The sequence below is a fragment of the Artibeus jamaicensis genome, unplaced genomic scaffold, assembly GCF_021234435.1.
Source record: "Artibeus jamaicensis isolate MK-2021 breed Jamaican fruit bat unplaced genomic scaffold, CSHL_Jam_final contig_490, whole genome shotgun sequence".
NCBI lineage: Eukaryota > Metazoa > Chordata > Mammalia > Chiroptera > Phyllostomidae > Artibeus > Artibeus jamaicensis.
Genome location: NW_026521861.1, coordinates 6,365,635 through 6,653,992, shown reverse-complemented (window position 1 = coordinate 6,653,992; position 288,358 = coordinate 6,365,635).

Genomic DNA, 288,358 nt, shown 5'->3' with positions numbered 1-288,358 from the left:
GCAGGCCAGTTCCCAGCAGTGATGTGGGAACCCACGAGACCTCAGCAGGGGACCCATGAGAGACAATCATAAATTAATATTCTCTCCCTCTCTCCTTCCCTTCACTTCTAAAGATAAATAAATAAAATCTTTTTAAAAAGATTAGAGCACAATTAAATGACACAGAGAATAAAAGCACAATTGTAAGGATCAATGAATCCAGGAGCTAGTTTTTTCAAAAAATAAACAAAATGGACAAGCCATTAAATAGGCTCATTAAGAAAAGAAGAGAGAGGACCCAAATAAACACAATCAGAAATGAAACAGGAGAGATTACAACTGACACCACAGAAATAGAAGGAATTGTAAGAAATTACTACGAAGAACTGTATGCCAAGAAATTTGAAAACCTAGGGGAAATGGACAAATTTCTAGAAAAATATAATCTTCCAAAACTCAATCAAAAAGAAGCAGAAAACCTGAACAGACCAATAACAGCAAAAGAAATTGAAGCAGTAATCAAAAAACTCCCAGCACACAAAAGCCCTGGACCGGATAGTTTCACAGGAGAATTCTACAAAGCATTTATGGAAGAGCTAACCTCTGTTCTTCATAAACTATTCCAAAAAATCCAAAATGATGGAAGACTCCCAAACTCTTTTTTATGAAGCCAGCATCATCCTAATTCCAAAACCAGATAGAGACACAACGAAGAAAGAAAACTTCAGGCCAATATCGCTGATGAATATAGACACTAAAATCCTCAACAAAATATTGGCAAATCACATTCAACAATACATTAAATGGATCATACACCATGACCACGCGAGATTCATTCCAGGGATGCAAGAATGGTTCAATATTTGCAAATCAGTAAATGTAATACATCACATAAACAAAAGCAAAGATAAACATCACATGATCCTATCAATAGATGCGGAAAAAGCTTTTGATAAGGTACAGCACCCATTCATGACAAAAACACTCAGCAAAGTAGGAATAGAGGGAGCATTCCTCAATATAATAAAGGCCATATATGAGAGACCTGAAGCCAACATCATACTCAATGCGCAAAAACTAAAACCTTTTCCACTAACATCAGGAACAAGACAAGATTGTCTACTTTTACCACTTCTATTCAACATAGTATTGGAAGTTTTAGCCACAGAAATTGGACAAGAAAAGAAAATAAAAGGCATTCAAATCAGAAAGGAGGAAACAAAAGTGTCATTGTTTGCAGATGACATGATAGTGTACATGGAAAATCCTATAGACTCTACCAAAAAACCGCTTGACCTAATAAATGAATTTGGCAAAACAGCGGGATACAAAGTGAATATCCAGAAATCAAAGGCATTTTTGTATACTAACAAGGAAACAGCAGAGGCAGAAATCAAGAAAAAAATCCCATTCGACAGAGCAAAAACAAAAATAAAATATCTGGGAATAAACCTAACCAAGGAGGTAAAAGACCTGTATGCAGAAAACTACACAACATTGAAGAAAGAAATTGAGGAAGACATAAACAAATGGAAACATATGCTGTGTTCATGGATTGGAAGAATTAACATCATCAAAATGTCCATATTACCCAAAGCAATTTACAGATTCAATGCAATACCTATTAAAGTACCAAAGGCATATTTGACAGACACAGAACAAACACTTCAAAAATTTATATGGAACCATAAAGGACCCCAAATAGCAGATGCAATCTTGAGAAAGAAGAACAAAGTAGGAGGGATCACAATACCTGATATCAAACTGTATTACAAGGCCACTGTAATCAAAACAGCCTGGTACTGGCATAAAGACAGGCACATAGACCAATGGAACAGAACAGAGAGCCCAGAAATAAACCCAAGTCTCTACAGTCAATTAATATTCGACAAAGGGGGCAGTAACATAAAATGGAGTAAAGATAGCCTCTTCAACAAATGGTGTTGGGAGAACTGGACAGCTACGTACAAAAAAATGAAACTTGAGTACCAACTTACACGATAAACCAAGACAAATTCAAGGTGGATAAAATACTTAAATATAAGCCATGACACCATTAAAATCCTAGAGGAGAACATTGGCAAAAAAATCTCAGCTATTTCATGCAGCAACATTTTTACTGATATGTCCCCTAGAGCAAGGGACATAAAGGAAAGAATAAACAAAAGGGATCTCATCAAAATAAAAAGCTTCTGTGTGGCTAAAGAAAACAGTATTAAGATAAAAAGAGAACCAACTGTGCGGGAAAACATATTTGCCAGTGATACCTCAGACAAGGGTTTAATCTCCAAAATGTACAAAGAACTCACACGACTCCACTCTAAGAAGACAAGCAACCCAATTAAAAAATGGGCAAAGGATTTAAACAGATACTTCTCCACGGAGGACATACAGAAGATCCAGAGTCACATGAAAAGATGCTCAATGTCACTAGCTATCAGAGAGATGCAAATTAAAACCACAATGAGATATCACTTTACACTGGTCAGAATGGCCATCATAAACAAAGCAACAAACAACAAATGTTGGAGAGGTTGTGGGGAAAAGGGGACCCTAGTTCACTATTGGTGGGATTGCAGACTGGTACAACTACTATGGGAAACAGTATGAAATATTCTAAGAAAACTAAAAATACGCCTTTTGACCCAGCAATTTCACTGTTAGGAGTATATCTTAAGAACCCTGAAACACCAATCCGAAAACCCTATGCACACCAATGTTCATAGCAGCACCACTTACAATAGCCAAGAGTTGGAAGCAACCTCGGTGCCCATCAGTAAATGAATGGATCCAAAAACTATAGTACATTTACACAATGGAATTCTATGCAGCAGAAAGAAAGAAGAAGCTCCTATCCTTTGCCACAGCATGGATGGGACTGGAAAGCAGTATGCTGAGTGAAATAAGCCAGGAGGTGAAAGACAAATACCATATGATCTCATCTTTAACAGGAACTTAAACAACAAAACAAACAAGCATGCAAAATATAACCAAAGACACTGAAACACAGAACAGGCTGACAGGAAACAAAGAGGAGATGGGAGAGAATTTCAGGGGAAAAGGGGAAGGATTCACAGGAACAAGTATAAAGGACACATGGACAAAAACTAAGGTGGGGGGAGGGAAATGGGAGGGAGGAGAGGAACACTGGGGAGGTGGGCTGGGATGGGAGTAAAAGTCAGAAAACTGTACTTGAACAGCAATTAAATAAATTTTTTAAAAGATTAAAAAAAGGAATACTTACATAGGCATTTTGTTTATTACTGAGGACATCAAAAGAAGAACTTACTTAGAACACAAACTGCTAAACTCTACTTTGCAGCCAAAACAACATGTATCTTTCCCTCCAGCCTTTTAATGTGTTAAATATTGAACAATAAAATTCATGGTCTCTTTCTTTAAATAATGTACATGTAGTTTAGCTACACCCATGCAGCTTGCTCCTTTTTATTCTACTTCAATAGATAGTTAGAGATGATACACGAATATCTAACCTTTGTTATGTTTTTTTTTCCACTTCTAGGAAAAAGCTTAGCGCCACCGCTTGATGATTGGAGTATGGGACTTGGGAAACAGTGATCCAAGTTCTCCGTTACCCATTCTGGCTGAATTCATCAACTTTGTAAAAGTATAACACTATGTCACCTCGCCTCGGAGCTGTGGGCCTCGGGTGGCCGCAGACAAGTTCGCGGACAAGTTCGCGGACAAGTTCTCTCGCTGTTCCTGGTAGTTGCTTGCTCTGAGAGAGGCTGCTGTGCAGCTGCCCTGGGCAGAGCGGGAGCTGGAGACCTCCCACACCGGCAGGTTGTTTTATCCACCCACACCTCTTCCTGCTTTTCCCTTTCCTTTAACGGTGTGTGTTAGTTTGTAAAATTGGTACATTATCCGTGAGTTTTTTAAGTAGGTCTGGAGTTATACACTTAGTACAGCGATGTAGCTGATGTAACTGGCTCATGCTCACAGAACCCGTTTAGCCCTGCCTGTCCTCCTCCCCAACACCCACACCACAGCGCCCACCCACCCACGCAGTCTCCTTACAGACACCTGCACCTTTTTCAAACTTCCATGACAGGAGAGGATTCTCTGTCTAGAATCTGAAAGTATGTGGAATGTAGGTATTAGGCTTTGGGTTGGTGAAACGGTATTCTCCTTAGTTTCTCCCAATAAGGAATTGGTAATTTCACAAGCTAGGTCCTTATTTAAGGTCAAAGATCTTGGGAATTCCTGAAAAGTCAGCTGTAGATGAAATAATTCTTCCCTAACTACTCTTTTTCAGAGAGTGACTCTGAATGGCTGGTGTTTCATTTCTCTGCTAGTAGGTCTTAATAGATAAAGATTTATAAAAAAGAAGCCGAGGACCAAAGAGTTTAAATCATTTAAAATTTGAGGCTTTGAGAAATTAAAATAATCAGCTACTCAAGATCACCTGTTCTTCACAGAGGATGAACCTAAGATTTAAACCCAGGCCTTTCAACTCTGGAAATAAGAGGCTTTTCCTTAGTTTCTTTTTTTTTTTCTTTTCCCTCTAGGAGAATGGTTGAAAAATAAATTACAAATGGTAAATAGAGCATGTATGAGCGCATGCATATATGGGTAGGAGGACATAGTGACTCTGCTCCATCCATCCTTCAGGGACTATTTCCAAAGCCCACACCTGACTGTACAGGAGCCATCCATCTTACCTTCTCTGTGGGGCTTGCACAGCCAATATTAATCTTAAGGATTTATCGGCAGTTTTGGTGTCTTCTGCAAAACTTCCTCTGTGCTGTTGACCTTAAACAAATGGACATTTGTTTAAACAGCCAGACATTTCTCCAGCAAAAATGGGTTTATTTAGGGACAAAAAAGAATTGCAATTAGGGACATGGGATCTAATGGCAAACCACAAGCAAGTTCATAGAGCAAAAGAGAGAAGCATTCTTTTGTAGAGGAACCTAGAGCGAGAAAAAGCTGTTGCAAACAGAGTCCGTTGGAGGAAATCGGGAGTTCGAAGTATAGTGGCTTTTCATTGGCTAACTTGTAACAATCTTTCATTGGCTGAGTGGTTGCCAGGCAGAGGTGAAGATCCTCCTTCTTACTGCCGTAGTAGAGTAGAAAAACATGTTCCTGCAGGAAATGGAAAATACATCTCCAAATGGGGTAATTGGAGATAAGTGGTACGTGTCAGGCCTCCCCTGACAGACCCTGCTGACTCCAATTTGAAAGAGGTTTCTCTGTATGAATCTTCACAGTGCTTAGCCCAGCCACTCCAAAGAATAGTAAATGTTTGTTAATTCAATAATTCAATGAACCCTGGCTGGTGTAGCTCAGTGGATTGAGCATGGGCCTATAAAGCAAATGGTCGCTGGTTCGATTCCCAGTCAGGGCACATGCCTGGGTTGCAGGCCAGGTCCCCAGTAGGGGACATATGAGAGGCAACCACACACATTGATGTTTCTCTCCCACTCTTTCTCCTTCCCTTCCCCTCTCTCTAAAAATAAATAATTTTTTTTTAAATTTCAATGAAAATACAGAAAATAGGCACACTGATAAATGCTCTCTTTCTGAAATTTTTTCTATTTCCTTGTAGGTTTTTAAAAATAATTTATTTTCTAATTCCTTATTCTTTCTTGGCCCTATCTTTGTTTTTTTCTCAGTCAGTGTCTCCCATGTGATCTCTCTTCTTTCCTTCATCCTTGTCCTATTTTATTCCATCTCTGTGGCTTTCTAGAAATCTCCCACCTTTACCCACATTTTTTCCCTTTTTCTTTCTCAGACACTTTCTTTCAAGTTTTCCTTCTCACTCAGCCTCCCTCTAAGTTCAAGTCTTATTTGGAAAGCAAATATAAATATCATTGCTTGAAAGTTCAGATAATGTGGGTACATTATGTCTGTAGAAAAAATTTGTAGCTGACAAGTTAGAATTATTGTAGAGGGTTAAAAAAACTGGATGTTTTTACCAGACTTGCTGAAGAGGAGAGCATATGTGTAATGGATTCTGTGTTAAAAGTCATTCAGCAAACAGCAGCCATGTGAATGGGCCATCATGGTCTGTCAGGGGGTGGAACTATGGTCAAGTTTGTCAGTGAGGATGGAATTTTACCTGACAGAACCACTGCAGTGGGGCCATGACCGGAAGTCCGGGCAGTCATTGGCAATATTGGGTGTGACAATTGGTCCCTGGTCTGGGACTTGTTAGTTAGGGAGCCTTGGTTCCTTTTTCTTTCTTAGCTATAAGTTGCCTGTCTTGAGGTACTGGGAACTATTTAAAGACAGAAAATCAGAAATAGGAAACAAGGCAAGCAGCTGGTTACTATGATTAGAGCATAATATTTTACTAAGGAAGCCAGCGAAAAGCCAGTTGCTCCCCTGCTTCGAGGGGAGCTCTCCAGAAGAGCTAGCCAATCAGAGACAACTGTATGGGAGTTAATGATAACATAAAATCTCATTGGTATTCCACAGCCTCCCCCCACCTTGCAGACTGCCACGTAGCTGTTGTAGAATTTCTCTGCAGTATGTCTGTGTTGGCCAGGTCCTTGCTTACCTGGAAACCCATCCTTACACTGTGCTCTAATTTCTAGTACGTACACTGATGTTTTAATTAAAAATATGTAAAAAGTGTTTCATGAACACAAATGTTACTTCTCTAACATGGTTACAAGTATTCTTTGGAATGAGACACAGTACATGCTGACTGCTTTCTGCTCACAAGACAAGACATCAACCTCTTCCTTTCTGAATCCCTTTCAATGCATGATTGACCAGAAAAGGACTTAGAGGAGCTGGAATGAATGCAGAGAAACTTGATTGACAGATAACGGCACAAACCACTGATCCGGGATTGTACACCACTCTTCCTCTCCCAATCCTCAGCTCTAGATTGCCGTCTCTCTCTTTATGATTTATGTGTGAGCTTTCTGTGGTTCAAGGCGAGACTGCTCACAGACCTTGAACTAGCCATTAAATTAACATTCTTCGCTAGGCGGTGGCTTTGAGCTTCAATCCAAGGGAAAGCGCTCCTGGAAATGTGTGTTTTGGTTTTCCCCCTATTAGTTACTAGACATCATTGTTACATATGTTACCATATCTGACCTGCACAAGAGAACTTTAATGCCTGTTCTGCCGTTCAGTCAGAAGGTAAGCCAGCCTTTATTTGTGTACGTGAGGGAATACGTAAGCAATGCCGTGGATTCGGCACCCTCTGCACAGCAGGCACTGCATATACATTTTCACAAAACGGCTGTCATGGAGCAATTGAAGGAGATATAAATCTTACCATCTTAATGACAGCCCATGAAACCGAAACCACGAGATATGGATTTCTCTGAGAAAGTGGAAACTTGTATCCTTTGACAGAGTAATTATTACATTCTGTCATATTACTCGGCTTTCTTTCATAAAAATCACTTAATACTTCATGCACATATTACTTTTGCCATCAAATATCACTTTGGGGAAAGTTAATAATTTAGAAACTTTTATATTTAAAAATGGCAAATCCAGCTGATGAATGAGTGCCATAACCAGATGGCTCTCCTACCCGGGAAGTTTCGTGATTGCGTCAGCCTCAAAGTAGGGCTCCAGAGGGAAGAAGGGCATTGCTCCTTAAGGAGACTGCTCAGGAGATTTGGAAGTCCAAGTGTCAATAGAAGTATTGAAAATTGTTTAAGAAAGTGTTGTGACTTTCACTTAAAAGAGAGACATTTCTACTCCAGCAATAGTCTCTTTTTTGTGTGACATTTTAACTTAAAGCAAAGGTCTCATTTTATACAGTCTGTACTCTCTAAACCAATGCTTGCTGGTAAGCAAAATACTATTTTATTCTAATGACAACAATTATAATAATAGTGATAATTATAACTGGCTTTTACCAAGTGATTAATATATGCCTGGCACTCTTCTAGATTCTTTGTACATCTTGCTTTGTTTAACTTCTTTAACACAGTGTGAGACGGGTTATGTCATTAATCCATTTTCTAGAATGGAAATGGAAGCGTAGCAATATTAAATAGCTTTTGCCAGGTCACATAACTAATAACTGTTCTAGTAATAATTTTTGCCTGGACAATCTGAGTCAGAACCACTTGGAACAGCTACACTTTAATGTTTTTCTGTAACACTCGTGGACTGTAGAGTACTTGCTCTTGAGCATGTTGTATTTTTTCATCTGAAAGTCATAACCAATTAGATATATTTTGTAGATGAAGAAACTTCTCATTTTGTAGATGAAGAAACTGAAGCTTATAGAGATTATACCATCTGTCCACAGTCATTGTGCTAATATTAATACATTTTTTTAATCTTGAAATCTCAGATGTTCGAGGATGTTTCATTTTTTTAAACATCAACATTACCCTATCTTCTCACTGACTTTTATTCCCCATCCTTCTCAGCATAAACACGGCTTTTGCAGTTAGAATGACTTTTGGATACCAGGATAGAGTTTTCCAAACCCCAAGATAATGAAGGAGATAATGAAATATATTTGGTACAAAAGAGATCTTGTCTTCATCTCGATATTTTTTCCTTTGATTTTTAAGGGTTGAAAAAATATGCACTCAAACCTAATTGCATGGTTTTCACAGGTAGAAGGAAATTGTTTATACATTTCAACATCAAATTGTCATTCAAGAGACCTCATCTTTTTCCATGGATAAAGAGTTGTGGTCACTATAAAATTGGAAGCATTCACTATCTCAGCGAGATGTATGTATGGAGGATTCAGTTGGTTTTACAAGTGTATTTGTGGGAATGATATGTGTTTGGTTCCCATGTTTTCCACAAAATGCCTTGAAACACTCTCTCTATATAAGTATTTTACTTAACCCTCACTACACTCAGATCACAAATATTAGATCAATTTTATCGAAGCCCAGAATGTGAGAAGCAAATGTGAGGCATTGGGGTCAGATCCATGGCCGGGAGCGATTCGTGATTTCACTATAATGGAGGTGGGTCTTTGCTAAGACGGAGTAGGAAACAATACCCAAGACAATAACCACCTCAAAGGGATAGAGGTGAGAGTTATGAAATACCCCAGATGAGCAGAATGATCCCATTTTCCAGATGCTGAGAAAAAGAAAGACAAAATGTGGTTGGAGCACAGGGAATATGCTGTGAGAGAAGGCCACTGAGTCTGGCAAGGAGAGACCTGGCAGAATTGAAAGACTGTTTTAAGTATCTTTATTTGTATGCGGAGGAAAAAGGAATGCATTAGAAAATTTTAATTAAAAGACTACTTCCTCTGCCATGGTCTGATGGTTGGAAGGTACAAGAGTGGAAGTAGGAGACCAGCTGACCAACTAGCTAACAGGAGAGATGAATGGAGTCTTTGACGAGAGCGGTGGTGAAGTCGGGGGATGCAAAAACTCTTGATGACAAATGAAGACTGAGATGTGGGAGGAGGAGGGAAGTAGGGAGGAGAAAGAGCAGCTTTGTCTAGTTCAAGTGTAACTGTGTCACACAAGGATGTTAGTGAGAATGCACCCACACTACGTTTGCCCCAAAACTGATCATCTGCCTACTGAATAACAGCATGGAGCCCACAAATCAACTCTAATTAGTCTTTTTATTCTTTGCCAGTAAAACTGGAAACTTTTGTTTAATCCCAGAAAGCTGTTTGTGACCCTTTTTATTTTTTATTCTTTTTAATTTTTTTAATCCTCACCTGAGGATATATTTCTATTATTGACTTTAGAGAGAAAGAAAGGAAGAGAGAGAAAGAAACATTGATGTGAGAGAGAAACATCAATCAGTTGCTCCCCTCACGCTCCCCTCCTGGGGACTGAACCCACAACCTAGCTCTGTGCCTTGGCTGGGAATTGAACCAGCGATCTTCTGGTGTTTTGGACAACACTCCAACGAACCAAGCCATCTGGCCAGGGTGTAACCCTTTTTTATTTTCCTCATGTAAAAACCATTTTATATATTCAAAGTAAAATAAATAGTGACTAGTGAAAATGTATTTCTAATTCCACAATTATTTTATTAAAATTACTGGTTTGAAACATTGTAAGGTCTGAGATTTGTCTAGGAAATAAATTACCAATGTAATGTGCATTGTAATTTACCTTCAAATAATTACTTTGGGGTTGTAGAGGAAGGGAGCTGGGCTGAGAAGTTCCAGTGTATCACTTTGAACTTGATCACCCTGGCAGAAATCAGGCAGCATTAACTGCTGCAAAATAAGGTTAAGGTGCCTGCTCTGTATTTGCATATGTGCACATAGGTCTATGTATAGTCATGGTTGGTCAGGAACAGGGAGGTGTCTTCCAGCAACAAGCAGCTCATTTTCCGTTTCAGTCATCTGTGTGGCAAATCCCGTCTCCCCCCCACGGAAATATTCCTCTCCATATCTCTATTACAACACCTGACATGCATGTTTGAAAGCTAATACCTTCCAGACAGGTGGCCTGGAATACTTTCATCAGCTACTAAAGACCCAAAGGGAATGTAATTCTTAAATTACCTGTATTTATTTTCAAACAAGTGAAAATAAAGTCCAGGGTTAATGGAAACTGATGGAGGGCATGTTGATATTATAAATTGGGAGCTGGGCCCTTCTGAACGCTTGAGCAAATACAGAGCCCTGAGCACTGCTAGGCTGTGATCTGGGAAAAAGACAACCAAAGACTTACTTCCTCAATCAATGAATTCCACAAATTTCTGGGTACTGGTTTTGTCTACTAAGTAAATCGTTCATTAAAGTAGGACCTGGTTTGTACACAGGTAAGCAGTCTTCCCCAGGACTAGCTCGAACCATCTCACTCCACAAGACTGACTTTCTTACAGCTGGGGCATGGGACCAAACTCTGGGCGCTGTCTATATAGTAGCATAATTAGGATGTTTTAGAAAATTCCCAAATAATTCTCAAATTCGAATCTTCACTTAGGTCATCGAACTTTGGCGGGGAGAGAGTACTACTTGCCTCGGACAGATTAGGCTACATCCCAGGGGCCTGGGGTGTAGATTTTATTTTGCAGTGCTTTCTTTTTTTCTTCAGTGTTCTCTCTCTCTCTCCAACCCATGACTCCTTTTCTCTCTCTTTTGAATCGCCTCCTGTCTGCTGTACGTGAGAATCTAAGTCTGTCAAAATCTTAATCATTTTCACCCTGCTTGCTTCTACTCATCCTTCAGAGCTCAGCAGAAAGGTCATTTCCGCTGGAAAGTTCGCCTCCTCTCAACAGCCCACCTCACCAGCCTCCTGTTCTTCGGACTGTATTATGCCCTGCTTTTTATGCCAACTCATGTAATGCTGGTATTTTTTTCTATAAATTGCTGATTTGCTTGTATAACAACTATCTCAGCTGGGGGCTTCTTGGTCTTTTCAAATCCGGGTGAAATTGGATGGAACCCCTCAATGCTGTGGCCTAAGTAAGTCCACCCCTCCACAGGTTGGTTGCCATTAAAAAAGACGAGTGAGAGGGGTTATAAATCCGCATTTATTCTCACAGACAACCTCCGCTTAGAGTTGGCAAGAATGTTGAGATGTAACTGCTTGTCCTACCTGGGCCTTAAATTGAAACTCATTCCAGTGCTCAGTTTTAACAGCAGCAAAATGACAATAATAATAAAAGCATTTATGACTATATGGTGGTTTAGGGAAGACTTTTTGGGGGAAGAGTATCCAGGAGTGGCCTCCTATGCCAAGCACATAGGTGCCCCTCCCATTCCTGTTTCTGTCTATCTCCTGTCCCCGGGGCTGTCCTGGGAAGCTCAAAAGAATTTCCTTTGTCAAGGACCAGGGCACCTTTCTCCCGGTGGAAACTCAGCCAGCACGTGGGAACCTAGGCTGACTTGAGGGAGGTCTGATTTTGATTCCAGGTCCTTATCTAAATTTTATCCAACATATGTCTTTCTCCGAGAGAAATCCTGGAATTGCTGCTACAATAATACCATTTTCTCTAGTTTGTTACACTGCTTATTTTTCTCATTAGATTATCGGTGGCAGGAGAACAGGGAAGTGGCCTGTAGGAGTTCTGGGGCTAATTCTTGTACCCCCTGTGTGACCTTGAATAAGTTATTTCTTCTTTCTGGGATTTACTGATATCATATATAAAAGGTTGATTTGATGTGTTGAGTGTATTTAAAACCCTGATAAACAATCAGTCTGGAGGCTGGAGAGGCCTGAAAGAGAAAGCTGGGATCCCTGGAGGGGAGGCGAGTGTTCTGTTTACTGACCTATGCTTTGGTCATGAGCTGCGTTCACTTAGTGAAACTTCATTCAGCAATGCACTTATAATTTGTTCACTTATCTGTATTTATGCTTCGTTCAGTAAAAACACTTGTTTTAAAGGCAAATAAATGAACAATTACAAAAACATGTCCAAAACCTTCATTAGTTTTTTAAAAAGCAGGTATAAATACATAGAAAACAAGCAAACAGATAGCCAACACAAAAACTATAAGACCTCATACGAACCCTTATCTATTTTGAGAGATTACAACTCTCAGAGGACTTTGAGGTGAAAAAACGTAACTTAGCAGAGAAAGATAAACCAGAAGAGACCACAGCTCAAAACAGGATGGGTTACTCTCTGCAGCAAATGCTTAATTAAAAGATAACCTAATGTTTGCTTCCCTTTGAAATATGATGGCTTGAACACTGCAGACTAATTTTTTCCAATTAAAATTTATTCTGAGGCATTAAGATATTTAATAAATTGAACATAGAGATAGGAAATTGAAACCTGCAGTTATCAAAACCTCAGAACTTCAGCAGCCGGGTCTTCGCCCTGTGGAGTGATGAGCCCCCAGGCACCATAGACTAACAGGATATGAAAGCTGTTAGAAAGTTCCAGAAGCAGTGGGACAGAGACACAATCAGTTCTGTTACCACAGATCAATTTAGATAAACGCAAGCCCTTTTTTTTGCCATTAATGGTGATCTTCAATTAGGCTGGAAGTTGTGTTTACAACAAAAGGTCTGCACACAGTTTGGGGTAAGGAGGGAAGATATCTAGGCCTCCTGGCGCTAAGCACTGTGGTGACTTCAAGTCCTGAATTGAAATTGGAACTTACACAATGGTGGGTGGGTCCAATTCCGGTTTTAAAACACAGGAATTTTCTCAGGAGCTTTGAGATGCAGATCTTAGGAGGAAAGACTATGCTCTTTAGAAGTCAGGGCCCCTAAGGCTAACCGCTAGTGTTGGAAAAATTGAAGTTTTACAAACTGAGGATACACAGGAGTATAAATTGAGTAACGATTATGCAGAAGTGTCTGGTCATCCCTGGTAAAGCTGACTATATGTACACCCTATTGTTTAACGATTTCACTCCTAGGGCTGTTCCCTAGAGAAACCTGCTTGCCTGTGCAATCTAAGACGTGTACAATAAAGTATGTAACAGCATTTTGTTAAAATTAAAAAGGTGGGGGCAAAACCCAAACTTCTATCAATATAAAAATGTATAAAATGAAATATGCTATATTTGTACAATAAAACCTACTGGGCAGTTAAAAGAAATGTATTACAATCTCTCAAGTGGGTAAAATTAAGCTACAGAGGGAGGAAAAGAATAATAATATTAAAAACCTAAACAACAACCATGGCTGGGTTGTTTAGTTGATTAGAACATCATCCAAATACCACAAGGTTGTGGGTCCCATTCTGGGTCAGGGCACATACAAGAATCAACAAAAGAATGCACAAAATAAGTGGAACAACGAATCAATGTTTTGTACTTTCTCTTTCTCAAATCAATAATAATTTTTTAAGAAGATGAAAAAACATAAACAACAAATGCTGTATATTAATTACGGGTTGATTGATAAGTAGTGACTATGATATGAACATGAATGATGGTGTGAGGTTTGATAAGTAGTTACCTCTAAAAGTGTTTAAATAATTAAAATTCTAATTCATCTATCTACCCATATGCCCATATTTTCACATATGTGATAAATATGTCCAGACTTTCTTTCTTGTCCTGCTCTCACTTCTAAGAGCTAACAGACCAGCAAAAGAATGTAATATAGTCATAGTCCTTCAAATACAGTCTAATCAAAAGATACGCAGGGGAATTCAGACCATAGTGTCAGCACTTAATGGTGGAGAAACATGTCGGAAATGACGATACAGCTGGAAGTAAAAGTACACACAAAGCCTGGCTCACAGAGTGTGATGAAGGATGGGAAAATAATGTGTGGGGCCCAAACAACTCTGCAAGCACAGACTTTAAATCCTATCATTGGGTTGTTCATTTTTCTTTCCAAGATGCAGTGAAATCCATTGATTTGACAAATAACCCCATTCAAGCTAGGTATTTCAAATACTTCCTAGAAAAGTCTAAAGTTCTGCACAAGTGCGCTTTTTATACTGTGGTGTGTGTACCTTATTTTTTTAATGTAGGATGACTCTCCTCGTGAAGTCAGATCAGTGATAGGGGTTAACATTGGGTTGGCCAAACACTCCATTCCGTTTTTTCCATATGACGGCTCTAGTAGTGCTTAGTTGTCTTTAACTTCACGTGAAACAATTTTGTTAGATTGTACTGACAGCTGTCATATCAGCATGCATTTGAAGAAAAATTTATCAAAATTGGTGAATTGGTGTGCAACCATTTTAATACTGAAGATGGAAGAAAATATGTAACATTTTCAGTGTATTATGCTTTATTATTTCCAGAAAGACAAAAACACAACTGAAATGCAAAGAAAACAAAGATTTGTGCAGTATAGGAAGAAGGTGCTGTAACTAATCAAAGGTGTCAAAATGGTTTTTGAACTTTCTTGGTACTATTGACATTCTGGCCAAATAATTCTCTGCTGTGAGGTTGTCTTAGGCATTAGAAGACATTTAGCAGCACCCCTGGCCTCTACCCACTAGAAGCCAATGGCGGGAGATAGTGACGTACTCAAAATATCCAAATCAATAAAGTTATTGGTGAAAATGAAAAATGTGTCTTGTATTTTACAGAAAAAAATCATACAGACTTTTTGGCCAACCCAATATAATTAGTCATTTTGTATTTGAAGGGCACTGTTTTCTACACTGTCCTTTATTAAAGAACATAGTACCACACACTAGAGCAAATTCCTTCCCTCGAGAGAAAATAAGGGATGTATTATAGGGAGATAGAGATCCACTGTCATTCTTTTTTTAAGAAAATAGTTTTTAGTTTGGCTTTGTCATGTTTTTTACAAAATATTTTATTGTTATCCTATTACACTTTTCCCAATTTTCCCCCTTTGCCCTCCTCCACCCAGCCCACCCCTTGCTCCCACAGTCATTCTCCAATTTGTTGTCTATGTCCATGGATCATTCATACACATTTCTTGCCTAGTCCCTAATCCCTTCCTCTTTCCACCCTTACACTGTCATTCGTGAAAACATTTGCATTGGATTGTATGGGGGCTGTTAAGGGACAGGCTAGGTTGGATCACTTGGAAGGAGAGTCTTCAGTTCTGATATTTTGAATTTCAGCTTTCAAAAGCAAAAAATATCTTTCAGTATTGCCATATGTCTTTAAGACACTACTGTGATGTCATTCTTAAGTACCTGTGATCCTTTGTTTAAGCTGTATTGTAATTTTAGTTTAGTTACTGCTTGGGTGATCTTGAAAATAACAAGTTTGGTACAATTACTTCATTTATTTGTGTCCTAAAAGTATCTCTTTTGAAATTCAGAGGACTCCATATGTCTTATATTTCAGGAATTAAAAAATAAAGACAGTTCTTCTCATCTGAATTTTTCATAATTTTTACAGCTTATGCTCAGCTCCTTATTCTTTCTTCGTCTCTCTAGAATGAGAAGCTATTTAATTTTAAGACCAATTTTACACATTTTATATTTAACAATCTTATAAGTAGCACAGGGCAGCTACTGTTGAACCCATTTTTCCAAGTGAGAAAACTAACCCATGGAAAGGTTAATAATTTGCGTAGAATATCATGATGACTGGCCACAATCTAAGAAAATTAGTTTTCAACCTCATGTTCTTCTCTGGTACCTAACCTTAAAATGTAGGCAAGTTTTTTTTATTTTTTATTTTATTAATTTATCTTTAGAGGGGAAGGGAAGGAGAGAGGGAGGGAAAAATCAATGTATGGTTGCCTCTTGTGTGTCCCCTGCTGGGAGCTGGCCTGCAACCCAGGCATGTGCCCTGACTGGGAATTGAACCTTGATCCTTTGATTTACAGGCCTGCACTGTAGGCAAGTTTTATACACACACTCACACACACACCTGAGAGTGGGTAGATGGGGAAAGGCTATGTACACATTATTAAGTCTGTTTTTTTCCCTAAAATAAGGAAAAAGTGGGTAGAGATGGCTAGTCCATAATGATAATATTTTTATAAACCCTATTGCATAATGCAGCAGTCTCATATTGCAACAATACCATAGTTTCTAATTTAAAAAACTATATTGTTTTTAGAATAGTTCTGGGTTCAAAGTAAAATTGAGAAAAAGGTGTAAGAGATTTTCCAAATACGTTCTGCCCCCACACATGCAGAGCCTTCTTCCCCAGCAGCAATGTTCCCTACCAGAGTGATACACTTGTTATAGTTTATGAAGCTGCATCAACATATCTTATCTCCTAAAGTCCATAGTGTACATTCAGTTTCACTCTTGATATTGTACATTCTTTGAGTTTGGTCAAAAATGTATAATCACATGTATCCATCATTACAGTATTATACAGGGTATTTTTCTTGTCCTAAATATCCTGTGATAAGATAGTAGTTTTAATCCAGGTAAATAAAAGAGAACCTTAAAGATTATATACTTTCAAGTATCCTCAACATGAATCCAGGGATCATCACTTCTGATGACCTTTTATTAATTGCAATGACTCAGAAATAAAGAATTCCATAGTTAAATGCCAAGAAGAAACTGGGAGACTTAATGTTAAAGAGGTTCCTTTCCAGTCACATGCTTTAGAAACTCTAAGGGTTTGATGTGAAAACCACATTTCTAAGAAGGAATATTCTATATTCCTTCTATATAGAATATTTCTAAGAAGGAATATAGAATATTCCTTTCAAATATTTGACTATAGAACTCTGTTTTTTTAATAGTGCATTTTACAAAACTCATTTAACAAAATACTGCTCTGATTCGATCCTATTATTTTACCTGAAGGAATTAAGGTATAGAGAGGTGAAATGATATCCAAGAATAAAATAAGGAAAATAAGGCTGTAGAAAGATGGAGAGAATTCATTGAGTATCATTTTGTCCCATACAGTTAGGTATATGTAATGCTAATTAAACAAATGTATTCTTCAGAAAATTAAATACAGTATAATATATGTATATTTCACACTTTTTAAAACATCCATCATCATCAAACTGTATACAGAAGACACAATTTTATTTCGGCAATAATAATGCTACTCATGCGTTAAATACCTATTAGACATCTGGAATGCCAACAAGAGCTAGCATTACCCACACATACAGAAATGCTCTGAGAACGATATGCTGGAATGTGTTAGTATATACTTCAAAGCCCCGTAGATGGAACTATGTAATAAAGGAGAAAAGGATTTTTTACATCATTTAAGTAAATTCCCTCATTTTGAATAAACTGAAGACCAGGTGGATTGAATAGCAAAGGCAAACACCTGGCTTTTGGCAGCGATGGCCTGGGAACCCATATTTCCTCAGCACAGTGCTTTTGGTCTGTACAAACATGGGTAACCACACCAACTTTCTCAAAGGAGCTCACGGAGTACCCCATTCCATTGTCATTTAAACTTCCCTTTGGGTTTCTAGGATAGATGACAATTAAGAAATACAATGGCATGTCATTCCTACGTGAACAATTTTCCTGTTTAAGTAAACAAAATAAGGACGTTTCCCTGCTCTGAGAAGCGGGGAGGGAATAGTCTTTGATGCATGTAGTGTTCATGAGCTGTGCATTTTATTGTGTAGAAACCCTGCTTTATTCACAGAGGTGTGCCCTTTTCAAGGAGAAAAGTAGCCCTTCTATCTTCTCTAAAAAATTGACATTTATGCTGCAAAGCATCAATAAAGGCGGCAAATGCAAGAAATGAGATCATCTTTCAGACAAAAATTAAACGTTTAGGATCTCTTGAAATACAAAGTCTGTCTGGGAAAAGTCCAACCATTGTTAACATAATGAGGATAGTGTGCACAACATCAATATAACCTGGCAGCCAAAGAGAGTGAACTGGAATGTGCATGCATGAACAATGACAACTTCACTGTATTAGTTAGTGGGGGCAATAGAAACCATTGAATGAGCATGTGTACTGTGTGGCCATTGCATTTAAAATGACTGAGCAACAAATCTGCATCAAATTTTGCATTGAGCTTGAACATTCCTCTGGGGAAATTATTTGGATGATTTGGAAGGCTGCAGCTATGGGCAATGGGTGCTTGGCAGTTTCATCACGACAACACTCCCCTACCCGCTCATGCAACACGTCCTGTGCAGAGCTCTTTGGCAAAACATCAAAACACCCAGGTGAATCAGTCCTCTATAGCTCAGTTCTGGCACCTTGCAAATTCTGGCTTTTCTCCAAACTAAAATCATCTTTGAAAGGGAAGAGAGTTCAGACTGTGGATGAGGTTCAGGAAAATACAATGGGACAGCTGATGACAATTGGGAGAACTCTGTGAGGTCCCAAGGAGACTGAGACATCATTGTCCTGTGTACCATGTTTCTTGTACCTTGTATCTTCCTCGATAAATGTCTCTATTTTTTATATTACATGGCTGGATACTTTCTAGATAGGCCTTGTACATAATGTAAAGAAGAATGTACAAATGTTTTTCTGTTTATTGTTTGTCATTAGGTAGTCTCAATGTCACTAAAAATACTCTAGCATCTCCTCATTAATATCAGAAGCAGGCATTTATTCTGTCTGTTTAGGCTTAAGCACCAGACGTCTGAGTACCCTGGGTTTCCAACTTTGGAATTCAAGGAACTCCCACCCAGTCACAGAAATGCCAATGCCTACATATCTTCAAGCTCTTTTCTGTGTGCGGTTCTTTTGGGGCTTTGAGTAAACTGAATAAACTGTGACAGGATTTCTGTCTTGTCCTCTTGCTGGATAGAGTTCCTCTGACTGCCTCTCTGGCTCTAAAATTAGACTGCAGACAATTTGGAGATAAGCAGTAACCATAGGGTTGGGTATCTTGTGCCCATGGGCCTGACTTTGCCTTGAGCATCTCGACTACTCAATACATCTTTCCCTGATGTTGTGACCTTCGGGCCAAGTATCACCTCCACTTAGTTAGGAGGTTTTCTGACCAGTGAAGTATCCAAAAATGAGCCAGTACCCAGAATGTTTGGTTCCTCCCCATTAATTCTGGTTACACTATTACAAACAAGGTGTTTCCCTCAAACCTGTGAGTCAACCCATCAAAAATATGAAGATCATCTGTAACTGCTTTTACCAGTCCTAAGTCAGTCTTGAACACAGCTGTTCTTTGGGGGCATCAAGTATGTTCAACACAGGAACAGGGGACACATGCGGGTGACACCCAGCCACATAAAGACCCTCTCTAACTACTAGCACCTTCTCATTTCACTGAGGAGACAAGAATAATACTTATGAAACTTGTGAGTGGAAGATATATTGGAAGCAGCATAAAAACAGGTATAAATTTGCATTTACTACAAAAAAGGAGGGAACATTGGAAGAAACTGGATCTTGCCTTAGTACTTGGTTCTACATGGACCAGATGGCCAAGTTTGCACAATTACTGTTTCCTTCTTCAGTTTTGAGTTTCTCATAGAAGGCTTTAGTGCATTCCTTAGACCTAAAAGCATAACAAGCAGTGTATCTGAATGGCTTTCCCTCTGTAGACCCTGTCCCAGCTTAGGGGTAAAATTTTATCTTAAAATAAATAAAGGTATCTGCATACATGAATAGCCCATGGACACAGACAACAATGTGGTAAAGGCCGAGGGAGGGGGGGCAGGGGTGAAGTGGAAGGGAGCAAAGGCAGGGAAAATTGGGGACATCTGTAACAGTGTCAACTATTTAAGAAACAAACAGAATAAGTCTATTAAATAAATAAATACTGTTGGAGCTAGGATGCATTATCTGGACTTCCTGTTAGAAATACTAGGGTTTGGTGTTTGGTTTGTTAAGGTGCCTTTGCTTTTCAGTGAGCATCATCTATCTGTGAAATATGGCAGAGTAGAATGAAATAAACCACTGAGAAAATGCCTGTAATATATATTTGAAAGATGACACCCCATCAAGTAAAGCCAGCCTATATTAAGGTGGTTATGGTTTGAATTGTATTCCCCCCCACCAGAAAAGAAAATCATATGTTGATGTCCTAGCCCCCAGTACTGCAGAATGTGACCTTATTTGTCTACAGGGTTGCTGCAGATAGAATTAATTAACATGAGGTCATACTGAAATAGGGCCCCTAGTGGTCCTATTTGACCCTAGGGGTCCAGTATGACCTCATGTTAATTAGGTCCAGTATGACCTCAATATAAGTGCTGTTTTCAATATAACTGCTGTCCTTATGTAAAAGGGACATTTAGACAGAGAAGCAAACAGTGAGAATGCCACGTGAAGATGAAAGGGCAATGCTTTTACGAACCAAAGGATGCCAGAGGTGGCCAGCAACTCCCAGAAGCTGGAATTGCATAGAATAGCTTCTTTTTCAAGTCCTCAGAAAGAACCAACTCTGCCCACTACCTTAATCTTGAGCTCTTGTAGGCTCTACAACTGTGAAATAACATTACATGTTGTCCTTGGTGAAACCACTATATGTTTGTTATACTTTGTTATGGCAGCTCTAGAAAATGAATACAAAGGAAAATGGAACTTGTCAGGAATTGTTAAAGGCCACTTATTACATCACTGGATTCCTTTACAAAGTAAATTGTGTGCATAAAAAATGTTTGAAACCAAACCCTCTCAAAAAGTGAAAAGTGCTAAGTGCATTCAAAGCTATCTCACCCTTGGGGTTTAGGTTTTGCTCAGGAGAAAATTTCAGATTTTTATTTCAGTTCAGGGCCTTTTCCCAATTTGCTATGTATTAAAATTCCAACAGGTTAGAACTCATTGAAGGAAATGACTTTCTTCAAAGATATGTGATTCATTCATCCACATGTCTGAGCTATTTAGAGGAAATTATCTATGGGATTGTATCATCAATTTAGAAGCTGCTGCAATTGTTTTTTGTGTCAGTATGATTTTAAGCCAGGTAAGAGTATTAGTTGAAAAAAATACATGTTTGAAAAGTGACTAACTCATTTCATTTCATTAAAAATGTGATTCAAATATTGTCTGACTATCTGTAGCTGGTTCCGTACATGGGGTTGAAAACAGAATCACCCCCCTCCTAATGTTTCTGAAGGCTGTAATTCACCCTTAAATGCTCCATTAGATTGTCATATAGCCAAATACAATGCAAATGCCCGCCCAGCTATGCATGACTTAGATATACTGAGAGAAACAGAGATTCAAGCTCCTTTCCTGTTAACTGCTCAGAAAGCCTGATCATAGCAGTTGAGCCTCTGAATTACTCATGGATCTTAATATTTATCTCCAGATTCCATATGGAACTCAAGTAATTCCTAAGTTGTATAAGGAACAATTTTTCTTCTTGCTATAATCCAGGCACTGGGATTTGATAGCCAAGATGTTTTCTATCAAAACCAGAGAAGTATTAAACATACTTAAATTCAGATCTATGTCTATCTATCACCTATCTAGCTAGTGAGCTACCTATCTAATCTCATCATAAATTTTCAATGTCCAGAAGAGTAATTATAAAAAAGGAAAATCAAAAGTAAAGGCAGCCTTCCATTGAGCAAATTTAGCCAGAGATTGACATTTAGGTCAGCAAAATCAAGGGAAAGGACAGTTTTATTTTTCTGATAAACATTTTTTTTGACATTTTCTTAAGCTAAGAAGCTATTTGAGTATATGGTAGAAAAGTAGATATTTTCTCTTTTGAATATAAATACTTGTAGTATGGGAAGCCAAAGTTCCTGTGTCCATATATGTGGGCATAGCTCTGCAAAAAAGAAATGAACAAAAGTAGAATAGTTGATAACATTTTAAGGTATTTACATGTATTGTTCATTTAGTACACACAGAATACTTTTGGTTTTATAGCTATGATTAAAACCATTCTGCAGATAAACAATAGGAAGAAGAGATTAACCATATGATCATAGAGTAGATAGGGGAATTAGGATTTAAAATCATGGGTAAATTGATTTTTAAAAAATGGGATATGTATATAAACAATGAAATGCTATCTGGCTATAGGAAAAAAATAAATCTGGTTATTTGTATCAACACAAATGATCCTGGAGGATGCTTTGCTAAGTGAAATAGGCCAGACATAAAAAGACAAGTTTTGCATGATTTCACTTATACGTGAAATCTAAAAACGTCTCACTCACAGAAGCAGGTAGTTGAGTGATGGTTGCCAGGGCCTGGAGCAGGCAGTGGGGAGAACTAGGAGACAGTGGTCAAAGGGTACAAACTTCAAGTTATAAGATGAATAAGTTTGGGGTCTAATGTACAGCATGTTGACTATAGTTAATAAATACTGAATTGTACATTGAAATGTTGCTGAGAGTGGACTTTAAATGTCATCGCCACGCACATATAAATGGTAACTTTGTGAGGTGATAGATGTGTTAGTTTGAGTGTGGTAGTTTTTCACAATGTATTTGTATATCAAAACATCACATTGTACACCTTAAATATGTACAAATTTTATTTGTCAACTGTATTTCAACAAAGCTCATGGAGAAATAACTCAAGGAGTTGTATTCAAAGTTCTGAGGACTGACCCCTGTGCCTCTGGGCCCCTGGCCCACAGCACATGCCACATAGGAAATGTAGAGAGAGTTTGTAGAAAGATGACGCAGAGGGAAAATGACAATGGTGAACTGAAAAAGCCACTTAGTGTCTCACTTTCCTGCCAAAACCTAAAAAAGTATCTGCCAAGGACTAAATCAGATACACAAGTCAAAGTAGAACTTGATGGTAGAACCCTTTGAAGAGTTCTGATGTCCTATAGTTATGATTCTCTGGCAGAATGTTACCAATTCCCCTCCAAAACAATAGTTGCCCTCTTAGAAAAAATAAGAAATATATTTATAACTTGCATTCCGAATGAATGAAAATTGGCAAGTGATATTTTTAAAGACCATTTATGTACATTTGCTGTGTCTGAACACAGAGGTGGTATTTCTTAACATTGTGGTAATTAATACATGATGTGTAATGTCTTATTTTATTCAATGTGTAGCATGAAGCTCCTGCCAAGATGCAATAAAAGGAAATTAAAATCACCAGAGTAGCATAATATATGACATTTTCCCCTACTGAAGCATGCTTCTAAATAACATTCAGTCAGTGCAGTGCCATCCAGGCCATTTGGGAATTACGCATTTTATTATTAATAAATTGTTTGCCAGAGATGAATTGAACTAGCAAAGACTATGCAAGTTAGCTGCATCTGGGAGTGTGTGGGATTCACATTTTTTGAGGACAAATTAATCCCATGGTAGGTCAACATGGTAGGTGACAAGAACTGGGAAAAGGTCTACTCCCAGCTGCCTACTTTTTTTCCCAAACCTTTGCAAATACAAATGACCTTCTTCAAAGTGCATTTCCTGAAGACTGAACTCAAAAATTGTAGTTACAGGGTCTAGATTGCAGAGTATGACCAGGGTCATAGGCTTCTGCCCCTACCAGCATCTGGAACGGTCATTATTTCAAACATGTGAGGTGATTAAATAGATCCTTGTCTCTATCAACAACTGTTGCTCCTAAATATTCCCTTACCAATATTCAAACAATCTGGATAGAGTCCAGGTTTTTCCTCCATGTAAATTCTTGTGGGGTTATGATTTATTTTTTAATTTTTTGATTATAGTTGGCATTCAAAATGATATTAGTTTCAGGCGTAGAGTATAGTGGTTAGACCATTACCTAACTTACAAAGTGATCCCCCCAATATGTCTAGTCTTGTGGAAAAATGCAGAATAAGTGAGATTAGAAGAAATGTGAAGAAACAAAGATAAATATTTATTCAGTTCCTCTGCCCATTTTTTTCAAAGATTTTATTTAATTATTTTTAGAGAGAGGGGAAGGGTGGGAGAAACAGGAAGAGAAACATCAATGTGTGGTTGCCTTTTGCAGGTCCCCTGCTGGGGACCTGGCCTGCAACCCAGGCATGTGCCCTGACTGGGAATCAAACTAGTGACCCTTTGGTTTGCAGCCTGCACTCAATTCGCTGAGCTAAACCAGCCAGGGCTCCTCGGCCCATTTTTAATATAATTTTTTTTACTATTGAATTATATTAGTTCTTTGTAAATTTTGGATATTAACCCCTAATAAGATACATGATTTGCAATATTTTACAAATCAGTAAAGTTCTATGATTTGGAATAATCAGTAATACCTGATATGTGAGCTCAAGCACCCTAGTTCTTCCTTCTATGACCATGGTAACATATGTATATCCTGAGAGCCAGGGTGCAAAAGAGGGAATGGAAGAGAAATTTAAAAGAGGCCAGATACGGTAGTTAAGGGGGAGTTTAGTGCTTCCTTGGAAAAAGCCAGAGAGAGGGATTCTTCACAGAGTCGGCTAAAAGTCCCTTCAGAAGGTAGTAAGCCCATGTGGGAGAAGAGGAGTTTAGTGCTTAGGTTTCCTTCCTTCCTTCCTTATTTCCTTCCTTCCTCCCTCCCTCCTTCCCTCCCTCTCTTTCTTCGCTTGAAGAGTACAATTTAATTCATACCCAACATCCAGCTCATGTTTGTCCCTCCTTCTATACTGCTCACAAATGCTTTGAAAAGTGTCTTATTCTGAATCCAACTTCCCACTGACCCTCAAAAAAAGGGACAGCATCACAGATTTTATGAATAGCATAAAGTGTGAGGTATTAAGTAATTGCACATGAAAGTATAAGAAATGGAAATTTTTTAAAAGTATTTTCTTTGCTTGTATTTATGCTAAAGCATTTATTTTATTTTCCATTAGCCCCACTTTATAGATGGAAACAAAAACTAACCACATGTGTGCTTTGCCTGTTAGTGCTAAGGCACAGCCCTCTTCTTTCCACATCCAGCTCCTCCATTTGCCTGCTTACACAAAGCTCTTTTTCCCCCCAAGGAAAAGCACCTCTTACTTGCACTAACATTTGCACACTAATACCCCCCTGCGGTTCCAATTCCTGGCAGCCTTGCATTGGGCTAGATTTGCAAAACACTACCTTTGCAGAGTCCTGTGACTGCCTAAGTCACAGAGACTGGGCTCTCAGGCAGGAGATGTCACAGCTGCCTGCTGAATTGCTCTATATGCTCAACCTCACCGTTGTCTCCCAGATCAGGGAAGACCCTTCATGAGCAGTGAAGTGACCTGGAAACATTAGCATTGAGACTCTGTGATGCCATACTTCTCAAATTTAATCATTGAAGGATGAAAAAAGATGATTACATTTTTTTGCTTTGTACATTGATGATCAGAATTCATTTTTTTTAAATTTAAAGTTCTCTCTAGGGCACCAAGCCATGTACATGAAAACAATTAAATGGTGAGTCACCCTGTCTTTTCTGTCTTGTAATAGTCTCTTTCTGGGCAGGTGGTAACTTAACCATGCTGTTTGCTGCCACGTCTGTATGAGCCTGACAGCAGCAGGAGTCAGGCAAGGTGACCATGGGCACCATACCATGCAAGGCTGCTAGGAATTGGGATCCATTTGAAGCAAAGGGTGTTCCTGTTTCAGGAGGCAAAACAGACAGCATAAACTTTGAGCAACAGGCATGTCTTAAAGGAATTTGTTAGTAATCATGTATTTGTGACCTCTTTTCCAATTGCATTTTGGAGTTACTCAGTTTTATCTGTACACTAGGGGGGACCCCCTGAAAAATGGAATTTATTTATAAAATAGTGTATTTATTCTTACATGTCTAAACTTCAGTCACCTTCAAAGTACTCTCCACTTGATGCAAAGCCCCTACTGAGATGTTTTTTTCCACTGCTCAAAACAGTTTTGAACTCATCACTTTTGATGCCTTTTAGTGCTTCTGTCATTTTATATTTCACCTCTTTCACATCAGCAAAAGGTTTTCCTTTGAGGGTGTTTTTCATCCAGAGAAATTAAAAAAAAAGGTCACTTGGGTTGAGATCAGGTACATAGGTAGTATAGAGCATGGGGCTTGTGCTGCTTTTGGTTAAAACTGCTGAACACCAGTGCACTGTGGGCAGGTGCACTCACAAACCACCCCTCATGAAATGGGTGAACACATCAAAAGATAAGTGGAACCTAATCGGCAAAACAAACAAATAAGCAAAATATAACCAGAGACATTAAAATAAAGAAATGACAGTAAGCGGAGGGGAGGGAGGAGGGGATAACAGGGGAAAAGAGGGCAGGGTTGTCAAGAAACATGTATAAAGGACTCATGGACAAAGCTAAATGGGGGTAGGATTGAGGGTGGGAGGTGGGGATGGGTGGAGCAGGAGGGAGTGGGGGGATGGAGACAACTGTACTTGAATGATAATAAAATAAAATAAATAAAATAAAATAAAAAATAAAATAAAATATTTACCTCTAAAAAGCCAAACAAACAAATAAACCCAAAACCAAAAATTTGCTTAAGCCAATGCAGCCTCTCACCACAACACCGGCTGGTGCACTGATAAAGATGGTTCCTAGAATACTCACCTGGCAGGGGAAGCCTGTAGTACAAAGGGTACTCCCATCCAGAAGATAATTTCATTTTGGGGGGGTCCACCTTCACATAAGGTAAAAATCTGAATCATTTGATATCTGCACAGGTAACTTAAGTGTATTCTCCATGCTGAAAGCCACATACTTCTTTACGGATATGCCTCTCTAAACTATATGTGAATCAGGCTTTTGTAAGACCTCATCTTTAATTTTTCTAAAACCCAGATGGATACCTTTGTCCAGCTAAAGGGATCTATGAAATGCCACTGTCAGGGATTTCAGCAAAAGAATGACAGCCACATACTTTATTGAGTTTTTCCATGATTCTTGGTCGTAATAACAGTGCCTTGGATTTTATATTTTAATAGCTTAAAAAATCGCACAATTATTATGTTATGTTTTCTGGGTGTCAGGACTCTGGGCATGGCTAACTGGAACCTCTGCTCCAGAGTCTTGGCATTGGCCAAGTCTGGGGTCTCATCTGAAAGCTTGACTGCAGAATAATCTGCTTTAAAGCTCAGTGGGTTGTTGGAAGAAATCATTACTTCGAGTGTTTTTGGAATGAGGACCTCAGTTCCCAGCTGGCTGTTTGGAAACTTTCTTAAGTGCTTTATCTCATGGACTGCTGCAACATAAAAGCTTGCTTCATCAAAGTACATGAGCCTAGTAGACAACAGAGGGATTTTGCTAGCATAATAAGAGTCACAATCTTCCGTAGCCTAGTCATGGACACGACATCCTATTACCTTTGTCATATTCTGTTGGTTACAAGCATGTCACTAGACTACATTGCAGGAGAGAAGATTACACAAGAACATGAATAATGGGCAGTGGAGATAATTGTGGTGGAGCATCTCAGAATCTGACTGCTACAACAATTATGCACTTACTGTTTAATTATGAGGTTACATTAATGTTGTAAACTACTGATTTAGAAGTATGAAAAGGGAGTTATTGGCACAAAAATTATGTTATACTTTGTAAAAACATGGTAAAGACAAGTTGCTGAAGACCACAATTTTGAATTATATATGAACTAGACAAGTGAAAACACTAATAACAAGCAATGATTACACCTGCAGATTTTTCCACATGTCCAATTTCTTACTGCACTTTAAAGAAATTGGAATTAGAATTACAGATAATCCATTGTGGATGTGACTAATGCAATAAAGACAATGTAGAAATCCTATCAGCCATACTCAAAAAGGTCATGTAACTGCATCAAAATATAGGCAACATCAAATGATTTAAACAAATTGACATTTTAGGGAAAAATTATAGGATCTACATATTATGTACTAAGTAGGAGAAATTGTCTACTGAGGTAAATCCTCCTCAGAGATTTACAGAAAAGGTAAAGGCATTTGTCAAAAGAAATATCAGATTAAAAAGTGATTTTACAAAATACCAGAGGTGAGTTTAAATAAATATATATTATATTCACCTACAAGGACATAATGGCATAAAATCAGAACAATTAGCATCTATGTTCAACAATCCAAATAAGAAATCAAATAAATTGGTTTTTGGTCCTAAAGTCCATAATGTTTAAACGTCCACAGCTTTTAAATATTTGGAAATAAAAGTTTTATTTTATAACATGGCAATGCTTATATTCCTGGGCTTTATCTCTGTTCTTTTTTCATTGGTAGACAACAGAGGGATTGGTAGATAACAAAGTATCAGAGATACTTTTCTGGGCTCATTTCTTCCTTGGGAACTTTGCTGAATTTGGCTACTAACATCTTAGCTTTCCAATATTCTGCCTTGAAGCTTCCTCCTCTGATGCTTTATGTTCCTAAGGTTCATTTCCTCTTGTCACATTGGTGCAAATGTGGTGATATTTTCCACCTCCTATAATTCTTTCCCTACCTCCTCCTGTCTTTTCTAGGTGCTAGCTAATGCAAAGTATTTTAAGTAGTGTTAGGGAATCATACAATTTACAGTACTAATTTCTCTATTAGTCCATTACAATGACCATGCTATTTTATTGTATAGGAATCTACCTTAAAATTTAAAGCAATATTATTCTTATAGAAGAGTAAGTTGACTTCAGGCTGTTGCCTCAGTTCACTTCAACTCCCAGTGTGTTGGTTCAGAACCCCGGCTAAAATTGCAGTAGCTACATGGACTGTTCTCCTGGTGGATCATCAGATTACCAGAGGAGAAGCCCTAGCATGCAAACACATTCCAATCCTCTGAGTCATAACTGCTAGTATTCCATTAGCTAAGCCAAGTCATATGGCAAGGCACAAAGTCAGTTTGGAAGGGATGTGAATTCTGCCAACCCTGTGGCCATGAATGTGTTACTAGTAATAATAAAATGGAAGCTAAATAATTAAGTTACCATTGTATTAGAACAAGATGAGTCACTCAAAGTCCTTTCCTTGGGAAGAATATTAAAGAAACTGCCCCTGTCAATATGACCTATATAATTCATTCTACAATAATATTTGGACAAAGCCAATCTGAAGAGAGAGAAGATTAAAGCTGATTTTATTTGCCTCTACAAACACCTTTATCTAGGTCATACATTACAATTTTTTAAACTTTAAATTAGTTCAAGTGATTCAGTATAACTTGAAACCAAATGTGCCCAACATCACTGAGGCCAATGCCATGGATTAGATCCCAAAGAGACCAGCTTTCCAGGTTCAGGGTCCAGACTACATGGTCTCTCTGGTCTCATGGACTTCTAAAGGTCTCTGGAGGGAGTCTCTGAGTGACCCACTGTCATGGAGAATCAATGTCTTCCACACAATAGCAGGTGATGACAACCTAAGAACAAATGAATAACTAAAGATACCGTCACTCCATTATTAGATAAAAAGCTCAAAGTGCATACTCAATAGGCAACATGAGCGATCACTTAAGTATATTCCTCCTGGGTCCAGTTCCAGAACACTGGCTTTGGAGTATTGCATTTTTCTTATTTATGTGTGCAAAGAGAGAGAGAGAGAGAGAGAGAGAGAGAGCCATAGAATGACTGGGGAGTGAAGCTAACTTACTTTGTAGATTTAAGTGGGATTTGCAGGTTGTAATGACTGTGTCTATAAAAATACTGCAGCCTGAGGTTGGGTTTGACTGTCATGATACATATCTTTATGTGAAAGCTTGTGCACCTGTTCCAGGTAGGTTAAGGAGTCACTCATATTGGGCACCTATCTGATTAAACCCAACAACTTGGTGCAATATATAGATTAACCCCTAAAGTTGTCTTCCCTTAATTGATGATGGTTCTATTTCATCTTGGATTGGGCAGAACACATTGTAAACTTGCTGAACACTCCAGCCTCTGTGAAAAGAGCCATAAAGTTTTTGCTAGCTTAAGGTGCTTGCCAATGAACCTTCCTTGTATGTTCATGATGAGAGAAAGTTGAGTCTTCACTGTCTACAGAATCCCGCAGCCAGATTTTAGAATATATCTTTTCTCTTGGTATCCATTTATAAACTTTTATTTCCACAAAGGACTATTCTCAGACAATTCCCTGCTCTAGGTTTGAACATCAGAAGGTTAGTTTTGTCATATTTGCCCATGCAGTAAAGGCAGGGAGTTTCATATAGTATCATAGACCCCACTGATCATGATATGGTTAGCTTCTCATCACCACAGATAGAATGGCATTGACAATGCTATAAAATAATTAAATAAGCCATTCTGTTCTGGGGAAGTTAGTTCCAAAGCAAAATCTAACGGATATAGAAAATTGATTCCACTTTATGTAGTGCTCGGCCATCTAACCTATGGGCTGAAATTAAAGATGTTATGATTTTTCTTCTGGGTTACAAATTATTACTTCCTACAAATTATTGAGCTAACATAAGTGGATTAAGGATATAATTTATTTTTCTCACTACATTGTAGCTCTAGATTTTGCACATAAGCATTAAATGCCAAGTCTCATAAGCAGGAGGCAGGAACAGGGATAATTATGACTTTATTACAGATATTAGTTCATCAATACCACAACTTCTAAAAAGCAATTGTTTTAAAGAGTGCAGCACAAGGTCCAATGTGAAATGAAAGAGCCCTCTCATAGAGCCTAGTATACTAGAACACCTTGCAAGTATCCAACATGGAAAGAAGCCTCATTAAACACACAATATAATGAATAAATCTGCACCGCCTGTACTGTCAAGACCCAGTGCTTTCACAAAGAAGACAGAAGAAAAAAGAAAGACAATTTTATCTGTTGTGTTTCTAAGAGAGACAAGCTTTGACTGCTGTGGTATTTCACTAGAGTACCGGCATCAAACAGCCAGATCTGAAATTAGCCGTGCTCTTGAATATCCAGCATTAGAACCAGTACTTTATCAGGAGCATAATTTTAGAACTGCACTTGGAAATGATAATTGTGACTTGGGTGTGTAACAAGGCTATTTAAAAATTTAAGACTCTGTACAGGTGCCCTGGTTTCTGCCAGGTACTAGCAGAGATAATAAAAGGTAGACCATAGTCTCTTTGACCATGGTCATCTCCTTCACCTTACTGGAGAGATGAGGCAGACCACACTCATAGGATAACAATCACCTGAAATATCAAAACCTCATTATCTGAGTGAAATAGGCAGTGAGTGCACACAAGAGGAACCAAGTAAAAAGGGTCCACTATATATTGGAGGAATGAAGGAGGTCTTTAGAGAATAGGGTCTGTTAGCCCATTCTCACTGGAACCCCTTCTTGAACTCTCTCCCATTTTCCAGTTTGGCCTTGGCATTTAAGTTTGGGATATATGTGTTATAGCTATTGCTGAACTTCATATTGCAACTTAGAACATTCAGAAAAGTTGCAAATGCAAGCTACTGTTGTTATAGTTACCTTTCTGGGTGTTCAAATGTCTGCCCTAGAACTTTCTCAATTGGGCCTGAACATGATAATAATAGCTACCCCCCACTTAGGAACCTTCTAAGCCCTCTGGTCTTCCTCTTGGAGAACATATCACTATCTGTTCACTACCACTTTATATTTTAATATACTTTTCCACTAATAATGTCTCTGGAACAATATTGTTCTCCTCCCGATCCCCAAAAACTAGCATTGCTTATTTGTACATGAACCACTGGAATTTCTATTTATCTTTTCCATTTACTCATAGCTTTGGATAAAACAGCTTCTGAATGATACATGATTTTTACTTGTTTATGAAATACCAGAGAATCTCTTCACTCTTGTAATGCACTTGTCAACTTGGATTTAAATAGCATAGTTTTACCCACTACATAAGATAAAAATACACTGAGAGCCTTTTACATTTCTTAAGATATATGCTGTGGTTGTTATCTGTAAGTAGTATTGTAAATGTTATTGTAAAATGTACTGACTGCTGCAGGGAGAAAAGTACAGTTCTTTCTCAACAGGTTTACAAGTTCAACTAGGAAAAAATATACATGTATATGATTGAAATGGGAAAGGCACAGAGTAAATAGAATGGATGTTAAGGAAAGCGAAATCATTATGTGGAGTTGTTTTATCTGTGTGGAAGGAAGCATGCATTTGTCCTTTGGAGCACTGCTTTGGCGACTCAAGCAGGAAGCAAACTAGTTGACATTTGAAAAAAAACCTTTTATTTATTTTGAAAACAGGTGGTTGATAATGGTTCTAGTCAGTCATTCCCAGCTGTGCCACACCTTCCTGTGAAAAGCCACGTTTTTATTACAATCTTTAACCTGCACAGTTATTTATTCAACAAAAGCATGTGGGGCCCATAATGCAATGGACACCAAGCAGGTACTAGAGGTATGAGAATGAATGAAAGAGACAACCTGTATATCCTCATGGGGCCCACAGTTTGATGAGGGATATACTTTTATATTTTTTGGTGTGGATGTGAATTTAATTATGCCTACTTTAGAGGAAAAGTCCTGGGTCATATAGGAACTTACAACAAAATAAATGACCCAACCCAAGGGTGAAGTGAATTAAGGAAGGTTTTCCTGAAAATGTGACAAGTAATGCTCCCAAAAGTAAGTAGGAGAGAAAGTGGATAAAGAGAGCAGACAAGGAATCAGTCAAATCCAAGAGAAGTGTACTATGTGGAGACCCCTGAGGCATGAGGGATCTGACGCATCTGAAGAGGTCCATACTGAGCAGTGTGGCCAGAGAGCAGGTATGACTGGCCACAGGTGAGGCTGGAGAAACAGCCAAAGGCCAGATCAGGCAGTGTCCTATTCATTATATTGGCATTTTTCAGCTTTGTCTCAAAAGCAATGTGACCCATTGGATTTGAAATTTCTGGAATCTGGAGACTTTAGCATCATATGCATATAAAATATAGCAAGGCTTAACTTTGAATTAATGTATGTTTAATTTGGGTTAATGTGAATGAAACGATACTGTGAATGTCTTCCCTTTTTAGATCTTTCCCAAAAGTGCCCTAAGAATTTTATCTGACACTTGTATCTTTATAACATTCATGAAGAGAAACTGTCCTGGACTACCTGAAATCGAGCCGGGGTAGGAAAGAAACTAATTTTAAAATGGCTGTCTTGTGTCCTGTGTGTCTGTTCTGGGTCATTACCTTCTAAAACCCACTGCTTTGAGAATTCAAGACTCAAAGAAGAGAGTCATGGAAATGTGAGAAGAAAGTAGAGATGTGTGGAATATCTATGAGAAAGTAATAATTGTATCGAAACATGAAGGAGAGTTAACTTTTATCTGCCGCCACTGTAAATGCCCCCACAATGAATGTTTCCCATGTCATGCCTGTTAACCTGGATATAAACAGGTCTTTCCATATTAATTTGAAATTAATCTGAAATTAACCAAACCCCTGGATGTTGCTAAAATCAGTGTCTTGAGGACCATTTCAGCCCAGAGTGCCGGGAATTCGGGAGAGAATTTTCCATTGATTCCATTGATGGTATTGCTTCCTGAGATTCATTTGGAAGAGCTATTTCTCTCTGCAGCCCATCTCTTCTGTGAAAACACCCAGCTCCACACACCTCCTTTCTTTCCTGGCATGTGCTCTGTGAGCACAGCTTCCCCCACCCCATGCCTCCATCCTCTAAACGCCTCCACCTGCAAAGTGCTTTCTTTTCTGCGTTTGATTCCCATTGATTTCTTTACGGAAGTGAAATTGTGTAGAGGAGATTTTCTTGAGAACTGAGCCCAGGGATATCATATGAAGAAGAACTTCTTAACATTTTGTTCAATTATATGACAGAGCAAGTTCCCAGGAACCATAGCGAGAGGCCAGTCGCCAGTTATCTAAAACTCAACTGGGCAAGGTCATGGTGGATATACTGGCAGAAACTCCCTGGTTTCAGCCACAAGAGAATTAAAAAGACAGAAAGGATCATATAAATGATTTTTTTCTCCACAGCTCAATTTCCCTTTTATCTAAGCTGAATTCTGTAATTTCTGCTGAATTCATCTATAATAATGGACAGCCAGTGTCTCTGCTTTTATGATGCCAAATTAATCAAGACCCAGAGCAAAAGAATAGGGATACTGAGGAAAATGATTAATAATAAAGAAGTAGCCTGAACTTATGAACCAAAATATGAACTTGGTTTTGGGGAATTTGAATCCTGATTCTACTTCTCTTTGTGATTCTGTGATTTAAAAAATGTGTGTGAATAGGCAGTAAGTCCTTATAACCTCTTATATTAAACTTGTATAATGATACCATTTCCTGTAGTGTCTATGTATCAGTTTTGTCAACTAAAATGTATAATTAACTTTAAATCAGTATATTTTGCCATTTAGAGGTTAAGATAATTTTTGTCTTATCCACTTACTATGACTAGTGCTACTATTACTACTACTACTATTACTACTAAGACTGTGATTATGATTACCGCACCTACCAGCCTTAAAGAACTTTCCAGAAAATTCCCCTCACCCAAGATACATAAAACATATGCATTGCCATTTTAAGATAAGAGTATGTTCCCAGCACTATAGTTTCATGGCTTTTCACTATGATATCATCAGAAAAAAAAATATTCTTAAAATGCCCTGAACCTTTAATAAAAATCCCACCATGGCTTCATAAGTCAGTAGCCCAATGTAAATGCAACTCACAGTTCATAAAGTTCTTTCATAAGCATCTCTCATTTAAACCTCAGAACAACCCTGTATGGTATATGATTACTATTAATTTTACTTGATTCATGAAAACAACAACAACAAAAAACAACTAATATTCAGAAAAAGGAGTGGTTTGATCAGAGTGTAAGTCCAAATTCAAATCCAGCTTAGATTCCAAAGCCCTGTCCTCTTCCTTTCTACAAATCTTCTCTTCCCAAGCATTTCGAGGGCATCATATTATGAAACTATTCAGATGACAAATTGTATGATAATAATTACATTTTCCTCTCCCCCCTTCTTTCTCTATGCATTCTGTTCCAATAGCACACTCATATATACAGTATTTTAAGGAATGACTCAGAAAAGTAGAGGAATTTATTTGCAAGTATTTTTTAAATTTTTCATTCACATGTAAATTCCTTTGAACTGTATGCCTCTTGGTCAAAGTAATTAGCCCCTCACTTCATCACCCAAGACCTGGGTCTAATCTGTCTGTTGGCTCTGAAGGACCCTCTGACCTCTAGTCTTCTTAATCAATTCCACCCACCCAGTAGGTCAGAGATCATAACATATGTCTGTGGTTTGAGAAAAAAGTGAAGAAACAACTAATTTTTAGTTAGTTTCAATTAATAGCAAGAGATGTTTAAAAATACTCAATGCATTTCATATTTCGATTAAGAGAAAAGAGAGAACATTTAACGCCTTTTTATTTATGTTTTGGACATTATCCTATAGAAAATAGAAAGTGCCACTATATACTAATCAATTAAGTGATTACATTTGCATTTGCTGAATCTCTGGAGGATTGATTGGAACAGTAGAGAAGCTGGACTCAGATACATAGTCCAGAGGCTATTTAAATAGGCCAAGTGAGCTGTGTGAGAGCATAGAGAGACAGAGAGAAGACAGTGACTACTAAGAAGGTTGAATCAATAGAACCTAAGAAATACTTGGCTGTGGAAAATAATGGTAAAAGAAAAGTTCAAGGTTGTTTTAAATAATTTGTGATTATCTTAACTGAGATCATTTAAACTAGATGATCCTATACAATAACTCATCATATTCAAGGATGCGCTAACTGTCTTCCTCCTATATTCTCTGAGAAATATGCAAATAAGTATGAGTGTAATTTACCAAGGAGATGTATTAGTTGGTGAGGTAAGCTTATGAGTCATTAGCATAAAGAAACTCTGAGGCATTATCACATTAAAGATTGTATGGGAATATTGTTAGTTAGAGGAAGAGAGCTAGGAATGAGAATACTAAAAAATTATTAAAGATGAGAAAGAAATAGACAGAAAAAGGGAAACACAGAGGAACAATTGGAAAATCAGAACATCAAGATGGTCCCAGGAGTGCAGGAAGGAGAGAGTTTCAGAGATTAAATGTCAATGGTATCAAATATACAATGTTTGTATAGTATACAGATTTTGTATCTTCCATTGAATTGGAGTATTAGTGGTAGTAGCTATGCTTGCAAGTGAAGAATAATACAGGAAGTGATGGTAAAACTGATTATAATGAACCAGGGAGACCATGTAAGCATAACATAGAAATTTTGGAAGTGACTGTTTAAATAAGTGTGAAAGCTAAAAAAATAAGGTTGAAAACTAGATCCGTAAAGTTTATAATTAATGCTATTTTTATAATATTAGAAACTTGTGGAACTGTACTTGAAACCAAAGGGTAGTTGAAAAAAGTGAAAAGAAAACAGCATAGGATTCAATGCCTTGATGAAATAATTAATTTTGGATAGAAGTGTAGAGTTCTGTGCCTTGACTTTGTAGACACAGATGGATTACAAGCAGAGCGAGAGGACACAGGACATTCTGAATTGCCCAAAAAGGAGGCGATGAGGGAGTGAGTCTATGGTATACAGCAAATAGAAAAGGCTTAGAATAGATTATGAGCAGGATGAAGGAGTGATTACAAGCATACTCACCCACCTTTTATCCTTCTCAATTTTCTAACACCTGGTTTGAAGTATTAAAACATGATAGTAGATAACCACTCAGATTCAAAAGGTAATGGTAACATAATGAGAATAAAACACTACTATCCTCTAAGATCAAGAAATCATACATGCCAGCCATATACAGACCCCACTGCTGAGTAACCACAGAACTGAATGAAAACCAGCCCCTCTCAATCAATGGCAGCCCTGCTTTAAGTACTCATGCTTCAGACAGGCCAGGACTAGGGTGAAGCAAGTGAGGCATTCACTTCGGACACAAAATTTAAGGAGGTACCAAATAATTCAGTAATCAAGATCATATTGTAGAGCAGTATTTTAAAAAGCAAAATGACTGCCAAAAAAAGCCATACCGAACAAAATAAACTATTAATGAAAGATAGGTCCAGACCTATATTATAGGACCCTGTCTCACTCTCTTCACCTTAATTTCCACCCTGCTTCTAGAGGTAAAACTTCCTCTAAACCACCCATCCACCACTGTGCTTCAAAAAGTTAGCCTAACCCTGAACTCAGGCTTCCTTAAAATACTATATGAAATTGGTTCCTGGACTTGTCCTAAATGACTGGTCCTAAATGAGTTCTGCAGCCAGTGTTGTTTTTTGCTTCAGAAGCAATAAGCAGAGGTTTGTTTCAGATGTATTTGATGGCTGATTTTCCTTTAAGATTAATAGCAGGACTTTGTATTTTCTGTGAACAATGTTCCTAACACAATTCTACATTAGTATACTCAGATTTTGTGAAAAATTGTCCTCTCTGGATGTCTTTTCACTTGCATTAAGCAGGCTCTTAGTTCTGTGGTAAAATATGCTTTTGCATACCTTTACTGGAAAGGGTTATTGCAAGAACACAGAAAAAAACTTGAGATTCCTATGGTCACTTCTTTTTAACCCTGAAGAATATAGCAAGGGTTAAAGACCCCCCTATAAAGGGGGGTCTTTAAAGCTATATAAAGGGTTATAGCTTGGAGAAAGACCCCCACCCCAATTAATTCTGTTTTTTTTTTCATCATAGAACCAAAGTACTGGTGACTTTCTTTTCTTTGTTCTTCAATCTCAAAGATATAAAAATTTAAAGTGAGGACTTTCCTCAGTAGTTATCTCTCATAAATGAGGAAGCTAGTCTTTGAGGGCTTACAAATTATCTCTAATTATGACGCACACTTAGTTCCTTTAAACAAAACAACTAACAAGCAAACAGTTTGGGGAAGACATCATTGTGAATTTATAGCAGTCATTGCTAACTTGGGATGCTAATAAAATATAATCCTAATAAATATAAATCCTAATTAAAATATAAACTATTAGAAAGGATTGTAGAAGGGCAGTGCTTCTCTGCAGTACTTACTGAAATTACCTGGACAAACTATATAGTATTGTCTACCATAGTATGCCTTACAGACCATTTCTATGCATGTGAGGTGTTCAGGACAAGAGTAAAGAATTGTATTACAAACCCCACCAAGATTTTTGCTTGCTCCAAATGTTATCAGAACTTAGCCTGGCACACATTGACATATTCCACTATTTGCTGATTTGCTTCAAGAATAAAAGAAAAGTAAAACTAATAATCTGTTCCTCCAGTGTCCAATGCTAATGATATTTGCCTCACATTCTCCAAACTCCAAGCTCTTGCCACGTGACCCTTATATCCTTAATATTTTTTCCCAGAGTAAAGTAGTGGAAGTCAGAAAATGCCACTCATAACTGCTTGTCCTTTCATTGCCTTTGTGTTCTGTAACTGACCAATTAATAGAAGAATCATGGAAGAGCAAAAAAACTTGTATTGTAACTGATCATCTTAAGGTTTAATCTTACTTGCTTTGTGACTTTGGGTAAAGCACTTCATCTCATGGATGTTATTTTTCTTCTCTGTAAAAGGAAGGGTTTGAATTAGAAGATCTCACCCTGGCTGGTGGAGCTCAATGGATTGAGCACGGGCCTGTGAACCAAACAACCACAGTATGATTCCCAGTCAGGGCACATGCCTGGGTTGCAGGCCAGTTCCCAGCAGGGGATGCACAAGAGGCAACCATACATTGATATTTCTATCCCTTTCTCCTTCCCTTCCCTTCTAAAGATAAATAAATAAAAATCTTTTAAAAATATCAAAGGTATCATCAAGGTAAAAATAAGTAAGTCAATGATTGCATAAATACAGAAAATTTAATCATTCTTACAAAAGTTTTGCTAAAGAAGATTGTCACCTTGAATATGGTAGGGTCATTTGTGAGGATGTGCTCTGACTATTTCAGTGCTTCTACTGCTGTGACATGACAGCTACTTAACATCCCTATTAATGGGTCATCAATTTCTTTGTGTACAGAAAGTCAGCAAATGTCAGGCCCCTGACTGATGAAAGAACATGGCTTTACATGTCAGAAAATCAAGGGATCAAATCAAGTCACAGATCAGGTACTTATGTCATTTAATCTCCCTACTCCTCAGTTTTTACATTTATAAAATTAGGATAGTTATACCTACTTCCAAGGTTTTCACGAGGATTATATGAGGTAATATAAATGAAAACTATAATACAGGGCCTGGGCCATATGGAATATACATAGCAACCTAATTCTCTTTGCTCCCAGTCTACCAGATCAATTCTTATCCAGTTCCCAAATAAAATTCTTGTCAAAACTTAGGCTTGAGGGACTTCCGCCAAGATGGAGGCATAGGTGGAAGCACTGTACCTTCTCACACAACCAAGTTTAAAAATAACAAAGTTGTAGCAAAAAAAACGCAGCCAAACCACAGAAAATTGAACTACACGGAAGTCTGACAACAACGAGCCCTTCAGCCAAACCAGTAAGAGGGGCAGAGCCAGCAGCAGAGCAGGGTCGGGCAGGAAAAATCCACGGGACCTACCGGGGTATGGGACCCAGGTGCACTGACAGCCATGGGCAGATCCCAGGTGTGGAGTAGAGGGCAGACCCACTGAGGGTGGAAGGCCATGGACCCACTGAGGGCTGATCACGGTCACACATTCTCAAGCAGATAAACTGGTGAAGGAGCAAGTGGTGAGACAGACCATGCAGGCCCCAGTGGCGGGAAGCAGCAGAGGGGACTGCTATTGTCCCTCTCTGACCCCACCCCCACATACAGCTTCACAAACCAGCGACCTGGGTGGCCATGCCCTGGTGAACAACTAAGGCTCTGCTTCTCATACATAACAGGCACAAACAGATCAAAACATGGCTCAAGAACAACTCAGAGCCCCAGAGTCAATAAATCTAAGCAATGAAGAAATAGCCAAACTATCAGATGCACAGTTGAAAACACTGGTAATAAGGATGCTCACAGAACTGGTTGATTTTAGTCACAAATTAGAGGAACATATGAATGCTAAACTAATTGAAATGAATGGAAATGCACAGGAAACCAATAATGATGGAAAGGAAACTGGGAGTCAAATCAAAGGAGTGGACCAGGAGGAGGAAAAACATGACCAAACAGAAAAGGATGAAGAAACAAGAATTCAAAAAAATGAGGAGAGGCTTAGGAACCTTCAGGACATCTTTAAACGTTCCAAAATCTGAATTATAGGGGTACCAGAAGGGGAACAGGAACTGTCATGAGTGGAAACCTTATTTGAACAAATAGTAAAAGAGAACTTCCCCATTCTGGAAGAGGAAATAGACTTCCAGGAAATCCAGGAAGCTCAGAGAGTACCAAAGAAGTTGGATCCAAGAAGGAACACACCAAGGCACATCATAATTTCATTAGCCAAGATTAAAATGAAGGAGAGAGTTCTAGAAGCAGCAAGAGATAAGGGGACAGTCACCTACAAAGGAGTTCCCATCAGCCTGTCAGCTGATTTCTCAAAAGAGGCCTTACAGGCAAGAAGGGGCTGGAAAAAAGTATTTCAAGTCATGAAATCCAAAGACCTACATCCAAGATTGATCTATCCAGCAAAGCTTTCATTTAGAATGGAAGGGCAGAGAAAGTGCTTCTCAGATAAGATCAAATTCAAGGAGTTCATCATCACCAAGCCCTTATTATAGGAAGTGTTAAAGGGACTTATCTAAGAAAAAGAAGATAAAAAAGATGAACAGTGAAAGGACAGCAAAAGTACAGTTATTAACAACCATACCTAAAACAAAAACAAACTAAGAGGACAGCTAGATCAGGAGCAGAACCATAGAGATGAAGATCACATGGAGGGTTAGCAACAGGGGAGTGGGAGGAGGAGAAGGGGGGAGAAGGTACAGAAAATAAGTAGCATAGACGGTAGGTAGAAAATAGATAGGGGGGAGGGCAAGAATAGTATGGGAAATATAGAATCTAAAGAACTTGAGACACGTGGTCATAAACTAAAGGGGGGAATGGTGGAGGAGGGGGTGTGCAGGGTGGAGGGGAATGAAGGGGGGAAATAGAACAACTGTAATGGCATAATCAATAAAATATATTTTAAAAAAACTTAGGCTGAATGAACATCTCTTCCTCTTGAATTCTCTGCCTTGGGATTCAGAGATATAAAATCATTGAAAAATACTAACAACTTGCATAGACCATAAAATAAATGATTTAGTGTTTGCCACAAAATAGTATACAAGAAATTATCTTTGATAATATACATTTAGGATGATGTAATGTAGAATTTTATGTGTTATAAATAATATCACTTAAATTTATTGGTTCATGGATTTTTAAAACTGTTTTTATTATAAGGTTATATATTTATTAATTATCACTCAGTAATTCTCCATGATGTCAACATTCTAATGTGTACTGGATTTGAACACACGTGGCTACTGTCCTCTATTTTAATACAAATACACATTTATAGAAACTGAAAGAGATATGTCAGTGCCTCCAATACTAAGTCTACCAGTTATTATGTGTTATTTAATTTTGAAAGTGGCAAAACCCAGACTGTGTGAGCACCACTGTTGAGATTACAATCACCTGAGCCTTTTACAGTAGCCCACATTAACCTTTGTTCATGAAGAGAGTGCATTTTCCCATAACTTTTCTTGTTAGACACCCATATTCTTGACCCTGGGCATTAGGCAATGAACATCTAATCACTAATGGGTCAGGGTATCAAGACTAGTGAAATATTCCTTCAAGGGTTGCATCACCACTCTTATGTTTAATTTGAGTTTATTTGGGTCAAATGTTTAGCTGCTCTAGACATTCTCTCAAGCTATAGTTCTCAATCTAGACAATAGATTCAAAGGAGGGCAAGTCACTTTCTATTTCAATGTAGTCAAGCCAGCAATAGCAATCTGTTGCTCTGATAACTATCGGCAAGTACCTCCTACCCTTTTGACTTTATTATTGTTGTCAATGATCTAGAGGGATTGGACTGACTCATTTTTGCCATTGCATCATCCTCTAATATTTTATGACTCTAAGTATTTTGAGTAACTATTATATACCAGGTGCCATGGGTTTTTAAAGGAAGATAATGTCCTTTGCTGGAGGTTCCCCTACTCAATGCATATGTAGAGGTGTTGAGGTCATGGTACAGTCAACCAGGAGAAGATGATGGAGATGAAGTAACTGTTTTGGCTATATCTTCTTGTCAATCTCTTGCCCTGAAAGCAACAACATGGAAGTGCTCAGATATGCCTTGGCTGCTCACACAAATAAAGACATTTTTATTTCCTTGTGGAAGATATATGGGAACAATGAAGAAGTTGCCAAGCAAAATACCTTCAGTGATGACTACCCATCTCTTTCATGTAATAAACATTTAATGAGCAGTCATTTTGGTCAGGTATTAAGCATGGTGCAAGGTGTTCCAGAACCAATGGGATGCAACTACTTCTCTCCAGGAGTGCAAAATTGGAGACAATAACTATTCTTATAGGAAGGAAAATTGGTTCAGGGTGGTTAACATATAAAGCATGGTATATTGAAAAGGTTTAGGTTCAAATCAGGACATTTTATCTGTGTGACTTGAAAACAATTACTGTATTTTTCAGACTATAAGACACACTTTTCCCCTCCAAATTTGGGAGGAATAATGGTTGTTAATGCTGCTGTTGAGTTCTGTTTACATTTATATTGGTGAAAAATTATGCTGTTAAAGATTTTACCACATTTTTTGCTTCAAAATTTCTTTTTCTATTTTCCTCTAAAACCTGGGTGCGTCTTATGGTCTGAAAAATACAGTACTTAACTCTTTGACTCTCGGTTTCCTTAGCTATTCTCATGGTTACTAATATTTTATTTCTTCCTAAAGCACTTAGTGGAGAACAGGGTAATGAGGAGACAGAGCAAACAGAGATTGATCTTTGGGTTAATGAAGCCTTGTCTCAGCAACGTGTATCTACTCCCCTAGCTCTGATTCAATAAATCCAGGGTGTTGTCTGATAACTTGCATCTCTAACAAGTTTCTCCAGGATGCGAATGCTGCCGGCTCACAAAGTACTTTGAAAACTGCTGATCTGTTAGTTGATTTCTGTGGATTAGTAAATGAATGGTAGATTCTGCCCTTTCTGAGAACAGCAAGCAAATAGACATTTTGCTGTTATGAATGAGAAAAACAGTGGTTATGGCATAAAGACACACTGCATAGTAGGGTAAGAACTAAATATTCCCTGGGAGTGTGGAATGATGGAAAGCAACATGAGAATGCTGGGAAACTGTGTGAGTGGACAGTGAAATTATGATATAACCTAGAAATGGGCATGGGTAGCCCAAGATATCAAACTCACTCACTGTGCAATTCAACCTAGAGACAGGCATGTAGTGATGTGGGTCAAGAAGAACAATGTAAATCAGAGCCCTTGTTTCTCTATTGCTGTGTTGCTTTATGTGATGAGTTGTATTGACCAGATAGCTGTGTGAGATCTTGAATCTCCCAAATCCCCATCTGATGGAGTTTAGGCTTCAAAAATGATAATTTAGAAGGAGAGAATTTTAGAAGCAGCAAGAGATAAGGGGACAGTCACCTATAAAGGAGTTCCCATCAGCCTGTCAGCGGATTTCTCAAGAGACCTTACAGGCAAGAAGGGGCTGGAAAGAAGTATTCCAAGTCATGAAATCCAAAGACCTACATCCAAGATTGATCTATCCAGCAAAGCCTTCATTTAGAATGGAAGGGCAGAGAAAGTGTGCTTCTCAGATAAGATCAAATTCAAGGAGTTCATCATCACCAAGCCCTTATTATAGGAAATGTTAAAGGGACTTATCTAAGAAAAAGAAGATTAAAAAGATGAACAGTGAAAGGACAGCAAAAGTACAGTTATTAACAACCATACCTAAAACAAAAACAAACTAAGAGGACAGCTAGATCAGGAGCAGAACCATAGAGATGAAGATCACATGGAGGGTTAGCAACAGGGGAGTGGGAGGAGGAGAAGGTACAGAAAATAAGTAGCATAGACGGTAGGTAGAAAATAGATAAGGGGGAGGGCAAGAATAGTATGGGAAATATAGAATCTAAAGAACTTGAGACACGTGGTCATAAACTAAAGGGGGGAATGGTGGAGGAGCGGGTGTGCAGGGTGGAGGGGAATGAAGGGAGGAAATAGAACAACTGTAATGGCATAATCAATAAAATATATTTTTTAAAAAAGAATCTTTGCAGGGAGGTCATAGTGAAGTTGAAGGTTTAAATAAAATTGCTCTGGGAAAAAATAGGGCCGAGGATGAAATTTTCGGGTTAATGTCCATCTGGAACTCACTGTTAAAGTAATCTCAGAAAAATTAATCTGGTCATTGTTCGATTTTCAGGAGCAATAAAGAATTAATATAGCTGGTAAAAAATTAAATTAAATTAAATTAATTGTCTTCAGCTCTTAAAAAATGATAAGAATGGTAATACAATGCCACTTCCAGAGAAGTCCTCAGTGGTGCAGGTTTGGGGTACTTGCATGGCTGGGTGGATTATCTGATCGACAACTTCAAAGATGGGAAGACTTCTCATCTCCCAACTGTTTGCTGAAATCCTAGGACATAGTTCACAAGCATCTTCCCCTGCTGTCTCTGCAACAGTGAGGTCATCTCTGGACCTGAAATAATTCTGAGCTTCCTAATTAGAGAATTTGAAGACAGGAAGAAAGAAAAGTGCTTTTTTTTCCCTCTCTCTCTCTCTCTCTCTCTCTGATGTGGTCAGACTACATTTGTATTGATGGCTTGGACTCCAATACCCTGGGTTTCATCAGAAGATAGAAATCTGAAATTAAGGACTCTGAAACCACCAAGGTGATTTTAAATTCAAATATGCATCTTAGACAAAAATGGGACATGTTGGTACAGCCATCGGGAGAAATGAAGACTGACAGTTTAATTTCTCTGAATACTGTAAGCAAATGGATGTCAGCTCCGTTGACAGGTGGGCTTGCCTCTTTTGGGTATAATAGACTATGGTGGAGGAATACAATGTTAAAACATATTCTTTTAAGATTTTACATGGGGAAACAGGAGGGACTCTTCTGGGTAAGTATTTTAGGCTGTACTTTTCTTCTCACCCTGGTCCCAATCTTTATAGCAGGCTGAGTGGGTTGATTTATATATGAATGCCTACAACCCAAAATGATCCTTTCTGCTTATCTAAGTGGCTCTGTGTCTCCTGTACTTCAGCACATCAGGAACCTGTCACTCGTGGAGGCAATCAATCTCAAAGACTATATTGTTGAAATAAATTTCTAGGTCCAAGATGGAGCTCCTCTCCTGCCCAGGAGGCATGTCAGTAAACTAAAACTTGGATAACTTCCATATTCCTATACATGCTTTGCATCGATTCTTACATCTATATGATAGCTATTCAGTGAGGCAATAAGCCCTGGTCCTTCAATTTCTCCCTCTCTCTCTCATTCTCTCTCTCTTTTTTACTCTCTTTCTCTTCATTATCAGTCTTTCAGTTTGGACCATTAGTCTCTTCACAGATAAATTTTCCATGATTATTCCAAATGAAGAGCTGAAAGAGTTAGAGGAAAAATAAGTTCCAAAGGAATAGATGGTATTTCAGGTTATATGTGTTAAATTCGATTTTAAAATGTCTAGTATAAGGACGATGCTTGTGGTTTTGCACTCTGGAATGGCAGAAATGTAAAACAATGAAAACAGACTGCGACTATGCGTAGGTGTTGCTGGGGTAAAGATGGCGTTTCAGCGGGACTGTTTTCTGCTTGAGCTACAGTGAGAGATATTATAAAGAGTTGCTTCAATCCTTTGTTCTGTAATGGATGCCATTTATTCATGATCCCTACTAAGCTTGGTGTGGCTGACAGCAGGACTTAAAAGAAGACTTCTGCAGCCACAAATCTATGACTAGTTGAACCGGGGACTTTGGGGAAGAGAAGAGACTGTTTTGTAAGACTGGACATCTCAAAAATTGAAACTCTTTACCCTATAAATATCTTTCTCATTTGGAGGGTTATCAGTTGGGAGGGGAAGGGGGGAAATGAGAGAAAAGTTACAGGGATAAAGAAGTACAAATTGCCCTGCCTGGTGTAGCTCAGTGGATTGAGCACAGGCCTGTAAAGCAAAGGGTCACCAGTTCAATTTCAAGTCAGGGCGCATGCCTGGGTGGCAGGCCAAGTCCCCAGTAGGGGACACATGAGAGGCAACCACACACTGATGTTTCTCTCCCACTCTTTCTCCTTCCTTTCCCCTCTCCCTAAAAATAAATAAATAAAGTATTTAAAAAAAAGAAGTACAAATTGGTAGGTACAGAATAGACATGGGGATATTAAGAACCATATAGAAAATGGAGAAGCCAAAGAACTTACATGCATGACCCATGGACATGAACAAAGCATGGGACTGCTGGATGGAATGGGGGTACCAAATAGAGGGGGCAAAGGGATAAAACTGGGACAACTGTAATAGCATAATCAATAAAATATATATTTAAATATCTTTCTCATAATATGAAATTTTTGCCTTTGTTTCTGTCTTGGACAGAAAAGGAGAGGACAATGGGTAGAATGGAAGAGTTGCAATAGGAAGGAATTACTTTCCACTCTGTGTTAACCTTGCCTGCTTTGGAGCCTGAATATAAATTCCAGTTATTCTCTTTTGTAATCTTGAAGCAGGCATTCCAGGTTTCTGGGGGCCCACTGGCAGTTCTTGGCTTTGTTCAGGAAAGAATTCAATTTCAAGCCAGGATAGTTTGAAGTGAAAGAGGGTTTATTAGTGAAACAGTGAGACAAAGAGAGTCTACTCCACAGACAGAGCAGCCCCTCCTTAGAGGGATTGACTTCTTTCATTGAGCCTTATTTAATGAAGGGGTAGGGCATTCAATAAGGGAGAGGAATGATGAAGATATTTCCAGAAAAGGGATGGGAACTTCTTGGAAGGGCACTGTTGGCCATTTTGTATCCTTTTATGGACTTCTCATTTCAAATCATGGTGGCCTGGGGTGTGTTGTTTAGTATGCTAATGTCTTACAATGAGCCTGTGATGAGGGTTACCACAAGGCAAAATGTTGGGTTGAGCTGGTCTTCTACTCAGTTGGTCTTATTATCTTCATGATAGCCTTTGTAGGTTACAGCTGTTTCACTACTTACCTATTATGAGAAGTGCAGGGAATTATTTTTTTAACAGATAAATTAGTTCCTAATGAAAATCTTTGTTCATTTGTATGGGGATGGAGTGGTCATGCTTGACTCAGCCTCTCATTACTTTCTGCACTGTTTAGCATGTAGTAGTTTTCCAATAAATGCTTATTAAATTACTAAATGAATGCACTGATTACTTATTTAATTTACCGAGCATCTTATTGCTTGGTAACAAATGATCACAAACAGTGACTTCAACAACAGCCATTTATTATCTTATAATTTCTTGGAATTAGGAGTCTAGGCATGAGTTAGCCAGGTACTCTGCTCAGGATATTACCAGGCTGAAATCAAGATGACTAGAGATTTAATTCTCACCTGATGCTCAGGGTCCTTTTCCAAGTTTACATATTGTTGGAAAAATTTATTGTTTTATATTACTGAGATCCTATTTTCTTGCTAGTTGTTGGCCAGGTACAGTGCTCAGCTCCTAGAAACTAGCCTCAATTCCCTGCCTCGTGTCTCCATAAGCAGTTCAAAGCAAGGCTATCTGCTTTCTTCCCATCAGCAGAATTACATATCCCTTGCTTCTTAATTCCTCTTCAGTGAGCTATAAGGAGGCCTTATACAATGTAAATTAATCATGGGAGTGACTATCCTATCACTATTTGTATAACCTAAAAAACATAATCAAGGGAATAACTATACCATTGTATTTATAGGTTCTGCCTCAGAAAGGAAGGGGACTATACAAAAACTTGGGAAACTTACAGTGACCTATGAATTCTGCCGACTGAAAATGGGAGATATCCCCCTCTCTCATAATAAAGTGTGTTTGTATAAAATTTATATATAGATTTGATGTGTCCTATTTAAGACATGGCCAGGTTTGAATTAGCCATCCTGGTTAGTTTATTTCTTGTATTGTTTAAAACCCTCATTGTCATTACTATGACAGATAAAAATAATCATTTCACTCTAGAAAATGCAGGCACACTCACCCAAATGTGTACAGGTTGTTTGGTTTCTCAGATAGTTTTATTCTTGACAGAGGAAGACCCCTTCACTCTAATGGTCCTTTTAATATTACCTGCTTAATTTTGGTAATTCCTCAATAGAAAAATAAACTGTTCACATCACATACACAATAAAAAAATGACTTTGCCATCTATTGTCTTCCTGTGTGACTGACTTCAAACCCTTATCACTATTTATGAGCAATGATTGATCACGGGAACTAAGATGAACCAACAATAATCATTTGTGAAGAGGACATAATAAATATACTCTGTGGAAAGGTCACCATATGCTCAGTCATGTACCAGCCACCAGCAGAAACACACCTTCAGATAAAAATAGCGCTTTTGACTGAGACAGGTATAAATTGCATCACTTCCTCAGGAGAGCAACACTGGCCTTCAATAGCAATAAGATCCAATTTTCAGTCTCAGAGCCTTTATCAGCATAGATTTTTATTGTAACTAGGCAATTATGGCTCTATTACATAGAGTAAGGGATGCTGGAAAAATACATTTTCAGCCACAATAGCTTGGCCTATGCCTCCAAAGATATGATTTCCTGGGGGTGCTGAGGCTAGACCAGGCTCTTTTTCCGGTTTCTTCACCCTGACCTGGGAATCCTTTGGAAACCTTGAAGATCATCCTTTCATGTTTGTCCATAGTGGTAACACAGTGGAGCATTCACAGGGTCACTTTGTGGGACTGTCTGCTCACATAAGAGTGACCAGAATAGTCCCCGTCCTGCCCACCATTATCTCAGTTTGCTCTGCTCAAGTCTCGTTGTTCCAAATAGCTTACTCCTCAGATTTAAACTTGGCAGTGTCTTTTTTCTTGGGAGGTGTCAGAACATCTACCCTCCAACCTATTACCACACCAGGTTGTCTTTATCTAGTGTCCTTCAGTTCCCCTTAATGAGCTGATAAGCCGTTCAATGATAGGACACTGACTAGCTGCATTGTAAGGGGCACAAAGAAGACAAAGCCATTGTCTTCTCCGTAAAGAGCTTTATGTTTACTCACAGTCAATACTATTACACATTAGAAAGTAGAAAAGGAGGTATTTATTAAATGTTGAAGGAGATTAAACCACCTACAACTTCCCTACAAATTTGACTGGATCACAGGAACAAACACCTGAACGAAGCTGGGACTGTGTGAGTCTCCTCCTCACAAAATTGGAATTATGTGAGCCTATACTGAGCATTGAACTAGAAAGACATACATGATGCAGTGATGCCAGGCCACATCATATTTATGATGTTACACTGAAAACCTATGTGTAAGGGAAGGATAAAGATAAGAAACAAAGGGAGAAAGAGAATAAGAGAAGGCAAGACTAAAAAAGCAACTTTGGTTGGTTCTTCGATGTGTTCTGATCTTGGTTTAACTCCCTCATAAGGTCCACATACACAGTATGCCCCTAAGTTACAGAAGATACCCTTTTGTTTTTCTCATTCTTTCCTCTGGGTTAAGCTAGTTTGATTGACGTCTGTTGGAAGTAAAGGGTATCTCCTAAGGAGAGGCACAAATCGTTACAGTTCCAGCCATGCTTGAAATGCTAATTCAGAGACAGGTGATATTTAGATGGACTGAAACAAAAGTCAAGATAGAACTTAAGTTGGTCCTGAAAGTGGGAGGGCTATTTAAAAGTCTTAGGAGGACAAATGGCACTAGACGAGAATGGTGTGACCAAAAGCAAAGAGAGAGTAATGGGTATGTTATATATGGAGACCACAGGACCAACCTGTTTTCCATGGAGGCTCCATATCGTATGTGTGACACATTCAGGCTCAGGTATCAGAAAGCTTGTTTTGTGGAAGATCATAGTATTTTCCCCTTGTATTATTAACTTCAAACTGTCAGGTTTGTAACAATGAGTCCTTTTTTGCAATAGATAGTCAGTTACTCACACATTTAATCTAACCCATTTTGTAAAATGTGATAACAAAAATGAGGAAATCTTGTGGGGTCAAAAAATCACATATACTCTGGAGGGCAGTTAGACCAGGGCTCAACGCCAAGCTCTATTGCTTGCCAGCTGTATTATTCTGAGCAAGTTACTTTGTGTCTCTGAATTTCAATTTTCTCATCTATAAACTAGGGAAAATAATATCTAGGTCACAAGGCTAATACGAAAGAGAAATAAAGCTGTTCCTATAAAATGATGATAGAGTAACGTAAGATGCATGATGCATGTCAATTCCTCCCCTGTTCCATCTATTGTGCATCTACGTCTTTGCCAGCTCAGCACTAATCCAAGATGATGGTGATAGTTTTATTGTCATGACTAATTGAGACAAACGATGATCCAAGGGCTTTGCTAAATTCCTTATGTGCCTTATCTCATTTAATTCTCACAACCACCTCAAAAAAGAAAAAAAAACAATACAGGTTTATCTTTATAAAGATTTTCTATTGTGTTTATCTGGAATTACTTCCAGCTTGTTATTGATTCTGGATAAGTGAGTATGCCTCAACTCTGAAATGGAGTTCGATTCTGTCATGAAAACAAATGTTGTCCCTCAAACCTAGGCCATTAGGGTGGGTGTAATGAAAGGCAAGCATCACTTTCAGAACAATGTATGTATTCTCGGGGGAAATGTGTGTACGTGGGGAGGAGGGGCAGGGGGCATACAGGAAGTGATCCTGACCAATGCTTGTGCTTAAGTTACCTGAGCAGAAAATAACTCCACATACAGCTTGACCAGTTACATTATTTCTGTGACACTTGGGCAAGTAACTTGACCTCTCTGAATTAGACTTTCTTCACTTGTAATAAGTAATGATTTCATAACATGCAATATAATGAAGTTTAGTGTTTTTAAAACATGATTTCTGTGTCCAGACCCCATCTCAGACCAGTTAAATCAGAATTTCTAGAGGCTGGAGCATATTTCACAAAAAAGGCAAGCTTTCCTTTCAACTCCTGATTTTGTCCTTCATTGGAGAAATGAAGTAATAGTGGCCATGCATGTAGCTATCCGAACCCCAATGTATAATCAGGCTGGGTGACATTTAAATACCCGTGACATTTACACTGCACACTCAGAGTCTTGAAAAAAAAGAAAATGTATTTGTAAACTAAATAGTAAGTATAATCTATACTAGGCATGAAATCAACCGAAATGTAAGAGTAATGTTACCCCCCAAAATATGTCTTAAATATATCTACTTTTGTATTATCATTGTTAGTTTATTATTATTTTCATTGCAACACTTTTTTTTTCAGCAGCCACAAACCCCAGGGTAGAGGCATAACAAGATGGAGAGAAGTTGTGGGTTTCTACCTGTTTTATGTCACTGATAGCTCCTGATTTGGTAAAGTTCAGCCCTGTTATACTCTAAACATAGCCTTTGATTAATTAAATATGACACAGATGGGAATACAAATAAGGAATTTCCAAATTACATTAACCAGCCAGCTTCACTGAAAAACCCTGACGTACCTCCCTCCTCTGAAGAATTAAATTCAGGAAGGTTAAAAAAAAGAATTTTGGACATATATTAATCTGAATTCAACCATTTTGATGAATGACTAAGAGGTTCTGATACATTTTTCCCCAGTAAGAAGACAAAGAATTTGATTGTTCCTAATTATGTGGGTTCTATGGTAACAAGGGCTCAGGCCTAAGAATTAGTCTGAATTTTATTCCTGGTTCTGCCCCTAAATATTCATGCGAGTTGGGGCAGCTCATTCAGCCTTTCTCAGCAATGATGTTCTCATGTCTGAGTGACAGCACTGGATCAGATGACCTCAAAATTTTTTTCTAGATTGAAAATTCAAGGAAAAAGTACATGCTTATGCTAGAAATTACAACTATTTGTGAAATATTTTATACCACTTTGTCTTGACTCCCACAAATTTGAAAGCAATGAAGTGATCCATACCTCCAATTTTCTTATCCCCCAATGTTCCTGACCATACCCCGCAATGTTCATTTGGTAGTTGAATAAATGGAGGTTTAGTTAAGCTCAAAGACACATACTTGCTAAGCAAGTGATAGCTCTTTTCTGAGGTACAGCTCACTTACCTTTTGAATTATGGGTGTAATACGGAAAATGGCCTTAGAAGATGTTTAGGGAGGAGCACTACTAGCAACAAATCTTTGAGGGAGACTCTTGGGTTTGCTCTAGTCCAAACTCTGCCTCTGTGTTGGCATCTCTTCAATTCCCACAGATGGCTATTCTACCTGTTCTCTCACAATATTTGAGATAAAGTGCTCCTTGCAGTAACTGACTCAGTCTTTTATAATTTGTGGACATTTCTGTTCTTGTACCTCAAAATGTGTAAGGCGATATATAGAATTCAAAGAGGTGAAACTAGCCACGTCCATGTCAGGTTGGGTGGCATCTTCCTTTTGTGATGATATGGGTCTAATGTCTTTTTGGTAAAAGTCATAGCATGTTGAAATATTATAGAAAATGTTGACCTCAAAGTAATGCATTTGGGAAATATGTATTCATTCATCTTTTTATAAGGGTGGACCAAAAATGAACAGGAATCCTCCTCATTTGGAAAATGACAGATTAAGATGGCCTTTGGAGGCTGTATAGAGCAGTTCACTTTGCAGTGATTATCACTAGTATTGATTATTTCCATAACATTCATCCTTCTACTTTGGGGTTGCTAATGACACTCCATGGCCTGAGTAAGAAAACAGCTGTATGGTCATTGGTTGAAATAAGGCAGTGTCAATTTGGAACATCACACATTTCTCTTTTAAGAAAAGAAAAAGACTATTAAATAAATATCTATTTTTAAGGAAAAAGGTTGCCACATTGTCTTTGTTCACACTCTTTTCTAAACAGCTAAATACTAAACAGCTTTAGATGTGCGATCAAAATATATGTTGAATGTTATTAGTTAATTTGCTTACATGCTGTTCTTCGAGGCTACTTCATATTGGATTGCTCTTTCTAATTTGTAGACTAGCTGAGGAATTTCTATATTTTGTGACATTTTTTTCTACCAAAATAAATTAAATAATCAGAGGATCTTTGTAATATATAATTCCTCCTAGCACCATGAGGATTTGTGCTTGGCTCCAATGTATGGGTGATAGAATTGATGGTGTGATATGATTTAAAACTTCTAAAATATGTTGGCCTGAAAGGAGACATTTTGATGATTCTTTAAAACATTTTTAGTCAACTAAATATTAGTCACTATACTTAATCATCATATATGTTTAATGGCAGGGAATAACTACAATACCATGCCTAAGATAGGTGAAATAGTTTACTCACTCTTGGCTTGGTAAACTACGAAGATTCAAATCGGTACTTTGAAATGATAATGGCAATGCAAAAAGTAAAGTTCTCTTTCTGGACATTTTTTTTTTTTATTTTGAAAAATGCTACTGTCCAGACATCTTTCAGAGGACAAAACTAAATCTTGGCTGTGGCATTTCCCTACAGCCACAGCCTGTCTTTGCGCCATTTCTGTACAGACGATTCTGCCACCCCCTCTCCTTACAGGGTGCAGCCCACTCTGAACGGTGTACTGCTGAGTACCTAGTTATGAAACGAATGAAACATTTTCTCAGTCAGCTTCGACCTGGTTTAAAACAACTGCCCCTAACCATTGTCGTATCTCAGAAGCACTTGCTACATCAATGACCGAAAGAGGCAAATGTCAGGAGCTTTCCTTTGCTCTGAAACTGTTTCCTATGTTTACCTTTTATTTGTTCATCTTTTAAAACCATGTGTCTCTCCTACTCCTTTGGTGTAGCTGTCTGCAAACATTATCCTTACCTTGGTTTTATTTTCTTACGTTAATAATTATGACATTCAGCTTTAGGTGACCAATTAATAGTTATGGAATAAAGAGAAATTTATTTATAAAGCTTTCTTATTAAACATGAGGTATAATCCTGGAAACTGTAGGTAAAGTTTTCAAAAATAAACATGACTTGCTTAATGTGGTGGCTTTCCACTCTAAATTATAATATTTAGAGTAATACGTTTCCTTTGTTAACTTCATTGATAATAAAAATTTTATATTTTACTTTTGAACCTCATTTGTTTAAAAAATAAATTTGTGAGAATCTGGATTTGGTATACTTAGTTTTTTAATGAATATTCTTACCTGTGATATTTAAGAAAATAATGAAATCTGGTTAAGGATAAGAACGGGGTGAGGAATAGGGGATAGATAAGCCTAATAACCTTTAGAATTCCCTCCTACTATTGAGAGTACTATGGGATGTTTTTGGTCAATGTTCATACCATATTGGTTTAGGACATGTTTTAAAATTATCACATCCTTCATTTCCAGAGCATTTAAAAATTTTCAAAGTTACTCAAGTATTAATATTTTTTGGTCTGTACACAGTCTGCAACAATGTAGGGCAGTCATTTTAAGTATAAAACAAGGAGGTTTAGAGGAAATACGTACTTGCTGGATGTCTCATTACAAGCAAATAGACAGAAACAGGAATTCATATTTCATTCAGACCTTAATACCATTAGATAGTTCTATAGAACTGCATCTCATTCATATTAAAAATCACTTGAACCAGCCATTCACTACACATCCCTACAGAATGTATAATATGTTCCATGTAACACAACTCATTCAAGGTAGGCTTAGAACTTCACAAAAGAACTATGTATACTGAAAGGCAGAAAAATCTTCATTCATTATGGGGAAATGCCATTAAAAATTACTCCGTATAATTACAAAATGTTTTATAAATTAAATTGAAAGCTGATGTTGACTTAAAAACCTGGCATGAGTCCATGCATAGACCTGTTGTAAACTCAACCTCTGGCTCCTTAGAGAACCTGAACTTGAAGCAAATTCCTTAAAGTGCAACACATGGGAAATCAGCATATTGACTAAGCACCACACATGATATAATCAAAACACAATTTTACTTTTACTTCTCATTGTTCCTTTAAAATGTTTAGGAGCATATCTTTCTCTGGCCATGAATGAGCACTCTCCAGGTTCATGACTTTAAAAAAAAAAAGGCATTAAGTTTATTGGGATGACACTGATTAACAAGATTACATAAGCTTCAAGTGTATAATTCTATAATATGACATCTGTATATTACATTGTGAGTTCACCACTCAAAGTCAAGTCTCCTGTTGCCACATATTTGACCCCTTTTACCCTTTACTACCTCCCACCACCTCCTTCTCCTCTGGTAACCACCATACCATTGTCTATGGATACGAGTTTCTGTTTGTTTGTATTTGTTGCTTTTGGTTTTATTTCCCCCATATCAGTGATTATCATATAACTCTTGTCCTTTTCTATTTGACTTTGCTTAGCATGTGATTCTCAAGATCCATTCATGTTTTTGCTATGGCAGTATTTCATTGTTTTCTTCTGCCTAAGTAGTATTCCGTTGTATATCTATACCACATCTCCTTTGGCCAATCATCTGTTGAGGAACACTTTGGTTATTTCCATGTTTTGGCCACCGTGAGTAATGCTGTAATGAATATAGGAAGGGGCACATATATGTTTCCAAATAAGTGTTTCAAATTTTTGAAATTTATTGGTATTTATTCTTTCCTTTGGGGCTGTACCAGTTTACATTCCCACCAGCAGGGTATAAGGGTTCCTTTTTCTCCACAATCTCTCCAACATTTATTAATACCTGTTATTCTAACAGGTATTAATAGGTGATATCTCATTATAGTTTTGATTTACACTTTCCTAATAGCTAGTGAAATTGAGCATTTTTAAAATATATTTGTTGGTCATTTGTATGTCTTCTTGGAAAGGGTCTGCTCAGGTCTTCTGCCCATGTTTTCACTGAATGATCTGATTGGGGGTTGAGTTTTTAAAATATTTTGGATATTCACTCCTTATTAGATGTTGTTTACAAGTATCTTCTTTCACTCAGTGTGTTGCCTTTTTGTTTTGCTGATGGTTACTTTTGCTGTGCAGAAGCTTTTTAATTTGATATAGTCCCATTCATTAAATTTGGCTTTTCCTTCCCTTATCATTGAGGTCAAATTCATAAAATCCTCTCTAAGACCAAGGTCCACAAGTTTAGTACCTATGTTTTCTCCTATGTAATTTACTGTTTTGGATCTCATATTTAGGTTTTTGATCCATTTTGAATTAATTTTTGTATATTGCACAAACTGTAGTCGTTTCATTCTTTTGCATGTGGTTTTCCAATTTTCCTAGTACAATTTATTAAAGAGGCTTTCTTTTCCCTCTTGTATGTATTTGTTTCCTTCATCAAAAATCATTTGCCCACATATATGTGGGTTTATTTCTGGGCTTTCAATTTTATTCTATTGGTCTGTGTGTCTGTTTTTCCGCTAATACCATGCTGTTTGGTTATTGTTGCTTTGTAGTAAAATTTACAGTCAGAGAGTGTAATACCTTTAGTTTTTTTGCTTTATCTGATTATTTCTTTGGCTATTCAGGGTCTTTTGGAGCTTCATGCAAATCTGATAATTTTTTGTTTTATTTCTTTAAAAAATGTCATTGGGATTTTGACTGCATTAAACTTGTACATTGCTTTTGATGATATGGACATTTTAACTATGTTCATTCTTCCAATCCATGAACATGGAATATCTTTCCAGTTCCTTGTGTCTTCTTTAATTTATTTTAATACTGTCTTGCAGGTCATTCACATCTTTTGTTAAGTTTATTTCTTGGTATTTTATTTCATAATAATGGAAACAAACAAACAAACCTGGGGTAGCAATACTTTTAGCAGACAAAATAAAACCAAGCCTGTAAAAAAGATAAAGGACCCAGCAATTTTAGTTCTGGGTATTTATCTGAAGAAAGCCAAAATGCTAATTAAAAAAGACATATGCATTCATATGTTCACTGCACCATTATTTATAGCAAGGAAGCAACATACATGTCCACCAATAGATGAACAAATAAAGAAGAAGTGGTACATATATACAATGATATATGACTCAGCCACTAAAAATAGAAATCCTGCCATGTGCAACAAACGTAGATATAGACCTAGAGGAGATTGTGCTGAGTGAAATAAGTCAGACAAATAAAGACAGATGCCATATGATTTCACTTATTTGTGGATTCTAAAAGACAAAATACATGGAAAAACAAAACAGAAACAAACTCACAGATACAGAGAACACTTTGATGGTTGCCGGTTGGGAAGCAGGTTGGGAAATGGGTAAAAAATGTGAGGGGATTAAGAAGTGAAAATTGGTAGTTACAAAATAGTTGTGAGGATGTAAGGTACAGTTTAGGAAACACAGTCAACAATATCATAATAACTATGTATGGTGCCAGGTGGGTACTAGATTTATCAGAGTGATAACTTAGTAAGCTATATAAATGTCTAATCATTCTGTTGGATACTTGAGAGTAATATAATATTGTATGCCACCTGTAATTTAAAAATATATTTTAAAAAGAGACCAAGTCCCATTGTTTATTGAGAGAAAGATGGTATAGAATTCGGACTCTCTTGAAAATAGATGGATCTATAATGTTGTGGAGAGAGGGAGAGAGTTTTTATGGGAAATGAGACTGATGTTGGAGCATATCTCTAGGGAAAGAGAACAATGATTGATTAATTAAAATGAATTGTCTAAGTGAGACTTAGACAATATGGGTAATAGAAGATCTTAATCAAGATTTGCAAAGGTTAATCAAATACTATAATGTGTGGAAATTATAGGCCAAGGAGTTCTAAGATTTACAAAACATAGGACTATGGGAGAAATGAATAACCTACTTGTCGATTAAATTCCTTATTTTGAAAAAACACCTAAATCTTTTATGTACCAGCAAAATAAATAAATCCATACACAAAAACTGAAAACAAAAAATGGGGAGGGGTGCAATAAAGGGTTAAATAAATTGTGATACACACATTAAGTGGAATTTGTGTTCTACATTTATCTGCTACTTCCCCGGGAAACTAACAGATCCTTCTGGGCCTGCAACTGCACCAACTTGAGCACTACTACGAATAATTTTACTTTATTGTACATTGTACTATAGACCCTATCTAGTAAGGCCCTTACTCCTTGAAACCTTCCATATTGCTTCCATTTCTGAGGCTCTCTATTGCTAATTTGGCTGGCGCTCCCCCTATTGGCAGACCCAGCAAATATCCCAAATTATTGTGAATTTCACCATTGCCGGTCACATGATGTTTGCTAAGTACCAAAAAACTTTGTCTTTATTTTGTTAAAATATCCTGAGGGTCAAGAGGAAGATTGTTATTAACGGACACTCAAACTATAGGAAACTGTAGATGATGACTTCTTCCTGTGTATGGGTTCATTCCATAATTGTCCAAAATAACAATGCCTTAGACAGCAGAACAAATTAAAATGCAGACCTGGCAGAACTGTAATTTTTTTAGTTCTAATTATCTAATTATGTCCTCTTGAAAATAAATCACCTCTCTTCCTACTTTGAGATTTTGCTATTTAAGATCGACTCAGTAAAAATTTTAAAGTGGATTAAAAAACCCAAACGCCTTTAAATCCATTCCAAAGACAAATGCCTCCTACAAATGTTGTCATCAGATACTACTTAATAGATTCATTTGAGCCTGAGGCCTTATGGGTGAAGTTTGGGGGTGGGCAGAGTTCTTATTTTTACATTGTATTCTCCTTTCATTCTCCTACCCCTCTGACTAAATGGTGGTGGGTGGATTTACAGACAGCAACACTCCCAGGGCTATATGCAGAGAAGGTGAATGTTCTGTCTACAGAATCCCCTTCTTGAAAAAGCTCACAGTCTCTTCTTTTCAGGGGGAAGAAACAGGAGAGAAAAAAAAACACAGCCAGCATCTTTTATAATTGTTTGTAATTAGATATGTGTGGAGATCAGAAATACAAGTATTGGCCTCTGCCCCAAGTTCCTGACACAGTTTCTTTTTTTTTTTTTTTTTCTCACAGAGTTTCTAAAACCCTTGGATGTAGAGGTTTGGAGAATCTTTTGTTCTAATATTTATTTAGTCTTTGACTCCAATTACTGACACAGAGCTCCTAAATCCCTTTGCATTTTGGGGGGTGATAGCAGTGTCTTTTGTTCTAATGAGATGATCATTTGTGGGCTCCTGGATGGGAACTGGTGACCTGAAAGACCAAACCATGATTAGAAGCTTGGAATTTTTAGCCCCACCCCTATGCATAACAGTAGGGAGAGGGGCTAGAGTTAATCATTGATCACTTATTTTACAAGTTCAAAAATAAAAATAAAAATTGTCCAACAATTTAACTTCTGTGTTGTACTTCTGTTAGTAAGATAAAGTGTACTATGACAAATACAAAAAACTATGCGCCAAAGTAAAATTTTCCAGGTTGGAGGAGGAATTTCCCTAGAGGCTCTGTATAGAAACAAAAACACCGTGTCACTAAATATGATGGAGATTCCCTGGCTGGTGTGGCTCAGTGGATTGAGCACAGGACGGTGAAGCAAAGGGTCACTAGTTTGATTCCCAGTCAGGGCACATGCCTATGTTGCAGGCCCAGTCCCCAGTAGGGGGCGCAGGAGAGTCAACCACACATTGATCTTTCTGTCCTCTTTCTCCCTCCCTTCCCCTCTCTCTAAAAATAAATAGAAAATACTTTTAAATACAATGGAGAAACATCTCACCTTGCTTTTGTTTTATGGAGATTTACACTGCTCATAAACATAGAAAAGACTCTGATGAGTTGCATGGAAAAGGGAAGTGTTTTACTTGGTCTAACCCAGCATTTGTCAAACTTGCTTAAGTATAAAATCATTTTCCAAAGAATATTTCTTTGAACTTGGATTTGGTGAAACATATAGAAACACAGTTGTAGAAGAATAAGAAAAAGTAGGTTTTAAATATTTAAGCATTTATTTGGCAGAGAGACAAATTTTTACTTGATTGCCTTATTTCCTATAAAAGAAGCTTTTTTTATTTTTAATCATATAATTTTTGAGGATGATTCAGAGTATTTTACTGGGAACTTATTTGGGCAATTTAAATGGGTATTTATTTAATAAAATGGCTATTATGATTTCAAATACCCAAACACTAACTCCTACTTTCCTGAAGGAGACAGATAAATTTTTGCTTAGAATACTAGCCAAAATAAAATAAGTTCTAATTTTATTAACCTGAGCATGTATTTTAAAAGCCAAGACTTTGAATCACTTTATCATTTCTTAATGGAGAAAATTACCGTATATCAGTTAGAGCAATGATTCTCAGTCTGAGGCAATTTTCCCCTCAGAGGACATGCGGTAACATCAGAATAATGCAAGTGCTCCTTGAAAAGAAACAGTCTCACCCCAAACTTAATCAAGAAGGAAAGAGAGAGTTCTCTAAGGCATTACCATTTTCCTAAACAATTAGGTTCAATGACATATTTCCCATAGACTTTGTGGTTTTATGTTTGATAAGTTAAATCTAGACTTTGTTTTTAACTGAAATTCGACTCGTGCAAGTCACTTGGAGCCTAAGTTTCTTTTCCTAAAAAAAATTGGATGAGATGAGGTGTCTTATGACTGAACTCTTACAGTGCAAGATAAACAACACTGGGCTTAGAATTTGGGGACTTTCAACTGTGCGGAGATCTGAATCTAATGAGGTTGCTCTCCTGTGCCTGGTCTGGTACAGTCGTGTAGTGATCATGAGCCAGGGGATGAATAGTCCATTGCATCTTCTATAGAATCTCATTAGTGCTTATTGTTTCACTCATCCCTTAAATGAAAGCTCTGATCTCAACCCTGTCCTCAAACTACACCCATATTTTGGTCATCTTCTGTTTTATAATGCTACTGAACCCAAACAGTAGGGGGTAGGAGTCCTACAGCTCACCACCTACCAGGTAAATCTCCAAAGATGGAGTTTCATGGAAAAGAAAGGAATCTTTTATTTAATGGCAAGTTTCTGCCTAAAGTATCTGGCTAACAAAAGTAAGGGGAAAGGAAAAGTCAGAATATGACATCAAAAATAGCCATTTAAGTATTTGTCATCACAATTGCTATATAGGTTCAAGAACTGAAAATAACACAAGAACAAAAATCTGTTCACAGTGCTGACTATTATCACCAAGGTGTTTGGAAATGATGGCAAGTTTCTACCTCAAAGCCCATTCCCTCTAAGACATCCAAAGAAAAATCACCTTGTCACTCTCTGTCAGCTCAGTTCAAGGTAGAATCAGGAACCTCTTCTCCCACCCCAAAGTATCATAAATGTAGGTGACTTAGCTGGTTTCCAGTTGCTGTCCAACTCCAGGTATCTTTCAGATCCTGTGCCCCCAGACTTCTGCTCACAGGCCCACACTGGCTACTGCTGGCATGCCTGTTGGGGACCATTGACACACCCCCTGTCCAGGAGAAGGGAAAGAACCAACTGCCTTTTTGCTCTCTGGTGCCCTCCACTTCAACAGTCCTTTCCCAGAATCCCATGGGTGCCAAAAGCTGGTGAGAGTGTTCAGCCTTCCAACCAATGAGGGCCAGTGTCAACCATGTTTGCCTTTGCCCCTCTTCTGGCCACCATGTTTAGCAAGGGGGTCAAGTCTCCAGTCACACATGCACAGCTCAAACCTCTCCCCCATTTCCAGGGTTGGGCGTCCCCCCTATACAATAACATTTAACCATTACTTCTATATTATTGCAAATCTCCATCTCAAATCCTCATTTTTCTCATGAGCACTGAATTCCAACAGTCTTTTAGGCATCTGTTTACCAATGCTGATAATGACGATGATACTAATAGTACAAATCGCTAACACTATTGCTAGGACTCAGGCATTATGCTAAGATCTTGCTTTGTATAGCTTACTTAACACTCAGAGGCACTCAGACATTAAACAACTTGTTCAAAAGCCAACATGTGGTAAACCTGGGACTTAGGACTGCTAATGTTCAAAATTCTGAGTCTCTAATGGATTGATAGCTTCTCTTGCTGTGGTCCCTAAAATGATAGATGCCATCAACTAGACTGGCATTCTTAAATTCTTCTCTCATATCCCTATGTGCCAGAATTTAACATCAAATTCTTATTTTCTTTCTCCACCACCCCCACCCCCTCTCATTACTTGGTTTGCAGATCTGTATTGCTTTGCACCCAATATTTTACAATAACCTCCCCCCAAATTACCTGCTCCTAAACCTATTAATCATTCTGCCACCTTATCTTCCCTGATACAAAAAAAAATCCAGTCACTTCATACCATCATCAAAAACTTTGTAATGGTTCTTCCCCACATATAGACTAAAGAATAAAGTCCTCACTCTGGTACTTAACACCTCCATGACTGAGGCACAATTGTGATGTTAGCTGTAATACGCACCTAAGCCTTTTCATTATTTCTTTGATCAAATCGCGTGCTTGTACAGCTCAAATTTCCTGATGGTAGGGTCTATATTTTCTCACTCCTAGATGTAACACCAGAACCTAGTTCTCTTGGTTGAGAAAAGGCAGCCTAACCTTTCCATGCATGCATCACAGAGGCCCATGGATTCTGCTGAGAGAATGCAGCTAGACTTCTTGTGATTCTCAGAACAGGTCTGCTGTCTTCTCCTCATCCATCTTTCTTTACCCTGGCACATCCATCCTCTGCCCATATCATTTTTTCTGACTACCAAAACCTTTCAAAGCCCAGACTTAAAGCATCTTCTATTTAACTCACTTGATGAGTTCTACCTCCCTCTTGGAGATGGCTGCAGCTACCCTACCTGACAAAAAGTCCTTGGTGAAGGACACAGAGGTATCTGTCATGTTGAAAGGAAAGAAGAGGTGAGGGATTACAGGACTAGACTAGTTAACTGGCTGAGACTCTGGGGCTCTGGGCAATGGTTTGTTTTTCTAAATAACTGGCCAACCTACTGAATCATAAAGCCTTAACAAATGTTGCATCTTGTCAATTTAATTGAGCAAGAAGAACTTCTGTTTTGATTACTCCTGATTAATATAAATTTTATTTTCCTCCAGTGATTTCAAATTGCCAAACAGTCAAGGCAGACAGTTTAACATGGTAGCTATTGCATTCAGGAAATTCCATCAGACAGAGGAATCCTAATTTCTGTGTATCAGATTTCTCTACCACAGTTGACCAAGATTCCACAGAACTTGTCCTGTTTAGTGTGCCCTTACACTTGAATTTCTCCATACATTATTGCAAAACATCAGATTTGGGAGGATGGGCATAAGATTGGAACTCTCTGTTTTAAAATCCGCCTCTCCCCTTGGACAAAATATCTTAGCCATTGCTCTGGTACTGGAGGTGGGAACAATGACAGGCTTCTCCATGGGGGAAACTCCACTTTGAGTTACTGAGTAACTCACAGCTACTTGTTGCCCACCACTGCAAGGTGGGCAACAAGCCCAGCTCTCCTCAGACGGCCAGCTCACCTAGGAACTCCCTTCACTTTCTGAGCCTGGACACTCATTGCAGTAGCCTTTCCACACCCCTCTTTATTTTGTAAATCTACAGCTGTTCTTACAAATATAGTTTGTATTTCAAGTACCCTGAAGAAGTTGCCCAGCCTCAATGAATTCCCGTAAGTGAATCCCTCGGACCACCACTTTAATTAGATGATGCAGGGAAGTACATTTAAGAGGCTGGGAAAAATTACAATCATACGGAAGAAAGCAAAAACCATAGTGCCTGTATCTTTATCAAATTTATCTGGGAGCTGTTTCTGGATATCTGTCTGGATATCCATTCTCCATTCACGCTTGGAGGGTGATGAGTAATCTAGGGCTAGAATATTAACAACATTATTTCAAAATCAACATCAGTTCTTACTTTCAAAAGCTTTTATTCTGTCTTTTTTTCTTTGCTTTATCCAGTTCTGTATTTGTAGATGGAACTGCTTGAATTTTGATTTTATAATCTGGCTTTCTACCAGTGTAACACTTCTCACACACTTATCAGGCCTAGAAAGGAGTTAGGAAGTCCTGTAGAAAAGACACTAGGAAAATGTCTCTGTTATCTTCCAAGGAGTTATAGCCCAAGTCCAGAAATTATTTTTTTCAGTGAGTTAGCATGAAGGAAACAACAAATACACAGGGTCCAGCAGAAGTAACACCTGCTTGAGTGTGGTTAGTATGGTAATAACGTAGGTGTAATAATCTATAGGTTTAGTTTGAACATTTCACCTAAAATGTCATATGTTATGCTTGAATGTGATATTGTTATGTTACAGAATTACATATGATTTTGTAATAGAAAAGGGGCATTATTTGTGTGGGACCCTGTTAGAAGATATGCTACTAATTTTTACTAATTTATTTTTATAGCTATTATCTTTCTGGCAGTCATTTATTGAACACCGAGTGAGTACATGTACATATAAGACTATTATTAGTTTTGCGAAGGCTGTAAAGGAATCTGTAGACATTTTACTCTTCTAGAAATAAACCATCTACTTGAAAAGGTTTGGATTTTAAGAAACATTTCACAGTTTTCAAAGTCCTTGTTTTGTCTCTTACATCTCCATTTGAACTTTTTAACAGCAGCGGCAGGAAAGCTGTGTTGGCAGGTACTGCAGTCATAAGACTGACTAATTCTAGGCTCAGAAGGTTTTAAAGGTCGTTTAATGCAATTCTTTCACTATATTTTTATCCCACCATATTTTTCACTTTCCTTTGTAAATAGTACCAAACCACAAAAAGTTGCTAAAATGAAATTTCCTATATACCCTTTATTCAGCTTCTGCAAATACAAACACCTCACACAACCATAGGACAATTTCAAAACTAGGAATTAAATGTGATAAGATGCCGTCATCTGATCTATAGATGTATTTCAAATTTTGCCAGCTGATTCACAAATGTCCTTTTCCTGGTCTACAATCCATCTCATATCACACAATTTGTTTTCTTGTCTCCTAAATATTTTTTCATTGGGCACAGTTCCTCAGTTTCTTTGTCTGACATGATGCTGGCATTTTTTAAGGGTACTTACTGGTCCCTTATTTTATGGAATGTTCCCCATTTGCTACTCATTCATTTGCAAGCTTAGGTAACCAGGAGTGGTGATTCCCCAAGATCTCATGGCATAAATTAGTGGCAGAGCAACTTCTACACGAGCAGAGGAGTGCTAACTGTATGAAAGTTCATCCCAAAATTTCAGAAGGCATGCTTCCGGCTAGAAGGGTGAGGACAAAAGTAACCCGCTGAATTTATTCAACAGACAATTATGTAGTAGGTGCAATACATGTGTCTCTAATAGACTACTGATCCCCCATGGGGTCTTGGGTTTTGGGGCTGCAGTAGTGGGAAAAGCCCAAAACAGTCCGGAGCCCACCTTTTGAGCTCCTATTTATGATCGTGCCCGGCCGCACCCCTGACACCACCCCGTACTGTTTTGGAGGACACCACGGTGTATGCCCACAAAATATTTAGAACACGCTCAGTAGCAAAACTCTTTCCAATGGAATTATGCAGGAAGATTGGTTTTAGACAGAGTGAGGGTTCTAGCAAGTCAGGAAAAGGGAGGCGAAGCATGATGGAAAAACGCCTAAACATACCATCATCATTGGAAAGATGATAGATGAGAGATAGATCTGTCTTAGATATATCTACATATGTGTGTGTGCATCTGTAGATATCTATATACTGATCCATCACACACAACCCCACGCCACCCCTCTCCTGCCTCTTGGTGTCTCACCCAGCGCAGGACTCATTGCCTGTGGGTTAGTTAGATTGAAGGAAAGAGTAGGAATCCCTCAACTCCTCTCCTCCCAAGGACACTGGCGACTGCCCTGGCCACAGAGGACAAGTGGACTCCTGCCTGACGACAGAATTAGAACCAAGTGTGAGGCCCAGAGCAGAAGAGCGTTGGCGCGGCTTGCACTCTGATCTGAGCGCTCGGCGGTGGGAGAGCCGGACGGGGAAGCTTAACCCTCAGCCCCAGCTCCGCGCGCATGGACCTGGACTCCGCAGGCAGCCGCGCCCAGGTCCCATGACTCCAGCTGGAGCCCGCGTGGCGGCGCCTCCCTCCGCACCAGCGGCCACCAACTGCCCGGCGCCGCCTCCCCTGCCCCACCACGGTCCAGCGTGGAACGAGTGGAACCAGACCGGGTCCTGAGCGCCTGCCCCGACAGCCGACCAGCTGGGCGGTGCCACGGCCCGTGCTCTCTGCTCCCAGCGGGAAAAGTTGGCCCCAGCGCCGGCTCCCCAGGCGGACAGAGCGCGCTCCCGGCCCTGGGTCCTCCGCGCCACCTGCGGCGCTTCTGCCGGGTCCCAGGGTCCCAGGGTCCCAGCCCGGGATCCCCTCACCAGTCGCTGCGAGGACCCGCTCTGGCCACTCCTTTCCCTCTCCAAAGCGCAGCCAGCACTGAGCGGAGCCAGAGGGGAGCAGCCTCCGAGCAGAAGTGGCAGCCCCTGGGGACTTCGGGCGGCGGCAGCGGGAACTCCGGGGCAAGAGTGAGGAAAAGCTACGGGCTCTCGGACGGAGGCGCCGAGGCTAACCGACGGCTCATTATCGGTGGACCTCCGCGGCAATGTGAGTAGAGATGTGGCGGCAGGGGTCCAAGAGGTGAGGGGTGAGGGGTGAGGGCTGCAGGGTCGGGTGGAGAAGCGTGTTGAGGTGTGTGACTTGCCAAGTGTGCGAAATGAGCCTCTGCCCACCTTCCCCAGAATCAAGTCACCTCCGAGAAGTGCCTCCATCCCTCGGGGACCTCTGTCCTCTTCTCCGAGCCTCAACCTTGAAAGACACTTCCAAGTTAGCCTGTAAATCCTAGTGCCAGTCACCTGGTGGGTGGCTTTGAAGACCAAGCAAGGGGTAGGATGTTATTAAGAATCTGGAAGGTGGGGGTGAGAGGGTTCACTCGGAGGGCAGCCTGGCTTGCCCGGAGTGATTTCCCCACTTACTGGCTACAAGCTTACTCATGGCTCTAGTAAGACTAAGACAAATTTATAGGGTAAAGTGGGTGAGAACTGCAGTGAACAATCTTTTAGTTTTGTCCCAACCTCTGGGCACTCAGGTGATACAAGTTAGAGAGAGCCTGCCCCACCTTCTAAAGGCTCCTGTGTGTGTGTGTGTGTGTGTGTGTGTGTGTGTGTGTGTGTTTAGAGCTGGAGCTTTGCAGTCTGTGAGTTATTGATTGTTCTCCAGTGCGATCCAGGCCTAAAAACATCAATATCCCAGTGACAACAACTCTCTCATCTCCCCGATTACAATAAAGGTTTGACCCTCTCTTATGAGGTGACAATGATTGACAGATCACCAGAAACTGACCCCAGGGAGAGGGTGTGTGTCCTGGCTTCTGCTGGTCACAGACTGTCTGGTAGAAGTGCGAGTTGGTGATTTGGAGCCATGCGGAGAGAGGTTTTAGATTCGGGGGAAAAAAATCATCAATCCTTCATTCTGTTGGGGCTGCCAATTCAAAGTGAACCTGAAGCTGGAAACTCTAACAGGCAGAAATGGGAGAACAAAAACATTGGTGGTCATGATTTCAAAAGTATTTGGAAGTCCTACAGACTACCAGAACGGCATTGAGAATATGATGACCAAGAATAGGCAAAAAGTAAACAAATAAGGAGGATTCAACCAGGAAACTAGAGTTTACTCTGAACTATGCACAGATGATCAAGCCCAGACCCTTCCGCCCTGTCTTTATCTGTGATGTAATTGCCAGAAACCTTCCTAGAGACAGGCCAGTTCAGTTATATCCATTGTTGGCTTTTGAAATACAAGTTTCGAACATGTTAAAATAAATATCTGCTCATTGGGAATAATTGATGCAAATCATAATAACCGCATTCAGTATTCCTAGCCTTGGCCTGAGAACAAGCACACAGCTCTGCTATCTACCCTGCAGACACAGGCTCTGCTCTCTATGTTGTTCATACAGAAGTTTGCTAAAATATTATTAACACCAAAATTTTTCATTCGTAGATATTTGAAATTTAAAAACTTTTCATGTCTCCAAGTAGTTAACTCAAAAGTTCTGGCTTTCAGGGGACCCTTCAAACACATCAAATAAAGAAGCAAAGGGACTTTGGACTAGAAATACATATTGTTAAATTAGCTTCAGATTATCCCTTGAAAGATTTTGAACAGAATGAGGACGGCAAAGAATACATCTTTGGCAAACCAGATAGTCATTTATTTAAGAAATGACTGAAATGTGTTGATGGGTTGTGTGTGTGTGCAGGTGCGTATACATGTGGTACCTACTTACTCTAGTAAGTAATGGGGGTGGTGACCACTTATGTTTGAACAAAGTTTGCTAACTTCAGAAGCCTTCTCTCCTATTTCTTAATGCCAACCACACACACACACACACAGGTGACCTTTTCAGTATATATGTGCATGTCCTCAAAAACAGAGCTAATCAATTTCTCCTGCTCAAATGTGTCTGTATGAACACCACGGAGGCGGGAAAGCTTAAAGTTATTTTTGCAAACTAGAGTCTGGGAAACAAACTTCCAGATGGAGGCAACTTGATAAAATGCGAAGCAGAATGAAGATTTGAGTTCTACTACGTCTTTGTCATGTGACTTTGGCAAGTTGATTGAATTTCTTGATCTGTAAATGGGATCAGTGCCTGTCAGGATTAATTGGAAGAATTAATTATCTTGATTCCCAGAAAAGGGCATTGTTGTTTTAGTGCCCCACACAGGTCTGCGTTGCTGCCATTCACAACACTTTCCTTTTTCTCAGATCCTTAAAGGAAACAGCTCGTCCATCCCAGCTCTTAGGGTCTCATGACTTGCCACTTAGATTTCCTCCCACAGAGAGCAGTGGGCACAGGCAGCGCACAACCTGTGGACCTGTCTGATCTGTAGTTAAAACATCACTAAGAAAGACTTGTGATTAGAGTAACACCTGAGTTACAGGTTTGGGCTTGTGGTCATTACAGGCTGCCCATCGAACTTCTCAAGAATTCTGGATGGTTTCCCTGCCTCCTTCTCCTCTCCTGCTTTTCTTCTTCCTGTGCCTTTTGCTGATGCTCTTAGGATGGGATTTGAAGGTGTAACTTCCGCCTTGTACATGATTAGACTCATCACTGTCGTGTGAGTGTGTGTATGTGTGTATGTGTGCGTGTTCAGAGGAATTCCCAACATTTGAATTCAGGTACTGATGGGAGCCCTGTAAGAACTGGAGCAAATGAGGGGATCTTCTGGCATGAAGGATGCTGAGTACAGAGAAGGTGTGAGAAGGAAGAATATGTTGCTTCTGTACCACTCATTTTATACAAGATCTAATTTTGTACAATGATGTTTACTGTCTGGTGGTGTATGTACGTGCATGTGTGTGTGTTATTCTTTCTTCCATTAAGTTCCAAAATGCTAACCAGCATAAGCTCAGCAATCCCTACATTTTCATGTTGAAGATGGTTGAAATGTTTGCTTTCTCACCCCGGCCCCTTTCACCCCAGCCCCTTTCCCACTGGCAATGTTGCTTACAGTCCTCTGCAGTATTTAACTCAGCTTGTGCCATGACGACACCCTCAGTGTTGCATTTGTCAATTGCACGACTGTCTGCTCGTTTGCTGTGCATGTCTTCGCCCTCAGCTATTTTTAGATCTGAGATGTAACACAATCTCGGGAATTAAAATGGGCCCATTTTTTTTAAATGCCTTGTATTTGTCATCTTTTAAATTTTAACAATAACCTCGTGAGGGTCAGATCATCACTCATATTACTCAAAATGGGGAATGGAGGTTCAGAAAGAATAAGTTATTTGCCAGGCTGCCAAGCTGATATAGGGAGGGCAGGAGGGGAACACAATTTAAACTTGCTCTGAAGTGACTCCAAAATCTACCCATGCCTTGTAGAGTTTAATGTAAAATTATTCATCTTGAATGGATTTCAGGGGAGAGTGGGAGGTGGCAAATCCTGTCTGTGGAAGCTCCATCTCCTTGTGAAAATGAAATGTCTTAAAATGTGCCTGTCATATTTTATTTCTTAGCTCCGATAGTGATGGCATGGTTCTCACATTCTCCTCCTCTTTAGAAAGTCCTGAAATCAACACGTTGGTGATTCATTAAGCACAAGGCCATCTGCAAATGTTGAGATCTGGCCTTGGTTAATTTACAAGTATTTCTGAGTTAACAACAAAATCTGAATATACTTCACCATAGGCTGTGAAAACCAAGTTTGGCGATCATTGTATATAATTTTTTTAACCCGAGTTTTTAAAATTTAATAGAATTGGCTGTTTTTTAAGTAAATTGTTTTTTTTTTCTAATCAGGGCTCATATCCTAATCAAAGATGCAAATGCAGAGTGGCAAGAAGTCAAGAGGCTGTAGAGGAAAAAAGTGTAAGTTCTGGGGAAACACAGGGGACTCGCTGATCTATGTTACTGACACGGAAGAAAACCTTTGGTTCACATGAGTAGGTCTTCCCGTCATTCATATATGTGTGTTTATGGAAATTCCTCTAAGTCACTATTTGACTCAGGTACAGGTATCTTCAGTAACACATAAAAGCATAATGGTTTGTCTCATGCCATCTTTGTGATGGCAAACAAGCAGTGTTTGGCTACAAAATGCATAATCTGAAAATATAAATTAAACCTCTTTCTGAAATTTGCTGGTACTTTCTAGAAAAGATAATCACATATTGACTCAAGGAATAATTCTTTTTTTTTTTAAGGTGTGAACAGAATAGTATTGAGTGGCAACACCATAGAATTAGGCACAAAAGTACACGGACTGTTTTTTATTATTTAGTGATATTAATAATTGCTAACATTCAAGGAGTACTGTTTGTCCCAGGGACAACACAAATAACCTCACACAAAGTAGCATATTAATTTTAGTTTTACAGATATTAGTGGAGCACCTAATGTGTACCAGGCACCTACCAATGCGTGTGTGTGTGAAGTGGTATGGAAAGCGGTGAACATTCATGTGAGGAATAGAACATGTGTGCCATCCGGATGGCAGAACTGCTAGGGAAGTAAAGGTGAGATGGGAACCTTCTGGCTGGGAAGGTTATGAAAGCTTGTGGTGTGGACCTAAAAACAAACAAACAAACAAACAAACAAACAAAAAACCATTCAAGAGGCAATGTGTTTAGTTGGGACCTAAGAATTGCAATTCAGGAGCACAGATTCAGAAGCCTGAATAATGCCCCCATTACAGGGTGAAAGCAAGGGGGTTTATGGGGAAAGAAAGGTATAATTCCATGAAAAGAAGAAAACCTTCCTTTGGTGCTGACACACTACGCTACTCTTGGGTAAGCATGATTGGTCATTGATTCTGTCTTCAGATAGGAGGTCACTTTCCTGCTGGCAGACCACTGTAAGACAACTGAGGTTTAGCCCAGTTCTGTGAAGGTTTGGCTCAGTCAAAGATTGAAGAAACAAGACGCTCTGGATTGGCTGCTCTGCCTTCATTTAAAAAAGGTGCCACTTACTCTGACCTTCACGGTGGCCAGGATGATGTTTAAATTAGACCATGGATAGTAGAGAGAACGTTAAAAGGGGAATTTTGGAATGATCATAAGTGCATAAGTAGACAAAAGAACTCTTAAGAGAAAATGTGGAGAGATTAAACTTCCTTCATCTATGATATTAGGGTTGAATGATTATGGGTATATTGCCTGCCTGATAAGAAATTGAAAATCTGTTGGAAAAAAAAATCTATGCCCTGTCTTAAAGATATCATTGCCCTTATTTGCACATTTAAATCTTATCTTGGATGTTGTTGCTTCTTTTTATCCTGATTTATTTTTCATGGGTTTTTTTTTAAAGGACTCTTTTATTTAGTAAACTGTCAGAGATATCCTCAGCCAGATTGTCTCTGAGTTTATGGGCAGATTTTGTGACCTACTTTATGTCTATCTCAATAATTGTGCTGTGCCTCCAGAAAAAATGTGAACAAGGCAGTTTGTCTCTGGAGGGGACACTGGCCAAACAGCAACCCTGCAGTGGCCAAAGGCGATGGCCCAGAAAAGGTGTGGCCAGTGGGAGGAGGAACCAGGCTCCTTAGAATGGCCTGTCTGTCCAGACCACAGCTCTGCTCAGATCACTTGGAGGCAATAGTGAAAAGCTTGCAAGAAACAGAGGTGAGACCATACTGCGCAGGGTTCACAGTGAAAGAACAGAGCTTGCTCTAAAGTGTAGGTAGGGATAAAAGACTTGAGTGCTCTTGCAGGAAACCCTATTTCTACATGTACATAAAAGGTATCATGTCTGATTCTGCTGAGATCTGCTGAACGCTTTTTTAGTACCTTAGATCAGTAATGTGCCTTTTCAATTTGCAAAATGCTTCTCTTTGGAAGAATTTCGGCACATTATTTCAGTTTTATTCTCACCATAGTCTTGAGAGGTAAGAAGACAGATATTATTATCTGCATGTCGAGGGAGATGAACCTGAGGAACTGCTGGCCAGCACTGTGGTCTGCAGGTCAGTTACTAGAAGAAGGGGGACTAAAGCCTGGGACCCCACATGGCACTGACACCTAACTCAGGCATTTGTTTGCCATGGTCTGGGGACAGACTTCATGTTTTGACTGGAGTGTGTACTCTTGCCCATCGGGGACCACCATTTCATCAGAAACTTTTGTGGACAGTTGTTATTTTGGGACATGAGTCTGTGGTCTAATATAGGGTGAACCTTGGCCCATGGGACAAATTTGGTTTGCTACCTGTTTTCCTAAATAAAATTTTACTGGAACGTGACATTTATTTGTTTATTATTATTTATTTTATTTTATTTTAACATATATTTTTAATTTTAATTTTTACTAGAACATGACATTTGTTTATTATTGTTATTAATTTTATTGTATTTTTATCATCATTTATTCCCCCCATACCCTCCTCCACTTCCACCCGCCCCCTGTAGTCAGCACAATGTTGTTCCTGTCCGTGATTCTTGTTTCTGTGTTTCACATATCGTCCATCACTATTTTTGTGATGCAGCAGCCAAGCCCAGTAATTGTAAAACAAACTCTACGTCCTGCAAAACCTAAAATAGTTCCTACCTGGCCCTTTAAAAGAAAACTCTGCCGTTCCTTTTATATTTGTCTATGCTGTTTTGACTCTTTTCCCATGTTTTGTATGCCTTTTGTAATATAACTATCAAAACATTTAAATGATTGTTCTGTGTGCTAAGATGTAGCCTTGCCTCTGAGGTTGCACATACTGATGGGAATAGCTAGCTATACAAACAGAAACACTGCAATTTAGAGTGATAAGCGTGTAACAAGTTCAATCAAGACTTAAGCAAAGTACTATGAGGGAAAAATGGCTGGGGAGTCAAATAATCCTCCTGGGACAGGGAAGGAATGCTTTTATCAGTAGAAGGCATGGATATTTGGGCCGGCCTTTATGCCAGGTTAGGAGTGTGTGAGGCCAGAGCTATTATGAGAATCAGGGCCACATCAGTGAGTCTTAGTGTGTTTCCCGAGCTGTGACCAGTCATTCTTCCTTTCTAGACTCCTCCATCCCTATGCTATTTGGGGCCCGGTCTAACAGTCTTTAAATATTATGTTCAATTTCCTTTTTTTCCCTTTTCAGCATTGCATCTCTGGCTAGACTAAAGCATCTGAATCCCCCCCAAAATAAAGTCCTTCCTTAAATCTTAAACATTCGCTCTCTCATATCTTCCCAGTAGAATTTCACTAGCATGGTTGTGACAGAGCTTCTTCTTGGTACTTGTTAATGTTGCTCCTTCTACACAAGATGGAAATGGGTGCTTCTGCCATTTTTCTCTGGTGTGTGGCCTGAGTCAGTGTGGCTGTTGGGGTGAATTATGACAAGTCTGTTGTCATTTTCTATTGCTGCAATATTGTTACCCAAGAGCATGTAAGGATGTGTAACAGAGGGAATGACAGCACCGTTACCTGCGATCACCCTGGTACGGCATAAGCATGGGAGGGGTTGTGTCCTAAATCAGCTGGAGAATGTAACCTCTCCAGCTTTCTCAGAGCTGCTCCCAAAGAGGAAAGTTAACTGTTGCAAGACTTGTTAAAAAATCATTTTACCCTTCAAAGACTCCTGTCCATCTCTTCTTCCCACTGTGGGTATTTAGACATTTTTTAAGAGTAAGGAAACATTAAAAAGTGGCCATCTCATCACTGCACTGCTTTTTGGCTTTTCACAAATGAACACACCTGTGAAGCCAGCACTCAGGTCAGGAAAAGAACATTCGCTCTGGCCAGAGCTCCTGCGGTCACTTCCCTTCTCCAGGATTACTGCTTTCAACTTTCAGTAGTCTAGGTTGGCTTCACTTGGTTTTATACATTTATGTAAATGAAATCTAATTGTACTTCCATCTTTATATTTGGATTTCTGTTCAGTATTATTTTTTGTTTTTACAAAATTTCTTCTATAGTGTACTTGTGAATTGTTTGAATGACATAATTTGAGATTAATATGAATAGTGATTCTATAAATATTCTCATATGTGTCTTTTGGTGAACACGTAGATACATCCAATTCTGCAGACAGTTATGTTCAGCTTTAGAAGATAGTGCCAAACATTTTTCCAAAGTAATTGTAGCAATTTATACTCTCATCAGCAGTGAATGGGAGCTTTGGTTACTGTATACTGACACTTGATATTTTGTATCTTTTTTATCTATCCTTTAAATGGATATCCACTTTTGTGAATTTTGTTTAAATCTTTTGGGCTTTATTCTATGATGTTACCTACCTTTCTCTTGCTGAGTTTTGGAAGTTTTTGCTTTTTGTTATGTTTGTTATTTGTCATAGATCTAATCTGGCTGAGTCATTTGCCATGCATACATATTTATTCCTACGATGTGACATGACTTTTCAATATCTCAGTGGTGTCTTTTTATTAGAATCTATTCCTATATAGCTATTGCTGTTCAAAACTTCTGAGTCAGTGAGAGGGTAACGTGGAGACCAAACCTCAGAGAAGTCTACCTGCTTTCTCAAGAAGGACATTACTTTTGTGAAAAGTGATTGTAGACATCAGTAAAACTATGTGAGGTAGAGTAAAGCACCGCATTACAGTGGAGTCAGGTTTATCCTGTTTATGAGCTTGATTTAATTAATTATTAAAGGCTTAAGATGTTTAGAAAACATTTAATGGGGTTCTACTAAGTGGACGTGGCCAAGATTCAAGTTTAATTGGTTTTATCTGTTGCGTTGTTTTGTGTGGAAAGCACTCTCTCTCATTTGGGGAGGTAGACTGAGGTGTGCGGTGGTGAGGGCTGAACGGAGAGAGGGGAGACCAGCTTCATCTCTCTCCTCTGCTCACTGTCCCTGAGACCTCAAACGTGGTGCTTGTTTCCTGTAGATACGGAGACAAAAACAGCGCTTCCCTCGTTGGTTGTGAGGACTCAGCAATGCCAGCCGGTGACACAGTGAGGGCCTGACTCACTGGAGGTGTCAGAGAACAACGGGTTCAATCTCTATGTTGCTCTTCTGTGAGAGATTTACTCTGGAACTTTCTGTAAGCAAGGAGAATATTGGTCCTGAGTATGTTTTTAGGCTGAGGGAAGATCAGTAGGCCTGGTCCAGAAGATTAGGGTCTGAGTTCTGGTTTGCTTGTCATGAGCTGTGTGACTTGGGGAAGTCACATAACCTTTCCTGAGCACTTAATTTCCTCGTCTGAGCCGTGAGCGTCACCCTGCAGTCCCCTGTGCGTGGGTCCGGGTGGGACTGCTCGCTGCTACTCGCTGGATGGGAACCTGGGCCAGTCCACTGCAGGCCGCAGTGTCTCTGTTTCCTCGTCTACAAGACGAGCCGACTGAGAACAGCCAGCTCCTGAGTTCTCGGAGAGGCTGACATAAATCGCCACCTGGAAAGTGTTCCAGCAGAGTGTCTGTGCATGATGTGTGCTCCATAAATACTAGCTGGAATGATTTTTACTCTATGCCAGCCCTCCCTGGAGGGAAATCACCACTGGGGTGGCGAGCGCACTGTTCCTACAGTGTTAACACCACAAGAGTTCTCTGAAGAGAAGGAAACCTGCCCAATGCTTGCAGTTTTCTTTTACCTGAGTATTTTTTTTCTCTCTTCCTTGCTTCCCCCTCATTTCTGTTCCTGGCAGAGCAGCAGCAGCAATGACCCTCACAACAGCTACAGAGTCTGAGGCCACAGGCGGGACACGAGGCTGAGAAAGACCAGCCCCCCTGCCCGGTGCTCCAGGGCGCCCTGGGTTCCCTTGGGTGATGGTGCTCAGGTCTCAGAGGACACGCGGTTTTCCCGAGGCCTGAGGCCGAAGTCTCCTGCTGCCCTGTGGCTGGCTGCGTCCTCACTCGGGGATTAGCATCCTTCATCCCAGCCGAGGCTCGTGGCCTTTCCCTTCCTGAGTCAGCAGCTCCCGCCCCAGCCTCCTGCCCAGTCACCATCAGTGGGGCTGCTACAGGAGGAGTGTCCCCAAGCCCCGAGGGGCTCTCCGACAACACGGCTTCGGGTGGGGCTGCGGCCTCAGCTGTGATTCCTTCCCTGCAAACTGGTGTTGGCGCCCTGAGTCTGTATGACATATTTATTAGATCCTGGTGTCCGAGTGCAGGTACATGCTCACAGCATTGGTTCGAAGTCAGTGGTTCTGCCGCTGTCTTGCTGAGAGACTTGGCCACTGAGTTCATTTCTCTGAGCAGAATGTGTCTCACCTGTGTGATGGGAGAAGTTGTGCCCGTCCTGTCTGCTTGGTCAGATAAAGTCTCCACTCCGTAAATATGACACCTTAGAGTCCCAGAGCTGGGGAAGATGTTGCAGGCGGACCGTCCCCTCACCAGCATCCTGGACAAAGGATCCTCCAGCTTCAGCCTGGGCGTCGACCGGCTGCGGAGCTTCGGTCCTCAGGAGGTCTGAGTGTTAGAGGTTTTCCCAGTAACTTTTATCTCTGGTTTCTGTTTCAGTTCTGGATCCAACAATACCTTTAAGCCCAAAGCTGTCCTGTGTATTGAAGACTACTATAAAAAAACATCACATTTTTCTAGTCTGGCTTATCAAATCATCTTCTCAGCTCCTCTGCCTGCTCTGCCTTTGGGGTTCTGATGTGGACTGACTGCGTGGAACAGGGCATGTGCTAGGTGTTCCCGAACATTCTCGGGGTCCGTGTAGTGTCGTCCATGTAGCATCGGTCATGAAACTATTCCTGATTATTCCTGGAGTCATAACTGGAAAAGCATGTTCCCTAAAATGCTTTAAATCACATTATCTAACTTTGAAGTAATTTCTGTACCCCTATCACCCTGAATTATTTTTATTCTGAATGATAGTGAGAAGTATCAAATTTTAGTAAAAAGAAAAAAAGGCTGAGGAAAAAAATTTTTAAAATATAAGTCCTCTAACCTATCCATTTGTAAAAGAAATAAAATTATATTTTTCTACCTTATAGCTTGGTCATATTTTCACATAAATGATTATGTGTTTATGAGTAATTGTTGAAATGCAACACATGGTTCCACGGTTCTGCATTTTGCTCTTTCACTGAATATTTTATTGTCTTTTCATGCATTACTGATTGTTTATAAGTGTTATTATAATGGTTGCAATATAATATTCTATTGAATACACTATAATTTATTAATAAACCCCCTATTGTAATCCTTGAATCATAGCTAGTTTTCCGGAGCTTCAGGGCTTTCCTTATCATAAATGAAAATGTGGGAAAAGGCAACACCTCAAGGTTCTCCCAGCAGGTTTTTTCTTTCCAAGTGTTGGGGTAATTCTTTCATCCCTTTTTTCTTTTCCTAAGTGGCAGAGTTCACACCACATGTAAATTAGGTCTTATAAGGTCAAAGCTGAAAAACCAGGCATGTGTGTCTGTACTTCATAAATTCATATTGAAAATGCTGTACTGGTGATTGTGGTGATCAAAAAGAGGGCCCTCCAAGACCCTTTGAGTTGCCTCTTTCCTTGGATATCAAAGATTTTCCTTCACCAAGAAAATTTAAGTATCAGGAAATTGTTGTTCTTCGGTTGGAAGAGAATATTTAATGCCCTTGAACCCAGAGCAGCAAGTTAAAACTTCCCATTTATGTCTCTCAGTAACAGAATCGGGGGCTCCCTTGTTTGGTAGAGCATGGCTCTGGCAACATGAAGGCTCCACTCAATATCCAGGTCAACCACCTGGGGTAATTGTTAAAGGGCCAACATCCCCACTCTGAAGAGTTACAAAACCAGTAAAAAAAAAATAGAGGAATATGAATCTGTATTTATTACAAACTCTTCAAATGAATTTGTCATGTAAGTTTAAGAAATGGGTAATGACCCCTACACAGTAAAAGATGTCTAGTCCCTGAACTTCACCTAACAGACAACTGTTCTACCTGGTCCCCACACCAGTATTTCCAAAGATTTTTTTGTGTCTTTACTTCAACAACTGTTTCATCTTTGGAGACCAGGAAAATCACACACAGTCAGAAAGGAGTAGCTTCATAAACCTGCAGCAAGGCTCATGGAAGGGCTTTTCCCAGTACAGAAGTGATCATTTTTTAAAGAAGCATCCAAAATCGCCCCAAAGACACTGTTGCAAGTAGAGAACCATCTGCACCCCTCCGTCATGAGCCAATACCACCCTTGTGGAATGGATAAAACCTTTGTCGTCACCTATGGGGACTGGCTGACTTGAGGCAGTAGCATATGGTTGACTGTTCAAATAAATCCAAACAAAACCAAACAGAAACTTCTGGTTGTTTAGCCCCAGTAGAATTCTCAAAAGCCAATACAAAAGGCTAACCCTAGACACAGCCTCGCTCCATCTGTGCTTCGGCTGCAGCCCAGAGAAACACGAGCCTCGTTGGGCCTCGTGCGGTGGCGTGCTGCCAACACAGTTTGCCCACACTTCCTTCATGGCGCAGGTTTTTGTTTGTGCCGTGAGAAACTGCGAATCTGTGTATCTCATGCTCCTACTAGGAAGGAAAAAAGTCACCCTCAAAATGCCACCATGGACCCAGTAGTGAGAGTGCTGATATCTGGTGGGCGGGTTCTCCTGGTGGTAGCCGTCAGTGAAGAGGAGTCAAAGCTCCATGTTCTTCCCTCCCCCCTGGTATAATCCAACATCCTACAACAGTGTGGTATTTGTTACAATCCATGCACCAGTATTAGCACATTAGCAACCAAAGCCCGCAGTTTACACTAGGGGGTCACTTCTTCTGTTGTGCATTTTCTGGGTTTTGATAAATGCACAATGACCTATACTCACCATTACTCAGCACAATGACCTATACTCAGCATGATATGAAGTAGTTTGCACTAAAGGCCCTCTGTGTTTCGTCTTTTTATCCCTTCTTCCCTAGAGCTCCTGGTGACCACTTGCCAGGGTCCAGCCTGAGCAGGGTTCAGGGTCCCCGAAGGATGGACGGTGCGGGCGACGAATGATGAGTCAGACACCCGACTGGATGCTGGAGAACAGCCAGCCTCTGTGGGTCTGACTGAACTCATCGAGTTTGATTTAGGCTTTATTTTTATAGAGATTGTTGTATAACATTAAAGGAACAGGTGCATGGTGTGATCAGTTAAGCAGAAAAAAACAATACAGCGGTAACTAGGAAAAGTATAAGAATTTCCATAGTTTCAGTTATGTTAAACAAAGGTTGTTTTGACCAGGAGAGCCATTAATCAGACAATTTGAAATAGCTCTATGTACAGAGTTTGAATGTCTTATTGTTTATTAAAGGTCTTAGAATTTGGCATGGAGCAAAAGGGTACACTAGACTGAGCAGAGGTTATATAGAAAATTTATTATAAGGCCTTTGTAATGTCTAATTTAGCTATCTGTCTAAAATGTTTCTTTATGTAATATAGACTCTGACTCCCTGGTAATTATTTCTACATGTTTAATTTGTAACAGCTAACCAGCTTCTCCTGTTTCTTTGCCTAATTCTTACTAATATATATTCCTGTCTAAGGTAGAGGAGTGGCTGTTACTCCATCAACTTTTAGATATTCAGGGGCTACTTCATTAGGGGGATCTTTGTTCTCTAGCCAAGAAATTATTTTGTATAACTTCATTGGCATTATGCAGATCATTGGACCTAAAATGCAGGTGTCTAAAAAATCCCACCACCTATTAATCACAAAAACAAACATGCAAGGGAGAGATAGACAGGAAGTCCAGCCACAGTTGCTTCTGCTGTGCAGATGCATCTCATCCATCCCAACTGTGTCAAGAGACAGCTGTTGGTCGGCTCCCAACAACCACTGATCATTTTACTGTCTTCATAGTTTTACCTTTTCCAGAATATCATCATATAGCTGGATTCATACAGTACGCAGCCTTTCCAAATTGGCCTTTTTCCCTTTGCAATATGTATTTAAGGATCTACTGTGTGTTAATGTGGCTTATCAGCTCAGTTCTATTTAGCGTTGAATATTATTTCATTATATGCATGTACCACACTTTTGTTTATCCATTCACCTATTGAAGGGCATGCGGGCTGCTTCCAAGTTTCGACAGTTATGAATAAGGCTGCTATAAACATTCATTTTTGCAGGTTTTTCATATAAATCTAAGTTTTCCACTCATTTGGGTAAATACCAAGGAATGTGATTGCTGAATCATACAATAAGAATATGTTTAGTTTCATAAAAAAATAAACATGAAAAATTGCAAAGCTGTCTTTCAAAGTCAATCCAGCCTTTCGTGGGTCATTCCTTTGATGTAGTACCTATATTATCCTCTAGGAACTTTATAATTTTCTGTTTTACATTTAGGTCTTGGCCCATTTTGAGTTTATCTTTGTGGAAGGAATGAGGTCTAGATTAACTCATTTGCAGGTGGATGTCCAGTGGTTCCAACTCCCCTTGTTGAAAAGACTACCCTTTCTCCATGAAGTTGCTGAAATTTCTTCTTTGTCAAAGCTCAGTTGACTATATTTATGTGGATCTATTGTTGGACCCTCTATCCTCTTCCATTGATTCACCCGTCCATTCTTTTGCCCGTATCATATTACCTTGATGACAGTAGCTTCATGGTAAATTATGCAGCCAAGTAGTGTCAGTTCTCCAGCTTTGTTCTTCTCCTTTGATATTATGTTGATTATTCTGGGTCTCTTGTCTCTCCATATAAATTTTAGCAGGAATCTATTGATAGCCACAAGGTAAGTTACTTGGATTTTGCATTGCATTGAATCTATGGATCAAATTGGGTAGAACTGACATCTTAACACTATTGATAGGGACTATCAATAAACATGGTTATCTATACATTTATTTAGTTCTCCTTTGATCCACTTCCTCAGACTTTTGTGGTTTTCTTCTTATAGCTCTTATGCATATTTTGTGAGATTTACTTCAAAGTATTTCATCTTTTTGATGCTAATGTTACCTCATCCTTTTGAATGGCTACAAAATATTCCATTATGTGGATGTGTTTTAAATCCCTCATTAATTCTTAAATGCGTCTTTAATTTGGATGACTTCAAAAAGTGAACAAGAAAAAGCATAACTTTGGCTACCCACCAAAGCAGAGATGGTGACATATTACTTAGTCTAGCCCAGAAAATGAAACAAACCAATCTGTATTTATCACCTAGGACCACAGTTGTCAAATATATTAGCATAAATAGCAGAAACTAGATCGTACACATAGAATAAGCCTACATAAAAATAGATACCATAAGTAATCTTACCCAGATAGGTAGATAGATTTTTTCCTTTTGTGTTTCCTTTGCTGATCCCGAATAGCAGAGTGGGACCTCAGAACTCTGCTGCTTCTCAGGGTATATGTGTAACTAAGCCGGGGAAGCTTAAGGTGTTGTTTCACAGTAGCAGTCTAAGCTTTGATTCATTAGGTATCTTTTGGGGGATATCTTTGATTGATAGTTGTTCACATCTCTGACTTACCCATAAAATCAGATTTTAAAAGAGGCTTTTTAAAAACTATTGTTTGTTTGCCCCCTCCCTTTAGAAGTCTTTTCTGACATAGGCAATTGTCTGTGATGTATTGACGTCTCTCCATCCAAGCTGCTCAGGAAATGGGAGCCCTGAATTATATAGCTCATTTGAAGTTTAAACAGACTATAACTCAAGTATGACAGCAAGTCCACTGTCATTTCCAAGGCAGCTCACAGAGCAAAGTTTTATTTAATTGGACAAGCACAAGAAGTAAAATTATCCAGGTGCCTTGTTTGTCTGAAGCCATTTGTCTGGATCTTGCCATCAGTTAGCATTTAAGTCAAAGAGAAACAAACTAGGGGAGATGGCCCCCTGAAGAATGAGGGTCACAATGCAATTGTAATACACAGGATCTGAAAGGGTGATGTGGGGATAAAAATGTGGCATAAAAGAAATGTCTTTCCTCACTTTTCTATAAAAAAAAAAATTCCAAAAAATAAAAGAAATTGTCATAAGGCTAAAGTTACAAAATAAAATTCAGATGAACAGACCCTACTTCTTTGACTTACTATCTTATTCTCTTGTTTTATGTATGAGGCTAGCATTTAGTTGCAAGTCTTACACTAACAGTACTAGCTTCTAACAGTATCAGTCATCCCTCACCAGATTGATTCAGAGAGGGAAATTTTAATAAGTGATTTCTAAGAAATGGAGAATGTGATCACCAGTCTTGAGCAAGATATTGGCCTTAGTGTTCCTCACAAATTGATGAGTTTTTTGGTTCCTTGGGAGAGATGTAGTGGAATTTCCACAAAGACATGACATGAGGCACTTTGATACATTTTTAGTGATAGTTTCAACCCTTTTTCAACTTTGTGGGTCGCTTCTTTCAATGGCATACTGTAGTTTTTAATTACAATGATTGTTAAAAGTGTAGTACTAAGAATTAAATAATAAATAGTCTCTAAAGCCATGGATATCAGGCAAGTAAGGCTCATTCATGAGTTACACTGGCAGGATTGAGAAGTATCAGACTAAAAAGTCATCTTCCACCCCAGAGGGGGCAGCAGGTGTCTTTTCCAGCTACATCTTACAATATGCCAAAGAGGGCTTAGAGGAAGACTGAAAATCAAGTTCGTTTTTAAAGCTCACTCTCGACACAGGCACCTGACTTGTTCTGTCTGGCCAGTGGAATGGTAGGTGGTATTCATACTGAAGTTTGAAATCTGCTTGTGTGAGTCCATCTCCTCTTTTGGAATCCTGCTACTATGAATACAAATGAAAGTTAACCTGTCAATGGTAAAAGACCACAGGAGGGAAGGAGTGTGTCCCAGACAACCAGCACAGAACCACCCAAACATTCAGCAACTCAATCAAGATCAGCAGGAACTCTTATCCAACTGTAGCTGACTGAAAACACATGGTGAGCCTAGCAGAGACTGGCCTTCATCAGCAGGATTGCTCAATCACCCCACAGCCGCAAGAGAAATAATAAATACTGAGTGTTGCATACTACTGAGGTTTTATGATTGTTGGATAGACAGCAGTGGTATGGCCACAGTTAGCTGACACACCAGCCCTTGGAAAGTGGTCAATAAATGCTAGCTACATACTCTCATATTTCATTGTCATGACTCTAAGGTGTTTTGATGATAGTGCCTTCTTAATTTTTCCAGAAGCTGTCTACAGACTTTGCACAATAGCTCTACAACTGCCATCTGGCTGACATTGACAATTTTGTTCCATTGATCCTTAGATAAATCCTGATTTTAAAAGACATTAAAATGCAAAAATTGTGCTTACTGTGGGAAATTTCACCAAAACTCAGGATAGTAGGGGTGTACGAGTGTAGCTGAAGCCCAGCTCCTGGAGACCAGAGCATGTTGCAGAAATGAAGGTTGACAGCATGCTACAGTATGGAATCAGAATTTGAGGTTAGAACAGGAGGACCTAGAGAGTGGGTGGTAAATGGGCCCCTCCATTTCATCAGGTTAGTGCTGTCCTTTCTGATCTCCTAAGTGAGCAGAGGAGGAGAGGTTTGTGTGATTCATGAGGGTTCTCTAAATTGCCTAAACATTACAACAATAAAGGCTTCAGAAATAAAGCTTTCTTTCACACATAAGAGTTTAAAGATATAAAATATGTCCCCTAGGGTCTCCTTCCTCTGAATTAGGGAAGCGTTTGATTAAACTGCCCACAAATGGTATTGGGACAGCCAGGGAGAGTTTAAATACTACATTTAAAAGCATTCATTGTATGTTTGCTTTTTATGTATCCTAAGGGTTTATATTCTACCCAGAGACAAGTTAATATTTGATTCTGTTATCTCAATCTTTTATAGGTTTTAATACCATGGGGTAAACAGGGTTAATATTGGGCATTTATACTTGTAATGGATGTTTACAAGCACCACAAGAAAATCAATACTTTCATTTCATTGTCATACATCATTATGGACAAAAAAAAAATTCCCCAGGTTGAGTTCTTCCATTGGCTCCAAATAATCTTCACCTGCTGTGAAGAAAAATATTCTTTAAAAAAATGAGATTCTCTAAACCTCTGCTGTGAACTTTGAGGGTCACTGCAACGATGGGTATCTCCAAACCATTGGGAAACATGATGGCCCTTCGGGGATCTTGACTGGCCCTGCCATGGTTTGCAGTCAAGAGGAATTAGCATCCTGTAGTGGAATATACTAAGCTAATCCAGAATCCTTTTTCTGCCATGGGATTCTTGTTACTCACTTGTGTCCATGTCTCAGGAAGCACCATTGGCATTGTTAATTACTGGACACAGGAATCAGGACATTGAATTATTGTCTTTGCCCATGCTAGAGGTTTGGTCTTCTGCCTGGATTCCTGTGATTCTTAGGGAGGGGCAAAAGTACTGACTAGGTAGGGTATAGAGAGCATAAATTTAGGGGTTAAAAAGAGTTTGACTGAGATTCCAGGTCCACCATATACTGGCTGTGTGACCTTGGCTAAGTTCTGTGTATCATGTTCAATGGCAGGGAGGGCACTAAATTCCCACAGTCAAGTCTTTGGACACCAGTGGATGAAATATCTCCTGGATGTAAGGGGAGAGATAGGCCCACATTGCTCTCCCCTCTCCTGGACTCCACCCTCTGCCCTATGGCATATGTAATTAGAGGACAAGTGTATCTGATGCCAATTAGAAGAAATGTTCCCTCATTGCTATGTAAAACAGTGTTCATTAATTAAAAGGGAATTCTTACGGTGGCTGTAAAAATTAAAATAAGGTAATCAGGAATAGTATATCCTGAAGCAGAAACACAGCATATTTATTTCTATTCTTGTATTTTAAAATCCAAACCATATTATTTGAAACCATAGTCAAGCTCGGGAGTTTTTTAAAAAAATTCTCACACCAGGATATGTTTTCTTTCTTTTAAAAAAATATAAACAGAGATATTGAAATAAAGAACAGATTGACAGTAACCAAAGGAGAGATGGGAGGAAAATAATGGGGAAAATAGGGGAAGGGTCATCAAGGAACATGTATAAAGGACACCTGGACAAAGCCAAAGGGAGTAGGACTGAGGGTGGGAGGTGGGGGTGGGTGGGGTGTGGAGGAGTAAAGGGAGAGAGACAGAGACAACCGTACTCAAAAAGCAATAAAAAAATTGTAAAATAAATAAGTAAATAAAATTGATTTTAGAGACAGAGAAGCGGGGAAAGAGAGAAAGAAGCATCATTTGGTTACCTCCCACATGCACTCTGATCCGGGGATCGAAACTGCAACCTAGGCATGTGCCCTGACCAGGAATTGAACCCACAGTATTTTGGTGTATGGGACCAATGCTCCAACCAAATGAGCCACCTGACCAGGGCCACTCTAGGAGATTTCAAGATGCTCCTCCTTGCCTCTTTCCTGGAAACATCATAGCTTGGAGTGCTTGGACTGTGAGGCCATTTTAATAGTGTTCTCTGCCTTTTGGCAATGTCAGGAAGTGAAAATAAATTGCTTTGTCAAACACATGCCTTATTCCATTGATACAAGGCCAATATATAAAAGAAAATGTGTTTTTTACCTTTGAAAATTTAAATGTATTAGGGTGGTCACCAACTCGCGTTTCAGAAGCTGTTCTTATTTGAAAGCCAAGTAGAAACAAGCCAAGTATAAACTCTACTTTGTCAAAAATGAAAAATAAACTGCATACATAAATACATATTTTTTAAAGGTGGGAGAGGAATTGAATAGAAAGCTGTCATTAGCCCTGGGAATATGGCAAGGACCACAGTTAAGATTCTGCCGAAGAGACGATACGAGTAATGCATGCCTGAGCCTCAAACATTTCCGTACTTAGATCAAGAGTCAAAGCTCTAAAAAAGAGGATCCAATTGCAGGATTCAGTCGCAAACCCACATCTGGGCTTTTCCAAGAGGTAGAAGAGGAACCTTGTGGCCTCCTTGGTTCTCATCAAGGGGAGTTGACAGAGGGAAGTTGGACTCAATTTTTTCCCAAGATACCACATTTTGGAAAACTCGCCCAAATAGTAGATGGCAATGCTACAGGACAGAGACTGAGAAGAGGTGAATGCTAACCAGCCAGAAACAAAATGTTTCTCCTAGAAACAAATGTAAAGAATACATATGTTATGTATGTTATATGTGTGAGTGTGTATATTTTGCTTTATATAACATACAGGTTTCTGGAAAAACTGTGTTTATAATGCCTTTAGAAGAGTAACCATTTATTTGCAATAATTTGGGTGTTGCATCTTTTCACAACTAGTAATAAAAAACAAAGCCTTAAATTGACTTTATTTAAAAATAGAATTGTCACTTTATGACTCTATTTAAGGGAAAGAGGCTGAATATGTAATCGAGTTGCCTTGGGGAAGGGAATTATGAATTCTGCCAGCAGGAAGTTCCTCTCTTGCTCTCTTGAGTAGATCTTGATGAAAATTCCATCACAGATCTCATTATTTTAACCAGACAATTACCTCTTAGAAAATGAAATGTTCTGGGATTTTTTTCTCTTCTATTTTTCTTTTGCTCAGTGTGCATGCATGTACGTGATTTTTCTTTGCAACAATGCATGCTATTTCAACTCTGACTAGAATGACTGATTTTATCTTTGTTTCCAATGGATCATTTTTGTTAGTTTAGTGCCTGCTAGGGGCCTCTACATCTTCTTTAAAGTCCACTTCTTTAAAGTGATGAGGCTTTCCTTGAGGACCGCATGGGCACATTTTCCCTTTTTCAGAAATCTCCCTGTGGCCCAGAAATCTGACACTTGCTGGCCCTGTTCTAGTGTCCTTTGCTACATGTGGGTCACACGTCCCCTCCTGATCCACACTTAATGGCATTTCTAGAGGGTTCCTGCTCCTCAGGGAAATTGATACTGTTATTTGCTCTTTATGCCTGTGGATTACAAGGTTGACAAAATGTTTCCCTCCCTTTGTTCCTTTCGAGAAATATTGACAACTGGTAACTGTCATTTTTGTGGGCACCTCTCAGAATCTGTCCACTTGGCCTGGCCATCATGGGTGGCTTGACCAAAGCTCATAGCCTCCAGCTGGCCTATAAGTCACAGAGCCAAGCAACGTAAGGGGTTTCTACCTTCCAGGAATCCAAGCCTGAGAATTTGAAGGCCCGGTCAGTTCTTCTAAGTGATAAAATTTCTCACTGAACTTGCTAAGTAAGTTAGCGCATTAAAATAAAAATAAAGCAAAAATAAACAAACTACCACCAAACTTCCAGCAATTAGCAACAGATTTCAAAAAAGAATGAATATTTTTATCAACAACATGATAGTAGCACAGAATCTCAAATGAAAGGACAATCATTTATTTTGGATAAATTTAGCTTTATGGAAAATATACTTTACTTTCTTATTTTTTTATATTTAAAACATGCTTCATCGAACCCTTCAACACTACAATGTATAATAAGGATGAATCTCACAAACTTAATGGTTTGTGAAAGAAGCCAGACATAACGTGGTTCATACTGTATGGTTCCATGTGTAGAAATAACAAAATCAGGTGAAGCTAATCTCTGCTGACAGCAGTCAGGGAACTGGGTCATCATCTAGGGGTCGATGGGGGTGTCGGAGGGGAATGCGGGAGGGTGCATTTCCGGGATACCAGTAATGTTTTGTTTCTTGATCCAGGTGATGTTACACACATCAGTTTATTTAGTAAAAATTCAGCATACCGTACACTATTTTATGTGTGCTTTGTGGTATGTGATGCCTAATTAAAATAAGTAAAAAATAAAGGGTATATCATTAGAGCTCTGTGTAGACCTACAGACACTGGGAAAGCACGGATCTGGTTTGATTTTCCTTCTGACGGGTGCGGAAACCAGGTACACAAGATGGAAATGTTCTTGTTCAAAGTCATGAAGCAAATAATGATCCAGCTGGGAGCTGAGCCCAGGCTTCCTCAGCTTAGTCCAGGGCCCTTGCCATGCTGCTGCCTCCAGCATCCTGAGAAAGTCACTGTGCTTTCGGCATCTCTACCCAGAGGGGCCCGACTTACTCTAGGGTGCTTGTTCAGGTGTCGGGCATTTGGTGAGACATTCAGTCTTACTTATGGGGACCTCGAATGAATATTATTAATATCTTCTTAAGACAGCACTTCTTTATAGATAGTTGTCTCTTTTGTATATATACGTGTAAGTTTTTTGGCCATTTTGTGATCTCTTTAAGAAAAGAAATTTCTTCCCTCTTTGTCCAACGCAAACTCCACTCCTTCCACATTTGAAGCTCCCTAACCCTTCTTATCTGTTCTCACATTTGCATAATCTAATGCACCTAGTTCTTTTTTTCCTTATAGGTCCTCCCTCTGCGCCCACAGATATGCGCAGTTTTCCTCTCTCTTAGAAATAAGCAAGATGAACAAAAGCAAAGCTGAACAAACAAAGGTAGCTCCCTTTCTGTCCCGATAGTAAGTAATCAGACGTTTATCAAACTCCCCTGAGGTGTCCATGTGACACCCTGCCCACAAACTTCTACTATAACTTGGGTTACCTATGTTTTGCTATTTTGTTTCTTTGCTTGCTTTAAAGTTATTTTTATTATGATAAATTTCTAGTGCTGGAATTACTGAATCAATGCACATATCATTTTTATGGCTCTTGTTACATGTTTCCATTGCTCTTTTGAAGGATGGAAAAATTTTACTTTGCTGTCAATACTGGCTGAGTATACCAATATCTCACAATCTTTTCTAATTCTTTTTAATCATCATTGATTTTGTAATTTGTTTGATGGGACCTTGTAATTATATTAATATAAGTTACATACATTTAATTACTATGCAGTCAATTTATTCCCTTCAGGTGGTATTATAAAGATTTTTTTAATGTCATAGTTTTGATCTTTTTCTTCTATAGTTCCCTTTAATATTTCACACAATAATAGATTGGTGATGATGAACTCCTTTGGTTTTACCTTGTCTGGGAAGCACTTTATCTACCCTTTGATTCTAAATTATAGCTTTGCTGGACAGAGTAATCTTGGTTGAAGGTGCCTGCTTTGCATCACTTTGAATACTTCTTGCCATTCCCTTATAAACTGAAAAGCTTCTTTTGAGAAATCAGCCAAAAGTCATATGGGAACTCCTTTGTAGGTAACTCTCTCCTTTCCTCTTGCTGCTTTTAAGATTCTCTCTTTATCTTCAACCTTTACCATTTTAATTATTATGTGCCATGGTCTGGTTATCTTTGGGTATAACTTCTTTGGGATTCTCTGTGCTTCCTGGACTTGTATGTCTATTTCCTTCACCAAATTAAGGAAGCTTTCTTTCATTATTTTTTCAAATAAGTTTTCAATTTCTTGCTCTTCCTCTTCTCCTTCTGGCAACCCTATGATTCAGATATTGGTACGTTTGGAGGTGTCCCAAGGTTCCATAGTCTATTCTCATTTTTTAAATTCTTTTTTCTTCTGGATGTTTTGATTGAATGCTTTTTAAAAAATCTTCCCTGTTTCAAATAGTTGCTTTGATTTTCTGCTTCACTCCCTGTACTGTTGTTTCCCTGTAGATTTTTCTTTACATCACTTAATATAAGCTTCCTTTCTGCCTGCATCTCTTTTTTATAATGTTGCAGTATCCATTGAGTTCTTTGAGTACCCTGATAACCAGTGTTTTGAACTCTGCATCTGATAGGTTGCTTATCTCCATTTAGTTTAGTTCTTTTTCTGGAGTTTTGTTCTGTTCTTACATTTGGGCCATATTTCTTTGTCTCCTCAATTTGGCAGCCTCTCTGTGTTTGTTTCTGTGTATTAGATAGAGCTGTTCTGACTCCCTATCTTAATAGCATGGCCTACTGTAAAAATGAGCAACTATAAATTGTATGCAGCAGAGTCTTAGGTAATCACTAGGGCAGGGCAACCCATTTCACTGCTTTGTGGCTCTGTGTGAGGGAGGGCTCAGAGAGGAGGCAGTTCCACTGTCTGGCTCCCAGAGATTTTCCCATGAGGGAGCTATCTCCTAGCACGTGCCCTGTTGCCTTTCTCCTTGTATGCTACTTCCCAGAGTGGGTGGGTCTGCATAAATCCTAAAACTTTGCAGTTCCTTTAAGAGGACTCTCCTGAGATTTCTTCAGTTGCCTCTGCTGCCCCAACCCCCACTGGTTTTTACAGCAAGAAGTTATGGGGACTTATCTTCCTGGTACCGAAACCCTGGGCTGGGTGGTGTTATCTGGGGCTGTTATCCCTTGCTCCCGAGGTATCCGTCCTGATTTTTTTCCACCACATGTGAATGTGAAAAATCCTAATACATGTTTCGGGTATCTGTCCCTGGCTCCACTCTTTCCATGTCATCTTCTCATTGGCTAGGTTTGAAGGATTCTGTCCACACCACAGTAATCACTTTAATTTACTATGGTGTGGACAGTGGTACAGAAGGGATTCCAGTGAGTCAATATGGAGAAGGTCTCTAAAGCAGGGCTCATTCCTGGGCTATGAAAAAAGGATTCTTCAGGCCTAGGGAGATGCACATGCTGCCTGCTTCCTGTACTCCTTCCCTCATAACCCAACCAACTATGAGATACATTAAACTCAACTAATGGTAGGTCAAAAAGGTAAGAAGCCCTTGGGAGTTCTCTTCAGTACAAGGCTGCCAGATGGAATAGGAATAGGAATAGGAATAGGAATAGGAATAGGAATAGGAACAGGAATAGGAATAGGAATAGGAACAGGAACAGGAACAGGAATAGGAACAGGAATAGGCACAGGAAGAGGAAGAGGAATAGGAATAGGCACAGGAAGAGGAACAGGAAACAGAACATGACTGGTGGTTTATAGGCTAACTGTATGTACATGAGTATTAAGTTTCTTATATTAAAAATGTATTAAGTTTAACATTTTGCAAAAGCATTACACATATTTTGAAATAAATTGAGATACTATATAAGGATATAAACTTTAACATGATGATTATTTTCCATTTTTATCTCTGAGAGAGGCACCCAATATTGAGGTTTTATGTGCATATATATGTAATTTATAAGCATTCAAGAAAGAGGGAATAATGTGATGAAATTTACCCAATTTTATCAGATTTATCAAATTCTCAGTGAGTCTGTTTCCCTGGCTTCCTTTTCCTAAAGGGTCTCAAAAACAAAACAAAACAAAACAAACCCTGGAGAGGTAAACTCTAATTCCTAGGAAGCCTGTGGCAGCTTTTAGATTAATAACTAAGGCAATTTTTCTTCCCTTGGGAATTTGAAATCCTATTCTTGCCCCCCTGCCTTCCACTTCTCTAAGGGGAAATGTTATTGTCAAGCATATTCTTAGAGCTGCTTAAAAAACCATACCCAGCCACATGCCCTGACAGAACTAAAGGCAAAAATAAGGATAGCCTGTTTCTAGGCAAAAATACAAGACACATATGCAGAGAATATAAATCAAGGTCATATGAACTTCCTGCTTCTCCCATTGTCCTAGGGGCCATCAAAATCAAGAGTTTGTTTTCCATCTGTTTGGTTTAATATTTTAAATTTATCCAGAAAATAAAAGTATGACAAACTCCTATGTGCCCTAACTCATCCTCAACAATTATTAATGTATTTGCATTTTATATATACTCTTTAATCACACTGAACCCCAACATACACAGTGGATTTGAACTGTGGACTATTTTTTCTGCATTTCCAACACAATATATCATTAGCCTAAAACTATGAATATATATGTATTTACATACATACGCATACTTTCCAATGGCATTTCTAATTTTCTTGGCCAAATCCATAGGTACTGAGGTGATATGACTTTGCTAGATCTTCTGTTTATTAAGCACTATCTTACTGAACCCTTACAATAGTGCCAATGTTATTTTTTAAGGATTTTATTTATTTATTTTTAGAGAGTGGGAAAGGAAGGGAGAAAAAGAGGGAGGGAAACATTAATGTGTGGTTGGTCACCTCTCAAGCACCCTCCCACTGTTCGCAGGGACCTGGCCTGCAAACAGGTCCAGGTTGCAGGGACCTGGCCTGCAACCTAGGCATGTGCCCTAGACTGGGAATCAAACTGCAATTCTTTGGTTCACAGGTCCTCACTCAATCCACTGATCCACGCCAGCCAGGGCATGGCTAGTGTAGAAACTAGTCTGATGAAACAAAGGCACTTGCTCAAGGTCCCAGAGCTGGTAAGTGGCCAGACCATCATTTGAAGGGACATCTATCAGAAAACTGATCAGTACCCTTTAACCAATACTTACAGTTTCCTCAAAAGAGTTAAATTTCCCTCTTTCCTAAAATAGGTTTGTTGTTTGTTTTCCATGCAAGAGGAAGCAAGATGAGCCCTCATTTTTTGCTCCTTGCTGAGGTAGAAAAGTAAAATACCCAAGGGGCTGGCAGTGATTGTGCTGAAAGGATTTCATGACCGACAGCCATCGGTCAGCGCAGGACATCCACCTGGGATGACGGGCATGAAAAGAGGGAAGGAGAGCAGCTTATGTCCCCTCCAGTCAGAACAAAAACAAATAGATCAATGTTTACCAAACGAAACTTGTCGAGAATAGCACTTATCTCCTAAGTCCCACTGGTATTACAAACTGAAACTGGAAACGAACAGCCATTAAAATAAATGATCCAAAAGTGTTCTTTAAACAACTATCAGCACTTTGAGCAAAAGGAACCCCTTACCCACTCCTTTCTTCTATATTCCCTAAGTTCAAACTCATGTATCTTTTGTGCTAGGTCAGTACTAAATTTGGGTAATTACTGCCAAGTGTTACACACTACTACTTAAGTTTAAACAATAAGAGAAAGGATTTGCTGTACATGTGTTTGTTATTCTTGCAGGTAATCCATTGCTGGACCTGAAAGAATTTGAAAATATGGCAAATGTGTGTGTGTGTGTACACACAAACACATATATGTCATGTGTTACTTCTAATTTAATTTGCTAGATAGAAATGATTAAGTGAGATATCCAGAATTTTTCCCATTTTCCCCATGAACTGAAAAGATTTTGCTGCTCTTAATCTCTCTTTCCCCCCTATGCTCTTGCAAGGTATCCAGGGAAAGGGCAAGAGGAGCAAACAACAGGGGTAATGGTTTCCTTTCCCTCTTATTTGTCATTGATACCTAGAGTTATGACTGCCATGTAGTTTTATAAGGCTCAGGGCTTTTTAAAAGGGTTTTAAGGAGAGCAGAGTAAAGGTTACTGTAGTAGATGTTGAAAAAGTTTATGAATACATTCTATCACATGTATGTATCACAGTTGCTTTATTCAATCATCTGTTGATGGATTTCTCAGTTGTTTTCACATCTTGGTTATTATGAATAATGCTGCAATGATGATAGGAGTGCTAATGTATTTTTCAAGATCTTCATTTCAATTCTTTTGGATAAATACTCGGAACTTGGATTGATGGATTATATGGTTGCTCTATTTTTAATTTTTGAGGAATCTCCATACTGTTTTCCGTAACAGCTGCAGCATTTTGTATTCCCACCAGTGGTGTGTATGGGTACCAGTTCTTTTGCATCCTTACCAGCACTTGCCTTTAAAAAAAAAAATTAATAGCTGTCCTAACAGGTTTGAAGTAATCTCTAATTGGGATTTTGAAATACATTTTCTAGCAGTGATGAGCTACTGGTCAGCAAGTATGAAATTTACTTACACAAATGAATAAATTCTAGATATCTGCTGTACGACATGGTACCTATAGTCAACAATACTATATTAGGCTCATACAAGTTTGTTAAGAGACTAGACCTCATATTAAATGTTCTTACCACATTTAAAAAACATATATGAAGAGATCCAAGTCATTTTGTAACTACTTTTGTATACCTGGATTATACATCTCTGGGGGTTCCTTTAAAGTGTTTCAGGCCTGAACCCTACATCAGAACTTTTAGAAGCGACACATCTCATCTGCAGGAAGAGGTAAGCTATGTTTTTCCTCCACATTCTTTCCTCCTGTGTTGACTTTTGCGGAAAGTAGAGTGTTGATTTGAATGCCTGGTCATTGAAGTGAAACAGTCCTGAATATGCTCAAAGTCAAATTTTGGTAAATTACATATGTAAAGAAGGGCTCACAGTTTTGAAGGACTCTGGCTTCAGTTTTTGAAGTTGTGTGTGTACTGTCTGCAATTAAGATCCCAACTTAAAGTCCCCTTCCATTCTTTCAAATTTTGAGCTTCCCTTTTCCGTAAGGAGTTTCAGCTTGCTGAGGCTCAATTCATAAAAAAACCTTGTTAAGCACACAGCTAGCTTGTAAAACAGAGTAGGCGCATGGCAGCACCTACAGCAGAATCTGAGCTGCACAGGTTATCTCTAAACCCCGAAGCTGCCTTTGTGTATGAAAAGAAAAAACATTACAGCTTATGTTTTTCTCAAGATGATTTACTTCTCTTTGACAGAATATTGTGTTGATAAACTGATTTGTCAGAAAAAATAGACATCTCATTGCTGGCGGTGTGATTTTGTTAAAATAAATACACAAATATCTAATGCCGGCAATTTGCGGATAGTCTTACTGTGTTGCCCTGCAATACAACTCGCAGAAATACAGGCAGTGGGTCTGTGGCTGAGTGGTTTGGAGCACTAATGAGGTGGCCTTTCTGTTTTCACTCTCTTTAAGTCTTGCCTGTGTAAAGTTGAGTGATTCTGGACATTTGAGGTCCATGGGGTGATGCTCGGGTGTCTTTATCTGGCAGAGGGAGAAAGCCTGGGAGTTGCAGCCATTTCTGCAGAATACCTTGAGATACTGATACAAAGATAACACATTGCATGCGGTAGCAGATGTCATAGCTCATACTAACAAGTTGAATCAAGTTGAGGATGAAATACTTATGAAAAAATGCTTAAATTAGACTTAAAATTTTTAACCCAACAATTCAGTTTCTTCATGACAGTCGGGTACGGTGCCCCTTTTAAATATTATCAGAAGAACTGCTGCATCCAGGTTGTTGATGTGTGAAGGTTGGTAATCTCTTCCCTTCTCTGACGCAAGTTCAAAATGTCAGCAGTTTGTCTTCACTAGAGTCTCCCTTTCCACCGTGGGAAGAAACCAAAAAGCTGAAAGCGGTGGTGGTTCTCGTTGGGATGTCCACACAGAGGGTGAAGACAGGTAGGTTTGCAGTTGTTTGTGCAGAAAATAATACAATACTTAATAAACAATAACATAAGAATCAACTCTGTTTCATGGACTCACAACTATAAATCTACTTTTGTCCACACCTCATATACTCTTTCTCTTCTTCTGGGCATATTACAGGATTGCACTGGAAATCGTGTGTGGCCATTGAAATGAGGCAAGGCCTCTCCACTTCTTTCATCCAGTGAAATGCAAATGGGAGTAAAGGCGTGCCGGGCAGGACACTGATTGCTGGGCCTTCCACTGAGCCTTTGACTTGGAGCAGAGCCTCCAGCTAATGGGTATGTACTAAGGGAAAGAAAGAAGCCTTTCAGCCACTGAGATTTGAGTGGCTCCTCAAATGTGAGGGTTTTTAAAAAAATATTTTATCTATTTATCTTTAGAGAAAAAGGGCAGGAGAGAGGTAGAGAAATATCAATGTATATGGTTGCCTCTCATGTATCCCCTGCTAGGAACTGGCCTGCAACCCAGGCATGTGCCCTTACTGGGAACTGAACCACAATCCTCTGGTTCCCAGGCCCGTGCTCAATCCACTGAGCTACACCAGCCAGTGCTCAAATGTGAGGTGTTATGAGACCCACCAGAGGACTTTTAAACATGTTGCTGGGCCTCTGTCCAGAGTTTCTCATGTAGTTTGTTGGTATGGGATTTGAGGGTCTCCAACAAGCAGCTAGGAGATGCCAATGCTCCTGGTCCAGAGACCACACTTTGAAAACAACTGAGAAATAACAAACTGAGAAATAGGGGTGAGAGTGGGGGCAGAAAGAAGGCACTCGTGTATTTAACTCAACGAATAAAAAGAGCAAAAATATAGGTTAGTCATTTCTTATGTGGCAGGCATTGTATTTCTTCACAACAACCCTAAAAACTATGTTACACTAATATCTCCCATTTTATGGAGGGGACACCTAAGAGTTATAGAACTTAAACCATTGTCCATGGTCATTCAGAGTGTAACTCTCGCAGCTGGAATCTATGTCTAAGGAAGCCTGATTTTAAAAATTGTGCTTTTATTATCCTTTTTAAAAAATGGTTCGGACTGTTTAGGTTTTTTTGATCACCTAAATGATGCTGGCTATCATGGTACTGAGTTTTGAACATATTCTCATCTCACAAAAATATACTGAATTACTTCCACTCCAATATAATTAGGCTCTTTCTAGGTATGGTGCCGGCCCCAAAGAAGAATGCATTCCTATAAGTTTTCATGGATTTTACAGTCTGTAAGAGTAAGTATCTCTAAAGCAACACATTCTCTCCCTGCAGAGGCCTCTCCCCTCAGTGCTGCATAAGGTGTCCGTAACCTGAAGGAAGGGGCTTTTTTCTTTTTCTAGTTTTCACATGGCTGCTTTATAGTCCATGGCTGTCCCTCTCTCAGGGTTTAAGTATCTGAGGTTTTATTCCTCTCCTTGTCTCTTCTTGGATTCTCCACCTCTCTTAACTTTATTTCTCTATCCTGAACTACTCTTTGCATTTTCTCTTTTGTTCTGATCCTCTCATGAAGGGAATATTGCAAATCATGTACTTTTTTAATAAAGAAAATGTTTTGTTTATTACACTAATAAACTCTCTTTCGGTTTGCCATATATTCAGAGTGAGTCTGAAGAATTTATATGGAGTTTAAGGCAGGGCCACATGTACCCAATTAGACAGATATTCCCATAAAAGGAAACAAGTGTCTGCTAGAATGGGGGGTGGGGCTGGGGGAGGAATTTCTCCTCAGCTGTTTTTCTGGGTTAATTTAGGGGCCAGTGTCTCATGGGCTCCTGTCTCTTGGGCCACTTCCCTTCTTCACAGAAAAGGGGAGGATAAAGTATTTTTTACACCCAGTAAAGCACTCACATTAACCTCCCTCCTCTGTGACATACTTAATGTCAAATTTAAGTAATGCAGGTGTCAGGATTTCAGAAGAATAGCAGAGACTTAGCCACTTCCCTGGTATAGAGGCTCTGCACCCTGGTTGCACATTAGAATGTCCTGGAGAGCTATAGAAGTTTTTACACCTTGAGACCAGTCACTTTTCATTCAGTACCCTTTCCAAATCAACTGGAGGAACAGGGCATGGGTGTCAATGTATCAAAAATTAAAATTTAAAGTCACTGACCTGTGTTTTTCATCATGACTGTTTGAACAACTTAGTAACATTATGGGCCAAATTAAAGTTGCTCAAGCTCACTTTTACTAGAAAAATACTTGTGTAAGATATGGACTCACGTGCATACACAACACAGACCAGGCGCAGAGAGACAAACGCTAACATGTTTAGAAACCTACACTGCACAAAACAGACACATTTCAGGCACTCAGATCCATTTGCAGAACCTCACAGATAGACTCATAGACCTAGACACACATGGACACAGAAATCCCAGGAAAAAGAGAGCCTCACACATTGATTGGTACACACAGACACAAACGCAAACACACGCATGTTTGGGTGCCTTCAGAAGGGCATGTGTGTACACTTAGCCCATCCACACTGAGAGGTCATCAGAGGTAGTCGTAAAGTGATAAAGAAAAATCACAGAATGTAATCCATTTATGATACATTATATCTCAATAAAACTGTTGAAGAATAAAGAGAATCGCCAAGATACACTTAGACCACCAGCAAAAAAAAAAAAAAAAAAAAAAGACATAAGAGGAGACACGCACACTCAGACATTCTTCTGTCATCATTTTTGGGGGGTCTTTTATTTGTGTGTGTGTGTGTGTGACCAGGTCTTGGGGTGCCATTATGGGTTATTTTCTGTATCTTGGTGGACGTGTGTCTCCAAACTCACTTGCAGGCTTTTCAGGTCTATTTTTTTAGCCCAGGTAGGTCATGTGAAAGACAGGATTGGAATTACAGCCTACAAAGACAGAATTGTACACATTTGTTTGGAAAAGGAGATTGTACTTAAAATATCACTTTTATGGAAAGCTGAAAAGTTGGGGAGCAAGTAAAGAGTAGCTCACTGTGGCTTTGACGCCGACGGAAATCCAGACCAGACAGCAGAAAGAACAGTCCTGTAGTAATGACGAGGAAGTACTACCTCTGTGGCCTTCTGAAGTACAATGAGTTCTCTTGTACCTATTCACTCAGTTAATCATATCAAGAGCTATTCAGTGTGATCTCAGTTGAGCTTCAAAGGCAACTAAGTGAATAGAATTATTAAATAAAAAATTTTACATTTGCTGAAATTACTACCAAGAAAAGCTATGTAACACTTCTGGGATCCCCAGCCACTAAATGGAATGTTTGGCAGTCAAACTCACGTCTGATGGACTTAGAGTCAGAGCTCTTGGTAGCTGTGCAACATGGCCTTGGCAAACACAGAACTTGGGGTCAATCTTATGGCTAGTTTTATGTGGCATATGAGAAAACTAAAGGCCAGGGCAGCTCTCTACTTTACCTCAAGTTCCCGGGGGCATGAGCAAGACGTGAATCTAATATTCTGATGTCTTTTCCAGAGCTTATTTCACCAGAAAGAAGAGCTTTTGGAGCATTTCATGGACTATCTTTGACCTGGACGTGGTGAAGCAACACTGATATGAAATGCAGTGGTTACCCCTTGAACATGTTTAGAAGATGTGTTTTCCCCTTGAAGGTAATAGGGTCCTCTCCAGTCCTTTGTTGCTTCTCTGAAGACTGTGAAACTACTCACTCTCGCATTTGGTCCAGTAATGTGTCAAATAACTCTCTCTGAGGACTGCATTCCAGCTGCCATATGAGGGTACGGTCTTGACACCAGGAAGAGGTCTGTGTGTTTGTTGTGTTCTCAGGCGTGAGTCTGGCTCGAATGAAAAAATGCTCAATAAATGGAAATCTATCTTGGCACATAGTGAAAGTTTCTCTAAGTTCTCTGCTCAGAATCTGAATGTGATTATGAAATTTCTTCTATGGACAATTAGAAACTGTTAGATTCTTCTGAATAAAGCAAGAGTTGGTAAGAACCATAAAATTACTAGTGTTGCAATGACTTGTGACCCTTATCTGATACCTTGTCTGATAAACTCATATCATTGAGTGTTCATGTCCATGGATTAGTGATTAGGAAGAAAATGTCTGTTGCCCTAGGGAGGTGTTAATGATAGAAAGATTAAGAAACAATGCACTAGACCACACATCACAGATTCTCATGTTATTATCTGAAACATGGCAAGTTGTAGGCAAATTTAAAAATTGGAAAATTTTATATAAAATGTTAAATTCCTGGTTGATTTTAAAAACAGGCATAAGAAGACCTAGCAACAGTGAGCCCATGATTCCCATGGCAGTAACTGACCAGACCTTTGCAGCAGCTAGCTTACCTCTTGGGTAGGACATGTGCTCTTTCGTCCCTCAAAATCTTCCCCATTTCCCATTAATTATGTTTATTTTGAAGTGAGAATTTCACTTACTGAAGTGAGCTGTGTGGACACACCAATACTTCTTTACATTTCCAGTATTTGGATAAAAATAACTACAAATACGGAGACAGATGTGTTTGCAATCCAGGAAGGAAGGAGTAAGCAAAGACTGGATTGCTCAGAGATGGCTTCCTAAGGTGTCTTATAACAAATGACAATTTAGTGAGGGAATAAGGAAGGAACTTTGATGGAGGGTCCATAAGAAGGTGAACAAGAGATATTTCAAAATAAAATTCTGGTGGACAACTGTGCAAAGAAAAACTTTAAACATTTAAAATAAAGTATAAAACATTATATTTACAACCTTACATGTGCAAAGATTTTCCTTTTTAAAAAAACTGATTTGAGAGAGAGATCAATTTCTTCCACTTTTTGATGCATTCTTTGGTTGATTCTCGTATGTGCCCTGACCAGGAATCAAACCCACAACCTTGACGTTCTAACCAACTGAGCTACCTAGCCAGGATAAAAAAATTTTCCTTAAAAAAATTATATTTTGTTGATTATGTTATAATTATTGTCTCAATTTTTCCCCTTTGCCCCCCCAGGACCCCTATCCATGGGTCATGAGTAGGTTCTTTGGCCACTGCATTTTTTATACTGTACTTTATTTATATCCCTGTGGCTGTTCTGTAACTGTCTATTTGTATTTCTTAATCCCTGTACCTCTTTATCCATTCCCCCATACCCTCTTCTGATCTGCCAACCATCAAAATGCTCTCTGTATCCATGATTCAGGAAGAACAGAGACAGAATCATAGATTTTCCTTTTTAAATGACCTAAAAAAGGGAATCATAAAGGAAAAATAAAAAAAGTTTGATTCTATTCAGTGAAAAACAACTATTCATCCAGACTTCATAAACAAGGTAAAAAAACAAGGAACAGGTTTTGATAAGATATTTGCAATGCATAAATCTGACAAGGATAAGTATTTATAATTTATAGAGAGCTTCTAGAAATCAAAATAAACAACCCAATGAAAAAATAGGCAAAATATATGAAAATGTCATTCACAAAAGATAAAAGACACATGGCTAACAAGTACATGAGAACCTGCTCAATCTGACATGTTAGCAGAGAAAGGCAAACTGAACAAATATTAAAACATTATTTCATACCCACTGTCCTTGGTTACATCTAAAGTCAAGTAAATCCAAAGGGCTGGGCACCGCTGTGGCAAATTTGGAAATTTCATACAGTATGGGAGTGAGAATTGGTACATTCTGTTTATGAGGTATGGGGAGGAATTAATAACATTAAATAAATTATATTATTTACATGGATTTGAGGGGTATGTATGTATCTTGAAATTTTCAAATGTGTGTAAAAGAAGATGTATTCTTCTTCCATCTTCTACCACTGCCCATCATATTATTGTGTGTGGTTGAGAAAAATTAAGAACATCTTAAATGATCCTCAACAGAAGAAATTGATATAAAAATTGTGATATAGTCACAAAATGAAAAACTATATTAGTGAAAATAGTTTGGATAATGCAATACATATATATCCACTTAATTTAATTTCCATAACTTTAAAAAGGCCAAAATTCAGAGAAATACACATAGCATTACAAATATAAAATTATAAGAAGCAAAAGAGTGAGTAACATGGTTGGTAAGTAATCTGTCAGAGTATCTTTTTTTGTTGAAAAATCTGTTAAGATATTTTTCCCATTTTAAAATCAGGTTTTGTTGTTGTTGTTGAATTTGAAGAATATTTTTACATCATGGATACCAGTCCTTTTTCAGATATTTTTGCCTACAAAGGAGAAAATGGCTCATTTTCTTATTTTCTTGACTTTTTTCCTCATAACAGACATTTTTCATTTTAATTCAGTCTAGCTCGTCAGTTCTTTCTTTAATGGACCTTGCTTCTGGTGTTGTACAGCCTCTGATTTTTGACTCCAGCTTTACTTTTTCCCCTTTTTCGCCTTTTGTGTAACAGAGGCTTACTTATTAACACAGAGAGATGAGAGGGAATAAGACAGATAAGAATGCTGTTCTCATGTAGCTCATATACCAGGGTAGGCACAGGCCATGAACCCTGAACATGAACATGACTGACTAACAGGAGACTTTTGCTGCATATAAGTGCTATGAAATCTGTGTAACAAGGTATGGTTGGATTTAACTGGAGCGGGGGATGAAACCTGAGCTGACAGCAGTAGGCATGAGAGTCAGTCAGTCACTGAAACATCCATGGGAGGCATCGATGGGTCAGTCTTTTCGCTTCTCTGGCCCAACTGGCTTCCTTGCCTGAATACACGATCTTCTTTCGGTCACTGCGTCTTTTGTCCAGTCTCTTTTTTCTGCCTAGAGCACTTTGTCATCTTTTCTAGGACATCTTTCCCTACTCGCCTACTTCAGTGCTATCTGTCTTGCTGCTGATGAACCCTTCAGTAGTAAGGCAACATATTCTTTTGGTTAGTCTGGACCATTTTGATTACAAGTAATTGAACCTCTTAAATGAATAAGGAGGGATAATAAGAGGGTTTATATTGGGTTAGTAAGCCAGCCACTAAGAACTGATGACTAATAAGAGCTTCCTAACCCCACCTTCATGTTGTTATATCTGGCCCAGTCTATCACTGTGTCTTACCTATATTAGATGCTTATAAAATGTATGTTGAATAAATTTGTGTATTCATTGTTATTGCCTATTATTTGCCTTATTATATGCCAAGCCATGTTGTAAGAATTGTTTATGTATGGTCTTATTTAGTTCCTGTATGTAGCCTGTGAGCTAGAAATTATGATTATTTCTACTTTATAGATAATATTTTCAGTAAAAATATTTAACTACAATAATAAAGACAAGGTATTATTCTTTGACTATTTTTCTGGGTCAGAACAATTTGGGGAAGCACTTCTGTTTTAAAAACTTTCAACTACCATTTCTTATTGATCAAATGAAATAAACTGGTTGTGGCCCAAGCTGACACGTTGGGTTACATCTGTTGAGCTTAAAACCATTTCCCAGGTCAATGAAGCCATTCCCTTCATTTTCCCTTCCTTGATTCTTTTGTCTTTCTTTTCTTGTTGTTGTTCAGTACATGCTTCCAGCTTTTTCTCTAAAAAATGTGGAGTATTCTTGCCCTCTGCTTGCCCTTGTACTTGACCTTGTGACCTACATTGGCCAGTGAAGCATGGGCAGAGGTGACAGGACTCCACTTCTAAGTCTAAGTCTTAAAAAGCCTGGTGTGTTTGCCCTTACCTTCTTGCAACTCAGGTATCTTCCTAAGAAGAATTACCCCTGGGTAGCTCCCGTACCCTCAGTCTGGACTCCAGAACAACCTCATGTGAATTAGGGGTGACCACTCACCATTGGCAGCAATATCCAGCATGGTGGCAGCAGCCCCAACAACTTAGAGCTGAGTCATCCCATGTGAAATAATGTATATTGTTATTTATCACTATTGGCACTTGTTGCTTGTTGCTTATATAGCAATAAAATCCAAATACCTACCTAGTATTTTTCAATTAGGCAAATAGGAAGAAATGTTTGAGGGGAGAGGCCACCACAGAAATTAATATTCTTCATTCTCACAACTTGTTTGTCCTGAGACACAGTGCCACTTTATTCTTTCATTAGATTTTTTGCTTCTTCCTTTAGCCTTTTCCTTTTGTGTAAATCAGGTTTAACAGGGTTATTAAGTCTGTGAGCATGGTAAAGCTCTTGCAATAACAATGTCACATTGTGCCAAACTTAGCTCCAGCAGAAACAACAAAGGCAAAAAGAGCAAAAGATATGAGCTGAGAGGAAGCTAGTGTGGATTAGAATGGTTTGATTTGCTCTCTGGGAAGAGAGGAGGTTCAAGTATAGGTTATGGCATTCATTCTCCATATTTTCTGGGTCTGTCTGCTGGCCAAGTTTAAAGCCTCAGTCTCACAAAATATTTCTAGGAAAGAAAGGCATTCTGAGGTGCTGTTTACTGTAACATGTAGGGCATGGCAGGCTCTTACCAGATATTGGCCAAGTAAATGAACGAGAGAATAAATGAATGAGTGAACAAGTAAACCAACCAATCAATGAATGCATGCAAAAGAAAATCAAGCAGAGAGAAAACCATCAATGAGAATAACAATAATACCACCACACTTACAATGTGACCAGACCAGAGCTCAGTGCTCTGATTTTTTTTCCCAATAAACTTCCACAATGCCCTGTTGATGTGGGTGAGATTGAGCACACAGATGAGAACGTTGAAGGTTAAACAATTTGCTGAAAATGAAATAAGTAGTGAATGCTACCTGTGAGATCCGAACAGGTCTCAGGCTTAACAGAAACCCATTCACTGAATTGTTTTATTGCTGTTGGCCTTTTCTTATTTCACAGGCAGGATCGCTGGGCTTAAAAATATATGGGAACTTTGCATAAACTCCCTTTAGGGATTGGCAACGGAGAGTGCAGAGGTGGGGAGGGCTAGGACTTGCCCTAGAGAAAATAGCAAAATTAGGGGAAAGAGATGTAACTTCAAGGCCAAGAGTCCCAGGATTGAAAACAATACCATTGTCATACTCTGGAAGTCAAACTTTGATATTACGGAAGGATCAGCCATTGGTGATCTTGACCATGCTGATTCTCCCTTCTGAAGGCATGGATCTGACTTTATTCTATAGCTCACTTAGGCTGCTTCTCCAGGAGAATGTCACTGTCTTTATACACTGTGATTCTTGTAGAGAAGGGCTTTGGTCTCATCTCAACACATATTCTTTCTTACTCTTCTCACTGTCAATTATGCTGAGAATTATACTGCTTCTTGCTGTATTCCCCTCATCCAGGATTTCTCTGCCTTTTAAATTTTATCACTATTAACATTTGGACTCAAATAATTCTTTTCTTGGTGAGGCAGAGGGAGTGGAGTGTGCTGCCCTGTGAAATGTAGAATGTTTAACGGCCTCTCTGACCTCTCCTCAGTAGTTACAAGAACCTGCCATCCACCACTCCCCATTTGTGGGTTGTGACAACCAAAAATGTGTCTAGGTTAGTTCAATTAATAAAATTCTTGTTAAGGATCTAGGATGCACATTTAGTTGACTCATCAGTCAATTACACCTTTCTGTGCATGAGTTTTTTATTTCTTCTTGAGAACAGGTGTTAATAGAATGGTGATTAGAGGGAGAAAAAATAATGGAAGACCCATGAGTAATACGGGAAAGGGAGATTTCAGGCATAAAGATACTGACAGCTAAGACTTGGTGTGAAAAAGGGTAAAGTCCCTTTCTCCACTTTTTGCCTCTGCCTTTATATTTATATCCTAACATTTCCTATTGATTGACACATATGTTTCCATCCCAGAATCTCTCACATCTGGGGGAATATCAAAGTAAGACCTAGTCCTGGACTTTAAGAAGCTCTCACCGCCTTTGACCCTTTCACAGCCCAGACCTTTCCTAGCCGACATGAGGTATGATCCTGCTTCATCCTACACCAGACTGACATGTAGGAAACACCTCTACTCGAGAATTTGTAAGGACTCAGTGTAGCGAGGTCACAATTTAGGTCAACAGTTAACAATACTCAACCTGAAGGTGAACTGTTAATGAGTTATTTTCCTGAAAAGATGGCACATTCAGCTATTAAATCTCCATTAAGAACTTAATTACAAGATGCTAATAGATTGGGAAAGGGCAGTTTTGCATTAGTTTAATTTTAAAATGGAGACTGAAGTAAGAAAATGAATTGAAGTACTGCTTTGTTTATGTTTGTCAGGTTGTAAGTACCATGTTCATTCATTTATATGAAACAACAAAGGTCACTGGGTCTCAAACTGTCAAGAACCATTCAGGTGTTCTCAAGAATCCTGTCTCCCAGGGCAGTTCCTTCAGTCCATCAGTCCCTTCAATCACCTGTGTTCACTGAAGAGCAGGGACCTGGTTAGCCCCATAGTCACCGCCGGTTACTTTTCAGGGTAGACTTTTTTACATGTCACGGGTTATGTGGGAGAAAGGCCATTTTGACCATAGAGATATCAGTCACTGTCCACATCACATTTCAGGGATGTGTCCAATAGCAACTAGAAGTAAGAACTAGAAGGGGACTCTCCTTAGGAAAAGGATAAGTAATATTAATCTTACCACAACAAGAATTTGAGTATGCTTTTACCTTATCATCAAGATGAAAATTCAATTAATTTTCAAGTTACTGGCCACTGTACTCTGCTATTATAAATCAGAAGTTAATTAATGCTCTTTACTTGCTCATTTATTTGCAATCTTTTTCCCCTGTCAAACCCTATGAAAGTGTATACATTTCATTAATTGTTTTTACTAGCTTATTCAGGGGGTTGGAGAACAAAGAAGCAATTTTGAAAATCATAACTATCCAGCACCTACATTTGAAAAAGATGCAATATTTTAAAAAATATTGTTAATTAAGCAGTAATTAAAAACTGCAAGGAGAATGCTTCACAGAAAGATTTGTGATTATTTTAATGAATTTCTGAAATGAGATAAGCAGATTTTTTAAAGGACATGTCTAACCTCGAGATTTCATACGACCAGTGAAATGGTAGAAGAGAATATATCATTTACTATGTTTTATCATGAAGATTATTAGAAGATATGTAAACCTGTTGAACATAATTAGGGAAATTAAAATTTATTGAATATTTAAGACTTGTATTTCATAGCTATAAACTTTGATCTAAAGCTATTTTATTTCCATGTTATAAATGAGACAACGAAGTAATTTATGTTCCTTTAATGGGAGCGTTCCAGGCAGGGGGGTCACATGGAAGCGTGAAGCCAAAGGGGCATGAGGAGAGGGAGAAACTAACAGAAGGCTGGCAAGCTGTGGATGTAGGAGTTGGAGGAAGCAGCCTGAGCTGAGCCTCACGAGGGAGGAAGGAGAGCATATGTGGGGTTTTCCCAGAAATGTTAAGGACCTGGGGCTTCAGCTGTCATGATTTGAAAAGATCACTGTAGTCACAGTGTAAAGAATGGCTTAGAAGGGACAAATAGGAAACGAAATGCAACATGATTAGTAAAGTCGTGGGGAGGTGATGATGATGATGATAATGATGATGATGATGATGATGTTGAACCTGGGGTGTCCAACTTGTGGCCCTTAGGCCACAGGTGTCCCAGGATGGCTATGAATGTGGCCCAACACCAAATCATAAATTTACTTAAAACTATGAGATTTTTTGTGATTAGATATCAAAATGTATTTAATGTGTGGCCCAAGACACCTTTTCTTCTTCTAGTGTGGCCCAACAGGTTGGGCCAAAAGGTTGGACACCCCTGATTGTTGATGATGATGACAATGATGTAGATGATGAGGTTGATATTGATGTTGATGATGACAGAGCATGGACTGCAGAAGGGGAAGTAGGTGAGAGTTTTAATAGGACTACTGGTTGATTGCAGGAAGGTTGAGGATGAGGGAAAGAGAGAAGTGGGATGATTGCCAAGTTTTTAAACTTGCTCAACTGTGTGGAAGGCAGCATATGGCACTGGAGAAAGAGAAATTCAGAGGACTTGCTGAGTTTGTGCTGCCTGATGAGTTGAAAGAAGACATGTAGGAAAGATATTGGAATCTACAGATACGGAGTTCAGAGGTGATGTTTTGACTAGGGAGATAAGTTTGAAAACAAAAGTAAGGAGCATTTAAATTTTTTATTTCAGTTTTTCTTAAAGTGTCTTTGAGACTACTTATGTCAGAAGCCCTTGCACATCCAGCTCTGTAACACAGTGGTTTTCAGGCTTAGGCTCACATCAGGGTCACTTAGCTACAGTGTAGTGAAGAAGATGGAGGAAGCTCTGGAGTCCACCTGCTTTGGTTTGAACATGCTCAAACTTGAACAGTCTAGCTTCTGTGCCTCAGTTTCTCTTCCTCTGTAAAATGCAGGTAATTCTATTTACTTCATTGGGTTTCTTGGAGATTAAATAAGAAAATAATTGAATAAACAAAATAACTTGTTTATTTAAAGACTTCAGAATACTGAGTGACAGTTAGCAGTCAAAAAGGGCTAGACTGGCCATTACTATTTTCTGATAATTTATTAAAATGCAGGGAGAAGGAAGGGAAGGGGAAAAAGGGGGAGGGATTTGGAGGAACAAATAGGAAGGACACAGGGATGAGAACTAAGGGGGGTAGAAATGGGAAGGAGGTGGGGAGCATGGGGCGGAGGAGGCTGGGATGGGAAAAATAGACAAAAAACTGTACTTGAAAAATAACTAAATAAAATTAATTAAAAATAAAAAAGAAAATAAAATGCAGACTTATGGACCCAAACTCAGGATTTTCATGTGAATGTCAAGTTACAAGATAGAGTGGGCATTTCGGCATTGATTTGGTTGTATTTCTGAGTGGAGAAAAAGGATAAATTAGAATTCAGTGGTCCTGCCGGGAACAATCCTGGACTCTAACACACTTATTAAATAACAGTTTCTTCGTTCTGAAGTCTGGAGATTTGTAGTTTTAAATAATTCACCAAGTCTTGGCGATGCTGATCGACAGCCATGCTTGAAGGGGATTATATTACAAAAGATCGTCTGATTCACATTATGTCAGGGCTGGATGTCCACCAACATGTGTAGCCCCCTTTCCACAGTAGACACTGTTGTGCAGGGAAGTGATGAGCCAGCCGGTAAGCACACTGCATGCCCCTCATGAATAAATGACCAACAGAATGTAAACGGAAGTGATGCTTGTCACTCCTGGGCCAAGTCTTCTCAGAAGCTGTCATGCCCTTTTTACTTTCTCGTTCCCCTCTGACTCACCAGTGCAGGGGACAACCAGCCCTAGGGGACACCAGAGCCAAAAGACAAAAGGATCTAGGGCATTGAATTGATGGCAGTGGGTTCATCTGTTGTTATATGAATGAGAGAAAACAGAAATGAAGAAAAAATATGTTCTGGTATGTTACACTAGGGAAATGTTAGATATTTCTTACATGTTAGATTAGGAAAATGTTAGATATTTCTTCTAATAGCAATTGGTGTTACCCTAATAACTGCTGTTAACCATGAGATGGCTCCTCTAAGGCAGCGATTTTCTACCTGTGCCACAGGAGTTTTTACAACACGCCATCCTTGACTATTTAGTCGGGGGCACTGACCTCTTTTCCTTTAAATTGCCAAATAAAAAAATGACAACAGCCAACACAATAGCCACTCAGTGTGAATGAATCAAAATCATACCTATTTTCTTGGTCAGATGGGCAAAAATGATATTTTTTGATGTGTCCCCAAATTTTAGTAATTAGTTTACATGTGCTGTAGATGACAAAGGTTGAAAATCACTGCTCTAAGGTAACATTAATCAAAAGCTCCTTGATGAACAGTGTCTGCCCTTTACAATCAGTGTGGTAGTCTCTTATGATACAAGGAATAAATATAGCTCTTCTTTGATTCTTGCAGCCTAACTGTATGTCTGAACAATCTCAGTGTTTCATTTGTTACCAGTTGTTTTTTGTTGTTACTTAGGGGAAATGTACATGCAGAGGAAACTTCTACATTTTTCTTATTAAAATTTTAATATATAGTACTGAAAATTGGTAGCTTTGTTTAGTGTTACCCCTCTTCTTTGTTAACTAAGGAAACACCCCAGTAGTTTTGTTGATCTGAAAGTAAGAGATGGGTCTCTTTAGTATCTCTTCAGGCAACCAAGTGCCTATTTTTATAAAATAAAAGAATGTTGTTTGTCTTTGGATGATTAGTTAAAATAATAAAGAAACAATTGCAAGCCATGTACACATCAATACTGATGAATTATTCTTCTTTTAGGAATGTTGGTTAAATTTACATATAGATTAAACTTAGAATTTATGAAATTTGATTTTCTTTCAGCCTGATGGCTTAATGTCGGTAGTGTTTTATGGGTAAGTTTCCTACACAGGATGCTGTATGTTATTCCATGTGACTGAGGACATGGAAGACCCCGTCACTGGCAGACTCCATGGCGCTCAATTGTAAACTGAATTTGAATAGCACAGAAAGAATATGTTGGAGAGTGACTGAAGGCTGGAAGTTAAGACTACGTGGAACTAAGACATATTCCTGAGAAACTCACCAAGAAGCATCCGCCTCTTGAACGGGGGTTTACAGAGGGCAGATTTTGTTGTTGAAGGCTTACGTTTTACATCAGCTTCTCGGCAGCACCGGATTGAACTTGATCCCTCCATGGAGAAGACACCGTCTGTTTTCCTACACACACGTACACACACCCTACAGCCAGTCCCCTCTCTCGCACAGCCTGACTGTAGGTAGAAATGAAGCCAGATCCTCACACTTCACCTTGATTTTCAGTGCTCCGAACACTAATGACTTTTACTTGCAACTTTGATGACAGAATGTAACCTTTTGGGTGGACTCTAGAATATTAAATTGCAAATTAATTTTGAGAAGCAGTAAAGGGTGCGAAAGAAAGTGACTAAGGACTGGAAATTAAAATAACACAGAGTTAATACATGTAATCTGAGAAATAATCCTTCCTGCTTTTTAATGAGGGTTTACAAATGGCAGGTTCAATTCTGGAAGCTGTGTGTTTGATGTGAGCCCTTGATCAGCATTGATCTGGCTTATTCTCTGCATGTAGAAGACTCTAATCTCCTTATGTGGTAGTCTATCACACCACACATACACAAACACACACTACATGCATGCACATACCATACACACATGCACCCACACGCATACATGTATACACACCCCTGCACACACATACACATACATGCATACATACACCATACACATATACACCCATACACACCCATGTCTCCCACACAGCCTGAATGTGGGTACAAGAGAAACTAGATCCTTATATTTTCACTTCAATTCTCTTGTGTTTTGAATCCCATTGCTTTCCTATTGTGACTTTGTTGAACGAACCTAACATTTTGCTTCTTAATTATGTTATTTTTCCCAAGAGCATGTTATTTAACAATTTCTTAGTGATAATGGACCTCTCCAGAAAGAACCACTGCAACAGGACTCATGCATGCTGTGCCAGTCCTGCCCCTCCTACTCCTCCTGACCTAGGCTCAGTCCCTTGGCCTCTCCAAATAGTAGTGTCTGCCCTCAACCGTCAATTTTTAATATATTATAATATGAGCCTTCTTACATCATTGAAGTAATTAAACAATACCATACTATCTCTGTTTCTAAGTCTGTGTTACTTCTACATCTACCATTTAATCACTGAGAGAAGAAAGGACAGATGTTTTTAGTCTTTAGGAAGACTTTCCCCCAGAGACCTCCCAAAACTCACTGAATGGATGGTGGGTATAGGAGTTAGTGTTAATGGGAGAAAGGACCAGGAATCGATCAGTAAGTCAACTGGCCAATTGTGATTACTACATAATTTCTCAAAACATGGTTTCCAGCCCAGCAGACTCATCTTGGTGCTTGCTAAATATTGAGACTAGCTGCTTTTAAAACAAGGTGACCCTGGCAATCATACATGTGTGAGCACTGGTCTAGTGTACACTTATCACAGTGGGAGTGTGAAACTGGGTCAAATAAATATAATTCTCAAAAAAGTGGTTTCCATTTTGATATACTAAATGAAAACCCCTTTCCTCTTTCCCTCACCATACTCATACCCAAGCCATCCGTCCTTGGAACTCAACAGAAGCCACCCTAACTCCTCCCCAGTACAGAGAGTGGGGTAAAGCACAGCCCTGGTGGGGACAGAAGCCAAGTGTGCTTTAAGTCATTACAAATTCTTCTCATAAGTAAAAGGGTATAACTTATAAATAAATCAATTAGAAAATGAGCAATGACCCAGTGAGCTCTAAAATGAGCCTTGAGCCTCTAGTCCTCAGATCCAAGAGTAGCTATGAAACCAGCAAAGTCAGTCCCAGTTCCTGAAATCTGCCTCAGAATCATCGCCAGCCCCACATGGAGGTGTGAATCGAAAGCCTTTCTTTCTAGGAGAATATTATCTTTTATCAGTTCCAAGCCAAAAAGCTACAGTTGAAACACTCAGTATCTCCACTTTTATATGTGTTTTAACACCCGAATGATGTGGTTCTTTTTCACTCCTGGGGTCTGTGTTGGTCAGTGCTGTATTCTTGATGATTGTTTTTCATTAAATTAGGGGGAAGCATCGCTATAGTCTATACATTTATTTTCAATCTCTAAGAGTAATGACTGAAGTTTTTCAGGGAATACAAAAAGTCTTTACATTTCTCAATATTTATGATGATATTGGGACTCTGTTTGGACTGCAAGGGAACCATAGTTCAACTAGTATATTCACTTGGGTCCTGTTGCTCCCATTCGCTCTACATGCATAATATCTATTCTATGTGTTCTGAGGCGGGTATAGTTTTACATAACACAGAACACATAAACACAGAACCATACCCTCATTCACCCTAGAGTATGTCGGAATGGGCAGATCATTGCAAGAAAGCAAAATTCATAATTTGTCTATTACTTGGTCCTATAAAATAAAAGTCTAAATTTTGTATTTAGTGTCAGCCTAATTCTTATTATTTCATGATTTTCCATGAAGGAGTCAAAAATATTAGATTTCTGATTCATTTTGCTTTATGTTGTTGGTGAGAGATGAATCTAAAACAAGAAAGGGACACTCACTAAAATAGAAATAATGGATGCACGGGTTTGTCTTGTTTTGTCTTCCTACAGTTAGCCTTCTCAACCTCTTGCTTGATGTCTGTCTTCCTTTCCCTTAATTCCATGTGCTAGTGCTTATTGAATATTTAGTATATTCCAGGCCCGGTACTATGGCTTTAGCATATTCTATGTTATCCACATAACTACACAGAATAAGTACTTGAATTTAGAAAAGAAAATAACTTATTCAAGGTCATTTTTCCCTGTTCTCCCTTTATTCTATGCATTCCTGAATTTCTCTTTGTTTTGTAATGGGCTGTGCAGCCCTTAATTTAGAATTTCTCCTAAGCCAGTTTTTTTTTCCTACTAGAATTCTCTTCATCCAGGTTCTTTTTGGCTATTTTGTGTTCTTGTGTCAGAGAATTTGTGTCCTAGTAATACAATATTGAAAAGTTGCTATTTGTCTGCTATTTCCCGTTGAAGTGTAGAATCATGAAGAAAGTGGGTATATACCTAAAATTGAAAACAGGATTTCAAACAGATGCCGGGATATCACTGCTCAGAGCAGCATCATTCACACTAGCCAAAAGATGGAGACAACTTGTGCCCATCAACAGATGGATAAACAAAATGTAGCTTGTGTGTGTAAACACACACACACATACACACAATGGGATATTATTCAGCCATGAAGAGGAATGAAATGCTGATACATGGCTCAACATAGAGGAAACCTGAAGATTTAAAAAGCCAAAATAATACTTCAAATTATATGTGGCATTCTAGCTAAGTGTTGCCACCTCTAGGAGGCTCTGAGTTTGAGGTTTCCTGTTCATGTTATTAAAAAAAAAAAAGGAGGGGGTGGGAGGGAGGAAAGGAGGAGGAGGGATGGAAGGAAGGAAACAGAGCAAGATTAACAAGTGTTGAAATACAGCAACAACAATGAGACATGTTTCTTGATAAATATCGGTAATAAAAATATGTTACTTTTCTTCCTTTTTTTAAATCTATGGAATCTTACAGAACAGCTCCCAAATTTCCTTCCTTTCATGTTCAGCAATGGATGACAAAGTGGACTGCAGGGGAATGAGAATACTTTGGCATATCCAAAATCTCTTTCTACTCCCATGTCACTTTTCATCAAAAGCTGCCATGATAAAATTAATTTAAAAATATAAACTGCAAGTAGTTGTATAAACCCAAGGCAGAGTTTGCACAATTGTGCAGAGATTCACAGAATCAAGATGGGGCAATACATACAGCACAAAAGGTGGGGGTGGGGGGAGAAAGAATAAATAGGCAAATCAGAGACACATTCTGAATTGATCTTTAAGAAGAAACTGTTCAAATGTCACTGCAGGCAGCTCAATGAAACAGGTTTTACCCATAACCTCAATCAAGACAATCAGGAAAGCCCTGGATGGAAAAGATGTACTCTCTTCTCCAGTAAGGGTGCTGCGATGAATGATGGGAGAGTGGTCCAGGCTGCCAGGTCTGCCCCTGCTACTTATTTTATAGGTAATTCACCAGTAATATTCATCCTTTTTTCCTCTGGCTCCACTTTAGTGAGAGAAATCTATTTCTTGGCTCTGTTACTCTGTACATCTCAGCATTGCCACACTCACCTGACTTATTATGGTCCACTAATCCCAGTATCTCTTTCTGTCATGGATGATCAATGGAATGGCGTATTTGTCACCCTTGCACTGTTAGGACTGTGTTCCACTGATGTCTAATATCTTGTAAGCTCTGTGGCTCAGTGGCTCACATATGCACTTATTTAAAAGAATTTCGATTTGCATTTCTCTGATGATTAGTTAACACTGAGCATCTTTTCATATGTCTACTGGCCATTTGTACATTCTCTCTAGAGAAGTGTCTATTCAGGTCCCATTTTTTAATTGGACTGTTTGCATTTCTTTGATGTTGAGTTTCATAAGTTCTTTACAAAGTTTGGATATTCACCTTTTAGCAGATGTATTAGTGAACACAAATGTTCTTACATTCAGTTGTCTTTTTATTTTGTTGATTGTTCCCTTTGCTGCGCAAAAACTTTTTAGTTTGATGTAACACCATTGTTTATTTTTCTTTTGTTTTCCTTGACTGAAAAGATATATCAGAAAATAATGTTGCTAAGTGCAACGTCCAAGACTTCACTGTTTATTTTTTCTTCTAGGATTTTTATGGTTTTGAATCTAATATTTACATCTTTAATCCATTTTGAGTGTATACTTGTGTGTGATATAAGAAGGTGGTCTCGTTTCATTTTTCTGCATGTATCTAATTTTCTCAACATCATTTATTGAATAAACTATCGCTAGCCAATTTTGTGTGCTTGCTTCCTCTGTCAAATATTAATTCACTATAAGGGTGTGGGTTTATTTTCTATTCTGTTCCACTGATCCAAGTGTCTGTTTTTATGGCAGTACCATGCTGTTTTGATTATTATGGCCCTATAGTATAGTTTGATATTAGGTAGCATTATAAGGGGGATAAATGGTAATAGAAAAATACAATGAAAATTAAATAAAAGAATCTTGAAACAGTTTGTATTTTCAGCCTGTTTCCAATCTTAGGTCAGTGTTTCTGTTGATAAAGATGGCTTTCTCTTCCTGACACTTGTCTTAAATTATTTAGTTCTTGTGAGCAGTAGCAGTAAACACGCCTCTGACAGTGGTGGGGATGGGAAGAACAATGACCTCAGAGTCAGGGACTTGGCTTCTCTCCTAGTCACTGGCTACCTAACTGCTGAGTAAACTTGGAGGATTTACTTACTATTTTTGAATCTCAATTTTTCCATTGACAAATGGAGCAATAAACTTGGACCTCACCACACTGTTATTATTACATGGCCCCAGTTAAAGCATAAGTGTGGCCATTTAGATTATTAGTTAATGAATGTGGTTCAATTTATATACAAAATAATTTTTATTTTATAGCCATACTTTATAGCATCTTTACTAATTACATTTATTGAAGTAATACATGGCAAAGCAAAAAAAACCTATGGATTTGTTATGAAAAACAACAGTTTCTCACTGCATTATTCCTTGCCTCCATCTCCACTCCCTGAAAAGTTTTTATTTTAGTCATTTCTGGATCTAAATTTTAATAATATACATTTTTAAATGTTTTGATGATTAACTCAGGCCTGAAGCAACATGAGCTCTGTCCAGAAAGTATTCAGCCTCCTGCTTTGGTAGCAGATGTGGTGGAAAGAATTTTGCCACAACACATTTCCTGCCAAGATCCTCTGTCAAAAATCTCAGACACAGTAACTTTTAGAATCCCCAGATCAGCTTCCAGTTCTCACACTGTCAGCCACTGATCTTTGCTGATTAAAGACCATACATGTTCAGCATTCTCAGGTATTCTGCTTGTTGCAGGCCATCCAGAATGTGGATCACCTTCAACAGAATCTCAACCATCTTTGAAGTGTCTGTGCTAGGAATGGTCAAGCTTAATGCAAAATTTTATGCATATCCGTTGCTCTACTCACTCAGTCATGTTTAATGTGATGGCAACACAGTATACAGGGTCACTCAACGGTGTCCACCATGCCCACTGACATCAACATTGTTCATGCATACACATTCCAGTCCCCTCTCCTTGGCTGCCAGGTTATTGTTGACACACAAACTATTCTCATTATATTAACAATGTCTGGACATATTCCAGACAGACCCTTTATATGTTAATTTGTTCAATTTAAACATGTTTGTTTATTGATTTTAGAGGAAGAGGAAAAAGAGAGAGATAGATGATAGATAGATAGATAGATAGATAGACCAATAGATGGACTGATCTGATTGGTGATGCTTCCCTGGCTCTCTGAAAAGCCATGACTAATACAGATATTAAGAACATTAACAATTTTTGCATCTCCCTTTCTTTCCTCTACTCTAGAGAAAAACCTTAAAATACTAAAATTATAAGACTTCCTTAAAGTTAGAGGTCTCCATGTGACCCAGTCTGAGCCAATGTGTTTTAAGTTAAAGGCTGTAGAGTTTCCAAGGAAATGTCTAAACTGAATAGAGTAGGTGTTCTTATCTTTCAGCTTTTGCCCATCTCCCTCTTGCCTGGAACTCAGGTGCAATGACTGGAGGTACAGTCCCCACAATGCAACTGTGAGCATGCAAGGCACACAATGGGCATGACAGACCTGAAGCATGTAAAGTACCTGGGCCCCAGATGGCATAGTAGATCACCATACAACCCTAGAATTACCTTTCTTCTCTGGGCTTCTTTTTTTTCATGTGGCAAACATTTAAGCCAACATTACCTTTATTTCTTATTTTTTGAGGTCAAACATACACCTGACCTATGCAAGTCACAAGTCTGATAATGTATGACAGATGTTTAACAGGCCAGTGTGGCTTAATAAATCTAAAATAAAGTGAATATTACCATTGCCATAAATTATATTATCATCTAAGCATAGAGGAAGAAGCAACTCTTAAACAGATCCAAGACCCACGAAGTGATGTCTACTAATGAGAATCTACAGTTAGCACACACAGATGTTCTTTGTCTTAGACTTGACTCTCAGTCAGGGCAGAAGGTGGTTTCTCATTCCTAAGGTAATTGCTCATGATGCCCTGAGCTTCTTCCCTGACCCAATTTCCTTGACAGAAACAGGGACCCTAAATCTTTCTGGATCAGAGGCCGAAAGGCTGGTCCTGGAGATCTGGAGCTCTGAGGGAGATGCTTGAAGTCAGTACCATGCAGGGCCATCCAGGGGACAGAACCATCTGGACAGCTTTCAGTGGAGTCTGTATAATATTCAGGGTGCGGAGGAGGAAGTGGTCTGTTGACTTAAAGCCAGAAGTCAGGGTCAAACCTCAATAAAAGGGGTAAATTATCATGGTGCCTAAATTCTGTGTCTTATAAGCATCAGAAATCAACTAAAAAGTTTAAAAAGCATTATATTAAAAGATTTTCCGTTATTTCAAATATCTAGGATACATCTGGTTATTTTTTAAAATAAGAAGGCAAGACAGTGAATGAGTAGGAACAACTAAATAACATAATCTGCAATGAATTTGATGAATTTCAACAATTTCTCCTTATCCCTTCTTCACTCCATTAGAGTCAAAGTCCTGCATGAGAGGACACCATTGGCAAAGTTGAGATTAAGCAAATTTACCCTTGAGCAGAGAAGCGTAATACAAACAAAGGATCTGTGAGAATTTGCTTTTAGAAGGACTCTTAGGAATCAGATCCACTTCCTTGCAGGAGGACTGGGCTTCCTGACCAACTCAAGGGGCCTAAACACCATGGGAAATAGCAACCAGGAAGGAAATCTGAGTGCTGTTTGGAAGGGGGAGCATCAGATGGCCACCCACACAGTTTGTCTTTGATAAGTCCCAATAGGGATTGCTGTATGCACTTCTTTATGAGATGTGCAACCTCTGTCTCTAGAGTATGTGCCAAGAAGTAGAGATGCTGAATCCCATAGTACATATATTTAAAATACACACTGGCCCTGCTGGACCACCACTCTCTGGTGGTCTTTGGATTGTTCCAAGTTATGCTCCAAAAATCATATAGTCAAACCTGTTTCCATTCATCCTCCCCAAGACTTGGCCTGTCAGATTGTCTATTTTCTCCACTCTGATGCCTTCAGGCTCTTTAACAGTAACTTACCCCAGGCAGACAAGGGTTTGTGTCTGGTCCAGGAGGTAAAAAGTGCATGTGGTGGGTGAGAGGAGGAAGTGCACATCAGACAAATGGGATATGAGGTAGATCGTCTGCCTCTCACCACTCACATTACCCAAAAAGTATTTAAAGCTTAACATAGTTTGCCCACAATGAAAACGCAGGACATTTTAGTTACTCATTCAATTCTACCTTCCTTTAACAATAGGAAGACCTGGCATCATCGAACTTGAATTTCTGGTCCTTATGGGAGGTCATATACCTCTAGTTTTCATTGTTTCCCTGTTTTATATTACACAAGAGGCCTCATTCTTTCTCATTACCTGTAGGCAGTTGATACTGCAACCCTTTGTCTTACACTGTTAGTTTGGATGATTTCAGGGAGGTGATATTAACCAGAAGAAAAGAATTGACAAGGTCTCCAAATAACTAACAAATCAGAAACAGGCTAATGACCCTTGTAAGTGTCTTGCTTTCTTGCACCAAACCAATGTGTGGAAATAATAAACTTTCTGTAACAAAGCATCGCAGTGGAAATGGGGAAGGGTAAAATTTTGCTAAAAATTATTACCCAAAATAGAGATTTTTTAAGTTGACTTATTTGTATACTTGTGTCTGCTTATGTTGACTTTCCCCCTGACTTATTATTTGCCACTGAAATGACAGAAATGTCCTAGGAGTGAAAGAGTGAAATATTTTCTCAAAGGAATATGCCCGGCAGTAATGAAAATTAACATTAGGTTTTACCTACAAACTGAGATTACCACTTGGAAGAATGGACATTCAGCATAGAAACGTACATGATTAGTCATTTTTTCCTCTGTTGAGATAAATAAAGCTGTTTCCTGATAAATAGGAGAGTATCAATGTGCTCTCAGTATTCGCACTGACTTCTCTCTGCCTCATGTGGAGGAAGGGACTGCCTGTTACACATCCATTTTGTATTTTACAGCAGATCACAATCTCTGGGTCGGCAATGGCTGGACCCAGTAGAAATCAGGAACAATGCAGGCATAAACTTTTACGAAATCCTAGTATTATGACTATTTTTCTGGTCACTCTTGAGTTTTGCAAAACAATGGACACTGCCTCTGATTACATGTAAAGATGGGTAACTGATTTTTTCCCTAAACATGAGCTCACTTGTGACTTCTATGTTAAAGTCTCCTAAGCTGAACCCTGGTCACCTTCAACTCTTTGAGAAAGAAAGAATTGTCTCTTTAGCTGCAGTTTCAGCACAGTCATAAGAGTAAGGAATTAGATAATTTGGTATTACTTGGTGTTCTGTTCACAAGACTGAAAATCAGTAAAGAGAGTAGCAGGAGATCATTGGCCGTGGTTGGTAAGAAGGGATTCACAGTGGGAACCTGAAGGACTGCTATGATGAGCGAAACCTGGCTATAGAGGAAACAGGAAAAATAATTATGACGGCCCTACATTCAGGCATTCTCTCTGACCTGCCCAGACCTTCACCTCTTCTAGATGCATGGCCCGAAGGTCACATGGATCCATACAGCAAGCTCATCTCAACATGCTCAGCCTAACAAGAGGTCCAGGATGCTGGCCTCTCCTTCACATAAACATTATTTTAAACTCGAAAAGAAATTGGGATGCTTAATGGCAGAGCTTCAGAGAAAAGTCACCTTTGTTCATTGCTGAGGACCCTGGAAATGCCCAGGTTCTGATGCTTCTCAGGAATTCATGATTCACTTGTTAATTGGACCAAAAGCTACCTCTGCATCTTTCCTTATTTGCTAGGAAGGTTTCTTTTGTGACTAAGGTATTTAATGTATATTCTGAAATCCACACAGTTTTTGAGTAGCTGCTGGAGATTTGAACCCAGATCTATCTGGCTGTAGGATTTGAAACTATTTTTTTCTCATATCCAGACAGCCTTAATGATAGTCATTCCTCAGTTAAGAATCATACTCTATAGTTTCTTGGTTTGAAGAATAATATTAACACCTTAGTAACTCATTCTTTATTAATTTTTTTGCTGATTTAAATCAGTATACAAATTCATTTTCTTTTTATTTTATTTTATTTTTTAGTTTTTATGTTCAGTTGGTAGGAAAGACTTTGTAATCATTTAAGAACTTTTTGTTCTCACTTCCTCCTACTCCCCAATTACCAGTTATCGCATAACCAAGTTCAAAGACTTTCTTGAGAGTTAGAAGACTGTAGGCTTCCCCTTTCCTCAGGTTTTCTAAGAAAGGTAACATTATCTAAAGAGCACAAGCAGGTAAACACTGTGGTTCCTCTCCCCACATCCTTCAGGGGGAGCTGACTCTCACACGCAATTAGTTACGCAGTGTGCAGGGATTTCACCAAAGTGAACGCTAACACTGGGCTTTTATCCTTTTTGAAGATCATTTTACTCTTGAAATTGAAGTCACTGATTCTCATTCACCAGCAAACATCTGCTGTTGATTGATAACACCATCATGCACTCCTCACAGTAGTATGAATGTGTCTGTGTAGTCACCTCCCAGAAGATGTTTATTCTGAAATGACATACTAGAAGGACCGGCTGAGTAGTATAGGCTTGCTGAAATCTGCAAACTAATTTGCCCTTTCCCTGTTCTTGAAAGGACCCTCCGATGCCTTTACCTGTTCATGGTCAAAGTAGATTGGTTTATTTTATTTGATTCACTTCTTCATGGTCAAAGTAGACTGGTTATTGCATTTGAGAAAATACATATTAATACGGTTAGGGAGCAGCTTGAAGATAAATGTGCTTATCAGCATTTACCCAAAGCTAATGGGCATGTAATTTTTCATCTGAATAATTTATTTAGAAGGATGATTATGACAAGGTGGGTTGAGCTGCCGCTGTCACATGACCTCTGGTAGTGCTTCTTAGAAAACTGATACCTTTTAATGAATCCATAAACATTGCCCTGATTTAATTAGTAGCTCACTGAATTATTGATCAAACACTTAAACTTCTGAAGTGTCTGGATATCTTAGTGATGTCGGAGGAGCCAAATTAGTGTGCTGTAATCAGAAGGGCCCTGGATAGAATATTTAACTAGCTGTGTGACCTTCAGTAAGTCACTTAACCACACTGAGCCTCACTATTTTGTTAATAAATAATATGCCTGTCTCATCATAACTTCAGATATTGTGATTCCTGAATTAGATAAACTATATAAAAGTATATGAAGAGCAGCATGTATAATATGTGTGTTTGGTGTTATTCACTGTCTTTTTTATTTTAACCTTCAAATTTGGTGAAATAAAATGAAACTCATTTTGTGAATTGGTGAGCAAATTGATTATATATTTCAGGAAGTACTAAATACTCTATTTTTATAGGCATTTTACATGTATAGATATTGGCATCTATTTTTGTACATATTGTTTCATCCCACTTGCTTTCAGTACACTACCAGTGAAAGAGCACTATATCTTCTAAAAATGCAAGCCCTTATAATGTGAGCTACATAAATGCCACAGCGTTTTATCGAGTGGGCATCATTATTTTGGGGATGTTGGTCTTGACTCCCACACTGGTTTCTTATTGTAAGGATGGAAACTATGATATGTGTTTCTTCTGCATCCCATGCAAAGAAAGGGAACCTTATATATGAGGCATAACTTGTTTTAATTAGCTTGTTGTCAGGGAAAAAAATAAAATTTCACACCACTTTCAGTTTTGTTGAATGTATTTAAAACTAGCAAAGTTGTCGTCATAGACTCATACGAGGTTTATATGGATACTAAGGATATTGCTCATAGGCCATGCTGACCTTTCTTCTTCTTTTTTTACAAGCAGCTTATGGAGTCAAGCAACTTTGATGTCTCATTTGAAGGATGAACGTATTTGGAACTGAGGCATTCTGTTTGATTCAATACTCCAAGAATAAAGCTGTGGTTAGAGGACTGAGAGTGCCTGAGCCTCATTTCTGAAAAGATTAATGCGAAGCCTCCAGACTAGATAATGGTGTTTCATTAGAAGGCAGGGGTGTGGAATATTACTGAAGAACTTGAGTGCCTGAATCCTGTGGGCAGAGTAGAAAAATTCACAGAGGATGGGCCTGGAAGACTTGGAACAATGTTAGGAATCAGAAGTCAATTACTTCAAGGTCAAAGCAACAGTGATGAGTGAATGTGAGGAGAGAAGATTAAAGTTTACCCCTGGACCACATGGCTGGTCAGCTCCACAGGGAAATAACTTAACCTTAAGATTCATTGAATTAGATGAGAGGGGTAGGGAAAAAGCCAGGTGGTTTAAATATGTTTCCCTAATCCAATTTTGACATTAAAAAGAAGGACATGACTGGACTTCAGATGTGGAGAACAGTGGACCTGAAATTGGTGAGCTGGAGAGAGACAAGTCAAGGGAAGTGAAGAGAGAAGGATGGCATTGTCACTTGACTGAGCACACCATTTCCCTGAGTAGGCTTCGCAGTGGGCTGGGTGCCAGGTACGCTTAAGAGCAGACTGGTGTTTTGCTGAATACATGAGATAGGGTTCAGGCTACTGAACAGCTGGTACAAACTCACTGGTCAAAGTGGTAAATTAAAAAAAGCTGTACAGAATTAGGGACAAAAGACAGTATTATGATTCCCTGAAAGTCCTTGGCTTGTAGAGGGGCTGCCAATGTGCAGGACAAGACACTATGTGGCCTAGTAGACAGCTGGCTCTATGTGACTGAGACAGAGAAACTTTCCAGAGGTTGGGGAAATGTTGGAAGACATTGCAATTGTAGCCAAACCAAATTGAAAAGATCTTGCTAAGCATAAGAGATCTCTAAAGGCATTTAGCTGAGACTCCAGAAAGGCCAAATGAAGAGTCAACAGTATGCTCAAAGATTTAGGACCAAGAACAAAGCAAAATAAAACCACCGTAGCCAGATTTTTTTTAAAAGCCTATCAATGATAATAGGTCTACTAGTAATTGAAGTACTTGATGAAAGAAAATTTAAAATGCTGTAAGACTTATTTCAGATTTCCTATGACATATAATATAGAATGTGTGATGTGCAAAAAGAACACTATACATAGGAAGCGGCCTTTACTCAAGAAAAAAAACTAGCAACCAATTAGAAAAAGAACCCAAGATAAACCTCATGTTGAAATTAGAAGAAAGGGTCTTTAAAATATCTACTGAAATTACGTTCAAAGACTCAGACAAAATGTGGTAATAATGAATGAACTAATAAGGAATCACAGGGAAAATAAAGCTTGTATTTCTATTCTGGAAATAAAAGACACAAGTTTTCATAGGGAGAAAAATCACTAGATAGACTAACATTATATTAAAACTGCAGTGGAAAGGGTCTATTAATATGAAGATCAACAGAAATTATTCAATCTACAGATCAAAGAGAATAATTATTTTTAAAAAGACAGAAAATTATGCTACAATATTAAGCAGTCTAGATAATTGGGTTCCCAATAAGTTTAAAAAGGAAGGAAAGGTCACCAAAATTATTTGAGGAAAATAGACCAAATGTTCACATTTGATGAAAAAACATCAAACTGCATGTTCAAATCACATATCCAAATTCTTACAGTCAAAAAGATAAAAAAGAATAAATAAAAGAATCATTTTATATAAGCACTGCATTGTCAAACTGATAAAAATCGAAGGGAAAAAATCTTAAAAGCAATCAGATACTGGATATACTACAGAGAGGGAAGAACAATATGAATAATAATTGACCTTCCATATTTATAAAGGTGAATTCAATCACATTTTTAAGGAAGAAATAATACCCATCTCAAACAAAACCTCCTGGGAAATACAGAAGGGAGTGCCTCCCAATTTGTTTTATGGGGACAGAATAGACTATAACCAAACCCTGGCAAAAGTGGTTATAGTAAAAAAAATTACAGATAAAAAGTATGTGAGTACGGTTGTAAAAATTTTTCACAAAACATTAGAAAAATAAATCCAGCAACAAAGAAAGATAATATATTACTACCAAGTAGGGTTTATTTCAGGAATACAAAAATCAACCAACATAATTCACCATAGTAAAAGAAGTAAAAATAAACTGTAGATTTTCTCAATATGTGCATCAAAATATAAAATAGATCTGTGGTTTGATAAATTGATGGATAGATAGAGCATAATCTGTGATAAAGGTCATATATAAAAGATTAAATGCAGGAATTATTTAGTGATTAAATAAGTACTCACTGTAAATTTCTTTTACATTTTCTGTAATTTTAAAGATTTTATTGAATTATTTAGAGAGAGGGGAAGGTGGGGAGAAAGAGAGGGAGAGAGACATCGAAGTGAGAGAGAAAGATTCATCGGTTGCCTCTCACACTCGATTCAGCCACGGACCAGCACTGCCACCCAGGCATGTGTCCTGAACAAAGACTGAACTAGTGACTGCTTTGCGGGATGACACCCAACCAACTGAACTTCACTGCCCAAAGCTAAATTTTCTATAATTTAAAAAAAGTTCAGAATATTTTGTTGAGGAAAAGTTATTTCAAGCATTTTGAAATATACTACTTCTTTCATCTTTAGAATTATTTTCTAAGATTAAATTCCAAGGAATGGAACCATTAGGTTAAAAGATTTCAATAGTACATGTGATTTTGTAGTTGAATGAATTTTTTCCATAAATATTAGTTTTTAATGCATACCCATGCCTAATGAACTGAGCATGTGAAACGTGACTTTCCACTTTATGACTGCAGAAACTGAATGACCTGAGGGAGAGTAACATACTCACCCAAGGTCCAATAACCAGTAGGTACTGGGCAGAACTAAAGCAGAAATCTTCTGGATTCAATTTTCTATGAGCTAGAATAGCAAGGGAGAGGATGTGTTTTTTCCTTTGTTTGAAATTTGTTCTTCATTACTTTCAATTTTTATAGTATTTTGTGGTTAATTATGAGTTTGGGGGGGTTTGCCAAAAGAGGACAGAAGAAATGTAGTGGCTTAGATATTACATCAAAGAATTATAATGAATATGGGGTGGGCATAGGTAGGTTTGCAGTTGTAAGTACAGAAAACACAATTTCTTTGGGTGTGAGCATTTATTTATTAATTATTGTATCATTTGTATTACAACTGTAAAACTACTTTTGCCTATACCTATATCTAATGTAATAATATAATTTCACTTTTATTGAGTACTAAAGTACTATGTTAACTGTTTTCTGAATTATGTCATTGAATTCTGTATAAATTATATGATGTTTTCAGTATAAGATTTGAAGAGAAAGAAGCCCAGAGAAATGGTATAGTGTCTCAACACCATACAATTCATAGGTTGTGGAATTAGGATTTCAAATAGGAGAGATGAGATACTCTCATCAAAGCACTTAACTCTGTATTTAACATGGCCCTCTAACCATAAAACAGAATCAATGAGGAATATTCCAGAATAATTAGTAACACAGAATGTGTTTCTAAGGTGAGTTTTGGCAGGCGAGAATTCTACCACTGAACTACCAATGCACACCTAATGTGAGTTTTGAGTTTAGATTTTGCTTTGTTATTTCAACTGCACATTAATAGAGAAGCTCAGTATTAAACAACAGTCACACTTTATTTCAGTTATCCACAAAATGGGTTAATAGCAAAGTTTATCATTTTTATCAGTGGCTTTAGTGTCCTGAGAGCTTGATTCACTTGCCCAAGGTCACTAAATGTGTCCCCATTCATGCTGACACTGAGTTCTGCTGATTCCTATGATAAATGAGCTAAATGCCCCACCTGTAGGCAGGTGAGAAATAGACATAGATGCTCAGGCTATTTCTGGAGTGAATTACCATGAAAAATGGAACTTCACTGTGACTGATAATAAGCAATCAGTATTTTCTTTACATAAAACTTTCCTCTCTCCTTTAGTAACAGTGGCATTTGTAACATCACTGTACTGTGGCATACCATCTATTACAGTGCCATCTATTACAGTTTTATTGGTATCTATCTCATCTTCTCTATTAAGTCATGAGCTTATTGGTCCCAGTGCCAGCATTTCTTAGTCTGCCCTGTGTCAGAAACATCTTCAATAACTGGGATTTCTGGAATGCACCGACTGTGTCCGCTTTGTCCATGTGTGATCCTGGACTAATACTCTCAGCACCCAACACTTTATAGGCTTTCAATTGTAGTCTAATCGTGGCCTAACACATATAATCTCACTAGAAACCTTGGAGACAAGGTGGATCAACAGAAGAAGAGCTCTGAGAAATTGTGATTTGCCCAAGGTCACACTGTGAGTCAGCATTCTCTCTAGACTGTGCTTCCCCATTTAGGACTGGGTGATTGGGAGTAACGTAAGTGGAAGAATTCTGTGGAACACAGCATTTGATTTGTACATAATACATACATACTATTTCAAACTAAAGTGGAGGATGTTTGATCTATAATAACAAGAGGTAACACTTAGTGTGTACTTCCTGTGTGCCAGGTACTGTGCCCAGCTATTCATGCTTCCTCTGTGTTCCCTTTCACAAACACTCCTACAAGAGTAGGTGCTATTATTACTACTGCTTATAGGAAAGTAGTTATTGAGAAACTCATCCAAGAACACCAGTGGCAGACTGCCTTGTGGCAGAGCCAAGACTCAAACTCAGGTCTATTTGACTGCCAGGTCCATACCCCTAACCACCACCCTTCAAACCTTTCCTAGTAAAACCTTTTTGCTAGTCCTAGGGGTAGCAGGGCAACTGAGGGACTCTGAGTTCATGCCTTAACATGGTGATTTCAAAGTGAGCTAAACACTAAAGGCAGAGATGTTGCACACATTAATGGGAGCAGTTTGAGATTGTTCTCATTAACTTTCTTTTTTCCCATATCTTTTATTAAACATTTTTTATTGATGTTCAAATACAGTTGTCTCCATTTTCCCACCACCACTTTTTCCCTGCTCTACTCACCCCCACCTCCCACCCTGGATCCTACCCCCTTTTTGGCTTTGTCCATGGGTTCCTTATACATGTTTCTTTAAGACACTTTCAGTTCTGTACCTTTGTTTCTATAGCACTCCACGGCTCTCTGCTCTATCTCCCGCAATGTATTTCCTTCCTAAGATAGCTTCCAGAAGAAACATTTCCTGTTTGTAGTGGAATTTTTTTAAAGCACCCTCCAACCATTGCTTTCTATGCTTTTTATATTTGCCTCCATATAAGCATTCCACTTTATTTTTATCTGCTGGCTTTGCTGGTACTTTTAAAAATGAGTCTTCTAAATTTTAACAAATACTTATTCTGCAGTTATACCCTTGGCTATCTGAGTTTCTTGGCCTATGAGATATCCTAGTCAGAATTCAGAATCAATTTGTATAATTTGCCTTTTATACTCACATTTAATCACCTTGAGTTATTAAAATAGAGTTATATAATAACACTAGGAGACATTTTTTATGTGGAGTCCGGTGTTCTGCTTCAGGATTAATATAGTGAAGAACCGTAGGAGGGAAGGCTCTGAGGAAGCCCACACTGATTTTCTGATGAACTCTTCTGCCTCACTAAGTCGTGTCAATCTGGACAAATCACTGATTTCTGAAGATCAGCTTTGCAATCCATCATATTGTTCTGACTCATTTTTAAAGCATTTGTTAGAGTCATAACATACAACTAGAGTCATAATGACAACCATTCTCGACAGAATGCAATCTACATGTGTGAGGAAACATAGGACGATGATGTGCATTGTTCATGGTGAATATTTGTTGAATGCTTCCTCCGTGCCAGGCTGCAGAAGGTACTCCACATTCGGTCTCTCATTTCGCCTTGCTCTGAGACTTAGACAGGTTTCCTCACTCAAAGTCACAGCTACATTTAACTGAGAAAAGCTTCTAAAATGTTCTGCCTTAATAGAGCACATTTTCTAAATAAAGATAAGAAATATTTGTCAATACACCTTGATCCCTTGGATTTATGATACCAAATGAGAAGTGGACAAATTCACTACACTCTCTGAGTCTCAGTTAATTTGTAGAATGAAAAATTACACTCGAAGAACCCGATAAGCTAAAGTGATCTATGTCAATAAAGTACCAAAATATTTTATGCTTCTTCTCTGTCACTAAATCCAACCACAGTGTTGCTACCTTCCATAACTCTTGTGCTGCTCTTTGGCTTTTCTTTTGCATTTTTTAAATTATGGCCATGAATGGCTGCTGAGAGCATGACAAGGAGGCCAAGCTGCTACTTGCTGAGACATGGCCTGGAAGCTTCCAGCAGAGTTTTATCAGCTCCACTCACCTCGCCCTTCTTACCCCACCTGTGCCAGACTGCGGATAGCATGCCACCTTGTTGGTGGGCTATCGGCCATTCTCATAGGCGGGCCCTACTGATAGAATCAAGAACCTGATTAAGGAGATCAAATGTGGTTATTAGAAATTATTACTGACAGCTGTTAATAGTCACCATGAAATTAATTGCACACACATTTGGGGCTCAGAACAAATGGGGAGTCTAGGTGGTTGAGTCTTTATGCAATGTGTTATAATTTAGACATTTCACAGGTAGCGTTTTCAGCCACTTAAAAGAGATTTAGAGGGTATAAGGACTGGAATGAAAGTAACTTTCTATGTAATATTCCTGCAAAAAATATGTCAGTTCAAGCCATTCTAATTTTGGTCATGCTTCTATTGCCTTAATCACTTATCCATACCCATGATTCATGTATACATACACACATATGGCATATTTCACTCTTTACTAGGCATCTTGATTTCTGAGAATGCAGAAACTAAGGTTAAAAGAAAACCACTTTTTCCCAAAAAGCTCACGTAATTTTTGGACTTACTGGTTTATAGAATATTAGTGTTATACATTTAACATAATTGTTAAATGGATATAGTATACAGTCCTAACTATAGTATTCTGACTATACTATAATATTATTCTATAGAAATACTATAGTACTATAGTATTTCTATAATACTATAATATTATACTATAATAGACAGGACTGCATACAGAGAAAAAAAGGAAGTGTACTCTTGAACTATGTTTTTTGATAACTATTTTGGGTTCTGAACCCAATTCCAAAGTATTTAGAGAGGAAGAGTTTCCCCCATACCACCAAGTGATTCTCTGGACACCAGCTGGGTGTCCTATAATTCAACTCAATTTGGAGACTATTTACACAGAGATAGTGTCAGGTTCCACAGGCGAAGGGTCTTGTCATACAAGACACACCCCCTACACACACATATCCAGTCACTCACATACTTGGTGCCAATCAGAAGCCCAGGTTGTTGCCTATGTTTCTGACCAAGCAGCTGAACACCAGAGGTCCTATGACCTCCTCCTTAAGTTCTGTTGATTTGCTAGCATGGCTCATAGAACTCAGAGAAACACTTTGCTCACGGGATGACCAGTTGATTAGAAAAGGCTGTCACTCATGCCAGATCAAGGTATGTGGGAAGGGGCACAAAACTTCTTAATCATGCAGATTTTCTATTCTTTCTGTGGAGGATAAAGAGGGCCCATGTGACAGATTACCTTACTGGTGCTGGGCCAGAAAATTCCACACTGGTGGGTTAAGATTATGTTTCTGGGAAAGGTCGTGTTAAAGGTCCAAAATCTGTATGCCTGAGGCTTTGAAAAGCCAAAATTCAAAAGGTCAGAGTTCAGTGTAAAATACGGGAAGGTTTGTTGATGGTGAGGGGCCAACGGAGAAGATGGGAAACCTAATGGTTCTTCAAACCCATCTAAGTAGAGAGTTCATGTTTCTTTTATGTTAAGGGAAAGGGACATGGGAGGAACTGTTTCTGTAAAACTCAAGCCTTCATCAGAATTCCTCAGTGATTAGCATGTCTCCCTGCAAGACTAAACAGAAGCTATTAGTCTGAAGGCCAGAATAACAAAGCAGGCTTGAACAAGATGGAGGCAGAGAAACCGAGCATTTTACTCTGTTCCAGCTGAAAACTGCAAGTAAATCAGTTATCAAATCTAGGTTTGGATGAGTGAGACCCTTTTGAACCCGTGGTCTGTTCTTTGACAATATAAAAGTGGCTTATCTGCAAAGAAAAGTGAATAACATTCACATGTACCAGAGAGAGAGGGAGAGTATTGCTGACCCTATTTAACAAATCTTGTTAAGCTCTATTATTTCAGGGTAATTTATAATAAATAAAGAAGATAATTATTCAGGTAATCTGTTCACTGTGAAGCACTGTCATACACATGACATCTGCAATGAATGTATTTATTTTCTTATTCAAATAGAACAGACCCCCAGTGTCAAACTTGCTCTCATTGTGCACACACTAACTTTTTTTAGTGTACCACTGTCTCCATGAATTGCAAATAAGTAACTAGCTGAGGCAAGATGAGTCCCAGCCTTGCCCCCAAAATTCCCAAGAACTGGAAATTATTCAGAGTCCTTTATTCTTCCTTGGGGATTGGCATGGTTAATTTTATTTAGCAGCCTGGTGGGGCTGTGGATATGCTGAAAGAGCTGGAAAACCATTATTTATGGCTGTGTCTATAACAGTGTCTCAGGAAGAGATTAGCATTAGAAGTGGACTAAGTAAAGATTTCCTGCACCAATTCTGTGGGGCCATCGACCATTACCTTGAGGACCCGAACAGAAGAAAAAGATGGAGGAAGGGTGAATTTACTCTCTCAGCTACACCTGAGGCACCTGTCACCTCCCTAAGATATCAGTCCTCGTGGTTGTCTGGCTTTTGCACACAAACTGGGACTTATGCCATTGCCCCACCCCAAACCCCACCACCATTCTCAAGTTTCTGGACTCAAACTGATTTACACCACCTGCTTTCCTGGCTATCTAGCTTGCAGAGAGCAGATTGTGGCATTTCATGGCCTCCATAATCAAATGAGCCAGTGTTTATAATGTATCTTTTCTTATCTATCTATCTATCTATCTATCTATCTATCTATCTATCCTGTCTGTCACCTATATATTCGATCGGTTGTGTTTCCCTGGAGAACCTTGACTAACATCAGGTTAAAACTACAAATAAAGAGTCACCACCAGCCCTAGTTCACCCAGAACACTTCTTATTTATGTCATCTATTCTGACATTCTTACTGAGTTGGATCTTTTTTTCTCTAAAAAATACACTTGTTTTGGAATAAGTCATGCAGTTACACAATTACCTTGCCCATGGCCAGCCTTCTCTGCACTCCTGCACAATTCTAAAGGGGCCAAAAAAAGCATGATGCTCCAGTACATTCCAGGAAGAGAGTTAGCTAATAAAAGAGACTGAGTCATAGGAGAAAATGTCTCCATTCCTGTACAGTATAATTACATTCATCTGCTAACAGATTTATTTTCATAAACTTTTAAGCTTAATATACTTTCCTTAATGCTATTTCCTCCACACAGGTGGAGCTGCCAGCCAACAATAAAATAAAAATATAGCTCAACTGCATATTTAAATGGATCCCAAACACCTAGAAAGGTGTTTTTAACAGACCTTAACAGACGTGGCTAAAAGCCATATGTTCATATAGAGCAGAGGTATCAAACTTATGTTCATCAGCCTCGCGGTTGTCTTCAAAGGGCCAAATGTAACTTAAACTCCTTAACAGTTATAGAGTAGTTACATTTATACAGTCCTAAAGTTACAATAGACCCTTCAAAAGCAACCACAAGGCTGATGTGGCCCATGGTGAAAATAAGTTTGATACCCCTGATATAAAGCAAAGTGGATAAAAAGATATGAATAACATACTAAGCCCCTGCTTTTCCAGTTTGGGAAGTAAGGCCACTCCACCAGAGCATTAGAACCCTCGATTGCTTCCTAGGAGCTGGGTCTCAGCTGGAGAACTCAGTTACTAACAAGATGGGAACAATGATAACAAAAAAGTGGTTTTCTATGGAGGCGAGCAGAGTAGCTTTGAGATAATGATGGTCTGGGTATAAATTCTGGTTATAGAAATAAGTAGCAGGGTGACCATGACCCTGTTACTTAATACTTTGAAGCTCAACTTCTTCATCTTTATAATGACAGTAATAATTCTTCTCTGCTAAGGTTATGATGATTAAATAGTAGACATTCTTTGTGGCAACTAGTGCCTGATACCTGATAGAATTGGTAAACAGAAGAGACCTCTTCAGACTGATGCTGAGTCCCATCATCAGCCTGTTTGTTCTCTTCCTTCCTCCATTGTATTTCGGGGGCTGCCTGAGTCCAGACAACCTGGACAATGTCCATTATTTTTCTGTTGTGTATAATTTCAAAGTTATTCTCTCATTATTGAAAGGAGCCTGTGTTCTGTTCTAGGACAGGACCTCCGCGTTCCTGTTCATCAGACGCTTCCTTTGACAGCTCAGTGGAGATGGGTACTCAGTGTGTTTTTAACTCTTTTTTTGGTAGAAATGATTATTCAAACATTTGTATGTGCGTGCAAATGAACAGAACAGTGTTTCTTTATTTCCCTGTCTAGTTGTTCTACTTACATGCTCTTAGTCCAGGGAAATGCTTCAGGCTCCTACTTCACCTTTCTTTTGCTCGGATTTATGTGATCTCTACTATGACCACAACAACAATAAACAGCACTTTCTGAAGGCTTTGTTTTTCAATTTGGGTCTATACTTAACTCAGAAACCAGAAGCTTCTTTACCTCACCTTGGGTAGACATTGAGGTGCCCCTCTTTTTTTAAAGAATATTTATTTATTTGTTTGTTTTGTTTATTTATTTATTTATTTATTTATTTATTTATAGAGAGAGGGGAAGGGAGGAATAAAGATGAGAGAAACATCACTGTGTGGTAGCCTCTCATGTGGCCCCCACTGGGGATTTGGCCTGCAACCCAGGCATGTGTCCTAACTGGGAATCGAACCCAAGACCCTTTAGTTCACAAGCCCACGGTCAATCCATTGAGCTATACAGGCAAGGGTCCCCCCATTCTTTTATATGAACACAGACATGCCTTCATGAATCACAATGGATGGAAGGAAAGTGTCTAAAGGTCTGATGAAGAAGAAACAACAAAAGATGAATCAGGGATGACTCCTGAGGAAGAAATGACAGCTTGAGAAAAGGAAGACTGAGAAAACATACAGGTGTTAAGGGATATTTCTGGTTTGCAGTCTGACATATGAGGAGAGTGGAGGCTGTCACTCCTGTTGTGACAACAAGAAAAAGGATGATAAAACAAAAAATCAACAACTGTTCGGTTCATCAGAAAATTGAGGCCACAAGGCAAACACCTGCTTACAAAATTGGAGAGACAGACAGGCAGATGCAGAGATCACAGCTTACTGAAGCAGAATTCCAGGACCAGAGCCCACTGCTTCCGCTGGTCATGTGTACCAAAACTTAAAATTTAATTTATGAACTACTGAGGGCTCAGTATGAAAATTTTGATAGTTAAAAACTCCTAGTCTTAAGAGGACTTCACACTTCCCTGCAATTAACTTCCAGGAGTCCAGATTCTCAAAGTGAAACATGAGGAAAAACAACTGCCACCGGCTTTCGACATGGGGACGGGGCAAAGCAGCCATGTTGAGACACACCCAGGGCATTCTGTTTGTCTTAACCAAGGCATGGCCCTGAGAGAAAGTATTTCACCAGAGCCTGACCACCTTGAGTTTTACCAGAGTGTTACCAACCTTTGAGAAAGAAAGTCCCCAACTCCAGTCCCCTCAAGTCTCCCTGTCCCATTCCTGTGTATGTGTGGGGGAGGGGAGGGGAAAGCAGAGAAGCAGTGGTGAAGGATACAATCCAGGGGCACAAACTCGAGAGGTGACTGAGATATAATTATAGCACTATGGAAAGCTTTCCTTCTTACCACAATATCAACAGGGTTCCTATGTAAGGGGATTACAGTGGAATGAACATACATCTCAGAAACTATGTAAGTCTCTAGAGAAATGCAAAGACAGTAGGGGAGACAGAGACAAGGACAGCAGAGGAAAATTTCGCCTCTGAAACCTGCAGCTACAGCAAACAGTAAACATGGCCTAACCCACTGCCAGACAAACACAAGCCTTCACTCGAAAGGCATATTCACTTCAATTACGTTTACTCAGTGCATCAGATCTAGCTTTCATCCAAACATTAAAAGGCATACTACTGGACAACATCATTGGAAGAGGCAGAAAAAGCATCCAAACCAGACATAATTATGACAGAGATTTTGGAATTGTAGATCAAAAATTTAAAATAACTGTAATTAATAAACTAAGGACTCTTAAGGGAAAAGTGGAAAACACAAGAACAGATGGATAATGAAAATAAATATTCAGAGAACTAAATAACTTGGTCAATGCTGAGTAAAAAGCAGAACTTAAATTAAGTTTCATGTCTGTCTTATTCCAGCACATATTCATTCTCTCCCCTACTCCACTAATATAGGTCCTTCTGCATGCAATTTAAAATAAATGTATCTATATTATCACACTTGTCTGCTTCCAAATTAAAACACTCATTTGGATTGGAAATGCGAATCAAAACAGGAAGAACAAGGTAGAGATGTTAGGACTGAATTATTTAAATATGACCATCTTCAAATGCCATATGTAAAATACCTGCATTGAGATGTGTTATAAACTCTCAAAAAGATTTGATTGGTAAGATCTCTAATGTTTAACTGTTTTGCGATCACTCTCTTTCTTAACCTCCATCCTGAAATCAGAAAGACCCTGAAGATTCTCTGGTTCAGTTTTTGCCCGTAGATAAATATCCATTGAAATCACGTGGAACAGTGGTCCTGTCCCTTCCTTAAGGACTGTCTCTGTCCAGAGCTGGGTCTTTTTGCTTCTAATGCAGGGATCAGAATCTGGACTGTCATTCCTTGAGAACATGTGTATTATTTTTCATTTTGGATTTCATCATTTGGAACAATGTCCAGCATAGAAGATTCTAATTATGTACTAAATACATATATATACATCTGAACATTCTGCAGCCTCACATGAAGTTTTTACCTCTCTTTTTATAATCAGAATGATTCTCTCTTTCTCTCCCTCCATCCCTCCATCCCTTCCTTTCTCCATCTTTCTTCCCTCTTTCTCTTTTACCTCCTTTAATTTTTTAAAGAAGGCCACTAATATATTGGCTGATAACTAAAGGGGGGTCCACTACTTCTTAACTTCTAAAATTTATATCTGCTAACTAACTGGGAGGCTTTATGAAACCCCTTTGGAAAAATTATTTCGGTTTCTATTTACTCCATATGTTGCTCTTTCTTATATTGGGCCTCACTGTACCTTTGTTCCACAATTCCATTGCTTCCCTTGCTTCTAGATACATTTCTTTTCATTGACAACTGTTTTGCGATTACTTGTTTTATTATAGGATTGATCTCCTTCCCTTCTCCACCTTTCCCAAGATGAGAGGTTAATGCAAGGTCTTTCCTCAGGCTTATGCTGGGTAGGCCTGTGTCATCTTGGGAACCTGCTTCAATGGTTAAGGATGGAAAGAGTGTTGGCCTCAGAATAACAGGTTGAAATGTACAAGGTACTTGGTTTTCCTGGCTTCTGCCACACCTGGAGACTATTTCCCCCTACATAGCAATGATTCTCTCTCCTTAATACATAAGGTCTATTTTTGCTCTCTATTTTGGAGAAAGATATCACATGAGGAAATTATATTTGAGGTTAAAAAACAATGAATCAAGTTACCTTTGCAAAAACCCAATTTTTTATTGTACTAAATAAGCTTGTTCAATAGTTTATTAAAATGAAATATATTTTAATACCATGTAATTCTTCCTCCTGCTGCCATCTCATTTCTATCATCCATTGTACTTCCTTAGAAGAAGCTTCTGTATGTTGGCATTTGTGGCTTCTGTTCTCCAAGTCACCCAGGGTGGACAAGACACTCATAGGGAAGTGGTTTTGAGAAGTATTTTTGCCACAAAGGAATACATAAGAGTTCATCTGAATTGCAAAGATTTACTAAAGCTCGTGAATTCCTGCTATGACATTTGCCCATTTTTAAAACATCAGAATATCTAAAGCTGAATAGAGGGAGACAATTATAAAGATCTTGAAAGGCCATGAAGGTGAGCAGCCTTTGAGGGAAATGACAAATTGGGTTTGAGTTAATATGTAGGGGCAAGTGCATAATAATATGTAAAGATAACCCTTAATTTCACTCAAAGCTAGACTGCTGTTGGAGGGTTATTAAAAAATGCAGGTCCTGATTTATAATGAAAACTGCCATAAAAAGATTAGCGTTAGCAGACTGATATTGATTCATTTAATGGGTTGTAGCAAACATTTCTTCCCCTCAGCTTTGTATTTGCACATTTATCTATTTCAGAGGCCGATCCAACAAAGCCTCTTATTTAACTTTACCTACCTGTATACTGAAGTATTTTCTTTTGTTGAATTACATCTTGATTGTTTCTACAACTTCCTGAGGGCATGGTATACTTGCCATCTAAGAATGACTTTATTCACAAAAATTTTTTAAAATTTTTTCTATTATGTTTATATTTTATTATTTATTTTTTTGCAAGACTTCTTTTTCTTTCTCCATTTTGAGACTGGTACCCTTCCCACTGTGAAATTGTCTGGGTTTGCAGGAAGATAACCGTGGTGTCTGACGGCAACATCACCTAATAACACCTGCTATGCTTAAATAACTTTCCAATTATGTGACCTTACTCGATGTTATAATGAGGGACCAGAATGACATTTTCTGTTATCTTCCAAGTAGAAGTTATAATATTTGAATGAATAGCATAATGAATCTTTTGGTGACACAAACACTGAAGCCCCTAATTTTCAAAGAGAAGGTACTGAGCTTTAGAAAAATCAAAGACTCTCAAATCCAAGTATATGTGATAAATAATAAAAAATGCATGTTGTGTGTGTGCATGTTTATAATCTCCTGGGCATTAATGAATGTGCAGCCATAAATTTGCCTCTGATTCATAAAATGAAGGTTTGAGAACTTTTTGCATAAGTAGAATGAGATGGAATAAAGAAATAGCTTAATGCTTCCATGTCTTTTATTTTCCCTGCTTCCCTTTGCTCTATTCTGCCTGGTTTACTTCAACACCCTTGAACATACCATGCATATTGGAGAGGCAGCATAACATAGAGTTTCATAATGTAGGCTCTTGAGACAGGTAATCTGTCCTCAGATCCCACATCTGCCTCTCTAAGTGCTCAGTGCCTTATTAACTTTAAACATACAACAGGAATGAAGACGGTACTTGCTTATAGGATTGTCAGTTAAATGAGATTAAAAAATAAAGGCTTACTTGACCATAAGTGTCCTGCCATTACCATATTTGGGAGTCATCTGTTGATTTGCCTGCCTAACATCCTTCCTCTATTTTTTGTAATATTTTTAAATTATATTTTTCTTGGGAAACTCCTTATTTGTAATGTGATTTTGTGAAACTCTTAATCAAGGTGCTCCAATCTGCCCAAGCTAAGGGGTAAGCATGACATCTTCCTTAGAAATAATATCATCACCCCATGTAACTTTATGCTAAGTGAATAAGTTAAACAGAAAAAGTTAAGAACCACATGGTTTCACTCACATGTGGGATATAAAACTGAAAGCAACACATGAGCCAACAAGAAAAACAAACAAAAATTCATAGACACAGACAACTCTATGGTGTGGTTACCAGAGGAAGAGGCGGAGTGGGATGTAGGGAGAGTAAAGGGTAAAGAGAGTCAAATATATGGTGATGGAGGATTTGAATTTGGGTGGTGAACACACAATGCAATATACAGATGATGTATCACAGACTTGTACACTTGAACCCTATATAATCAATGTCACCCCAATAAGTTTAACTTAAAATCTAATAAAGAGAACATTTTATTGATGTACTATTCATATTCAATAGAGTAGGCAAATATGAAGAGTCCAAAAGAAAGATTTTTTACATCCATGTAAACCCATGAAACCGCCCAAAAATAAAAATAAAAAATATTTCCTATACCATAGAACTCTGCTTCATGCCTCTTTCTAGTCATTAACCCTAAGGTAACCAGTATGTTATCTTCTATATTATAGGATAGTTTTGTATATTTTTGAAGTTTCTATGAATGTGATCATAAAATATGTACTTATGTAATTTTTAGCATCACTATATCTGAAATTCATTCATATTGTATATAATCTTTTATTTCCATTGTTATATATTATCTGATAGTAGGACTATACCATATGCTATCCTGCTTGCTATTGATGAGCATTCAGATTTGCTTATTTTAAATAAATTTATCTGAACATTCTAGTACATGTTTTTAGATGAGCAAATGCATTCAGTTCCATTAGTATATAATTAGGAGTTGAATTACTGGACCATAGACTATCATGTACAGAAAATTACCTGTAATAGACAATGCCAAACACTTTTTGAAAAAAGTTAAATTGTATTTTACCATGTTTGGGTGAGAATTAAAGTTGTTCCACATACTTTCCAGTATATGGTATTGTTAGTCTTTTAAATATGAGCGGGAATTAGTGGTAGCTCATGATTTTACCTTATTGTATCCCTGAAGATTGCTTATTCTGAGTTACTTTTTATACAATTTTTTAGCTCTTTTGGATATCTCCTTTTGTAAGGTATCTGTTCAAGTAATTTCTTTCGTTTTTATGACATTGTCCATTTTTAAAAAAACACTTCTAGGAATTCTTTATATATTTAAAAAATAAATCCATTGCTGAAATGTTCACTGCAACTATCTCTTCTGTCATTGTTGCATTTCATTTTTTAATGTTACCTTTTGAGAAATAGAAGCTCTCTATTTGAAAAGTACATTTTATCGTCTTCCTTTTTTTTTACTAAGATTTTTTTTTTTTGCATAAGAAATTTTTACCTAACCTCAAAGTCATAAAGGAAGTTGCTATGTTTACTTCTGGAAGATTTATTGTTTTACATTTCATATTTCTATCTGTGATCAACCTCAAATTAAATGTTGTATATATTGCCCTGGTTGGCATGGCTCAGTGGATTGAGTGCTGGCCTCCAAACCAAAGGGTCTCCAGTTTGATTCCCAGTCAGGGTACATGCCTGGGTTGCGGGCCAGGTCCCCAGTAGGGAGCACGAGAGAGGCAACCACATATTGATGGTTCTTTCCCTCTCTTTCTCCCTTCTTTCCCCCTCTCTAAAAATAAATAAATCTTAAAAAAAAAATGTTGTGTATATTGTGGAACCCAGCATCACTTATTAAGTAGATTATATTCTTCCTGTTAAATTACAGTATCCATCACAAATCAAGTAATCTCATATATTTGTTCTGTTACTAGATTTTTAAAAATTACATTAAATTGAGCCATATTTTTATCTTGAGTTGTACATTTATACTGTCTTCATTACTGTGACTTTGTAATTTATCTTACTACCTGGTAGTTTAAAACCCACAGTATTGATTTCTTCTTTAGAAATGTCTGTCTTGGCTACTGTAGTTCTTTTGTATTTTTAAACAAAATTTAGGTTCAGCCTTTCAATTTTCATAAAAATAAAATATCAGGACTTTGGAACATTTTTTTCACTCTACAGACAAATAAAGAGAAAGTTACATAACAAAATATTGATTCTTGCACAAATTATAAATGTGGCATATCTCTCTTTTTATTTATATCTTCTTTATTTTCCCTAAATACTTTATAGTTTTCAGTAGGAAATCTTGCATATATTTTGCTGGATCTATAATAGTTGCATAGTAGTATTTTTAATAGTGTTTTATATTTAATTTTCTATTGTTTATTGCTACTATATAAACCATCTATTTTTGTACAATGACTTCATGGCAAACAAACCTTTCAGATTTTTTGTGTGCAATTTCATGAGCATTTTTGTTCATTTATAATTTTGATATAATTTCCCACTGTATCACACTAGTGGCTACAATATCTAGAAAAGTGTTAATTAGAACTGATGCGAGTGAATATTACTGATGAGTTCCTAATCTCAAGAAGTAAAAAGTTCTTTTCCATTTCTAATTTGTTGACATTTTTATTGTAAAGAGTGTTAACTCTTAATCAATGTTTCTTGCAACTCTGTGATGGTCATTCTGTTCTTTTTATTTCTGTAATGTGTTTTTCAATTACTGTATCTAGTTTACCTAAATATTAAACAATTCTTTGAATAAAATGTTTATTTTATATTTTGATGGAGGTAGATTTGAGGCATATTCCCTTTTCTCTTCCTAATATTAATAATTTTTTCCTCTTTTAAAATCATTCTTACTAGGGTTTACTAATAATTTAATAAGAAAAACAAACAAATTTTGGCTTTATTGATTTTATTTTATGTTTGTTTTCTATTTTAATATATTTCTTCCCTCTATTATCACTTAATATCTCTGTCCCCTGAGTTTAATGTACTGTTTTTATAGCTTCTTTAGATGAAATATTAGATAATAATTTTTAACTTTATATAATTCTAAATCATATAAACACAACCTATAACTGTATCCAGTGGATTTTGATGTCGTATTTTCATTTGATTTTGTTCAGAATTATTTCTAATTTTTATTATGGTATTCTCTTTGACCCATGTGATATTTAGAAGTATGTTTCCTAATTTGCAGTTTTTTAAGGAATTTTATTCTTGAGAAGCTTACCACACAGATGTAGTCATCAAAGTGATCATGCAAAGAGCTGTGGCCCGATGAGAATCTTTCTGAGTCTCTGCCACTAACATCTCCACAGCCAGCGTGTCCCTATCGTGTTTCCTCCTGATCTAATGAATTACTCTATATCCATCCAGTCAACTCTGGTTTTTCTTATGTTACCAGAGTCGCTTTCTTTTTTATGTAACAAGAGCCTTCAATGGCACATTTATTCACAGAATACCCTGATCTGTAATCCCTTGTTATCTCTCTGTTCAAATTTTGCCCCACAGACATGGTCCAATTTAAGTCATACTTCCTTTAAAAATGTCTACAATCTCTTGAATTTTATAAACCAATAACACTTGAGTGCTATTTCTTGATTTATTCATTATATTATTTTATATTTAATTATTATTGAGACTCTATTATTGAGACTCTTAGAGTTGGGAGGGAGTTAGGAAGCTTAAAAATTATATAGGAGGTAAGACTTTGGTAGGTAGTCTCCCAGATTCCATCTGAGCACTACTAGAGGCAGCTGTTCAAGAGCTTGGCAGTTCTGATCATTAAACACATTTTTAATAAAGATAAATACTGCCTTCTTTTTAAAGATTTTCTTTATTAATTTTTAGGGAGAGAGGGGAAAGGAGGGAGAGAGGGAGAGAAACATTGCTGTGAGTGAGAAACATTGATCAGTTGCCCCTCACATGTGCTCCCACTGAGGACAGAACCCATAACACAGGCACATGCCCTGGCCTAGAATTGAACCAGTGACTTTGCAGGACAATACCAAAGCAACTGAGCCACACCAGTTAGGGTAAGAGTGCTTTCTGGAATTCACATCTGTGGATCTTAGCTCAGTTCTCTTAACTCTTACAATGTCTATATCCTTTCTCCTCAGGAAAAAGAATCTGCAGATATTTGAAAAGTGTTATCCTGTCTGTGCTCAATCTTTACTCTGACACTGCTCCATTAGCTCTTCCTGTGAAGAGATGGCCTCCAGCCTCCTGTCAGCCTGCATGTAGAGTCTGAATTACATTATACTTTCCTTGTCAATGGCTTTCAACTGATAGAACAATGCACGTCATTCATGATGTGTTCTGATGATTATAGGTTAGAGTAGAACTCCTATGTGATATCTATAAGCTATTTTAACTTTGCACTTATTCAGAATCAAAACATATTAGTAATTTTCAGAAAAAGATTGTTGTGAAAATATGATTAGAAATAACTTTCTATTAAGACATTTTAAATAAACCCTCCATACAATCCCTTAATCACTGTAAATAAGACTGTGGCACAAGAATAATCGTCCTTTTGACAAAATGTTTTATGGGTTGGGTTCAATTTTTTAAAAATTATATGTTGCAAAAGTAATTTATGAACTGAGTATGGTTCAAAAAGATTACTTATTTCCTAAAGAGCATGACATGGTATTCTTCAGATTCACTAAATTATATATATGCTTATACAAAAATTTAATTTATGTATAGCTTTTAGGAATATGTCAACTTTTCACTACATGAAATACTCATTATTGTTTAAAATAGAAAGTCACTATTTCAAAATGATGAAACAATTTACCAAATATTAAAGATCAAATTTTGACTCAACAAAATTGAATAAAATCTAATATTAGTGCATTGTATGTTTGTGTGTGTGTGAAAATTCAAGAAAGGCAGCTATATTGTGGTGGATACATGTCATTATACCTTTGTCAAAATGCATAGAATACCTATTTAATATAGAGAGTTAACTCTAATGTAAACTACAGACATTAGTTAATAAGAACATATCAATAGTGGCTCATCAATGGTAACACCTTTACCACACTAGTATAAAATGTTAATAACAGAGGAGATCGGGGGAGGGATAAGAAGGATTATAAAAGAAATCTATAATTTCTGCTCAGTTTTTTTATAAATATAAAACTTCTCTAAGAAACCTATTATTTTAAAAGGGAAGGTCTAGCAACATGTTAATTATAACAAACTTAGACTGAATATGAAAAAACAGATAAATTAAAAGTAAAAAGGATGAAAATAGATAAAAATGCTATACAAATCCAAATCGAACACTAATCAAAGCCAATGTGTCTATACTAATACCAGACAAAGAAGCAAACACATTACCAGAAATTAGAGGAGGGACATCATTCAGTAATAAAATGTTGAATTCAACAAAATGACATAAAAATCCTAAATGGTTATGTACCTAAAAAGAGAACTTCAAAATACATGAAGCAAATATAGATATAATTGAAGAAAAAAAGAGGCAGATACAAAATTATAGTAGGAAACCTCAACACTCTTCAATACTACTATTTAGTAATAATAGAACAAATAACTAGAAAATAGGTAAAAAAATAGACCTCAACATTGTTGTCAATGAATGTAAACTAATTAACATTTATAAAACATGTCATCCAATAACAGCCATGCAAACTATTAATTTTTTTCAAGTGCACATGAAACATTCACCAAGACCATATTCTGGGCCAAGGATCAGCATTTTTTAAAGGGCAAAGTAGATATTTTAGGTTTTGTGAGCCCTGTAATGTCCCTCATCATAACCCATCTTTGTTAGTCCATAAAACACCTCTGAACAATATAGAAACTGTTTAATTTCTCTGAATAAAGTTAAATATATTACTTACCCACCCTATTCAATAATCTCACTTCTCTCTAGATACTTACTCATGAGATACAAGAATTTATGTTCATACAAAAATCTGTATTCCAATGGTTATATGAGATTTATTTATAATTACCAAGACATGAAAATGTTTGAAAGGCCCCACAGCTAGGAAAGGATTGACAAAGGTCATACAGCCACATGATGAGAGTACGCAGTGATAAAAAGGAGCAGAGAACGGTGACCTGCAGTTGTCGGGCAAATCCCAAATGCGCTATGCTTAAGTGAAAGACAGTTTTCTAAAGTGCTGTATATTGCCTGAGCCCATTTATATAACATTTGGGAGAGAATGCATTTTAAGAATGAACGTCATATCAATGATGACCAAGGACTGGGGTTGGCAGAGAGCTGGACAACAAGGGGTTGGGTACAACTTTGGGCAGTGATGGAGCTATTTTATATCTTTGTTGTGGCAATGATTATATTAATTACTGTGCTGCTTAAAATTCATAAAAACCATACATTATTTACCAGTAAACTATATTGCATATAAATGCTTTGTTGTATTCTAGAGAGACCCTGAAAAAGACCTAGGGGCTGACATTGTGGGTGGGGAAATTGTAAAGAGTTCCTTGTCTACTTCAGATACAACAAAATTCAACAGATAATCTCCCTTTGCACCTGTGTTAGAAACCAGAGTTCTTAAAAAATAGCTAACTTGAATGGGAGAGTTCACATTATTATGTGTTAGATTCCGGTTTATAAGAAAGTTAGCTCAGTTTAGTATATAATTCCTGGATCTCATTGTCTTCAATGACCTTAGAGGATTTTCTCTAAGTCACTACAACTGGGTCTTTGTCACTTCTTGTAGGGACTGTTACATGACCTCCTCTTGTTTCCCTGCATTTGCCATTGGTATATTCTTTAAATCCATCCTGCATAAATGATAATACAATATATGAAGTCAAAACTTGGTCATGTTATCAAAAACATCTCATTAGTTCCCCATAGTCACATGCTGCATAATGATGTCTTAGTCAAGGACAGTCCTCATATACAATGATGGACCCATAAGATTACAACAGAGCTGAAAAATTCTTATCACTTCATGACACTGTAACTATTGCAACCTAGTACAACACATTACGTACATGTTTGTGGTGATGTTGGTGTAAACCAACCTACTGTGCTGCCAGTCATATAAAAATGTAGCACATACAATTAAGTACAGTGTGTAATACTTAATAATGATAAGAAATGACTATGTCACTAATGTTTGTACTTATTGTACTATGCCTTTTACCATTATTTTAGAGTGGATTCTTTCTACTTATTAAAAAAAAAAGAGTGCTGTAAAGCAGTATGCCATGCTGGGCTGGCAGCAGTCTCAGATATCCCACGTTCACTGCCTTTCTTGATTGCATTATTTTCTCTTGCACTTGACTTTTTCTTGTATTGTTTTGTACAGTGATGCTGCACATGCAAGAAGCTGGACTATATACCCTAGGTGTGTAGTAGGCTATGCTGTCTAATTTGGTATGAGTAGGCTATGCTGTCTATAATTTCTATAGCGTCTATAATTTCTAATTTCTATACCGTGTAAGTATACTCAGTGGTGATGAAATCGCCTAACAACACATTTCTCAGAATAAATCCCTCTCCTTGAACAGTGTATGACTGTACTCCAAAGTTTGAATTATGAAGATTTTCTCAAGATGTCTGTTTGAATTATGAAGATTTTCTCTAGATGCCTGCCACCTAGAGTGAGCAGAATAGAAAGGGTGGCCCCTCTCCTTCCTTAAAGCACCAGTTTCAACAGAGAAATGCCCCTTTTGTCTTGTTTTGTGAATTCAAATTCTTTCTCAGGTTATTCAAATAAAATATTCTACCTTCAGGAATAGTTTAGAACCACAAACTCTCCTGATAAAAGATGTTTTCTTATCATGACAAATAAGTCTGTTGTGGTTTCTTCTACACTCTCCGCCCACCAGAGGGTCACAACGGTGACCCTCTGTGCCTTGCTCTTCCTCTGGAACTACTGAACTACAGTCATGCTGCTGAATCTGTCTTTGCTCATTAGAGTCTTACTGCCTCAGAATGTCTTCTACACCTTCTTTTCCTTGGTTGGCTTTTACACACACACACACACACACACACACACACACACACACACACACAGACTCATTTTGAGGGTTACCTATCTGCATGCAACTGCCCTGACACCCCAAACTGTGTTAGTTATTCTGGCCCACAATTCCTTTTGTACACTGTGCTCCAAGCACATTTTCGCATTTTATTATATTGCTTGTTAAGTGAGTCAGGTTTATCCTTTAGGTCTCTTTTGGTCTCTTCTCTTTCCTATTTACACCCACTTCCTCGGTGATCTCATCCAGCTCCCTGCCTTTTTATATTACCTATCTGTAGATGATTCACAAATGTATTTCCAGTTTTGAAATCTCCACTGAAATAAGACTGGTATCATAAGATTCTTATTTAAAATTTTAATTGGATGTGTAACAGAATTGGTAGCTCAACTTGTTCAAGCCGAACTTCTTGATATCCCCACCCCAAAACCATTCATTCTAAAATATTACACTTTTTAAGCTAAATAGCGTTAGACCTGTTTTCAGGACAAAAGCCTGAATTCACTCTTGAAGACTTTCTCTTTAAAAATTACTATCTAATATATAATATAATCCCTTTACCTTTATTATCAAAATATACTCAAGTAGTTTTGAGTTCTACCAGTTCAGTGTAATCCCCTTAAAGACCAGCCCTCCACCTAATTCTCTAACTCTATACGAAATTCAAAAGAAAAAGTGACTACATGAAAACTATACAGAGTAAATAAACCTAAGAAGATTGGTGGAGCAAGTTAAAATGTGGAGAAGTAATTATCAGCATGTTCAATCAAATATGCTACTTTGCCCCACTGTGGCTTCATCAACTTTATTCCCCAATCATGGAGCAAAGCATCAAGGCTAAAACTGTAGCATCCAAGTCACCTTTATGACTAAAGAACTACAGAAAGGAGATGATGTAAGCCAGAGAGTGAGAGGAAACTAAGGAGGGTAGAAAACTGGTGAAGATGATTCTTAATTCTGTGAATGATCTATCTATTTTCAGTCTGAATTCTGAAACTCACATGTACAACATCATCCCAAAACAGCACATCTAGGGCTTTGAGAACTGAAGTAAGATTCCTGCCATGCTGCCCAGTATGAATCAAATTAACTTGATTATCTTTGAGGATAAACTGTCTATAAACATTTTCCAGAGAACTTCAACAGAACCCAGAGTTTATATAATAGATCATTTACAATGTCTGACATATTTTACTTAGCTTAATGCCGCCCAGGTCTATTTATGTTATCACAAAGGGCAAGATTTCCTTATTCTTATGGCTGAATAATAATATCCCATCGTGTTTATTTATCCATTCAATCATTGATGGACACTCAGGTTGTTTCCACATCTTCACTATTGTGAATAATGCGGCAATAAACATGAGAGTGCTTCACGTCACTTTGGTTCACAAAAGTTTTCATAGGAATGGTCTGCTTTCCCATAGTGGGTGATGCGTGTAATATGTGTTCTACCTTTCTTTCCTATGACAATTCCAGCTCTATGACTGTGGATTTTTGTCTTCCGTTAGAAAGGCTGCTAGTACATAGGGGTCAGCATAATGAAAATTTGTTGTTGACTAAGCTGCTTATTGCTTTGGTGAGCAGTGCTGCCAATGTCTACCCAAGATCCCCTATGATTCTATTGAAGGCTTGGATCCTTTGTGGACGATTGATGCCCAAGCCCTTTGGCTGTTAGATATTGCAACTCTGGCTCCTGATTATTTTCTCTGGAATTCGCAGAATAAAGTTTTTAAGATCCTGAAAATAAATCACAAATACTAATTACCATTTGGTACATTTTCTTAGTGCTAATTAATTCATTTTTTAAAAAGATGCTGCTGCTACCTCATCATCAGAATGATTCATTTTTCTGAGCCATGCTTTAAATAGAACTAAAACCCTTCATCACTTGGTAAAACCATCTGCAACCTTTCAACTTCTAACAGCTCTTTTCCATTATCCCTGCTACCACTCCCACCTTCAACACACACACAAAGTGCTCTGCTGAAAAACTCCATCTGCCACTCTTGGTTATGCAGCAAGAGCTTCTGCTACCCTATGTTCCCAAGATGATTCCTTCAACAAATACAATAATAACAGATTACCAAAAAAATATTGTCTACATTTATCATTATTCTTTTATTGATTGTCTTGGGAACAAAGGGAATACCAAAATTTAATTCAATTGAGGAAAAAAGGAGGAAGCAAGGGAGCAATCCTGAGCCAAAAATGGGCAGCTTTATGTTTACTTAGCATGCTTCAAATGAGAGCCATGCATCACAAATCACCCCTGATTATTTGATTAAGGCTGCAAGTCTATTAAAATTCGTGACTGGGTGCCATCAATTTATTTAGCCTCATCCATCTAGCTAGCCTTTATGTACCACTAGGCAGGCAGAGTAGAACTGAAATCTATGGATCAGCAATTTGTGATATTACATTTATTCATATATATGTGTAACTTATGGAAAGAGATTGAGTACTGTGAGGGCAAACAGTGGAAGGAGGCTCTAATCTCAAGATTGGCTATCCCTGCATTATCTGGCCCAAATGTGCATTTCCTTCTCAGATAAAAACAAACAAACAAACAAACAAACAGCCCTGTAGACATCCCTTCTAGAGACGACAGTTTAATACCCTTCCATTTTTACAAGGGTATGCCTCTTAGGAATGTCAAAAGTCACCTAAAAAAACCCCACAAAAGGTCTATACATATATCTTTTTAAACTAGTCCCATGTTGGGAACCGCCCCCCATGGATAAGGCTGAGTGAGTGACCTTCAGACTATGAGCCACTAAGGAGACAAAGTTTATCTCCCTGGCAGCAGCGTTGCTTCTGCTTCATCCATCTTTGGCCCCCAATGCTTGGTCGGTGAGTCAGTGCTGGGTAAGACCCCTCAGAGGGGGGGCAACCCAAGCCAGACACAATCACTTGGGAGGCCCTCAAGGAAGGACTCAGGAGCTGCAGCAAAGAGGGGGTGATGGACCCTCGATCCCCAGCTATTCTGACACAGCCTGAGTCCCCATTTCCATCTGGAAGAAGCACTTTCGGGCTCTAATTCACTTACGCCTAAAATCCTATGACGGGGAGGGTGGTACAGTCCTCTGCTGGCTAGAGCAGGTTCCAGGGTGATCGGGCATAAGAAAGAATTCCTAAAAGTCCTGTGAAGCCTGCTTTGCTAAGAGTGCTTTCATTCATATGATAAGGGTCCAAGCAGAAAATGAGTATGTCTCCCAAAGTTTCTGCAACCCCCTTACTTGACAGACACTGACTCAGATTAAGCCCTCAGATTTCTTTGAAATGTTATCTACTGTTTGATCCTTGCTGCCTGACATTGATTGATAAGCTTTACCTGTATTCCTGTGTATTACAACCTAATAAAAGCCATTGAGAAAGAGGCTCTTGGTCCTTCTCCTTTGAGAGACTGACTACGTTTCCTCCCCAAGCAGGTCATGTCTTAGTAGTTTCACTTTCATCCCTGGAGGATGGGGGGACTTGTGTGCAAAGTTTTCCCCATAGTCCCAGTCTTCACCTTGAGCTAATTTATAAGAAACTCAGTTTTATTCATCTACTTATCTTTTAATGACAAGTTTTAATGCCCATGTTTTATGATAAGAACCCTTATATACAAATATTTTGGGAAACTTGTTTGGCTTTGCCTTTAGGACTGACTTCAACCCCAAGATATAGTTACTGATGACAAATCCCATTTATTGAATTATTCACTTATTATTCTCCCCTTTGATTTAAAGAGTTTCACCTCTTTTGTTCTTTGAGATGTTTAGTTTTAGCCTGAATTTAATAAATATTAATGAGTTGGTGATTTTTGCCCAAATAGCTGTTTAGTTGAATAGAAGGAACACGCTGTTACAAATAAAACAAATACTCTATTTAGTTTCTATGGTTGAACCTCATCATAGGGAGGGAGGCACATCTGATATCCATTTAACATTTAATCTTTCATTCACTCATGAATACACCTAACATAGAAATCTGACCTTGTACTAATTATGGTGCTTAGTGTGAGGAAATGAGGGAAAATGGCAGAGTCTTTGCTGTTTAAAGGCTTATTTTCTAATAATAGAGATTTGTATTGTGTATGCTACCAGTATGCCAGCATTTGAAGACAAACGATACCAAATTAATATTTAATCTTGAAAGCACAGTGATGGCCAGGCCCCACTACATTTCTAGCCATAGACTCTCTTGACTAAAAAATCACCTCGAATAATTTTGGACATCATTATAGGAGTTTAGGAGTTCATCACATACACCATCAGAACATTTCTATATCTCTGTATCCACACTCCACTGAATTCTAGCGCAATTCAAGAAGTTTAAAGAATGCATTCTGAAGATCTTAGACTTAGAATTTCAAGGGCGATGTCTGCTCATGGTGGATGTCCTCTATAACATGTGTGGGAGGCCAGTGATTCCTGAGGCCTCCACACAGATCTCTCTGGTCCCTCTGTGCCTCTCGTCTTCCTGTGTCCCTCACAGCACAGTGGAGGCCAGAGATCTTTCAGCTTGTACAGGGGCAGTCACAGGAGCGGTGAGAAAGTGGGGCTTTAAAACTAGCTGAAATTGATGGAAGTAATTGAGCTCAGCTATTCTTTCCTGGGAGTAGCACCAGCAAGTACTAAATGAGGTAAAAAAAATGCCTTGACCATGACTAGCATTTAAAAATTCCTGCTGGAAGACACTGCACGGAGCCTTGGTATTCTTCCATAGAACTTTCTAGGATTTTACTTTTCCAATAACTTCTAATGAAGGGTAATTAGGACTAATTTATGACAGTGAGTAAGTCCTGTCTTCGTGATATGAAGAAGCCATGGTGGAGAACTCAATAGCAATGCCACTTTTTGCTCTAAATGACGGGGTCTTTTCCATACATCAGCCTCACAGTTTGGTGGCATCATCATAATTCCACTGTACCTTCAGGACCCTTCACACAGGCCATACAAGCCACGTTTCAGGCTCCTCAGATCCCCTCTTACTATCTCGATGCCACTTTTAAACTGTGCTTATGCCCCCAGCGCGCACTAAGTTGGGATAAGGAAAGCACTGTTGCTACCTCCAGGATTGCTTTCCTCTAGCTATGACCTTTGTGCCAATTTTCCCTCTTGCTCTGTTTCCTAAAATACTGTGTTCTTTCACTTTTCAGTGAGAAAGAACAGGTTTGGTAGGAGAGCCATTACTATGATTAGGAAAGAGGTTTTCAAGTTAAAAATAATAAGGCCTTGAGATCTTGGGTGTCTTATCAGTCTAGACAAAACCTTACAGACATTACTGTAGAGCAGGATTCCACATTGTGTCAAAGGCTGAATCAGCCCCTTTTCTCCTGTGCTCACATCTAAGATCCTATTATGATGGAAATGGGCTGCAAATGAGCTCCAATTGCATCCAAACTTCAAAAGCTATTTCATAACTGCTTTTAGCCTGTCTATTTAAAAGTATAACCTCCAGATAAGATTCCCAATCTATCTCCCTTATAGAAATAGAAATTGTTAATAAGAAAAGAGCAGTTATTCCCACATTCCTCTTAGCATACAATTTTATGAAATTATGCTTCTCTTGGGTGTTTAAGATAGAGGGTTCATGTCACCGTAATTAAAAATACACCCCAAACTGTCTTATTCATACTGCAGAAAAATCAATCCTGAAGTTGCTTATTAATGGCTTAGAATCAAATGTGCAAATAATATGCTTAGAGAACATTAAAACAGGTCTAATCAAGTGGCAATTCATTTCTTTTTCAATATATATGAAAAGAAACTTTAATAGTGGCTACCTTTAATGTATTCATCACGAAGAATGAAAGTCCACACTAATGTAATTTAAAAAGCTAGTGTTGCCTGCAAATTTCAGAGGAAGGATTAGAAAGAGCAAAAGCTTAGGAGCAGGGACTCCAGACAGGTGTTTTTCCAAATACACTGACTACAACAAAGGCTCTTGCTAAACATTTTCTTCCCTTGACAGTAACTCATGCTTCTTCTTTGCTGAAGTCACTATGAATTGCTAGTATAAAACCAATAACAGTTTTGTTTTTGTTTTTGTTTTTTTGTGCTACTTGAGACCACTGATGGGGGTGTAGGACTCAATTTTGCAGACAACCTTGGCTTTTGTTCTTTATAAGTGACTATTTCAAAGCCCCAGTGGCTAAACATGATCTTCCTAAACATGCTCTTCATAAATATGATCTTCCACAGTTTGAAGCACCCAAGATACCCCCTAATATTAACAAACAGAGTTATTTAGTTGCTTCTCTGATTGGGAGGAAATAAAGGGTTAATATTTTATAGCACAATGAGGACAAGGCAAATTTGTGAGGAATTATTTACTGGGTACCAAGAAACATAAAAGTTGACCTTGAAGAGGTCTACTCTTTAAAATGGAGCTTAAACACCTTCACTCCTGATTTTTATTTTTTCAGGTCTTGTTACATTTTGGAGTATTGTTGCTATGATGAAAAAAATGAGATTTTATCTACTTTTAAAAATATTTTCTAGGCTTTTGTTATTTAAATTTTAAAAAAGAAAAACTATATATATGAAAGTGTACAACATGGTCTTTTGATACACATACACATAGTAAAATAATTACTGTGGTCAAGATAATTAGCATATATATCACATACTTTAATATTTTTTATGGGCTAATGAACTTTTAAGGTGAAAAATGCTAAATTAGGATTCACCCCACCTTTCATTAAAAAATCACCAATATTCAGTCTCCTGTCTTGGTAATTAAAATGTTATATGGAGTATTCATGATACTTTCTTCATTACTTTTGCCAGTATATCTGTGAGTGGCTATTGATATCTAAGGATTGGCTTCCACTTGATTATTATGACCTTCCCATTAATCTTACATTTTTTAATCCCAAAGGCTTGTGCCCTATAACTATTTATGAGTCGTTTCTCCTATATGTACAATATAGCCCAAGATGAATTGCCTTGAGTTTCCTTTTATCAAGGGCTTAATTTTCAATGATCGCCTGCTGCACAAATAAAGAGAAGCAATGGATCTCTCATTACTGATAAAAATCACATGTGTTTTTGATACAAAGTTGTATTTAGTCACTGTCTTTGATGGGTTGTTTTTTTTTTTTTGCAAATTTTGAATGAGCTAGCTAGCAAGGGATAGAAGAAAATCACAAAGACTGCATAAAACAGTAATTAACAGCACACTGATATATTTGAATTGCTATTTCTTGTTTTAAATTGTTGACCACAGTTTTATCATTGCCCTTCTGTTCAGTGTGCATGTGCCTAGTTGTATAACCAGGTAGGGGGATTCTTGAAGGCAGCTGCTAGGATGTCTCAGTATGTTGAGTTTCTGAGAATGTCTAAAATACATTATGAACTCAAAACCAACTCCTTTCTAACTAAGTTTGGAGGGTTAGGACAGGTAGGTGGAGACAAAAGATATTGCAACAAAACAGAATGCCCAGGAGTGTTTAAAGGGTTAGAGGAGTTAAACGTGAGGACTTACTGGAATACCCACTGAAACAACTGTGGATTTCTGGATAAACATAAAAGAGCATGTAGGACCACTTCCCTTGGAGCCAAGGAAGTAATGCATTTCAAAGTTAAGTGTGCTTGTATTTTTCATCTCACACTTTCTGGCTGCCAGAAGTTCCAAAACCTATAGTACTGGTGATAAATATAATAAATGATGTTTACTGCCAGATGCTGGTTAGTAGCTAACCAGCTACTAAAAAAGAAAGATTTTTCCACTGCATCAAAAAATGTTCATTTTTTTTAAACAGAGGTAGTAATGGGTCCTGAAGGATAATATACAATTATTCTAAAAATACTGAAAATCAAGGTTCTTTGGGGTCAAGCCCACTGGGCAAGATGGATGAAGGTGATGTTCTAAAGATCCGATTCTGTGTCATTTCTTATTTCACAAGTATTTTATGGCACCTGAAATTTCATGGCGGTAAGAGTTAAGCACCTTGCGTGGAATTCTTGGAACTGGTGACCTGGGAACACATATGTCTGACAGATAGAGAGATAAGAATTGGATTCAGGAAAATAAGACATAAACTTCCCAACTCTCTAAGGCTACAGTATCTGCCTTACAGTCTCTTCCTAGGGTTGGAATTAAATGTCCCTGATGATGCACAAGATGATTCGAGGAGAGAGTTATGCTGCTTTTGTGTTTCTAATTGACTATGACAACCCTGAGGCAGGTAATTAGCACAGAGAAACTGGAGAACATGAAATGCCCCATTAATTACTAATAGAGTGTGTAGATCTAGTTTTTGGACACATGGAATAGACAGGGAACCCCTCCTCTTGCCATTGAGAACATCATTCCAGGGCTTTCCTGCTGAGGCACATCCAAGACTTCTTATCTGGACTTCAGTCTTTAAAAGTAGCTAAGGAAAGGGGTAGGGTAAGAGAAGGAAGGCTGTCTTAATAGTAGCACAAAAACAGAAAATGTCTCTTTTCTGCCATTACTGTGTCTCCAACATTCAGGAAGATGAATAGTAGTATCCGCTGGCATCTGATGGTGTGTGCCTAGCTATGATTACTTTCTCTGATATCGCTTCTATATTTATCTGGCCAATCTCAAAAAAAATATTGAGACCTGATTACGTTCCAGGAGTTATGCTAGGTCTTGGAATTACAGGAGAAAAACAAATCAGGTTAGTGTTTACGAGGTCTGGAGTCAAACAAACCACTTAAAACATCTCTGTCCCTAACTGGTGGTATGAATATAAGCCCATTCATGCATTTTGTGTACCTAATTTTTATTACTTAAAATGTAACACTAGCATCTATATTAGCAGAATTCAGTGAATAGTAATGACCATAAAGCATTTAGAAAAGTATGATTAATGTGTACCTATTGTCAAATGTTAATGTGATTATTTTAAAGAGGGTTAACTCTATGCCAGGCACTATACGAAATGCTGGATTATATAAATGCATGCATTCTCATCTTTGTGTACTTAGCTGGAGTGGAATCCAGAATCAAAAATGCTTCTTTGTGGAATGAGTTTCTTCTCACTGGGTCTCACTCATAGGACATCTGGTGAGGAGCTTCTACGGGGCCTCATTGTGAGACCAATACCAGGCATCTGAGTGGAGAGATACCCCTGGCTGGCTAGGATCCTTCAGGGTGTCTATCTTTGTGCATGAAGAATTCTGCCATGTACTCAGCACCCCACTGGCCAGATCATAAGGAGGGTTCTATATTCATTGAGGTTCCTTTCCTCTAAAGATATGGCATGTGGTATTAGGAAGCTTAAAGTGGGATAGGTAGACACTTATGTAAATTAAAATTTTACAGTGAAGAATGAGGGGGAAACTGGGTCAAGAGAAATACACAGTATGCAGTAATTTAGCCTCCTCATGGATGTGGTTAGTGGTAAGGAGCAGGGTTTTAAGATGCCTCTCTTTCCTTAGAGCCTTGACCTACCATTTATAAGCAGTTTGAAATAGGCCACTTCCTGCTCTTATCCCCGACTTCCCCGTCAGTGCAATGAAGATGCTCACAGCACCTTCGCCTAAGGTTACAATGAGGTGATGTGCCCTACACAGTATCTAGTATGATGCTTGACTAATAACAGGCTCTCAAAACAATGAAAGCAATTCAAACAACCCAAGGTGAATAGGTTAAGAACTTCTAAGTGTGTTTTTGCTCTAGCCAGAGAAGTGGTTAAAATCACAGAACCTATTTTCCAAAGTGCATGTAGAATGATTCTTATTAACTACACAGACTCGTTTGACGGCTCCCTATTTCACCGATTTCTTAAAGCACGGGCCTCTATTAAGGATCACAAGGCTTTTACAGCCCAAATCTGTTTTCTTCCCTTCCACTCCACTCTGATTCTTAATAGAGACAAATTCTAAAATAACAACTTTCTGTTTTTCAGTGATTTTAACTATTTCTGTCACCCACCGTGCTGTCTTCAAACAGAAATGAACGTGAATGAAACTATAGATGAATGGATAGATGTGACTGAACTCTGGGAGGCCTGGGAGCTGATTCTCCACGCTGCAGGCCACTTCATCACCATGACAAAACACGAACCAGGATGAGCAATAGGAGAGAAAAATTATGCCGTGGTTGTATTAAACTCCAGATGACATACTGCACTTATTCATAAGAAAGCCTTGTTTATATTGTTTACCAAAACATTATAAAAGTGAACATAAAGTTTTACAAAAAATCTGTGTCTTCACAGAAAATCTCTGCTAGGTCTTAAAATGTTTAATTCTCTCGAGCTTTATAAAGAAACTGTTTCATGACAAGAAGCCAGAGGTGCACCAGGCTAATTATACTCTTGGTTTCGGTCCAACCATGACTTATTCTCACAAGTTATTAGTGAGTTTATTGAACTGCTAAATCACAAATTTATTAAAATAAACTGTTTTTCTTAGGTTTGCTGAAGCATCAGGGTTATAAAGAAAAGTACATAAAGGCATAAAACATTAAAAAATCATAAGCTTCAGTTTCTCGTTAAAGTTTTTTTGATTTAAAATTAGTGAAGTGTCAGCCTTGGCTGGGTTGCTCAGTTGGTTGGAACATTGTCCCAATATGCCACGGTTGCGAATTCGATTCTTTTATATGCCCCAGTCAGGGCATATAAAAGAATCAATCAGTGATTGCATAAATAAGTGGAACAACAAATGAATGTTTCTCTCTCTCCCTTCTGCCTTCTTTAAAATCAATTAATTAAAATTTTAAAACTAGCAAAGTTTTAGTGTCACTCTTGGAATTCTTAGCAAAATGATGCACCTTACATAGAAAAGTCCCATTTTGATAAGAAAATTTTGTATTAAATTGGGGTGAAAAGATGGGGAGTATGTGAGAAAATCAGCCCCTGCCAAAATGGCATAGGAAGAGGTGGCTCTTTTTTATAGTCCTGCTTCTAAATAGCAAATGGTTGCATTATTATTTGCCTGGGAACCATTGTCTTAATTCTCATTGTATTTCCATTGAAACTGCTCTTTATTATATGCAATTCATCGCTGTTGATTAGAACCTACCAATAGAATCTTAATCAATAACAGAATATTTGCCATATGAGTGTTACTTCCTCACTTGGAATATGCACCTCTCCTGCTAACCAATTTCTATTCATATTTTAAGATTCACTTTCGGTGCTTAGCCCCTGGGAATTTTTCCATGGTTCTTTCCATTCCTAATGAATTCCTGTTGTAGAGACTGTTCAAACAAACTCAGTTCTTGAGTGTGTGTTACCTGAAGTCCTCACTTTAAATTTCATGGGTAACAATTTGTCCTCCCAAATAAACTAAAAACTAGTCAGTAGCAGATACAGGGTTTGCCACATGATGAGAAAAAGAGACTCCAGTGAAAACTCAGGCACCTTTTGCCATAGCAACATGCAGGGCAAGCACAAAGCACTGTAAAATTCCATTTGAGTGGTGGAATTTTACAAATCCACCACTCAAATTTACAGCAAGGTTTACTTTGAATTCCAGTCCTGCAGGAGTTCAAAACCAACATATAAATGGACTGTCAGTTGTATATTATTCAATGAAATAGTCCTCAACAATAAAAGAGAACAAAGTACTGATCCACAATCACATTGAAAAATCTCCAAAAATGCTGAGCAGACGCCAGACAAAAGAGAACACACTGCTAGATTCTATCCACATAAAATTCTGAAGTGTGCAAAACTCATCTATGGTGATCAAAATCTGAACTGTTGTCTGTGGAGGGGACTGACAAGAATGGCGCAAGAGAACTTTCTGGGGTGACGGAATGTTCCACATCTCGTTAGAGTTATGATATATAAGGGCTGTGTGCTTTCTTAACTCAGCCAAATGTATACTGATGATCTGTGCATTTCACTATAATACTTCATTTTAAAAAGCCAGAAAAATAACAATAAAAATTGTGAGTATGTTATTTACTCTCACAGGGGGAAAAACAGGCATTTTTGGAATTGCTTGTCTGAAGGACACTCTACTTTCCACAAATGGTATCTGAATAAGGAGTATGACCTAACCTATGGGTCATGGTCAGACTAGGCTAAAACTGAGTTCAAGATGTTTGCTTCATTGGTGCCTCTACTTAGTAACCAAGTTAATTAGCCCTAAATTAAAAAAAAAATAAAAGATAAGGTCTACATAAAGAAATAATAGTAAGAAAAACAGCACTCGGTAATGTGGTCACTGGGCTGGCAGGTGGGAAAGGGGAGCTATCGGAGGGAGGAAAGAGTGAAGATTACACTTGAGTGAGAAGCATAACGTACAGCCCAACCTCTGGCAGGGACTGCAGACATCTGCTCCCAGAAAGCCTGATGTAGCCCACAGAGTGGTAATTCTGTGTACCCCACAGAGTCTATCAATTAGCCGTGTTCCTGGTTCATCTCCTGCATACTTCATCTCTAAATTGCACGTACAACAAAGGTTTTCAAATTAATAATAACAAACCAAAACAAGAGAAATTATTGTACTGGAATCTCTGAAACATTTTGGGACATGACCAGTATTTCTCATGAGTCCCTCTCACAAACTGGTAGTGCAGCCCAAGGGGGGAGAGAAAATACTTCTCCTCTCAGGATATTATACCCTACAGCTGCTGTGGCGGGGGGGGGGGGACGGGGACTGGGGTGTTCTTAGGGGAAACAGCAGCACTGGGTGGGCAAGTGATTACTCATCAGGGTCCTATAGACACTTAGCAATTCCATGGAGCAGGAGCAGTGGGATTCAACAGGAAACTGGCTCATTTGGGAGTATATTGTTCCCCTCCGGGGGGACCCCAGCTATGTTTAGCTGTGGAGGAAGAAAGACTTTCCAGAAGACTGGGAATCAGAATTAATGAAAATCGCTTTACTATTATTACTGTAAGTCTGTTAAGGCATAAATGCTCTTTGATTTCAGGCAAATCTTTTAAACTTTAGGAGAAAATCAGAATAGAGGATGTAACACTTCCCTGAAATATAGTTAGTTATAACTTTTGAGTATGAAGTGAGTAAGAACTAGGTTTGCTCAGGCTCATATGTTAAAAAATAACAGTTAATTTTTAGATATACAAGAAATTATTCAAAGAAATAATAATTACCTCAACAATTATTTTAAATATTGATAATACTCAGACTCCCATTACGGTGTGGGTAGTAAATACGATGAAACTTTTTTTTTACATTTAGATAAGGAAAACATATTTTGGACAAGAAATGGGAGTGAGGGACATAAAGGAAAGAATAAACAAATGGGACTCCATCCAAATAAGCTTCTGCATGGTTAAAGAAAATACTAGTAAAATGAAAAGTGAACCAACCGTATGAGAGAATATATTTGCCAATGGTATGTTGGACAAGGGTTTGGTCTCCAAAATATGTAAAGAATTCACATGACTCCATACTACAGAGACAGACAACCCAATTAAGAAATGGGCAAAGGACCTGAACAGACACTTCTCCAAGGAGGACATACAGAGAGCCCAGAGGCATAAGCAAGGAGAAGCCACCTCCAGCACTCATAGCTATAAGTGAGTAATCATTTATGGGTGTTGGAGAGAGCTGTCACACAGGAGTTGACATTGATTTCTTCCCCATGCTCTTAAACTTTTAACTCCTTGATTTCCCTACCCTACTCATGTTTATTATAAGTAGATTGTAAGTTCCCTAGTTCAAACAGGAAAATATGTTACTAGGCTGAAGTAGAAAACATGCATATAGATAGGTAGCAAGATAATAGATAAAATATGGATATAAATTTAGATATATATTTCCAAAGGAAAAAATAATTATAGCACACCTATATATATCACTACAGGAAATTTTTAAAAGTCTTTTTTTATATATTTGCTTGTAAGTTCATGTCAATTCACTTTATTTGGTCTCTCCTTGCTGCTCTACCAGCCTTCTATTCATAACTTCCTGTTTCTTTATAATTGTTACAATGGTTTCCTGCAGGCATGTTTCACTTTTCGGCCATTCATCCTTGCAAAATAACCCCACTTCCTTCTCTTCTGGGACCAAGTTCAAAATGTAATAGGCACTTTTTTTTTGGTGCCTCAGACTGCTGCTTCTGTGTCTTTACCTACCTGCTGCACGTTTTGTGGGTGCATCTAGTCTCGTTTATTTCTGACTTCTCTGAAGGGTTGTCCCAGCAACCCTTGTTCCAGCATTTGTCAGCATGTCCTCCTGCATCTCATAACTCCATGTTTATTAGCTATTTCCCCACACCTACAAGCAAACTTGACCTTCTTCTCCTATGAGAGATTTTCTCCAACTGGATATATTATCAAGGTGTACTTTGAACTTTCTCCTTTCCTGCACTGTGTACTTCTCAGGAGAGCTTCTAAACTATCCCTCTTTCTCACTTTAACATTAATTCCTTAGTTCTATTAACTCTAGCTTTTCTCCCCACTTCTCTGTGATAATTTATTTCCTGAAGGTCACACTGGGTGCCTAAAGAGGAACTCCTGAGACTATTAGCCAAGTATATGTTAATTGGCTTCTTCGAACTCTGTCATCATGAAATGTGCTCTCTGTTATCATTTCTCTGTCCTCTTATTTCTCTATTTTTCTGTCTCATTCCATAGCTTCCTCCAACCCCATAACCATTTCTTCCTTTGGCTCCTTTCTATGGCAACTTTATCAGCTCTATAATTCCAACTAAGGTAGATGCTCTACATCCTTCTGAACAGTCAGTGTTAGGCATTTAACTTTAGTTAGTCTGGTGGACATGCAATGGAATCACATTGTTTCCACTGATGGCTACTGATGTTGAATACTTCTTCATGCACTTCTTTGCTCCTTTTATTACATGGTTTGTCCTTTACTGATGTGTAGGAGTATTGGATATATTTTCCAGATGACAGCCCTTTGACAGACACATATCTTCCTATTGCCTTGTCTATTCGCTCTTAATGGTATCTTGTAAAAAGCTGATGTTTTAATTTTGATGAAGTCCAGTTTGTTAATTTAAATTTAATACGATTCTATTGGTGTCCTATTAAATAAGTATATCTCAATGTTATAAAGGTAGCTTGTTTCCTGGAATTCGAAAGTATTTACATTTATATTTATGTTGTTGATACATTACATGTTAATTTCTGTACATTCAAACCATATAGAATTGAATTATTCTGCCACCATATGTTAAAAATTACTTCTCTCTTTAAATTTTTTTGTTGAAGGAGGTCATTGAGAGGTATGTGACCACTGGTTGACCCATGAACTGGACCCAGGATATCAGAGGCTCCACACCCGCTGCCCCGTCTTCAAAATATATGTTTTACCCTCTGTCCCCACAGTGGGAGCTGTTCTAAGCATGCAGTCTTGAGAAACTAAGATGTTGTTGAGACTACCCTTTTTTCAAAAGATTTTTATTTATCTTTAGACAGGAAGGGAAGGAGAGAGAGAGAAAGATCAATATATGGTTGCCTCTCGTGCATACCCTGCTGGGCACTGGCCTGCAACCCAGGCATGTGCCCTGACTGGGAATCGAACCACTAGCCTTTGGTTCGCAGGCCCACGCTCAATCCACTGAGCTACACCAGCCAGGGCTATTGAGACTATCTTGATGGTACATGTGACTGAACCAAGTTACATTCTCCAATGTAAAATTCCTGCACATCTTTTATTATAATTATCCCCAAGTAGTTTATGTTTTCTATATAAATATGAATCATGAATTTCAATACATCACAGTCCTTATTACTAGTCTATAGAGACAAATTTATATTGATGAATGATTTTGTATCTTACGATTTTACTAAATTCACTTAAGTTGTCAAAATCTTTTGCTCATTTCTTAAGGTTTTACACATACATAGCTTTATCTGAAAAATACAGTTTGCGTGTTTCTCCCCAATCTGTATGCTTTATATTTATCTTGCTATAGATAAACTTTTTGTATGGTACAATGTTTAAAAGACATGATGACATTGAATCTCTGTGTTGTGTCCCCAGTCATAGCAGAACACACTCAGTTTTACCATCCAATTATGTTGGCTGTAGGTGCTTTATAAGACTGAGGAATTTTTTTATTCCATGTTTGCTGAGATTTTTTTTATGAGTGTTTGTTGATACAGCCAAGTGCTCTTTCTACATCTACTGACCTGGTAATATTTTTATATAACCTTTATTCTGTTAATGTGATAAACTATGCTCATCTATTTATAAACATGAACTGAACTTACTTTGCATTTCTGGTGTAAACTTTTCTTGTTTTAATGTTTATTTGATGTGCTACTGTTTTGTGAATGATTTTGAATTTGAAATTCATGATAAATATTGGTTTGTAATTTTATTTTCTTGAAAAGTTCTTCTCTGGTTTTGGTATCAGAATTATTTTGAATATTCTGGCCTCATAAAATGAGTTGGAAATGCTTCCTCCTCTTCTATTCTCTGAGATAGCTTATGTAGAGTCAGTATTATTTTGTTTCTAAATATTTAATACAAAATTCTGGTGGAGCCATCTGGGCTGGGAATTACAATTGTGGGAAGCTTTTTGAATACAAACTTGGGTTTCTTTGAGAAATACTAAGCTCTTTCAGATTATGTATTTTCTGTGCCAATTTTGAAATTAAGGCTTAGAGACTGTAAACTTTACAGTTAACAAAGCACAACTCAATTTTAAGATGAACAATATTTGAACATTTTGCAAATGATGACAATTTGAAGGTGTATTTATCTAGGGAGGCTTTATCGTGGCAGATAGAGGTAAACACAGATAATGCCAACTTCCCTAAGGAGAGAGGAAATGCAAGCATGCCTCATTTTATTGTGCTTCACATTATTACACTTCACAGATGTTGCAAATTTTACAAGTTGAAGGCAAGACCCTCTGCCAGCCGAAAGACTACAGTTCCCTTTATTGTGATACATTATTGCAGAGGACTGGAGCTGAACCTGTCGTACCTTCAAGGTATGCCTGTAGGTAAATGCAAAACTCCCCAGGGTTCCCACAGATAATCAATCACTGAGGGACTGCCTACTGCACACTGACCTTGATATGGATGTCAAGAAGCATGTACGCTGCCTACTGAGGCTTTGGCTAAGTCTGACAAATGCACACCAAGCTAATGGGCAGTGAGCACATCCATATGTTTCAGACCCTGTTCAGTATCAGCACAGTGAAACAGAGTTGTGGAAAGAAAACTGATGGTATATGATGCTCTTTCAATAACCAAATCACTTGGTGAAATCATTGTACCCTACTACTACTTGTGACTATTCATCTCCTTTAATATGAACTCACTCTTCAACTACTCAGCTCAGCTGACAAGAGCACCTAAGTATTTTTTGAAGTTTTTTTTGACACTTTAAAAAAACAGAGTGTGATACAAACATGACTATTGAAAATATTTTGGAGAATACAAAAAATATAACAAAGAAATCCCAGAAGCCTACTTTCAGAGTTAACCCCAGAATATTTAGTCAATAAAAGTGTGTTTATAACAATAGGTAATAAACCAGAATCTAACAGATAATTAAGTTGCTCAGTTTATTTTGTGTTTATCCTTTCATCACTCCCAAAATATTAGTCATGTTTTTATATGTTAGAAGTATGTACATTTCCAGCTTTTAAAGAACATACTGCAACTGGTGACTCTGCATATTTCTGAGTATAAGATAAAGAGAACTCTCCACAGGGCAGGCTGAAGAATACTCATAGCAAAGGGAAAGAGAGCACAGTATTTGAACTAATGAGGGAATAATAGGAAATTTATTTTCAAAAGACTTCGAGCCTTGAGCTGTTCTTCCGGAATGTTTGGAGTGTTCTATGTGATCTGAGCCTCGTCCTTATGAAGTTGTCAGCCAATCAAGAATTTGGGATATTTTTAGGACAACTGACCTGTAGTCATCAAAGGATTCAGTATTTTGAGAAATATAGGATGGTGAGGGTTTACTCTAGAATGTGAAGACTAAAAGGATATCATAGCCAAGTTAAATGTGTGAATTTTTACAGCAAACCTTAAATATGTATTTTTAGTTCATTAGAAATGGAAAATGGACAGAATATTATAGAACATAGCTGAATCACTGTTGATCATGGTCATACATTTGTGGTTTTGAAGGGGAATACCCTTGATGTTGAGAGATGGGGTCTTTAGCATTCTTATTTTTGAGATGCACATTTGCAAGTGTTGCTATGGATGCAGTTAGTGAATATGAGGGAGTTTATTGTAATTATTTTCTATTTTTATTGGTCTGAACAGTTTCTGAATACATAAATGCATATGTTCATACATACATAGGATACTAGCACTTCCTACCTCATAGCCTTGTTATGACGACTAAATGTGCTGGCCCATGTAAAAAGCTTACTCTTACATTTGGTAAATTATTACCAGTTAATATATGTTAGTTAATAATAAGTCTTTTCTTGGTAAGAAGAGGCTGAGACTAAATTTTCTAATGAATCATCAGCATAATGAAGATAATGATGATAATAATAAAAGTAATAATCATTTAGTCTAATTCTTCATGTAATGCCTTATCTTTCTAAAGCAATCCTGGTATACAGTTTTCCACATATGCTTGAATGTCTCCAATAAGAGTACAGTTTTATTTTTAATAGTTACCCTTGCACAAACCCATTCATGTCATTTTGCATCCATCTTCCTTCACGAGGTTTATCAAGAGCATTCTTCCCAACTGAGATGATCTATTTTCTCTGCATCTCTACAAAGTAACTCACAGGACTGACCTGGGCATTTAGACATGCACCTGTTGCTGCCCCTGCCTCAGTCTCCTCTAAATACAGCATTCAGGATAGTGCCCATTTATAGAATGAAAGTCAAATACAATGTTAGAGCACAGAGAAAAAAGATGCAGCTGAAGAAAAGAGGAATAATATATAGTATGGCAGGAGTCGCCCTTTAAGATTGTGCCCAATTGTGAAAGGAAAGTTTTCCTAAAAAGTATGAAATTTAAAGTGAGGAGAATCATATGCCTTTAAAGATCTCTCTGATTGCAGCCCAGAGTAAAAATAAGATCTGGATTTCTGTGCGTGCTTAAAATTCTAAAATTTCCTGCCTACTTTCTAAGTGCACATATATTTTCTGTAATAAAAATTGGCCCCAGAATAGGATTAATGTAGATGAGATTCCCTCAATCACAATACCAACCATGATCCCTTCAATTTAACTTTCTACTTTCATGGGATTTGCAAGGAAAGAAATTTAATTTTTTCTGAAGATAAATGTATTAATATTTAATAAAAACAAAGGCAGATGACACTGCTATAAAAAATGAGAAATATACATAAAGCCTTTCTGTATTTAAATAAGATGACTGAATGGAGCAGCATGAAATAAGATGTGGGTTAGAAAAACATTTTCAGAAATAAAATAATGTTTGATTATTGAGCTAAAATGTTAAATGGATTTATGTTATGGAAATACATCACAGATTTATTCTGAAAAAGATTGTCCTTTCAGATATTGGTGAAAATAAATATGATTATCAACATTTTAGGAAATTGGCAACTATGTTTAATATGAGTTACCCAATATAAGATTAAGGCTGTAGAACATGTAATGGACATTTAATTCATTTTTCATCTGTTCCTTTGCATGCATCTATATGGTTTACTTTTGGGTGGTATCAAGTTGGGTCTGGCCATTCAGATTATTCTAAAACCTTTGGAGGCTGGGATGGGAAAAATAGACAAAAAACTGTACTTGAAAAATAACTAAATAAAATTAAAAAAAATAATAAACCCTTGCAATAGTACATAATCCAGAGATTGGCATGTAAGACAAGTTAGTCCATCAAGACCTATCTGTGAGACTCATTAACTGGGTAGTTGTATCAATCAGGACAAGCTAGGATATGCTGCAGCAATAAATTAATCCTAGCACATCAGTAGCTTAACAACAATATATATACATCAAGAGAAAATGTGATTTGGGTTGGGCCACACCCCTGCTTGTGACTTCATCATATAAAACATGTGGTCTCCAAGGTCATTGCACCAAAGGGAAAGAGGGCTAGAAGACAGAAAAAAATATTTCTAAGGGTCAGGCAAGAAATGAAATCAGAGTATTTCCTCCCACAACTCATTGGCTAGAGCCCAGTCACATGGCTCCAGCAATATGAAAATGAGGCCAGACGATGTCTGCCTGTGTGCCTGGAGGGAAGAACTGAGGTGGTGAAAGTATGTTCATCTCAATGCTCTTTCTATAGAGGTTAATGTCCCATAAAATATGAGCCTCGAGTAACCAATGTCCTTTTCTTCTTTTCTTAATTCAATATGAAGAAAAAGAAAAAAAACCTTCATAAGAATGAAAGCAGATGGAGAAGCACCATTCTGATTATACCATTTGAGCCTTTCACATGACTTCATAAGGGCATCCTTCTTTTTTTCTAAGTACAGTTTAAGCTGGCTTTCTCTTTCTTACAACTAATAGTCATCACTAACTTAGAGCTTCTAGACTCCCTAGTCCAGTGCTTCCTAGAATTAGTTCCACTAATCAGTCAATCAATCAATCAATACACCTATAGGAAAGAATTTATTAATTAGAAATTATAGCCTTAACACTGGATAAATTGAGGAGTACACCGGGTAAACTTCTACTCCTCTATCAAAATTAGTTCTAGTGTCACCTGCTCAATGAAGTGTCTTCATCTGATTCTGTACACAGATCCATCAGTTCACCTAATTGTCATGGGCAGCATGGCATGGGAGACGAGAAGCAGAGGCACTGAAAGTAGACTCCCTAGATGGATATGCTGCTCCTTCCAATGATCAGTTTGAAGCACTGACATTGTGTTGACTCTCTCTGTGACTCAGGTTCTCCAATTGTACAATAGGTATAATGTGACCCTATTTTCAGAACAAAGGAGTCAATATATAGAAAGATGTACAACAGTGACACCCTTCAGCAAAACATCAATAAACATTCTGTATTCTATTGCTGTTATTATTTTATTTGTATTAACGAACTCCTCAAGAACAAAGACAATGGTCATTAACTAAATTTTTCTATAGTGCTCAGAATACAGTCTGTACCTAGTGAGTACTCACTAAAGTTTAGTTGACAGAGTTGCTCTAGTAGTAACTCCATTAGTAGTGGTAGCTACAACAACAGCTAGCATTAGTAACTCCTACTATGTGCCAAGTACTGTCCTAAGTGTTGTTCAGGTGTTAATTCATATAAAGAATAAACACATGGAGTAGCATACCACTCATTGTAATTAACCTGCTACTGTGACTTTAAAAAACCCTCTAATGATTTAAAAATATAATTTCTATGTGTTAGTGGCACAAAATTTAACTGCAATATTGTTGGTTGAAGGGATTCCCCCCAGCAGCACTCCTGACAGTACTGACTCAGGGCTCCAAGCTTTCACCTTGGTCCTGCAAATCTTTAACAAGGGGATCCAAGGTCACCATGGAAGGGAAAAGATAAAGAATTATAAAGAGGATTTTGTTGTATTTTTCTCACTAGAACCAGGCCTTGAAATGAGCCTATTACTTCAACGCCCATTCTGTCATTCTATTGACCAAAACTTTATACCATAGTGCAAATCACCCACCCATACATACCTCCTCCCCCAAAAAGCAACACAGGCCTCTTTGGTGACCATTTGTAAGACTGAATAGTCTGATACCATCGTACTTTTTGTCTTCATTGCATCACTACTCAGGGTTGTAGAATTAAACCAATGACTAAGTCAGGAAAAGAGCAGGATTAGAATGAAGACTTTTCAGAGAATAAAAGAAAATGAGGTAGAAGATTGCTGAAGCTGAGCTTCTCTCCCTCTCTCTGGATTTCCATCCAGTACAGTATCCTTCAGCCTTCAATTGATGAGCGTTTCTGGATCAGGCCATTTGTGAACAGAATAGAATGGCTAGTTTCATTTGCTCAATACATGAGGAAATAATGTCTGCACAACTTAGTCAGAAAGAAACATGTCAAGGATGCCTTTCAGAGGCACTAAGTTCTCCAGTTTTGTACATCAAGTATTTAAAATGCAGACTTCAAGGATCAGGATCAGTGATGAGGATGCTGATCAATAGATTCATCCATCAATAGATAGTGCTGACGACGATGATGACTATTATTGGTAATCAGCATGATAGTGATAAGGGAGTAATTATTAACACACCAATTTTACTTTTTCTCACTCAAGCTGTGTTAATAAGTAAATGTCATATAACTTATGTAATCTTCACAATACTACTTTAAAATATATACTATTACTATACCACATTTTAGAGAAAGGAAACTAAGTCAAAGAAAAAGTAGATAATTTGTCTTAATCCACAGACTTGATAGATATCAAGGAAAACATAGTAGTAGGGGGGGGAAGCCTCTAAATTACAATAGCTGAGAATTGAAGGGAAAAAAAGAACACCAACAAGCCTGGTGAATTTCTGGAGATTTTTTTCCCCCCAAAGCAGCACAGACCCTCCCAGGGAATATTTTATAGAAGACAGACCATTTCAAACCCATGTTTAACGGAGGTAGGGAGTTCTTAGGCAGCCCAGTGCCTGGCTCTTTCTTGATGTTATTTACCATTCAGTATAAAATGTACTTGCACTGTTACAAAATTAAGGCTGTGGGGAGTTAAGGATTCTGTTCTCCTTCAATTACATTTGGTATACATGTAAATCCTAGTAAATATGGTTGGGTGGCTTAGAGACTCTGCCCAAATACCTCATTTCATTGTTTCAACGCTCCTTTAATGACCCTGCAGTAAACACAGCATGCGCACAGGCACTTGGGTAAATTGTGTTTTCTACCTTATACATGGATGCTGTTCCTTTGAGGACGAACTACCAAGAAGCGGTGCTCCTCAGGTTCCTGATTATTCCAAATGTGATTCCCAAATCCTATGCAAATGACTTCTTTCAAAACATCTCCATTCCTGCTATTTTCTTGCTCCCACAGATTGGCATGTGAAAGGTTCGGTTTTATCTCACAGGTATAAATATAACACCTCAACATTAATATAGATTACAGGTTACTATGAGATCTGGCAAGAAGGGTGCTATCAATAAATCTAAGGAGAGTTAAATTTCTCTCCATGTACTAGTACTGGCAATTAGGTTTGATTGAAAAATGAGTTGTTCTCACTGGCACTAGAAGCAGCAGACCTCCAGGGTTCATATATCACTAAATAGCTAATAACAGGCATTGTATATATCATTAAATAATCATAACAATTATTCTTCCTCAATAGGACCAGAGTACCTTGTGTGCTGCAGCTGAGTAAATCACGCTTCATGGTTTCCTGTTTTACTCTAAAAAGCAAGGACAGTAAATAACGTTAGCCGTTAGCTGTCACACAACTCATATCATTAGCAGAAGGAATATTTATAGGACCCTAAGCAAACCTAATATTACCAAAAAAGGATGAAGGGAAGACAGCAAAGGCATGGGTAGAAATATTAGTGGGAGAAATAGCTAGTAATGCAGGAGATAAAATGTAATTACATGATGTAATCCACCGGATTCTATACAAGCATACTTCCAATCAACTTATAAGTGAATGCCTAAGAGTTGACTTATACTTGTTTAGATATTTGGGTGGAAAAACATGTCCTGAGTTCTAGTGTTATCAGTTGCTAGGCTGATGTACACGAGAGTCTGTTTATTGTGGGATAAGAATAAAATATTTAGTTGAGTAGTAACCATTCTGTGAAACTGTATTTAGATATAAGTTGCACTTTTAACATTTTTCTTTCCTGCCATTCATATTATATGCCATTCATTTTCAAATGTGTCTTATATTTCAAAATGATTTTTGAAACTATAGAAAGCATGCCAGTATCCTAGACAGCATAAAGGAATAGGAAAAAAGGGGCTGGCTTGATTCTTTTCAGAAACTTTCCTGGAAGTTGTACAAAATAACTTCTAGGTACATGTAATTGTTTTAAAAGCCTAACTTAAAGGTGGAAAACTTTAACACAGCTTTTTCAGTATGTGATAAATCAAACAAATTCAGTAAAATATGGAAAATCTGAAAAATAAATGAACAAACTTGATCTACCTAGAGCCAGGGGTGTCCGACCTTTTGGCATCTCTGGGACACACTGGAAGAAGAGTTTTCTTGAGCCAGAGTAAATAAATTGTGACACATAATCACACAAAAAAAATCTCATAATGTTTTAAGTAAATTTACGATTTTGTGTTGGGCCGCATTGAGAGCCATCCTGGATTGCATATAGGCCACAGGTCACAAGCTGGACACCCCTGATCCAAGACAAACTTGATCATCAATGAATGCAGGAATTTAAAAATTACACATTGTCTTTAAGTGTACTCTGGATTTTTAACAAAATGTATTATATATTGAAACATTTCCCACCATTTAAAAATGTGACAATTGGAATATAAAAAAGTAGGTTCTCTATTTGAAAATTAAGGAATGTACTAAGAAACAACTGGCAAAAGTCTGGAAATTAAGCAACACATGTCTAAATAACTGATAGGTCACAATCAAATTAAAAGTTACTTGCCATTAAAGACAATGACTATTATCATTACAATAAAAACACAGCATTCAAAGAATATAGATAAAGCTGTGAATAGATGAGCTTTATAGTCTTGAACACACATATAAGATGGTAAATTTACCTGGTAAATAATTATTTAAGAATTCATCAAAGAATTTTAGAAACAAACAGCCATAGGAATAGAAGAAAGAAGATAATAATGATAAACGTAGAGATTGATGAATAAAAGAGAATCAAATACATAAGGGTGAGAATGAAAATCCCACAGCATGTTCCCGAAGAAGACTAACAATATGGTTGTATCTCTGAAAGGGAGGCAGAGAGAGGCTATGAGAAGGGTTCAGGGCGCCAGGCGGGGGCCCCAGAGCCGGGATCAGCTCTGAGGTGCTCCTGTGTGAAGTTTTCCTTCCCATCAAGTTAATTGCTTGCATTGGCAGGTAGCTGGCATTTGCTTGCTGTTAATGTCTCTGAAGTCAATAATGTTGGCCTAGGCTTTTAATTTTTAATATTGAGATTTTTCTAAAAAGCAGAAGTATCCAGTGCAAAGACAATCTGAACGAAGAGGACACTGCTTTCGGATCTCTGGATCTGAATAACCCCATTTCAGGAGTGAAGTCTCTCCTCTGGTGCACAGGCTTGTCAGAAACAGAAAGGATATAAGGCTTATGAAAGATTTACAGGACTAAATATTCTAAATACGGGGCCAGAATGAAGCAAAATGATGGGCAGAAAGAGAAATCGTTGGGATAATGGCTGCTGGGAATCCACTCAAACCTGGTCATGTTTCCAGGTCAAACATAATTAAACGATTGCCTTGTGCATAGACCCAAAGCTTTCAGTCTTTCTCTCTCAAAACTTCCCTGAGTTTTCCTAGCCAAGAAATTCTAACCAGAACATGAGATGAAACTTCATTTTCATGCTAAATATTGGGAAATGTCACTGGAAGGGTTTTCATTCAAAAGCCCAGTTCGGCTGTTGTATGGAGAAGGGTACCTTATCAACATGAAGGGACCCAGGGGAACCAGCCATGTAGCTGCAGCAGCGCTCACTCTGAATGCGCCTAGTTAACCACTGGGAGGTAGCGAGGCTAGGTGACTCTGACCCCGGGGCTTTGTCACATGTGGGGTTCCTCCCTTAGGCTGTGTTAACCGAGCATCCCCTCTCCTGATCATTTTTGGGCAACCAGTTTCCCGGTGAAAATCATTTCTGAGAGAATACCTTTTTTTTTATGCAGAGAGGAATCTAAAAATCGAAAGTTATATTTATGGCCAAAGGTAATACAAAAGGCATGAAAAGTCTGTCAGTTATAAAAAAACAATTACTCAAAATCAAAGTCATAAAAATGCCACTTGACCCTTATTCACATGTTTTAGGTCATGCAAATCATGTTAAAATCTCAATTAGAGGTGGAGTGTTTGTTTCCCTGGGAAGGCTGTGAGTAATTTTCAGCTGCAGAAATTTCCTTTCTCTCTTGCACCCTAGGCAGCCATCTCTGCAAACTCTAATCTCTTCTCCTATATTACATGTAAGAACTGTTGCTGAGGTCAATGGCTTAGAGATATAAAATGTAGGAAGAATCATCTCCTGCACCTAATATGTGTCTTCTGCTAGGGATATGAGGCTGGAATAGTTTAATATTTGATATTACAGAACCGTGCCCCTCCTTTCTGATTGCTAGAAAACTGATAACTCCTTCATTGAAAATTATTTTCTATCATAAATTTTTTCCAACCCTCCTGCAAGGTTTTTAAGATTGTTCTAAGAAGTATCTTTGCTGCTCCATTCATCACGAATGTGAGAGAACTCAGTTTTAATGGGTTTTTTTTTGTCTGAAGTTCTTAGACATCCTTTATTATAAGCCTTTGAGTTATGTTTTATTTGGGATATAAACTCTAAAGCAACTTGGAACAATTTCTCAGAACCATTAAGTTTTAGGATGGAGGAAGGCCTTTTCCATATTCTTATTGTACAAGCTTCTGGTGTGTCTGTCTGGAAGGCCACGTGCAGTAATTTGTGAGATTTTGTCTAGCATTTAAAATGCTGAACATCACATATGTACCCAGAACTTTGTTAAGTTCTAGGCATACAATAGCCAAGAAAACTGATGAATCCTTGCTGGCAAGGAGTCTTCAGTCTACTGGGAGCAAAAGTCCACCCACCTAAGACTCCTCCCCGTGCTGAGCTCCTGAATAGATAGAAAGATGTCAGGCTCTGCATTTCAGTATTTATTTTTCATTTTGAAGGTGAAAATGTGATATTTCCTTGACGGTGCTTGACTTGCATGTATATTGCCCATGGGCCTGGTGTCAAATTCATAACTGGGAGACACTGGCATCTAATCAATTTTTAAAGTTTTGTATAAGTGTGGCCCACATACTTCAAGTTTCTGCTCTATTTGTATCACCCACTTTAACATGTGTGTGCACATGCATGTGTATGCGTGCATTTGTCTGGACACCTGGTGCCTTTGCAGTAGCCCTGAAAAGCAGATTAGTATGACTCATTCACAAATGAGGGAACTGAGATGGAAAATAACTGGATTCTGGCCCAACAACTGAAAGGTGGGAACCCAGAATTCAAGCTCAGGACTGTCTGCTTCAACAATCTGCGCTGTCCCTACTGCGTCAGGCCACTTGCCTTTTGGTTTCCTCCTCCTCCAGTCCCCTCCCCTGACCCTTGTGGAACAGGGCCACTTGTACCCATTACTCATCTTCAGATCAAAAATTATACTTTTGGTGCCCCCAGTTATTTTCTGGCTTTGTCTTTCTCTTTAAGAAAAAAAAATCAAATGGGAAATTAAATTAAGGTTAACTATTTAAGTTTTAAAGTGGAGATTTTTAAAGTGTATTTAATGTTTCAAGCTATAGAACTAAAGTAGCAAGCCCCAAAATTGAGAATCCAAACAAAGTGTTATGGACTCAGTTATGTTCCCTCATAATTCATATGCTGAATCCCCAATTTCCAATGGGACTGCAAATGGAAATTTAGGGCATTTAAAGTGGTCAGAAGAAATAAAATCATAAGGCAGATGGGCCAGAATTTAGTGGGGCAAAAAGTAGAAGGGGGATGAGGAGGAAAGGGAGGAGGAGAAGGGGAAGGGGCCCGGAAGTGCACATGCACAGGAAGAAGGTCATGTGCAATGTGAAGACACACATTGAGTAGGTGGCCGTTTGTAAGCCAAGAAGAAAGACCACAGGAACAACAACCCTGCTGACACGTGACCGTAGGCTCCCAGCCTCCAGAACTATGAGAACCTAAATTTCTGTTGTTTAAGCCACCCAACCTGTGGTATTTTTAATGGCAGCCCTTGCAGACCAATTCACACAGTAATGCAATGAAAAGAAAAAAAAGAAAGAATGACAACTGTCAACTGTAAGGATCTTGGAATGAAAGAAGAATATATGTATTTTTAAGTATAAAAAAGTAAACAAAATAAGGAAGATAAAATGTCATGAAAAAAGGCCCAGTCACTTTATAGTTACAAGTGGTAATTAAACACCCTCCCTCACAACATATAACTAATGTCCTACCCTATGCATAATTCAGAGAGTCAAGTTTCCTCTCTTGGCTTGAGCTCTGTACATGGGGTTCAGAAGCAATGTCACCCTGATGTGACTACAAAGAGATGATCATATCCTAGATATCTGCCCCATGTTTCCTTGCCAGACCATGTGAGTGAAACCATTCCTGGCTCAACAGAGGAATTGATAGCTGAGACCCCTCTGTGATGAGCAGAAAAAACTGATGGGCTATTCACTCAGGTCTTTTGTCTGGTGCTCAGTGAACACTCTACCACACAGAAGAGGGATCTCTCTTTCACTTAAATAGTCTTCAGCCAAATTTTCTGGTCAATCTTTTTGAAGATCAGGGATAAGTCCAGTCTCTGGACTGCTTCTCTGATAAGTCCAGTCTCCACTAGATGCCATAATGGCTGAAAACTGAAAGGCTTCACCAATAGGGTGAGTGGAGGAAACGTCTGGTATCTCACTGAACATCTAAACTCTGTTTCAGTGCCTGTGGCCTGCCTCACTGGTCAGTCCTCATTGACTGGTCATTCTAGACCCTATTTTATCCACTGAAAATATCCCTCTTGAAATATTTCTGGTGCCTTTCATCATATACCCCAGCAAATTAATTATACCACTTTATTCACATACAAAATGTATTGATAAAACATCGGTGGGGCAATCTATAAGGCACTCATAACCTTCACCTCCTTCAGCCTCAGTCTCTTCACTTGTAAAATTGGGATCATCATAGTTAGCTTTCAGGACTGTTGTAAGGATTATGTGAGTCAATATGCTAAGGTGCTTACAAGAGTGCTTAGTATATGTAAGTCATCCAGTAAACAGAGGTTAATGATATTGCAATTATTTAAAGAGGGCATCAAATTCAGGCTTGTTAGTAGAATAAAAATATTGCAAGATGCTCTACACTGGGACAGGTGACAGCCACCTGCAGTATTACCAAAGGGTGGCAGACTGCTGTTCCAAGTTAGAACGTCTAGTCTCTCACCCACCTCACCAGGTAGCACCAACTAGTATGCGGTAGAGGGAGAGTCGGCTTCTTCTTCTTTATTGGTTTTTCCCACCATAACTAAGGGCTAGAGCTAAACATGGGCAATCTTTTTTTTTGGTTTGCAATTTGAAGGGTGTAATGGCTCCACAACAAAATCTCACAGGTTTATTTTTTAAGTACCATATTTTGTGGACTATAAGATGCACGTTCTGTGCCCCTCCCCCCAAATTTGGGAGGTTGTTAATGCTGCTATTGAGTTCTGTTTACATTTACATTGGTGAAATATTACCTATGTTATTTATGTTATTAAATATTTTACATTTTTTGCTTCAAACATTTTTTTTCTACTTTCCTTCTCTATAACCTAGGCGCATCTTATGGTCCAAAAATACTGTAAATGCACTGCCTATCTTATTCCATTATATTTCCCATACAATGCTGTTAATACATATAAAAAATTAAATAGAAAACATCCAGGGGAGATATTTTGAGTATACAAGATGTAACCTCAGGAAGAATTCATTCTTCCTTAAAACAGAACTCTCAGCTCATTTTTTTCCTCTGGGGACATAGTGACTAATGTGCGAGAGTTCAGGAATAATTAAGAATAATGGCAGTACCAACCTTAGGACAAGTAATAAATCTTAGTTTGTTTATGACTTAGAAATGTTATTAATGCCTAGTCCAAAGACTACTTCTGAGTTGTAACTAAAATATGCCAGAGTAATTCTCTGGCTTCAGAAATGGAGAGACAGACTTGAAAATATGTTTAGAAATTTCCTTCCATGAGGCATAAAGTAAACTCTGATATTTCACTGATTGTTTTAAAAGCATGTGCAGTAACAAGGCTTTTCTACTGTAAATAAAGGTAAATATTTCATTTACTTTTAAATATGCATGTGTTAGGTGCCTACTTTTGTACTGATGATACAATCCCCACTCCGGGTACCCATGGGGAGGTGGGTTGAAAATGTGATCAGTACAAAAATAACATTCTTCACAAAGTATGTGAGTATAGAAGTTATAATGCTTGAATCAGTCCTTCTAAGAAAGGAAATGGTATGTCCTGAGCCCTAGAGATTTCGATTTGACAGTTTCATTGCGGGGCCTAGCTTAGGTACTTGCTTTTTAAGTTTCAGGGATAATGTCTCCGTGCAGCCAAGATGGAGAACCACTACTTAATAGGTGTCTGTCCTGCTGAGCTTCCTTACTCCTGGCAGTAGCAGTTTTATGATGTCTCCAAGGGAAAGGGCAATGGAGAATTTCACATTCAGGCTTCAGGATGTCATCACGATAGAGCACTGGGAGCAACACCCCTCTGCAACCTGCATCTGCACAGAGCTGCCTGCCTGGCAGGGGGACGGGAGGGGATGGACACTATCCAGATGTGTTCAGGGACGAGGACTTTATATCATTCACAATCTCAATTCCTCAATCTAGTTACGGAGGATTGGGCACTGCTGATCTATAAAATTAACAAGTATAGAAAATACTGAAGAAAAGTAGTTGAGGGCAGTGGGTTTCAAACGTACATGGGTATAAGGATCACCTGAAGTGCTTGTTTTAATGCCTATTCCAGGGTCCCATTCCCAGGGATCTTTCTTCAATATGTCTGCAGTGGGGGAGAGAAATGTATATTTAATAAGCTATTTGGGTGATTTTTGAATAAGGAATTTATGATACTTTGAAAAAAAAAAAACACTGCATTGGGGCTTGAGAAATCTTGGTCAGTGCCAAGCAAAGGATCTGCTGGATTTCAGATATTTTTAAGGAGATAATCAGATGATGGGCAGAAGAGCAGAAGGCTTAGGCATCTGCTCTCAAAAAGAGACTTTGTACATGTGCCAAAAAAGTGCTTATTTTAAAAAGTGCTTTAGTGGTGGAAAGGGCCACCAAGGTGATTTGGTTTAATAAAATATATCAGTATCAGTTAGTATCAGTTATGATGTCACAGAAGTACAGCCACGTACCTTGGCTGAATTCTCACAGAGAAATTTCTTACACCCCTTTGCATTTCTGAGCGACTCTAGCGGTTTCCCCAAGTGAAATTACTTTCTATTGCTTAGCTTAGTTTATTTACAGAATACTAACAAATGAAACTGAGGTGGAGCTTTAAGAAATGAATTGTTTTCTGTGGGTTCCTTCAAATCATTGAACAGCCTGGGAAGGAGTAAACTTACTGCAACAGGAAAGAAATTGAGTGATCCAGAATCAGATAAGCAATTCTAACCCACCTGAGGACCCTCTCAGAACTGGTTTCCATTTGTACCTCAAATGGATATGCTGGGGATCCTGCAGGTGCCCAGAAGTAGAGAGCAGGGAAATCGCAGTGGCTGTTTGCAGATATTAGGGCTTTCACTGACTCCAGACCCAAAGCCATGGATTCCAAAGAACTTGGCTTGTCTCCACAGTTGGTACAATTGTCATTTCATGGTAGATACTATCTACTGGGTTGGCAAACAGAAAGCATAATCTCTTTGGTGAATTACTGATTTGCAAAGTTATATTTCTTACCACAGCTATGTGGCTACATAAAAATCCTGTGTTTCTTTAAGAGGCCAGTGGGTATGGGGTAGGGGAGAGAATGTCTGCTCCCACCTATGGTTTGCACAGTAAGAAAAGTTGTTGTGGAAGAAAAACTAAAATCCATATAAAATCTTCTAAGGAAAAAAAACCATTCTATCTATTCCTGGTGAAATTTTTATTATGTTGCTCAATTTAAGGTGGCTGGCAGTGGAGTGGGATGTAAATTACAGAGAATTGAGGAACTGGATCACTCTCTTCTATACCATGTATTGTATACATGGTATACAGACAAGTCTGACCTTGGGTGGTAAGACATTCAAGGGCACACTGCTGCCCAACTATCCATAATGATGCCTAATCCACTTAGCACACACCTGCAATGCAGGTTATCTGCCTAATTCATCATTTATTACCTTCTCTTGGTGCCCCAAGACCTGCATGGTGATGCTCCAAAGTATCTTCCTCCAGAGCCGTGCCCTACAGGGAACCTCAGGTACCAGAGCCTCAGCAATGTTAACTCTACGGTGCCTTTAATGTGACTGTCTCCTTCACACTCCAGGCTACAGTTCTTGTGGGTTCTTTACCAGGAAGATATCCTTCCACTGACCACTGGCTTATTTTTTTAAAGTCAACCCCAATGATATGATGTCCATTAAGCTTTTCTTAAGTTTTTAATAATTGCATGATATGCAGCTTCCATTACGGAGCAGGCAATGTCCTGTGTTAAACATATTAATTATTACCTATCTTAGTCCTCATATCCATCACATCCAGTGAAGTATTAGTTTTCTTATTTTAGGACTGTGACTGGAAGCTTAGACAAGTTTTATTTGTTTACCCCTTAAGTTTATAATGGATGACTTAGACTTTGGACCTAAATCTTCAGACACAAGAATCAACACTCATCATTACGGTCCTCTATCACCTTTCATTGTTGTTCTTCCTTTCATTTGTAATTCTCCAAAGTATTTGTGTCTCTGTTTTGTACTAATTCTGAGTTTGAATTTCATTAGTTGGTTGCAGGTCTACTTTTCTTGCTCTATATAAGCAGTTCTCCCAACTTCCCTTTCATCTGGAGAAAGAGGAGTATCAAATGAGTATTTACTGAATTAAAAATGAAGAAACAATGGCTAAGACTATTGCTTATGGCCTGTATCAGAGTAAATCACACTAACAGAAATATAAAAGGAAGTTATTTATAGAAGAAAAATAATAGAAGACAAAATATGAAGCAAGGTAAAAAAAAAGAAGCAGCATGATGTAAGTAGATATAAATAAAGACTGTTTTAAACAACAGTAATAATGGTCCTTGAGTTTTAATGTTTGTTGTAAGTAAAGGTTGTATAACTTTTTTTATTTGGGGGAAAGTGGTAAATATAATAATTTATTTTATACTATAAAAAGATAAAGATGAATGTGAAGGTGAATTAAAGAAATGTATACTAGGCAAGCTTTTAGAGAGGAAATGGAATAATTTTTTTAATTCATAATTATTTCAAAAGAAGGCAAGACTATGAAAAATAAAGAACAAAAATTAAGATGGTAGATTTATCCCCAAATATATTATGAATTAAATTAAAATACATTAAGTTCTTTGATTAAAATAAGAATGACAGAAAAAATTTTAAAAGAAACTAAACTAGCTAAATTCTAATTATAAAAATACCTTTAGAAGGAAAGAGAAAAGATGAAAATACAAGGATATAGCAAGATAAAAGATACATTAAGCACCTAGTAATCAAAAAGAAAGCTAATATCACCTTACTACTATTTAAAAAGGAAATATTTATGGTCAAATATTTCTATAGTTAATCAGAACATTTAATGATGACAAAAGGGTCAACCCAACACCCATGTATATTCATCCTAAACTTGTATGCCCTTATTAATAAGTCCTGAGACAATATATAAAATGAATGATGGTGATTAAGTTATAGTATCTGGTTTCTCCTTCTCCTGACTCTTTCAATGATATAATCATTGTTTTTATTGAGCCCATGTAATGAGCCTAATTATGAATGTTTCACATTCAAGGTGGCTTCTGTAACATTATTATTGCTAATGAAATGAATATTTTATTACATATTTATACAGATATAAATATGTATGTGCACACACCTCTATGGAAATGTGTGTGTTTGTGTGTGTAATGCAGTTGAATAAGGTGCTAAGGTTCATATGCCAATAAAATAATCCCTACTTGCAAGAGAGCTAAACAATTTGCCCAACCTTAAACATACTATCTGTGACCAGATGACATGTAAGATACTCAACCCTCAGCTCTGCAGAAATTTCTTTGGAATGATGACACTAGATTAAGTCCTGAATTAATTGGGTAAGGTAATATACATTACCTTAGTATTACTTTGCTTATTAATTATAAAATAGGCTTTCCCTTTGAAGCAGTGAACAATTACTAGCTTTTACTGTTTTTTAGAAGATGCTTTCCACTACGAGTCTAGTGAGCACAGCCTCAGAGCCCAGAAAACATCCCATGGAGAAAACCGATCATTTATTCAAGTCTCTTCAAGTTTTCCATTTGTAACCTCACGCCTATTTGTCTGCCAGCACCTTACTGGATTTTCCTCTCCCATTTTATTAAGTCTGTGTGAACCAAACTATACCCCGTCTATGACCAAAGTGTGCAGGTCCTAGTAATGACCAACTCAAATGGGATAGGCTCTCTTGTTTTTAGAAATTGAATTTATTTCCTCCTCATTGCTAGCATGGTACTCTGCTTTAAAGTAAACTTGTATAAAGTATACAGCTTCTCTTAGTTGTCACAGGGGTAAACTGGTGGCTGTTACAATCTGCTAGGTTCTGCATGGAAGTGGAAGACATCTCCCAGGACCCTGCAGCTTGGGGCTTCTTAGGACTTACAATTATAGGTGTTCTTTTGCTTCTATACATTTTAGGCGATCTCATCTTTATGAGACTTTTACACTTATTTTGTCAGACTAGACCTATCTGAGCTTCACACTGTTATATATAATGGCCTCTGTAGCCCTCCCATGTTGCTGTCACAAAGCACCTCAATCTCTACAAGTCTAGAACTAAATACGTGTATACACCTAACTGGGCCTCTTGTATATTTCTGATGAATACAGTTCCCTTGAATAGTGACATCATCTGCTTTGCAGTGCTTCTATTCACTGCCCAGGAGCCTCTGAGTCTTTGACTTCTCTCTCCCTTCCACGCTTAGTGTAGGGTACCAACAAGTCTTCATTATTTTACCACTTACATATTCCTCAACCCCAGCCAGTTCTCTGTGTGTATGCTACCTTCCTCTTGGTCCTCGCCACCACCAGTGCTCCCTTCAACTTTTGCAGTAGTCACATGATCCTTCCTGCCTCTTTGCTTGCTCTCACCACTTCATTCTTCAAGTATGACATAGATTTGCCTTGTCTCTTCAGGCTTCTATAACCATACTATAGACTGGGTAGCTTATAAACAACAGCAGTTTAATTCTCACAGTTCTGAAGACTCGAAAGTCCAAGATCAAGTTGCCAGCAGAATCAGTGTCTAGTGACAGCCCACTTCCTGGTTCTGACCTTGATCTCACAAGGCTAAGGGGTGGAGGTGTGCTCTGGAGTCCCTTTTATAAGGGCACTAATAGGCCAGTGAAATTTTTAACAAATGCTTTCAATCAACCATTTAATTTCACATGCTGTAGAGAGCTATCAGGTGATGCAGGATCTCAGGGTACATACTCATTTGCAGCTTGATGATCCTAAATCTGCAAGTGGTGGTCAAGAAAGTAACTCCATACACTTTTCAGTTAAAACATTTTTTCCTGTAAATGGCTTCTACTATCTTATTACTCCACACTGGTATTATTGTGGCCTCTCAATCAAAACTGACTATAACTCCTTGGAACTCAGTTTGTGATACAAGAAGTCACACTGTAATTTACAGTTTAATATGCTCAGTTAACTCTAAGGCACTTTTTTCTTTCTTCACCAAACATAAAAATTTCTGTGATTGAAAAATACAAGTAAACTTTGTGTGTCTTTATTGCTTTTGCTTTATTTTCTGTTGTTTGACTCCTATGCTGTCAACTTAACACAATCAATAGGTCTCCAACCTCTTCTTAGATATATTTTATTTTCTGCTTTTCTCCTCTTGGTGTGCAAAGACAGGACTGAGTACAAAAGGGGCTGACCACTCTGCTGCTTAGGCCCCTTCCACATTAAGGTGACAATTCATATAAGCAGAAGTCATTTGTCAAAATGCACTTATTGCAATAAGAATTCCTTCACGTGCAGTGATAGCTGGATTGGTTTGCCAACCCTTACTAAATGTGTAATCAAATCCTGATTGCAAGAAATATAACAAAAAGGAACACAGAACAGGATTAAACAAAGTGCTTAAATCTTGCAATAGTACTTCACAAGAAATTGCACCACTACATCATAAATATCATTGTGTTGAATTCAGTAGTCAAATATGCACTGACATATTTTAAAATAGACATAATAATCAGTGGTTATATTTTATTGCCACTCTTGATTCAAAATAGTGAATATTTTCTAATCATACCCATAATCCCTTTGTAGGTCTTTCTCCTGATAATAAAGAAAATAATAATAATCTTTGACAAAGACAAAATTCTTGTTTCTGTCCTGAGTTTACAGTTAAACTCCAAGTTCCTACCACTGAAATGCTATATTAAATAATATTCTACTATGTGTTTCTGAAAAAACTAAGGGAATCTCCCTGTAACCAATCTTGGAATTGAAATTCATTATTCTGCCTGAAAATTAAAGAAAAAATGCAAAGCCCTTTCAAAAGCGTTGTAATGCTTGCACTGAAGAGCATGATAGCAAGCCTTCCCTTTAACGGTTTGTTATGTTCATTTAGGGAAGGAAGATGAGGCATGCTTTTTGTAAAACTTCACATGGAAACTTCCTTTCAGCTTCCCATATGAGACCTGTTTCTGAATCTCTTCAGTGTTGTTTGTCTTTGCATCTTGTAAACCCCATAATTCACAGGCTGAACACATTTTCTCTTAGGCCCTTCTAAAGCGAGCTCTAGCCTACTTCGCATTTGAGCATTATTTTCACCTGTCTCTTGAGTCTATGTCACCCTTAACTTGGGTTTGAATTTATTTTTCTATTTTTGTTCGCTTGCTTTTCTTCCCATCAAATGCCCATTAGTGCTGTTTATGACAATTAGAAGTGTAAATACTATTATTTTATTGTACACAATCACTATCTTCAAACTAATAAAACACTATTATATTTTTATCCTATGTTCCATTTCAATTTATTTTAATGTCTTTTGTTTAGAAATGTATTTTTCTGTGTATTGAATTCAGTGTTTCTATTTCATGATTTATAGTCTTCTCTTTGCTTGGTAATTGTGGGGTTTTTTTGCTTGTTTGTTCATTTGTTTTATTTTTAAATCACTTCCAGAGTTGTCCTCTGCATATTTTCTTTAGTGCTTTTTCTATGAATCTCATTTCTTATGCTACTCAACTTTCAGAATTGCATTAATTTCTGTATGTTGACGGCAGCTTTCTTGTTTGTATAACATGTTTTCTATAATTTCCTGTTTTCACAGATGAGAAGGACGTAGGCTCAGTTTGACATCTTAATTCACTCTCCCTCGATCACCACATTTTATTTTGCTGTAGAAGGGAGTCCACTACTTGAGGATGTGTGTAAAGCTATCTATGAATTGTCTATTCTGTTTCATTAATCATTGTGTGTATTAACAACAACTGTGGGAAACTTACACAGTGGAATACTACTTGGCCATAAAAACTTTTTGTTAATTTACCCTTTGCAATAGTATGGACGGGCCTGGAGAACATTATGCTAAGTGAAATTATATTATGGCATGCAAATATTGATTCCTGCTCTTAAATTCAGCCTAATTCTACAAGATATATACTCTTTACTGTGAGCAAGGCACTCTGTCTGACTCTGTATGGCACACAAAATAGTTAAGGTCATCTCCTGCCTTCAAGGAACTAAGCTAAACATAAAATAGTAGGTCAATATTTACAATAAATTTAGAAAAAAAATATTTTTCACAAGTATATAAGTGGTGCTAATATTATGAGAATACGAAAGACAGAAAAGGTCCTGACTGATGTGGCTCAGTTGGCTGGGTATCATCCTTCAAAGAGAGAGGTTGCCGGTTGTATTCCTGGTCCGGACCGTGCCTGGGTTGTGGGTTCGGTCCCCACTGGGAAGCGTATGAGAGAGAGGCAGCCAATCGATATTTCTCACATCAGTATGTCCCTCCTTCTCTCTCTTCCTCCCTTCCCCTCTCTCTAAAAATAAATAAATAAAATTTAAAGAGAGAGAAAGAGACCTCATATGGCTGTGAGGGAGTTAAGCAGGAAAGGATTCACAGAGAGAATGATTTTTGAGAATGTCTGTCCTCCATTGAGATGGGCTACACAAAGGTCAATTTAGGAATGGAAATCTGAAAAAAAAAACACTTGGCATTGTCAGAAAATTATTACCATGCAGAAAGAAGGCTAGTTTAACTGGGACATAGAATACTAACTGAGGAGCAAGGAGAAGTAAATTTCAAAGGTGAATTGGTATTATATCAAGAATGGCATTTATTCGAAATTTCCAGATAGTGGAGAACCACTGAAAGTTTCAAGAAGTGAAAGGTAATATAATCTTTACTTCAAAAACATTAACCAACTAACCAAATAGGGGTTGACAGTAGTTTTACTTTATTCATGAGTTGTTTAAGAAGCAGTCATTATTTCTGCTACAGAATGTCCAACCCACCGCCCTCAGGAGCTTCTGTCCTTGGATGCCCGTACTTGATGTGTGTGTTGGGTGGAAGGGGGAGGTGATACTTGAGGTGGGGGTCCCTCCTAGAACCTGGGTGGTACTAGAATTAGAATAACCACTACTTGGTGGCTTCGGGTTTTTCTCCTTGGTTTTCTACCTCATGAAATAGGGAATTAGCATGCAAAAGACCTTAGAGTTTCTGTTACTGTGTGGGGAAGTTTTGGCAAGTGAAGCTACTTGAGGTGAAAGTCTTCATCTGTTCTGTCCCCTTGAATTTTCTTTGGGGACTGGTAAGAGACGATGTCTTCAGGTGGGATAGGAAGAGCATGCTGGGATACTAAGTATGTTTGCCTCACTTTTTTTCTGAACTTCCTGGAAGACTATAGCCACTAATGCATTAAAATAAAACCTGTCATGTAAATTTAATTTGCTAAAAAGCCTATAAATAAATAACTTAAACCACACTCTAATAAGTATGTTAGGCTGGCATAATTATGTGATACTAGCTTGGAGGACAGGGTAGAGAGCTGGACCTCAATGCCTTGGACATCCTGCCCTGCACCCACCTCTCCACTTTCCTCCCTTCGTTTTTGAGGCTTCAATTTATAAAAACATGTTTCCTTTACATATGAGGGCGGAGAGACGATGGATCATGGCTGTCTCTGAAGGCTCTGACCTCCAAAGTTCAGGGTTGACATTTTAATTTAGCACCTGGATATCCATATTCATTTATTTTCATCTGGTATCACCAGAATGGCCTTCCTGGGAAAGCAAGACTTCTAATAGCTAAGCCCTTTAAAAGACAAATCACATCTAGTGTTCTTTTACAGTGATGAAGCTGAGGCTCCCATCTCTACCCCAGCTTCTGAAGGATAAAGCCACATTTCACATTTTACCATGCCTGAGATTACAATACACAAATGACTGGATAGATAGATAGACAGATAGACATAGACAGAAGAAGGAGGAGCAGGGGCAGGAGGAGAGAGGCTGACATTCATAGGATACAGAAATATGAGAAGGAATATGTATGATTTAAAAGTGATCAGGCAAGGAAGCCAGGTACATCTCTATTCATAAAAGTGTAAATTTCTGGGTAAAAGGATTTCTAGATGCATAAATAATTTTAAGAAATTGAGATTAGAATCAATCACAGAAGCAGAGAAATTAGTCATCATTAAACTTAGTGATGTAGTAGATTGAAGTCCAGAGTAAGTTGTTGCTATAAGAGCTTTTCAAAGGTAAAAATGACTCACCCCAGGCTTCTGAGATATATTCTTAAGGAAGGTTATTTTTGGAATAGGTTGGAAACTGTCACAGGTGGAGACAAGGGGCTGTATTAACTAACCTCTCAAGGCTGCCAAATGACTAAGTTCTAGTTCTGGGGTCTTTGACCCATTCTACACTCTAAATACTGAGGCTGTCTTTAATGCTGATAATGGCATTATGTCATTTCTAGAAAAATGTGTTGGGACAAAGAGTATCAGGTATATTCACTGGATGACAGATTGGTATTTCTAATTGGGCAACTCCAAAAATGTATGTGTATGGGGCCACAATTATAGCAACTGTAACGTTAATTGTTTAGTCTCCTATTGGCAGCAGCTCTACAAAATACGGGCAGTTAGTGGAGAAAGACTCTTTTGAATGAACCATAAACTTGGAAGAAAGAGGTAGAAGAAGACCTCTGCATAATAACAGAAAGGGGAGAAGAGGAATTAGAAAGCAAATGCAAGACACCCCTGGCTGGAGTTGTGAGAAAAAGCATACCAGGAATAGAACAAGTCTGCTTATAAGCTGGGCTGGAAAAGAAAGGGGGACGGTGCCCATAATAATCAGCAGCTCTGATCATATCTAAGACTGCAGAATTTCCTCTCACTGGTCTGATTGCTGTCTTCAGCCAAAGACCAAAGATACTTCCTCATTTGGTAATAGTTGGTACAACAAGAATGCACATATCAACCACAGCTGTTTACTAAGTACATGGTAAGGGCCAGGATCCCTATAAATTTCTTTACAATCACATTATTCACCTTACACCATGATCCTATGAGGAAGCACTGTTATCAATTACGTTGATGGAAGGAAAAATTGAGACTTACAGAAGATAATAATTGGCCTAAAATTTCACCGCTAATGTCTGTAAGTGGTGCTGTTTGCATCCAGATCTCTATTGCCAGAAATGTCTTATTTCTTGGACTGTATAATCAAGGTATTGTTGTTATTATCAGTTACTTTTGAGACAATTGGAAGCAAAGAAGCACTTTCCCCTGCTTATGGTGAGTGCTTTCTGTGGAAGGAGGGGAAGGCAGGCTGCCATCTCGGGGCTGTATTTTTACGCTGTCCAGGAGGCCCTTCGGCAGTTTGCCATCCAGTCTGAGTGCCCATACAATTAACCGAGCATTACTGAAGTGAACTCCGGCTTTGAAACTTAGAAATATGCTTTTAAAAGCAATTGTGAGAGAATCAGAGCTAAAAAAAAAAAAAGTCAGCAGTTCTGAAGCAGAAAGAAAAAGCTTTATTAAAAAACCTCTATTAAAGTCATCACTTTCCCTCACCGAAGGTAAAAAATATACAGTATCCCTGGAATACTATTATATTACAAATGAGTTCAAACCATCATCTCTTTTCTGGCTTTTGTCAGGTCTCTGCCTGGGGTCTTTCTATTTGATCATTGTTGTGTTAATGACCAGGAACCAATGAATAAGCAATGATACCTAAGTTTAAAGGGGGGGTTGGAGGTGGAGAGAATTTTTGGTTGGATATTGTTTTACATCATGGAAGTCCATCTGATACAGAAACTACTGATTTTTAGCAGAAGGCAAGGAAATGTGTCAGGAAAGTAAACACAAGCCTATGAACTCTTCTTAGAGAAAGAATTCTGAGAGGCAAGTCTCTCTCCAGTGTGTGGTGCCCTGCCTCATTGAGATAGAAGTTCTAATTCCCAGAAATAATGCTCCAAGGCGAATTAGCCTCTGTCCTTCATATAATGCACCTAGGTCAGAAGACGACTTTCTAAGCCATTTAATGAAACAAACATATGACTAGTATTTGAATCTCATCAAAGATAGAGACTTCAGCCACAATATGGGTGCCTACCTCAAGGAAGGTATGTAAGATATTTTTTAATTCCCAGGGCAAGTACATATAGAGCAAGCATTTAATAACTATACGAATGAGTGGAAGATGGAAGGAAAGGAAGGAAAAGCCAATGGGAAATGGGCAGTCTTAAGTGTCAGGACTTACATGTAACTCTAGAGTGATCACTGTGTATCAGAATTTTGACCTTCTGACCTTAGAATTTTGACCTTTTGACCTATGAAATGATAATACCTTGGGGGAGAACATGTCATCCTTAGACCTATAAGGTTAGTTCTATAAGGCATTTTAGTAATCATCTACTCTCAGATATTTACAATAAAATTTTGAGAATTAGGGAGATTTAAATATTAACTAAGGTTATAACTAGTCAATAACAACACTAGGATTAAAATCCACATTTCCTGACATCCTCGTAAGTGAAGACTTGGGCTCTCCACTATCTTGAGCCCAAGGCCGAAATCAATAACATTTCAGTTTTATTTGTATGTCTTTCCTTTCTATTCATATGATATATTATCTGATTTTATTCATTTTTGTCTAATACATAGTGGGCAGCTTTTGAATACCAAGTACTATGCCAGAGACAAGGATTCAGCAATGAATAAAGTGAGTGCAGTCTTCTGCTCTTACTGAGTTTACGGTCTAATGAAAGACAGATATTTAAGTCTTTATAAGTATAAACAGTATTTGGAAACACACAATTTTATAGGACCCTTGTCAGAGCAGGTTTTATTACTTCTACTTTTTAGGTAAAACAAAACCCTCTAGGAGACTGTTAAGCAAGTGTTGGAGCAAAAATCTGGGACTTGGGTGGTTCAAGTATCTTTACATCTTACAACTTACATGTGGATGTCAAGGATCTTAGGCTTTTATCAGGTCTTAACCATTTTAAAATTAGATGACAATGAAAAATTACACCTTGTGATTACACTGAGTCTGACATAATCTCCTGGATAATCCGACATAATCTCCCCATCTCGAGTTTACCTGCCTAGCGATTTTAATTCTGTTTGCAACCTTAATTTTTTTCTGCCATGTAACTTAAAACATTCACAAGTTCAAGGGAACACCACATAACACGTCTGACAGGCTCTTATCCTGCCTATCTCTATAGTGATAAGTTCTCACCTCCTGGGAAACCCTTAGTTCTGAAGACACAGAACATAAAACAGCTGTCTGGTTTACTTAAGGCACATGGCCCCTAAAACACAACGAGGAAGCATTTCTTTTTCCCTCACCTGCCCCCATCCCCTGTTCAGTTAAGCCTAGACAGTATAAATAAAGAGAATTCAGAACCTTTGTTGAGAATTCTGACAGGGCTCATAGCTCTTCAAGAGGGCAAGCTTAGCCAGAAACACCAGCAACTCCTGGCCTATGTCGGTTCACCCATCCTTCCCAGACAAGCTTTAATCTTGCTGTCCCCAAGTAAATCACGGCAGAATCACAGTGTTCCTCTGTGTCTTTGACAGAGGTGTAAGAGTGTGATCTGTGGACCATCTGCATAAAAGTCACTTGGAGAATTATTTTCAATGTTAATTTCCTCTCCTTTTCTTCTACCTGAGACTGGTTTCAGTTAAAAGCTCAGAATTATCGAATTTTTTTAAAATTTGATAATTTTTTTAAATTATCACTGCAGATTATTTTTATTACACAATTCCAGAGCCACACATCACAAAACCCTGGCAAATGTAGATAAAATTGCCAACAATAAAATTGCCAAAGACTACAGACTCTGTATTGTACAGTGCTTTGCATTAGTGTGTGTGGTGTGTGGTGTGTGGTGTGTGGTGTATGGTGTGTGGTGTGTGGTGTGTGTGTGGAAAGACAGAAACAAGAAGAGAGAGGGCAGCTATGAGGTGAAATGTGCCTGAATTATAAAAATAATTTGTATTTAATCAGTTAATAATTTTTCTAAATCTTGTCCATTTTACTTCATATTGCAGTAATATACCTTATACTTTGAGTCCATTCTAGTCCCTTCATATCTTATTTTTAATCTCTTTTGAGAGTAGCATACATTATTATGTTTGTTGCCTTTCTGAGTAAGAACCTCATTATAAGTAAAAACCTTAACTACCATTTTCCTCACCCCCATTCAGCGGGGAGGGCTGGGGAAACTCATCATCTTTCCTTCAGACTCTACATGGAAGTGAAATAGTTCAAGGATTGGAGAAGCCTGCATGATGTAAAAACAAAGAAAGAAAAAAAACTAAAATGTGGCAGGGCAGTGTTTTTTTCTTTCCTTTTCATCCCTGAGGTCTGAATCAGCTGAACAGAGAATTTAATACAAAAAGGAATGATTTACAGCCACAGGTACAACACCAATACCCTTCACACAACAGAGTCCCTGCCCTAGGAACTGTTTGCTGCATATTCATGGAGCAAATCAAGTCCCAGGGCAGTAGGATTTCTATAAATTTTGTAGATTATATTCCCCTGGAGGAGGATGGCAAACAGATAGTGAGCCCTGGAGAAAGCAACCTTCCTGCCTTTTGGAGAGATGGATGTTTCCATCCTTTCTGGAGCCCTGGAGAAAGCAATCTTTCCTGCCTTTGGGAGAGGAGATCCCACAGTTAGAGCATTTGTTCCAAGGCAAGGTAAAGCTTGAGACACGCAAGCACAGCCTGTACCACAAACTTCCACAGTCACTACCCTGCTGAACAGTGAGGGCTGTGAGGATCAGGACCCCCACAGCCCCCAAGACTGGCATCATATCCTCTGAGAACTGCCAGATCTGCTCGGCACTGTCCACCCCAGGAAGTGCCCTGTCTAGAGTTTTCCATGACTTTCTTTCTCTAATCTTGAACACTACCATTGTGTGTGTGTGTGTGTGTGTGTGTGTGTGTGTATGTGTGTGTGTAGAGAGAGTATGTGTGTGTTCTTATGATATGTCAGAAGACTCTGTGCAAAATATCTTTTTATAGGTAGTTTCATTTAATATTTTAATATTCATAATAACCCTACACAGTAGGTTACACTAGTATCCCCATTTTAAAGATATGGATTGCTCTTTTTTCCTACTACTTAACTATGAAAAAATTCCTCAAAACCAACAACTACTTAGTGATAGAGTCACTGTAACTGATAACTTGTGAAAGTGAAATAAAAGAGTTTTAATAACTATGTCTGGGAAAGAAGAATAAATTAGGACTGTCCCAGGCAAAACAGGACATGTTGTCGTTTAACTTACAGGCTACTCTTTTAACCATACTCCCCGCATTAATATCAGACTTTATGAGCTGAAGAACTAGTAGACTCTCCTATGTAGACTCTCCTTTGCTCTTCGCACCAACCCTCTTTGGAAGACCGAGCACTGTCTTCCAAAATGGCCAAATGCTTAAGAGACATCTGGGCTATTGCTGGCCTGAATGAGGACCAAGTTCACTGAGTCAAGTGCTCTGCTGACTGCATCATACCACCTCTCCCAAGCAACATGTTTGGAGGGACATGTCCCTAAACAGTGACCAAAGGTGGACATTAAAGACTTCGAAGTAGGTTTGTAGAGGAGAAACGCGGGGCACAGGAGCATTTTTGGTGTTCTTTCAATCACAGCACCAAGGCCGCCTCCTGCCTCTAGCTAAAGGCAGACCTTCTCTTTAACCCAAGTCACACTGAATGAACTGGAGTCAGTTCACAAGGGGACTAGTATGCCACGTTGTAAGGTCCTGGAGATTTGGAAAAGAGAAACTCATTCTTCTGTGGTGAAGAAATATTTAAGTTCAAAATGTTCTTTAATTTCATATTAGTTTTTTATTGATAACTAAAGTCAAATATATACATTGTATATAAATATCACAATATATTAATATATAAATGTGTGTTTCTATGTCATTAGTATAATTTAAAATAACTAGATTATGTGATTTTATTCTCATAAAATTATTCCCTCTATATATAAATACACTCATTCACGTATCCATTTATTTCCTATAAACAAAATGATGACTAGAATAACTTTTATCAAGTAAAAATACTAATATTTTCCCTTGAATGGGAAAGCTCTTTTGGGTACTTCCTTTTTCGTTCTCTTTTACTTATTACTTTGCTACATGGCTTAACATTTCCTGATGACTATGTTAACTTATTTAAAGGTAGAAAAAAATTAAAGACAAGGTTACTTTCAAAGAAAAAAGGTTAGTTCATGAAGACTCCATACTTGCCTCCTATATGGGTGTCCACAGTCAGAAATACTAACCAAAGTCACTCCCTGCTTCAGCGATGATAACTTGACCATAACTTCCTCTCTGCCAAGAACAGTGTTAGTTTAAATCTGTTGTCCCAGTAAAATGATTAACAGCATCGCTTTCCTCTTTAGAGTATCCTTATTTGGAAGATAAATATAAGGGCCTTGTAGCAGGTGGGGTTTTTAGGAGATAAAACTGATCGAGAGTTTAGTGTGCAGGATATTTACATGGAATTGTCCTTCTAATCATCATAACAGAGGAAAGAAGCAGGATTAGGCAGAAAGTGAGCTGGAATGCAAGGCCAACAACAGCATTGGCTGATTCTGTGTGGAGCTCTGGAGAGAGAATGGCCCTTAACCCAAGTCACAGATGTCAACGTTGGGTTGAAATGTGCAGATCAGTCATTGGATATGGGCCACCTTGGTAGATGTATGACTTGAATGAGGAACCTCTCTCCTGCTTCAGCAATTACTGGAAGATCCTTCTGCTGACACTACTCATCACTGGACAAGAACTTCATTAAAGGGAGATTTGGGTGGCATCTTAGTGTTTCTCTACTCTCCATGAAGTGTGCTTTCATTGGGTCCAAGCACCTCTCTAGGGACCAAGGTGGTCGTCCCATTTTACCACAATGGACAGAAGAGTTGCCTTTAAAAGTAGCTACCCAATGATGTTAAGAAGGGATCCCAGCAGGCTTATGTTAGAATGAAATGCTTTCTCTCATAATTCAGAGGATATCTGTGGTCATAGTGCTTAATTAAAGTCACTTCAGTTGCATTAGACTCCTTTTTTTGTAATTTCCCCTGCAATTATGCCTTATGATGACACAAAAAGAAAGCTTTCTCTCAAGTCTTACCAGCAGAAGACTTTCCCCATTGGAGAGAATGGTAAAGATCCCTAATTCCCATTTTTTTCCTCTGGGGAGGTTAACATTTTTTACATGCACACATACACACACATGAAGGACCAACACCACCAGCACCAACATACCAACGTCAATACAAAAAAGTGAATTGTTACCTCGATAGCATTAGGGACCCAGAATTCTTAGAAGTAGGTTCTACCTCTATTAAATTCACATTTTACTTATTTGAGACATTTTCAATTAATTAGTAGAAGGAGACCTCAAATTATGGGCAACATTCTTCTAGACTATTCTATCACAGGTCTTTTATTAGAAGAAGTAGCTAGATTTTTATTTTCTTTTACTACATTCTATTTTTTCCTTATTATTCCAAATGTATCCTGTTGTTAATAAAAATAAATACTCTTGCCAATAACCCTAAAAGTAGGTAATATTATTACACCTCATTTGAAATAGGCTTAAAGATATTAAGTAACTTGGCCAAAGATTGTTCAGGCTGGGATGAAGCTGGAGTTCACACCAGGTCTGTCTGGCTCCAGAATCATTTCATTCACCTTTAAGATACAACTGTCATCCTCTGATGAAAAAAAGGTCACAATTTTTAAGTGGGCAACACTGCAGGGTGGAAACTTTCCCTCCCTCTCCTGTTTCACTAACACCTAGAAAATGACTGAGCTGGTAAGGACTGAGTTAAATGTCAATGCTCTAGAGGAGGCCTTTCTTTTCAGGATCCAAATTCATTCTGGGTCTTGGAGATGTGTAGGTCATGGTGATATGTGTTTTATCCAACTCAAAATAAACAAAGTTGTGGTAATAATCAGTTCTTTTCAGGGTGGCTTGTACAATGTTTTAAAAAGGATTCAGGAAAATATGTATTATTTAGCAAAGCATCATTACAGCTCTAGAGAAAAATGACCCATCGCTTGTCTTTAATTCCAGTTTTTTTTCTTCTGGTCCCTAATTTGGACCCAGGGTTTTCTCATTGATTCTATAAATGAGATTAATGATTTCATACCAGCAGCGAACATAAAGTACTAAAGTCCAGCCATATGACACATTATTGTAGTAGCACATGGTGAGGGATTTAGCATTTATATAGGACTTTGTTTGCAGTGTGCCTATTCTGATTGCATATTCACACACGCATTATAACTCTAATGATCACTTTGTGCTTTTCTATTTGTTATGCTTGCATGTATTTGCAGCATTTAAAATTCCTAATATTAAGTAAAATTAATGCTCGTGAAAGCCTGCAGCTGCCTGCCCTGCGTGATTTGGTGCTTCATTTATTCATAGAGCTTTTGCCTTCCCTACTGAGAATGCTAAAAACAAATGGGTGGGCTGTTGGAAACCAGGGACTCCAGGCCAGTCATCTTCTGCTGGAGATCAGAACAATGCCCTGCGGTTATTTGATTCAATGCGTGCCCTCCATTTAGGGCAGCTCACCATTGAGAAGTCTGTATTTCTGGCTGCAAATTCTACAGCCTTCAATACGTTTAACGTGTCTTAGACTTTTCCTGAGGTGTCCTGAGTTTTAAATGTCCAACTCCAAGACAGTGATCTAAGAAAATGCCCATATTTTCAATGAAGGCCACTGATCACCCTTCAAGTTTCTATGGATTAAGTGGTAATGATGATGATATAATATTTTAATAACAATAAGAATGATAGAATCATATATATTACCCAAGTAGTTGGGGAAAGACTCTCTACATGTACTGTCTTATTTACTCCTCAGGAAACCTTTTGAATTAATTACTAATATTACCCCCATTTTAAAGAGGAGGAAGCTGAAACTTGAAGTGTTCAAATGATTTGACTATAGTCGCACATCTAGAAAGCCCTATTTTAGTATTCATACCCAGGAAAAATTGACTCCAGTCAACAACCATGAACCTTAAATTTTACCTCAAATCTCACAATCAGGAAGAGAATGTCATGCTGGTCACTGAAAACATGCAGTGTCATCTACAATCTGTTTTGTGCATATAAGTTGTTCTGATGGTTACAGATAAAGGTGAAGGAGTCACCCCTGGGCATCCATTCCTCTTCATATTCTCATTTCTTTTCCCCCCCTTCATATTCTTCCTTTAAAGAATAATTACTACTTTCTCAGCATTGAGATCTCCCTGGTCAGGTAGAATTCATAGTTTATACTTCAGTTCTGTCTACCCCATGTTTTTACAGGACTTGTCTTTGGAGTGTTGCTGTTTAATGACATATTGATGACAATGAGATGATATCTGGCAAGTGGTGTACATATCTTTTCTATAAAGAATGTGAACTTCATTGAGACTTGGGAAACTGGAACCTCTCGTTTATTCGCTCCTTTCTCCACCCTCTTTTCTCTGACTACTCTAGTTCCCCAAATCACTTCTCTCATGTAGGACAGTGACCTGGGACATAGATTCCTAGATGGTGCAGTAACATAAGGAAGTGCTTCTGTACCCACAGAGGTAGGTATTTTCCTGGCATCTGGAGGTGAGGTGGTAGAGGTGAGGCTCATCTCTAAATCCTATCTATGAGTGAAGGAACAGTCTTCTGTCATTCACTCTGAAAATCTGCGAGTGTAGCTCCTCTTTGAGCAGAATTGACTCTGCCCTTCCCCACTACTAGCAGGAGAAGCCAAGGTAACCTTTGTGAAGAAGGAGAGAAGACCTCCTTTTGAGCACCTACTGTGAGATAGGCACTTTTAAACTTACCTAATGGAAAACCCATTGCTTTTTTTTTTCTTATTTAGAGTTGTTTCTTTAGACACTGTATTATGAGGCAGACAGATGGAAACAAACCCTAGAAAGCTCAGTTTGAAGAAGCATTGCCATTCTTGGAATTCTCATGGTCTTCGTTGACCAAGTGAAGGTTTCAGATTGAAGCCTTCCTGATCCTCTCTGATCTAGATGCTTCAACACACACAGCTTGGAGTTGCCTACCCTGGAATAAAGATGTTGCTTTTGCCTTTGTCTCCCAAATGGTATTTCTAAAGATCTCAGAATGAATTCAAAGCTCTCTTTTTGTTTATTATTGTCCCTTTGAATCTGGAGATGAAAGGATCACATGATTCTTAGTTCTTTTTCCTTTTATCCCCCACTTCCCCCAGAAGTCAAAACAGAACACAGGGTGGCTAAACAATGTCCTCAGTGGTCTGGGGTTGTCTGTAACAAGGCTGTTTTACACTGTCATTTCCACGAATGCCACTTGGGAAAGTCTGTCACTTTTAGAACTGCTGCAACTCAGGGCCTCATACTGCTACCATTTTTAACATCAAATCAGATTGAATAAGTTCCTCTATGACAGATATAAAGTCTCCTGAGACCCAGGGAAAGATCATACAAAGGACCTGAAGATTAACTGATCTTCCACAGTAAGTGAGTAAAAATGTCAGTGTGTAAAAAGTGTTTGATCTCATAAACCTGTCAGCAACCCGAACTCCACGTGTACATGGCATTAAGAAAACCATTTTTTTCTCTATCTTTAATTTGAATTATGTACTCTGAATTATAGAGAGATTAATTACTTCCCAGCCAGTAGCCACACTTGTGGTAGATATGGAGGAGTTTTAATTTTAACCTGCTTCAGAGTGACCAAGCATCAGGTTAGAAAAACAACCTGTAATTGTTAGGTGCAAACCACTTTTGACTATACCCAGTGAGATATAATTGGTTATATTGACAACACCTTGAATTTCATTGATTCTTCTACCAAGCAGAAAATATCAATGATACTTTTATTTTCACTTCTACTATTCCTCTCTTTTATGAAATGACTTTTACACTAAAAAAATATCATGAAAAAATAATAGTTAAGTTCCATGCATGTGTCTGTGCTGTTGTACATGGGATATATTATCTTCAAAGGCATCAGAATAGTGGTCAGTTAATGATTGGTGGCTATGCACAGCTTCCATATACTGCTATGCAGGTTTTATATCACGGAAGTGCACCAACCAAGGAGAAAAATGGTGTCTGGAATCCTCCCCTACCCTACAAAGAAAGGGGTTTTTCTCTTTAATTTACGCAAAAACACTGTATGAGCAAACAGAAGTCAGGTACCATGTGCCAGGAACAGTCTAGAAGCTCTATTATGACTGTATTATATTTAATGTGTACAAACCCATAGAAAATATTTATTCTTTTACCCATGCCACCGAAATGGGAACTGAAGCTTAGAGAAGTGAAATAGCTAAGCCGGAGCCACATAAACAGGAGGCAAATATGTTGCATTTGAAACCCCAGTCTCTGCCAGTAAAGAGCTCTGTGTTTATTCCACTGGATTCTGAAGCCAACATTTCACCTCAGAAATGGTTTTCTAGAGGAAGATGCTGTGTCATACTTCAGATGAAGAAGAAAAAAGGTAGCTTTTCTGTGACTGCCTCATCCCATGTAGGATCTTTTGTGCGGTGGGGAAGCACTTATTTCCCCAAATTATCCTCACAGCATCGACTACTGTGCATTTGGCCCATACTGTGCTTTCAGAATGAACACAGACAGGGCTACACTTCTAGTCAGGACTCATTTTGTGCCAAGAAACACATGCAAACTCAAGTGCAAAGGGTGGGCTAAGGCTTGAACTTCTCCCTTAGCGTAATCACTTCTTATGGCTTCTCTGGGTGTCTTTCCTCATGTTATATTGTATTTTCCTCACCTGCTCTCTTTGGGACTCCAATTCTTCCCAGTATCAGTGCACACAAGCTCTGATTCTGGGAGCCCCCATCTTGACTTTGTAGCACTTTTCATATCCACCACTTGGAATTTTAGACTGTATATTCTGACTCAAATCCCCAATATTGGGGATCCATTGACTTACTCTTTTTTCTATATTAGATATCCTACCCAGGTATCTTCTCCCTCTGTATCTTCTGTTACAGATCTGGTTGCTACAGAGATTTTGTTGTGGGAAGGGATTTAGGATTAGAGCATATGGTATAACATGCATTTCAATGAACCAAGGGTTGGGAAGCCCACATTAGTGGTCATAGGTTGGCAGTTTAGCTTCCTGAAATAGATTTAATGTAATTTCTGAATTCTCTAGCTGATATTACACTTAGGAAGGGCCATCCACAGATCAAACCCATGGAAAAGGCTACAATAGCCAAAATCTTATTCCAAGAATGAAGTTTGACCAGATAGAAGAATAAACAAGTCTTATAGTAAGGATGAAAAGAATAGAATGGCTATTAGATTTTTCACAAAAAAGAGCTGGCTCTCTCTTTTTATTTGCTGGTGCCCAACCTAATACCACCCTCTAAAAAATCTGGCCCTACTGTGATCACTGGCCAAGGGAACTACAGTGTCTCTAGCCATCTGCAGTCAGATCTGATATGATGAAAGACCCCAATTCCCACCCTCTGCTTAAAACCTCTCTTGTCACCTGGTCACCTCAGCTACAAGTATCTCCAGCTTCATTGCAGTAGCTGAAACTACCCTTTGTAGTCCTCTGATAGCCTTCTGATTGGCAATCAAGTTTCAGGTGATATTCTCTGCTCTGGCAGGGAACACCCTTAAGATGTGGCTTCTCCTTTGGGCCCTCTAGCTCATCTGGTTACATCCAAGCTAACCATTTTCTTTTTTATCTAATATAAAAATGGAGCATTTACTTAGGACAGGCACTGTGTTGACTTCTCCTGAACTCAGTTAATCTTCAAACAGATCCTATATGGTAGCCAATATCAGAATCCCTATTTCACAAAGCATTAACTAAAGTTTTAGAAAGATAAAATGTAATATCCAAGATGACCCAGAAACTAGGAGGCCCAGGTGAGATTTAAACCCAAACTCTGGTGCCTGCACTTCAATGCACTGCTACACTGTACTGGTCAGGGGCAACATGCCAGATGAGAACACCCAACACTGAGTCTCCTATACATGTGCAGGCAACCTGCTTGTTTCTCCAGTGGTTACATGTCTAAAAGTTGTTCTACATTAAATGAAATATATATCACTTAGCACAGTACATGGCACAAAGGAAGTACCCTCCAAATAATAGCTAATACAATAACATCACTGTTCTTAGCAGCTATAATGAGTGATAATAATGTTTCTATGTAATGGTTAAAGATCTTTATCCAAGACACTCACCTACCTCCCACCTTCATTTACCTCCACATGAGCTTTGTCCTATTTAGTTTCTCTCCCCCAGTTTCCCCAGGGGCTTCCTGTGGGTTAGGGCCTGTCTTGTAGTGGGCTGTCTTCCCTGGTGAGTCAGCCAGGAGATTGTGATTGCATTAGATGGGCGCCTGAATCAGCCAGGCCAAATCTGATCATTGGCTGACTCAGAATGCTCTGTCTCCAGAGACACAGCCTGGCTGATCTCTGCCAAGACAAGACCCGTCTTGTTTTCTTCAAATAATAGTGTATTCATAATTAATAAGATCCAAGGGCATCTCTACCATCCCTGCCCTAATTTAATGAAATACATTCTTAACTAAAACAGTGGTGCTCAAAATGGCTATTGATTCTGACTTTCATCTAATGTCCGACTCTCAGAGAACAAACTAATTTCTTCTGAACAAGGATTTCAGTTACAAAATGGGTTGAATCTCCAAGCATTTTTTGTTCTGGTTCATCTGAAGCATGATGTCACAACTGCTCAAAGCAACCAGACATTGACTGTGGGGGTGACTTTGCCCACAAGTCCCCCCCTCTGCCATGGATGAAAGTAACTCTGCCAAGATATGATCTGCTTGGGGAGGAGAGGTGGCCAATTTCTCAGAGAAAAAAGGCCAAGAGCCCCTTCCTCCAGGGGCTTTTATTGGATTGTAATACACAGGAATACAGGAGGTAAGGATCAAACAGTAGATCACATTTCGAAGATATCTGAGGGCTTAGTCTGAGTCAGTGTCTGTCAGGAAAGGGGGTTGCAGAAACTTTGGGAGGCATACTCATTTCCTGCTCGGACCCTTAACATATGAGTGAAAGCACTCTTAGCAAAGCATGTTTCACAGGACTGTTAGGAATTCTTTCTTATGCCTGATCACCCCGGATCCCACTCTAGCCAGACAGGGGGCTGCACCGCCTCCCCCATCACAGGTTTTCAGGGTTAAGTGGATTAGACCCAGGAAGCACTTCTCCCAGAGGACATGGGGACTTGGGCTATGTAAAAATAGCAGGGGGGCAAGGGTCCATCACTCCCTCTTTGTTGCAGCCTCCCAAGTCCTTCCATGAAGGCCTCCCAAGTGACCATGTCTGGCTTAGGTTGCCCCTCCTCTGAGGGGTTGTAGCGTCTCTGACTAACCGACCATGCATTGGGGGCAGGGGAAGGAGCAGAAACAGCGTTTGGTGCCAGAGACAAGCTTTGTCTCCTAAGTGGCTTGCATTCCAGAGGTTGCTCACTCATCCTTAGCCATGGGGGTAGTTACAACTCCTGAAACCAGGCAGAGCGGTTCCCAACGATTGAGAACTTAAGCACCAGGAAACCAAATATATATACTCCTTATGAGACTTCTGTGTAGGAGAAAATGGGCAGATACCAAGTCCTATGGCTCCTAGTTGGAACCAACACCCTTCTACCACTGGCCCACCTAGTGTGTTATTGAACAAGAGAAGAGAGAAGCAGAGCTTTCCTAATTGCTGCTCAACTATCATTTGAAAAACCACTTGGTAGACCTGGGAAAAAGCAAAATGTTACTGCTTAGGTGGACGCTTAGGCAAGAAACCCAGTCTGTTAATCTACTGCTACATAACAAATAACCTCAAATTTATCAACTTAAAACAATGCTCATTCATTAGCTCCCAGTTCTGAAGGTCAAAGATTCAGACACCATGTAACTGGGTTCTTTGCTCAGAGGCAGAAATCAAGGTGTCAGGCTGCATTTCAATTGGGGGGGGGGGGGAGGATACTTCCCATTTACATGGTTGTTGGCAGATTTTAATTATTCACAGGTGTAGGGCTGGGGTCCTCCTTTCCTTGGTGGCTATCAGCCCGGAGCCACTGTTAGCTCCTAGAAACCACCATATTCTTTAACCCAGGAAACTCTCATTTTCAAAACTATCAGGAGAATTTCTCATTTGTTAAATCTGTCTCAGACTTCTAATTTCTGACTTTTTTTTCATCTCTGACCTGTAGACTCAGATTTAAGGGGCCACCATATGATTTTTGTCAGGCTCACCTGCCTAAGCCTCCTAATCTTAAGGGCGACTGATTGAGGAGCATACTTATGTCTGCAAAGCCCTTTCTGTCATCACCTGCACTAGTGTTTAGGTAGCTGGGAGAAAATGTGTAGACACACGGTGTCAGGAATCAGACTCTGCCTATCACAGCAGGGGAAAACGTGAATCGGACGCTTGGGGCTTCTCAGATGGGGCAAACAACTCTCACCATAGTATTAGCTGCAGAGTTTCAGGGAATGTTTCCAGTAACTACTGTTGCACAAATTAAAGAAATAGTAAAGGCAAAAGAATTTCTCTCAAAAATGAAATTAATTTATGGTCTAGAATGTAAGGAGTATCACAATTCAATAAGCTAATAACAACACTAGGTATAATAAATAACTATGTAATTACATATTTCATTTCCATTAACTTATTGGATCTTCCTTAAAAAAAAAAAAAAGAATCTGAAATACCAGTAAACAACATGGGGAGGTTTATGGTTTTTAGAACTGTGGTCCAAAAGTCAAAGCCTCAGGGTTAGTGAGGGAGGAAAGGGATGTAAAAAATACAAATTCATGAGCTGCATCCCAGAGTTGACCAATGAGAATCAGAATGGCTGATGTTTCTTTCCTCGGGATGAAAACTCAATTAGTGTAATTTCTGACCTCTACAGCAGGGATACAGAATAATATGGCTTTGGTAATGTTCTAAAGTTGCAAAGAATAAAGTAGGCATGCTTGGCTCAACTCATTTTCTTTTCCTGGAGGGGAGCTGCCTGTGAGGAGGAGGTCCCCCTGCCGTTCTCCTGGGCCAGGCTCTTTCTGAGCCCCCTGCATGCCTGGGGCTGTACCGGTCCACAGCGACTGGATTAAAAGTCACCCTTACTGCTTGTCATAATCATTAGGTTCCCATAGAAACTATATCCTCCAATTTAGCCTGTTGTATGTATAATAATGATAATATTTTGAGCTTTTATTCATCCTTACTATTTTACTTTATTATTCAATTCTTTCAGAACCCGGGTGGGGTAGACAGGGCATCCCTATCCAAATCCCTAACACCTTTCACCAGCCTTTGCTCCACTTTCTGCTAAGGTCACTCATCATAAAAGAACATTCCTCCCAAACGGGCATGTTTTCTTTGGTCTATTTATTTCCACCCCTTCACTCTGGTGGAGAAGCACCTATTGTATATGATGCTGACAATATATTTTTTTCCCTAGAAAAAGTATAAACTGGTATCTTTTCCTATAAGGTACAAACTCTTTTTCAAGGAAAAATTAATATTTAGTTTTTAATCACTGAACTGTAAGCTCCTTAAAGGCAAGAAGCATACCACATTATTTCCTTTAATCTTTTGAGAATCTACCATAATGCCAGGGAGAGAATAGTTGTATAACAAGTGTATAATGTGAAATTCCTTGGAATATCTTACTATTATTTTTAACCATATAATACACACAATTGTAGAAAATCATGCAAATAAAAAATGAGAAAAGTGTTGTCATGCATTTTTGCTACTGTATTTTCACACATTTAAAAATAAGTTTGTTAAATACAATTTTATAGTTAAAATTATCAGAATATGAACATTTCCAGATGTTTAAACATAAAAAGTAAAAACTGTAATGTATTTGAATTATATTCCAGTGGGTTTACTAATAAACACTTTATCACTTCTAAATTCACTATAGACTACACTGAACATCTTTATGCATAACAGCTTTTTGAATTTAGAGAAAACATTTCCTTATTGTTTACTCTCATGCTGTAGTTACTGGGTTAAAATTAGTACTAATGAAATGATCATTTTAATAAACTTTTTGCACAGTGTTTGCAGCAACTTCCTTCTCTTGCTCTTGGGTGAGTGTTCATTAAGTTTTAGTATGCACATCTATACCTGATCTTTGTAAATATATAAAACTACATAAATCTTTGAAAATTTGTAGGGCTTGTTTTTAAGCTTTTCTTTGCAATCAGTGCTCCCCTGTGCAGTTTTACAAAGGTTTTGCACTATGCAAAGTATCCTGGGTGAAGGGATAGTAGGAGTTAGCAAATCTAACTAGCGTTGCACTGGCCAAGCTATTCATGTTGGGCTGCCTCTGCTCAGTGTGTTCCTTTATCTTATCTGTACAGGGGCAACAGATCCTCACTAAGCCATTTGCCCATTTGTTCATGTGCAGAAGGTATTTTTTTTAATTAGCACAAATACTTTTTAGAGGGCAGAGGGGCCCTAGCTCAGATGATCAGGGCTAGTAAATCCAATTTGTACAGAGGTAGGCAAAGGTAGGTTTACAGTTGTTTGTATAGATAAAGTTATGATTATTACAATAACTTTATTAACTCAAAAGAATGTCATAGTGGCCCAGTAAACCTACCTTTGCCCACCCCTGTATATTTAGTTTCTGTGTTAATGTTACTTTCTCAAAAAAAGGATGACAAGGCAATTGTCCAAACATCTCTTATGTTTCTGCATGTCTTGTAAGCAGTTACTGACTATTTTTTACTGGACTATCTTTCTTTTTAAGATTTTATTTATTTATTTTTAGAAAGAGGGGAAGGGAAGGAGAAAGAGAGTTAGAGAAACATCAGTGTGTGGTTGCCTTTCATGTGGCCCCCACTGGGGACCTGGCCTGCAACCTAGATATGTGCCCTGACTGGGAATCAAACCAGCGACCCTTTGGTTCACAGCCCGTGCTCAATCCACTGAGCTATACCAGCCAGGGTGGACTATTTTTCCAAAGAGGCTTGTTAATGAACAGTTTGTGGATATAGAAAGAGCAAAGGGTGGGTTCAGAAGCAGCCTTGGAAGGTAAAGATACTATCTCCCACTGAATTGAAAGGTTTCCTTTGCTTGCTCCCATTATAAAAGATTCACATTACCCAGGCTTAGGGCATCCTTCTGGACTGTGTGCTTATAAAGATCAGACATTGAGAGGCCACTGTAAGTGTTAATTGCTGTGAGTAATAAAGTGTCCCTGATCTCTGACCCATGAGGTTTGTATCTTCTACCACAATCCATGAAACTCTGGCTGTCCAACTTGTTAGCTTGCAAGTAGGGTGAAAACATCAGAGCCTTTATACTTTTTTATATTTTTATGAAATATTTTCTAGTCACTACAATTTATAATTAGCAATGACTCCTTTATTTGAATGTGTAACATCTATGTTTAAGACAATTATGTAGCAGAGCTCTTGGTTTAGAAAACGGGCTCCATTACTTATACTTTGAGGGTTTCTTAAACTCTTTACATTCAGTTTCTCACCATCTATAAAATGGTAATGACAATAATAGCTATAACCTAGGCCTCTAGTGAGAAGAAACAAACTAATATGATTATCGCTATAGTGCTTGGCAAGTAATTTTTTTGTTGTTTGCTTGTCGTGTGGATATAAATCTTACTTTTTCAAATCAACTCTAAGCTATTGAGGACAAGATTTTCTTCTTCCCTGCTTCCTGTGTGTACGTGTGTGTTTACTTCTCTCTTTTAACTTTTATAGATTGACGCACAAGGCACTATTTGTTTTTAAAAATAAATAACCATACAAGTGGACAAGTAGTGATTTGACTGAATTACAGGTATATCCCTCTTCCTTCCTTCTTCCCTCCCTCCCTCCAGTCCTTCCTTAATCAATTAATTCCTATTGAATACCCAGTGTATTTCCACATCTGGGTAGTCAGTGGACCATGATCCAGACCACAGAAGCCCACCAAAGCAGACCCATGAACAGATGGCTGAAATGCAGTGAAAACGGTGCTACTGATTGATACAGGGGAAGACCTGAGTGCACAGAACGGCGATGACTGACTGGGATAAAACCAGGGGAGGTGTACTAATAGCTACAACAAAGATGCCCATTGTTATGTTACACCTGACTAGCACGACACTTATACTGTATTAAAAAAATACACGATAGGTTCAAATGAATGACTTGTAAACATTACCTTCTTGGAAGGAATGCCGAGTCAGCATTAGCAGTGTTTCTTGCATGTAAAAGGGCCCAGGTTTACCAATATAATAATGATTTTTCTATGCAAATGTCTATGCTAAATGAGAAAAAAGAACAAAAGAATTCTTTTACCTATTATTAATATTCCCATCAACATCCACCTTAATGAAAGCAAATCTGCAGATATATATTCACAAACATTTTAGCTGAGTCAAATACTTCTGTTTGATGCCAGTTCAGGCACCAAGCCACTTGTGGCTTAATTACTAGATCCTATTAAAACAAGGCAATTTAATTGCAATTAGTGTTAGAATAATTTATTCATAAAATGCCAGTATATGTAATTTATTTGCTATAATCCTTTACTTCCATCTTGCTACTATATGTGCTCTATTAAATTATAAAGTACAAGGTCATTAACCTCCAATTCTGCTTGTGATCATGTTTTTAGATTGCATTCTATTTGCTCTTTGGTTGGGATTAAACTGTTAGCCCTTTTAGGTCATGTATCTTTAGCTGTTTAATTTCTCTGTGATCATCTGAAAGCTCGGATGTTCCTTATTATTGCTAATTAAACAGGTGTGACTTGCTCAGAAAACACTTGGCTTTCTTTGAACATCTGGTAGGGATCCAAAATCAAGGCAGTTCTCTTCAGCTTTCATTGTTTTTCATAATTGACCCCTGTCATTAGTGATTCTGAAATTGTAATGTGTGCCTGCATGCTCTGGGTTACTAAGGTTTTAGTGGACTTTTCAGAGAACATTTGGCACATGAAAAGTACATATGTATAGGCACCCTCTTCTTCTTCTACTTTTTGTCCTCGAGTCCAGGCTAAGACTTCCCTTTCATCGGACAGGAATGATAAGTTGAGCATACACATAATGTATTTAGAATGAGGTTTCCCAGGCAAGTAGTTTTCACAGGAAAAACAAAAATAAAAACAAAACATGTTTCACCAGTACAGAATGCATGCACTCCATTAAGGCCAGCCTTCTACATATCTCAGTACGCTTGTTGGAGAGGGAGTAGAGGGTCCAGTTCAAACCCACCCACAGTGTTGGCAGGTTGCCTGCTTGTTGGTAGAAGTAAGAGAGAAGTCCCATTTATTAAGTTCCTCCTGCTAACATAGCAGGGCGTGAAGAGATAAGGATTTTAAGACCCATGGTCCCTGGCAAAGTTCCCAAGTCTTCCAGAGAGGTACTACTAGAAACATCATTTTATATAGAAGGAGAAATTGAGACCTACAGATAAAGTTACTTCGCCCAAGAGAGCTGGTATGAAATCAAACCTAGGCTTCCAGGATTCTAAAACTCAATAAATACAACAAGCTATAATTATCCCCTTATCATTACCATATGAGAACAGTCGATATTCTAGGAACTAAACTGTTTGAGAATTAACCACATTTTATCTTTTTTTTCTCTTTCACATTCTTGCTATCCTTTGCAAAGCATGAGAGACATGAAGAAAAAACATAAGGCTATCTGCGTTGTGCATTATGGTGTGTTGTTAAGGTCTCCTTTTAGGAAGAAGGCATTCACTAATCCAGCTTCAGGAAATGTCGCTGCCGATAGACATTTCCTGAGTCTCTCCCCAGAAAATGCTCTTGGCCACATGGAGCTGTTTCCCTCAAGTTCACGACCCCTTCCTTTGCACCCTCCATCTAATGGCAAGGCTGATATAGGAAATAAAGCTCTGGCCCTTGCCTCAGTTAGGAGTATCTCTGGCTATCCCAAATTTAGAGCTCCCTATGTGATTAGCTGAGGCCTCTACTGGAACTGGCTAATAGTTCAACTTCTTCCTCTGTCTGTCCCTACATCCCTCATTCCCAAATACGTGTTCTTATTAAACACACTGCCAAGTAAAACCACCAGGATGCCAATGTGCATCTCAAAGTCTATTTTCTGACTTTGACACTTATAATTGAAGCAGTCAGAAATGGGCCTACAGAACATTCTAAAATGGTGTTTTGGAATAGGATCAGCCAGCAGCTGGCAGGGAAAACCCCACCATCAATGGAAAGTGAAATATTGACAGCCTCTTTGATATCTCTGCAGGGCATGTGTTTAACTTTCCCAATGGTGAAATGGGATGAGATCATTCTGAGAGGGAATGCATTGGCAGGTTAAATATCTCAGGCATTTGAGAAGTACAGAGAAAGCAGTTATTATAGGAACAATGGGGCAGAATTGTGGCTAGGGTTGTAGAAAGACAGCGAAATGCTGAGGGTGATTAATCACCAGTTTAAAGATAAGGGCAATTGGTTTTGCAATCATAAGTGGGAAAAGACCTAAGGATCAAGTCTGCTTCTCACTTACAAGGGGAGCAGAAGTCCAGAGAAACTTGAATTCTCAAAATTATCAAGTCTGCTCTGCTAGGGCAGAGCCCTCAATCTTGGGACCCTGAGAACGGGATTGTAAAGGGTGTAGGAGGAGCCCAACTACACACCAGTCCCAGTGACCACTGGGGTTTCTATGGATCCAGAGAGCCCTATGAATCCCACTGACTCTGCATTGTCACTGTGAACATACGGTTCAATGAGGTAATTCTGAAAAGTGATTTTGTACAGTGTTCAACACATGGCGATTGAATATAATGTGATTACTGTTTGAATATTTAATTGAGCCAGGATAAAATCTCTCTTTTCACAATTCGAGGTTTATCTCGACATGCCAATTACTTCTTAGAAGATAAAATAGTTCATTCACTTAAATTTCTATTTAAGTACTTAGATCTATTTGACTAGAATTTACACTAAGATAAAAGTGACCGTTATATTTGTTGATGTCCTCACACTTTGTAGAAGATCCAGTGTAAAAGAGGGAAACTGTGAGCTTAATTGTGTCCCCTTCACACACACATAAAAAAAATGCCGAAGTCCTAACTCTCAGGCCTTCAGAATGCAACTTTATCTGGGGGGCATTTATAGGGATCTTAACTTGAAATGAAATCATTGGGGTGGTTCCCAATGCAAGAGAAAATTCATACACAGATACATACGGAGGGAAGATGATGTTAGAAAGAAGGCCGCATCTGCTTAGAGGCCAAGGAGAAAAGCCTGGCACCGCTCTTTCCCTCAGGTCCTCAGAACCAACCCTGCCTCCTTGACGGTGGACTTCAAGCCTCCAGAACTATGAGACAAGCTTCTGCTGTGTAAGTGAGCCAGTGTGTGGCGTTTTGTAATGGCAGCTCCTGTGACGTTAGACAGTTAGGGAGGCATTCCTAATTTTCTGATGAGGACTATTTTATTTTCCTTTTAGTTCCTCTTGGGGAACTGGATTCCTATTACAGGCACTTGAAGGAATTAAAGCCAGACTTGCAAAAGTTACACTTTTTGATACACGACAAAGTTTTCTTTTGGAAGATCAGAGTTAAATACTGGACCATGCTAGAAAATTAAAGGGAAAGGAACATTTCCTCTGCAGGGACACTTTGCCTTTCATCAAAGGACAGATATGTTGATCTCTTGGTATATTTATGTTAATGTTTACAAACATTAAATTAATCTCTTCTTTTAGTGTAAATTGTGGCTTTAAATGTTTTCTCTTGGTATTCGCTTGATATTACTTATTTAACTATATCTTAGGAGCTGAAGTAGAATTTCAATTAAGCAATACAATCACAGGACATGAAGGAACTAATTTGTTGTGTTGTGTTTTGTTTTGTTTTCCAAATTGGCTTTGATCTCTTCTGACTTGGAGGAGTAGAAAAAAAATCAAAAGATTTATCTGCCCGCTGTGTTGAACTACAGTGGTAACGCCTCTTACAATTTAGACAACTAAAGGAAGGTGCTGTTTTACTCATTTTAACGATGAGAAAATTGTAGCTCAGAGATATTTAAAATTCTCCAGGGGCCTAGAGCATGTACGGTAGAGACCACTGGCCTCCAGGTCACCCCCCCCCCTCCTACCCGCTCTCGGTGGAAACAGGATGCTGCTGCCTATTGCAATCGCAGGAGGGTTGCAAGCCCACAGTCTAACTCATTTTCTTTATTCAGACAGGTCAGAAAATGCCATGTCTTTGGCATGCCGAGATAGCCATTTGCTGAGAGTTTTTGCTTTCTTCCAAGAGAGGAAGAAATCGTTTCTAATAAATTAAAAGCATGAACTACTGGGGGGGGGGGCTCTGCCCGCAGCCACCTGCCCCCCCCCCCCGGCCCTCCTCCCCCGCCACCAGCCTCCAAGGATGAAAATAAGTCTACCAAGAAGTAATCTGCTTGGGGAGTGAAGGTGGCTGATCTCTCAAAGGAGAAGTCAGGAGCCTTTTCCTCAATGGGCTTTTATTGGATCATTTGCATAGGAATACAAGGCTCATAGGTAAAGCTTTTCAATCTTTTTCAAGTGGTAAGTATCAAACAACAGATAACATTCAAAGAACTCTCAGGGCTTATTTTGAGTCAGGGTCAGATAGCTAAAGGGTCATAAAACTTCGGGGAAACAAACTCATTTCCTGCTTGGACCCTTATCATTTAAATTGAGGGTATTAGCAAAGCAGGTTTCACAGGATTTTATGCATTCTTTCTTAGGCCCAATCAGGAGGAACCTGGTCTTTCCAGCACAGGGCCTGACCCACCTCTGGCATTGTTTCAGGCTTAATTCAGGCAGGGAAAGTAAGGCAGCCAAAAGATTAGGAGTCTTCTTGCAGACAGAATGAGGACTCAGGCTACATCAAAGCATTGAGGCAAGGGTCCATCACCCACTTTTTCTATAGCCCCCCCCCAAGTCCTTCCCTGGACCCCCCCTCCCGTGATCATGCCTATCTTAGGTTATTTCTCCCTTGAGGAATTATACCCATCATTGGCTAACCAGGCAGGCTCAGGGCCAAGCAGAGTGAAGTAAAGGGGGCAGAGGTGGTACCCCTGCCAAAGAGATAAGCTCTGTCTCCTTGGTGGCTTTCGGTCCCAAGGTCTTTTTACTCAGCCTTAGCCCTGGAGGATTACAGCTTCTGAAACTGGGCAGTGTGGTTCCCAACAAACTACTTTCAGTTTCCCGACCGGGACTTTTCATTCTCATCAGGAATAAGCATATATATTTTTCTGTTAGATGTGAGCAATCTGATTCTGTTTTTCTTTTATTGTTAACATCACATAATCCGTGTTCATTCTTTCTTTCACTTTTTCTACCCCCCCGCCCATCTCTGCTCTAGTCCCTGAAGATACAGAGAAAGACTCAACCCTTTTGAGTCTCCTTGCCCTTAAGAGTCTCACATTCTATGGAGTAAACAGATAGGGAGACCAAAATAGCAAGAGTTATAATTGATACCTGTGCCTGTTCAAGTCAAAGACACTGAGGACACATGAAGGAAGGTCTCCTTGGCAGAAGGAGGAAGACTATGGGAAAGTGATTGTAAAGAGCTGGGATCTGTATGGAGAGGCACCAGGTGGTATAAATGGAGGGAAAAGCAAAGATTGATCAGTAAGCTGACCATAAACAATAAACAAGAACTTTCACCTCTGCTGCTCGCTTTATAGTCTCTGTACCTGGCAGTCAATGAAAGTAGCCATCTTTCCACAGCACCCTGTTCTGCCATCAGAAGCAAAGTTATTTCACCACAGGGGCAACAGAGTGATTTACTAGAAGTACAGAAACTTGATGACCATATTTTCAGGGCAATTTTAAATTTATGTCTTTTACCACAAGCCAACATATATTAAATTAAAATGATTAGAGGGAATCTAGAGTAATTTACTACCTTGTAGTGTTTTCTAGGGGTAGTGAAATCAGATTGCTGTTTTCTTGTCACTCTGTCCCACTGGTCCTGTCCAATTCAGGTAATTTAAATATGTATCTGTCTGGCTCCAAGGTTTGAGTGCTACAATTCTGGCATGGTTTTTAGGTGTGACATTACGTAATCCTATAGGGTTGTTGTTGGTTTTTTCTAGCATCTGCATTCACAAAGTATGTGTTTTCATCACCAGGGGGCTTGAACAATGATCTTCCTGAGGCTTGTCCACAACGTTGGCTGGGTATCAGAATCAACCAGAGGTGTTTAAAAGCCCTGAGGTGATTAAGAAGTACAAATTGCCAGCTATTATAATAATAGTCATGGGGATATAAAGTACAGCACAGGGAATATAGTCAATAGTATTGTAATAATTGTGCATGGTGCCAGGTGGGTACTAGACTTATCAAGGTAACTGCTTCATAAGGTATATAAAGATCTAATCACTAGGCTGTATACCCGAAACCAATGTAATATTGCATATCAACTCTAGTTTTAAAATATTTTATTTAAAAAATAATAAATATATAAAAGCCCTGATACCCAAGCCAAGTTGATGACAAATTAAATCAGAATATTTGACATCTAGAGATGGAACAAAGGTATGTGTGTGTGTTTGTGTGTGTATATGCATATATATACACACACACATTATATGTATATTCATATTTATATTCTATTTCTTAGATTATTCTAACACACAGTTAACATTAAGAATGACATCTATGTGGTCATCAGCCATGAACCATTTATTTTGTTTTGAGTTCACACAGTAGGTGTTCACTGTGAGCTACTATGCACCTGTTAGCAGAGTGCAGAGCAGCGATTCAAACAGCAAAAGGGAAACTACTGGGTTCCTGTTCTCTGGGAGGTGACATTTTAGATTGAGGTCTAAGTCAGACACATAAAATAATTAAAGAAAAAAATCAACAGATCATAGTAATTAGTTGCCACATATATATGCCCATATGTATTTTCCCTTCTTAATGTAAAGGGTAACTATACATTAAGTTTTCCCAGAGACAATGACAATTATGAAATAATTATTACCAATCCATGCACTCTCAAGTTTCCAAGTTTAATAGGTACGTTCATTCTAAGTAATAAATAATGAAGCAGTAGGACATCATGGAATGGACCTGGAGAAGAGGCAGACATACTTAGGTAACTGTGGAGGAACTGACCAGGAGAGAATGAGAAATAGAGGACTGACATAAATGAGTTAGGAGTGACCATGGCCAGTGAAAAGACAGCAAGTAGGTGTTCCAGCCAGCACAAAGGGGTTTGGAGAAATGAATCCATCACCAGATATAGTAGATTGAACACACCAGAAACCAAAGGAAATTTGTAAGGAGTTTTCCTTATGTGGAGAAAGCTCTTGAGAGAGGTCTGTTCTCCCTGTGTCCACTGTACCTGAATGTAGCATTCTCACAGTTAACTTCTCATTCTTTGGTTTTATTCAGTGCAGTTCAAATGGCATTCTGCTCCCTCCGCCCAGGCTTGTCCTACATCTCCCTTCCTTCTTTTTTCTTATTCCCTTTATCTAGTCTACCTTTTGTCCGTCCTCTGAATATTAACTTAAATGTCACATTTTCAGATGGACATTCACAAACTCTGAGAATAGGTCACTTCTGTGAAGGGTCTGGACTGAACCAAACTTTGTCCTGGGAGTTGGCCTGGAATCAATGGGGGGAAAATGCATTCAGAATTCACATAGAGTTAATCTTCATTCTTATTTATTTCATGCCTAACATGGTTTGAAGTTACAGATAAGCCTTTTTTGGCTCTGTAGAGCTTAAATTACTACTTTTTTTTAAAAAAAGCAACCATTAGGATCACCTTTTATATTCAGAGCAATAAAAATTCATTTTGCAGAAATGAAGTGGTGCTTTAGCTTCTGCTTCGATTTTTTTTTTCTTGCAATAACTGTTTTGTAATTAGCCTATCATTTCCCGGGTGTCCACAGCCTATGCTGGATTTCATTTTGGTTGGCTCAACATGGATTGGCCCACCATGGCTTTTAGAGGGTTTCTGTATAATATGATTGTCAACCCCCAAATAATGTTATCTGTTGAGAAACTTTCAGCTCTGTCACTGATAATAAAATGACCACATTTGTAATATGTGGGCATCAAGCAATACTTTGAATGACGGTGGTATTCGGTAGGCTGAAGCAGCAATAGGAAGGTGAGAGAGTAACCAGGCATCTATTACACATGACATTTTTCAGAGCCAATATCTCTCCCTTATAGAGTCAAGACCAACACAGGCAGTCAGTTAATTCAGCTTATAGTTATTAAATACCAGTTGAGTGCCAAGCCCTCAGCTCAATCTTAAGCACTCAGCATGGACCACTAGACCCTATAAGATTTCATGGTCTAGCTGCCTCATGTCCTGCATGTAGGTCTACTTGGCATTGTTAAATAAACTATGAAATTAAGATAACTATTTCCTACAACTCCACCACAATCAGCAGTCCACATGATGTGAAGCAACTAAGCACTGGAGCTACATTATATTTATACAGAACAATTCATTCCTCAGCAATTTCTGCAGCCATCACTATGTACAGTTATTTGGTCAAGGATGATTTCTATATTGACATGTCCAGAGAAGCTTAATAAAATTATTGACTTCAATCTGAACTTCTCTTAAGTGCAAGGGGCTGGCTAGAAGGCTGCAACCAGGTGAAACCAAGGAATACTCAGTGTCTCTCATCACAGCACTTCTTCCTTGGGGGAAGATTGTCCTTGGGGTGAGCTAGTGGGGTGTCTGTAGAAGATAATTTAACTGAATGATTCCATGTCAGGGAATAAATCATTTACCATAAACATGTGCTTGCTGCAGTGCTATATTTAGATGGTAGGGTCAGCTCAATTTTTTACCTTTTCTTTCTCCCTCTCTCTCCTGTTATTTTATACCATCTCTCTAGTTTTAGTTTTGTTTTTCTTCTTAACCAAACTAGTAGCTGAACAAATAATTGGTAGTCCAGCAATTATTATGCATTGAAAATATAGGTTCACTTAAAACCTATGATACATAAAAGCCTATACAATATTAAGCAAAGCATGTGACAATAGTGGGTTTACTTCCTGGAAATTCTTCACTAGAGTTGACTGTTCTTAAATCTTATTGGCATGGAGCTAGGCCTAAGGGCCAGGCTTAGACTATAAGTAGCAATTGCATCAATAGCAATTCTTTTTTGGTTAACAGCTATTAAAAGAAATAGCACCATGGGGTACAGAGTGTGAAGAGCTCTAGTCAATCAGAAAGTACAAGAGCAACAAAGTGTGTAAAGTCCTAATTTATTTATCCAACCCATATCCATCACGCCTTCTACATCCTTGGCAATAGCCTAAACTGGGGCATACAAGGATGTGTGACACAGCACCCGCTCTCCTCAAGGAGGTCAAGGACCAGGTGGAAACACAAACACACAAGTGCAAAAGATATAGATGTATAGGGCAAAGGAGTGAGGATGGGAATGTAACCTTACCTAAGGACATTGGAGAAGTTTTCTGGGAAAAAGAGACCTTGGAGCTCAGAATAAAAAGAAGAATGATGAAGATTGAGAGGCAACCAAGGGGCATGGTGGGGAGAGTGATTTAGGCAGAGATATAAAGCACAGAGATAAAAGACATCGGGAAACAACAGGAAGTACTAAGAAGCTGATTATGGCAGCAGCTCAGAGTTCAAGGAGAGGAATGGGAACGATCTGGCTGGAGAGGCAGGTAGGGCCATATGGTCCTGGCAATAATTTTACAATCTGCTTACACTACATATTTTGTAAGATACTGAAGACTTAGGCAAGATCCCACTTGATAACCATGTGGCAAAGTTTAGCACAAATTAAATCTGTGGGCAGAAAGGGTAGTTAGGCACTCAGGAAACTTCCTCAGCAGTGAAGAACAAGATGGAAGACAAGGAGGGCCAATGCTGGGGGTTTCCAGATATAAATAGATAGAACTCAGATATAAATGGATCGTTTCTGTATCTGTGGATGGGGATAAAATCCAGATAAACCCTGTGGATTGCTGTGTCTATCTCATTTTTAACCCCAATCTTTGTAACATTCTAGAGAAACACAGTTTGCATTCTCAAAAGTATTGAATCCCTAAAATAATCACAGAAATGGAAAAAAAGATCTCATTCAAGGTATCCAGGTAGAATTTAGATTAGAAAAATATTTCTGATTCTCTGTATCTACTTTAACCTGTTTGTGAAAACTGTCTTTGAGGCCCACATATGAGATCTATCCAGAAAGTATCCAGTCATGCACTCTGAAATAGAGAGGCATTCATTGAGGAAGATACAAGAAACACTGTACATGGGACAATGCTGTCTCAGTCAATGATGTCTCAGTAGGCACTTTGGGACCTCACAGTTCTTCCAACTGCAGCACAATATTCTTTCTGCTCTAGTAGCAGAAGCCATGGACCAAACTTTGCCTCAATGTATTTCATGCCAAGATCCTGTGTCAAAATCTTGGACACATAGTTTTGAGAATCTCCAGATCAGCTTCCAGTCACCAATCTTTGTTGATTGCGGTCCATACATGTTCAACATTCTCAGGTGTTCTGCTTGTTGCAAGACTTCTGGGACATGGATCACTTTCAACAGATTCTTGACTATCTTTGAAACATTTCTGCCACACTTTTATTTGCACTGTACTCGTAGCATCATCCTCAAAAGCCTTCTGAATCATCTGAATAGTTTCCGTGGAAGAATGTTCAAACTTAATATAAAATTTGATGCAGATTTGTTGTTCTACTCAGTCATTTTGAATATGATAGTCACACAGTACATGTGCTCACTCAAAGGCATCTACCCGATTAGTATGGTGAAATGATCATTGTTCACGCATGCGCATTCCAGTCCACTCTCCTTGGCTGTCAGGTTACATCAATGTCATACAAACTGTTCTCATTATATTAATAATGGCTGGACTTTTTCCAGACCGAGCTCATATAAGCACATTCACTCATAAAAACACAAAACGTGGGTTAGATATGAAGAGTGACCTTGTGTGTGGAGGTATGGTCTTGGTTTGAGTACTCCATAACCACTTAGAGACAGCCCTAGTTTATGAAAAAATCAATGTTCATCCTAAATATCTAGTATCTCAAGTTAGGGTAAACAGTTCACTCAAAATTACAAGTAATATCAAAGTCATCTTCAAATTTTGGGAAGAGAAAGTGCTTGTGATGGTGGGCAGTATTGGCTATGACACAATCAGGCTTCAAAATGCTTCTCCTTTCCTTCTCTTTGGCTCATTTTCCTTTTATATCATACATTTGATCGTGTTCTCCAGCTAAAATGTCTTGAAGATCTCTTTATGGGTCTTCTTGAATGTCAAGTGGTCTCTACTGTGTGTTTTACTGCATTTTTATGATACATTCAGAATTGGTTTAGGGACTTAAAATTCTAATAGGTATACTTGGTGTCCAGAGACATAAAGGCAGGTAACCCTATGCAATTGTAAAGATTGTTTATTCATTCATTAGGGAAGTACTACTAAGAGAGCAGTAGAGTCCAGCATAGGGCAGATACAGGGGATACAAATGAGAGTAAGTGTGGGTTGTATTCCTACTGTCCTAAAATATACAGGGAGGATAAGGAGAATTGTTAAAATGATGATGAGTAATGCAGACACCGGCCTGCAGTGTCCGAGTCATTATGGATGAAATGAGACATTCACACGGACCACCGAGTCCTGTGGAGGAAAAGGTACAGCGTGGCTTTTCTCTCAAGGGGAGCAAAAGCCACAGCCCTTGCTGGGACCAGCCTTTATTGGGTTTCTCAGCATATTACATGATGGTCCTCATTTACTATGCACAGGTTGCTTTAGGTGGTTACTTTTTACAGAAAAGAAAGGAGCCAATGCTGCTAATCACATCACAGAAGAGGGATATTTGCAAATGAAAATGCAAAAGTGGTTGAACTGGTTACTCATCCTTGGAAGGTTTAGCAAGGTTTTTAGAAAGTTACTTTGTAGTAAATGTTTGCCACTAATCCGGGTGAGGGAGTTCCCAGCAAAAAGCATGACTCAAAGTGGCCTAGGCACATTGCAAGCCAGATTCCCCATGGGAGAACCTATCCGTGGGCATGGGTCCTGTACATCTCCGAGTGGGAGCTGGGTCCATGGCATGCAAAACAGTCTTCTATAGATGAAGATCAACTAAACTCTCATAATGTAAAGTTAATGTGTTGATGAGTTAAATATAATCAATTCTTTATTGACAATGTATTAGATATGGAAAATATCACATTGTGGTATAAGGGAAATCATTTTAGATACTGACTGCTCAAGTTTTGATACTGACTTGGCCACTTATTAGCTTGGTACTGTGGACATGTAATGCGGTAATTTGGGCTATCCCTCCAGGGACTATGGGAAGGTCATGAAGCGATACCCATGTGTAAAGCAATGTACTTTCTCAGCTGGTCCTTTTATAAACATTCTTCATGAACCTGTGGGAGCCACATATTAGGGTATCCTGGCTCTAATTAATATATAACCTCTTATGATTAATATAGATAAACCAATTTCCTGTCAAAGGCCACATAACCATCACTTCCACTTATAGGTTAGTAAACAAATTTAAAAAAAACTTTCACAGCTAAAAGCTTTTTCTGAAAGAAAGGGTTATTGACTTAAAAGCTAGCCAAAAAAAGACCAGGTCCTGGGATGTGAATTCTAAACCAACAGCAGCAGAGCTACACAGAGAAAGCAACACATCTGCCATCCTAGAGTTGATGGGCCCTTTTAAAACATTGTGTTTTGGGTAGGGGGGATGTAAGGTGTTTTGAAAAAAATTGCATTAGCTATAGATAAAAAGATGAGGAGCAGTTCTAGGATACTTATACAATGTGTACAGAAGAAATACTACTTTTCATTAATGGCAGGTATCCTGAAAGTTCACATGCAGGATGCAGTAGCATCTCTCTAGTGAGAGATGTTGATTCAAAGATCCAATATACATCAGGAATATGAACACTATTGTTAATTGACCCACAGCTATTGGTCCATAGGTCTCTTTCTCTCAGCCTCTGGCCCACTGTCATTTAATCTTTGACATCTCAGAATTTATCTCTTGTCAAGAACAATACATACATACATACATATATGAGGTCATTTCAGAAAAAGTCCAACCTTTAATATAATGAGAGTAGTTTGGGCAACATCAGTATCACCTGGCATCTAAGGAGAGTGCATTGGAATGTTCATGCATGAACAATGATGACTTCACTGTACTAATAAGTGGGGACAGTAGATGCCATTGAATGAGCGTGTGTACTGTGTGGCTGTATCATTCAAAATGACTCAGCGAGTACAGCAATGGATCCACATCAAATTTTGTGTTAAGCTTGAACATTTCTCCAAGGAAACTATTGGGATGATTAAAAAGGCTGCCCATGTGCAGCCTTCTGTAGAGGCATGACCTTGTCGTGTCTCATGCAGAGTTTTTTTGCAAAACATCCAATCACCCAGGTGACTCAGCCCTTCCACAGCCCAGATTTGGTGGCCTGTGATTTCTGGCTTTTCTCAAAATGAAAATCACCTTTAAAAGGGAAGAGATTTCAGATCATTCATTAGATTCGATAAAATATGGCAGGGCAGCTGATGGCAACTGGGAGAACTGTGTAAGGTCCCCAGATGCCTACTGTGAAGGGGACTGAGGTGTCATGGTCCTATGTACAATATTTCTTATATCTTGTATCTTCTTCATAAATGTCTCAATCACAGTGACTGTTTGCTCTTCCAATCCAGTGTCATGGACTTTGTCATACCTGTAGAAAACCTGATTCACATTCACCATGTATTTGCAACAAGAAAGGGACAATTAGTTAATAAAAATTATGTTAACATTACCCTAGGAACAGTTTTAATATGTCGTATGGAACAAAATCTTCTTGCACTGTAATTTAAAAGTAACTTCAGAAGGAATACCTATTATTCAACACTATTTCATAACCAATGCCTTATGACTTTTACTTTTTAAAGCACATCATGTCATTTTCTTATTTGATTATTGTGGTAACAGGCTTATTCTTTCCCCTTTTTCGATGAGGGACATTAAGTTCAGAAAGGTAGTGACTCACTAGCAACAAAGCTGACGTTAGAATGGCGGTCAACTTGGTCCCAGTCTGTGTTCCTTCCTTCTTTCATATCATATTGTCTCCCATTAATGACATTACTTTTCATGATAAGACAGATAATGATGATAATGAGATGTATTCAAAGATGACATTTTTGTTTTCATTTCTGCAAAAGGGTCCTTTTCTTTATGCCCAAACCTAAATAAAAGGTTATGTTTCATAATCTAGAGAAAAGAAATTGTTCTTCCAGTTTTTCCCCAGGCTTTTTTCTTCCACACTAACAAATATTTTTCAAAGCTGTTTTCTTAACTATAAATAAGGTTATAGGAGAGTATTCAACCAAAACAATTATAATTGGCTACAAACATAATCCAATAACCTCATTGCACCCATATTGTAAAAAGAGTTCATTGGACCTGCACATATAGCCACCAGCTAAATATATTGTATGCAAATAGTGAATCCAATGTCCTCCATAAACATCCCTCTGTGAGAGCGGCATCTGTAACAGGCAAGGAGTGAGGATTCTGTAATGTGCGTCCCAAAGTTTAGTCACTTATCCATTTGGTTTTAGGTATGTAATCCTCTGAATTCAAGAAAAAAAAAAGAAAGAGAGAAAATAAGAGACAGAATATCTATCTATATCTATACCTGTGTCTATGTTCATGTCCATGTCCATGTATGTCTCTGTCTATGTCTATGTATGTCTATGTTTATGTCTTTTCAAGTAAAACAGGTAAATAATAAAAAGAAATATCTTTCATATTGCAGTCAATCTCAGCCCAAATCAGAGGATGTCTCCCCCTCTTTTTTGCCCAAACACATAGTAAACATTGCATCTAACACCAACATGCATTGATCTGGGAGGAGACATGGTGTCTTTGGTTGTGGGCACATCAGCATATATTTTTCACTTTAAAAACTTAAAACTATAGTAAAATCTTATGTTTTCCAGATCTCACTGACTTAGAAGTGTTGTTGTTCAGATCAGTAGTTACCTCATCAGAGGAACTAGAAGGACATCCTCTGTCTTGGATTTCTGGTCCCACTGCACTCCTTACTGCAACCTGGGGCAGGTCAGGAAGCATTTGGGTCTCACTGTGTTCACTTGTAAAAGGGAGTCAAAATTATGCCTTTCTTTTACTCATGGGGTAATGTGTGGATACAAATGAATTTTTTAAATGTAAAATATACACAGATGTGGGGAAATATCAAATAAACTTAACTAATAATAATGTGAACAAGTATAAAGATAAAATTTATCTTCCAAAAACAAGTTGTTTTTCATCACTCTTAGAATATACATTATGTTCTAACAATGAATTTGCAAATGGATTCCAGCCAAGATGGAGCCATAGGTAGATACACTTTGCCTCCTCACACAACTGAAACAAGGACAACAAGAAGTTTAAAAACAAAGAATATCCAGAACTGCCAGAATAATTAAACTCTATGAAAGTCCAACAACCAAGGAATTAAAGAGAAAACATTTATTCACACTGGTAGGAGGAAGGAGATGGGCAGCGGGAGCAGAGAGGATGGGAAGCAAGGTGGCGGCTGGAGAATGGGCAATACTACATTCATGTGCAGATACACTGAGAGGGATAACTGGAGAGTGAGACAGACCACACAACCCAGGGTTCCAGCATGTGGAAATAAAGCCTCAAAACCTCTGGCTGTAAAATCCTGTGGGGTTGTGGCAGGTGAAACTCCTAGCCTCATAGGAGAGTTCGTTGGAGTGACTCACAGGGTACTAGAACATATACAAACCCATCCACATAGGAATCAGCACCAGAAGGGCCCAGTTCGCTTGTGGGTAGTGGGAAAAGTTACTGAAAGTGGTGGAGAGCAGAGCAAGTAGCATCGTTCCCTTTCAGACTCCTCTCCCACATACAGCACCACAGTGAAGCAAAGAGGGTTGCCTCACTCTGATGAATGCCTAAGGTTCTGCCCCTTATAATGTAACAGGCAAGCTGAGACACAAAAAAATATGGCCCAAATGAAAGAACAGATCAAAGCTCCAAAAATAAAACTAAGCAAAGAGATAGCCAATGTATCAGATGCAGAGTTCAAAACATTGGTAATCAGGATGCTCACAAAAATGGTTGACTATAGTCACAAAATAGAGGAAAAGGTGAAGGTTATGCAAAGTGAAATAAAGAAAAAATATACAGGGAAGAAAACAGGAGCTCAAATCAACAATTTGGAACAGAAGGAAGAAATAAACATCCAACCAGAACAGAATGAAGAAACAAGAATTAAAAAAAAAAAAAAGGAGAGGCTTAGGAAGCTTTAGGGCAACTTTAAACATTCCAACAGCTGAAACAGGGGTACCGGAAGGAGAAAAAGAGCAAGAAACTGAAAACTTATTTGAAAAAATAATGAAAAACTTCCCCAATCTGCCAAAGAAAACAGACATCCATGAAGTCCAGGAAGCTCAGAAAGTCCCCCAAAATTTGGACCCAAGGAAGCACACACCAAGACCCATCAAAATTACATTGCCCAAGATGAAAGATAAGAAGAGAATCTTAAAAGCAGCAAGAGAAAAGGAGACAGTTACCTACAATCAGTTCCCATAAGGCTATCAGCTGATTTCTCAGAAGGAACCTTGCAGGCAAGAAGGGGCTAGAAAGGAGCATTTGAGTCATGAAAGGCAAGGACCTACATCCAAGAATACTCTACCCAGCAAAGCTATCATTTAGAATGGAAGGGCAGATAAAATGGTTCCCAGATAAGGTCAAGGTAAAGGAGTTCATCAACACCAAGACCTTACTATATGAAATATTAAAGGGACTTATCTAAGAAAAAGAAGATGACCAAAACTATGAATAGTAAAAGACAACAAATTCACAACTATCAACAACTGAACCTAAAAAAAATGAAAAATAAAAACAAACTAAGCAAACATCTAGAATAGGAATGGAATCACAGAAATGGAGATCACATGGAGGGTGATCAGTGGGGAAGGGGAGGGGGGAAATGGGGGAAAAGGTACAGAGAATAAGAAGCATAAATGGTAGGTACAAAATAGACAGGGAGAGGTTAAGAATAGTATAGGAAATGAAGAAGCCAACAATCTTATATGTACAACCCACAGACATGAACTAAAGAGGATGGGGAATGCAAGTAGGAGGCGGTGCAGGACAGAGGGGAATAAAGGGGAGAAAACATGGGACAACAAATAGCATAATCAATAAAATATACATTTAAAACAATGAATTTGCAAATGGCAAACATTATGGTAATTTCACTAAGACAGATTCTCCCTTGAATGTTTTCTGCTAATCTTTTGTTAAATCATATTCTAATTGTTATAGCTTTTAAATACACCTCAAATTGAAGATTTCCCCAATTTGAATTGCTCATCATTTCAATTAGTACAAATTAGCTTCTGTGAGCCATTTTCATAATCTGAGTTGACAAGCCTCAGACTCAAATTTTTTTTCTGAAAAAAAAACAAAGATTTTTTTAGCTGTAAATTTTATCAACTACCTCTGCTTCTGAAATAGTCCTTAAATAAGAAAGAGGAGAAATAAAATAGTTGTTTCTCACTCCAAACTTACTGCTAGTGGAGCATTTTACAAATACTCTGTGTTTGAGTTTATACCTTAACATATTGCTCAGCACTTATTAGTCCATTAATATCAAAAGAAAGAGACCGTGCCCCTGCCACTCATTTGTTCTGCTTCCTTTGGGGAACTTTCATGTTCTTTGTATAGTTAATGTTAACCTTATCTTCCCCAAATTTGTTCCTATTCATGGATTCCTATTATACTCAGCACCATGCTATAAGCTGCAGCAGGCAGAATAAAGGTAATTGTAGTTGTTAGTGAACCGATAACTGTCTCTATAAAATGGTTTTCAACCAGCGTGCCGCAAGAATTTTTAAAACATGCAATAGCTGCCTATTTTGTCAGGGGCACTCTTTCCTATTAAACTGTCAAATTAAAAAAAAAATGAGTCATGGCTGGTGTGGCTCAGTGGATTGAGTGCTGGTCTGAGAATCAAAGGGTCACCAGTTGATTACCAGTCAGGGCAAATGCTTGGGTTGAGGGCCAGGTCCCAGGTGGGGGGTGCACAAGAGACAACAACACACTGATGTTTCTCTCCTTCTCTTTTTCCCTCCCTTCCCTTCTCTCAAAAAATAAATAAATAAAATCTTTAAAAAGAGAGACAAAAGACAACACAACAATAGCCATCCAATGTTAATGCCCTGTATTGAACCATAAATATATAGGTCATATAATAGAATTGTATCTTATTGGTCATGTTGCATAATAAGGTTGTATCTAATAGGTTACTTCTTAGTACCAGAAATCCTTATACACAAGTATAAGTAATTTTTTTAATTTAAAAAAATATTAAAAATTTAGAGGAATCTGATTTGGAGCAAAAAGGGTAGATAATTACTATTATTACTTTTTTTTGGACCTCAATACAAATTATAGGCATTTTTCGTCAGAGTGGCAAAAACTGTAATATACTTTTCGATGTGCTACAGAATTTTAGTAACTAGTTTATGTGTGCCAGGAGATGAAAAAGGTTGGAAATCACTGTTATAAAAGATTTATGGAGCTTAGAGTCCAGCAGGGGAGATGAATCATAAATTCAAAACTCTTAATAAATATAAGGCCGTGTATGATTAAAGAAAACCATCTGCGAGTCTAGTTGACAGTGTTATTGGGATGAAGCAAAGACAGAATATAATACTTAAAGAAACCTTCTCGGAGGAGGGGAGGCATGAACTGAGCCCGGCAATGGGGCTGATGAGGATAGAGACAGAGCAGAATGTGAGAACAGAAATTTCTCACTGAGGTTTCAAAGTGGGACTTAAGGGCCAAGCTGTTGATGCCTTTGGATGAGTGAGTAGAGTAGGCTACTTTTTATTATCTTTTGCTTTAAATAAAGGTAAATCCATAAATGTCAGTGATTTGGGCCTTTCCAAATGTAGGCAACACTCAGTTGTGTTGTTGGATCCTTAATCGTTATTATTAGAATGGCAATCTACTTCTTGGAATACTCCCCAGCTCAAGCTATATATTGTCTAAAGAGAATCCCCTGACCCCAGAATTTTGTTTTGAGAATATATATGTACCTGCTGGCCATATTTGATTGTTTCAGGAGAGGACCTTGACTTAAGTTTAATAAATGAGTCACTTATCCAAGATTTTTGAGCTTAATACAAAGAGGATCATTAGGTCATTTTCTCCATTTACATCTGTAAATGTGAAACTTGGAAGCCCTCATCAATCAATGTGGTCTTGTGTAGAAAGCTCCTCTAAAGCAGGAGAGAAGAATAAGAGTGAAATACAGAGGCAAATGGGGATGTGTGTGGGGTGGGGTGGGGTGGGGGAGAGAGAGAGAGAGGAAGAGAGATTATGTTGAGCACATTGATGGTTCTGTTATTTCTAAAGGTCCAACCACAGCCTTGTTCTTAAGCTGTCAGGAAGATGATATCGGGAAGTCAGGCCAGTAAGATGATCAGATCATGAGGGTTCTAACGGACTGTGTGCCTTTACAAAGTCAGTGAAGACACAGGCCCCACTGAGCTGCCCAACACATTCTGCCCAGTGAGGATATGAGAAGCTCACCCCTGGAAGAGGGCCCGCTTCTGATGGTGCTGGCTCCTTGTTCCTGGACTTCCAGCCCCCACAACTATGAGAAATACATTTCTGTTGTTTGCACAACCTTTCTGTTAGCATTCAGTTATAGCAGCCCACACAAACTAAGACAGCAAATGTACAACTGATTTGGAAACACAAAGCTCAACCCGTGCTTTTCCATACAGCACCACTGGGCAAACAAAGTAGGATATCCCACCTGGCTGCCCCATAAGCATGGGGCTCATCAAGGGAAATGCAGCAGGCTGCATAGCCCCCTCTCACCAGCTCCTCAACCTTTTGAGTTTGTGCAGGGAACAGCCTCCCTAACTATTCACAGCAAGTGTCCAGAATTTCTGGATCTTCAGCTAGCAATGAGGACTATTTTCATTTAATGATTTCCCTCTACTTCCCAAACAACCTGTAATTTATTTGCCTCCAGCCAAAACATGCTGGCACACTCATCAGGAACATAGAACACCTGTATGGAACTTCCCAATCATCTGGAAATGGGTTTGCGGTTTTTTTTCTGATAAACTCTACAATAACATAAACAGAATAACTGTTTTTCAATGAAATTGAGCAATACCAATGGACATGAGTGAGAAATAAGTGCAAAGAAGAGCCAGTCCTATTTGCCTTTAGTCTTATGACTTGAGCAGGAAACTGTTACCAGGTTCCTGAGTCACAAATACTTTTGACGGTTACACTAAGCTTGGGCATCAAATAATGCTCCTAGAGAAACTGAAAATTGGTATGTACATATCACATTGCAGCACCCATTGAAAGTCATCATACAAATAGTACACTCACAGCAGGAGCAGTTATTCCTGGGCAGGTCTGGTCCTGTCCTAAGTTCTCCATAAACAGAGGAAGCCCTCCCTGAGGCTTGGGGAAAGGAGCTGACATATTTTGTGTGTGATGGAGAGCGCCTTAGTGGGGCCTTAGCATAATAAATTATTGCACAATTTGTAAATAATGTTTTGTAAAGAAGAATGTGATTTAACTTGTCAGCTTGGGAATAGGAAAATTCACTTTATTTATAGAGGAGGTACCTGGCAGGGTAACTCCTGAATATGGAGCTAAGAAGGAATGTCCTTACTAGAGGACAGAAATTCTTCAGCAACAGCTTTAAATATAAGGAAGGCACTCTCACTGGGAGGCTGGAAGTTTGTGATTTATGAAGGCAACCAATTAATCAACCAAAGTTTATGGGACAGGCAGGTGGGAAGTATAGTTGAAGACATAATTCCTGCCTCCTATAGAGTGCAATTTCTTTCTGTCCTTAGAGTAGTTTATGACTTCATTTGCATTTATTCAGATTATGATAATAGCTTTTCAAAATCTCTGTTCTTAATGTTGTCCCCGCTACCCCCCTTCCCGAGCTCTGTGGCAAGTTGCTTTGCTCAGTGATGGAGGCATGGTGTAACTTCACAGTCTGACTACCTTAGTTCAACTTCTGCCTCTGTCGCTCTCCAAGTATATGGGTTAGTATCTGAAAACAGTTGTTTTACATATTTTGTTCTGCTTTCTCATTATTCAAAGCAGGAGGGTAAGTCTAGTACCAGCTACAGAGCAAAAGTTCCAGTACCTCCCAGCTAATGATTAATTCCTTGGCATCCCCACAATACTTTATGTAGTTAGTAATTTTTAAATGCTCTAAAAGATTTATTGCAACAATAATAGCAAAGGTATCAGTCTCTTGCCTAACCCTCCCCCATTTTCCATCAAGCCTTCCACAAACAATTTTTCTTTTGAATCTGTCTTGTGAAACAGATTACCAAGTAGTTCCCTGGATTTTCCTTCCAATGTTCACATTCATTTGATCCTTTTGGTTGAGAAAATTTCTTCTGCACATTAATAAGCCAGTCGTACTCTTTACACATTAATAACACTATCTTCAAGGACAAAACATGTAGCTAATTAATCACTTTGGCATGTACCAAGACCTCTGCATCTGAGTTCAGACCTGCTTTTAGATGAGAGGTGGCAGAGCATCATGGTGAAAGACCCAGGCTCTAAGTTTAGAAAGACAACTCCATCTCTGGCATTTGCAAACTTTTTAGCCTTTGAAATTGCAGAACTATTTTAAATTTTCATTTGTAGAATGCCTGTTATGAGACTGCCTACAGCATAGAAAAAAATTTTTTTGACTTCTCTTCCAGAGAAGTCAAAAGATAATGCTAGTAGAATGATGCTAGATAATGCTAGTGTATGATGTATCTAGTATACAGTGTACATTACATTAGTATAATAGAGAAGTAGAAGGAGTAAGTAGGAGCAAGAGGAACAGGAAGAGGAAGGGAAAGAGGAGGAAGGGAAGAAGATATGAAGCGCCAAGAACTGTTAAGAAGTATAGAAGAAGCCTTGGTAGGATCCTGCACACTTAATTTTTAATAAGAGATTTTCCCTCTGCCATTGCAATGGGCATTTATTTAGCTCATTACTATTTTGCTGTATAAGTTGTCTTCTCTACCAGAGGAAAACTGGATATGTCACTAGCTAATTATATTAGTTAAATACACTGATAGGTGGTAGGAGTAATTAACTGGGAGCAATATCTACCACACCATGACACCGTTGTGTGGGTGCAGGTAATGATAGCTCTATGACAAATTTAGTCACATGCAAATATATACTGTGCTTCCTGAGACCACCACCAAAGTTAAACTCCAGGAGAATAACAGTACAAAAATTAAATGATATGGATGTTTTCTGTAGCTTTTTAAAGAATAGTTAATCTTCAGAGAGTACAATAGGAAAGTTTTCTGAATCAGACTGATCCTAGGTAAATAAATATCATTAACTTCAGATCCATTAGAGATTTTCTTCCTCTATCTTCAGGTACCTCATTTTTCTTCAGGGTGCTGGTTAAGTTTATAAAGTATGAGACAGAGGCATCTAGTCTTGGTACCCAGATAATTTGTGTACATGGTGGTGTACTCCCAACTTAGCTGAAAGGTAAGTGACAGCCAGGGATGGTTATACAGCTACATTCTGCCTGGGGCTCCCAGAAAATGTCTGGCTAACACTTCAAAGAGTTAGACATAGAGCATCTCCTACTCCCAAACACACCCAGGCCCCTGAGTGTGTACCAGGTAGGAGAATCAGGCTTGACTTCTGATCAAGATGGAGGTGTAGGTAGATGCAGCTCACCTCCTCATACAACCATAGCAAAATTACAGCTAAACTACAGAACAACTATCTCAGAAACATCAGAAAATTGAGCTGTATGGAAGTCTGACAACTAAGGAATTAAAGAAACCACATTTATCCAGATAGGTAGAAGGGGTGCAGGGGCAGGAGTGTAGGAGATGAGAAGAGGCAGAATGGGCTGGTCACAAACCCATGTGTAGTAGATATAAAATAGAGGGATATTTCAGGAGTGAGAGATCCCAGCCCCATACCAGACTACCCATCCCAGGGTTCCAGTGCCAGGAGAATAAGTCCCCATAACCTCTGGCTGTAAAACCAGTTAGGGATTTGGTCTGTGGAAGAATCTGTGGGATTCTCATGCATCTCAGAGGGACCTGCATGCACACTTACTCAGACTCACTCCCTCTGGGTTCCAACACAGGCACAGTACCTTGAAGGGCACCAGTAGCGTAAAGGGAGGAACTGAAGTGTATGGCACCAGGGCAAGAGCTGGGGTACAGCTTTTTCCCAGACAGAAATGCAGACAGTGGCCACTGTACCTTTTCTGAGCCCTCCCCCACACATAGCCACAATGTAGGAGCACCATATCTTTGAGTCTCTATCAACCTGTCTCACATAGGTTGCCCTGCCCTGATGATTATCTAAGATTCTACCCCATTCAAATTATAGGCCCACCCAAGCTGGTAACAATGGCTTTTCCATATTAATGGGCTAGGCGCAGGCTTCAGATCTTCCTAAATCTGCTCAAACAAACAATAGCTGAGCCCAACCCCCATACCTCTCTCTGAGTGGTCCCAGGCCTGGCCTTAGCAGCAGCCTTAGCAAGTTGCTTTATAGTTTACATCCAGGGGCCCCAGACAGAACACAGGTGGTGGCTGACCTTGGCTTGCATGGCCCAGGAAACCCCAGAGCCTGCACACCCAGTCAATACTTACAGCATTAGAGCACCACCACCCAGCCACCTCCTGGGAGGGAGGTGGATGCTGGCCAGTGATCATAGCCAGTCCTATCAGCTGTCTGGCCTGGGCAAATCACTCCCATTGATCTTACAACAGCAATCAAGGGTCAATTACAAGAGAAGGGAGTACTCAGCCCACCCACATGGAAGGTGTACCTCGAGTACCCAGCTTGGGGGATAGGGGATGCTGTGCCACTGGACCCTATAGGATACCTACTATATTAGGCCATGCTACCATGACATCAAATAAGTTCTACCTAACAGATAGAAATAAACACAAAGAGACTGCCAAAATGAGGAGACAAAAATTTTTTTAGCCCAAATAAAAGAACAGATCAAATGAAAAATGGCCCAAATGAAAGAACAGATCAAAACTCCAGAAAAACAACTAAACAAAATGGAGATAAGCAACCTATCAGATGCAGAGTTCTAAACACTGGTTGTAAAGATGCTCGGGGAACTCAGTGGGTACTTCAATAGCATAAAATTGATCAAATGAATGAGACACTAATTGACATAAAGAATATGTTACAGGGAAACAACAATAGAGCAGAGGAAGCCAAGAATCAAATCAATGATTTATAACATAAGGGAGCAGAAGACATCCAATCAGTACAGTAAGAAGAAAAAAGAATCCAAAAAAAATGAGGATAGTGTAAGGAGCCTCTGGGAAAATTTCAAGCATTCCAACATTCACATCAGGGGTGTCAGAAGGAGAAGAAAAAGAGCAAGAAATTGGAAACCTATTTGAAAATATAATAAAAGAAAATTTTCCTAATTTGGTGAAGGAAATATATATACAAGTCCAGGAAGAACAGAGTCCCAAACAAGATGGATGCAAAGAGGACCACATCAAGTCACATCATCATTAAAATGCCAAAGATTAAAGATAAAGAGAGATTCTTAAACCCAGCAAGAGAAGGAATTCCCATGAGACTGTCAGTTGATTTCTCAAAAGAAACTTTGCAGACTAGAAGGCATTGGCAAGAAATATTCAAAGTGATGAAAAGCAGGGACATACAACCTAGATTACTATTCAGCAAAGCTGTCATTTTGAATCAAAGGGCAGATAAAGAGCTCTCCAGACAAGGTAAAGCTAAAAGGAGTTTATCATTACCAAACCATTAGTTTATAAAATATTAAAGGTACTTATTTAATAAAAAGAAAAAGATCAAAACTGTGAACATTAAAATGGCAATAAACACATAACTATCAACAACTGTATTTAAAAAACTAACTAAGCAAATAAGCAGAACAGAAGTAGAATTGTGATGGCGGCCAGTTGGGAGTGCCTGGGACATGGAGGAAAAGGTGAAGGGCTTAAAAGGGCTTAAAAAGTACAAATTGGTAGTTACAGAATAGGCAGGGGAATATTAAGAGCAAGAATAGGAAATGGAGTTTCCAAAGAACTTATATGCATGACCCATGGACATCAACAAAGGAGGGAGTATTGCTGGAGGGAGTATAGCTGGGGAGACAGGTATAAATGGAGGGAATTGGGACAATTGTAATTTCATAACCAATGAAATTGAAAAAGAATCAAGGCTTTATACAGGTGAACAAGTATACAATGGCTATAGGCACAGCTAGCAGCTCACAGAAATGTTCCAGCTCTAAACACAAAGTTGATTTTTAACACATGAATGTTGAACTGATTTCAATTTTCCATAAAAGACTGTAGCAGCCAGGGTCACTCCACCAACCCTCCAACAGATTCCTGGTCAAACACCAAGCCACAGTTTGGTGTTCTAGAAACAGTGGTTTCTTTCACAATAGCTGCAATAAAACTTACTTAGGAAAACAACCTGCTATGAATAAAAATATAAAACCCTCCAGGGATGATATTATAGTTTAACTGTTTCACCACATTTGCTACTGAGTGAAACTGCTGCTGCATCACACCTGTCAGGTCTGGAGGTAATCACTTAGACAAAATCATCATGCTAGCTTTGGGGGACATTTACAAAATGAACTCATTAGCTTTGATTTTCATATCACACACATGGGCATCTGTGTGAATATAGATACATATGTATATGCATATATGCATGTGTCTATATATGAGCAAAGTAAAAGCAGAATAAACAAAATACCAGACTGAAGGCCAGTTTTACAAGAGGGGGACTCCCAAGAAACAAAAATTATTTATAAAAAATCATGTATTTATTCTTACATGTTTAAACTTTAGTCACCTTCAAAGTACCCTCTATTTGATGCAATACGCCTATCAAGATATTTTTCCACTGCTCATATCAGTTTTTTAACTCATCGGATTTAATAGCTTTCAGTGCTTCTGCCATATTTTGTTTCACCTTTTCAATATCAGCAAAATGTTTTCCTTTGCAGACTTTCGACCATGGAAACAAACAAACAAACAAACCAAAAAAGTCACTCGGAATGATCGGGTAAATAGGGAGGTTGGGGCATGACGGTGATGTCATTTTTAGTCAAAAAGAGCCACAACATTTGATCACCACCACAGCATTTCTCAATGGGATGTGGGCAGACATGCTCACAAATCACCCCACATGAAATGGGAAAAAGCATTGCAAGAGTCTTCAAAAAAATTCACTGAAGCCAAACACAGCCTCTCACAGCAATGCCAGCTGTCCACTGATACAGATGGGTTCCTAGAACACTCACCTAGTGGGGAAAACCTGTACTACAAGGGGCCTGCCCTTCAGAAGATAATTCCAGTTTTTTGGACTCCCCCTCATAATTGGATCAGGTGTGTTTTTTAATCACAAGTGTATGACTTCTACATGGTATTCAGATAATAAAGTAATACCCACTTTAGGAAATCCATCTTAACACTACATCTACTCTAATTCCAGAAAGGGCAACTTTCTCTGAGGAATGTATATACTGTCTTTCAATAAATCTGTTATCTACATGTGCCTTTCTGACATCACCAATATGAAGAATTATACTTTGAACATGTGTCCTAGGGCACAGGACACAGTTGCAGAATGAAGATGGGGCCAGATCCATTCATTGATTGTTTTGTGCAGGAATTTTACATTTATTCTCATAATAACATTGCAATACAGTCCATTTCACAAATTAAGAGAGGAAGGTTCAAAGACATTAAATAAATTGGCCTGTGGAGACATAGCTGATATGTTACATAGCAGGGATCCCCATGAGTTCTACAGTTATTCAAAATTTTTGCATTCTCCATGGCATCAAGATAAAAAATAGAAGGAAGATACATGGCAATATCTTTATTATATATGTCAAAGCAAAAATTGCACCAGGCAATATTTAAAAAGCACAGACAATTTTATCTGAGGCTACTGCCAAAGGAAAAAGAGGCTAGGAACCCAAATCCACTGAAATAAAACAAATAACCAAAACAACCAAGAAAATAAGTGTGGTTTTAAGAGCTGGGAGGAGAAGATTATAGCCACTTGTACATGCTGGTTGGCTTGGCCCAAAGGAAAAGTAAGCTTCTTCATATCTTTATAACAAAGGTAGTTTCACTCCCTGGGGCAAGGTGAGTTAATGATTCTAATTGATTTTTTTCACCCCAGCCCCCAGTGTTCATGGTTTCTGTTCTCTGGTAACAGTTAACTAAGAAACTTCCTGGTAGAATACCCTGTGTGGTTTTCATTGTCAACCAGATGATCCCTGACTTCCCACTCATCTGACTGGAACCCTGGACTGAGGAATGACAATGGGGAGATAGTTAGAGAATGAATAACGATTCACTTTTTAAAATTTATTACACTTTTAAAAATAGCTCAAATTATAATCATTCATTGTTAGATCATATCCACATATCTATACATGAAAACAGTTATCATTAAAATATTTTAGACCCCTGTTTCTGGGAAGGTGGAGACATACTTTCTCTGTTCTTCCCACTAAATACAGCTAAAGCCTTGGAAATTATCAATAAAACAAGCATGTGTAGAGTCTGAAAAGTGGTAAGAAGGCAGACTGTTTAGGTATCATGGGAACGACAGCATGGTGAGTTTGATGGATTGGCTTCATGTATCACAAACTTGGTGGTAAAAAAAAAACTGGCAACTCAGAAATGTTAGTGGATGCAGACTAACTAGGCCCAACGAAATGGAGTGCTCTCCAGACAAAGGACCATGAAAGAGGCAGCCTAGCAAAGCTTTTAGTCACTAAGCCCGCTACTGCAGATAAACAGCACAGAAAATATGTGCTCCCTGTGCCCCATCAAGCCAGCAAGGCTGAGTGGAGAGCTGAGACTTCAGCTCTCATCAGGCTGTAATGAGGCTTCGCAACCCTGAAGTCAGTGTGGTGTTAGAGAAAGCGGAATAGGAAGCTAGGATTCCATGCCTCCTGGGTGATAACAAACCCCTTCGATTTTATGGTGTGGGTGAAACCACATGGGGAGCCTGACTTCCGCACCTACTTGGAAGTAAAGAGGCACCCCCTTTTCTCCAAGCTGAGACGATGTCAATGAGGCCTAGCAGAGTCAGGACTTTTGACCTTTACTAGCCCAGCAGTAAGACAGATGTAATGTCAGTGGAGGCCAATGTGGAAGAGAAAGAAGGAAGGCATTCTTAACCTGCCCCAGGGAGGCTAGTATTAGCAAGAAGCAAGAAGAAGCCAGACCTCCCAACTAGGCAGTAATGGGGAGCCCACCGGACTCAGGTGCTGATGGAGGCAGAGTGGGGAATGTGGACTTTCACTCCTCCTGGCAGCAATAAAGGAGGAACCCCCCTGCCCTTGCCACAACATTGTGAGAGGGAGCCCATGCCGCTTTGCAGGTTGTCAAGATCAGAAACTGACTGGCAGATCCATCCATAAACAAGTGAATATCAACAAAAATCTTCAGCTTGCAAATGGGACTTGATAGTTGCTTTCAAATTCCTTACAAATATTTTCAATGGGAGAGAATGAGACTTGTTGTGTTTAACCTCAGGGGTGTCACCCCAGAACAGTGGGTGTAATCTGAGGCAGAAGAGCACAGGTCCGAATAGGGCAAAACGCTATGCTGTCTTTGCAGACTCAGTGTTACGTTTCGCCATAGTCTTGCTGCTCTAGAGTAGGAATCACATATCCCTTGATCACTGTTGTATTTTCCTCAGTAGCAGAGAAAAAGGTAAAACATTAGGCATTTTTTAAAAACTTACATACATTCATAAGTGAAAAAGTTAGAACATTTCAAATACAAAAGCAGCGAGTTCCCCATCATTGGAGTTCTTTCAGCCTTCACCAAATGATTGTACAATGTGGATCTTACAGCAAAGATGCAGCCATTGAGTAGGGGTTAGACTGTATAATATGCATGACTATCATATCTGCTTCCAGATCAGCTCACCCTGTTCCACAAACTTCAGAAGTTTTACATCTCTCAGACCTGTGGTAGGAGCCCCGCTTCCTAGAGGCTAACTGAACGCAATGTTCTTCCTAAACAGTGGCTGCTCAGGGGGGCTCTGTGCGGGAATACACTGCGGAAGCCAGGCTGTCTTCAATAAAACTTAGGTTTTTAAGTGTTCCTGAAGGGTTGCTCCAAAGTGCCACATGGATGCTACATATTGTGCTGTGTGTGCCTTCCCTCCCTTGTGGGTGCATTAAGAGAGTACACAGAGAGCAATAATAGCAACGTCTTCAGGGCCTTCCAGCGCCTGGAACCACTTTTTCTCGGGACAAAACCATGCGAGTTGAAATTCCTTTTCTGGTAGAAATATTGTGTTATGGGAAGACATCCACAGAGCAGCATTGTTTGTTGCCATGGAGGAGCATCTTCGTTTTAAAAATAGCCCCTGCTGAGGATTTCTTAATCTGCCTGGAAATGAGTGTGTGCCATTTGGGCATTTGCCTGTTTATTCCATCTCTTGTGCACATAGTTCTCAACAGAAACATAATTTACTGTTTTCATTTTTTCTTAATTTAAAAATATTATCCTCTTTTGACAGTAAATAGAAATAACAATTGGTAATAAATAACGATTGCTGAATACTGAGAAACCTGCAAAGGAAATTGTAGTAGGTGCTAAAAATGGTCACAATCCTTTGCAGTGGCTCCAATTAAAAGGTGGGGTTTGATTCCTCAGCCCTGGCTGCTGAGCTTTGCTGTTTTGACTTGCCCGTGGTAGAGGTGACCTTGAGTAGGTTCTGGGCCTAGGCTCCATGATGTCTTGCAGCCCCCAGGGTTGCTACTTTTGGATGCCTGCACTCCGTGGGAAGAAACTGAGGCATGCACACAGATTTCTGGCAAACATCACTCCATTATTTTGGAAGTGTTTCTCATACTAACAGCTTTTATTTGAAAAAAAAAAAGAATTAAATAAGTGTATTTAATGAATATTTAACCAAAGTTAAGAAGGTAAGGCTCATATCATAATAGTCTTTCACATATTCATGTCTAAAGGAACTGGCCATTGTTGGGAACTGCCCTGCCTGGTTTCAGAAGCTGTGACCCCCATGGCTAAGGCTGAGTGAGTGACCTTCAGACCATAAGCCACTAAGAAGACAAAGCTTATCTCCCTGGCAGGGGTGCTGCTTCTGCTCCTTTTACTTCATCCATAGCTAAGGGCCATCCATAACTGGCCACCAGTGCTCGATCAGTTAGCTAATGACAGGTAAGAGTCCCCAAAAGGGGAACGACCTAAGACAGGCATGATCATGGGGAGCTCCCATGGAAGGACTTGGGGAGCTATAGCAAAAGGGGGTGATGGACCCTTGCCCCTCAGCTTTGACATAGCCTGAGTCCTCATTCTGTCTGTGAGAAGTCTCCTAATCTCTTGGCTGCCTTACTTCCACTGCCAGACTTAAGCCTGAAACAATGACAGAGGGCAGTGCAGCCATGCGCTGAAAAGGGCGGGTTCCCTGGGTGATCAGGCCTAAGAAAGAATACATAAACTCCTGTGAAGCCTGATTTGCTAAGAATGCTCTCAAATAAGTGGTAAGTGTCCAAGCAGGAAACGTGTTTGTTTCCCAAAATTTTGCACCCCTTTAGCTAACAGATCCTGACTCAGAATAAGCCTTAGTAGTTCTTTGTATGCTATTTATTGTTTGATCCTTACTGCCTGACAATGATTAATGAGCTTTCCCTGTATTTCTGTACAAAATGAATCCAATAAAACCCCATTGAGGAAAAGGCTCTTGGCCCTCCTCCTTTGAGAGATTGGCTACCTTTCCTCCCCAAGGAGATCATGTCTTGGTAGACTTATTCTCATTCATGGTGGCCTGTGGGTGGGGGAGGGGAATCTATAGGCGGAACTACCCCACAGTCCATGTAGGGGACTCATATAGGGAAATCTTCCCAAATTACTTAATTACATGTACTTTTCCTTTGGAAGGTTTGTTTGTTTGTGGGACAGGTTTTTGCAGAACACACTTTGGGGAGATGCTGAGATGGGTAGATTTTGGCTGTTCTCACTCAGCATTTACAGTTGAGTGTGCAGAGTCATCAAATGACCACAGAAATTTCAGCTGCCTTCTTGACAGACCCTAGATTGCTATGAGCCAACAAAAAGGATCCTGCCAGTGTCCAGGAGAATGGGTTCTGGTCAATGGAAAGCCTGACTGGCTTCTCAACCCTCTTCCTATGGTTGTAGTAGTTAAATAAAAATTAAATCACACAGTAATAGCAAAGCTTTTTGTAATCTCTCCTACTAATTAGAAGGACAATTAAATCACTAAAAATCACCAACATTGTAAAAAATTATAAAATAATTTAAAGGGGTTTTAAATCTCATAAAAGGGCATGGGAATGATAAACACTCAGAGTTGTTGGCATTGTCAAAGGATAATTAGGAAATGCTAATGATCTGTCTTATTTAAGCTAATATGCATTGAACACCTACTCTTTGACAGGCAATGTGCTAGTATGACCTGATGCATAATTTAAATAATTTTATTCTTTACTCTTCTATTCAAAATTATCGGGAGCTTGGAGACAGCAAAGTCGAGCTTTAAACCAAGTGTCGGGGCCTTCTAAGCAGAAGACCTTGTGTCATGGCCTAGAATTCATGCCCCCCAATTTGGCCCTCCATGCTAGACACACTCATAAGAGATGACATGTTTTATCTTTTTTAAAGATCTTATTTACTTATTTTTAAAGAGAGGGAAAGGAGGAAGAAAGAGAGAAAGAGACACGTCAGTGTGTAGTTGCCTCTTGCTCACCCCACAAGGGGACTCGGCCTAAAACCCAGGCAGATGCCCTGACTGGGAACTGAACTCGTGACCCTTTGGTTTGCAGGCTGGAGGTCAATCCACTGAGCCACACCAGCCAGGACAGTGATGCCATGTTTTAAAAAGTAAACTTTTAAATTCCCTTTACGAGGCATTTAAGATGTTTGCCCAAATTATAGTTTATAATGGCTTGACTTGAGATGGAAAGCCAAGGCTTATGGTTTCGACCAGTCTCTTCCAATCTTTCAAATAACACAATGAACAAATTTGACTTATCCTTCCTGATAGTGAAGAAAAGGAACATCATAGTAATGCATGAAAAATGAATTGTTTAAAAATAGCAAAATAAATTGCTAATATAAAATGTTTTATGAAAATCATGTGGTAGAAAAGCAGGAGGCTTGATATTCAAATAATAACCATTAATAACAGTATCTGTTATAAGACAGGCATTGAGCAAAGTGCTGTCAGTTACTGTGCCATTTACTCTACACAATGATCCTATAACCAAGGTACTATTATTAACATCCTTAATTTATACATAAGGTAACTGATGCTTGTAAAGAATTATTTACATGTGTAATATCACAGAGCTTGAGGCTTCAATTTGAACAGCCTAATCGCTACACAGTATCCCCTAGATTGGAGTCAGGAGTTCTGGCTCTTTCAGGGACTCAGGTTGTGAACTTCAGACCCTTACTTAACTTTTGTCTTCTCCCATTGGATTACACAGATGATGCTTAGCTCTTTCCCACCTCTAAAAGGCATTGCTTCTATGAAACTAAGATAGTAGGGTGGGAAACCAAACAATATTTTATCTTTTTTAAAGCTGTTGTTTTGTTCTAGTGACAATCCCAGCAGAAAAACACACACATAATACTGCTCACAATCAAATACGAAACCACTGACCCCTATATCTGAGGTTTAATGTGTACCATCAGCATAGATTTTTATTTTTCCCATATATATCCTGTGTACTAATTCCTTGTGGTATTAATAGATATGATTTGTGAAATGATTTTCAGCATTAACACTTTTAAGGTTCTCTCTAAGTTAATTAAAGGTACATGTAGTAAGACATTGCATTTAAATTGTTTTTGCTTACTGTGGCTTTTTAAGGAATCTGATGTATGCATGGATTTCTGAAGTTATTTAACCTCAGAAAGCCTATTTTTAAAATCTTTCATTGGGCCATTCTTAGTTCTGTTGACAGCATCAGCTTACGTTAGCAGAAAACAGCTCGAAACACATAAATTCCAGCAACCACCCTCAGAAGGCCACAAAACTGTGCTGAGAAAAGCTGCCCATCCAAAGAAGGTTGTGTTGCTGGGAGTGGCAGAGCCTGCCTATGCTCTCAATTTTCTCCTCTCCTATAGATTTAGTAGTTTATTAAAACTAAACTTCTCAGCAATAGGCAACATTTCCTCAGTCATTCTAACCTAAGTATGAGTAACAGTGGGTCACTAAGAGTCACTGTTACGATTTACCAACCCTGGCAATCAATGGGGTGACAGATGTCGCAGTCAGATCGCCCTCACATCCTCACTGTTATGGTTTATCAATCACAAAAGCATTTACCTTGGCCCTTAAATCCCATAAAGAAGAGGAAGAGTAATGGAAACCCAGAGAGATATCTACACTGGCAAAGATTTAGTAGCATTTGACTTGAGGAACACTATTTCCATCCCAGATTCAAGTTAATATTAACTGAATACCTACTATGTATCAGGCAACATGTAGGCACATATATGGATGATAACTCATTTAGTCCTGTTAATCCCATAAGACAGGTCCTGTTATTCTTCTTTCAATAAGCATCTAATGCTTATCCTTCCTGTCCTTTAGTCTTCATCATCAGTTTGTTGAGGCTTTTCCAGCTTGTTTGATACCCAGTCCAATGTCAATGTTGTATATCATAAACTTTCATTAGAGAGGTGCCCAGCTTCTGTGTAACAAATTCCATTCTAATTAGCTATAACTGGGTAACTACCGCAAAACCCAGTGATTTAAATTATAAACTTGGTAGGTCAGGACTTCGGGCAATTCTTGGCTGTGTGATACTTCTGTTCACATAGTATTAACATAGGTCAACAATTGTATTCATCTGAAGGATGGGTTGTTCTGGAGGGTCCAAAATGGCTTCATTCGAGTCTGTTATACCTGGCTGTGGATGAATGGAACCCAGGAGTCATATGGAAATTCTCAAGCACTTATACTGTATAATGCTTCTTTAGCATGGAGGTTTCAGGTTTGGATTTCTTACTTGTGGAAAGTACAAGGCTTCTAATGACCTAGATGGCTCAGAACATCACTTATCCATATACATTTGATCAAGTAAGTCACTAGCATCACACCAGACTTAACAGGATAAAATTAGATTCTACCATCCTACAGGAAAAGTATCAAATGAGTTTTCAGCCATCTTTCATTACAAAAGTTTCCTTTTAGATTGTTTTGCTTGGGAGGAAAAGTCTAGGCTCACACTAAATAACAATGTCAACTGCAAAGAATGTGTTGTTCTCTAGAGAATTTTCCCTTCTCCAACCTGTTTTTTTCTCTGAAACCCCAGTGTTTTTGCAACTCTATATATTTGTTGAATAATTAATGTTGAATACTCAATTGGCCCTTTAAGTGGCTTAAAATCTCACTAAAATTAGAATTTTAGATACATTTAAAAAATTCTTTGTCAAAAAACCCCAATTTTTTTACTCCAATAATTAAAGAGACTAGTGGTGGCTCGCTTCAGATGAGTCTTAAACTAGGGGACCATAATGTCATTAGGTCTCAGTATCTCCACTTTTTGACTCTATATTGGTTCAATGCAATGGCAAATTTTCTAAGTTTTTTAGGCATATATATTCCTAGGTTTAAATCCAGTGGCAAAGATGCCTATTTTTAAAAATCATTTAAAATATATATATAGGATTAGTTCTGATTAAGCCTGAAACAACCATTAGAAACAAGAAAACAGAATAATGAACCTAGATCACATGCTTGTGATCATATGTACTCCTAGAGCACATGTGTGTGTTGTGTGCAAATCCATCTGAATTTGAAAGGCAGGCTAGAGGGACAGGTTCTTTCACAGAAAACAACCAGGGTATTCTTCCCCAGAAAATAATAACCTGATGCCAAGAAGCAGATACAACTTTCCATCACACTTACATTCTTCCTTCACATGAATAACTGTCCTTCACCCTCTCTACCCATTGAATCCTACCTAACCTTGCAGGTCTGTCTAAAGCGTCACTTCATCTATGAATGTATCTTGATTCATTTACCCCCTCTGTTATTCTAGGGGGTGAACTAAATTTGATGTCCTCCTTGAGTAGGTCAAATTAAATTTTAACTTTCTCAGATGACTTTATATAATGAGCTTGTCTAACAGCTGTTCTTGTACATATCTTAGATTTTCCACAAGTGCATATAATTTTTAAGAGTACAAAATGTGTTTTAGTCACCTATGATGTCTTTGCAGAACTAGGTCACTAACTCATGCTTAGCAGATACATTGGAAAGATCTGCTGAAATGAATGAGTTCAGTAACAACATGATCATAAGATAGGAACTATTATTATATACTTTGTATGTAATATACTAGTAATACAATATTATATTTTTATATTTTATATAAGACTTTTATATAAATGAATACGACTAGACTAAACCCTGTCTTTTCCTACCCTAAAATCTGTTCTGGGCATTAACTTCTTCACATGTGATTTAAAGAGCAAATATTGGTTAGTTTAAGCTAAATTAGCCATTTTTGTTCTTTTATGATTAGTTTAAGGTACCCATGTGACTGATGAAAAACATGTGAGGAGAGATTTTCTGGAGGGATCTCTGAGTAAAATATCTTTGCTCTTAAAAACCAACAATAACAAACAACATGAAAAGAGACAGTCCCATTTCCTGGGTGAGATGTTTTTATACCTGTAGGACACATGGAATTGTAGTAGATACTATATGGCCATAAAGGAGCTGAAATGATGGATAAGGCAAACAGAACAAGGCTGGAAAAGCACAGCTGTGATTATGCTGTTCAATTTCCGTCTTAATCCTTGAGCTGCCAATCTCTTCACACAATAAATGTGTTCATTGTATAAGCCCGTCATTGTTGGGTTTTCCATTACAGTCAAAAGCTTGTTTATTGATGACCAGTCAGAGATGGAATGTGGGGTCTACTGATTCCCAGTCCAGAGCTTTTTCCAGGAGATCTTACAGCTGGTGAGAAAGAAGAACTTAGTCTGGAGTATGGAATCAATTCAAGTTGTGGGTGTGGCCTAAACCGATGGAAATCACTGCCCACCTGCTGACCACCTGCACAGCCATTTCATTGATTTAATGCTTAGAAGAGGGCATGCTAGAGTCTTTAGATATTCTGGGAACAAAAGATATTCATTTAGATATTCATAGAACATAGTTTCTGTCCTTAAGTATCTTTCATTCTCACCATATGCTTGAGAACTGACCTGCCCAGATTCTTAATGCATTTCATGGCAGATTTTTCTGTTTCCCATCTCAGCAGTGCTCAGTAGGAGGCAGGTGACAGGCACACAATCAATTGACATAGAGAATTGATTGGCTGATTGTGTGTCTCCAGAGGGAACAAGTGCCAAGAGGTAGAGAGGCGGAAGGGGAAATGCAGGAGAAAAGAAAAATTTGGTGAATTCCATTTCCATGGAATTCCATTTTAATTTTCACTTTGGAATACTGTCCGCTGTAATCTCAGAAATTGGCAATGAGTTGCACTTAGAGTTCCGAGTGTCCACGTGGATAAATGAAGAAAATCTCTCATAAGGTATATACATCATAAAGCAGAAGCTTTTCCATGTGACTCTTTCAAAACTGACACCATCTTCGCATGGCATGGTGCTTATTTTGTGTGTTTGTGTGTGTGTGTGGCCTGAACACATTTAAATCAGGAAGCAGAAAGGGGAGTGAGGAGAGCCATGATTGGATGACATTAATGTTTCTTTGAGCAATATCCAGCTCCATACAGATAAGATATGTTTTAGAAACATATCACAGATGCAATTATCATATTTTCCTAGGGATTTTTGCACCATTAAAACAAAATAAAACCAAAAATAGTCAGCATATTCTCATTTGTCATGACATATTTTTCCTGTTTTATAAATTAACCACCACAGTAGAATCCAACCTGATTTCTAAATGATGGACAGAGGAAAACCAAATTATAATTTAAACTCCACAGTTTTAAAATGTGTTTTATTTACTGAAGGGAAAATATAGCTCTGAAATTGGTACTGTTTTTGTTGTGAGCTGATCAGGACCTTCTAAACTGACATGACTGAATGAACCCTATGTTTTTATCATTTGTGTGTGTTTGTGATGTATTTATTTATCAGCTATTTATTGAGCTCCTAAAATGTGCTAAACCTCCTGTTGCATGATGGTGCAATCACGTCCTACCACTCCTGTAACAAACCACTACAAACTTAGGAGCATAATACAGCCCAAATTAATTTTCTCACAATTCTGGAGGTCCAGAGTCTGAGTGAATTTGATGGAGCTAAAATTAAGGTGTCAGCAGGGCTGGTTCCTTCTGGAGACTGCCGGGGAGAATGTGTGTCTTCCTCTTCCACTTCCTGAGGCTTCTGGCATTCCTGGGCTCATTACATCACTCCAATCTCCTGCTTCTGTCCTCCTCCTCACTCTGATCCACCGCCTCCCATTGCCGAGAATCCCTGAGATTATATCAGACTCACCAGGGTAATTCAGTGAAATCTCCCCATCTCCAGACTCTCAACTGAATCACATTTGTAAAATCCATTTTCTCAGGTAACATGTATAGGTTTGGGGGATTAGGGAGTGGACATTTTGGTGTGGGGGGGAGCACTATTCGGTTGGCCACCAGTGAAATGGAGATATCTTGCTTTTTACAAATAACATAGTCTAGTAAGGAAAATTAATGCATTTAATTACAATGCTTAATAAAAATAAATGCCAAGAGAGAGATAGTGGGGAAATATAAGGTCAGATGAGACCATGTTCATATCCAGCTGAGGGCACAGGAAAGGTTTCCTGAAAGAGATAGTTGAGCTGAGATTTGAAGAATACGGATATTTGGGGCTGGAGTGATAAGAACTGACAGGTTTTGAGTGCTTTCTCAGAGGCAGAGTGCTTCAGTAAGTGCTTTATGAATTATTTTATTTGTTACTCCGTTATAACAAATCATTAATGAGAGTCAGAGACAGGTTAAACCATTTGCCACAAATCACACAGCTCATGAGTGAAAATACTCTGTTGCAAGACAGACCAGGCTGAGGTAAGAGCGGATATAAGGGCAGGGGTGTGGTAAATGGAAAGTTACTTCCTGCGTCCCTCCACCTGCTGCAGCAGCCCCCTTCATGCACAGATGTCCCCAGACCATGCTAGGCAGGGGAGTTGGCTTATGCGACAAGAGGAAACAAAGAGACCAAAGACATGGAAAAAAGTAATCCCCCCCCCAGAAGTGTATTCTAGAAGATATTTATCTTTCATAACTGAAACTTTGAACTACAATGTGACTTCAGTTAGCAATACTGTGTTCTATATTTGAAATTTGCTAAGATGGTAATTCTTAAGTGTTCTGATCACAAAAAGAATGAGGAAGGAAGGTGGGAAGGCAGGAAGAGAGGCAGGAAGGGGGAGGGAGGAAACAAAAATGGTGACTATATGAGGTGTTGAGTATCTTGTGATTATTTTACAATGTATACATACATTAAAACATCAAGTTATGAACCTCAAATATACATAATTTTTAATTGTTCACTATACCCCAATAAAGCTGGGGAAAGGCTAGTTGAATTGGGTAGAATTCCTGTCACTGAAGCATAGAGCCTCTGTCTGACATGTGGCTCAAAACCACCATCGTTTTAGAGGGAAGCCCCAGCCCGGTCCTCCCATTATAGACTATGGGAGAGGGATCAGAAAGAAACTGAATTGTATACACGGGCTCGACCCACAGAGCTGGTACACAACAGTGGAAAGCTGGCTACATAACTCAATCAGTGCAACAAGATAATATGTTTATATTTACAGATATGAAAAGCTGCACTGTCTTGGTAATTGAGAAAAAGAGGTAACGAAACAGTCTCAGGGCATCTCAACTTTGTTTAAAAAATATGTATGTGTGCAATGGGAGAATCAACAAGGTGCTAGCAGTGATTATATCTGCTTGATGAGAGAGTAGAGATGATTTCTACTCCTTTTCTTTGTGATTTTCTATGTGTTCTATTTCCCTTTTTTTGCAAGGAAAAGAAATTTCATTTGTAATTTAAAAAAGAAAGTGATGTCAATAAAGACCTTTCAAAAAAAACCCTCATACTCATATCCCCCTCCATCCCAACTCAGATGAGGAAAATATTTTATAGGGTTATTTTGAGGATGTCCCTGGAGGCTTGAGAAAACACAAAAAGGTTCTAGAGCATAGAAGCATGAAGGGGAATGTGTTAGAAATAAAAGTTTTCGCTGCTTTTCCCAGCACTGACTTGTGATTTCTCAGTGGGGATAATTATAGCAATGAAGTAGGGAGGAAAATGGTACAATTATCTTTAATTAGTTTTGGTGGCTGTTGGCTATTTTAACCTTCACCTATGAATATTATTACAGGCAGATTGTCTCTTGTGTTGTAACCCGTACAAAATAGTTTGGTTCACTTGCTTATTTTGTTGCTACTCCTTGTTGGTTTTTCTTTCCCTTGGCAAGCACTACCAGGGTAATAGATTAGATTACTGTTAAGACTATTATATGATATATTATTTTAGCAGTGCCTATATGACAGTAATAAAGAGAAAATTCAATAGTATTGGCATGATAAAGTGGAGACTATTAATAAGGAGAAAGAGTTCATCATAGTCATTACATTTGAGTGTTAAAAAGAAGCAGAGTAGGCTAAGAGTTGGCAATATTGCATTACAAAGTCATTTAATTTCTATATGGATTTTTCAAATGAGTAATTAATATAAATAATTCTGGCTACTTTTTAAAAGCCTGGATATTGACAAAAATAAAGGAGTAGATGATGGGAAGCAGATGGATCATTTAATTTATTTCTCAATTATAGCTGACACATTGGGCACAGAAATCTGCAAGTCATCTATTTTTTATGGTCCATTTTGCAGCTGTGTTTATTGTCATAACATATGAATACATTATCTCATTAATGGAGCACCGAATAATTTTTATTCCACAAAAACATGTCCATACTCAATGCTTAGGATTCAAAGAGAACACAGAAAGGAGAGAATATTTACTCCACAGACGGCAGCAGAGGAGTAGAGCCCACACGAAGTGGGGGCCTTAGAAAATAAGAGGTGACCCCAGCAGAGTGTAACATGTTACCTTTTAGATAGATCTGTTGGCTGTAGGGACCAGCAGTTTCCTTCTCAGGTAGCCATACCGTCACACAGGGTCCCACTTGGAAACCTACATGTCCTAGTTAATGGGTATCGAATCTGACATACGGATGGATGGTAACGTTTATTACACTCCATTTTAGGCTCACTCTTACTGGAAATGCCAGGTACACTGGGGAACTATCAGAACCTGCCTTTGGGCTGCATCTACAGCTCTAGAGGCAACATGCATTGGATTGGAAGCACACAGGTCCTTTATTCTCCAGTAAACAGACGGGCTGTTACATTCTAACAGCTTCCTCGTTAGAGTAGTGCAGTTGGTGGTAGGGTCTTGAGGTGGTTGCTAAAGATCGGGTCTAACAATCAAGAAACATACACATTTTAATCCCCTACATTTTTTCACTTTGAATTAGGAACTGCTCTGGTCTATGAGTATTCAATGTTGGCCATGATTACAGAAGTGGACACGCTATTGGGAACAAAGTATGTTTGAACCTATAACCCACATGTTCTCTTGATTATTATATCCTTTGTTATTTGACCAAGTGGCCCTCCTTTATTTGATAGCTGTATTTATGAAAAATCCATGCAAATTGAATTTTAGGAATATTAGATCTAGTCTAGAGATTCACATCCATCCTCATACAAATCTCACTTTTCACCATTTTAATTTTATGACTTTAGATCATCAGTCTAATATTCCTGGGTCTCAATTTCCTTGTCTGAAACATAGGGGTTATAAGAGTATCTATTTCACTGGACTGTGACATTCAATGAGAAAATTATTTAGGAAAATGCCTGGCACAGAGTAGGCGCTAAAATTACTGTTTTACAGTAATTTCATACATGTCTAAATTATAATGTGTTTATATTATATATTATTATTATTTCTGCTATATAGTAAAAATTTCAAATACTCTTCTAAAGAGAAGAAAGAGATTACATGTGTTAAGTATCATCTTCCTCAGGATGTAAGCTTGGGATTTGTGTTAGAAAATTTCTTAAAGTTTACTGTTTGTACGCCAGTTGACACAGAAAAATGACTCATGTTCCACTAATGCATGTTAATATAATAAAACTGCACTTTGAATATTTTGTATCTGTTTTACATGGAGGTGGGGCAGTACATAGATACTCGAGTGTCGGAAGTATTACCAATGATAGTTCTAGTGCTGACTTTGGTCCAATGAAAGACTTGATGCCATTCAAAAGGTAAAAAGTCAATCTAGGAAATGTTGTTTGGATACCAGCATATTAGAATATCTGGCAACTTTCTGATCATAATTTCTAAAACTCAAAGACTATTGTGAATGAAGAGATTATTACTGACATAACTCTCACATACACACACCAACACACATTTAAGCTTTCAGGGTCTTTGCATTTTCAGAGAATTGGTGATATGAGGCTGCACTGTTCTTACCCCAGAGTATTGTCTGATGATATCTGATGGTAAATCTAGAACAAAGAGAAAGGCAACTAGAGAAGAGAAAGAAAAAGTTAACAGGGAAGAAAGGGTTGGGTCTAGACCCAGAGCTGTAGAGTGCTAAAAAGGACTTCAGAAAGAAAATACGTAATGAAAACTAACAAATTGATTACTATATGGTTTGTCACCTGATTGATGCCTTCTTCATAACTCATAAGTCTTCAGGGAAGTAGAAGTAGTGAATTAAGTGTGCAATTGTGGCATTGATAGGGAAAGCATTATGGGATTAACTTTAAATCTGGATCTGGTCCAAGAGGCAAATAAGGAAAACAGCCCGAGAAGGAAGAGAGGACGAGGTATCTGAGGGCCTGATGAAGTTCCCAGAAATTTTGGGGGGCACTGTGAGCCCCTACAGGCCATGGAATTGTGTCTGTCCTGCATTGAAGAGAATTTTGCCAAATCTTTATGCTCGGAAGCTCTGGCAACCATCTGGGTGACAGTTACAATTTTATAATTTTCAAGACATTTACTGCTGACAGCTTGTTGCTTTGATATGCTGTGTAATTAAAAGTATGGGTTCTCCATATGATGATGGGGAGGAAGGCTGGATGCATCAAGTACTAACTCTATGGAGTCACCTTCACAGAGGATGTTTTTATCTTTCAGCAGATGAGGAGCAAAGAGAATGCAGCTCACTTCGAGCTTTCTCCGAAGTACAGTGTGTAAAATTCTGGGCTCTCTCTTCATGAAGCTCCATTTTCCTGAGTTTACAGTTCAACTTACTCATGAGCAAGCTCAGACAATCACTCTTGATCCCTGCTCAGTGGGGGTGTTGCATGAATACTGATGACAGCTAAAGACAAGCAGTCCTGGGGAACAATTGTGAGAAAGCAGGGGTGGTTGGCAGTGGTTTTCAGGAGTGTGAAGGCATGTGTGGGCTCCTTTAAGATGCCAATTCTGAGTTGCAGTAGGCAGCTCTTGGAAGGGTAAATGGGGAAACACAGGAGTTTTCATTTCAAGATTAGGTCACCATTGCAGAAGAAAATGGGTGACGGGTGGCAGTTGCTTCCCTACAGTGATTTTCAACTCATTTAAATATTATATAATTTAGCCATCAAGTGGCAAAAATTGAAGGCTGGAACAGAAGACTTCTAGTTTTTAGTCCAATGTTGCTTTCTTCCACGCATATCACTTCTATCTAAAGTTAGAGCAAGGATTAGACATGAATTTGTGCATATTTAAAAGAAAACAAATTTAGTATTGAAAGTGTTTGGTATAGCCAGCCATGGGCATTTCAGTGTTATAGAACTTCACACGAATAATCACTTAATTCCAGCAAACGGCACATCATTTTTCACTTCTTCCTATAAATGGATTTTGAGTTCTAATTAATTCCAGAACCCAAAATAGAAAACTTCACTACCATAGTTATACCTATACATTTATTCTCTCCAAAGCAATTAATTTCAAGTCTTTTAGATGCTGTCAGTTATGGGTTTCATTAGACTGTATACCACAGAAACCCTGTTATAAAGGCTTAGCAAAAAGGAGGCTGATGCTAATCATACAACAAGCATCCAGGGCTAGGTGACCATGGGCTCGTTCAGCTGCTCAACCAACCAGACTTCTTCTCTCTCCCTGTATGCTAGGCCATGGATTTTTGCCTCAACTTATAAGAAAGTTTCTCCTCCTCTTGCCTCATGCCAGCATTCCAGGCAGAAGAAAAGAAAGAAGCAACAAGAAGTGCTAATGCTTGCTTTAGAAAAGTAAAAACCATTGCAGAAATTTCCAGTAGATCTTTGCTTCTATTTCTTTGTAAAGTCCTATGTCATTTAGCCTCTCCTACCTTCAAGAAAAACTAGGAAATATAGTATTTTAGTTGGACCCATCACAGACCAAAATAAAATAAAAGTTACATAAAAGAAGAAAAGTAGAAGGATATTGGGAAGACAACCAGCCATGTCTGTTACAACAGTGACGGGCTCATGCAGATGGGTTTCTGCTATGGAGGAATCTAACTCATAAAGCAAATGGCATTAGGCCATTCGTATACTCATTTACTCATTACACAAATGTTGATGTATTGATGATGATAATAATGGTGCGGATGGTACAATGGTGCCATTCAGACCCTGTCTTCAAATTTACTATGGTCAGTGAGAGAGGACAGACAAACAGATGGGTGAACTGCAGTGTGGTACCTGCTGTGAGAAGACAGCCTGGTGCAGGTGAAGAAGCACAAAAGAAGGGCAGCGGGGGCCTTAGGAAGCAGGTAAGTGAAGACTTCCCAGATGAGGTGTTCTCTAAAGAATCTCACTTTAAATTTCAAAACACTGGCTTTGAATACCCTGCCAGTTCAAAGGTAGAATGTTTTAGAGCAAATGGTGCCACTTATTAATTATATAATCTTGGCCAAACTACTTAATCTCCTTGAGACTCAGTTTCCCTTTCTTGTTTTTACCAACATTTTAAGGTCAAAATACATATCTAATGAGTTAACCATAAGTGGAACTTCCTGGCCCCAGTAAATTCTAAGTCAATATTGATTGAACACAAAACTGAATGCAGATTCTAACACTATCTGCATTTCACAGGAAGAACAATGTGGTTCAGGGGGATTCTGTACCTCGTTAATGATGGCACAGCCAGCAAAGGAAAGAGCTGAGCTTCCTAACCCAAGACAGATGACTAAAACTCACCAGCCTCACACCCTCCTCACTTCCACTTCGGGATTTAGAAAACATCCAGTGGCATAAAACAGACAATACCATGTATTGTAATGTTCACACAGTGTCTGTGAAGAAAATGTGTCAGCTCTATAAAGTCAAGGTAGGGCAGTTTGGCCTTTCCCTCCTTCACATCTAAATGATCTATTCAAACAACACTAACAGGATAAAGCACCATGAAGGACACAGAGAATGCGTGGTGCTCTTTTTAATGGAACTTTGATTTGTACGTGAAAATATTTTGCTTTCTATAAATCTCTAGTGCATTTATAAATATAGGTGATTCTTCTCAAGAGCTTTCAAAAAGACCTGAAGCATTATTTAATAAACGTACAACTACCAAAAATGGGACAAAAGTCACTAACCACAACTTCAAGATGAACAACAAAACTCAACCAAAGTTCAGTATAGCCACAAAAAGAAAAGGAAGGATTAAGTAATAATGAGATAATGATTGGGATGAAAAAAGACAATCTAAACTTAAGAACTGTGAGCTCATGAGATAGAAAACTCAGTAATGATCTGAGAACCAAGGCAAAAAAAAAAAAAAAAAAAAGAAATAGGATGAATGACAGAGTTCTCATTGTATAATAAAAGGAAGTGTTATTTTCTGTATAATGAAAAGAACTGAAGCCAGATTTTAATGTATTTTACCAGTTTAAAAATCACAAGAGTTTGTCATTTAACTCCCTATGGAAGAGGCACTTCATGGCCTAATTACGGGTGTTTTAAAAATGACCTACTTATCAATTTTCTTGAAGAACTTTCTTAAAGTAGGTAACCTGTGCATAGGTAGGCGTAAGACCAAAAGTGGTTGGATGCTAAGATACAGAGTAGAGAGAGGGGCCTTTTGGGGGAGCACATATGTTCTGTTGCTCTGGACAAGTGGGGATCTATGCATTTCACTGTGCTAGTCTTTTATACAAACAAGATCCTAGCACTAGCTAGAACTTCCCAGGTAGCTGTCTGCAGAAACTAAACCAATCGCATCTCAGAGAAAGGGGCTGGACCCCTTGGTCTTGCTTGTAATTGGCATGGTTTTGTTTGCAAACATCTTTTCCCAATGTCCTTGGATATTTGAGAAACAAAGCTCGTTCATATGAATTTCATTAAAATGAGGCAAGAAGGAAACTACAGAAACCTCTGAGATAGGATCATGTTAACAATTGTTTTCAAGTAGTATTAAATTTTAGCCTTTTTTTTCTAGACATACCTACCATTTTAAAATGTATGTTTATTCAGTTGGGTGACTGCCAAGTGCAATTTCTCTTCAAGGAGAGTTATTTTGTGAGAAGAAACATCCGAGGATATCGGGATTTGTTTGTAAGTATTCAGCTTCTGTGTTTCCTTACTAAAGCAATGGAATATCACGCCAATAAAATAGAAATGGAAATGGACTCCAGGTTCTGTCTGTAATAGGAGAAATGGCTACTGGGGAGATTTGGAAGTGATCTTATTGGGCAATCAGTGCCAAAGGGGGGAGTTCAAGAAAGTCCAAGCATTCATTAAAATCACTAAACAGAAATCTCAGCTTCACATAAACAGATACAGCATCTCTCCTATTGTATTTTTCATATACTTATGAGGGGAAAACCTCACTTCAACACTGACAATCTTATCAGGCATTTTTGACTGGCAATTGGCATGCAAATGCCTGTACACATAGTTCAGCAGAGTTATCGCTATTCAGAACAGAGAAGCATGAGGGAGACAGCACAATCACTTACCTGCACCTTATTAAACTGCTCCACCTCAGAGCTGGAAACTGCCTTGATATGAAAGATCAGGTGTAGGAGGGGAGCAGGGATTCTTTGCCCTTGATGAGGAAATAAGGGCCTTGTAGCAAAGCTTGGCTCTGTTATTGGTCTACAGTCCTCCAGATATGCCCCTCGGTCTCTTGTGACCTCTATACCTTACCCAAACATTTATCAAACTCTATTTCAATTTCATCATCATAACGATAAATTTACTTCACTGAAAAATAAATCCTCATTGTTTCATACCCGTACCATTCTTTCTCTCACTATCATACACATAGATTAGACAAGCACATAGGCCAGTCACTGTAAATTCAGATTCTATTACAATATCCTGGAGTCCCACACATAAAGTCAGGGAGAGACTCTTCATTTCCTCTACACGAATGTGGCTCTGCTGCATTTCCATCAACACTGACGGCCTGTGTGAAACCAGAGCTCTCCATAATGCTTATAGGTTACTCTGTAAGGTATTTATGGTTTATACCCAGAAAAACACTTTAAATGCCAATCAACAAATATTGCTGATCTCTTGTATGAGAGAGACACACTGTTTATTCTCTAAAAGGCTTAAAAACAGAATCTCCTCTCTCATGGGGCTTACAGAATACAAGGGGTAAAAGAACAATCATAACACTGTTTCTACATAGGAGCTCTAGGAAGTAAGAGCTAACAGGACTTGATCATGTATTGATCTAACCACCACGAGTGATTACGTGGATTTGACTGCCATGGTAGGTCTGAAATTACATTAAGAACAAGACATAAACCCTGGCTGGTGTATCACGGGGGAATGAATGCCAGACTGGGAATCAAAGGGTACCTGGTTCAATTCCCATTCAGAGTACATGCCTGGGTTGCAGGCCCAGTCCCCAGTAGTGGGTGTGCAAGAGGCAACCACACATTGATGTATCTCTCCCTCTCATTTTTCTTCCTTTTCCTTCTCTCTAAAAATACATAAATAAAATGTTAATAGAAACAATAAGACTCAAGACTCTGACCTTCTCAAAGTGCCAGTGTAATGAGGAACAATCATTAAATATGCAATCAAACAAGTAATGCAGGTTCATATTCTTACAAAGGTCTAGTCAACACTACATAAAGGGAAGAAACCATGGGGACTTAATTTATATGTCTCCCAAGACATCCTCTCTGAAGATGTGAATTTATTCTGGACAATGGGAATAAATGAAGAGGAAGAAGAGACAGGAAAAGAGAAATTCTGTGTTGGGAACCGCTCTGCCTGGTTTCAGGAGTTGTAACTACCTCCCATGGCTAAGGATGAGTGAACGACCTCTGGAATGTGAGCCACAGGATACAAAGCTTGTCTCTGGTAGCAAACACTACCTCAGCTTACTCCCCTTGCCCCCAAAGCATGGTCAGCTAGCCCATGATGGGTAAGACTCCTCACAGTGAAGGGCAACCTAAGCCAGACATGGTCACTTGGGAGGCCATCATGAAAGGACTTGGGGGGCTGCAACAAAGAGGGAGCAATGGAACCTTGCCCCCAGCTATTCTGACATAGCTCAAGTCCCCATGTCCTCTGGGAGAAGTGCTTTCTGGCTCTAATCCACTTAAGCCTGAAAACCGGTGATGGGGAGGCAGTGCAGCTCCTTGCCTTGCTAGAGCAGTATCTGGGGTAATCAGGCATAAGAAAGAATTCCTAAAAGTTCTGTGAAACCTGCTTTGCTAAGAATGCTTTCATTCATGTTAGGGGTCCAAGCAGAAAATGAGTATGTATCCCAAAGTTTCTGCAACCCCCCTTTCCTGACAGATATTGACTCAGATTAAGCCCTCAGATTTCTTTGAAGTGTTACCTACTGTTTGATCCTTACCACCTGTATTTCTGTGTATTACAACCCAATAAAAGCCCCTGGAGGAAGGAGCTCAAGGCCTTTTCCCTCTGAGAAACTGGCCTCTTCTCCTCCCCAAGCAGATCATGTCTTGGTAGTTTTACTTTCATGGTGGTGGACAGGGGGACTTGAAAGCAAAGTTGCCACTACAATTCTGAAAAGAAGACAGAACTAGAACCCAAGGGAAAAATGATCTTGGTACATTTAAGAAAGAGAAAAAAGACAAATGTGAATAGAGTATGCTCTGAGAGAAAGTGAGGATAGTTAAAGTTAAGAAAGGGGAGGTAGGCAGGGCTTTTATTTCAGGTGGGGCTTGAGTCTTGGTGCTTGTATGGAAACATTTCTCCTGTGATGGGGTGAACAAGCTTGAGCTTCTCTTACTGCTGTTCCCTCTCCAGGCAAAACAAAACTCAGCTACTGTCCATGGTCCTGAAGGAGAGCCTGAACTATGCCTTTTGAGAAATAAATTTTAAACTGGTGATTAAGAAACAAAAGATTCAGAAAGAAACTTTGACCTTTCACTCACCTGCCTCAAGGAATCCAGATAGAAAAACCCACTTTAAGGAAGGGAGAATCACCTTAGCATCATAATATAAACCAAATATGGCAGACAGGGAGAACATTAACAAAACCTGTTTGTTAAACTTCCCTTTGTAGTCCATTGTTTCTATGTGGCCCAGAAAAATTTGTTTACCACATGTTTGCTTTTTCTTTGGTAAATCACCTGCTTTTCCTTTGAAATCCCGTATCCCTGTTCCCCTTTCGCTTGTCCAGAATGGCCTACAAACCTCAACTGCCTGATGCCTGCTTAGGTCTCCTATGGTGTCCCACATGTACATCCATAACAAATTTTGGACATTTTGTTCTATTAATCTGTCTCAAGTTAATTTAATGATTAGTCCCATCAGAAGAACTTAGAAATATGGGAGGAACATTGTTTTTTTAATTCCCCTTAGTCCCAATAAACTTGATCAGTTATCATTAGCCATGATAAAGAACTTTTCAAAGAAGCCCCTAAAAAAGCAAAATTGACAGAATGGATGAAATAAAATAGCATCTTGGAAAAAGTCAGATGTGTGCTTATAAATCCTTTGCTTTCCACATGAAATAACATTCTAAACTATTTCTCTTCAGAGACTCTTGTTCACTTCAATAATCATATTTGGCTGAAAGAAAGGCCAGTGGGGTTTGTGGAAGTTGAACTTGACAGTCACAAAATCCAATATTTAAAGCTCCATGTGAAAATGCTCAGTGGTATTTTTGCAACTCAGTGTTGATCCAAACTTACTTTCCTGGTCTCCTGAACTGTGAATAAGCAAAAACTTTTAATGCTAAAATTTTAGAGTCCCCTCCAGGAAAGACAAAATACTAATATTTGTAACTATGTATTGAGATTGACAATCTCTTCAGTCTGCTTGGGAATGAAAGGTTTTTTTGTATCCAAAGCATCAATTAGTTTGAAATAAAAACAGATTCATACACATAGAGAACAGACTGACAGCTATCAGAGGGGAAGGGGGTTTGTGGCAGGATTAAACAAACAAGAACAACAAATAAACCAAAAATTCATGAATGCAGATGATAGTATGGAGGTAGGGGTTGGGGGAGGGAGAAGAGAGTAAAGTGGGGATAAATGGTGATGCAGGGAGACTTGGTTTGGGGTGGTAAACACACAATACAAAATACAGGTGGTGTATTATAGAATTGTACACCTGAAATCTATATAATTTTATTACCCAATGTCACCTAAATTCAGTAACATTTTTAAAAAGTAGAAAATATCAATTAGAATTTTTTCATTTTCAAAGGGATCATTTCTCTAGTATATTGACTGGTCAGAACTACATATTGAAATGATCACATAGAATATTGAGAGAGTTTATATATGACTTAAACTCTATTGGTAATGTTTTATTTATTTAGCTCAGAGGTAGGTATACAGATATATGTTAAGTTACCCATTATACATGTAGCCTATGGGAAAATTAATAAATCAAAAATTTATACATGAAAATACTAGCTGTTATTGCCTATTATTTTTATACATGGCATCCTTCCACTTTGTATTACTTGTGTTCTCCTCTCCCATACAGACCTTCCAGGAGCAGACAACTTCCCTCTTATACCAGTGATCCCCCTCTGGCCTATCATACACACAGTCCTGTACGGTTCATCACTGAACTGCTTCATGTGTAATTCTAATGGCTCCCAGTAGAGTATAATGGTTGAGAATATATGACAATGAGTACTGCATCTTTCAATCTAGTGTTTGTCTCCTGATGGCATAGAGGTAACTGTAGAACAAATAAGACTTAAGACCCCAGCTTTCCACTCCTTCTCAAGGTTGGCAAGTTACTACATTTCTCTGGGTTGATGTCTCCCCTCCTGGGAAATAAGAGGGTTAAATTTGAATACAGTTTGCCTTTCCTAGATTATATTCTATAATTCTGTGCATTCTTGTGGAGAAACACCTATGAATAATCTGAAAAGAACAGATCTCAAAATCTAAGATGCCTTCCAGACTATAATGTAAGCAATAATTTTTTTTTAAATCTGTAGTAATCAGAATGATACTATAAAGTTTTGGAAGCAAAAAGTCTAACTTTAAACGAAATGAACTATGGTCATCTTTCAAAAAATGAAATATGTTTACAAAGACTACATTTTTCCTTTCTGAACTCTGGCTATTTAAGCACCCAAGCTCAAAGACTTTCTTTTTTAAAGATGTCCCATGTGTGACACTTCCAGGGCAACCACACAGGTTTTAAGTGAAGCTTCTGAACTGCATTCCTGAGCACTCTTCAATGAAGAGTTTTCCAGACAATTCCCCAAGTAAATAAGATACTCTGGCATTTGGCCCCTGGCTAGTTCATGGCTGGAGGCAGAAAAATAAAACTGAAGCTGTCCTACCTTTACATCATAAGAAGGTGGGGCTTTTTTGAAAAAATACAATAATTATGGGAAAAATAGAAGGCAATGGGAAAAGAGAGAGGCCAAATATGCAATGGATTGACCCCAAAACAGAAGCCAGAGACTTGAGTCTACGTGGGCTGAGCAGGGCTGTTGAGCACAAATCACTGAGGGCATTAGTCATTCATAGGGTCTCCAGGAGTCAGAGTCAACTCAATGGCACATGATAACTAGTTCATTTATTCCCATGGATAAAATTGGCTTATGGGAAAAACTAACCTAAAAATCCCTTCATGTCTTCCACATTCTACATTTCTACCTCTTCCCTTTCTCTTCCCACCTCAGCATATGCACGGAATACTCTATATAGACTGCTGGAATGTGAATGGTTAAGGTTCAGAGATGGTACCTCTTGAACTGAAGTAGTTTCATGATTTTTGACTCTCTCTGTGCTTCCTTTATTGCTTATAAAGGCTGAAAATTCAGATATAGGAGGTCTGTCTGGCAAAATGTTAATCACTGTTAACATAATGAGAATGGTTTGTATGACATTGATGTAACCTGGCAGCCAAGGAGAGTGGACTGGAATGAGCACGTGTGGACAGTGACTTCACTGTACTAGTCAGTGGTGGTAGAGACTACTGAGTCAGCATATGTACTGGGTGGCTGTGGCATTCAAAATGACTGAACAAGTAGAGCAACAAATCTGCATCAAATTTTGCGTTAAGCTTGAACGTTCCTCCAAGAAAACTATTCCAATGATTCAGAAGGCTTTTTGAGATGATGCAAAAAGTGCAGAGGAAATAAAAGCATGGCAGAAACATCTCAAAGATGGTCAAGAATCTGCCATCGAACGTGATCCACATTCTGGAAGGCCTGCAGCAAATGGAATACCTGAGAATGTGGAATGCATAAAGGCTGCAATCAACAAAGATTGGGGACTGACAGTGTGAGAAATGGAAGCTGATCTGGGGATTCCAAAAACTACTGTGACTGATATTTTGATGCACGGGATCTTAGCATGAAATGTATTGTGGCAAAATTCATTCCACAAAATTTGTTCCTTGACTTCTGCTACCAGAGCAGAAGAAATGGTGTGCTGCATTTGCTGATGACTTGATTTAAACTGCTGCCAACAAACAAGATTTCCTCAAGAATGTCATAACTAGAGATGAATTGTGGGTCTACAGCTGTGACCCAGCAGTGAAGGACCAGTCATCCCAATGCAAGTCACTTGGTTCTCCATGCCCAAAGAATGCACAGCAAAGTCGCAGCAAGATTAAGACCAGGTTAACTGTGCTTTTTTTATTGTGAAGATGTTGTCCATCATGAGTATGACTCTCTAAGCCAAACAATTAATGAGAGGTACTACCTCAATTTTCTTCATCACTTCAGACTAGGTGCAACTGGTGATTGGCAGCTTCGTCACAACAATGTGCCCACTCATGCAGCATGTCTTGCGCAGATTTTTCTTGGTGAAAAATCTAATCAACCAGGTGACTCGGCCCCCTTGCAACTCAGATTGGGCACCCTGAAAGTTCTGGCTTCCCCAAACTAAAATCACCTTTGAAAGGGGAGAGATTTCAGACTATACATTAATAAGATTCAGGAAAACAATGAGGCAGCTGATGGCGATTCCAAAAAAGAATTTTGGAGTGTTTTGAACAGTGAAAGAGATGCTGGGAGAACTGTGTGCCTACTTGGCACCTACTTGGTAGGTACCTATTTGGTAGGGGACCAAGGCATCATTGCTCCACATACAATGTTTCTTATACCTTGTATCTTCTTCAGTAAAGATCTCTATTTTTCACAGTACCTGGCTGGATATTTTCTGGACAGATCTTGTCATATACTTGGTTCCCTAGCCTACTCTGTGGTTAGCTGGCACCTGAAGCAGGTCAATGGGACCCAGAAGATGTAAGAGAGTATACACCAAGAGAGATCAAGGGTTGTCGAAGGTAAGATGGGAGAGGCAGGTGGGGAGTCTACGGCAGAAGTGCATGAGAACATAGCTCCCTCTTCCCCATTGTGCGTGGCCCTGTGGGAGCATGCCTGTCACAGGGACAACTCATCTCCAGAGGGCAGAGACCTGAGGGCTGAGGCCAGCAAGCTGAAGATGGCTAATGAGATGGATCTTAAATTACCGATAATCCCATTGTGATTGGCGCTTGAAGAAACTCTGAACCCTCCTTGTCTTGCTTAGTGATACAATAAATACATGTGATGTAAGCCATTTTTAATTGGGGTATTCCATTAATTACAAATGAAGCCTCTCTGATTCAAGTCCAATATAAACTCTTAGGGTTTCTTTATTCCTCTGCCTTTTGTACCATGTTTTAATTCACAGCCATGCTGGAAGGGAGGTGATACATTCTACTCCATTTTGAACAAGTGGAGAAAATTTTAGATGTAATAAATGAAATTGAACCATGAAAAGTACGTACACAAATGGCTACATTGTGAAACATAAGTCAGAGTTATTTATTCTGCAATTGTACCTAAAAACTCAATTTTGATTAAGGAAGATATAAGAGCAATAAAAATTTGAGAACTAGGAGAGGTCAGACAGAAGCTTTATGCCCCATGGCTCAGGGATATAAACATTCTTTATGACAAAACAATAGTTTGGAAGCAAGGCTAGTGACTCAAGACTCATTCAACTCTGACATTTGAGTCAGCCAGATTATGGCTCCCATAGTTGGTCTTGTGGGTGGGCTGAGGGTAGTGTAGCTGTAGCAACACTGGGTGGCGCTGTTCATTGTCTTCTGGCTCTTGTCAGTAGCACTCTAGGGGACTTCATTAATGCTATAGTAACCACATATCTAAATTGTGGCCTTTGCCTTGGTTTAGTTATGTGTTCAGTTACCATATCATTCTTTGTCAATAGCACTGAAATTCACTAAAGACAGTAGTTACCTCCCCCAGAATCCTATCATAAACAGATACCTTCCTCAGAATAACTTCACCCATAGCTCCAGCACTCTTTGAGAATTTGGGGAATTAACAAAATGACATATTTCTTATCACTTATTAAGGTTTTGTTCAGTAGAGAACATTTTTCATTCATTTAATTTTTTTCAAAGTTGGCCTTTGCGCCACACACTCTGATCTTGGGGAACCATACTGGGCTCCACCGTCTGCTGTCGCTGACCACGCTGAATATGTTGCTCTTGATTATTAGTTTGATACTTCAAATAAACAGAGACACTCTTATTATTGAAATAGAATTTAAAAATACAATTGATTTTTGAGAACATGGACTGGTTAAATGAGAATGAGGGGGTTGGGTTAGTGAACTGTTCTCCATAAATGCACAGTGTCCCCTGGGTTGGGCTGCTGTTCCTGAGGGCAGGCTTCACCGCTTCATTGCTGTCATCAGCATGTCAGGCTGAGGTTGAAACACAAACAGTGTGTTTCAGAATGTCTTCTCCTTAATTAATAATGACAGACTAATTTACTTCAATCGTAAGTCAAGTCAGACTTGACAATGTTTTTCTTAAAGTGTTAAGAAGAACAAGTTTATTAAAGCATGGAATTTTAAAGTATGTGCCTTTGCACAATTTTAAAAAATGAGATGTTCAAATGATTTTTACAATTTTTCTGAACTAACTGATATGAACATTAACTTTTTAAACTGACATAATCCTTACAGGATCATTAATGAACTATGGAAAATGAGGTCCAGATGCTGGAAGTCATTTGGCAATTATTCAAGTAGTTAGAGTGTCTTTTCCCAGGAGGAATTATGAAAGGTGGAGTGTCAGTTTTATATGGAAAACATATTTTATGCATTCGTTAGTAATTGGGTAATCAGTGGAATTATTTCTGATATTGGGAGTGCTGAGAATTCTTTACATAGAATATTGAGTCAAGGCATTCAATTGAACAAATATTTATTAGGCCTTTACTGTGCTTATGGGAACTAGCTCTCCTGTCCCTGCCCATACCAGCCAATCAGTTACAAAACTGAGATTACAGGTAGTTGTCTACCCATGAATAAAAACACCTGCCATTTACCAAGGGCACTTAAGTCCAATGCGTAAAGTCTATAATACTCAGAACAATCCCTTAAGAAGTTAAAACAAAGTTCATTTTATAGCCATGGACAATGAAGAGCAAAAAGTTTAAAAATCCTGCTCTGGAACTTACTGAACCATGATTTACAGAGTTCTACACCTAAGCCTTTATTCAACTCAACATGTGCTTGTGTAAACACACACACACACACACGCCCATATGCCCAGCAAGAAAAATGATTATAGTGTTAATGCTCATTGTTGTGAAGGAACAAAGAAAGAAGTTTATTTTCACAGGAGAAATTAATGAAGACCAAAATCTGTGGGTCCATTAACCTTTTTCCATCCATTTTCCCCAAATCTCTTCCTATTGTAGAGTCTGCAAAAGGTAAAACTTCAATTTCCTAGTTTCTGTTACAGTTAGAGATCCAAACATAGCACTGGCCTCAGAGACCTGAAAAAGGTTAGTGTTTCCACATCTCCCCCATCATTTTTCTTCTTGCCAGAATGTAGACATGGTGCTTGGAGCAAAGAAGCCTTTTAAAGATCATGTACAGTTACCTAGAAAAATGCACCAAGAAGCCAAGAGAAAGGTAGAAGAAATCTGTGCCTCAAATGTCATCCCTTAAAATTATAGCAAGTCTGGATTTTCTGCATCTCCTCCCCTGAAACATGGAGAAATAAGGGATGTGTGCTAATGTGTAGCATGCAGGAAAATGGAAGATGTGCCAACATGGAGCATAGTCCATGTGAGATCCGTGCTCCTGTGGGGTGTGAGTTTACATGGGTGCATGCTAACAGGAATGTGGGCTCACTAAAGATCTAGGCTAGCATGCAGTGTGCATGGACGGGGCCCGAGCTAATACGGTACGTACGTGCGCTCACACTGCATGGGTGGTAAAACGGGAAGCGTGCGAAGGGAACTAAAGCTATGCCACCCTGAAGCTGCTTTCTGGGGATACAGATTGTAAGCTGTTTATTAAGGAACAAAAGAATCAGAAAGGAACTTTGACCCCTCATTCCTGGCCAAGAGTTTCTGACAGAAAGAGCTGCTGCAGGAAGACCCTGGGAGAACACCTTAGCCTAATTTGAATTAAGTATGGTAAATGCAGGGCCCTGTTAGCTAGGCACCCGTTGGCTCAGTGTTCAGAGTTGTGAGGCCAGGGTGTTCCTGCCTTGTGTGCTCCTCTCCCTCAAATACCTGTAAATTACCCATTCGCACTTCTGGAATCTAATGCCTATATTCCCTTCTTTCTCCTGTTTCCAAAATGTCTTATATATGCAATGTTGCCTCCCTGTCTTTGGAATTTTCATGCGTATGTGATTTTCCCATGCTCATGTATTAAAACTTGGATTTTTTTTGTTGTTGTTGTTCATATGTCTCTGTTCAGTTAATGAGTAGCCCAGCCAGAAGGACTTAGAAAATGAGCGGGAAAGTACTAATATCTTTTTAGCACCGCCCACGCTAATTTGGTACATGTGACACTTGGGGTATGCATTCATGGGAGATGGGTAAACAGGAAGTATGCACCAAGGGGCACCGAAAACAAGGATGCACACTGTCACAGCACATACACTAAAATGAGTATGAGTTAGCTTGGATGGGCTAATGAGGGATGTAGACTTATTTCAGGTGTACGCTTACCTCAGGTGCACACTAACAAGGTCATGTGCTAATACAGGTAGGCACAGTAGGGCTGTCTTAAGTACTATTGAGAAAAAAAACCCTGGGAAAGATGTCTAAACCCCTTATTACACAAAGAGAGTCCATGATACCAAATGAGCTTCTGAGAACAATCTGAAAATTGTTATATTTAGGGGCAGGGGCATAACAATTTCCTTCGTGCAAGGATCTGGGTGACAGCCCTCTAAGAGGTTCTAAGAAGAGTGAGATTCTGTCACAGGGCAAGAACCTTAGTCTTCCTGCAACAGAAGTCAGAGATCTTTTCCTCTGCTGACTTGGAAAATAACTGCATTTTTTGAATTACTTTTTTGTTAAATCAGCAGCCCCTGAAGTACAGAGCTTCTACATAGCTCCACTCTAATTCCTAACACATATCATGCCTTGGATATATTCAGTACCCCATCAAATATCGGTTGTTCACATCAATGTGAATGGACTAGATTAATTAGCATATTACCAATCAACCAGAAAAAAACCCAAACCCTGAAGATTTGAAAATAATACAGAATGTCCTTAGAGCCTTCCACCCTGGAGCTCACATCTTCTGTTGCGTGGGTTGCTCATTTGCCTCCCTTCAGAGCTATTATTTCCTGAACCTAGTCTCTTCCACATACTGGATTTATTGCCCGCATTTTAACGGGGAGCATCCTCACCAGGTTTCTCAGAAAGGATTCTGGGAGAAATAAATGAGTCATTATATATCTCCAAATGCTTTAATTCTACCTCCATACTTGCTTGAGAATGCATAATCCTTTTTAACTTTATTTCCTCTCATAACCTCATTGAAATTACACATCTGATGTCTTGGCCGATGGGGCTTCTTTTGTGAAGTCTGATCACATTTGGATCTCACTTATTAGCTACTCTGGAATATTTTAGGATCTTATCTTTGTTTCTCACTTTCTGAAATTCCAAAATATGTTCCCAACTTTGGATATATTTATCTTTATTGTGCAGAGTTAACAGTATACTCTTTCGGTCTAGAAATTAGTGTCACTTAGAGTTCAGATATTTGGAAAGTGTGGTAAAGCATTGATTCCCATTATGTCCATTGGAAGCAAACACACATTTACACATCCTTCTTGCTTCTTTTTATTTCTTGGAGATGTTTTTTGGAATAGCCATGATAATTTCTAAACATATGCCTCACTTCCCTTCGCTCCATACCAGACCTGGTTCAAGCTGTATGCTTTTTTTCGAGCCCTCTGCCTTCTCCCTTTACTCATTCAAATGTTCCTTGTCACCAGGATGGGGCCATGTCCCACGTGCTCTAGCAAGACCTCTGACAATTCTAATTTTCATGTCTATTACTTATTGAATCCTGTTGTCTATATCTCACGCTTTAACACTTTATCACCAAATTACATATATGACCATAAGCATGAGGATTGGTAAAGTTATTAGCTTTTAAAAAATTAAACTTATTGAAGTGACACTGGTTAATAAAATGATATGAATTTTGAGTATATACTTTTATATACTCGAGTATATAATATATTATATTTCAAGTATATAATATATCATCTATATATTGCATTGTGTGTTTACCACCTTCTGTTGTCGAGTCTTCCGTTACCATATACTTTATATATTTCTACCTTTACTGTTTACTACCTCCCCCTTTCCCTCTGGTAACCACCATGCTACACTTACGGACCTTGGTTTTAGAGAGGATTTTATGAATTTGATCTCAAAGGCAAGGGAGGTAAAGACAAAAAATAAATGAATGGGACTATGTTGAACTAAAAAGCTTCTGCACAGCAAAAGAAACCACCAACAAAACAGAAGGGCAACCAAAAAAAAATGGGAGAAGATATTTGCAAACAACACCTCCAATAAGGGGTTAATGTCCAAAATACATAACTAATTCATATTACTCAACAACAACAACAAACAATCCAGTGAAAAGTGGGCAGAGGAGTGGAACACCCACGTCTCCAAAGAAGACATACAAATGGCCAACATGTATTTGAAAAGATGCTCGACTGCACTAGGTGTTAGGGAAATGCAAATTAAAACTACAATGAGATACCACCTCACACCTGTTAGAATGCCTATTATCAAGACAGCCGTTGGAGAGGTGATGAAGAAAAAGACACGCTCATTCACTGCTGGTGGGAATGTAACTGACACAGCCACTATGGAAAACAATGTTAACTCTTCTGAACCTCTTCTTTTTAAATGGTTTTTAATAGTTTATTTATTTTATTTTACTTCTTCCCATTATCAAATATCCCCCTCATACCTTCTTCCACCTCTCCCCACCTCCACCTCCTCCACAACCACCACCCTGTGGTCTCTGTCCATGAGTTCTTGTTCTTTTTTTGCTCGATTTCTCCACCCTCCACCCTCTCCCTCCCACAGCTGTCAGCCTGCTCTCTGAGTCTATCTCTATTTTGCTTGTTAGCTCAGTCTATTATCAAATTTCACATATGAGTGAAATCATATGATAATTGTCTTTCTCTGACTGGCTTGTTTCACTTAGCATACTATTTTCCAGGTCAGTCCATACTGTCATAAAGGAGGAGATTCTCTTCATTTTTTAATGACTGAGTAAATTTACCATAGCTGTTTTACCCACTCATCTACTGATGGACACACTTGGGCTGCTTCCAAATCTTGGCTATTGTAACATTGCAATGAACATAGGGGCACATATATTCTTTTGAATTAGTGTTTTGGGGTTTTTTCAGATATATTCCTAGAAGTGGGACAGCTGGGTCATAGGCAGCTCCATTTTTAATTTTTTGAGGTAGCTCCACACTGCTTTCCACAGTGGCTACACCAGTCTGCATTCCCACCAACAGTGTGAAAGGACCCTCTCTTAACCTCTTCTACTTAAGTATCTTTGTTTTTTTCCCCTCTCTCCTTTTTGTTGTCAAAAAAACTTCAAGTGATTTAAATAGCATAAAACTAATGCTCAAAATAGATTATAACTTTAGTTTTATAGAGAATTTACTATTTTTTTTATTACTTTGCCTTGAAACCTTCCTCCACCCAAATAAACTACACAAGCTATTTTAAACTTTCCCAAGGAAAAATGGTATATTATTGCAGATTTTTAGGATGTTTTCTTGGAAGAGAAAACAAAAAGTTTTTTTGAATGCTTTAAAAATTTTTAACATAAAAATTTAAGCCCTTACTTTCTTGTGGTGACTGAAATAAGTGCATACACGAATGAAAAGGAATGTAAATCAACTTTAATGTTCTCATTGAACTGCGAACTTTGTTATCTTCCCTCTAGCACAGTATAGGTGCCATAAACCATGTCTAAGTAGGCAGAAAAAATTACTTCCATTATATGCTTTCAGTTGTATAAGACTTTTTAGGTCTCTCTGTTCTACCTTCTAAATGTATTTTAATTTAAATGCCTTCTTAACCATTGCTTAAGAAAACTCATCTCCTCACAAACTAACCTAAGTGAATTAATTCCTAAAGTGATAACATATTTTAAAATCCATTCAAACTATGCTCAGTCAAGGTCTCTAATTATTCTACTTGCATTATTTTTAATGTATTCAATTGCGTTGTGATTTTATAGAGCTTTTTTTAGTAGTGTAATACACGATATGATATGAAATTTCCAGATCCCATTTCCAGGCACAGTGTCAGAAAAATCCATGAAATAACAGAAAAGTTATCAAAAACAGAGGCCTTCAGGAAACCACCTTATGAATAGCTGGTAGATGCAAACTTCTGTAGGTTAAGGCAAACTTAATCAAAGACAAGAAAGTGGGGTTGTGAGATGGAAAATTAAATTATAATTTATACACAGTACCTTGGAGGATACGTGATCTGCTGAGATAAAATGCCAACTCCTTGATTTTCATTTTCATGGCAAATTCTGACTTTCAATGCCTTCCTTTTGAAATAGTCTGCCTAAGTTGAGGAAAAGGGGTTAATTTGTGTATATGAGTGTTAAAAATGCAGTTTCAGATTTCTGGACACAGATCTTAGGACAAGCTGATTGATTTCCACAAGAGAGTGTACTGGTACAATTTCCCCTGAGATGCCCACTCTCCTTTGAATCTAGGTGGGCATATAATCAATTATGCATAATCAGTTAGGAGCAGCAGAAAGAACACTGTGTGACTCTTAGGCCAACGGCAGCCTCCACCTGATTTTCTGGACCACCTTTCTTGGAAGCCTTAAACTGCATGTAAGAAGTTCAGCTACCCTGAAGCACCCCTGCTTTGAAGAAGCCAAGCCAAACAGAAGCGTCACAGGTAAACCTGAAGGTTGATAGTACTAATCTTGGAGTCATTCAGCCCTGTGAATGCATGTGAATTGTCTCTTTGTTGATTCCAGCCTCCGGCCATTGAGTCACCTCTAGTCTCTGAGACCACCCACCTGAGGCCCCAACCCCAGGAAAAAGAGCTAGGGTATCATCCACAGAACAATAACCAAATTCCCAAGTTACAGAATCCTCAAGTATTTTAAAAATCACATTTATAAGCCACTGAGTTTACGGGTAATTTGTGGCACAACAATTTGAACTAGAAAAGAAATTTGTGATTTGTACTTTGGGACAAATAAAATAACTCACATCTACCATCAATGGACAAGGAATACAAATAATTTGAGTGGAATTGTTACAGGAAAGTGAAGCAACCAGACACTGAGGGATTCTGGAGTACGAGGTTTATTAACGTGAACAGGCCCACAGGAGGCAGTCTCCAAATTCTGAGCCCCGAACAAAGGATTCTTGGGGTTTATATAGTCTACGGGGTCTTCCTGTCTACGTAGCAAAGCAGGATACAGAAGCGGAATGCGGAAGTTAGTTCTAGCTACTCGGCAAAGGCAGAGTACAAAGGCTAAATGTGAAAATTAGTTCTAAGTGCGGGGGTGCTAGCTCCAGCCCTTGTGAATATCCTGCTGTTTGCTTTCCCAAAAGGCCCTATCGCTCCTCCTAGGGTGCTTGCGGTTTGGGTAAACAAAGGTTCTTCAAAGTTTCCCATATCAGAATAGGTGATTTTTGTTCCTAAATTTTGGGGGAAGGGGTTAGAGTTAGATAGAGAATAAGAAATGATAAATAAGCCTAGAAATGTTGGTTTGAAACAGCCTGTCCTTTGAGTAGAATTTCACTCTATACAAAATTTCAGCAGAGCATGTGCAAAGACCTTCCCTGACACTGTTGAGATCTGGGAAATTGAGAACATAGCCTGACCACAGCAAAACAGGCTGATTGTAATCTGCTTAGCTTTGAATTTTGAAACCCCACCCTGTTTCCACGTGCGCGGTCTCTGTCAGCAAACAGCTAACTGCCATGTCTGCTTCTGTTCAATGCTTGCTTGCGCACCCTTATATAAGGACTTAGCTGTAAGCGCTCGGCGCGACTCTCATCTGCAGCCCTTTTGGGCACTGTGCTTCTGGACACCCCGAGAGTTCGCCCCTGCACAGGTTAAGCTTGGCCAATAAAATAAGATCAAAACCCTGAAAGGTCTTCGAAAATTATTCTCGCGTCCGGTGGATATAACAATACCATTTCTCGTTCCATCACTCTTAGCCAGTTTTGCCATATTTAGCCTTAATTTTAAAATCCTGTACCCAAGGTCTTGTCCCACTTTCCAGATTGTCTCACAGAATGCTCAGGCACAGAACTGTCACTAGGCCCTTTGATTTGAGCATTACACCCTCACCGACAATGAATGCCTCTCTGTGGAGACGTCCTTGAATGAATTAAGATTCCAGATTGTGGTGTTAATGGATTTCTTTCTCTTCTTTTTGTTCTTTCTTTCTTTCTTTTTTTTTTTTTCTTGGTCAGGTCATGTAGCCTGCAATTAAACCTTGAACATTCACAGCATCGTCTTCTGCATCAGCCTGGACCTTGATCGGCCACATGGTATCCCATTTTACTGCAAGTCAGTGTACAAGTTGCAGGGTGTTTTCTACTTTTTATTTAAAATTGTGTTTTCTCTGAATTTGAAATGAATGTCTCAAGGTGAGTGTGACAGAGGCATTTTTCTTATTTTTCTGAAGCACCGAGTCTCAGAAATCGAGCTGCTTTTCCAAGATTACACAGCTGGTTAGTAATTCATTCAGGACTAGAACCCACACCACAGAATTTAGGAGAGAATTTAACAAACATTCCTTAGGCCCCTCTCAAGCTCCAGGTTCTGGGTTAGGCCCTGGGGTTACGAAGACTAATAAGACATTCTCCTTGCTCATAAGGACTGACAGCTTGCTGTGGAAAGGAGACTTTGCAATCAACCTGGTTCAGTGATATACCTGAGGTCTGAACCAAGTACAATGTGCTTATTACAGAGGAAGAAGCAAATGACTCGGAGATCAAAGGAAAAGCTGATGTGTTTCAAGCTGAGTCATTGAAGATAAAAATTATGAGTCAGAGAAATGTAGAGGGTCATTTAAGTGTGTTTCAGTCTCAGAGGAGAGAAGAGACAAAGACATTAATTGTCCAGAATGCTTAGGGAGCAAGAGAGCATTCAGTGTCACTGCATTAGGGCCAGAAAAATACAGGTAGGGAGGTAGATAGGCTAATATCTAGATATCCCTTTAGACTATATCATAAATAGATACACACAAATATACATACACACATGAATATCCACTTATTTGGAAAAGTATGGCTTATTGTCATTTAGGATAAAACCCAGGAAAAAGAATTGTTGGGAAACTTCCTGATTTCCGTTACAGTGAGAAGTTCACTTCTACCCTAACTTCACCTCTAGACAAACTTATGTCTGTCTCATAGTTACACTGGTTTTTGATAAAACGATAGCGACCAGATGATGAAACCCATGCTTGCGTTTTGGAACTAAAGCAGACCAGCAAAATATTACTTGTAATCATTGTAAAATTACCGCCAAGTGAGATGCAGTCGGTGAAATATCTTTCTTATTGTAAGAGTTTGAGAACTATTTTAGTACCCTTCATAGGTTAGTGTCCTGGCAACCAGTTTCCCTTCCGGCTCAAACGCAGAAAGAGAAAAAGAAGAAGTGGCAGAGGACAAGGCTGATGGGGGGGTGGCCTTGAGTGTTACTTACAGCACTTGGACTACATTCCGCAGCCCACAAAAGAGAGGGGAAAATCTTCATGTCTGTGCATATGTGTGTGCATTCAGAGCCCGACCTCTCCTCATTCTGGCTTTAGTTCTTGAATACCAGTTAGTCTATAACTTCAGAGATAGATACAGCCAGGATATTGATGTAGGAAGCTTTGGAAAACCTTTGTCCACCCAAAACCCCAGGCGCCCTGGGAGAACAATAAAGCCGTCTGAGAAAAGCAAACAGCAGGATAGTCACAAGGACTATCCTGAGGCTAGCACCCCCACCGATAGAACTAATTTTCACATTTAGCCTTTGTACTCTGCTTCTGCCCCGTAGATAGAACTAATTACCGCATTCCGCTTCTGTATCCCGCTTTGCTACGTAGACAGGAAGACCCCGTAGACTATATAAACCCCAAGAATCCTTTGTTAGGGGCTCAGAATTTGGAGATTGACTCCTCTGGGCCCATGCACATTAATAAACCTCGTACTCCAGAATCCCTCGGTGTCTGGTTGCTTTGTTGTCCTATAACAATGTGTCCTAACAACCTGTCTTAAACCTTTATGCCATACATTTACGGCTCTTCATTTTCTTTTAGCTTCATTCTTAATTTAGGTACATCTTAGTTCTCCCTTCCTAATTTTACCTCATCACCTCCATCTTCTTATTCTAAGCCCAGGATTCTTTTCCTAATACTATAGATTCCAACTTTATTTTGTAATATGGAGACAAAGTCACCTTTTCTTCATTAAGGCAGCGAACAAGCCAAAATATTATACTGTCTCAAAACACTGGGCTTGTGGAAGGAATCACCTGAGTTACCTAAAGTCACTGCATCACAATTTGTTGACAGTCTCAGGTGTTAAGGTACACAGAGGATATAGTGTGAGTTACCAGTTCAACAGCTGTTCTACAAACACATGCTAATGACTATCTCGGAAGACGGCATCAGACGCAGGTGTGTGTCTCAGTGTAACTCTGTTCTCATTGGGACCCACTAAGGGGATTTAAGTTCTTCATCAGAGAAAAATTTCCCTGAATGATGCACCCACACCCAGTAGGTTGAATGACTTATTTTCTTCTAACTTTTTTCCTCTTCTGAGGAAAATGTGGAGTGCTATTTTAGTCTACCAAAAAGTTGGGCACACAATTTCAGGAGCCAAATGTGAATCTGAAGAGAGAATAACTCATGAATTTTGACCTCCGTTACTTTCTGAGATGAGAATCCAACAGCGTGCCCACCAATGTCATGGTGTATCTGAGTAATGGGAAGTGCACAGTCATAGGCCATGTTATGTGAAACTTATTCCTGGTATTATCCTGGTACCTAATATAATTTGTTGTCATTACTAAAAGAGTAGTCAGGTTTCAGTGAATGAAACTACTGCCTTGAACCACCAGAAAGCATTGACCTCTTCCATGGCCCATTATTATATAATTTTCTGAGATATTATTCAGTGTGGGAACAAGATTGCGACATTATGCAGGCTGCTTTAAAATACAAATAGGTTACATCTAAGACTTCAGAAACCTGGGAAATATCTCTATATATAGTCTCTCTAATCTCTCTGGAAAAGAACTCCAGAATTATTTATTTCCATGATTTCTGACTTCTTTTAGCTGCTGACAATTTTTTCTTTCTAAATTAATCTTGGACAGATAATTCAACACCAATAAGACATAGATGCAAATAACACACAGAAGCCAAATGTGCTAATTAGAGATCCAAATGCTCAGTTTAGCTCCTCCAGTTCCTAAAAATTGGAAGTGGAAGTCATGTTACTTCCTTATGCCTCACTTATTTTTAATCTTTGAATAAAAATAATAATACCTGCTTTACTTCATAGAGTGTAAGAATCAAACAGGTAATTTATGTGAAAAATAACTTAAAATATCACATGTATCTAAGATATTGTTACAGTGAGCATGAATATGAAAGTGTGCCATTTAGCATCTTTTAAAGTAATAAATTGTATTATAAACCAGGAGTATCTAAAAATAGAGACTGTATCTCAAGTACTGTTGGTAGTATATGGAGTGTCTCTCTCTGGAGACATGCTTTCTTTCCCAAGTTTTAGGATGAGCATATCCAGGGTCTGGGGATAAGAGTCCCTGATCTCTCCCTTGGGTGGGAGAGAGGGACGCTGTGTATTCCTCAGCCATCCTGGACTTTCTTCTTTCTTCCCTCTCCTCTCTTCCAAGTTCCCCCTGCTTTTTCCTTGGTGTTAAGACCACTTGTTTCTCAGGACACACAGTGCACATTATTCACGACTGCTGGGTGAGGCTGGGAATCACACACACTCTGTCTTATCAGCACAACCTGTGTCTCAGTATCAGAGTCTCACTACTGTGAGTGCTGGCCACTCTGGCGGTTCTTTGTTGTCCCTTCTCTGGAGCTTACTCTCTTGAAAGTGCCCCAGACTAAATCCATCACCTGAAGTGATCAAATTTCCTCAGGATCCATATCACTGGGAACTGACAAATTTACTACCATGACATTGCCAATGCTTTTTCCCCTCTTTCTAGCATATCTGGAATAGAAAACCAAGTGCTCTGTGTGGGGAGGGGGAGCGTCTTCTGAATGTGTCCAGTAGATGAGTGAAAGTAGGTGGGAAGAGTGGCTATAACTTCCTGTGCGATAATGGATTCATCAAACCTGGCCCGCCCTCTTGGCCACAGAGAAATGGGGCAGGAGGATGAGACGGACAACCACACGGGCTTCCTACACATGGGTAAGGAAATGAATTCCCTGCACCCCAGCGGCAGCCCTGGTACCTTTCAATATTCCACCTCTATGCACAATCATAAAGTCAAAGGTCTCTGGTATATTTACAAACATTCTGCCGCCCATAGCAATAAAGCAAATGATGCCCAGGGAGAGGTGGTGGCAACAGCATTTCTGTGTCTTGATCTTGCCTCCATAATTGTGATGGCTTATGAAGACACTGGCCTCATGACTATCTTTGGAATCAGCAAAAAACAACCATCTCCCATTCTGAAATAGGCACAATGACTGATTGGAGTTGGTATAAAAATCACTCTCTGCTTTATGATGTGTGGATTAATGAAAGTATTAAACCATTCTAATGATAGATAAGGAAATTATTTCCACTGTAGCTGAAAGAAATAAAACGGTTCCATCTTAAATTAAAAAGGTCTAAAACTTTGCAAGCTCATCAAAAGTGCTTGGGCAACAAAGAGGTACAAGTTTATAACCCATTCTGGAGCACCTTAATTTTTTAACATCCATCATTTTTCTGCTTCATTACTACTGGTGTGCATCCCAAAAGGTTCAGGGAAAACTGATTTTTGCAGAAAAGGATAATAAATATGGTCCAGGCTAATGTCACTTCTAATGGGAAATACTGGGATTTCCCCATTTTATTAGCATACCACGCCGTTAATTTTATGTCACTGACACTGTTGCCTTTGCAGCAGCTGGGCCCTAAGATAGAATGGCAAGATTTATGACTCAAAGATTAAATCTGAACTGGGACAAAATCCAGGCAGTTTCATTTCTGAGAAGGCCACAGCTTGCACACATACCCCTTCAAACTGATGATATTTGGTCATGTTTTGTTTATAGAGACAGAATAGTCTTACATAAAAATAGAAATATAAGAAGTGATGCTAGCATTCATGTGCCAAACATTGCCTGTGAAATACTTCTTCCTTTCAGTCCTTCACGTGATTTCAGAAATAGCTGTAGTCCCCAGTTCAACACAGACTTGGACCAGATTCACTGAAATTCAACTTCAGGCCCCGGGCCACCTACTTCTTACTAAATGAAGCCATGGCCTGGGAAACTGATAGGAACTTCTTGAGCATTACACGTGCACAGTGAGGTAGTTTGGTGTATTTGTGATCAAGAAGCTACCGTTGACCAAGGAGCCATGGGCTTAGAAGGAGATTCTTTCATCTTTCATTACCTGGGCAAGAAATTTAAAGAGTCATTTCAAAAGCTCCTCAAAAGGTGTCTTGGGATCTGTTACCTTTAACAGTGGCCACATCATTAACTTGTCGTTATTTTGGCTTTACTTTATTTCTCCTGTACCTCACACCTGCTGCATAAAATTCTATAGAAAAATAAATGACCTTCTCAGAAGACTTTTTTATGTGTAGCTTTAAGAGAAACCCAAAGACACCATTTATTTTAATCTTCTTCGAAGATATTAATTATAAGTCACATGTGCTGAAGTTCTCACCTCCCCGACCCACCACTAATAAATCATGGAACTCTTTTGCATTCAGCTGAGGAATGGCCTCACAAGCCCCTTCGGTAGAAGGTCTAGTAAGATTTATCATGTGTTTAATTTGGCTCATATTTAGCCTCCGTGTTTTAGGCCCCCAACCTCAGGTCTAGAAGGGATCCAGTGTCCATGTGGGACTTATCTCCCTTTCTGGAATCAGTATTTTCTATAAGTGCATTGGAAACCATCACTTGCCATGGATTCCTTTCACGTGTGCCCGTCTGAAAGCTGGGCAGTGGGCAAGGCTGCTCAACTCACTTCTCTTTCTGACATGTTAGCCAGTGGCATTTGGGATTCAGTTTTCTGTCTCACTAAGTATCAATTGGTATTGGATTTTCAGAGCCATTGATAATATCTGAAACTTCAATGTCAACTGTAAAAAATATGTTTCCACCATTTAAAAATATTACCCAAGAACATTTGTTCCCTGATCTCTAACTTATATTCTCCCAAAGAACTGGCATTTTTAAGTTCTGGAATTTTGTCTTCAATAATGGACTATTTTTCAACAACTTACTAAGTTAATATCCCTAAGTTTTTGGTCTCTGTTTGATCAAATTAGATCTCTGAGATGCTAAACCACGTCTTGATTTCTCGAATCTAATTTATTTTATCATTTCATCTCTGAGACCCTGGAATAGTGTTCTTTAATGCAAAGATGCAAAATTTGCGTCCAGAGCTAACAATGAGAAAACTAGGACAGTATGGAAGGGCCAGCGACAATGTTCTCTGCAATCTTTTCAAAGCAATGTGAAGGTGAGTCCTGCCTCTGACTAATCACTATGTTCTCCTTAACATCATGGCACATTAAAGATTTACCATAAGTAATTGTTGAGAGAAATTATTAACGAACCAATCGATACTGGCTGGAGAAAAGTCAGTGATCACGAAGGATGTGGGGATGCTGACAAAGTGAAAAGAAGAATTTCAAGCGACAGAGACGAGAGTGGGTCTTTGACCTTATGTTTCATGGGCAACTATGAACTCTCGAAACGGGTTCTTGGAACCCCATTTCTAAAAGCACTTGTCCCTGTGCTCCACGCTTAGATGGGTAGGTATGCTCCTCAGGATATCATTTCATCCAGACTCACCACATGTCGGTCCGCATTTTACTCTAGTCATTGCTGCAGCAATCAGTTGCATGCAGCTGTAAGATGAAAGCACTTCCCCTGACCTGTTGGTTTCTACACCAAACATCCCTGCTGATGGTGAGTTGGATACTTACAGAAACCCTCTCAGCCATTTAGAGGTATGTGCAAACCCAGACATGGAAGGTATTTAACACCTCAGTGAAAATCTTGTGATAAAGGGGGGGAAATTTTATGTTTATTTTACATGATACATCAGAAGATACATAGCAAGTTAAATGTTAACTGTGATAAACTCAACGATTCACCCTTCAATTAGTGTTCTTCCTTTCCATTTTTCACCCTTGGAAGACCCAGTCTCTGATCGCAGGGGCCACTTACAGAAACAAACTGACTGTAGGTATGTTTTACCTCAAGCTCTGATTTTACTGGGACCCTCTTTAAGATGCCCTGGGTGGTAGGTAAGGCTCCAATGCAATGGCGTCAGCCACCACAGTATAAAAGCAGAATAGAAACATGGGGGCAGGGGTCATGGGGGCTGGGGTCATGGGGAACCTTGAGTAATAAAACCATTTGACCATAAATTCAAACAGGTTTATACTTAACAGTTAATTGGGCCAATATGTTACATTGTGTGCTTAAGTCAATTTCTGTCAACTACAAGGAAACCAGACACTTATTTGTGGCTGGTCTGAGCCCATGGTGGTGACATATATTGTCAGACCATAGTTCCTGAATTGCCTATTTTACAGTTAAACTTGGGCATGAAAGTAGCCGTAGATGTTCCAGGATATTAACTTAGTGTCAAACTCAGTACAGACTTCCATGTCCCCAGAATAGAGTCAGACCCTGATAAGGTAGAGATGGGGCTAGTCTAGGAAAAGGGAAAAGGAGGTCTACACCTCCTTATCCTAGTCCTCATCAAAATGATGGGAAAAAAAGAAAAGAAAAGAAAGTGGGGCTAACATATCTCCACCAGATTAAAGCCCACAGCATCCTGCCTTTGAAGGATCAGGATAAATTACCAATGCTTATGTGAATGCTGCTTTCTTTGCCTGCTGAGAAGGCAACAAAACAACCGAGTGAAGCGGCAGCTTTTAAAGTTAATGGGACGCGTTCTGTTGCCTTGTTAGGCTGATCCACACCTCAATTTGTCTGGAATTGAGGAGGCTCCTGGATGGGAGAGTTTTCCACTTTAAAACATGGGTAGTCCTAGGACAACTCTCTCATCCTACCCTTGGTGAAGGTGTTCCCTGATTAGGAACTAAGACCTCCATATCCATGGGAATAGGTTACACAAGTGCCCCAAGTGGTTCACTATGAACCACTGAAAAGGAGGCCCATTCCTCTCTTTACTCTTGAAATCCCAGATCCATATATTCTACCTTTAGGAACCACAGCACCCTATAATCTGTTGATTTAAGCATACTTCCCAACACTCTAAGGATTTCAATTTAATCTGGTGCCTCAGCTGTGCTGTTCAGAGGCTGCTCTTACTGTAGCTTGTTACTCTAACCGTGGCATATTCGGACTTTTGAAGAGATGAATGCGTTGTCATAGTTTAAGACTCTTTTTACAGTTTGGACTTTGTGTAAACACTGGTAGATCCGAGCAGCCTATATCAGGACTATACCAGGTCCTCATGCGCCCTGCTTGATAGAATACCTGCAGGACCCTGTTTAGCCACTTCTAATACGCGTGCAAATCTGGAAGTGGGAAGAAGTTAAAGCCCCAAGGGGCAATTTGTGACCTATGGGGGCAGGAGCCAATTCACTGTGGGGGCAAATGTGCCCGCAAAGTCCTCCCATCTGCCACAGATGAAAGTGAAACTACCAAGATGAGATCTGCTTGGGGAGGACAAGTGGCTGATCCCTCCAAGGAGAAGGGCCAAGAGCCCCTTCCTCAAGGGGCTTTTATTGGGTTCATCTGCACAAGAATACAGGTAAGGATCAAATAATAGATAGCATTCAAAGAACTATGAGGGCTTATTCTCAGTCAGGGTCAGATAGCTAAAGAGCCATAAAACTCTGAGGAACAAACTTCTTGCTTGGACCCTTATTATTTAAATGAGAGCATTCTAAACAAAGCAGGTTTCACAGGATTTTACATATCCTTTCTTAGACCTGATCACTCTGGAGAATCCACCCTTTCCAACACAGGGCTGCACCACCTTCCCCATCATAGGTTTTCAGGCTTAAGTTGATTAGAGACAGGAAGCCTGTCTTCCAGACAGAAATGGGGACTCAGGCTGTGTCAGAATGACCGGCGGGGGGGTGGGAGGGGGTGAAGGTCCATCACTCCCTCTTTGTTGCAGCCCCCCTGAGTCCTTCCATGATGGCCTCCCAAGTGATCATGTCTGGCTTAGGTTGCCCCTCCTCTGAGGGGTTGTATCCATCTCTGACTCACCAACCATACATTGGGGGCAGGGGACAACCTTTGTCTCCTTCGTGGCTCATATTCCAGAGGTTGTTCACTCGGCCTTAGCCATGGGAGGCAATTACAACTCCTGAAACCAGGCAGAGCGGTTCCCAACAATTTACCTTTCCTATTCCTTGCACAGAAAATACGGAGGCTTATTCTACATGAATTCTCACAAAATCCCTTGTGGGATCCAGGCCCACTGGCTCCTAGCGGTGAGAAGCTTGATGACACCCTTCGGATTTGCCTCCCGGTTTCTACCCTGTTCCTCGGGATCAATGACCAGAATAAACTGCACACAAGCCTTGTTTCAAGCCATAATTTATGGGGTGTATGGATAAAGTTGGGGAGCACCTAGCACAAAAGCAACGTCTTAATGCTCTGCGCAGATCAGAACTCTTGCTTGCAAGTGCCAGAAGTTGAACCCACACTGGTTTAACTATACAGTGAAACTCATTAGCCAAATAGGCAAATTAGCTGTTAAATCTGGGCAAGTCTGGAGCCAGGGGCTCTGATCATTTTATTAGTAATTGGCTCTGCTGCATCCTTCCGCTCCGCGTGTTTTCTGCGTAGCTTCATTTTGAAGCAGGTTCCCAGTGGCCTTTGCAGCTACAGACACAGAGCACATAGTTCCCAGCTCAGCAGAAAGAGATATTTTCTTTCCCAGCAATTCCATCAAGAGTCCACAGATTGCATCTCATGCCATTGTCTTAGAGCGGCCTGGTATCTCCCCAGAGAACAATCATGGCCCAGGATGATGAGGTGGTCTGACCGAGGCTCCTGAATTCTATTGCAGTCCCTGGAACTGAGGGTGGACACTGGGTCCCTAACTCAGCCACATGATTTGAGAGCAGGGAATGGGTCCTTCACCTGGAAAAATAAGGAAGCTATGGCCTCCAAAAGGTAAATGGGTGTTGGGCTGGTGAGACCCACAAGGGTCTACTGCAAAATTTAACCCTCTCCATCTTACTGCTCAGCCCCTTTCCATATATAAAACTCGGGAGCTTGTGTCCTTCCCTGTCCCAACCTCTACCCCTAACAAAACATGCAGCCTTCTTACTGGGATGCCCACCTAGTCTCTTCTGCTGCTCTTCTCTGTGGGCACAGGCCCCATCGCAAACCCTCTGGTAGGGTTCTGATTTAAGTATTGACATTTTTACAGATGTCCCCATTTCCCCACCTTTGGCCACCTCAACCTGTCCCCCGCCCTCCATCTCCCTTCCCTCTGGCCAGCATCCCATTGCTGCCTGTGACTATGAGTTATGTATGTCTGTTCTTTGGCCAATCCCTTCCCCTTCTTTCACCCAGGCCCTCTCCCCACTCCCCCCCTGACAGCTGTCAGTCTGTTCCATGTGTCCATGCCTCTGGTTCTGTTTGTCAGTTTATTTGGTTCATTAAATTTTCCATATAAATTTGATCATATGGTATTTGTCTTTCTCTGACTGGCTTATTCCACTTAGCATAATAATTGCCAGGTTCATCCATGCTGACACAGAAAGAAAGATTTCCTTAGCTTTGACGTTCGCCTTTGTGCTCAGGCGTGCTGAAAAACTTCTTTAAGATGTGGGGAAACGTTCCCGGTGTGCTCCCTACCCAGTGAGATTCTCCTTTCCTTACAGGACCATCATTCAGGGAAGGTCACTTATTTCATCAATATCCTTTAACACTGTTTGCTCCTGCGTGTGTGCGAGCATTCAAGCAGCAAGGGAGGACCACCGAGGTCATCAGAACCTCACTGAGGCATTTTGTCAAGTACTGGAGTGTCTCTGTAATAAACACAGAAGCAGGCTGAGCCTTGTGACTACTCAATTCATCATGGCGCTAACAGGACGTATGAGGTGGGTGGTGGAGGGAATACTGAGGGGATAGGGAAGAGACACATTGCTAAAAATGTCTAGTAAGAGCCTCTTATTTTTTACGTTACTGCCCAAGGGTAGGGCTGGAAAATGAATCAATTTTTCAAGGGCTCATGCAATAGTTCTCTCTTGAATCTCAAGGAAAGTTGCTGTCTCTGTTTGCTGCTTGTCAGCTGCACAGTGGGGAAAGCCCAGCTGTCCCCAGTTGGATCAGATACTTCAACTATTCATGTCAAAGGGACTGAACAACTTAAAAATATTGCATCATTGATATTACTAGTTTGTCCATCATTGGTGCCCTGTGCAGAGACTGTGGTGATGGATTCCGTTCCCAGGTGTCCTAGTTAACTTCAGTTTCTGTCCTTGAGCAGTGACAAAATTCTTACTGGTCATTTCATAAAGTGGCATCACTTTGTCACAACGTGATTAGAAAGAGAGTATATTCAGGTCAGTGAATAAGGACTTACCCTACCAAAAAGGGAATCAACATGAATGATTTATTCATAAGTTAAGGAATGCCATTTTCAAGGTAAAAAAAAACACACACACGTCTGGCAATTAGAGCAGCCCATGCATGGGCAGGTGAACAGGTGTTCTAGTGGACTTGCCAGAACCCCCATTTCTCTTTATAGCTACAGAAAGAATGATGGATTCCTAAAAGTCTTAAAAGAGTTTATCTTGGTTTCCTCTGTAGCTGTATTTAAGATCTTCACTAAATGGCTCTATCAGATGGATAATGCCACCATTTTTTCAAAAAATTGTGGTATGCCCTGGAGCACGTCTCTCCCAAAACTGAATTACGTATGCACTGACATCACATTTAAATATTTCACACTGAGTCTTCAGCATGATAGAACAATTCTCTTGGTTTTTGGCCTTTATCCCTGTCTATTTTTCCCTTCCTCCTTTTCTTTCCTTTTTCTTCTTTCCTTTTTTATTTCCTTCATCCCTCCTTCTTCCCTTCCTTCCTTCTTCATTCATTCTTCTAATTTTTTATGATATTCATATAGTAAGGTTTTTTTTATTCCTGAAAGTCTTATTACTCACACTCAGAAGATTGTTAGATAAATTTTCTGCCAAATTACTAAAGATGATTGGGTTACCAACAGTTTTACTACTATATAATGCAAATTAACATTTTTCTAGCCATGTATAACAATTTCTTCATCACAGTTCCAGCCCATGTCTGCTGTTTGCTCTCAAAGTCACTCACTGCTCCGTACTTTAAATTTTTCTTATGGCAACACCACATGTCTACCTTCTCATAACCGTTTTATTTAAATTATTTTTTATTTTCAAATTACAACTGACATACAATACTGCATCATATTAGCTTAAGGTGTACACTCCAGTGATTAGACATTATATAAATTATGTAATGATCATCTCAATAAATCCTGTACCCATTTGCCACCACACATAGTTACTCCAATATTATTGACTATATTCCCTATGCTGTAATTTACATTTCCATGACTGTTCTGTAACTACAACTTGTACTTCTTAATTCCTTCACTTTTTCACTCATTCCCTCAACTCCTCCCCATCTGGCAACCATTAAAATCTTCTCTGTATCTATGATGCTGTTTCTGTTGTACTTGTTCATTTATTTTTTCTTTTTAGATTTAGTTGATGATAGCTATGCATTTATTTGTATTTTATTGTTCATATTTGTTCTTCTTAAAGAATACCCTATATATAACATTTTATGTGATATGCAATAAGTGGTAATGGACTCCTTCAGCTTTTTAAAAATTTAATTTCATTTTATTCTTTGTCTGGGAAGCTCTTTGTATGTCTTCAATTCTAAATGATAGCTTTGCTGGGTAGAGTAATGTAGATTCTACTGTAGGTCCTTGCTTTTCATTACTTTTAATGTTTCTTGCCAATATTTTCTGGTCTAGCCTGAAAGTTTCTGTTGGGAAATCAGATGACGGTTTTATGAGAGCTCCCTCAGAGGTGAGCTTTTGTCTTGGTGTTTAAGATTGCCTCTTTGTCTTTAACCTTTTGCAGTTTAATTATGATGTGTGTTGGTGGGGCCTCTTTGGGTTCATCTTATTTGGGAATCTGCACTTCCTGGACTGGTGTGTCTATTTTCTTCATCAGGTTAGGAAATTTTCTGTCATTTATTTTTTATTTTATTTTTTAAAAATCTTCACCCAAGGACACATTTTTAACGATTTTATGTAGAGAGGAAGGAATGGGGAGAGAGAGATGTGAGAGTAAAACATTGATTCGTTGCCTCCCATATACGACCTGACCAGGGATCAAACCCACAACCTTTTGGTGTATGGGACAATGCTCCAACCAACTAAGGCACCCAGCCAGGGCATCTGTCATTTTTTCAAATAGGTTTTCAATTTCATGTTCCCTCTATTCTCCTTCAGCAACCCTATGATGCAAATGTTGGTGACCTTCAAGTTGTCTCAGAGGCTCCTTACACTATCATTTTTAAACTTCTTTTATCTTTTTGCCATTTTGATTGGATGTTTTTTGCTTTCTTATATTCTAAATCACTGATTCTCTGCTTCATCTACTCTACTGTTGATTCCTTGTAAGTCATTCTTTATTTCAGTTTGTATATCCTTCATTTATGACTCTTTTTTAATGGTCTCCATGTCTTTTTTATGGTGTTGAAGTTCTCACTAAATTCATTGAGCATGCATATAATGAGTGTTTTGAACTTTGCATCTAGTGCATTGCTTATTTCCCCTTTATTTAGTTCTTTTTCTGGGGTTCTGTTCTGTTCTTTCATTTGGGACATGTTTCTTTGCCTCCTCATTTTGACTGCTTTCCTGTGTTTATTTCTGTGTATTAGGTAGAGCTGCTACACCTGCCAGCCTTGGTCAAGTGGCCTTATTTGGTTAAGTGTTTTGCAGGATTCAGTGGTGCAGCTTCCCCAATCACCTAAGCTGGGCACTCTAGGTGCACTGCCCTGTGTGATTTATGGACACCCTCCCATTGTAGTTGAGCCTTGATTGCTGTTGGCACAGCAGTTGAAGGGATTCACCCCCACAGCAATCAACTGCAAGGACTGGCTGTGAGCACTGACCACTGTGGAGGGTCAGCTGTGCTGGGGCCCATCCCACAGAGCTGGATTTATTTCAGCAGGACTCTGGTGCCAGCTGAATCCACTCCTGAGTATGTCATTTTTGGGGTAATTGAATGGCACTTTGATGTAATCTGGAACTGTCCACTGGTGCACTGGCTCAGGGGCCTCTCAGCAGTTTAAGATCAAGGTCAGCCACTGCTTGTATTTTGCCTAAGGTCACCCAGCATGGGCTACAAAGCAATCTGCAGATGGCTGCTACCTATGCTGGGTTTGGAGGTGCCCAGGAGAGGCCAAACTGTGAATCAAGGCTGGCTGCTGCTAGCCTTCGGGCCACTTAGCTATAAATACAAGGCACACTGAGGCCAGATGTTACTTGTTTGGAAGATTTTAGAAAAGTTTGAGCCCTGGTGGTGAGCTAGTGGAGGAAAGAGAAAGTTCATCCAGTAGGGCATAACCAGTTCCCTGCAGGGTCCAGAGGGGATGCATGAAAGGCAACCATACATTGATGTTTCTCTCCCTCTCTTCTTCCCCTCTAAAGATAAATAAATAAATAAAATCTTAAAAAAAAAAAAAAAGAAAGAAAAGTTTGAAGCATTAACCAAGATGAGTCATTCCTATGGAAACATCACTGGAAACAGCTTGGGTGGGCCTGCAAGTTGGTTCAGGTAGGGTGTCAGAGAATCACCAGGGTGGGGCCAAGAGTGTTATAGCCAGGTTGAATGGAGACCCAGATATGGTGTCCACCTGTCAGTTATGGCAGGCATTCTTAGAAAAGAAACAATGGCCTCTGCCAGCACTTCTGTTTTGGCAGAAATATGCCCCTCTAGCTCTCACTATGATGCCAGGTAATTTAGTTCCTCCCCATATATTCCTTGTGCCTTTCAAGTGGCTGCCTCAGAGCTGAACCTCAGAGTGAATGAGTTAAGTTCATGCTTGGGGCCTTTAAGTGGAACTGCCCTCCATGTTGTTCAACCACAGTTCTTACTAGTCATTACAGCCAGTGGTTATGGGGACTTCTCTTCCTGGCACTGAAATCTTGGGCTGGGACCAAGATGGGTCCTCTTGGGGCTAGGACTCCTTGCTCATCAGGGAAGACCTCTGTAACCAAGATATCCCTCACAAGTTTTATCCATCTCACGTGGGTGTGGGACCAGCTGTTATGTGACTGCCTTCCTACCAGTCTTGAAGTAGCTTTTCCTTTAAATGCCTAGTTGTGGGATTTCTATTCAGCTTGATTTCAGTTTCTTAATGATGGTTGTTCTATAGTTTTGTTGTAATTCTGATGTGGTTGTGGGAAGATGTGAGTACTTCATTTACCAATGCTGCCATCTTAAACGGAAGTCTTGTAACTTTTGATAGGAGGTAGTTGTACAACTTGGAGGAAGGCACTCATGGGCATTAGGCTTCTCTTCTCCCAAGGAGACTGAGATAGAGAATTCATCTTCTTTAATGGTTATATTTCAAAGAGATGTTTCCAAAAACCTTGAGAAAGATATAAAACTGTCTTTTCTGTTGTAAAACTGAAAGGGGTTCTCTAAAAACCTTTGTGTCTTTAAAAGACAGACAACAAATTTACAATCACAATTTTTCTAAAGAAAATTTTCTAAGACAAAAAAATTTGTCTTGGTCAGGGGGACCAAGTCAAAATGAAGACCGTCTAAAGCTTAGATGAACTGATGGAAACAAGGCAATCTTGGTCTGGAAGGGCGGTGCTAGGACAGTCTTGATAGTCTTGGATGAGACAACTTTACTTTTGCTCCAATTAGTCCCGAATTCTCCAGTAAATTTGCTCAGGCCTGTTATCATGCCATATTCAGAGGATAAAGAGTCAGAATCAAATAAGAAAAGAATTGTTGAGACCTAAGGTCAGATCTGGAACACAGTAACTTCTGCATTCTACTGACCAAATTACAAAAGGATTTTATAATGGAGCCAAAAACTGTTGCAATATATGCCACCTTTAATGGCAGGAAAATGGAGGTGTGGGAATATGCATGTCACTTTGCAAAATGGTGAGGGTTAGAAAATTGGCACATTTTGGCACTCAATCAATTTCAGCAATTCTCTTTGCAGGTCTGTAATTGTACATGGCATAAATAAATATATGTTATTTTACAAGCTTTTCTGAAAACCAATTTTTTTTTATAATCCAGGGAGATAGATTTGTGAAAATGTGCATTCTGAAATTTTCTCATAACCACTGATATAGAAAACACTTAGTAATCCATGAAACATATTTCACTGGTCACGTATTAACTTAGCTCAAATTTAAAAAAAAATAAATGTATTCCCTATGTTCCTAGCCAGCCTGTTCAGCCAGGTATCCAACACTTTGCACAGTGCAGAAAGCATGCTAACATGCTTACCGCCTCCACACTTCTGCCTTGTCCTGTGGTTTTTCTCTGTACTCTCACAATCTGTGTTATCACAGGTTTACTCTTACAGGATTTGGGGGGAAAGGTGGAAACTTATGAAAAATTTTCAATGTGATCTATTTCACAAGACTAGAGGTTGAGGGTCATGCATACTGGTTAATTATGTTATTGACACTCAATCTCAACATCTATAACTTAAAAGGTTGGACTTTGCTTTTCCCGGTTTTAACATTGGTTATTTCTGGGATTTAGTACCTTTATGCCCTTTGTCATAAAACTTATTTGATGAATTTCACAGAACTATATCATGTTTTTTAACAAAAATTTGTCATGTGTCATATTGTAGGTGCAATATCTGGAATCATTACTGCCATTATTGCAATCTTCTATTGAGTGCTTTTGATACCTGAAGCATCCATTACCTCTTTTAGCCCTCCCTGCAGATAATACAATATGGGATGTGCAAATATCCTAATTCGACAATGAATATTAAACAAAACAAGCAAAGGAAAAAAAATCCTGAACTTGAAGGGAGCTTGCCCAAGGTCCCACAATCAGAACAATGTAGAATCTTCATTAGTTTTGGGTCTATGCAATTTAAAGATCATACTCTCAAGCACTTGGCCCTATTCCCCCATGAATTCAAAGTAAGAGCATCTAGTGACTGGGCTTTTTACAGATCATTACAAGATCCAGAAATATCAAAATTCTTGGACATTTCCACCCCAACCAACACACACACACTATGTTTTTTAAAACCAATCCTCTATATCTTACCTCCACCAATGAAAATAATCTGAGATCTAATAATATTAAGATTTCAACATTTATACTTCCAACATATGTTCCTTATATATTTTTAGTTTTGAATCTTTCTCACTAAAATGCTACAACTGGCTATGACCTTGGTTTATGTTCTAGAAATTCTATGTGTGTGTATATATATATGTGTGTGTGTGTATACACAAACTCATATGCATATATATACATACATATGTAATATATAAATTTTTTTGCCTCACTGAACCCCTTGAGGATTTAACAGGGTTCTAAATTTCTCAAATGTGAATAAACTTAGCAATCCATAAATTAGAAGGCAAAATTCAGACTGACCAGTGTGCTTATGCTCTCAGCTTACAAACACAAAGTGGACTAAAACCCATGAATATTTTTTCCCTGGCACCAAACCTTTGAAAATGGAAATTAGTCATGCTTACTTCTTAGTTGCACTTCTTAACAAAAAGCTAAAGCTTGTCATTTCCTTCCAGGCACCAATAAAAGATGGGGGAAGCAAACAGTTCTACAGACAACTGCATAGAAATCTTAAATTACTCTCAAGAGAATGGAACCAGAGGGAGCACTGCTGGAAGAATTTGGATGCATTGCTTGCCTATGTTTATTTAATGCACTTCCAAATATTTTCCCATAACCTTGACTTATATATTCAGAAATCAAATGAAATTTGGGAACTTCCACTCCTTTTGAGGAAGGAAACTCAGAAAAAGTATATTTATGGTGGCAGTCATTCTATATTATCACCATGAGGGACCTGGGAAAGAGTAGCAGGACCAAGCATCAGAATCAAGCGCTGATATGTATATGCTGTGTGTTCCAGGTGTGTGTTCCATTTCAACTTAAAAGCCCAGTTTTTGAGTACTTTGTCAACCCAATATGCATGTATATGTGTGTGTTTGCTTTATTCGTTTTAATAAATGGTAAACACTTTAGAGATCTTACCTTACATCAGCCATTATCGGGTTGTTCTTCCAATTTGATGGGTCACTAATCTATTCAAAATGTACAGTCTTTAACTATATAATCAGAGCATATTGTGTGCAATGCATTAGTTTTAATACATGATAAAGACACAATTTTTAGTACCACTGGGAAACTAAGTATGACATGCAATGTCAGTATATAACATGAAATATCTTACTTTAGGCACAAAGTTGGGTGTTCCAAACTGTTAAGGAGTTTCTAACCAAGGGGAGTTCTCTTAGGGAAGGTCTAGTGGAAACAGGATAAGGGAAGACCTTTTCCAGCATAGGCAACAGACAATCAAAGTCACACAAGTGGAGAAACGTAATAACAATCTTGTGGGCTCAATGACTTGTGTTATGTATCGTATACTAACAGTAGGAAGGAGGGACTAGACTTAAGGGAAGGAGAATTAATCTGGGAAAAGTTCTCCAGAAAGCAAGGTGTCACAGACTGTTACTCTTTCATGAACTTTTGCTTCCCCTCCTTGTCATTTTGCTATGGCTGTTAGTCAACAGATGTTCCCACATTTACTGCCCTAGAGAAGGTTTGCCCCTCTTCAACCACCAAGCAATCACCAATCACCAACCACATTCCTCCTGAAGGCTGACTGGGGAGAACATTTCTGAGCTCATAAGTGTTGAGAAGAACCCCCTTAGAACTGCCGCTGATGGAAGTCAGGTACTACCCCACGGGACAGAATCTGCCTGAGAGAGAATCCAAGCAGAGGTCAAAGAGCCAAGAATTAGAGATGCAGAATTCTGATGATGTAATGGAACCACTGGAGACAGCCCTTCCCACAGGTATCATTTCAATTTCTTTTTTTTTCCATGAAGGAGAATTTGATATCTACATTGAGCTAAAAATTCTGTAATATCTAAACAAAAGGTAAATCAGGAGAACATAAATATTTATTACACAACATCCAAAATGAGTGTTGTTCCACTCTGTCTTATTTAGAAATATGAAAATGTGTTGGAAGCTGGGAAGAGATGCATTTTCAATAACCAAACATTATTTATGTAACTTGCACTTCTGGTTTATTGTTTTTTATAGGAGTCATTTCACTCGCTGCTCCCAAGAGAGCTGCTACCACTCTCTCTTCATTCTGCTCACCCCTTCTCTCCCTCCCGATTCCAATTAGTTGGTTTATGTGCTTCTTGCTATTTTCCTCATCATTTTCCCTCTCAGAGAGAGAATCTTCTAACTCTGAACTGGGCTGATGATAGGTGACCTAGAAAATGATATTTAAAGGGGCTGAATTATTTGTCTATGTCCACTGTTCCTCATCCCACACCAAAGCCAAAAGCAGTGACTTTTCTGCCTTCCTGTCTTAAATGGAAGTAACCTTTGTTTATTATCTCTGGTCTCTTATGGTCATAATTTACACTAATAAAAGTTGAGGGAAGTGTGAGTTTATAATGAGAATGATCCTGTGTTGTTCCAACAAATCTTGTGCTCTGTGTGGGCAGTAATGAAACAAGTGTCTCAGGAGTTGTAAAAACATAAAGAAGCTTCGTAGCAACAGATCTTTGTGAAAGCTAAACTGGGATTGGGCTTACAATAACTACGAATGCTTCCTTGCCAAGAGCTGCTTCAGAAATCTTCCTGGTGGGGAAGATACTGGGTGAATATGTTGAAGAGTCAGGTGATGGGTGGCTGTGTTCAAGTGTCCTCAGTTATGTGGCAAGAGGTCTGGAGGGAGGTATCACAGTGACTAAAGAAGGACAAAGTGGAGACTCAGATTCCATGTGAATGACTCTTATGTAACATAAAATGCTCAGTCACTAACCTTAATAAATACTGGTATGTAAGGAAGAGAGAATGAGTGGTCCTTGCACCTGAAAGAAGTTGGCCTAGGCAACTATACAACCTTCTGACAACACAGCTGGGCAAGCATTAGAATGAAGGCTGAAAGGTAATGATTGAAGCTAAATTTCTCTAGGTCTGGACAGGACAGATTCTCACTTGCAGTAAAAAGTCCCACAGTTCCCTTGCAAGATTACTTTTATTATGCAAATAAATATTAAGGCATATGTTTGAAAAGAATAAGAAGGGATCAATGAGATACCCATTGTCCTGTCTCTAAATTCACAGTCAAGGTAACAAAAAGAGGAAGAAGAGAGTGAGGGAGTGAGTGAAGGACTGAACAAATGAAGGAATAAATGAAGGAATGACTGAACACAGAGGAAGTAGGACAAGAAGGAAGGGACAGCAGGAAGAAAGCTCACAGCACATGCATCAGCCACCCAGGGACCTGTGAGACGGGTGTCATCAGGCTGAAATGAACACCAACAGTATTGAAGGAATAAGAACAAGAAATTGTGCTACAAAGTGACAACTTTCAGCAGGGTAGGTGGAGTGCATGACAGCTGGGACAGGGGTGTTACTACGGAGCCAGCCATTGCATTCTCCCCTCTCTGGGTTAGGGAATAACTCAGACCTGAGGTGGTTCTTGTCAATTACAAGTCCTTGGTTCCTTTTATAACCCTGTTAGTAATAGCGCCTTTCTCTTTCCCTCCATTCTCCTTTCCGTTCCTCTAAATTAGTACATGAAGTCATTTGATCTTGAGAGCAGCACAAGCCACGGCCAAGTGTCCCCATCTGACACACACTGATGATGGCTGGAAAAGTAAAAGAGGGAGTAAAGATTTGGAGCAAGTGACGCGGATTGGGAGAGTGGTGAGGTCTGGATATGATGCCCTACACTACAATCTATAAATGCCACGGCCTCACCATGTTGGTTAAGCTCTCTGAGACTCAGTTTCCTCATCTTTGTGAATAAATGCATTGGTTTTAGGATTATAATAAAGAATTTAATACAAGAGCACTTAACATGGTTACTAGCATTGAATATTATAAAATCTCCCAGTAGTGAGATACACAAAGACTCCAAGATTGGATTTTTGATACTGAGGAAGAGCAAATGGCAGTATATCTAGGATCCCAGAGAGAGTTTTGGCTTAGGAGACAAGCAGTCCTCAGTTAATATTCCAACCCTTCGATGTACCAATATTTTTGTTGCATTTTCCCCTTTAATTTCCTGAGCCATTCTTAAATGGAAATAATAAAATATACCTTTAGGCTCATATAAAACTGGTCAAAATGCAAGGAAAACAATAGCTTAATCATAAAGGGGATACTTATAGGAAGAAGATATAAAAAGACTATGAGTCCATGTAATGCCCCATCTTGACTTAGGTTACAAAGTTTGGAATGGTAATGAGTACTCTAGATAAAGTTTATCAATCCCTGACCAGATGATGCAAAAATTGCTTTGATGTATTTACTAAGGCTTGAGGAACACTTCCTGTTGTCAGTGGAATTAATGTTTAAAGAATGGAGATAGTGAAAAAAAAAAAGTGAACTGGTGAGCATTTAGAGATAACAACTACTAATATGAATGTCCTGTAAAGAAGGTAAGGTGAGCCTTTAAAAAATGAACCTATTATATAACTGCTCTAACAAGGAGTATTTGCTTATTTCACATATACTCTGACCTGTGTTCCCGTACATGTGGCCAGGTCTTTCGAAGATTACAGACCCCAGAAAATTAAAACCTTCAGGAACCCAGGAAATGGCCACTGAGTTTCTCTGTATTCTTCACTCCCCCTCCCCGCCCCTTGCTCTCTCTGTCTCCTCTTTACAAAACCCTTTGCTCTGCTACAGAAGCCATATGATGGTGGAAGATAAACTCTTCTCAACTCTAAAATGTACACATTATAATTTCACACATAAGGAAAGACTTGTTCTACCCCAGTCTCTCCAAGTCTGCATTCAATACACCTGTTGGAAAGAAAGCAGTATTTACTCATCTTGTATAAAGTGCCAGTGGCTGGTGTAGTCGATTAGACCAGAGTGTCAATGTCAGCCTGTGGTCAAGAAGAGCAGCATTAGCTGGTAGATACCACAAACTATAAACAGACAAGAGTTCCTTAAAGAGATAGACCTACAGTTGCCCTCTTTACAAAGGGCATTTAGTGGGTGGCATTTTTTTTCTCATCAGCGTTGTTTAAGTGAAGTGCAGGGAGGTGGAAGTAGGGAAGAGAAGATGAAAGAAATACGGTTACTGTTTTTCCCTCTGCCAATCAAAAATCTCCCATTACTATTTCCATGTTAAAATTTCCCATCAGAAAATAGTTATTTTTTTTTTACTTTAGGCTAAGAAGTTTTGGGGGAAGTCAGAACAAGAGAATTTTCCCACCACATCCTGTGCAAATAAAGAACCCTAACTAGAGGAAATTCACCAAATCCCATTCACTTAGATGTAAACCCAGCATTAATCCAGGAATTATCTCTATCAAGGGTTCATCAACCTTCCTGTAAGTGAAACAATACATTTCAGAGTATTTTTTCCACTCATTAAAGATAACTGCCCGATGTCATTCTCTGCATTTTCCCTCCTCCCCATCCCAAGTTGCGCAGATAAATTCTATGGTCATTTTTATGGAAGCATCTATATGAATTTAAAACTTTTACTATGTTAGCTTTTTCTCTGATGTATTTCCAAAATTAGCTCATTTTAAAATCTTGTAAACCACCACACTGGGTTCATGAAGAACAGCAGGGAGGGAGTTCAGCAGAGGCTACAGAAAGTAACAGTCTTTGCTCTCTTCCCCACCACCTTTGCCAGCCTCGTCTCCTTTTTTCAGCTACACTCTCTCCGAGCCGCAATTCAGAAT